The 230,900-nt window shown below is 41.1% G+C and overlaps 1 protein-coding gene across 8 annotated transcripts; it reads right to left on the reverse strand.

Annotated features, from left to right (window-relative positions):
* Window positions 1-21,895: 21,895 nt before the first annotated feature.
* Window positions 21,896-230,654, reverse strand: grb10b (growth factor receptor-bound protein 10b). Of its 8 annotated transcripts, none has more exons than XM_087987201.1 (17): window positions 230,502-230,654; window positions 230,159-230,261; window positions 160,043-160,133; window positions 152,417-152,633; window positions 136,217-136,355; window positions 96,597-96,753; window positions 91,684-91,805; window positions 70,372-70,446; window positions 67,929-68,066; window positions 66,489-66,599; window positions 55,862-55,960; window positions 46,939-47,016; window positions 46,659-46,775; window positions 43,555-43,621; window positions 43,356-43,443; window positions 40,397-40,490; window positions 21,896-25,005 (listed from the first exon to the last, which is right to left on the reverse strand). In XM_087987201.1, the coding sequence occupies exons 1-17, from the start codon at window positions 230,525-230,527 to the stop codon at window positions 24,859-24,861; spliced, it is 1,869 nt and encodes a 622-aa protein (XP_087843327.1). In that variant the 5' UTR covers window positions 230,528-230,654; the 3' UTR covers window positions 21,896-24,858. The 8 variants fall into 8 exon arrangements, with proteins under 8 accessions (XP_087843327.1, XP_087843330.1, XP_043546057.1 ...); XM_087987204.1 differs by lacking the exon at window positions 230,502-230,654 and adding an exon at window positions 170,114-170,251 and having other exon boundaries at window positions 230,159-230,267; XM_043690122.2 differs by lacking the exons at window positions 230,159-230,261; window positions 230,502-230,654 and adding exons at window positions 170,114-170,251; window positions 229,545-229,694.
* Between the last annotated feature and the right edge of the window lie 246 nt (window positions 230,655-230,900).

Here is a 230,900-nt window from a genome sequence, read left to right on the forward strand (position 1 = left end):
CAGATATCACAACCCAAATCTAGTCCCACCTGCCAGCACATGGCCCATATCCCTCCAAACCCCTCTGATTCACATACCCATCTTAAATGTTGCAATTGTACCAGCCTCCACCACATTCTCTGGCAGCTCATTCCATACACGTACCACCCTCTGCATGAAAAGATTGCCCCTTAGGTCTCTTTTATATCTTTCCCCTCTCACCCTAAACCTATGCCCTCTAGTTCTGGACTCCCCGACCCCAGAGAAAAGACTTTGACTATTTATCCTATCCATGCCCCTCATAATTTTGTAAACCTCTATAAAGGTCACCCCTCAGCCTCCGACACTCCAGGGAAAACAGCCCCAGCCTGTTCAGCCTCTCCCTGTAGCTCAGATCCTCCAACCCTGGCAACATCCTTGTAAATCTTTTCTGAACCTTTTCAAGTTTAACAACATCTTTCCAATAGGAAGGAGACCAGAATTGCACGCAATATTCCAACAGTGGCCTAACCAATGTCCTGTACAGCCGCAACATGACCTCCCAACTCCTGTACTCAATACTCTGACCAATAAAGGAAAGCATACCAAATGCCTTCTTCATTATCCTATCTACCTGCGACTTTCAAGGAGCTATGAACCTGCACTCCAAGGTCTCTTGTTCAGCAACACTCCCTAGGACCTTACCATTAAGTATATAAGTCCTGCTAAGATTTGGTTTCCCAAAATGCTGCACCTCACATTTATCTGAATTAAACTCCATCTGCCACTTCTCAGCCCATTGGCCCATCTGGTCCAGATCCTGTTGTAATCTGAGGTAACCCTCTTCGCTGTCCACTACACCTCCAATTTTGGTATAATCTGCAAACTTACTAACTGTACCTCTTATGCTCACATCCAAATTATTTATGTGAATGTCAAAAAGTAGAGGGCCCAGCACCGATCCTTGTGGCACTCCACTGGTCACAGGCCTCCAGTCTGAAAAACAACCCTCCACCACCATCCTCTGTCTTCTACCTTTGAGCCAGTTCTGTATCCAAATGGCTAGTTCTCCCTGTATTCCATGAGATCTAACCTTGCTAAACAGTCTCCCATGGGGAACCTTGTCAAACACCTTACTGAAGTCCATATGGAGCACATCTACTGCTCTGCCCTCATCAATCTTCTTTGTTACTTCTTCAAAAAAGTTTGTGAGACATGATTTCCCACGCACAAAGCCATGTTGGCTATCCCGAATCAGTCCTTGCCTTTCTAAATACATGTACATTCTGTCCCTCAGGATTCCCTCCAACAACTTGCCCACCACCGAGGTCAGACTCACCGGTCTATAGTTCCCTGGCTTGTCTTTACCGCCCTTCTTAAACAGTGGCACCACGTTTGCCAACCTCCAGTCTTCCGGCACCTCACCTGTGACTATCGATAATACAAATATCTCAGCAAGAGGCCCAGCAATCACTTCTCGAGCTTCCCACAGAGTTCTCGGGTACACCTGATCAGGTCCTGGGGATTTATCCACCTTTATCCGTTTCAAGACATTCAGCACTTCTTCCTCTGTAATCTGGACATTTTGCAAGATGTCACCATCTATTTCCCTACAGTCTATATCTTCCATCTCCTTTTCCACAGTAAATACTGATGCAAAATATTCATTTAGTATCTCCCCCATTTTCTGTGACTTCACACAAAGGCCGCCTTGCTGGTCTTTGAGGGGCCCTATTCTCTCCCAGTTACCCTTTTGTCGTTAATATATTTGTAAAAACCCTGTGGATTCTCCTTAATTCTATTTGCCAAAGTTATCTCATGTCCCCGTTTTGCCCTCCTGATTTCCCTCTTAAGTATACTCCTACTTCCTTTATACTCTTCTAAGGATTCACTCAATCTATCCTGTCTATACCTGACATATGCTTCCTTCTTTTTCTTAACCAAACCCTCAAATTTCTTTAGTCATCCAGCATTCCCTATACCTACCAGCCTTCCCTTTCACCCTGACAGGAATATACTTTCTCTGGATTCTTGTTATCTCATTTCTGAAGGATTCCTATTTTCCAGCTGTCCCTTTAGCTGCGAACATCTGCCTCCAATCAGCTTTCGAAAGTTCTTGCCTAATACCGTCAAAATTGGCCTTTCTCCAATTTAGAACTTCAACTTTTAGATCTGCTCTCTCCTTTTCCATCACTATTTTAAAACGAATTGAATTATGGTCTCTGGCCCCAAAGTGCTCCCCCACTGACACCTCAGTCACCTGCTCTGCCTTATTTCCCAAGAGTAGGTCAAGTTTTGCACCTTCTGTAGTAGGTACATCCACATACTGAATCAGAAAATTGTCTTGTACGCATTTAAGAAATTCCTCTCCATCCAAACCTTTAATACTATGGCAGTCCCAGTCGATGATTGGAATGTTAAAATCCCCTAACATAACCACCCTATTATTCTTAGATTTCACTTCACCTGGTTCTATTGCAGCAATAAGAACAGTCGATGTTAGAATATTGCAATGAACATATATTTACAAAAAAGCTGCATTTACACACTGATTGAATACCCGCGCCAGGTGAAACCCTCAGAATGCTCCCTTCTCTTCCTCCCATTTATTTCTAAGTGATAGACTACAGACTTGCCTTAAATGGCAAAGGGATGTTGGATTAGATAAGGAAGTGAGGAAGAGCTGAAAGATCCTGTAACAGATGAGCAGGGGAGTTATCCTCGATGGAAGATCACAAACCTCAGACATTAACTTCGTTTCTCTCTCTCTCTCTCTCAATCTACACAAATGAGGACTAACTTGATACTTTTCTTTCCTGGCATTTTGTTCTTTTTCCCATTTGCCAGTACCCACAGTGCTGTTGTGCTTTTCCAGTTGTGTGCTCTGGACAGTATCAATATCACATTGCTGCCTGTAGGGCTTCGCTGTGCACCAAATGGCTGCTGTGTTTCATATGTTCCTGGAGGTACAGCATTCCTTGAAATATTTAACTGTTATAAAAAAGATGCAAGGAGTGCTGTGGTTGTGGAGGTGCTACATAAATGCAGGTCATTTCTTTTTTAAAGAAAGAAGATTTGGAACTTCTAACGGTCCTTCACGAGGAGAAAATGGTTTGTAAGTTAACAGTAAAGCTCACAAACTTCCCAGAGGCCTCCCTGGAAGAACTGAATTGTATTCATTTTGCAACCTTTCCTTACCAGAGACTGCTGAATGATGTCACTCCAATTTGACTGCCAACAAACATGACTGAGTGAGGGCGATTTGTGCTTTCTTAGCTCACTGACGCTTCAAGCCTCCACCTGGGCCTTTGCATGTAGTGGAGACATGGGGCTCTCAGGAAGGGGAAAATGAGGGTGTCAGGTAGCATGAGGATGCTACTGAAGTGCCTGTCTGCCATCCTCCTCCCGATCCGTATCTGCTGGCACACCCTGTCTCCTTGTGAAGAAGGGGCGCCTACAGTAAGATTGAGATCCCTTGTCCATCCTCACCATGTGATTGATGCTGTGCTTCTATGACTAAAGCAATGCAGTGCAGGTGTGAGTACATATCCAGTAGAGACAGCTTTCTGTTGGACCTGAGTCTCAAAGGCAGCCAGGGGTGCAGCCATGTGCTTACATGCCAAGGCCAGGACAGCAGTGAGAAAGTGGAAGGACTGCAGCCCACTGAGAGCCTCCAGCACCCCCACCTGATGTTCCCCTGCCTCTCTCACTCTCTCTGCAGCTTGAACATGCTATAATATCCACTCCAACTATGCTTTTGGCTTCTCTGTCTTCCACTCATATTTTCTCTTCATTCCCTCTCACACACCCTTTCTATTGATTATCGTTGACTATTAGTTGTTCTAAACAGTTCTGAGGTGTCATCATATAAGTGTACTATGTACAAGCATGATTAATATCAGCTAAATGTACAAAGACTCCCATTTTCTGTATGTCTCATTAATTTCTTATGAATAGGTCAAGATGTATGCTGCTTCTTGAAGCTTCTACAGTGTAATGAAATAGGCAATCAATGACATGTTTACAAATCTAGACTCTATACCATTTGAGGATTCTCAATTTAAACTCAGAACAACAGAGCTTCATTTTGTTTGAATTTGGTGGTCATTGATAAAACTAATGTTAGCTTTGTCATTTTCAAAATTAATTTTATACTCATGGTCTTCTAAACACATTCTTACATGTTACACTGCAGATATCCAAACATCATTTTATTCCATAGGTTGTCCCAAAGTGCATCGTAGTCAAATAATTACCTAGAAGTATAATCACTGTAGTTTTGTGGGCTGTAGATTCATTCACTGTAGATTCATTTCTGGAATCCTTACAGTGCAGAAAGAGGCCATTCAGTCCTTCGAGTTTGTACACACCCTCCAAAAGGCTTCCCACCCACACCCTATGTTATCCCATAACCCTACATTTCCATTGGCTAATTCATCTAGCCTACAAATCCCTAGACACTACAGGCAATTTAGCACGGGCAATCCATGTAAGCTGCATCTTTAGACTGAATGAGAAAACTACAGCATCCAAAGGAAATCCACACAGACACAGTGAAGAATGTGCAAGCTCTACACAAACTATTACCCCAGGCTAGAATCAAACCCAGGTCCCTGGCGCTGTGAGGCAGCAGTGCTAACCACTGAGCCACCATGATTTACAGATCATTCAAGACAGATTGGCTGAGGAGAGGATTATGCTGTTTGATTGCCTTTCTTGTGAACAAATCAAGTCCATATCTACTTTCCAAAAAGTAACGCACCCAGACCCATTCCTCGATATTAGTCAGGGGTCAATGCACCTTACCTACATATTCCTGAACACTATGAACAATTTAGCTTGGCCAATTCACCTAACCTGCACATCTTGGGACTGTGGGAGGAAACCAGAGCACCTAGAGGAAACCTACACAGACATGGGGAGAATGTGCAAACTCCACATAGCCAGTCACCCAAGACTGGAATTGAACCCAGGTCGCTGGCATTGAGAGGCAGCAGTGCTAACCACTGAGCCACCATGCCACCCTAAACTCAGATTTATCTCCATAGATGCTTCCAGACCTGCTGAGCTTTTTCAGCAAGTTTTGTTTTTGTTTCTGATTTCCAGCATCTGCAATCCTTTCAGTTTTTTAACATCTTGATGATGTTGGTTGAGAGAGAAAGGTCGTTTTTGCCTGTATGAAACCCTACTCTTCTTTGATATGTACCACACCATCTTTTACAAACTGCATGATAGCTTCCTCGTGATACAATGGCTTCAAATGCAAAGGTTTAATTCTATGTGCTTTTAACAGCCAAAACCATAGTCATAGAATCATATAGCACAAAACCAGATCCTTTGGTCCAATCAGTCCATGCTGAACATAATCCCAAACTAAACTAGTCTCACCTGTCTATTCCTGGCTCATAACCCTCCAAACCTTTCCTACTTGTGTACTTATCGAAGTGTCTTTTAAACATTGTGCCTGCAACCACCGTTTTCTCAGCAGGTTTATTCCAACCTCTGTGTAAAACATTTCCCCCTCGTGTCTTTTTTATATATCTCTAATCTTACAAATGTGGTCCATACTCTTGAAATCCCCATCCTGGGGATAAGACAGCGACCATTAACTCTATCTATTCCCCTCATTATTTTATAAACCTCTGTAAGGTCGCCTCTGAACCACTTCCTCTTGTGGTCTGAAGGGCCTGTTCCTGTTCCTTGTTGTTTTAGATTGGAAACACAGAATCACAGAATTGTTACAGCACAAAGGAGGCCATTTGGCCCATTTTGTTCTTCAATTGTGCTTCATTACCTAGTGTTAAATTCTTTCCAAATCCTTGCACACTATTTCAATCTAAATAATCATCCAATACCCTCTTGAATGCTTCAGTTGAACCTGCCTCCATCAGATTTCCATGTAGCGCATTCCATATCCTGACTACTCGCTGCATGAGAAAGGTTTTCCCACATCATCTATGGTAACTCCTCTGATTTTGAAGCAGTCTATGTTCAAATGCAACAAGATCTGACTTGGGTTGACAAGTGACAAGGAACATTCACACCACACAAATGCCAGGCAATGACCATCTCCAATAAGAGATAATCTAACCACCACCCATTGACATTCAATGATGTCACCATCACTGAATCCCCTACTAACAACATCCTGGGAGTTACCATTGACCAGAAATTCAATTGGATTCACCACATAGATACAGGAGCTACAAGAACAGGTCAGAAGCTGGGAAAACTGCAGCAAGTAACTCACCTCTTGACTCCCCAAAGCCTGTTCACCATCTACTATAACCTGGTGTTGTGTGATTTTTAACTTTAACCATCGACAAGGTACAAGTCAGGAGTGTGCTGGAATACTCCCCATTTGCCTGGATGAGCACAGCCCCAACAACACTGAAGAAGCTTGACACCATCCAGGACAAAGCAGCCTTCTTGACTGGCACCACATCCACAAGCATTCACTCCATGCGCCACCAATGCTCAGTAACAGCAGTGTGTATTATCTATAGGATGCACTGCGGAATTTCCCCAAAGATTCTCAGACAGCACCTTCTAAACTCATGACGACTTCTATCCAGAAGGGTAAGGGCAGCAGATGCATGGGAGCACCAACATCTGTAAGTTCCTCTCTAACCCACTCACCACCTTGACTTTGGAATATATCAGTGTTTCTCCATTGTTACTGGGTCAAAATCCTGGAATTTCCTCCCTAATGGCATTCCAGGTCACCCACAGCAGGTTGACTGCACCTTCTCCGGACCAGCTAAGGACAGGCAATAAATACTGGCCAGCCAGTGATGCCTACATCCCACAAATGAATAAGAATAAAGACCAGCCATGATTTTATTGAATAGTGGAGCAGGTTCAAGGACAGCATTACCTACTTCTGCTTCGAATTCATATGTGCACAACAGTATAGGCGAGTTAAGTACTAAAGGTAGTTTTTCACCATCAACAGAAACCCAACATAAGATATCCTCCCTGCAACTATCACCCACTACCTCCTGCCACTAAGCCAATTTTAGATTCAATGAGCTCTTATCTTCTTAACCAATCACACGCAGCACCTTGTAAAAAGCATGGCAAAGTTCATGTACAGAGCATCCAACAACACTACCTATATCTACACATCTAGTCACTTGCAAAATTAAATTAAAATCTGTCAGACATCATTGACCCTGTCACAGCCAGTTAACTAACATTGATCAATTCTTCCCCTTGGATTTTATTTTGTTAAAGGTTCCCCAGCAGATGATGTTAGACTCACTACCTGCAGTTCCCTCTCCCTGATTGTTTGAAGGTCTTCGGTACAATGGTATTGATGTGATTCTCCACTTTTTGTTTTCAAGTTCTACCCAATGGCTTCAATTGAGGAACCTTCTAAGATTTTATTATTCTTCCTTACTGCAGCAATAGACTTGTTGATCAACATTGTGACACCACCACCTCTTTTAAATCCCTTCCTGTCTCACCAGAAGGTTCTATATCCTGGAATATTGAGTTGCCAGTCCTGCCCCTTCCCCAATCATGTCTCCATAGTAGTAATGATATTGTATCTCCATGTATTAATTAGCATCCTCAACTCATTTGTCTGTATCATAAGATCTTTGTATTAATGCCATCCAACCTTGCTGTGCTCCATCCTAACTAAGGAAGTTATGAAAAAATGAGACTGATGGAAATATATATGGCAAAAGTTAGAGGCAATTCAGAGGACGGCAAGCTTTAAAACCAAACAAATGAAATGACGAGAAGATATATTTTGTGGGTGAACTTGTAAGCAATATCCAGATGGACTACAAAAGCTACTTTAAATTGGTAAAAAGGAAGAGAAAGACCAACGTTAGCAAACATTCCTTAGAGAACGAAGCTGGAAATAATGGGAAGCCAGGAAATGATAGATGAGTGGCTGAAGGACCTGAACTTAAGGGAATTTATATTTGCCAGGATTTGGTGTTGGAGAAGCTGTTAGGTCTGAAGGTTGATAAGTCTCCGGGCCCTGATGGTCTGCATCCCAGGGTACTGAAGGAGGTGGCTCGGGAAATCGTGGATGCGTTGGTGATTATTTTCCAGAGTTCAATAGATTCGGGGTCGGTTCCTGAGGATTGGAGGGTGGCTAATGTTATACCACTTTTTAAGAAAGGTGAGCGAGAGAAAGCAGGTAATTATAGACCAGTTAGTCTGACCTCAGTGGTGGGAAAGATGCTGGAGTCTATTATAAAGGATGAAATTACTGCACATCTGGATAGTAGTAACAGGATAGGACAGAGTCAGCATGGATTTATGAAGGGGAAATCATGCTTGACTAATCTTCTTGAATTTTTTGAGGATGTAACTATGAAGTTGGACGAGGGAAATCCAGTAGATGTAGTGTACCTGGACTTTCAGAAAGCTTTTGATAAAGTCCCACACCGGAGGTTAGTGAGTAAAATTAGGGTGCATGGTACTGGGGGCAAAGTACTAGATTGGATTGAAAATTGGTTGGCTAATAGGAAACAAAGGATAGTGATAAACGGCTCCATTTCGGAATGGCAGGCAGTGACCAGTGGGGTACCGCAGGGATCCGTGCTGGGACCACAGCTTTTTACAATATATGTTAATGATATAGAAGATGGTATCAGCAATAACATTAGCAAATTTGCTGATGATACAAAGCTGGGTGGCAGGGTGAAAAGTGATGAGGATGTTAGGAGATTACAGGGTGACCTGAACAAGTTAGGTGAGTGGGCAGATGCATGACAGATGCAGTTTAATGTGGATAAATGTATGGTTATCCACTTTGGTAGCAAGAACAGGAAGGCAGACTACTACCTCAATGGAATCAATTTATGTACAGAGAGATTTATGTACAGGGGCAGTACAGAGAGATCTGGGTGTTCTTGTACACCAGTCATTGAAGGCAAGCATGCAGTTACAGCAGGTAGTGAAGAAGGCTAATAGCATGCTGGCCTTCATAACAAGAGGAATTGAGTATAGAAGCAAAGAGGTGCTTCTGCAGCTGTACAGGGCCCTGGTGAGACCACACCTGTGTGCAGTTCTGGTCTCCAAATTTGAGAAAAGACATTCTGGCTATTGAGGGAGTGCAGCGTAGGTTCACGAGGTCAATTCCTGGAATGGCAGGATTACCTTACACTGTAAGACTGAAGCGACTGGGCTTGTATACCCTTGAGTTTCGAAGATTGAGAGGGGATCTGATTGAGACGTATAAGATTATGAAAGGATTGGATACTCTGGCAGTAGGAAACATATTTCCACTGATGGGTGAGTGCCGAACCAGAGGACACAGCTTAAAAATACGGGGTAGACCATTTAGGACAGAGCTCAGGAGAAACTTCTTCACCCAGAGAGTGGTGGCTGTGTGGAATGCTCTGCCCCAGAGGGCAGTGGAGGCCCAGTCTCTGGATTCATTTAAGAAGGAGTTGGATACAGCTCTCAAAGATAGTGGAATCAAGGGTTATGGAGATAAGGCAGGAACAGGATACTGATTAGGAATGATCAGCCATGATCATATTGAATGGCGGTGCAGGCTCGAAGGGCTGAATGGCCTACTCCTGCATCTATTGTCTATTGTCTATTGAGTTGAATAAATACCTTGCATCAGCACACTGCCCATCTTGACTTCTTCAGTCTTATTGTGGATTGATTTCCTCATGGAATGAGAGGCAGGTATTGAGAGAGAGAAAGTGAGTGACACAGTTTTCACTGTGTTCCCCAAAAAATCTGATGCAATCCTTCAAATATCAGCTCTACTGCCACATATTTAATCGAACAATCCTCCTGCTCTTGTGCTCACTAGTATATGGCACTAGGAATACTCCTGAGATTACTGTTCTTGAAATCCATATTTTTGATTTCAAATCTCTCTGCAATCAGTAGTTAGGACCTCATCCCTCTTCCTACCAATGTCATTGGTACCAACGTGGACCAAGACTTCTGACTCACTGTCTCCCCATAAGTTATTCTGCAGCTGCTCCGTGACATCCGTGACCCTGGGGCCAGGGAGGCAGCATGGCAATCTAGAGTCAGGTTTGTTGCCACAGAAATGCTTTTCTTATCCCTTGACCTTGGAATCCTCCTTAACTATTGCTATTCCATTCTTCTTCCTTTTCCTCTATTCAACTGACCTGCCTGCACTGTCTTGGGCATGCTTCTGTATGCATTCCTCTGAAGAACCATCACTGTGACTAGCTTCCAAAATGGAATGCTGAACTGCAAGCATGATAGACTCAGGGACTCAAGAGACACTGATCATAATTATCCTATCTTCCTTAGATTGGGTTTTTGCAAATGCTACACTGGTTGATAAAAGGATGTCAAACTACAGGTCAACTTGATGGTAGCAAATCTCACAATCACAATAATTCAGAATAAAATTAATGGTCATTCAGGTAAATGCAAATTACTTAAAGAAAACCATCTTGGATTTGTTACTTGCAAATCATGCTTTTTGGCTTTTCTGATGAAGTAACAGAGAGGATTAATGAGAGTAACGCTGTTGACATGGTGTATGTTGACCTGGACAAGGCATTTGATGAAGTGCTGCACAAAGCTAGAGCTCATGGAATAAAAGATGCAGCATCAATATGGATACAAAAACTGGTTGAGTGACAAGAAACACAGTAGTGATTAATGGTTATTTTCAGGCTGGAGAAGGGTTGTTGTGGAGTTCCCACAAGATCACTGACAGATGTCTGCTCTTGCTGATATTTTTAGAAACCAAAATGCCTGAATTAAAATGCAAATTTCCAGGAGTTTTGGAGGTCTGGAGGAGGTAACTAAGATCGAGAGGGGTAGGCCATCAAAGGATTTTAAAATAAGGATGAGAATTCTATAGTCATTGCTTAATCAGGAGGCTATGCAGGACCAGCTGATGTAGCAGTGGATGGACTTGCAGTGAGTTAGACTGCAAGTAGCAGAGTTTTGGATGATCTCAAGGATACAGAGAACAAAATGTGTGAAGATAACCAGGAGTGAATTAGATCAGTCAGCTCTCAAGAATGTATAAATGCAAGTTTCAGCAGTAGCCTAGCTAAGGAAAGAATCAAATTAACGTTGTGGAGTTGGGATAGGTGTCTTACTGATAGCATGGGCATGTTTACCGGTCTCATCTCAGGGTCAAATATGACACCAAGATTGCACACAGTCTAGTTCAGCCTTGAACAGTTTCCAGGAAGAGGATTGGAGTGGGCAGACTATAGACCAGGGCTCTAATGCAATCAATATCTATCTCCAAGAAATTAGCACTCATTTAGTACTGGATGTTAAAAAAGTAGATTGATAATTTCAAGTCAGTAGACAGATGAGAGAAGTGGTGGTGTGTTAGAGGCTTGATGTCATTAGGAATTACATGGAAACTATTTCCATATTTCCAGAAGTTGGGGAGTGGCAGCAAGCAGATGATAAATGAGAGAGGACCATGGATAGATTATTGAGGGGTGAAGAGAAACATTTCACAATATTTTGATAGGTAGTTGCAAATGAAGATTATAAAATAAGAGACAAAGATTTGAAACAAAGTGAAATGTTCATAGGAGAAGGAATTGCCAGAGGATCATTTCACACGATTAGTGATGATTCAAATGTAATGATCTAGGTGGGTCAAAATGTGGCAGGTTTGGCACTTCGCAGGAATGTGACATTACCTCTCTGCTAGATTTCAGTCAAGACCACATCATTATGAAATCAGCCAGAATAAATCAAGAGATTAAAGGGTCTTGTTTACATTTGAATAAATATACCCATGGAAAATGAAAAAGGTTAAAAAAAATCACAACATCAGGTTATAGTCCAACAGCTTTCGGAGCGACATTCCTTCATCAGGTGACACTGAAAATGAGGGGAGGATTGCTATTAGCTGATGCATTGGGAAGGAGAGAGTTGGATGGGAAATAGAATAGCAAGATTAGCCCTGATGGGCACAATGGGCTGGAAGGTCAGCAAGATAGTGGAATGGGGAAATTGGTTTGCTGATCAAAAGAAGATATCAATGTGCACCTTACTGGACCCTTCAGAGGATTCAGAAATAGGGAGCAAATGATGTAGGTGCCATTGTAATTCTTGTGCATCCCAGTAGCCCTTAGAAAAATTGTTGTGTAGGCTGTTAAGTACAGCCAAATGTCAATCACAAGCTGTGAATTTGGAATCACATATAGCCCAGGTAAAGATGTAATTTCTTCCCTAAAGGTCATTTTCTTTTACAGTAGCTAAATTACTACATTAACTTTTCTATTTGAATGTAAATTCTCCATTTGCAGTGGTCGAAATTTTGAACTTGCATTGAACCAAATTAGTCTTGTCTGCTTGATTGCTAATCCTATACAAGAAGCACAATGCTTTTGGGTGGCACAGTGGCTAGCACTGCTGCCTAACAGCAGCAAGGTTCCAGGTTCGATTCCAGCCTCGGGCAACTGTCTGCGTGGGTTTCCTCCGGGTGCTCTGGTTTCCTCCCACAGTCCTGAAGAAGCCATTCCTGAAGAAGGGGCTATGCCCGAAACATCGATTCTCCTGTTCCTTGGATGCTGCCTGACCTGCTGTGCTTTTCCAGCAACACATTTTCAGCTCTGATCTCCATCTCCACTTTTTCCTCCCACAGTCCAAAGATGTACAGGCCAGGTGAATTGACCATGCTAAATTGCCCATAGTGTTAGGTACATCAGTCAGAGGGAAATGGGTCTGGGTGAGTTACTCTTTGGAGGGTCGGTTGGGCCAAAGGGCCTGTTTCCATTTGTAGGGAATCTAATCTAATCACCAAACCGCAACACTACTAGTCTCTCCAAAAAGGAGGAGAAGAGAGGTGACCTGATCGAGGTTATAGATAATGAGAGGCATGGATAGAGTCAATTGCCAGAAACTTTTCCCCAGGGCAGGATTGACTGGCATGAGGGGTCATATTTTTAAGATATTAGGAGAAAGGTACAGAGGGGACGTCAGAGGAAGGTTCTTTACACAGAAAGTTGTGAATGCATGGAATGTGTTGCCAGTGATGGTGGTGGAAGCAGAATGAAACAAAGATCAGAATATAGAATACCCACAGAACTCAGTCTATTGAAACTAGACTTAATTATGATGTTCCGAATATAAACAACAGTTCCAATAAGCAAAACCCTTAAACATAGAGTAAAACTGAAACAGAGGCTTACAGATCAAAGTTAGAAGGGCAGAAGGAGAGAGTTTAGCAGCCTGTTTCCACACAGCCCACTGCTGAACTGAACAAACATGAATTCAGCTTTCAGGACTGACCACTCCCCTTTCATTATACAGGTTACTTCTAAAACATGAAAGCTGTGGCCTAAAGTCTCATCTGTTGGCGTATAAACAAAAAGGCCTCCCAATACCCTTTTCATCTCTGGACCAACCCAGCCGATTTGGAGCCCAGTCTGTTTTACAACCCCTCTGAAAAAAGGAACAGCTCTTAGATAAAAGGAACAGCTCTTAGATAAAAAGGAACTTTGTGATAATATTCACTCATGGGGCATGGCTGGCATGGACCAGCATTTATCACTCATTCCTAGTTGTGCTTGACAAAGAACTAGTGAGTTGCCTCCTTGAACCACTGCAGTTCATGTGTTATGGGTAGCCCTATAAGACCCTGAAGGAGGTTATTCCAGGATTTTCTATCAAAAGCTGGATATGTATTTGAAAGTCATGAAGTTTAGGGACAGTGGGACTAATTGGGCGGCTCTTTCAGGAGCTGATACAGACACAACAGGTCAAATGGCCTCCTTTTATACTACAGAATTCTACAATTTTGACCAAGTAACACTAAAGGAATGGTGAATTTCTGCAGTGTATCATGCAGATAGTAGATCCTGCTGCTATTGCGAGTCAGTGGTGAAGAGAATGTAGATTCTTGTGGACCTGGTACCAATGAAGTGGGCTGCTTTGTCTTGGATGGAATTAAGCCTGTTGACTGTTAGAGCTGTACCCATCCAGGCAAGTGAGAAATATTCCATCAAACTCCTGATTTGTACCTTGTAGATGGTGGATAGACTTTAGGGAGTCAAGTGAGGAGTTACTCTCAACAGCATTCCTTGCCTCTGACCTGCTTTCGTTGTCCATGTATTTACATGGCGAGTCTAGTTGAGATTCTAGTAGATGGTAACCCTCCAGGATGTTGATAGGAGTTAGATTGATTGTCACGTATAGAAATATAGTGAAAATTGTTTTTCACATGTTAAACGGCTTAACATCGGCCAGGGTCTGTGTACTGGGCTCCAGGGTCTCGGTTATGGGTCTACCACTGCTGTCACTGCAACTAGAATGTCTGAGCTGGAGCCATGGACCCAGTCTCATACTTCCTGTTCTGCATCCAACACTCCTCCAGATGCTGCCGCTGGTCACTGGGTGCAGGGGTCCTGACTCCGGATCCTCTACCACCAATGATGCAGCTTATGTGACTGGGGAGCTGTAGCCAGCCACGGGCCTGATCTCATGTCGGAGCTGGAGCCTGGGCCTAAGAGTTGCTGAACATGCGGAAAACTGAGGAAAAACAATGAACCTTTACGGTGCTGAGAGATGTGTGACAGGATATGGATGCAGCCAGCTCCGCTGCACAGTGCCACCTCCATCATGCCCTGGAGTGGCCAAACCGGGGCTTAGGAGCCGAATGCTGCTGACCCGACTGCCGCCATCTTGAAATGGAGGAGGACTCAGTGATGACAACAACATTGAATGTCCAGGGCAGAGGTTAGATTGTCTCCAAATGGAGATGGTGACTGCCTGGCATTTATGTGGCACCATGTTTGATTCTAAGCCAGGTAAGGAGAAGTTGATAATGGTAAAAATGGGTAAGCTATGCTGCAAGCAGCCAATGCCATGAGCACCTAAGGTGGAGATAGGGAAGGATATGGAATGTTGTGGTCAGGCTGCAAAAGTATTGAACTCATTTTGAACAGAGCGGCAAGGAGAGAGGGTGGAGAGAAACGAGGGCTGCCGGTTAAGTCAGTTTTTTCCACTTAAAAGAGGACTTACCTCGAGAGTCGGGACTCCATTCTGAACAGGGCGGCGAGGAGAGAGGGCAGAGGGAAACGAGGGCTGCCAGGAAGTTTTTAAGTGGGTGAAATCTAAACCTGGGAGCCGACACCATAGGGCCTCCCTCCCAGCCACCTCCTCTAACCTTACTAAGAGTCTGTAAACTCGGTAAGCTTTCAGGTTTTCTCATTTTTTTCTTTTTTATTTAGTCCTGTGTGGGCTTTCAGATTAGAGGGGTATGGCTGATTGTACAGGAAGAACATGCAACTGCCCTATGTGGCAGGTGAGAAACACGACAAGTCTCTGCTGACCATATCTGCGGGAAGTGCACCCAACTCCAGCTCCTCGAAAATAGACTTAGGGAACTGGAGCTGGAGCTGGATGAACTGCGGATCATCCGGGAGGCGAGAGAGAAATTGAGAGGATATACAGGAAGGTGGTCTCTCCCCCAGCCACAGGATAAGGATAGCTGGGTTACAGCCAGGGAGGAAAGAGAACAGACAGTCAAAGCAGGGATCCCCTGTGGCCGTTCCCCTCAGCAATAAGTGGGGACAGCCTACCAGGGGTAAACCATAGTTGTCAGGTCTCTGGCACTGAGGCTCAGAAGGGAAGGGGGGAAGAATAGAAACGCGCTAGTGGTAGGGACTCAATAGTTAGACGGATTGACAGATTTTGTGGTCAGGAACGGGACTCCTGGAAGGTATGTTGCCTCATAGGGGCAGGACTGTTTGCTAGATGTTCCAAGGTTTAGAACATTTAAAAAGAACGGGGAGGGTGGAAAAAGAAGAGGGGGTGCAGCACTGCTAATCAGAGAGTGCATCACAGCTACAGAAACGAAGGTTGTCAAGGAAGATTACAGTGTGGAAACAGGCCCTTCGGCCCAACAAGTCCACACCGACCCGCCGAAGCGTATACCACCCAGACCCATACTCCTACGTTTACCCCTTCACCTAACACTACGGGCAATTTAGCATGGCAAATTCACCTAACCTGCACATTTTTGGATTGTGGGAGGAAACCGGAGCACCCGGAGGAAACCCACGCAGACACGGGGAGAATGTGCAAACTCCACACAGAGAGTCGCCTGAGGCGGGAGTTGAACCCGGGTCTCTGGCGCTATGAGGCAGCAGTGCTAACCACTGTTCCACCATGCCGCCTACTGAGTCAGTATGGGAGCAGCCACCTCATTGGGGGCTTTCTACTGACTCCCTAATAGCAGTAGGGAGATTGAAGAACTCATAGGCGGGCAGATTTTGGAAAAATGCAAATGTAGCAGTGTTGTTGTTATGGGTGACTTCAACATTTCCAGTATTGACTGGAACCTCCTCAGTGCAGATGGTTTGGATGGAGCCACGTTTGTCAGGTGTGTTCAGGAGGGTTTCCTTACTCAGTATGTCGACAGGCTGATGAGGGGAGAGGCCATTTTGGATTTGGTGCTCAGCAATGAGCCAGGACAGATTTCACAGTGGGAGAACAGTTTGGTGACAGTGACCACAACTGCCTCACATTTACCATAGCCTTGGAAAGGGAAAGCAGTTATCAAGAGAAAAAGAAATTATGACGCTATCAGACAGGAATTGAGAAGTACAGATAGGGAGCAATTGTTCCACAAAAAGGGCACAACAGACATGTGGAGACTGTTTAAGGAGCAGTTGTTGCGAGTGATGCACAAATTTGTTCCTCTGAGACAGGCAGGAAGGGTTAAGATTAAGGAACCTTGGATGACGAGAACAGAAGAGCTTCTCGTCAAAAGGAAGAAGTCATCTTACATAAGGTGGAGGAAGCAAGGATCTAGCATAGCTTTAAAGGATTACCGGTTTACGAGAAAGGAGTTCGGAAATGGACTGAGGAGAGCCAGGAGGGGACACGAAAAAGACTTGGCAAGAAGGATTAGGGAGAACCCAAAGGCACTTTACACATACATGATGAATAAGAAAATGATCAGGGAGAAGGTAGGGCTGGGTCAGGGATAGCGTAGGGAACTTGTGAGTGGAGTCTGAGCAGTTAGAGGAAGCCCTGAATGAGTTTTTTGCTTTGGCTTTTACTCAGGAAAGGGACTTTGTTGTGAATGAGAACTTTGAGAAGCAAAGAAACAGGCTTGAACAGATCAAGGTTGATGAAATTGATGTGCTGGAAATTTTGACGAACATTAATAAGTCTCCAGGGCCAGACCAGATTTATCCTAGGTTGCTCTGGGAAGTGAGAAAGGAGGTTTCTAAGCTGCTGACGAAGATCTTTGCTTCCTCACTCTCCACGTGAGTCGTACCGGAGGATTGGAGGGAGGCGAATGTTGTTCCTCTTTTCAAGAAGAGGAATAGGGAAATCCCTGGCAATTACACACCAGTCAGTCTTACGTCTGTGGTCAGCAAGGTTTTGGAAAGAATTCCGAGGGATAGGATTTATCACTATTTGGAAAAGCATAATGTGATTAAAGGCAGGTCATGCCTCACAAATCTTATTGAGTTCTTTGAGGAGATGACAAGACAGGTTGACGAAGGTCGAGCCGTGAATGTGGTGTATGTGGACTTCAGCAAGGCACTTGATAAGGCTCCTCATGGTAGGCTCATGCATAAAGTCAGGAGGTATGGGATACAAGGAGATTTGGCTGTCTGGACTCAGAATTGGTTGACTGACAGAAGGCAGAGTGGTTGTCGGTGGAAAGTATTCTGCCTGGAGGTCAGTGGTGAGTGGTGTCCCACAGGGCTCTGCTCTTTGTAGTTTTTATAAATGACATGGATGAAGAGGTTGAGGGGTGGGTTGGTAAATTTGCCGATGACACAAAAGTTGGAGGTGCCATTGATAATATCGAGGGCTATTGCAGGCTGCAGCGTGACATAGACAGGATGCAGAGCTGGGTTGAGAAATGGCAGATGGAGTTCAACCTGGATAAATGTGAAGTGATGCATTTTGGAAGGTCGAACTTGAATGCTGAATATAGTGTTAAAGACAGGATTCTTGGCAGTGTGGAAGAACAGAGGGATCTTGGTGCTCAAGTGAATAGATCCCTCAAAGTTGCCACCCAAGTGGATAGGGTTGTTAAGAAAGCATATGGTGCTTTGGCTTTCATTAACAGTGGGATCGAGTTTAAGAGCCACGAGGTTTTGCTGCAGCTCTACAAAACCATGGTGAGACCACACTCAGAATATTGTGTCCAATTCTGGTTGCCCTATTATTGGAAAAATACAGAGGCATTGGAGAGGGTGCAAAGAGGATGCTACCTGGACTGGAGGTATTATCGTACAAAGAGATGTTGACTAAGCTTGGATTTTTCTCTGTGGAGAGAAGGAGGAAGAGAGGTGACCTGCTCGAGGTATACAAGGTAATGAGAGGTATGGATAGAGTCAATAGCCGGAGACTTTTCCCCTACAGTAGGATTGACTGGCACGAGCGGTCATTGTTTTAAGATAATAGGAGGAAGGTTTAGAGATGTCAGAGGTAGGTTTTTTACGCAGAAAGTTGTGAATGCATGGAATGCGTTACCAGCGGTGGAAGCAGTGTCATTCGGGACTTTTAAGCGACTGCTGGACGTGCACATGGACAGCAGTAAATTGAGGAGTGCATGGGTTAGGTTAGGAATACTCCTCGGCACAACATCATGGGCCGAAGGGCCTGTTCTGTGCTGCACGTTTCTATGTTCTGTGCTCAATATTGAGGCTGCAAGCTCCTCACGCAGAAGATGCTGTTCTTCCAGCTTATGCTGAGCTTTGCTGGAGCACTGCAGCAGGCAACTGGAAGTATAATTATAAAATGATAAAAGAACATTGCTGCTTTAAAATCTGTATCTTAAGCATTTGTTTTTCAAGTTTTGAAAGTCTTTTCAAGATGGAAGTCATAACCGACAACTGTCTACTACATGGGCTGGTTATCTCAGCATCACTCACAAAGACAAATAATTTGTTAACCCATGTCAAAGCTTCTCGAACAAGAGATAGAAAAGGACTCCATCATGATTAACTTCCTTCGATAACTGTTATCAGTAGGTGGTGGAATGTCCCTTGTAAATAAAATCACAGCTTTTTTGGGACACTTCAGAAAATTCACTATCAAATTGGATCAGGCCAGAAAGATCTAAAAGCCATTTACATTGACTGACTATATAGAACAGGTTAGATTAGATTAGATTACATTACAGTCTGGAAACAGGCCCTTCGGCCCAAGTCCACACCGACCCACCGAAGCGCAACCCACCCATACCCCTACATTTACCCCTTACCTAACACTATGGGCAATTTAGCATGGCCAATTCACCTGACCTGCACATCTTTGGACTGTGGGAGGAAACCGGAGCACCCGGAGGAAACCCACGCAGACACGGGGAGAATGTGCAAACTCCACACAGTCAGTCGCCTGAGGCAGGAATTGAACCCGGATCTCCGGCGCTGTGAGGCCACCGTGGTGTTGATGAGCCACTGCTCCAAGGTTTCAAATGAAACAATACATCACTGAATCAGTAAAACTGTTTTTGAGACAGATGGCTCCTAGGTTTGGCTCAATCAATCAGGAAATTTGTGACAATGCTGTGACTTTAAGAGGTCATTTCATCCTGTTTTTTTTTAAGAGAAGTTTTAAGACAGAGGTGGCGAGCAGTCTACCACAAGAGGTAGCTTTTGAGGCCGTTTTTCAAAAAAATAGTTGGAACAATAGAAGCAGCCTGAAGAGATGTGGTCAAACTCCCACAGAACCAGGATCTTTCGTTTAGTTTTCAGCAGAAATTGCTAGGGTATGAAAAGCTGCCATATCTCTCTTTACTACAGCGGAAAGCTGGAGTTCTCTTTCTTAGAATCGTCTTTTGATGTTCTTTTCTCCTGGATTGGAGAACTGCATGTGAGACAATCTGTTTTCTGAATTTGCCTTTTGCCAAGGATGTGGTTATGAGACGTTGCTATATTGGAACAGTTGATTAGTAATTGTCACTGTATCTATTGCTCTGTTAAGTTTTCCAGTAAAATTAAGTTATTCCAATTCCTTCTTTCTTTTATTTTAACTATAGTGGAAAATAAAGTGTGTTTTGCATTAATTCCGGGAATTGGGACCTTACATTTACCTTTAAAATAAGAAAAACTTTGGATTCAGACTATCTTCTCAATAGTTTGAGGGGGTTTGGTCTGGTCCATAACAAATTACAATACCTAACACTGCCCTTTGCAACACTTTTTCCTGGGGCAGAAACTCATTCACATGGAGTAACTGAATCATGTTAATCACATTGCTGTATTAAACTGCTATGTCGACATCAGAGGAACCTGCATGTTGGCTACAATGCGAACATAGTAAGTGATAGTGAGCCACTGTACTTGGGGATAACTTGAAGAACTGTCTTTCAAATGGGCCACTCAAATCAGAGGGGCTGGCACTCCAGAGACAATGTCAGCACAAGCAGCAGGAACCTTGTGAGCAAGAAGAACAGCTTCAATCTCAGTTCAGCCAGCTGTAATTGGAGTAGTACAAACATCTTACCATCTTGCGCAGATTTTAAACCAATGTGAAAATATAGAGTCATAGAGATGTACAGCATGGAAACAGACCCTTCGGTCCAATCTGTCCATGCCAACCAGATATCCCAACCCAATCTAGTCCCACCTGCCAGCACCCGGCCCATATCCTTCCAAACCCTTCCTATTCATATACCCATCCAAATACCTCTTAAATGTTGCAATTGTACCAGCCTCCACCACATTCTCTGGCAGCTCATTCCATACACATACCACCCTCTGCGTGAAAAAGTTGCCCCTTAGGTCTCTTTTATATCTTTCCCCTCTCACCCTAAACCTATGCCCTCTAGTTCTGGACTCACCAACCCCAGGGAAAAGACTTTGCCTATTTATCCTATCCATGCCCCTCATAATTTTGTAAAGGTCTATAAGGTCACCCCTCCGTTTCCAACATCCAGGGAAAACAGCCCCAGCTTGTTCAGCCTTTCCCTATAGCTCAAGTCCTCCAACCCTGGCAACATCCTTGTAAATCTTTTCTGAACCCTTTCAAGTTTCACAACATCTTTCCAATAGGAAGACCAGAATTGCACGCAATATTCCAACAGTGGCCTAACCAATGTCCTGTACAGCCGCAACATGACCTCCCAACTCCTGTACTCAATACTCTGACAAATAAATGAAAGCATACCAAACACCTTCTTCACTATCGTATCGACCTGTGACTCCACTTTCAAGGAGCTATGAACCTGCACTCCAAGGTCTCTTTGTTCAGCAACACTCCCTAGGACCTTACCGTTAAGTGTATAAGTCCTGCTAAGATTTGCTTTCCCAAAATGCAGCACCTCGCATTTATCTGAATTAAACTCCATCTGCCACTTCTCAGCCCATTGGCCCATCTGGTCTTGATCCTGTTGTACTCTGAGGTAACCTGCTTCGCTGTCCACGACACCTCCAATTGTGATGTCATCTCCAAACTTACTAACTGTACCTCTTATGCTCGCATCCAAATCATTTATGTAAATGACAAAAAGTAGCGGTCCCAGTAATTTAAAAACTGGAAGGTTACTTGGGAAATTAGGGGGAAAGACTGGTTTCATAGACTAGCATGTGTATATCTTATGCTTCAATTATAATAAACCACGTCAAATGGTAAACCATATCTCATTATTAGTTCAAAACGAGTCCCAGTAAGTAAATAATCATAAAACACAAAATAATTTACATTGTTTACTTTGGTTGAGATAAAGACAGAATGGGAAAACCATTTTGTCCTGTGATCATGAGGGAGACAGTTCTAATTTATTAGCGTTGTTCAATTGGCTTTCAAAGAGGAAATAAAAGATCAAATGTTTAAGGTTGAAAGTTATTTGATTTCTTTTCTCCCCAGGGCTGGGGTATTACATTGAGTTTCACAAACTCAGACGAATCAGAAAGTCTCAACTCCTCAGTAAGTGCTCAGTAAGTTAATCTCAACCAGGTTAAATCAGAGAGAATATTAAAATGTCTTTTTTCAGTTTTATCAAGTGAGAAAACAAAACCATCTTTTCAGTTCTTTATTCAGAAACTGCTGTATGGAAGTGGGCATCAGATCAGGATAAAACTGAGCTCAAACCCAACAGCACTTTGAACATTCTGGCCTGTCAATACTCTCTGCCTTGGCTCACAGCTGAGCAAGAGTGTATATACAGCCCACAGAGAGAGAGAAAAAAACAATCAAACAAGGAAACAACAGATACTGAAGAGATAAAGAAAAAAAAGGTACAGCATGAGAGAAAAATTACCACCGGAAATTAGGAGGCCTGTGGCACTGCTGATACCACTATAGTTAAATGATTTGCCAACAAATAGGTCATTTAGACAAAAATGAGATAAATTGAACTCACTGGAATTCAGAGTCTGAAGATCTGAACTAAATAGTTGTAAATAAGTTTGCATTAATGTTTATTTCTAATTACAATAAACAGAATATATCAGTCCCTTATTTATACAAAAATACCTGAAGTTACAGTTAAGTTCACAAGCCTTACTGCTATTTACATGAAGCAAAGCATGTTATGACTGCAGATTTTCATTTAAAATGTTAATACCTTCAAGCATTCCCTGAAAAAAAGGTTTGCTGTATTCATTTCAAAGTCATCAGTTTTTGAAAATTTAATTTGTGATAAGCAAATCCTATCACAGAAAAAAGGTGCATTGATTGGTCAAATGGTTGGTTAAATCTTCATGCAGTAAAACAGAGGAGCAGATCCATAAAAACTGAAGTGCATTATCTATTTTTAGTTTGATGAGTGAATTAGCTTGTTGTTAAATATAAATGCACAAATCAACATAGATGTTAAAGAACCACATACATTTGGTATCTTCTGCTTAAGCCAAAGATGATACACTATATTGTAATTATTTTTCACAAGGTCAAGAAAAAAAATTAACAGGCTTCATCAACCCTGAGAGTCCCCTTTGCTGTACATTCATATCACAAATATAAAAATAAAATATCATTGGCTTCTGTATTGACAGCCAGCTGAACCTGTTGGGCCCAGGCAAATCGAAAGGTCTGCCAGAATTTCAGTAGAGGAACTCAGTCACGCTGATAATAAGAATATAATGAATAGTATATGCATATTATCTGCTGAACTAATGGTTAAAGCTAACTGATGAGTAACTATATTGAGTATTCAAAACCATCAGACAACACACTTTATCATAAGGCATCCTAAACACCTTTCCACCCTCTAAATTTAAATATAATTTACATTCATAAATATGCAAAACGATGCAATACTGATTGAAAATTCTGGCTCGTGTTTACAGATAAAGTATCTGCAGCCCAGTTTCAAAATGCTCAATATTTTTTCAAGGTCATCATTTTTGGAACCAGTGATATTTTATTAAATTTAAATGCCTTTCAGGCCAGCATTGGTTGTGTGAAGCAGTTTATGCAAGTTACCACAAAAACATGCATGTATATTATTGTGTGGCATTACATTAGGCAACCTTTTCTTTGAAAGGGGCACTTGAGACAAATAAACCAAGTAGATAAAAATTAAATTAACTTACTTGTAATAAGGGCAAATGTACATTGCCCTTAAACTCAATCAAGCCTTGCTTTCAATAAATTGATCGGTTTTGAAAATGAATATGACAAATACTAACTGAAACTGCAATATGTAAACTATAGTGTCTACTTCTACGCATTAAGATGCAGTTGCCTCAATATTGCATTTGAACACCAAGTTTGGTAGTTTTACAACACTACCATCTGAAATGCCTGAATTCTCAAAAATATAAGATACCTATTTTAAGAACAGACTTAGTACATTTTGAAAACATTTGTTTTCTAGTGCTCCTGTGCAATCTAAATACAGTAATATTTATTGCTGTGGGCTAATGAAAGGTCACTGATCTGTACGAATAGATCTTGATTACCAGGGCTAGACAACTCTCTAGCACATAAAACACTTGTTCCACAATAACACAATAATTCCATGCGTGGTTAAACAGTAAATCCTCAAGAGCAGAAAGAGTATTTAGTACTGAAGAGCAAGTTCTCCAGAATCAAGATTAAATCTGAAAATTTATCAAAGATCTGGGTCAAAACAAGAGTGTTGCCTTTAATTTTCATTTTGAATAAACTGCATGTTGCCAGTCACCCATTTTACACCCCACCTAATTTCCAACTCCACTGAAGTCAATGAAGGGTACATAACAGACAACCAAACAGCAACCGTCATTTCCCAATTCCACTCTTCTGGTGTGCAAATCCATCACTGTGAGATTTGGATATGTTTCAGCTTTTCAGTTATCTCCAGAAAGTACTTAAAATGGATTTAACTTCAATGCATTATTATTTCAAAACTTGATTGAAATGCACTATTGCACAGCAGTAAAATTGGTTGGATCTGTATTCTTGATTGACCTGTTATTTGATGAGAGCTATTTTAACTTCCAAAAGCAGTAGTCATTATGATTTCTCATATTCTTTGATGATGTCTACATTTGAACATTTCTTAGAAAGCTGCATTCAGAAAACAGTAAGTGCTGCAGGAAATGAAACATCTCTTCAGCAATATGATGTCTATTATGTTTTTCCTTTTTTTTTGAATGAGCACGAGTTGCCCATTTTAAAAAAAATACGTCAATTCTCTTCAATTAAAATACATTATCAAGATTACTCCAGAGCAGGTGCTTATAGTCAAGTTTTACTGTAACAAAAATGAATCCGTCATGTTTTTGCAGTTCATCTTGAAGATCATTTTCAGTTTCTACAAAGTGACAATTGAAACTTCCAAATACTTAATTGCTCAGCCCATCTTTTCTTCTGTATTACCACATATTGTGTGAACAAGTAGTATTATCTCAATTTATGTTTTTATTGAATTTCACAGTTCTTTCAAATGAACGCAGTTCAGTTTCTCCAAAAGACTCCAGAGTTGATGCAGAGAATCAGGTAGCAATTCAAGTCTGTTAGAGTTAATTCAAATCAGTAAACAACAATCAACAGTTATAAGGAAATCTGGGAACAGTAATGCTTTAGTTTGCAAGGAAGGATTCCTCGGTTCAATTGATAAAATTCAACAAGCTGGATAAGATCAGTAAATTTGGTATTCCCATCATCAAGACTGAAGACAAGCTGTCCATTATCTTCACACTAGGGGGAAAAAAGATCAAAAGATACAACATTAATTGCAGAAAACTATAAATGTTTAAAACTGAAACCATACACATGTAGCCACTCTGGTTAAAAGATAGACATGCATTTTATTTGTTACAAGAGATTACTTTAATCCTGACAGAAGGTATTTATTAGTAGACTCTTATTAAATGTTTCAGTGTTCCACTACATGTGAAAACTCTGCACACTGTTTCATAACATGTCAAATTAGTTTAACTTTCTCAATAAGATTTTACAATAAATTAGCATAATCTTTGCTCAAGCATGACTATACATCATAATTTGCAGCTGAATTCCTGAAGGTAGCGAATAAATACATTACAATATTAACAGTACAAGTCCTCACCTCATCATCCCTAGCTTCTTGGGAGAATGAAAGGACATTTATACACCTCAGGCTTCAGGGCCTCCCCAGGCAAAAGCAGAATGAATCAAATTTCAAACTCCTGTCTATCCACTAATCACTCAACACTACCCACAACAGAAATCAGCAATGTGAACTTTTGAGGCTCAAAATATGATTACTGGGTAATGGCCAAAAGTCACACCTCTTGTAATTTTAAAGCTGACAAAATTAATTCATATCCCAAGCTCCATTCATGATAGAAATTGCTTTCTGCATGAGGTCAAGACTTAATTGAAGATGAAGAACTCATCCTTTATGGTCCTACTTACCTAAGACTGTACATGGACATCCATCTACCCTTTCTTGCAAATAAACAGCCACCCATTACAATCATTTTTCATCTCCAAATACATCATCATTCATTCACCTCATTGGGGGGGGGGGGGGGGGGGGGGGGGTGCGGGGAATGGGAGAAAGAAATTTGAACAATCAAATACGACTGCTGGAAAGAATTCAACATCCTCATGTCAACAGGGATACTGAGGACTTACGAAAAAAAGTTAGCAAATCAACTATAAATGCTTGCTGGAAAAATGTTTGGCTTGAGGCTGTGAATGATTTCACAGGGTTTCCCAATGTGGATGCTGACGTAGATATGATTATTGAGTTGGCAAAACAAGTTGGAGAGGACGGATTTGAAGACTCTGTCACAGACAAAGTAAAGGTATAGTCCCAGATGTCAAGAAAAATTCACAAGAATGGTGGAAATATTAAATCAAGGAAATGCAAAGATGAGGGGGAAAAAAGGACAAGGCTAAGGCAGCTCAATTCACAGCTAATATAATGCCAGACCTAATAAAAGGGAAAGTTGCCACAGCCTTACCAGATCATCGTGCTTCTCTGACATTAAAGAGAGCTGACTTGTGATGGCTTTACCTGAGGGTCACTGTGACAATGTGACTCCTTGAACATGGTTATGTTGTCCTTGGTTTTTTCCAGAGAGATGTACATACAGAGTTTCCGGGGTGTCTGGTTTGGATGGATTTTTGGGCCAATTAGATTATAGCTAACAGATACTGCCTCAGGAAAAAGGCTTTCAAGTTAAAAATAACTTGCAAAATGAAATGGGAGTGGCGAGTTCTCCCAGCTCAGCTTTTCTCTGGTTTGGTTAGGCTTAGGTTTTAGCAGTCTGGCTGTTCAGAGCTACTGATCAGTTGTTAGCTAGAAATCCAAAAGAAACAGCTACATGGAAGAAGGTGTTCCATGCTGAATCTCTCGGTCATCGCTTGCTCTCTCTCTCTCTCTCTCCTGTGAAACCGTGTTTGATTTTACCTTTTTGGGCACGGGGTATTTATGGGGATTGTTGCAGGAATTTGGAACATCATAATTAAGTTGGGGTAGTCTGTTGGGTTTTTGGATATGTTGTTATTCTATATTCTCTTCTGTTTATGTTTCATTTAGTACTCTGTAAATAAATTCTGTTTTGTTTAAAACAGAGGGGCTTTGACCAACAGCATCACTCCTGGAATATCCACTGTTCACCGCTCAAAACAACAAGAAAAGTTAGTGTCTGGGCTACCTCCTTGAAATGTTTTGAGGAGGTCTGACCTGGTCCATAACAAATTGGGGATTTCTTTCATAGTTCCAATTTGGGATTAGGATTACTGGACCTGAAGGCAGCGGGTGGTAGGTGTCAGTGTCTTTTGTTCTGGTGTTGATCTTGGTTGGTTTGAACAGTGCTTGGAATAGCAATGGCTATTTCAGTCACAGAGTTTTTTTGGGCATGGAAGAAGTGACTCTGGAGATTGACAATTTGGAATTGGAGCTGCCTCTTTCTGTGAGGAGAGATAATTACAGCAAAAGTTCAGCATTTAAATTTGCTGAAAATGCCATCAGAATCTTTGGAGATGGCTAAAATTCAATTGAAAATGAAGTAGCTGGAGTCAGAGGCAAACAAAAAAGGAAAGGGCAAAAGAAATGAGACTGTTTTAATTACGATTAAAAGCAGAGGAAAGAGAAAAAGAATGAATCACTTTATCAGAACAAAAAGAAAAAGAGAGAGAGAGAGGAAAGACAGAAAAGGAGAGGGGGGGGGAGGGAGAGTTTAAACTTCAGAAATTGGCACTTAGACAGGAAAGTCAGCTTAAAAAGATGGAGTTGAAGGCTGAAGTCAAACTTAGTGAGCAAGAGCAGAGAGTTAAAATGACAAAATTAGCAGCTGAAATGGCTGACAATTATGAGTTGGTTCATAAATTAAAATGAGGAAAAAAGAAATCCTCATGTGGAAAGGAAAGGGTATATCTTGGTGAAAATCATAAGAATAACTTAGCACAGGGTAAAATCACAGTTGGCGAGTTAGAAAAAGCACTCTGAAGCCAGATGTGGGAAAACAGTATAAGCCAGTGAATTTTGTTGGAGTGGTAATGGAAACACAGTGGAGGCCAGAAAGCTGCACCAGAATGTCCAACCTGGTCGGAGGTTGGTTAAGGAGGAAGTGCCAGATCTTCTTAAACCTGCACAGGTACAGTTTACTCACAACAGCTAAAGAGGTTACAATATTAGGAGAGTTGAAAAATGTGGTGCTGGAAAAACACAGCAGGCCAGGCAGTATCCGAGGAGCAGGAGAATCGACGTTTTGGACATAAGCCCTTCTTCAGGAATGGGGATTGTTGCAGGAATTTGGAACATCACCATTAAGGTGGGGTGGTCTGTTGGGTTTTTGGATAGGTTAAGTTACGCCCAAAACGTCAATTCTCCTGCTCCTCAGATGCTGCCCGGCCTGCTGTGTTTTTCCAACACCACATTTTTCAACTCTGCAGATGTCTCCAGCATCTGCAGTCCTCACTTTTTCCACAATATTAGGAGACACAGAATCCTCTTAATCTGTGATGTTGATTGATGAGGAGAGATGCACCTCCAAAGGACAATTGCCAGAAAAAGTGCTAGTAATTGGAATTAATGGTCAGGCAAGAAGTGCTCAATTATGTAAAACACTCAGCTCCAGGAATATAATTTGCCATTGCTAATGATACAGCTAGTTCATAGGTAAGAGTGCTGCCTACTGTGACTGAAAAGCCAATGGAAACCCAGGCAACTAAAATATAAAAAGACAAATATCTTGGGACTTTTCCTGACTGCGTGGTAACGAGGTCACAAAGTCCCCTGTTGAAACAGGAGAGATCAGAGAGTTCAGACAAGAAAGGTGAAGTGGAATTAGCAAATACTCTATTTGATCAAATGGTTGACAGAAAACTAACAAATTGATGACAAATTGAACATCGTTAGTTCAGGGAAATTAACTGTGTTTCAGCAGAAAGAGGAGACGCTAAAGCAATTGTATTGACAGGCACACACGGAAAAAGAATCCAAATGTATCCTTGTGTGCAATCTTAAAAATGATGTGTTAATGAGGAAATAGAGATCATCATATTCAGGCAGATGAGAAATGGGTAGACGTTCAGCAAGCCCTGTTGCCAATGGTTTATAGAAAGGTGGTGTTGCGGGTAGCACATTAACAACAAGTAGGGGTTCATTTACGGGTAAGTAAACCTCAAGCTAAAATACAAAAACATTTTTATTGGCTTGGACTGCAGAAGGATGAATTGAATTTTGCCAGACATGTCTTACATGTTAGATAATTGGAAAAGCACAAGCAGTAATAAAACCTGCACATTTAATATTCCTACTTTGAGGAACCTTTTACAAGTCTTAATAGATTGAGGAGGACTCCTACCTAAAACAAAAAGACAGAATCAGTATTTGTTAACAATAATGGATGTGTCCACGAGATTTCGAGAGGCCATTCCATTATGCAATATCACCACTGAAAGGATTGTATGGCAGTTACTCAAACTTTTCTCTCGATATGGACGACTCTCAGATATACAATCTGATCAAGGGTCAAACTTTATCTCAAAATTATTCAAGGAAGTTATGGACAGCTTAGGAATAAAACAATTCAAATCTACTGCACACCAACCAGAATCACAGTGAGCAATAGAAAGACGGCATCAGACATTAAATACCATGTTGAGGGCTTATAGTCAAGACTATCCAGATGATTGGGATAAGGGATGCACCAAATGAATCAGCCAAATTCAGTCCATTTGAATTAGTTTTTGGGTTTGGGCATGAAGTGAGAGGACTGCTAAAATTGATTAAGGAGAAAGTATTACATCATAACCTAAATACGTGGTCTCTGAATTATGTGTCAGATTTTAGGGAATGATTAAATAGTGCAGTGAGCGCTGGGGGATCCAAGATGGCGGCAACCCAGCAAGACTGAGTCTATAGTGCTCCTCCCAAGGCTTGGGTACAGTGGGTCACCCACCCCCTACCACGCTCACCAAATCATTTATAATAGTTGTGTAATTTAATTAGTTGTGTAATATTACATTTAAACAATTTAATCCTAAATTAAAATGACTAAAGGGAAGGGAGCCCGCAGCTCTCAGCAAGCAGGAACCCCTCCCCCACCCTCTCCAGCTGCAGCAGAGGCGTCCACAGCCGCCCCGGGGGACTTACCAACAGTAACAAGTCTTGCAGAAATGATTTCCAAGCTTGACTCGAAGATCGATGCCTTTATTGCAGAATCCAGAAATCGTTGGGACTCGCTCTTGGCCGCGCTGCAGAAGCACGACCGAGAAATTCAAGAAATTGAACGCCGAGTCGGAGGGGCAGAGTTAAAGGCTGCGACCTCCAAAAATACCGCTCAATCGGCCGTGGATCAGGTCCGGACTCTCATATTGGAAAATCATATTGACGACCTCGATAATCAAGGTCGTCGAAAAAATATTCGTTTACTGGACCTTCCCGAACGGGAAGAGGAAGGCCAGCTTACAGCATTCCTGGAGCAGTGGCTGCCACAGCTTTTAAACCTGCAAGCTGGATCAGGCCAGGTAAGGGTGGAATGGGCCTACCGGGTCGCAATACGCGGGCCCGGCTCGAACCAGCGCCCACGCCCGGTCCTGTTCCGGCTGCAGAGCTACAAGGAGAGGCAGATACTCCTAGAAGACTCTAGAAATCTCGGAAAAGACCCCCAAGCTGTGATCTACAAAGGATCCAAGATCATGCTATTTCAAGACTTTTCCCCGGCTCTGGTTCGAAAGAGGAAGGCATTCGACGAGGCGAAGAAGCATTTAAGGGACTTAAATATTCAGTACTCCTTACGCTACCCAGCGACGTTACGCTTTAACCATGAAGGATCCGTATATAACTTTGTATCACCAGAAAAGGCTAAGGAATTCTTGGACTCTCTTAGATAAACTGTAAGACATAATGGATGTTGGTCTGCCTTTCCCCCCCGCTTTGGTTTATATCCCCCCCCTTTTTCTTTCTCTTACCTTACTGTTTAATATTATCATGGGGGGTGGGGAGAGGGATTTGATTTTCTCCCCCCCCTTGGGGTTGTTTTCTGTTATTATTTTATGTATATGAGGGATGTATGTATATGTGTGTGTATATGTATATATATATATATAATATATATATATATATATAATATATATATATATAAAACGCTGGGGGGTTTGGTTAATGTTGGTGGGGGGAGGTGGTTACCTTATTTAATTTTACCTCTGTCTCTCGGAGCGGGGTTGTTTTCCCCTTGTTATTTTGTATTATTATATTTAATTATTATTCATTGAGGTGGTAATTTTATAGTTATATGTTTATATATGGTATTAACATTACCAAATATACCCAAGTGTTGGTATGGGTGGGGGTAGGGTGCTCACTGTTAACTCTAGCTTTGTATTATATTTGAATTCTCCTCATTTTATTGAGGAGTGCCTGGGTCAAGGGTAGGGCATTGGTTGGGAGACGATATGATGGACTTTTGGAGAGGAAGTGACACCCCCTGGGAACAAGGGGGAACGTCTCCACTTAGATACGTTTTATATTTTTTTTATTTAGAAATAGTTTTTTACTGTATTGTTGTGGGTGTATTAAAGAGGTTTTATTTTTGTAAATTTTACATGTTCTACCCTCGGGATGTTCTGGATAGGGTTCCCCCTCCCGAGGGGTCTCGGATTGGCCCAGAGGATTATGGTTGATCAGTCGGTTAAGTGGTGCACCTGGAATGTCAAGGGGAGTAATTCGCCAGTCAAAAGGAAGAAAATATTATCAAATCTTACGAAAGAAAGAGTTGATATAGCTCTCCTACAGGAGACACACATGTCAGATAAAGAACACATGAAATTACGACAGGGCGGATTTGATCAAGTCTTTTTTTCTTCTTTTAGCTCAAAAAGCAGGGGAGTTGTTATTCTTGTTCGGAAGAATTTCCCTTTCAAAATCCTAAAGCAGATAAAAGACGAATCTGGACGATATATCTTGATTAAAGCCCTCATAAACGGAGAGGAATATGGGATTTTAAATTTGTACTGCCCCCTGGCACACCCCTTTAAATTTATAACGGAAGCCTTTTCAAAATTGATGGCTTTTGATGCCCGTCATATAATTATAGGGGGAGACTTTAATTGTATTATGGATCCGGAAATAGATAGGATTCCCAAGAGTACTGCAGGAGTATCTCCCAGATCTAGACAATTGATGGATCTGAACAAAGAATTAGGATTAGGAGATGTATGGAAATGTCTTCATCCACAGGGTAGAGATTTTTCTTTCTACTCTAATCCACATAAATGTCATACCAGAATTGATATGTTTTTTGCCCCCTCGATTTTTTAAAATTCCATATCATCCTGTAAAATAGGTAGTATAGCAATTTCCGACCACGCTGCTGTATATATGGAAACTAAGGCGAGGAACATTGGGACATCCCCTCGGCATTGGCGTATGGACCCCTTCCTAATGAAAGATAGTAAATTTGTAAAGTACTTCTCTCAAGAATTTAAAACTTTTTTAGAAATTAATTCAGGTACAGCTAGCAACCCGTCAATGATGTGGGAGACCATCAAAGCTTACACGCGAGGCTTGATCATCTCCTACTCAGCGACCCAGAAGAAATTAAAGGGAGAACAACAGCGTCTGCTTGAAACCCGCTTAAAAGTGGCTGAAACAGCATACACTGATAGACCTTCTATTATTAAATTGCAAAGGATTACAGCTCTTAGGACAGCTCTAAACACTACGCTTACTCAAACGGCTAAGAGGGAAATATTATTTGCAAAGCAAAAGTTACATGAATATGGCGACAAACCGGGTAGATACTTAGCATTTCTTGCAAAGAAAAAAAAGGCCCCTCAGACTATTACGTCTATCAAGGAAAGTACGGGTATATTGACTCATGATCACAAAAAGATTAATGCGATCTTTAGAGAATTTTATTCTGAGTTATATAAATCACAGGATTGTGAAGATAGGACGAAGAGGATGCAGTCATTTTTAAAAAAATTGACTTTTCCAGGCCTAACTCCGGAACAAGTATCGGTCCTAAATGCTCCTCTTACACTCCAAGAAATACTTGATGCAATTAGGCAACTTCAAAATGGTAAGGCGCCGGGCCCAGATGGTTTTCAAGCTGAATTCTATAAAGAATTTACAGAAATACTGGCTGGTCCACTTATGGACATGTATAACTATGCATATAGTCAGGGCTGTCTCCCGCCTTCGCTGAAAGAGGCAAATATCTCTCTTATCCTTATAAAAGGAAAGGACCCAGAAGATTGTACATCATACAGACCAATATCCTTGCTAAATGTAGATTTTAAAATCCTCTCTAAAACGTTAGCACTGAGACTAGAAAGGATACTGCCACATATTATAAAGGAGGATCATCCAATAATGTTAGAAGGGCTCTGAATATGATTCAAGCTTGTCATCAGGGAAAGATACCAGGAGTAGTGGTTTCATTAGACACGGAAAAGGCATTTGATTTGGCGTTGGACAGGTGTTTACCAAATGGGTCTCAACATTGTATAGTGATCCCAAAGCAGTTGTGGTTACCAATGGATTAGGTTCGGATAGCTTCAGTGTGGGTAGGGGCTGCCATCAGGGATGTCCCCTCTCGCCATTGTTATTCACGCTAATAATTGAACCACTAACAGAAACTATACGAGCTGATCCTAATATAGTGGCCCCAAGGATTGGTACAGGTAAACATAAAATTACCCTTTATGCAGATGATGTTCTTCTCTTCCTCAGTAACCCTTTGATGTCCACACCTCGCTTAATCCAAGTTATTAATACATTTAGTGCATTCTCAGGCTATAAAATTAATTTTTCAAAATCGGAGGCTATGCCAATGGGTGGCCTTGCTATGATACCCCGCTTAGCGGACGGATCCCTCTTTCCCTTTCGCTGGTTCCTGGAGGGCTTCTTATATTTAGGCATTTTTATTACTCCAGTATTTGGTCAGTTGTATAAGGCTAATTTTGTGTATTTATTGGAAAGGATAAGGCAGGACCTCCAGCGATGGGGAGACCTACCAATTTCCTGGTTGGGTAGAATAGCACTAATCAAAATGAATGTCCTGCCCCGTCTCCTATATCCTATGAGAATGCTTCCAGTAATGCTGCCGAGGACGGCTTTATGTAAATTATATGGCTGGCTGGGTTCCTTTATCTGGAATCATAGGCGGCCCCTCATTAAGCTGAAGAAGCTACAGCTTCCACAGGCAAGGGGTGGATTGGACTTCCCAGACTTTAGGAAATATCAGTTAAGTTCCCTCTTAAGTTACATAGCTGATTGGGTCTCGTCTGATCCACAATCAATCTGGTTGGACATCGAGGCTTCTCAAGTAAAATACCCACTTATTAACCTTTTATTCTCAGACAAGAGGAAAGTCATTACAGATCACTGTAAAAACCCTATAATACTAAACACAATCAAGGCTTGGAATATAATGCGGCAAAATGAGGGCAATTCACATAAAACATCCCCCTATGCACCGATAGTGGGAGCATGGGGATTCCAACCAGGGTTAACAGATGCCACTTTTAAACTCTGGAGATCCAGGGGCATCTCATGTCTAGGGGATCTATTTAAAGATGGGGTCCTGATGTCTTTTGAACAGCTGCGTCAGAAATTCAGATTACCCAATGGAGACCTCTTTCGATACTTCCAAATTCGAGATTATATACAGAAGAAGACTACTTTATTAGATAGTCTTTATAAATCCGATAGAGAATGTAGTGTCCTACGATCAGTGGGGGTATCTTCCGTCAGTACTATTTATCATTTACTACATGATGAAGTATCGGGAGATATGAATAATCTGCTTAAAACATGGGATCAGGATCTGGGACTAGAAATCTCCACAGAAATGTGGAATGATATTTGGGAAAATGCTAGAAGAAGTACTATTTGTAACAGAACCCAGGCTATCCAGCTGAAGATACTTCATCGGGCCCATATAGCACCGGTTCGATTGGCAAAATTTAAGGCAGGAGCATCTCCAATGTGTCCTAAATGTAAAATAGAGGTGGGCACTCTTGTACATTGCTTATGGACCTGTCATAAGATCCGTAGATATTGGACTAAAGTAGCAAGTACCCTGACAGAAATTTTAGGACCGGAAATTAAAGTGGACCCTGTATCTCTCCTCTTGGGCTTTTCGAACTTTCCCTCCCCGGACACGTACAGGAAGAGACTATTTTCTATTCTTTCTTTCTGTGCAAGGAAAAATATTTTGGTGAACTGGGCGGCTGAGGGCCCCCCTGGACTTTCAAATTGGCACAGACTAATTATGGAATGTATTCCCCTTGACCTCCTTACAAATATGGTGCACCGAAAGACCGAATTATTTTATAAAATATGGCAGCCCTTTTTGAATTACATAAATACAGATATTTCGGCTATCCTAACAAGGGCTTTTATTTAATTGAGATTACAAACCTGGCTGGTCCGGGGCCCCTCGGGGGAGGAATCTCACACGAATACGGGTTTTATTATATCTGATGCTAACACATCCCGAGCATGTAAGAGACTTAAATGTACACTCTGGTTAGTTGTAGGTTAGATTAGTAGATAGTTGAGTTTTGTTTGTTTTTTTTTCTTTTTTTTGTTTTTTTTTTGTTTTTTTGTTAAATTTTGGCTATTGTATATTTGAGCTAATTGTATATCAATGTTTATATCTGAGAGTTTTGTTTATTTTTGTAAACTTGTAAAAATGTTAAATTTCTAATAAAAATATATATAAAAAATTAGTGCTGCGGAGTTGGCTAGATAGCTTTTAAAAGTATCAATACACAATGAAACTGAATGCAGATAAGAAATCGAAAACTTGCAATTTTGCTGTCGGGGATAAGGTGTTTGTGTTACTTCCAGTGATTGGCGAACCTTTAAAAGCAAAGTTTAGTGGACTTTATCAAGTCAAAAGGAAATTGAGTGAGGTGAACTATTCGATAAGGACTCCAGACAGAAAGCCATCTCACAGAGAGTGTCATGTGAATATTCTCAAAAGATATTTTGACAGGGAAGGAAAGCCAAAGGAGACTGTGTTATTGGTTACAATACAGACTGAATAACCAAGTTTAGAGGATTCTGAATTAGGCATTCATCAAATTAAATTGGATAATGAGGAAGTGGTCAAAAATTGGGATAAAAAATGATTTACCTTCCAGAGGAAAATCGAAATGACCTGCAAGAGTTATTGCTTTTGCATGGGAAGATAGGTCCAAATACGCTGGGAAGTACTCACCTCATTATGCATGGCATAGATGTAGGAAATGCTGTTCAGATTAAGCAACATCATTATCGGCATTGCCCTCTAAAGTTGGCACAGGTTCAAAAGGAGATTGAACTTATCCTCCAAGATGGCATAATCGAAGTGAGTTATAGTGACTGGAGCTCACCCACAGTAATAGTGTCAAAACTAGATGGTTATGTATGGACTATTGCAAAGTCAATGCAGTTACAAAGACTGGTGAATATGCGATTCCATGTTTGGAAGACTGTTGAAAAGGTGGGACAAGCAACTTATATTCCCAAGTTGGAGTCGCTCAGAGGATACTGGCAGGTACCTTTGTCCAAAAGAGTGAAGACAATTTCGGCTCTCATTTCATCGAATGGACTGTATCAATTTAAAGCCATGGCGTTTGGTGTGAAAAACGCAAACACTTCAGAGACGAACCAATATGGTCATTGCCAGAGTACCCAATTGTGTCGTATACATAGATGACCTGGTGATTTTTAGTCACACATGGAAGGAACATTTGCAACATTTATCAAAATTGTTGAATTGACTGCAGAAGGCAGGCTTGGCGATAAACCAGGCTAAAAGCGAATATGTCAAAGCCTAAGTCACTTTCCTGGGCCATGTTACTAGATATGGACAAATGACCCCATGGAATGGAAAAACAAAGGTAACTGGGGAGTTTCCCATACTAATCGACAAAACAAGCAGTACTACAATTCCGGGGATTGATTGGATTTTATCAAAAATTTGTACCAAATTTCAACAGTATGGCTGCTCCACTCACTGAATTACTAAAGGATGGCAAGAAATTTCAGTGGACAGCGGACTATCAGAAGGCATTTGACAGCCTGAAAGCCGTATTAACCACCGCCCCAGTGTTAGCCACACCTAATTATGCAAAGCCATTCAAGGTGGTTATTGCTGAGAGTGATGCGGATATCAGCGCTCACAAGATGACAATAAGAAGACAGAAAGACCTATCCGCTATTTCTCCAGGAAACTGAACATCCATCAGCAAAAATATTTGACAGCCATGAAGGAGATTTTTGAGTTTGGTGTTGGTGTGACAATGTTTATGTTACCAGTAATGTATCTGAGACAATCGTATACACTGACCATTGACGTTTGTGGAGAAATCTCAGGACACAAATTCCAAACATTTTAGATACAGCTTGTTGTTATAGCTATTCATTTAATAATTGTGTATGTGGCTGCATGAGAAAACGTGATTGCTGACACATTGTTGAGACTTGGATGAGAAACGGAGGCGTTCGATGACGGGAGTAAAACAGACTGTAATAGAATTTAGTGCACATGTCTGCATGTTTATAGTCAATGGAATGTACATGGGTGTTGCAGGGTACTAACAGTGCAAGATTCAGGAGTTTTTACAAGGAAGCCATCTTTGGATACGGATGGTTTATTTGTTTTTAAGGGAGGAGGTGCGACAATGCTGCTCCTTTAACAAGGTTATGATGTCCATGGTTATTTTTCAAAGGAGTTGTAAATGCAGTGGTTCTGAGGTGTCTAGTTTGTATGGGTTTTACAGCCAATTTGGTTATAGCTAACAGATAGCGCCTCAGGAAAAAGGCTTTCAAGGGGCTTTGAATGAAAAGGGAATGGCCAGTTTTCCCAGCTCAGCTTTTTGCTGGTTTGGTTTGGCTTAGGTTTTAGCAGTCTGGCTGTTCAGAGCTGCTAGTCAGTTGCTAGCTAGGAATCCAAAAGAAACAGCGACATGGAAGAAGGTGTTCCATGCTGAATTTCTCCGCAATCTCTCTCTTGCCTATAAGACCCTGTGTTTGATTTTACGTTTTTTGGTAAGGGGTGTTTATGGGGATTGTTGCCGGAGTTTAGGACAACATCATTATGTTGGGATAGTTTGTTGGGTTTTTGGACAGGGTAAGTTATTCTGTATTCTGTTTAATTCAGTACTCTGTAAATAAATTCTGTTTTGTTTAAAACCGATTAAGTTTTTTGAAGAAGTAACAAAGAGGATCGATGAGGGCAGAGCGGTAGATGTGATCTATACGGACTTCAGCAAGGCGTTCGACAAGGTTCCTCATGGGAGACTGATTAGCAAGGTTAGATCTCACGAATACAGGGAGAACTGGCCATTTGGATACAGAACTGGTTCAAAGATAGAAGACAGAGGGTAGTGGTGGAGGGTTGTTTTTCAGACTGGAGGCCTTTGACCAGTGGAGTGCCACAAGGATTGGTGCTGGGTCCTCTATTTTTTGTCATTTACATAAATGATTTGGATGTGAGCATAAGAGATACAATTAGTAAGTTTGCAGATCACACCAAAATTGGAGATGTAGTGGGCAGCGAAGAAGGTTACCTCAGATTACAACAGGATCTGGACCAGATGGGGAAATGGGCTGAGAAGTGGCTGATGGAGTTTAATTCAGATAAATGTGAGGTGCTGCATTTTGGGAAAGCACATCTTAGCAGGACTTTTCACTTAATTGTAAGGTCCTAGGGTGTGTTGCTGAACAAAGAGACCTTGGAGTACAGGTTCATAGCTCCTTGAAAGTGGAGTCACAGGTAGACAGGATAGTGAAGGCGGCATTTGATAAGCTTTCTTTTATTGGTCAGAGTATTGAGTACAGGAGTTGAGAGGTCATGTTGCGGCTGTACAGGATGTTGGCTAGGCCCGGTTGGAATATCGCATGCAATTCTGGTCTCCTTCCCATCGGAAAGATGTTGTAAAACTTGAAAGGGTTCAGAAAAGATTTACAAGGACGTTGCCAGGGTTGGAGGATTTGAGCTACAGGGAAAGGCTGAACAGGCTGGGGCTGTTTTCCCTGGAGCGTCGAAGGCGGAGGGGTGACCTTATAGAGGTTTACAAAATTATGAGGGGCATGGATAGGATAAATAAACAAAGTCTTTTCCCTGGGATGGGGGAGTCCAGAACTACAGGGCATAGGTTTTGGGTGAGAGGGGAAAGATATAAAATAGACCTAAGGGGCAACTTTTTCACGCAGAGGGTGGCACGTGTATGGAATGAGCTGCCAGAGAAAGTGGTGGAGGCCAGTACAATTGCAACATTTAAAAGTCATTTGGATGGGTATATGAATAGGAAGGGTTTGGAGGGATATGGGCTGGGTGCTGGTAGGTGGGACTAGATTGGGTTGGGATATCTGGTCAGCAAGGACGGTTTGGACCGAAAGGTCTGTTTCCATGCTATACATCTCTATGACTCTCGGTTTTGACCAGCTGCATCACTCCTGGAATATCTTCTATACACCTGCTCAAAGCAACTAGAAAAGCTAGGGTATGGGCTACCTTCTTGAAATGGTTTGAGGGGGTCTGGCCTGGTCCATAAGAGTCACCACATCTCAGGCAAGATGAAAAGTTGAGAAGTAAAGTCCTTCATGATAAGCACAGCTGATACAGGATTTGAACCCATACTGTTTGCAACACACTGCACTGCCAATCAGTCATCATGCCAACTGAGCTAACGAACCTAAGAAGATCAGCTAAAAAACGAAAAGCAGAAGCAACAGACTGTATTACAATCATGGAACTAAGCACAATCTTTGCTGAGTGGCACTGCTGTTGCTGCTTGCTCAGAACCTTCCAAAATTCAAAAGACAAAGCAGTCAAAAGTAACATTGTCTTTATCCTACTGCAACATCAACTTTAGCCACCTTGACTATTCTGTCCAGGTTCAAAAAGATTTCAACTTCACCAGAAGTAGGTATGACATTAACTACATTATTTCTTTTAACTACATTTGGAAATTTTCATAATTATTAAAAATGCTGTTTTACACTTTACATCCTACCATGCACTCTTCACATTAATTTTTTTTACATACTTGAAAGCTGTCCTATTGACTCCTAATATGAAATTTGTTCGTAAATTCACTGCTTATGAGGTTTCTTAAGAACATAAGCCACATCCCTGGTTCCATCCCCCTCTCCGCTGGCATCTTTAACTTTCTTCCCAATTCACCTTTCCCTCTTCTCCAATCTTCTGACCTCCAATATTCTATATCTGTACATTCCTTTGCTCTCCTCATTCTTTTCCTCCCTACCTTGACTTCCCTTTACCTTTTCTCTTCTTCTTCTGCCTCCTATTCTCTCCATCCATTGGCTCTCTTTCTTTCCCCTTACCTTGGTTCAATTATCTCATTGTCCTCTGACCTAGAATTACCCATTGGTCTTGATTCTATTGTTTGTAATATCAGAGGAAATCAAGTATTAAATGTAAATAAGCAAAATCTGAATATATTGAAAAATAGGGACTTGTGGAATTCTCTTTTGTCAGTGAGGCTCAGTTGTATTATATAATTATTCAATGCACCGACAGTATTTATCAGTTATAAATAACTGGATGACTATCAGAAAGCACCTGACACCAGAAGGAGACAATGACATAAATCTATGAGATTTTGGAAAAAAAATTCAAAAACTTACTGGCAGTATCTGGAAATGCCTGATCTTCTGTTGGCAGTATAATGTTAGCACAAATGTCTTTGGGTTACTCTGACTATCTCTCAAAAGAAATAACCTGCAGAAACAAAATCAAAATCATACCTCCTTGTTAAAATTCAAGGTACAAATACTGCATTGAAGAAAAAGAGGTTATGTGGCAGAGAGTTTGGATCTAAATAATACATTCAGCAGATTACAAAGGTTTCTAGCAAATATAAAAATGCCCACATATCAGCAATAACAAATGAACAAAAAATGCTGGAAATACTTAGCAGGTCAGACAGCATCTATGGAGTGAGGTTCCACTTTTTGCAGATGCTGTTTATGTCACTATTTCTAGCTTTTTCTATTCACTTCCCAACACCATAATATTTTACCAATGTGTAGAGACAGTGGCATTATTACCATTTCAGAAAATGGTAGATCGATATGAAATGCAAAGTAAACCCATCTGTATGGAAGCTTGCATGTCAGAAGTGCAGTTCATCTTCTATTTTTTCTTGTATTAGCAACTACTCAAAGTCATATTTTACAAGAGTCTTGCAAGGAAAGACTTAACCGACTGGAAACTAAACTGAATGAAATTTGAATCCTTCCACAGCAGATCTGGAGATACGCAGAGAGGGGCATACTGTTTAGGCATGGCATAAATTGATAAAAGTTATAAATGCAACCTCTCAAATGTGGTCCAGCAATGGCCTTTCAGCAGATCCCCAGAAATAAAACAAGTATACAGATACACCATTGAAACAGGCAACTGTCAAATAATTAAGAGGGTATCAGTACCAACAGACCGTCCCATGACACGGAATGAAGATATAGAGAGTAAATAGTGAAAATATTTGATGGCCTGAGGTCTGATTAGTTGACCTGGCTAGATGTATAGCATGCAGTTCAAAATAATGCTAACAACATAGGTTCAGTTCTCAATCCAAGTGAGTTAGGCTTCGGACCTACCTCTATGAATGCAATTATAAACCAGCACAGATAAAAACTGTCAAGGTGAAGAATCAACAGAGAGCCAAGAACGTGGTTTCAAGCAGAGCACACACAGCATACCACACCACAGGATGAGGTGAAAAGTGAGGTGCTAGAAAAGCACAGCAGGTCAGGCAGCATCCGAGGAGAAGAATTGACGTTTCAGGCATAAGCCCTTCATCAGGAATGTGGGCTTCTGTGGAAGAGGCTTCAGAGTAAGGTTCCAGCAACTATGTCTGCAGTCCTTACATTCTCCATACCACAGGATGACTTAGATCCATAACTTGTCTCTGGGCCTGATAGGATAATCTAAAAATGTAACTTTGTTTTTTAAAAGCAATGGTCAATGTAGTATTTATTGGGTTTTCCATTGTTGCAGGTTGAAAGAACTTGAAGTGAATTGCAAGCATATGTACTTAGTCCTCCTTACTACTTCATCAGTTCTTCAAGACAGGGGAATGCTTTCTTCCACTCTGCATTTAAAGGTCCAAAACGATCCAATGTTAGATTTGCCAAAAGTTGGACACATGTGCCTTGATGAGGTAAATGAGTGTGATGCCTAAATATTTGCAGACTCCTTCCCCTGTATGAACTTGGCTTCTACCTGGGCATGTTGGAAATACTTGAGTTGGACTTCACCTTGGGAATACTCTTCTCCAGTTTAAACAGTCTTGACCAAGAGTTACTCATAAGAAGGTACTGATGCATATGGTCAAGGAGATGTTGAGAACATGTTGAAACATTTCCCCTGCCCTCCCAGTAATCACATGTCATGACGAAGCTCAGAACATAATTAATTTTGGAAGACACATCAGGCATGAGGTCAATGCAACTACCCAACACAGCAGACTGAATGACATCAGTGCTATTTTGCTGGGGATGTTGGTCTGAAAGAGTATATTGACATTCGAGCACCTACACTGCTATTAGATTTGCAAGACTTCACAGAGGCACTTGTAGTTCTTGAGGGATCTGAGTCGTCTACTCTACATTGTCCACATCTTCAACATATATATGAGGACAGGTAATGCTGCTGCCCTGTAGACCATGAGCTTGGTGCCAGGTTTGAGGACTTTGAGGAACTGTGTGTTTAAAGACAGATGACCAAACGTTGTACTTGGTCAACCAAACAGAAGTTACTCACACTTGACTTCCTGTAAAACTCAGTTTCATTTTCTGATTTTCAAGCCTAATGGTCTTCTTCTGATGACAGCTGCTTGGCCTTCTTGTCACCTGTCCAAAATAACTGCTATTTACCATACAACATATGTGCAAGATGCAACAGGCAAAGACTTTGGAAATTTAGCTTGGCTAAACTGTGGGACACATCTGCTGAATTTGTTTCAACATGCCAAATGTATGATTCACAACTTGGAGACCAAAGTTGCAGCTGGACATGATATTAAGGTGAGAGAAAAAATGTCAGGGGAGGAAGAGTGGAATAAGTAAACAAAAAAAGTTAAATTCAAACAAGCAGTGCAACAGGAAATAATTTGCAAAACCAAAAGTGAACAAATTGGGTCCAACAGAAAATGCAACATTCAGAATTCAGTACTTTATGGGGAGACATGCTGTCAATTGAGCAGACAAAACAGATACAGTGCAAAGCAGCCAGCATATTCCCAGAGTAAACTACTCTGAAGTTTTGTATTTGCTGCTATGAAATGATGCAAAAAGATTAATCTGGGGAGAAATAAACTCACGGCATTGTATAAGTCTTAATAACAGAGCCTCCCAATTATCCAATCAGTGCTTAATTATTTATACATCAGATTGGACAATTTATCTTTGGAAATCATTAAAGACAGAAAAATTAAAACAATATGAAAGAGCGAAGTTTTTTGAATAGTTTACAACAGCCTGTGCAAAGCTTCAACTAAATTACTGAACTCCAATAATTTCCTGAATGTTTGCTCTCAGTACGTGGACACGAGTTGTAGAATGGAGATAGTTTTGTTCTTACCCATCCACAGGTCCCTGTTTTTCAATCATACTATGAGCCTCTTTTCGAGAGATGCGGCCGTGGAACCATGGCTGAGTTCTGTGAATAGCTAGATGATGAAAGAAATTAGTGACATTGGTTTCAAGCTTTGAACTTTAACTGTGCATATCACTAACAATAAGACAAATAAAGAGAAATTTTCAATTTACATGCAACTTACTGTGACCGAGTGTTGGGGGATGTAAAGGACTTGAACTACCCAAAGTGTTCATTCGCTGACTACGTTTCTGCAAGCAAAAACATTTAAAACAACATTTGTCTCATATGACAACTCGCTTTATTCCAAAAGTTAAAAATTAACAGTACATTCCCATATATTTATAGGATATAAGCCCTTGCAGCTGGCTAAAGAAAGTGAAATTAATCACAAAGGAAGTGAAGGGTTTTTTTAAACTTGAAAGAAAGGTAATTGTTCCAAAAAAATAGATTGGATTTCACATTCACACATTCTTTTGGCTACCCCTGCAAATGTAAAGTATGATTTGGCGATGCCGATGTTGGACTCTGTGGACAAAGTTTAAAAAAAAGTCACACACCAGGTTATAGTCCAACAGGTTTATTTGGAAGTACGAGCTTTCGGATCACTGCTCCTTCATCAGATAGCAATGGAGCAGAATCATAAGACACAGAATTTATAGCAAAAGATCACAGCTTCACGCATGCAACTGATACGATATATTGAACAAACCTAGACTGCTGTTAAATCTTTCTTATTTTAGAATGGGTTGCAGTTTCGGTTCATCAATATGTAAATGCCAGAACTTCTTTCAAGTCACATTCCCGATATGACTTAAGATTTTTTTAAAAAAAAAGGTGACAGCTAAGCTCAGACAATGCATTCAAGGTGTGAGGTTAGAGTCTGCCTGTATCCCAATCTTGAGTCAGACTGGTGCTATTTCCAAAGTAGGAATTTATAAATGTTACATGGATTGTTGCCTGCAGATGGTGTGTGTTTTGAACAAAATAGAGCGTATCTGCAATTACAATGCATTTGTAGAATTGTAACTCCTACACTCACTGCTCTGTCAAATAGAGGAAAGCATACCAAGAACCTTCTTCACGACCGTATCTACCTGCGACTCCACTCTCAAGGAGCTATGAACCTGCACTCCAAGGTCCCTTCAGTCAGCAACACTCCCCAGTACCTTACCATTAAGTGTATAAGTCCTGTCCTGATTTGCATTTCCAAAATGCAGCACCTCATATTTATCTAAATTCAACTCCATCTGCCACTCTTCGGCCTGTGGACCATCTGATCAAGGTCCCGTTGTACTCTGAAGTAACCTTCTTTGCTGTCCACCACACCTCCAATTTTGGTATCATCTGAAAACTTACTAATTATATCTCCTCTGTTCACATCCAAATCATTTATATAATGACGCAGTGGACCCAGCACCGATCCTTGTGGCACACCACTGGTCACAGGTCTCCAGTCTGGAAAACAACCCTCCACCACCACCATCCTCTGTCTTCTACCTTCGAGCCAGTTCTGTATCCAAATGGCTAGTTCTCCCTGTATTCCATGAGATCTAACCTTGCCAACCGTCCCCCATGAGGAACCTTGAACGCCTTACTGAAGTCCATATCGACCATGTCCACCGCTCTGCCCTAAGAAATCCTCCCAAGCAGCTCGAGCAAATCTCCCTGCTTGTATATTAGTCCCCTTCCAATTCAGGTATATCCGTCTTTCTTGTACAGGTCACTTCTACCCCAGAAGAGGTTTCACTGATCCAAAAATGTGAACCTTTCTCCCTTGCACCAGCTCCTCAGCCACACATTCATCTGCTCTATCTTCCTATTCCTACTCTCACGAGCTCGTAGCACCAGAATTTAGCACTGTCTTATTGTTCTAAAAAGCCACTGTTCTGACTAACTTAGTACTTAAGGTATATATTTTTAAAATGTAATCAAGAGACAGATTTCAATAAAACATATAATCAAGGATCAACTCACTATACTCACTATTGTAGATTTACAGCAAGGTCACACTTAAAAGCTATGCACTTATCTGCTCCTGTGCTATGAGCTCTCCCACAGAGGTTCGTCCAAGGTCAGCTGTGAATTTTACTGTTGGTTAATTTTTCCTGGATGCACTCTAATGTCCACAGATACATGAACTCAAACAGCAAAAGTACTAACTGTGCAGATTCACTGCTGTGTCAGTTAGCAGTGTAGGTTTCTTTCTCTCTTTCGCCCTCACTGACTGTGTTCTCACTGCCTTTTGGCTGTCTTCCGCCTTTCAAAGTTGCCGTTGTTTGATCTTTATCCGTCAAGGTTCCAAAACAATGCAACAACATATAAAACAGTAATTGCAGCTCCTGGCATTCTAGGAAATTACCTCCAAAATCTAAAATATCTCACAAAAGCAGCAGCTCTTACACCCATCCTCCATTTTGGATCTTCCGAAAGCTTTCATACAATGAGAAACTCTGCACTCATGCCTCTGACTTTGTATCCTTCCCAATCATTATTTCAGGCTGAATTACATTTGTCTGAACTGTTTCATTGTATTCAAAACCACCAGTTTCAGCTGTATTATCTCCATCATGCGAACACATCAACAGCACTCCCTGACATCAGTCGTTTTTCCATTCAACTTTTGTTCAAGCCCTTGTCACCTCCTTTATTATTCCATTGTGGGCGGCACGGTGGCACAGTGGTTAGCACTGCTGCCTCACAGTGCCAGAGACCTGGGTTCAATTCCCGCCTCAGGTGACTGACTGTGTGGAGTTTGCACGTTCTCCCAGTGTCTGCGTGGGTTTCCTCCGGGTGCTCCGGTTTCCTCCCACAGTCCAAAGATGTGCAGGTCAGGTGAACTGGCCATGCTAAATTGTCCGTAGTGTTAGGTAAGAGGTAAATGTAGGGGTATGGGTGGGTTGCGCTTCGGTGGGTCGGTGTGGACTTGTTGGGCCGAAGGGTCTGTTTCCACACTGTAATGTAATGTAATCTAATCTAATCTGCTTTAATTGGTTTCCCATTGCTTGGTTTCCACAAACCTCAACATATCAAAAACTTTACTTTCTGCATCTTATCCCAATATTCAATGACTGACAGCGAACTCAGCACAAAGTTTGAAATTTAAGTAATTACTCTGTAAGATCTAAATTCTTCTTTAACCTATTCAGCCCTACAAACTTCCTACCCCAACCAAACAAGTGCTATCTTATTTCAACCTCCTGTCAGTCCACTCTCCTTTTTCTCCAGTATTCATTACAATGTTTTCTGCCGTAAAGGACTAGAAAAAGGGTTAAGAAATGTCTTTACCCTCCATGTATGACCTTCTTCCATGGCTGCATTTTGGGCCTCTGCAGGATTTTCAATGACCCGACCCGTGTGTCCAGAGAAGTCCATAGCTACCAAAGAATTTTCAGATATGCTTCTCTAAAAAGGATGATAGAAACAAAATAACATTTGTGATGTACATGATTCACTGACAAAAGCAAGTACATTGAAACTTTCAAAAATGCACTTCAGTGAAAAAGATTAAAAATTCAGGAGAGGACAGAAGAGAATCAAAATGTTTTAATGAAAGAAGACGACCTACCACGGGTGTAGAGAAATGGGATAGTAATGTTTTTCTTTGTTGAGGAATCCGATAGTTCTGGTACAACAGGATGCCATACTACAGAAAAAAAACAAACTGTAACTTTAAACAGCAATGATAAATTTTACAAAGAGAAAGTCGGGATTACATGGTGACTCCATATCTATTTTCTAATGAAGAGATTTAATTAAATTTAGGTGTGCAATTCTTAGAGATTCAAATGCATGTTTATACCTGTATTGTGAATCCCACCAGATTGTATATTGCTACTTGCATTCGTGCACATGCCAAATGGAGGCACGCAGATCATGATGTCAATCAGCATGCAATGCTGTTTTGATGTCAGTATTAACATTTTGAAGCTCAAGCTAATGATTCCCTTCATCATGCATAAGTGATTAAATAGCAAGGAAGATCCCCACCACTGCTGTCTAAATGGATCATTAACTATATATAGAACAGTTACTTCTCAATCTCAGCAGACTGTTGGTGAGATCATGAAAGTATGTGACACTTGCAAAAGTTCTTTAAAGTAATGTTAACAGTGTGATGTCACAATGCTGAAGGACTTGATCCTAAATTCTGGCTAACTTAGCTGCTGTCAGACATGGGTGCAGTGGAAGGCAGAACTTCTTGAATACCGAAGGACTGGGAGAATGACCAGAGTACAGGGAGAGCAACACCAACTGCTACTGACGGGGAAGAGGATGGTGACTTGGATTCTCAAAAGCAGGCTGTATCCATCCAAAAAAAAATTGAAGAATTTTCTGAATTTCAGTAAGTAAGTGTGCTTGAAACATCTGTATTTCAGATGGGATGTCTTCACTGAAATATGCAACTTTCTGTAGCAAAGAAATGGCAACAACTCACGGTTTGTCACACGGCTTGCAAAAGAAAAGTTAGCAATGCTCTGTATTCAAAGACGGTAGATTGCATTTCATGCTTATTTTGTCAGGGAACAACAGCTGATGAAGGGTCACCAGACTCAATACTTTAATTCTGATTTTCTCTCCGGACGCTGCCAGACCTGTTGAGTTTCTCCAGCACTCTATTTATGTAATAGAGTACGTAAATGGTTTCACTTGACTTTTAGAGTTCCCCAGATGATTTTATGCATCAACTGTCGGCACATCCTTTTGTGAACGCCTTGCATCAATCAAAATACACCACCACCAGTAAGGAATTCATTGCCTCAACATCCATTCAGTGTACAACCATGCACACCAAAGTATCCAGGTCAACTTTGGTAACCTGGCAGACATCCCAATGCTTTGATTGTGCACAATCCATTGTGCTATTTGCAAATGAGTTACCATGCCAAATTCGGGGCATGGCAACTAGGTTTATCCACTTACTACTCCATGTACCTGATTATTGTGAAAGCCATGCACTATGCAAAAGAATGGGACCAAATGGTCTACTATACAATACACAACTTCATCATAAGGATGCAGCCCTTGCCACCAGCTAACTGGCCAGCAGCTGATGAGAATGAAGACGAAAGGAGGAATCAACCTAGAAAGCCAAATTTTATCTGGGTTATCCTTGAACATCTCATCCAATTTGATACGAGTGTATACAACATAAGAACTGTGTTCATCAATAGTCCCAAGCCTTATCTTATGTAAATAACTCATCCAACTCTGATTCCAGTGAACACAATCCCAATCCCTCATTATCCCAGGTCATACCTTTCCTCTAACTGCCCATTTGACTATCGGCTTAGCCACAATTCAAAAATAAAAAACCCAACATAAATATACCAAAACAAATAATGCCACAATGTCCACAAATGCTAATTTATCACCTTTGTACATATCCTTTGCGGCAGTTCTCCTTGTACCTAATTTGGTACTCCTGTGCGGTATTAGCCTGGTGACTTAAACATGGCTAATGAAAGACTTTTAGTTGAGGAAACTGAATATGGTCTTTGTAGATATTTCAAGTAACTCTGTACCTAGATGGTCCAAGACCAGACTTGGCAATAGACACAACAGCTAGTCGACAGATAACAGCAAAGCTCTGGGCAGAGTGACAGTGGTAAGGATATGAATGCTAGAAAGGGCAACAGATCTGTCCTCCGTTGTGCTAATGTTATCCCTCTGGAATAGAGTTCTTGTTGGTGAGACTACTGGGATAGTGTGACATCTCTGATGCTCCTCTGAACATTGGTACTTGTGACGGTAGTCTGTGCTTATATGGCACAATGGAGTTTTAGCACGCAATATAGAAAGCTGACTTTGCATGACTGAAATCTTAACTTTAGCTATCACTGAAACACTGATATATCAAGTGGTTTCAGTTACAATATAGTTTTTGAGATACTAAAGTGGGAAAGTACAATGGTTAAAAAATGGAACGGTCAGGAGGGGACTGCTGTGGGTGGAAGCAAGAGGTGCATGAAAACTTCTCTGGTTTCAGCCCTGTGCCCAGCCACTGCCTTAACCAGAGTCACTCAAATGAAACTAAGAACATACAGCTCTGCCTGTTGATTGCAGGTTGAGCAATTCTATTTCTCATTGCAAGACAGGAAAGTGGTTTATTAACTGTGTTGAAACTTGACAGCTAATGCAGCTGGTTTGGTTGAACAGTTGTCAGTGTGCCCAGGTTGTAAATTACACGTGATAGAATGGGTGTGGTTTTTTTTTCTTATTTATTTTGGGATGTGGGCATCGCTAGCTGGCCAGCTTCTCTTGCCCGTTCCTTGTTGCCCGAGAGAAGGTGGTGGTGACGTGCCTTCTTGAACTGCTGCAGTCCACCTGCTGTGGGTTGACCCACAATGCAATTAGACAGGGCAGTCCATGATGTTAACTCAGTGACAGTGAAAGAATGCCAAGATATTTCCAAGTTACATGGTGAGTAGCTTGGAGGGGAACTTGAAGGTGGTAGCGTTCTCATGTATCTGCGGCCCTTGTCCTTCTAGATGAAAGGTGGTCACAGGTTTGGCAGGTACTGTCTGAGGATCAAAGGTGATGTTCTGCTATGCATTTTGCAGATAGTAAACACTGTTGCTGAGCACTGGTGATGGAGGGAATAGATGCTTGTAGATGCACTGCCAATCAAGCAAGCTGCTTTGTCCTGGATGGTATCAAGCTTCTTGAGTGTTTTTGGAGCTGTACTCATCCAAGCAAGTGAGGAGTATTCCAGCACACTCCTGACCTGTGCCTTGCAGATGATGGACAGGCATTGGGGAGTCAGAACGGGAATTACATGCTGCAGTGTTCCAAGCCTCTGACCTGCTCTTGTAGTGAATCCAGTTGAGTTGGGTAAGCCCAAAGGTGTTGATAGTGGGGGAGTTCAGTAACTGTAATACCATTGAATCAAGGGCTGAAGGTTAGAGGATCTTTTATTGGTGATAGTCATAGCCTGGCATTTGTGGCGCAAATGTTAATTGTCACTTGATATTATCCAGATCTTGTGGCATTTGAACATGGCTGCTTAAGTATCTGAAGAGTTATGAATGGTACTGAACATTGTGCAATCATCTGGGAATATCCCTACTTCTGACCATATGATGGAGGGAATGTCATTGATGAAGCAGTTGTAGATAGTTGGGCCAAGGACACTTCTCTGAGGAACTCCTGCACAGGCGCCCTGGAGCGGAGATAACTGACCTCCAAGAACTACAAGCATCTTATGTGTCAGGTATGACTCCAACCAGCAGAGATTTTGTCCCCAATACCTACTGAGTCCAGTTTTGCTCGGAGTCCCTGATGCCCACACTTGATCAAATGCAGCTTGGTGTCACTCTCACCTCACCTCTAGAATTCAGCAATTTTGTCCATGTTTGAACCAAGGCTATAATTAGGTCAGGAGCTGAGTGGTACTGGTGGAACCCAAATTGGGCACAATTGAACAGGTTATTGGTGAGCAGGTGTTAATTGATAACACTATTGATGACATGTTCCATAGCTTTACTCATGATCGGGTGTAGAATGCTGGGGTGGTATAAAGCATCCCTGGGAAACCTTCCACATTATTAGGTTGATGCCAGTGTTGTAACTATACTAGAAGGGCTTGGCTAGGAGAGAATAAGTTCCCCTTCAGCCTTATCTTTTGCATTGATGTGCTGGACCCTTTCAAAATTGAGGATGGGGAGCACAAATCTTCAGTACTTTTGCTGGAATGTTGTCAGGGCCCATAACCCTTGCAGTATCTGTCGTCGCCAATGGTTTCTTGAAATCATATGGACTGAATTGAATTGGCTGAAGACAGGCATCTGTAACTTTTGGGAACACTGGTGAAGGCTGAGATGAATCATCTGCTCAACACTTGTGGCTGAAGATTGCGGTGAGTGCTTCAGTCTTATCTTTTACACTGATGTACTGGGCCCTTTCATCATTCAGGATGTGGATATTTGTGGAACCTCTGCCTTCAGTAAGTTGTTTAATTGTCCATATCACCATTCACAACTGGATGTGGCAGGATTGTAGAGCTTAAATCTGATCCATTGGTTGTGGGATTGCTTAGCTCTGTCCATTACTTGCTGCTTATGCTGTTTGGCGTCCAAGTATGCTCATTGGGTAGCTTCACCAGGTTGACACCATATTTCCAGGTGAGCCGTTCTGCTCCTGTCATGCCCTTCTGCACTCTTTATTGAACTGGCTTAAATGGGGTTTATGCCAGGCAATGAAGTTGCAGATTGCGCTGGAGTACAATTCTGCTGCTGCTGAAGGCTCACAGCACTTCTTTGATGCCCAGTATTGAGTTGCAAGATCTGCTTGAAGTCTATCCTATTTCACATGGTGATCATGCCAAACAACATGATAGAACTTATTCTCAACGTGAAGTCAGGACTTCGTCGTCACGAGGACTGTGGGGTGGTCACTCTTACTGATACAGTCAGGCATCTGCAGCCAGCATTTGATTTCATTTATTGCAGTCACATGTACGTAAGTACAGTAAAAAGTTGTATTTTGTGAGCAGTATAGGCGGATCATAGCATACAAGGACATGCAGATCATATGGTGCTTAAATAGAATCAGGCATACAAGGAGACTGGTAAGGATGAGGTCAAGTATATTGTTCCCTCACCATCTGCTGCAGACCCAGTCAAGCAGCTTTGTCATAGTCATAGAGATGTACAGCATGGAAACAGACCCTTCGGTCCAACCCGTCCATGCCGAACAGACATCCCAACCCAAATCTAATTCCACCTGCCAACACCCGGCCCAGATCCCTCCTAACCCTTCTTATTCATATACCCATCCAAATGCCTCGTAAATGTTGCAATTGTACCAGCCTCCACCACATCCTCTGGCAGCTCATCCCATACACGTACCACCCCCTGCGTGAAAAAGTTGCCCCTTAAGTCTCTTTTATATCTTTCCCCTCTCACCCTAAACCTATGCCCACTAGTTCTTGTCTCACTAACCCCAGGGAAAAGACTTTGTCTATTTATCCTATCCATGCCCCTCATAATTTTGTAAACCTCGATAAGGTCACCCCTCAGCCTCCGATGCTCCAGGGAAAACAGCCCCAGCCTGCTCAGCCTCTCTCTGTAGCTCAGTTCCTCCAACCCTGGCAACATCCTTGTAAATCTTTTCTGAACCCTTTCAAGTTTCACAACATCTTTCCGAAAGGAAGGAGACCAGAATTGCGCGCAATATTCCAACACTGGCCTAACCAATGTCCTGTACAGCCGCAACATGACCTCCCAACTCCTGTAATGGAAATGTGTTACTGGAAAAGCACAGCAGGTCAGGCAGCATCCAAGGAGCAGGAGAATCGACGTTTCGGGTCTGAGCCCTTCTTCAGCAATTCCGGAAGAAGGGCTCAGGCCCAAAACGTCGATTCTCCTGCTCCTTGGATGCTGCCTGACCTGCTGCGCTTTTCCAGCTGCACATTTGCAGCTCTGATCTCCAGCATCGTCCTCACTTTCTCCCAACTCCTGTATTCAATACTCTGACCAATAAAGGAAAGCATACCAAACACCTTCATTATCCTATCTACCTGTGACTCCACTTTCAAGGAGCAATGAACCTGCACTCTAAGGTCTCTTTGTTCAGCAACACTCCCTAGGACCTGAGCAGGACTTATACACTTAATGGTAAGATTTGCTTTCCCAAAATGCAGCACTTCACATTTATCTGAATTAAACTCCATCTGCCGCTCCTCAGCTCATTGGCCCATCCGGTCAAGATCCTGTTGTAATCTGAGGTAACCTTCTTCGCTGTCCACTACACCTCCAATTTTGGTGTCATCTGCAAAATTACTAACTGTACCTCTTATGCTTGCATCCAAATCATTTATGCAAATGACAAAAAGTAGAGGGCCCAGCACCGATCCTTGTAGCACTCCACTGGTCACAGGCCTCCAGTCTGAAAAACAATCCTCCACCACCATCCTCTGTCTTCTACCTTTGAGCCAGTTCTGTATCCAAATGGCTAGTTCTCCCTGTATTCCATGAGATCTAACCTTGCTAATCAGTCTCCCATGGCGAACCTTGTTGAACACCTTACCGAAGTCCATATAGATCACATCTACTGCTCTGCCCTCATCAATCTTCTTTGTTACTTCTTCAAAAAACTCAATCAAGTTTGTGAGACATGATTTCTCACGCACAAAGCCATGTTGACTATCCCTAATCAGTCCTTGCCTTTCCCAATACATGTACATTCTGTCCCTCAGGATTCCCTCCAACAACTTGCCCACCACCAAGGTCAGGCTCACCAGTCTATAGTTCCCTGGCTTGTCTTTACCGCCCTTCTTAAACAGTGGCACCACATTTGCCAACCTCCAGTCTTCCAGCTCCTCACCTGTGACTATTGATGATACAAATATCTCAGCAAGAGGCCCAGCAATCACTTCTCTAGCTTCCTACAGAGTTCTTAGGTACACCTGATCAGGTCCTGGGGATTTATCCACTTTTAACTGTTTCAAGACATCCAGCACTTCCTCCTCTGTAATCTGGACATTTTGCAGGATGTCACCATCTATTTCCCTACAGTCTATATCTTCCATATCCTTTTCCACAGTAAATACTGATGCAAAATAATCATTTAGTATCTCCCCCATTTTCTGTGGCTCCACACAAAGGCCGCCTTGCTGATCTTTGAGGGGCCCTATTCTCTCCCTAGTTACCCTTTTGTCCTTAATATATTTGTAAAAACCCTTTGGATTCTCCTTAATTCTATTTGCCAAAGCTATCTCATGTCCCCGTTTTGCCCTCCTGATTTCCCTCTTAAGTATACTCCTACTTTCTTTATACTCTTCTAAGGATTCACTCGATCTATCCTCTCTATACCTGACATATGCTTCCTTCTTTTTCTTAACCAAACCGTCAATTTCTTTAGTCATCCAGCATTCCCTATACCTACCAGCCTTCCCTTTCACCCTGACAGGAATATACTTTCTCTGGATTCTGGTTATCTCATTTCTGAAGGCTTCCCATTTTCCAGCCGTCCCTTTACCTGCGAACATCTGCCTCCAATCAGCTTTCGAAAGTTCTTGCCTAATACCGTCAAAATTGACCTTTCTCCAATTTAGGACTTCAACTTTTAGATCTGGTCTATCCTTTTCCATCACTATTTTAAAACAAATAGAATTATGGTCGCTGGCCCCAAAGTGCTCCCCCACTGACACCTCCGTTACCCGCCCTGCCTTACTTCCCAAGAGTAGGTCAAGTTTTGCACTTTCTCTAGTAGGTACATCCACATACTGAATCAGAAAATTGTCTTGTACACACTTAAGAAATTCCTCTCCATCGTTTAGGCTCTGACCAGCTCAATCAGCAGTACTGCTGCCAAGCCACTCTTGGTGGTGGACATTGCATTCTAGCACCCAGAGTACATTTTTGTCCCCTTGCCATCCTTTGTTGTTTCTTCGAGACTTTGTCGCAGTTGATATAACTGAGTGGCTGTCTATGCCAATTCAGAGGACAATTGAGAGTCACTCACATTGCTTGGCGTGTGCAGTTATTTGTAGGCCAGACCAGATGAGGATGGCAAATTTTGTTCCCTGAAGGACATTAGTGAACCAGATTTTTCCAACAATTGACAATGGTTTCACGGTCATCAGTAGATTCTTAATTCCAGATGATTTTTATTGAATTCAAATTCCACCACTGCCATGGCAGGATTTGAACCCAGGTTCCCAGAACAAGAGCTGAGTTTCTGTATTACTAGACTAATGATAATATCACTGGACCATTGTCTTCTCTGTGAAACTTTTAATGCAAGGCATGAGCCCTGAGGCTAGTAACACCCATGTTGGAATCTGGCATTTGAAGATAGATTGACTGATCTTGTCCACTGATGTAAGGGCACGGAACTTTGTATGACATTGCATCTGGGACATTAGAATGCAAATTCTCGCATTGGTCATCATGCCTGGATGATACAGAGTTTGTCCAGAGGCTCTCTTACTGCCCATAGACTAGGTACAGTTGCTGCTTTTCTCAGCCCCTTCTTGACCAAGGCTACCAAGTGCAGTGATGGAAAATCTTGGAGCCTGCTTCCTTTCAACTACTGTCATTCTTCTGCCCTTACCAGTTCAGAATCGCTGTTAGAATAACTTCCTAGACTTGCTTGAGCCACTGTGCACTTGGTGGTACAGGTTGGTTTTAACTGATACTAGCCTCTCATGACTTGGGGTCCCCTGTTTAGAGCAATTAGCCGCTCAAAATTGTAATTAGCACAAGTTACATTCTGCTACTATAATCATATTAATTAGCAGGCAGTGAAAATAGTTGTGCAGCCTGCACCAGAAGCAATGGCTGCAGGTTAATTCTACATCATTTTTTTTGGGAGATATCAATTTTAAGCCACAAAGAAAAATGTCAAAAATTGCAAGATACAATCAAATTTTGTGATGTCATTAGCACAACAGAAGACTAGTAAAGTAGAAATCATTTAGAAGAAACAAAACATTTTGATAAGGATACGGAAATAAATTATTTATATTTACAGCTACAAAAGAATACCTTGAGGAGCCGAAAGGCTGTCATCCAACATGTTCTGCTCTGCTCATCTTCTGCACAGAATAGTCGAAGGTCCTTTGTTTCATTCCTCATTTTTATGGGCTGAATTGGATAAGGAAACAGCAGTCATATATACTATTACTTCTGACAGAATATGATGTTTTCCCCCCGTGAACTAAGATGCAGATTTCGTTGCTCAAAACAAATTTACAGACTAATTGCATCTCTTCTAAAAAACTGGGTTAAATATGATACTTATACACAGAATTTAAAGCATTTGATAAGTAAAGCAACTCACTGGACAAAATGGCAAGAGGTATCTGGTGAGAAGAACAATTTAACGCAGTGTGAAAGAAGGATGTAATGGCTGTTGAACAAAGGGTAACAGTAAATTACAGATAAATAATGGTAAAAAAGTAGATCTAAAGGACTTCTCTTTTAAGGAAATTGCGACTTGTAATCTCGAACTTTTGTGACATATGGTAATTTCAAGAAGCTTGAGGTGTATTGGCTAGCCATGTGGGCTAGAGGTGCCACCAGTTGAGTGAATTTTATTTGATTTGGTTTCTGACTGCAAGAGCAGTTGGAGTCAGTGTGTGCCATATGTAAGACTCAGAATTTCCTGAAATGAATACTCCAAGATTTGTTTACTGCACGGCTACCGAACAGTAGTGAGAGATAGAGTAGCAAGAGGTAGGCAACTGGGGAATCCCCAGGGATTGTGTCACTCAAAAAATATTTTTTTAATGCTAAATACCAGCAAGGCTGATGAACACCTTGGCAGGGTGTAGTCCAACATAAATCCATGGCACAGATTGACAAAGGAGCAGAAATGGAATGGTCAGAGATTTCCATAATCAGGAGGAATCAACAGGCATTTCTGCAATGTTGTCTCCTTGGGCCATTTTAAGGTTCTGGAACATAAATATGAATGATGAAGGCAGTTGATGTTTTGCAGTTGTACAGTGTGGGAGCCCATGGATGCTCATGTGATTCATGACAACTACATCTGCAGTAAATATCTGTGGTGTGATAAACTCTAGTTCAGCTTATTGAGCTGGAGGCCAAGCTTTAGACTGCAATATCAAGGAGGGGGAAAATTACCTGCCTACTTTATTCTAAAAGGCTGTCTTAGGTGAGCATTGTACGATCTAGTCTACGTCAATGACATGAGTATGAAACTGTCAATGAGGCAGAAGATGGCGATCAAAAATGCAAAAGTAGAGGAGCCTCAATGCTTGCATCTATCAATGTTTAAAGTTCTTAGAACTTAATAAATGAGACACCCAGGCTGCAAGGTGAAAAATCAATTTGACTACAGCATCATGATGTGGGGAACCATTTAAATGGTGAGAATAAATGAAACTGTAGTGGTAGTGACCGACAGTATAGCCAGGATGAATAGTCATAGCTCTCTGCAGCTGGTGAGAGTACAAGTACATGAGTGTATTTCCTGCACAGCCAGGATTTGAAAATTCATGCTCTCGCTGGAGAGGATCCAGTTGGAGTGGTCCACTTGGGATTCCTACAGTGTAGGTAAGACTCAAAAAGATGTTCTGCTTGGGGATCATGAGCAGCTATTGACTAAATTGAGAGTCAGAACCACAAGTATCTGGATTACCAGCTAAAAATCACAAGAAATTAGTGTGGGGTCAAAATGATTAGACAGATGAATGCATGATCCAAAGAATGGTATGGAACTATTAGAAGATGGTACTGGGGAAAATATTAGAAGTAAAGGCAGATAGTCTCTCTGAATTTGATCACGTGCATTTTATTTTATTCACTCATAGGACATAGGCATTGTTGCATTCTAGTGACTTAGAAGTAGCAACTATAGACAGAGTAAATGCATAATTCTCAATCCCTAGATTTTGGAATGATTTCTGCACATCAGAAAATAGCTATTGTAAAACCTATTCAAATCAGGAAGGAGACTGAAGGCAGACTAGTTGAAGAAATAAAGGACCCTTTTACAGAAGTTTTGGGGATTTGGCAGGATGGATGGGTGAAGCACCTAAACTTGATGATGTTACAACAATAGGTAGGTAAGTAAGTTGTCAAGAGGAAACACGGGGGTCTAAAAACTATACAGACTGTTGTGATTCAGCAAAACATTTTGCAGGTAGAGCATAATGTGGCAAACCTGCCCATTTTGGCAAGAAGAATAGAAAAAATGAAAAAAAGAGATTGACAAACATAGAGGTAGAGGAATATATGTACTCTGGTAGAAGAATCAAAAAAACTTTGGTATGCAGGTGCTGCAACTTATTAGGAAGATGAATTGAATCTTGGTGCTTATTGTAAAGTTGTAAGGGAAGTGGAATTTTAAACTTTTTCGCTGCATCTATGCAGAGCCTTAGTTGTACTGCATCGGAAGTAATGTGCACAGTTTTGATCTCCATACCTAAGAAAATATATACAGAGGAATCTCGATTATCCGAATATCAATTATCCAAATTTCGGATAATCCGAAGATCTCAAGGTTCCGCAAAAATGTTACATCAAAGAGGTAAGTGTATTTGGATTACCTGTACTGAAGAACATGTGAAAACACTGGCAAAAACAAAGAAACACAAGCAACTGAAGAATCAGCGACTGGATATTTTTTACATAAGGGTTAGTTACATCGCCCTTTGCAAAAGTAAGAGCTTTATTCCTGTCACTTTATCGAACTGTTCATGAAAACAAATGCAGAGAAAGTAAACGCATGTGCGAGGCGGTGCTTTTGTCCTTCTATTGCAATACTGAGTTCATAAAAATTGACAAATGCTCTTATGATTGTAGAAGCTGTTTGGGACCTTGTTTAATGTTGGGATTTCATATATTTATGTGATGGTAAGGGTTTAGTCCTTCTCAGTTTAACCAGCGATTCGCAGAATGTAAAGATTAGTTTGTTTAACAGCAAACTCATCAAAATTACAGATTTAAACAAACTCTCCGGTAGAGCGCAGCCTTAGATCAGTATTACTTCCCTTGTTTAAGGTCAAATCGATTATCCAAATAATCAATTATCTGAACAAAATAGCACCTGCCCATGTTGTTCGGATAATCGAGGCTCCTCTATAATTATATTAGAAGCAGTTTGGATTTATTCATGCCTGGGCTGAAGGGAATACCTTATGCTGAAATGTTCAGCAGGTTGAGCCTAAATGCATTAGGAGTTAGAAGAATGAGAAATAATATTACTGAAACATTTAAGATAGAGTCATACACCATGGAATCAGACCCTTTGGTCAAACTCATCCACCTGCCACCAAACATCCCAATCTGACCTAGATCCACTTGTCAGCGTTTGGCCCATATCCCTGTAAAACCCTCTTATTCATATGCCCATCCAGATACATTTTAAATGCTGTAATTGTACCCACCTCCACTACTTCCTCTGGCATACACTACGTTCCATACAGTCACCACCCTCTGTGTGGAAAAGTTACTGCTAAGTTCCTTTTTAAATTGTTCCCCTCTTGCCTTAAACCTCTGCCATCTAGTTTTGAACTACCCTACTCCAAGAAAAAGACCTTGACTATTCACCTTATTCAAATCTCTCATGATTGTAGTAACATCTATAAAGTCATCCCTCAGCCTCCAACTGTTTCCAAGTTCCCTAGCTCCAAGGGAAAAAAAAATCCCCAGCTTATTCAGCCTCTCCCTATAACTTAAATCTTCCAGTCCTGGCAACATCCTTGTAAATCTTTTCTGTATGCTTTCAGGTTTAACAACATCATGTAACTGTTGTTAAGGCCTAACCAACACCCTGTAAAACCTCAACATAACATCCCAACTCCTATATTCAAAAGGCCTGTGAAATGAAGGCAAGCATGTTAAATACCTTCTTAACCACATTGTGATGAAAATTTCAAAGAATTATGTATCTCTCTGTTCTTCAACATTATGCAGGACCCTACCATTAACTATATAAATCAAGCCCTTGTTTGTTTTACCAAAGTGCAATACCCTTGCATTTATCCAAATTAAACTCTACCTGTCATTCCTCAGCCCATTGACCCAACTGACCATAATTTGTTTGTAATCTTGGATAACCTTCTTCATTGTCTACTATACCACCAACTTGGATGTCATCTGCAAATTTACTAACCATGTCTCCTAAATTCTCATCCAAATTGTTGTACAGGTAGCAGATGAAACTAATAGAGAGTGAGGGATGATCCATTGTGGCATAAAAGATAGGGGAAAAATAACATGAACTAACTGGTAGAGTTATAAACAGTGTGTGGGGGCAGAGGGGTCTGGCTGTTCATGTTAAATGATCTTTGAAGGCAGTAGGGTATTATGCAAAAGTAATCAGCAAAGTATGCTTCTTAGATCATTCTTAAAATATCACAGAATCATAGAATCCCTACAGTGTGGAAACGGGCATTTTAGCTCAACATGTCCACACTGACCCTCCAAAGAACAAACCTCCAAGACCCATTACCCTACCCTATTACTCTACATTTCCGCTGACTAATGCACCTAACCTATACATCCCTGAATATTATGTGTAATTTAGTATGACCAATTCAACAAACCTGCACATCTATGGAGTGTGGGAGGAAACCGGAGCATCTAGAGGAAACCCATGCAGACATGGGCAGAACATGCAAACTCCACACAGAGGATGGAATTGAACCTGGGTCCCTGGCGCTGTCAGGCAGCAATGCTAGCCACTAAGCCGCCCTCAATATGGACACCAAAACAATACTCCAGTTGAAGCTAAACAGTATTTGAGAAGGTTCTTTTTTTTCCTTTTGTAATCGAGTTTCTATTCATAAAGCAGAGATTCTGTATACTTTACCCCTTTCTCAGCACTCCTTGCCAGCTTCAATGATTTGCACATATTTTGTTTCAGACTCACTCTCATCATTCTTCCTATTAAGTGAACCATTTCCCACTTTTCTGCATTAATCTTCACCTGTTGTGTATCAGTCAATTCTATCAGCCTACATCCTTATGAAGTTTATCACAATGCTCCTCAGTTTGTAATACTTCTACGTTTTATTTGATATACATGATGTTTTATATCACAGCAAAATTTTAACACCTAGAATCATAGAATCCCTACAGTGTGGAAGCAAGCCATTTGACCTATCGAGTCCTCACTGACACTCTGAAGACCATCCCACCCAGACCCACATTCTCTACCAGCTCTCTGTAACATTGCATGTCCTATGACTAATCCACATATGCTACACATCTCTGGACTGTTGGAGGAAGCTGGAGTACGTACAGGAAACCTATGCAGACATGGGGAAAAAGTGCAAACTCCACACACTTGCTGAGGGTGGAATTCAACCCAAGTCCATGGTGCTGTGTGGCTGCAGTACTAACCACTGAGTCACCGTGTCACCCTCTTGGTCATTAATCTAGATTAAGCAAAGGCAGTGGTTCCAACACCAGCTTGATTCCCCAATATTCAATTTCTTCTAGTCTGAAGAAAATTATTCACCACTATTCTGTTCCTATCAGTTAAGGAAAATTGTATCCATAGTGCAAATACCCCTTTTTAGTCTGTAGTCCTTAACAGTGCTGAGAAGACTTCTGCTGCACTTTATCAAATGCTTTTTGAAATCAATGTATGCTCCAACACCTGCATTTATTAATTTTCTCTACCATCACATCAAAAAACCTAATCCAGTTAAACATAATTTGTCCATTACAAATTTGTACTAGCTTTCTTAATTATTCTACTTAGACAAAAGTTACACTGTTAACTTTGTCCCAAATTATCACATACAAACCCTTTCCTACCAGTAATGTGGAAGGGCAGTCAGCAATGTATTGGATTAATCAAATCCAGAGGTATCAAGCATATAGATAATAGCAAATGTTTTGAGGTTGCGACAGAGGCAGGCAATAGTACCTGGTGGAAATTGACAGTATTAGTGATGGGTGGCTATATGGTCTGAAGTCTATCTTAGATCAAAAATAATGAGAAGCTTGCAAACAGTCCTGTTGTTTAGTTTCAGACAGTTGTTAGGAAGAGGAATGGAGTCAGTGGCTATGGGAATGAGTTGCATGTGGATAAGCTTTTCACTTCCAAATAATTTGAATTCTAGGATTTTATGTTCATGTACTACTGGATACCAGATACAAGCAATGTGATAACTTAATATAACAGAGAACTGGCGAGCTAAATTAGAGTTGCATCGATGTAAAACTAGAAACTAATGATCTCGATCAAGGCCAGCATATAGCTTCTTGGAGGCACAAGAGGTCATTGTACTGGATGAAAGTGGAAAGATGCTGCAGAAAGATGTCGTGATCAAATGTGAAATGCCACACAGACAGGTCATAAGGAATAGCATACCATCATCAGAAATATAGAATATCATTTGTGATTTGATAAAGAACATTTTTATCTTGTGGCAGGGAGTGACATCTGATTGGGGAAGTTCAAGCAGAAGGTTCTGGAAAAAATTGATATGGATTTGGAAAGGGAAAGCATGTTCATGACCTTTGGAAAGCACTGGAGATTGGATATGGGAAGGCAGTTTGCTCAGAGGTAGAGGAGAAAGTGAGGTCTGCAGATGCTGGAGATCAGGGCTGGAAATGTGTTGCTGGAAAAGCGCAGCAGGTCAGGCAGCATCCAGGGAACAGGAGAATCGACGTTTCGGGCATAAGTTTCCTGAAGAAGGGCTTATGCCCGAAACGTCGATTCTCCTGTTCCCTGGATGCTGCCTGACCTGCTGCGCTTTTCCAGCAACACATTTCCAGCCCTGCTCAGAAGTAGAGCCAATAATTGTCTTTTGAGCACGGGGGAATGATGGCAGATTTAAAGGACAGAAAGTAATTAATACAAATATCAATTAATTTGGGAACGAAGGAGGGCAGCTGGTTGATTGGCAGCTCAGCCGAAATAAGATTGAAAGGATGGAGGCACGTCTCATGGAAAAGGTGAAATCGAGTGTGAGAGGATATTTGAGAGAAACTTGAGAAGGTTGCAGGTCCATAAGTAGGAAATGGGGTGAGCATAAAAATTAGTATGGACTCTTGGGCTTGTGGAAAGAACAGAAGCAGTACAGGTAGCCAATTGGATTGTTGCAATCTTAACAATGAAGTTCATGAGTTTCTCAGAATGTGAAGAGTCGAGAAAGAGATTTAAGATGACCATTTGAATAAAGTCAGGTAACTTGGTGTTAGATTTGCATTCTAAGCCAGTACTAGTTTTGCAATAACAGCAGCAACTAATAGGCCAGCCATATTTGGCAATGAACAGCTAAACCAAATTAATTATATTTCTATTTTGTCAGAAAGTTACATCATAGGAGATATTAATCTAAATATAGATTGGAAAAGTCAGCTGGGCAAGGTAGACGAGCTTAGGAGTTCATAAAGTACTTTTACAACATGGATATGGATTTTTTTTTTAAATTATTTTTACTTAGAACCGATCATAGAGCAGGCTATTTAAACTTGGTACTATGCAACAAATTATAAATAATTCAAGACCTCAGTGTGAGCATTCCCCTTGGAGCAGTCACCATAATATGACTGAATTTTTCAATTGTTTGAGGGGAAGAGGAGTGTGTCTGAGAGTTCTTTAAAAAAAACTGCAATTATAAGGGCACAAAAGAAGAATTGGCTAATGTGAATTGGAAAATTATGTTAAAGGATAGGTCAATACAGATGCGGTGTTAGACATCTAAGATTTATTTCAGAATACACAGAAAAAAATACATTTCCATGAGCAAGAAAAACTCCAAAGGACAGATTTATCATCCATGAATAACTAGAAACATGAAAGATAGCATCAAACTAAAGGAAGAGGCATAAATTTGAGCACAGACAGGAGGCTGGTCAGAAGATTGACTTGAATATAAAAATAGCAAAGAATAACTAGAAAATTAAGAAGGAACCATTATAATACAAGACAAAAAAAAACTATACAGAAATATAAACACAAAGTAAGAGCTTCAATAAATATTCAAAGACAATGAGTTAAAGAGAGCATTGAGCCTATACTAAGTTAGACTAGGGCATTAGCCGAATCGAATAAAATAGAAATGGAAAATAAGAAATGGCACATGAATTGAACAGGTATTTTGTCAGTCTTCACTGCAGCTGATATAAGCAAAATGCCAGAGACAGCAACAAATCAGGAAGTGGGAGGAATCAGGAAAATCACGATCACCAGAGAAGGTGTACTGAGTAATCTGTTGAGTAATCTGAGGGCTGACAAGTGCCCAGGTCCCGATGGACTTTATTGAAGTATCTGAAAAGAAATGGCTGTTGAGATAGTTGAAGAATTGATTTTAAATTCTCAAAACTCCCTTAATTCAGGGATACTCATGGAGACGTACAAAAACAGACCCTTTGGTCCAAATCTTCCATGCCATCCAGATATCCTAACCTAACCTAGACTCTTTTGCCAGCACTTGGCCCATATCCCTTTACACCCTTCCAAACACCCATCCAGATGCCTTTTAAAAGTTGCAACTGTTCCAGCCTCCACCACTTCCTCTGGCAGCTCATTTCATACATGCACCACCTTCTGTGTGAAAAGGTTGCCCCTTAGATTCCTTTTAAATTTTTTTCCCCTCTCACCCTAAACCTATGCCCTCTAGTTCTGGACTCCCTCACCCCAGGGAAAAGACTTTGTCTATTCATCCTATCCATGCCCCTCATAATTTTATAAATCTCTAACCCTCTATAAACCTCAGCCTCCGACACTCCAAGGACAACAGCCCCAGCCTATTCAGCCTCTCCCTATAACTCAAATCCTCAGACCCTGGCAACATTCTTGTAAGTCTTTTCTGAACCCTTTCAAGTTTCACAACATCCTTCAGAGAGGAGGGAGACCAGAATTGCACACAATATTCCAAAAGTGGTCTAACCAATGTCCTGTACAGCCGCAGCATGACCTCCCAACTCCTATACTCAATGCTCTGATAAAGGAAAGCATACCAAACGCCTTCTTCACTATCCTATTCACCGGCAACTCCACTTTTAAGGAACTACGAACCTGCATTCCAAAGTCTCTTTGCTCAGCAACATGCCCCAGGACCTTTCCATTAAGTGTGTAAGTCCCACAAGATTGGAAGATAGCAAGTGGAACATTTAATTTAAAAGGACAGGGCAACAGAGAGCAAGAAACTACACTCTAGTTCACATAGCTGTCATAGAGAAAAATGTTAGAAACCTTTATTTAAAGATTTATAATATAGCATGAAAGAGAAAACATATTTGATCAAACTAATGACATGCTGTGAACAAAGGGGAACTGGTGGATGCAATCTGCTTAGATTTCCAATGGCATCTGACAAAGTGCTGCATCAAAGATTCTTGTGGAAAATTAAAGCTTATGGTATAGAGGATAAGATGTTAGCTGAGTAATAGGATGCAGAGAGTAGTCACGAATCTTTTTTAAGGTGGCAACATACAATGAGTGGTGTGCCACATGGATTGGTGCTAGGATCTTGACAGTTTACAATTTACATAAATGACTTAGGTGAAGGGTTGGTTTGCCAAAGGTATGGTTACCAAATTTGCTGAAGACTATGAAAAGACATAGGTAGTTTAAGTTGTTGGGCAAAGATGTGCCAAATGGAGTACAATGTGGGAAAACATGAAATAGCCTATTTTGAAAGCATATTATCTAAATGACAAGAATCTGGAGCTCTAAGATGCAGAGGGGTCTGGTTATCCTTCGACATGAATTGCATAAAGTCAGCATGTAAGTCCAATAAGTAATAAAGGAAGCTAATAAAATGCAAGAATTTATCACAAGGGGAACTGAATATGGAGATCATGCGCCAGTTATATACAGCACTTGAGGGTCCACATCTGATGTACTTTGCACAATATTAGCCACCTTAGTTAAGGACAGATGTAAGCATGTTGGAAGTCATTCAATAAAGGTTTACTCAACAAATACTCAAACTTGGGATGAGTCATCTTATGAGGGAATGTTGGTCAGACTAGATGTGCATCAGCTACTGTTTAGAAGTGCAAGGGGCAACTTAATTGAAACATATAAGTTTCTGAGGAGTCTTCATAGGGTAGATATGTACAGAATATTTAGAATGAGGGGTCTCTGTTTAAAAATCAGGGGTTATCAATTTAAAACAGCAATCAAGAGACATTTTTCTCTTAGAGAGTCCTGAGTCTTTGGATCTTTCTGCCTAAAAAGGTAGAAGCTGACTCGTTGAATATTTTGAATTTATTGAGGAAGATAGATGCGTGTTAAGGGGATGAAAGGTTATCAGGACTGTGGGGAATGTGACAGAGTTTACAATCTAATCATAATCATACTGAATGGCACAGCAGGATCAAGGGCTTAACAGTCGAATCTTGTTTATGATTCATATGTTTGTATGTGAACAAAATTATTCATTCTATATCTGTACTCATTGAAGCAAGGTATGTGACATCGACAATGAAGTGAATATTTAATTGAAGTTATTTGTGGAATATTTTGTTCAGTGTTCAACATGGAATTCTGAAGTCATGGGAAATAATGTACAGCAGAGCAAGTAAATAATTAAAAATCATTTTTTTAAAACTTGAAAACCTCAATGCTGCATGCAGGAAAAAATGTGATATTTATAAATAACCCACATTCATTATTCCAAATATTGAAAAAGGACAAATTAATATTTGTATAAATAATCCAATTAGAAAAAAGTACCTTTATACAAAAGCCATAGTCAGTTGGCGCACTGTATATTTTTTTGCCAGATACCAAAGAAAATACATTATTGTCTTCAATGTCAGCAAGGAGTTGAAGATGTCTTGGTTCCTGTGCAAATGATAAGATAAAAAGATTAGAATTTGTAAATTACTGCCCATAATCACATTAAACCTTTTGAAAAATTAATTCATGGGATGTGAGCATCACTGGCAAGGCTAGCATTTATTGTCCATAGACCTGGAGAATGTGATGATGTGCCATCTCTTGAACTGTTGCAGTCTTAGTGGTGTAGGAACACCCATAGTTCTATTAGGGACAGAGTTCCACAATTTTCACCATAACAGATATATCCAAATCAGGATGTCACTTCGAGAAGATTTTGTAAGTAGCTGTTTTCTAATGCATTTGTGGCTCTTGTCCATCTAAAAGGCAGAGACACAATTTTGGAACATACTGTCAAAGAAGCCTTGGCAAATTACTGCAGTGCATTTTATAGATGGTAGAGATGACTGCTGTGACAAGTGGTGGATGAAATTTTGATCAAACAGGTTGTTTTGTCTTTAATGGTGCTGAACTCAAGTGTTTCTGAAGCTAATCAAGACATAGCATTTCATCACCTTCCTGACCTGAATCCTGTCGGTCGAAACCAGGCTTTGGGAAGTCAAGACATGACTAGTTTAAAACAGAATTTTCAACCTCTGACCTTCTCTTATAGCCACAGCATTTATATGGCTGGTCCAAAGATGTTTTGGATTAATGATATCTCTGCACAATGTTAATATTGGCATATCGGCGATATAGATAGCATTAGCCCACAACCAGTCTTATACTGCAGCAGTCCACAGCCACATGCAAAACTGGAAATCGACATTTTCACAGATCTCATGGGAGTCTTCAATAGCAGGGACTGTTCGCCAGTATTTCCTTTCAACTCGGAATGTGTTGTTTACAGATTGTATATGGTCTTTTTTTCTATACGGTAGCAATGATAGTGTCAAAAGTGACTAATAGTTGATACTCATGTTGTGACATTTTGAATAAGTTATAAAGCATGCTAAAACCAAGTACTTTCTTGCTTTGTGACCAAGGATATTACTGGTAGCTTCGAAACATGTGGCAAATCAACACATATATAGTACACCAAGTGAGAAAACAAGTAGGAAATCTACTGTAGACACTAATCTTACCAGTCATGCCTGAAGATGGCATGACTCCAAAGATTTTAACTGATATGATATAGTTCAGTACTAGAGGAAAACTGCAGATATGTTAATAGAAGCATAAGATTACAACTGTACTTTACTGGCCAGTATAATCCAAAACACCATACAGTGATGATTTCCGAAGTGTGCCTTATTCTATGCTATGATATAAAATATAACCTCCAACTTGAAAAATGTCCTTTTACAGATTTAAATGCTCTAAACTGTAACTTACCTTTGAAGCTCCTTTTGAAGAAAAGTAAAGTCCTGATCGTCGCAGAAACACAGACAGTTTCTTCCAGGACTTTCTTCCCACTTCCCTTACATGCAAAGATCCTTGAATTTCTGGACAACTGTTTGAGTTCAGGAAGTTCTGTAACAAGATTTATACCAGTATTATAATTCAAAAATGAAAAAGAGAAAAAAATCCATTCAAATCTGGTTTCATAAATATTTGTGGAAAGTAAATGCATGCTGCAAAATTTAACAGACCACCAGACCTCAGATTACACTGGTCACATTGAATCAGAAATTGAAAAGCAAGATTCTTAAATTAGGGAGAAAAGACATATATACATTGGGAAAGTAGATATGAGCATCTGGGAGCACTGGATAGAGGTCTTAAGATATTTAAGAGTCAAAGACAACAGCTTTGTTTTTCCATCTATTGATGCTGTTAGACAAACTAATGGTGCCTAGCATTTCTGTCTTTGATTCAGATTTTCAGCACCTACAGTATTTTGCTTTTGCAAAAGGGGTCTACAGCAGAGGGAACAGAGGGCAACAGTTTAAGAGCTGCTAGGGACAGCAAGACTAAGGATCAGGATTTAACAACTGAGAGGTTGCAGAGCATTGTGTTTGATAGATCTAGACTGTTCATGATCTCAGCATTAAATAAGACTCCCGTGTGAGCACCTGAACCATATTTTCCTTGTCATAATGAAACTGATGAATCCGATGCTTTCTGGATTCTGTTCTACTTTTCATAAATGTCAACTCATGTAAAATCCTGCTTGCAACAATCCCACATGGATGTCTGCTCGCCTATAACTATGGCTCTTGCTGACTTATAGTGGCTCCTGATCCAGGTTTGAAATGATCATTCTATCGTTTGAAGCGGAAATTTAATTGGCCTCTCGCCCACCTCAACTTTTCTCTGTATTACCTTGCAACCTCACAAACTCAGTATTTCTATTATTCTCAACACTTGTGCAATTGCTCATATCCTTCAGACAATATTGGTAGCAGTACCTTCAACTAAGGTCTATGTTTTGGAATTCCTTTCAGATAATTCTGCAGTTTAAGGTCTGGGAGGAGTAGGTTACACTGTTCCTGTGGTCTGTTCCACCAGTCCACAGCTAATTGTGGGAAATGTGAGGTTATGTGCATTGGAAGTGAACATTATTTAAATGGAGAAAGACTGCAAAAAGCTATAGAACAGAGGGATTTAGGATTCCTCATCCATGAATCACCAAAAGGTAGCATCCAAACAAGTTCAGGGGATAAGAGGGAATTCAAATAGAATGTTGGCCTTTGTTGCAAAGAGAATGGAATATAGAAGAAGGGAGCAAAAACAGAAATGACTAGACAAACTCTAAGTCTGCAGCATTTGTATAGAGAAAGAAGAGTCAACATTTCCAGTGACCCTTCATCAGAACTCTGCTTTCTCTCCACAGATACTGCCAGACCTGCTGTGTTTCTCTGGCAATTTCTGTTTTTATTTCAGATTGGCAGCATACACAGTTCTTGGTTTTATAAAACTAGCAAGTTTTTGCTAAAACTATACACAGTATTTGTCAGACCAAAGTGGGAATTCTGTGAACAGTTTTGGGCGCCTAATAAAGTATCTACTGGCATTGGAAGCAATCCAAACTAATTCACTTGGCTGATATTAGATATGGAGAGACTGTCATATGAAGACAGATTGAGTAGATTGGGCCTGTATCTTTTGGAATATATAGAAGAATGAGAGGCCATCTTATTAAAACATCCAAGATTCTTAGAGGACTTGACAGTGTAGATGCAGAGAGGTTGCTTCCCCTAGTCAGACAGTCTAGAGAACATAATCTCAGATTAATAAGGGGTTGCTCATACAAGGCAGAGATGAGGAAAAACGTTTTTGCTCAAAGGGTTGTGAACTTATACCAACTCTATGCCACAGAGAGCTGGTGATGCTGGGTCATTAAATATATTCAAGGCTGAGATAAACAGATTTTTTTCATCAGTAAGGGAATCAAGAATATTGGAGACAAGAAAGTAGAGCTGAGGATTATCAAATCAGCTGTGATCTCACTGAAAGAAGAGCAGTCTCAATGGGCTGAATAGCTTGCTTCTGCTCCTATTTCTTATGGATACTTGTTGGAAATTTCTGTTGAGTTCTTTGTGATTCTTGAAAATGAATCGACACAATTTCCCCCTTAAATTGTTTTGGAAATCAAGTCTTTGCACAGAAATTCCTGCTGTATCTCACTATTTCATACAGCCTTATAACGGTGTAATCAGTTTAACCTCCTTCTAGACTCTTCAGATTCTTAAAACGAAAGATGCTGTCATTTTTTCTCATCCTACTTATTTACCACAATTTCTTTTGATCTACTTCTACGTTTTTAAATGATAATCAAATCAAAACATGTGTAGTTCCATACTCTCAATAGCTTTCTAAAGTATAATCTACTTACCTGCAAGATCTGTGAATGTGGGCTACTTCCATTTAACCCTTGGCAACAAATTACCATTTGCTCTGGAAAGAAGTTCTGCCCAAACAAATAACACTTTTCAAACATTGGTTGAGAGTCATGTTTCATTTAACAATGTACATATTACATCACATAATCATTGTCTAGATTTAACAGAAACCAAACAAATTTAACTCATAAAAGGTAGCTACCTCTAAATTAACAGGCTCCAAGGATGCTCATGACTAGTATTCATTTCAGTGGGACATTTTCAAACAATGCCAAACATGAGACAAGTTGTTAATTAATCCAAGTGACCATTTTGCAGAGTTGGAAAACAGTATCCAATCCTTCATTCTTAAATTACACATCTAAATACAATACCTAACAGCATTGATAATTCATGGGCAAACGATACACTGCAAAAATTGTCTGCCGGAGCAAAAATTAAAAGCATATCAAAACAAGTCAGCTATTTTCCTATTTATAGGACTATGGTGACAAGAAAAGGTTCGATCTTTAGTTACAAAATTCCATTCTGGCACTTCTATATTACTGTGTTCAATCTTCCCATGACCTGAATATATTTACCCTGATATTCCATTTTATTATCAAGGCCCTGTTTTTAAACTTCAGCCTACTCAACAAAATAACTGAAGCGTTGGTTTCCATTCTGAAGAACTTCAAAGCTGCCTGACCTACTTGCTTCCCTCTCATTGAGCATTTCTTTTCAGTTTGCATTTTTTTTTACTTTTGGAAATATACTGACATTGTTCCCACATCATTATCTTAAATGAACCGCTCCATTACTATTTCTTTCTTTACTATGATTCTACATATCTCCACATTTGTTTTAGCTGTTTATTTTCTGTGAACCTAATTCAAATGTTGAATATTGTATTTTGGTGCCCAATCATCGAATCACAGTAAAAAGTTTGGAAGAGATAAACAACGTATTAATCCTCAGTATGTAACAGTATAGAAACAGACTCCTCGGTCCAACTCGTCCATGCCAATCAGATATCCTAAATTAATCTCGTCCCACTTGCCTGCGTTTGGCCCTTATCCCTCTAAACCTTTCCTTTCATATACCCATCCAGATACCTTTAAAATGTTGTAACTGTACCAGCCTCCACCACTTCCTCTGGCAGCTCATTCCATACACGCACCATCCTCTACTTGAAAAAAAGTTTGCTCTTTAGGCCCCTTTTAAAAATTTCCCCTCACCTTCAACCTATGCCCTCTTATTCTGGATTCCTCCACCCCAGGGAAAAGACCTTGTCTATTTACCCTATCCATGCCCTTCATGATTTTATAAACCTCACTCCAGGGATAACAGCCCCAGCCTATTTGGTCTCTCCCCATCGCTCAAAAACCCCAACCCTGGGAACATCCTGCTAAAATACTTTAAAACATCTTCAGAGTGATACTCAGTATACCTACAAAAGGTATTGCTCCACTCTTATGACTCTTCTGCCACAAAGGGCCCAATGTTCCAATATGAAACGGACCCAATATGAAACGGACCCACGTGCACTATATCTCCCTCCATCTTTCAGCCCAACATATCCTATTTCAAACCATAACACATGAACTCAGTAATCCAACAATTACAAGTATTTATTGCCGAAAGCTGATTTAAGTCTGCCATATTCTGAGGACACATTGTTTATTTCTTCCAAACCTTTGTTGTGGCTAACCAAATGCTATTCCCAACTCTTAGTAAAGACAACCAATAACCTTTTTCATTCATTTGTGATTCTGACCATTTGTTGCCTATCATTAATTGCAACTTACTTGTGAACCACCTTGTTGAAAAACTACAAATATGTACTGCACACACGTTAAAGGAGAGAAATCCTGGAATTTGATTCAGTGACAATAAAGGAATGGCACTTTCTATCCACAGAATACTGTACAACTTGGATAGCACTTATAGGTGAGGGTGTTGTTCCCATTTATCTGCTGTCTCTTCAAGTGGTAAAGATGCAGGATTGAAAGGAGCTTTGGCAACTTGTTACAATGCATCTTGTAAATTGTATATATGGCTGCCATTACGTATAGTCGGTGAAGGAACATTTAAGGTTGTAAATGGATTGCTAATGAATGGGGTGCATTATCCTAAATCCTAAAACCTTCTTGACAGTCTTAAATGTTGTTGGAGGTGCACATGTCCAGACAAAGAGTATTCAATCATAGTCTTGACATGTTACCTTATAGACTATTTTCTTATGGTGGGGGCATGGGGAAGAGAGAAGAGAGAGGGAAAAATGGGTCAGGGGCAGAGTAGTGACAGACAGACATGCAAAGAGACAGAGACACAGAGTGAGATAGAGAGAGAGAGAAAAAAAAAAGAAAAGAATTGGGAAGAATGGAGAGAGAGAGAGAGATGAGATGTGTGGGTGGAGGAAGAGAGGGGGTGGAGGTAGAGAGGGGGAAGGGAAGTGGGGGAAGGGGGAAGAGAGGGAGGACAGAGGGGAAGGGGTGAAGAGTGGGGGTGGTAAGAGTGGGGAGAAAGAGTTGGGCGGAGGAGTGGGGGGGAGGGGGAGAGAGGGGTAGTAGAAGAGGAGAGGAGAGGATGAGAGATAGTGGGTGATAAGGGATGGGGGGCTGAAAGAGACAGGCAGTGAGAGTGACACAGACAGATGACTGGGGAGAGAGAGAGACAGAGGGGGCAGGCGGGGAGTGGGTAGACAGGGTGATACAGGAAGAGAGTGGTGAGAGGGAGTGAATGAGAGTGCAGAAGATGAGTGTTTTTGAGATCCAGGCACAGAGAGAAAGGTAATCATCAAATCATACAGTGCAGAAGAGGCCCTTCTATCCATTGAGCCTGCACCAACACAAGAGAAATACCTGACTTTCAACCTAATTCCATTTACCAGTACTTGGCCCATAGCCTTGAATGTTATGTAGCGTTAAGTGCACATCCAGATACTTTTTAATGAATGTGAGGCAATTTGCCTCTCCGGCACTCCCAGGCATTCCAGACTGTTACGACCCTCTGGATAAAAAGGATTTTGCTCACAACCCGTAAACCTCCTGCCTCCTCACCTTGTAACTGTGCGAGACTGACCTTCAACTAAGAGGAACAGGTGCTCTTCATCTACTCTGTGCATGCCCCTCATAATCTCACACACCTCAATCAGATCACCCCTCAGTATTCTCTGCTCTAAGAAAAACTACTTAAGCCTATCCAACCTTACCTCATAAATTAAATGTTCCATCCCAGGCAACCTCCTGGTGAATCTCCTCTACATCTCTCCAGTGTAATAATAACCTTCTTGCAATGTAACAGTCAAAGCTGCACATATAACTCTAACTGTGGTCTCATTAAAATTGTATACAACTTCAATAGGACTTCCCTGCTTTTGTAATCTATGCCTTGATTTATAAAGTCAAGTGTCCCATAAGCCTTTTTCACCACCCTATAAACAAGGCCTTTTGCCTTCAGGAGATCTATGCAGAAACACTCCAAGGTTCCTTTATTCCACGGAACTTCTGAGTGTCATGCTAGTCATTGACTAATTTCCTTAACAAATGACTCTTTCCAAAGTGCATCACCTCACACTTTTTAAGATTAAATTCCAGAAGAAACTTAGCTGCCCATTTGACCATCCCTTTTTATCTTCTTGTACCCAAAGACACTACCTCACCTTTAATCACCTAATCATTATGTCATCTGCAAACTTATCCAACATCTCCACACAGTCATCTATGTCATTTTCATAAATGATGAAGAACAGGGAACTGAGCACAGATCCCCATGGTATGCCACTGGACACTGGTTTCCAGTCACTAAAGCAGCCTTCTGTCATCATCCTCTGTCTCCGACAATTGAGCCAATTTAAATCCACTTCTTGCTAATTTGTCTATGTAGGAACTTGTCGAAAACTTTACTAAAAGAGACGGAAGGAAAAGGGGAGGGAAAGAGAAATAGAGGGGCAAGAGACGGACAAGTGGGAGATAGGGAGGGGAAGAGAGAGAGAGAGAGAGAGACAGACAGAGAGAGAAAAAAAGAGGAGTGGGAATCGGGGAGGATGCAGGGGAAGGGGGAAGAGAGGACAGGGAAAGATATATTTGCTGCAGAATTCCCATGCTTTCTCCTGCTCATACAGCCACAAATATTTACATTGTCAAGTCAATTAGACTATTGGTTGATGACAAATCCCAGATTGTTGAAGGTGGGGAAGGCATCGAATGCTGCTGAAAATCAAAAAGAGATGATTAGACCGCTAACCTCTGTTGGAAAGGATCACTGGCTGACTTGTTAGTCCAAACCTGAATTTTATCCATGTTTTGGTGTATGCAGATATGGAATGGTTAAATTCCTGAAGAGTTGCAAATGTTATTGGGGTTATGACAGAAAATAGCTTGAGAACGGTCCAGTGATAAAAGGAGGCATCAACTTGGTTTTGAAAAGTAGTAAAGGGTTTGGGTTTCGACCCTATCCAATATACATATTATAAAAGTCTATAAGATTAAATTACTTGTACATTTATATCTACCAACTAGTTTCTTGGTACAGGTCAGGATTTATTCAATCACTTTAACTTTGCTTTGATGCTGGTGGATCTGTTACTCTTATTCTCATCTCATTCTTCTCTAACATTCAGTCCGAGATGTGCCAACATTTTCTCCACACCGGGAAAGACTAAAGCCATGATATTCACTTCTTCTTACTATAGATTCCCTCTCCTCATAACCTAAATCAATTTCTCACCCAGCCATTGCCTCAGACTGCTCCCAATCTCAGAAATATTTGATCAAGTTGGACTACTACATCACAAAGATGAATTCTGTGTAACATTGGTCATTGCTGCCCTTTCCTCAGATCATTTATTGTTGAATGCTTCCAATGAAGGGAAGCATGCCATAAGCCTTTATTTTACTACATTATCTACCTGCGTTACCACTTTCAATGATCTGTGGACGTGTACACCAGATCCCTCTGCATATCAACAATCCTAAGGGTTCTGCCATTCACTGTACAATTTCCACCTCTACCTGACCTTCCAAAATGCATCATTTTACATTTGTCCAGATTAAATTCCATCTGCCATTTGTCTGCCCATGCCTCCAACTGATCTATATCCTGCTTTTTTCTCCTACGATCCTCCTCACTGTCCACAACATGACCAATCTTTGTATCATTCAAAAATTTACTAATTAAACCAGCTACATTCTCCTCCAAATCAGGGCAAAATGGTTCAGCGCAGATGGTGAACAGACAGGATGTTTGCCAGCACAAATGGGCTGCTTTGTCCTGCTTGGAGTGAAGAATCTTGAAAGTTGTTGGAGCTGTACCCATCCAGGCAAGTGGGCAGTATTCCATCACATTCCTGACTTGTGCCCTGCAGATGATGGGACAGGCTTTAGGGAGTCAGGAGTTACATGCCACAGTACTCCAAGCCTCTGACTGCTCTTGTAGCCATTGTTTGTGTGGTTGATCCAGGTTCAGTTTCTGGTCAATGGTAAGCCCAAGGATGTTGATAGTGGGGGATTTAGTAATGACAACACCATTGAATGTCAAGGGGCAATGGTTAGATTCTCTCTTATTGATGGTGGTCATAGCCTGGCATTTTTGTGGCACAAATGTTACTTGCCACTTGTCAGCCCAAGCCTGGATATTTGCCAAATCTTGTTGCATTTGGACATGGACTGCTTCAGTGTCTGAAGAGTCACAAATGTTGCTGAACATTGTGCAATCATCAGCAAACATCCCCACCTCTGACCTCACGATGGAGGGAAGGTCAATAATGAAGCAGCTGAAGATGGTTGGAGCTGGGACTCTACCCCAAGGAGCTCCTGTAGAGATGTTCTGGAACTAAGATGACTGAGCTCCAACAGCCATCACTATTGAGAGTTTGCCATCTGATATATATACTGATTCCAGTTTTGTGAGGGTTCCTTGATAGCACACTTGTTTGACTGCAGCCTTGATAGGAGAAAGTGAGGTCTGCAGATGCTGGAGATCAGAGCTGGAAATGTGTCGCTGGAAAAGCGCAGCAGGTCAGGCAGCATCCAGGGAACAGGAGAATCGACGTTTCGGGCATAAGCCCTTCTTCAGGAGCTTCCTGAAGAAGGGCTTATGCCCGAAACGTCGATTCTCCTGTTCCCTGGATGCTGCCTGACCTGCTGCGCTTTTCCAGCAACACATTTCCAGCTGCAGCCTTGATATCAAAGGCTGTCACTTTTATCTCACCTACAGAATTTAGAATGAATTCCTCCTCCAATCACTTCACATAATTTTTCCACCAAGACTTGATTCCTTTTGTGCACCCTAGTTATTTGATGAGTTAGCGAATATCATAACTTTTAGTTTGAAATCATTTTTTTTGGGGGGGGGGGGAAGATTCCATTTCTGGTCATCAGTAGTGATGCGCAATTTGCTTCATGTAGGCAAGTCTGAACTCCTGCGCTTCATCTTGGCAATATGTCTTGTATTAAGAGCCAGGCACAATGCTAAACATGCATTTATTTGCTGAAAACAGTGGGGCATAGAACATAGAAGAATACAGCGCAGTACAGGCCCTTTGGCCCTCGATGTTGCGCCGATCCAAGCCCACCTAACCTATACGAACCCACTATCCTCCATATACCTATCCAATGCCCGCTTAAATGCCCATAAAGAGGGAGAGTCCACCACTGCTACTGGCAGGGCATTCCATGAACTCACGACTCGCTGAGTGAAGAACCTACCCCTAACTTCAGTCCTATATCTACCCCCCCTTAATTTAAAGCTATGCCCCCTTGTAATACCCGACTCCATACGCGGGAAAAGGTTCACGCTGTCAACCCTATCTAACACCCTAATCATCTTGTACACCTCAATCAAGTCACCCCTAAACCTTCTTTTCTCTAATGAAAACAGCCCCAAGTGCCTCAGTCTTTCCTCATACGATCTTCCTTCCATACCAGGCAACATCCTGGTAAACCTCCTCTGCACCCGTTCCAGTGCCTCCACATCCTTCCTATAGTATGGCGACCAAAACTGCACACAATATTCCAGATGCGGCCGCACCAGAGTCTTATACAACTGCATCATGACCTCAGGACTCCGGAACTCAATTCCTCTACCAATAAAAGCCAGTACGCCATATGCCTTCCTCACCGCACTATTTACCTGGGTGGCAACTTTCAGAGATCTGTGTACATGGACACCAAGATCCCTCTGCTCATCCACACTACCAAGTATCCGACCATTAGCCCAGTACCCCATCTTTTTGTTATTCTTCCCAAAGTGAATCACCTCACACTTAGCTACATTGAATTCCATTTGCCACCTTTCTGCCCAGCTCTGCAGCTTCTCTATATCCTGCTGTAACCTGCCACATCCTTCCTCACTGTCAACAACTCCTCCGACTTTCGTATCATCCGCAAACTTGCTCACCCAACCTTCTAACCCCTCTTCCAGGTCATTTATAAAAATGACAAACAGCAATGGTCCCAAAACAGATCCTTGCGGAACACCGCTAGTGACGGCACTCCATGAAGAAACTTTGCCATCAACTACTACCCTCTGTCTTCTTCCATCCAGCCAATTCCTAATCCAAACCTCCAACTCACCCTCAATGCCATATCTCCGTATTTTCTGCAGTAGCCTACCATGGGGAACCTTATCAAACGCCTTACTAAAATCCATATATACCACGTCTACCGCTTTCCCCTCATCAACCTCCTTCGTCACCTTTTCAAAGAATTCAATAAGGTTTGTGAGGCACGACCTGCCCTTCACAAAACCATGCTGACTATCCTTGATCACATTATTCCTATCCAGATGTGCATAAATCCTATCCCTTACAATTCTCTCTAAGACTTTGCCCACAACAGAAGTGAGACTCACCGGCCTATAGTTACTAGGGTTATCCCTACTCCCCTTTTTGAACAAGGGAACCACATTTGCTATCCTCCAGTCTTCTGGCACTACTCCTGTAGACAAAAACTTAGATATGTGATATAGGCCTGAACGCACATTTTGTCAACAAAAAATATACTAATGTCTTATATATCTTGAAGGATAGCAAGGGCTGAGAGAAAATTTCAGAAAGATAAGGGTTGCCACAATAGTGAGCATGAACTTCAATCAAAGAGTTAAAAAGCAATCAATCAATCATTTAAATGAGTAATTAATAAAAATTAACCCCGTTAACAAAATGCCAAACAGCAAAGCTACAGCTAATTTTGCAATTTTGGTTAACAAGGAAAGTTACAGAGATAAAGAATCAACCCGAATTCAAGATCATCAAGAGAGGGGGTGATAAATGGGGGTAAGATGAATTGGGTTGAAACTTTATTGCTGGAACAGCACAGCAGGTCAGGCAGCATCCAGGGAACAGGAGATTCGACGTTTCGGGCACAGGCCCTTCTTCAGGAATGAGCAGAGAGTGTTCAGCAGGAGAAGATAAAAGGTAGGGAGGAGGGACTTGGAGGAGGGGAGTTGGAAATGTGATAGGTGGAAAGAGGTCAAGGTGAGGGTGATAGGTCGGAGTAGGGTGGAGGCGGAGAGGTCAAGAAGAAGACTGCAGGTCAGGAAGGCGGTGCCGGGCTGGAAGGATCCGGCTGAGACAAGGTGGGGGGAGGGGGGATGAAGAAACTGGTGAAGTCCAAGTTCATCCCCTGCGGTTGGAGGGTTCCCAGTCGGAAGATAAGACGCTCCTCCTCCGACCGTCGGGTTGTTGTGGTTTGGCGGTGGATGAGTCCAATGACCTGCATATCCTCGGTGGAGTGGGAGGGGGAGTTGAAATGCTGTGCCACAGGTTGGTTGGGTTGGTTCGTCCGGGTGGCCCAGAGGTGCTCCCTGAATCGCTCCGCAAGTAGGCGGCCTGTCTCCCCAATATAGAGGAGGCCACACCGGCTGCAGCGGATGCAGTAGATGATGTGGGTGGAGGTGCAGGTGAATCTGTGGCGGATATGGAAGTTTCCCTTGGGGCCTTGGAGAGAAGTGAGGGGGGAGGTGTGGGCGCAAGTGTTGCACCTCCTGCGGTTGCAAGGGAAGGTGCCGGGAGTGGTGGTTGGGTCGGTGGGGGGTGTGGATCTGACAAGGGAGTCGCGGAGGGAGTGGTCTCTACGGAAAGCTGATAGGGGAGGGGAGGGAAATATATCCTTGGTGCTGGGGTCTGTTTGGAGGTGGCGGAAGTGACGGCGGATGATGCGCTGTACATGGAGATTGGTGGGGTGGTAGGTGAGGACCAGTGGGGTTCTGTCCTGGTGGCGGTTGGAGGGGCGGGGCTCAAGGGCGGAGGAGCGGGAAGTGGAGGAGATGCGGTGGAGGGCACCGTCGACCACGTCGGGGGGGAAATTGCGGTCCTTGAAGAAGGAGGCCATCTGTGTTGTACGTATTTTGAACTGGTCCTCCTGGGAGCAGATGCGGCGGAGACGAAGGAATTGGGAGAATGGGATGGCGTTTTTACAGGGGGCAGGATGGGAGGAGGTGTAGTCCAGGTAGCTGTGGGAGTCGGTAGGTTTGTAGTAGATGTCCGTGTTGATTCGGTCGCCTGAGATAGAAACAGAAAGGTCTAGGAAGGGGAGGGAGGAGTCCGAGACTGTCCAGGTGAATTTGAGGTCGGGGTGGAAGGTGTTGGTGTAGTGGATGAACTGTTCAACCTCCTCGTGGGAGCACGAGGTAGCGCCGATACAGTCATCAATGTAGCGAAGAAAAAGATGGGGGGTGGGGCCAGTGTAGTTGCGGAAGATGGATTGTTCCACATACCCTACGAAGAGGCAGGCATAGCTGGGGCCCATGCGGGTGCCCATGGCTACTCCTTTTGTTTGGAGAAAGTGGGAGGATTGGAAAGAAAAGTTGTTCAGGGTGAGGACCAGTTCGGTCAGTCGAAGGAGGGTGTCGGTGGAAGGGTACTGGGTGGTACGGCGGGAAAGGAAGAAGCGGAGTGCTTTGAGTCCTTCGTGATGGGGGATGGAGGTGTATAGGGACTGGATGTCCATCGTGAAGATAAGGCGTTGGGGACCGGGGAAGCGGAAATCCTGGAGGAGGTGGAGGGCGTGGGTGGTGTCACGAACGTAGGTGGGGAGTTCTTGGACTAATGGGGACAGGACCGTGTCGAGGTATGCCGAGATGAGTTCGGTTGGGCAGGAGCAGGCTGAGACGATGGGTCGTCCGGGGCAGTCAGGTTTGTGGATTTTGGGCAATCCATCTTCCGCAACTACACTGGCCCCACCCCCCATCTTTTTCTTCGCTACATTGATGACTGTATCGGCGCTACCTCGTGCTCCCACGAGGAGGTTGAACAGTTCATCCACTACACCAACACCTTCCACCCCGACCTCAAATTCACCTGGACAGTCTCGGACTCCTCCCTCCCCTTCCTAGACCTTTCTGTTTCTATCTCAGGCGACCGAATCAACACGGACATCTACTACAAACCTACCGACTCCCACAGCTACCTGGACTACACCTCCTCCCATCCTGCCCCCTGTAAAAACGCCATCCCATTCTCCCAATTCCTTCGTCTCCGCCGCATCTGCTCCCAGGAGGACCAGTTCAAAATACGTACAACACAGATGGCCTCCTTCTTCAAGGACCGCAATTTCCCCCCCGACGTGGTCGACGGTGCCCTCCACCGCATCTCCTCCACTTCCCGCTCCTCCGCCCTTGAGCCCCGCCCCTCCAACCGCCACCAGGACAGAACCCCACTGGTCCTCACCTACCACCCCACCAATCTCCATGTACAGCGCATCATCCGCCGTCACTTCCGCCACCTCCAAACAGACCCCAGCACCAAGGATATATTTCCCTCCCCTCCCCTATCAGCTTTCCGTAGAGACCACTCCCTCCGCGACTCCCTTGTCAGATCCACACCCCCCACCGACCCAACCACCACTCCCGGCACCTTCCCTTGCAACCGCAGGAGGTGCAACACTTGCGCCCACACCTCCCCCCTCACTTCTCTCCAAGCCCCCAAGGGAAACTTCCATATCCGCCACAGATTCACCTGCACCTCCACCCACATCATCTACTGCATCCGCTGCAGCCGGTGTGGCCTCCTCTATATTGGGGAGACAGGCCGCCTACTTGCGGAGCGATTCAGGGAGCACCTCTGGGCCACCCGGACGAACCAACCCAACCAACCTGTGGCACAGCATTTCAACTCCCCCTCCCACTCCACCGAGGATATGCAGGTCATTGGACTCATCCACCGCCAAACCACAACAACCCGACGGTCGGAGGAGGAGCGTCTTATCTTCCGACTGGGAACCCTCCAACCGCAGGGGATGAACTTGGACTTCACCAGTTTCTTCATCCCCCCTCCCCCCACCTTGTCTCAGCCGGATCCTTCCAGCCCGGCACCGCCTTCCTGACCTGCAGTCTTCTTCTTGACCTCTCCGCCTCCACCCTACTCCGACCTATCACCCTCACCTTGACCTCTTTCCACCTATCACATTTCCAACTCCCCTCCTCCAAGTCCCTCCTCCCTACCTTTTATCTTCTCCTGCTGAACACTCTCTGCTCATTCCTGAAGAAGGGCCTGTGCCCGAAACGTCGAATCTCCTGTTCCCTGGATGCTGCCTGACCTGCTGTGCTGTTCCAGCAATAAAGTTTCAACTTTGATCTCCAGCATCTGCAGACCTCACTTTCTCCTCTAAGATGAATTGGGTTTAACTAATGCTGACATTGGCAGGATATGGTGGGGCATAATTGAGCTAGCCTTGCTGGAATTCACATGAAAATGGGGTTGGAAGTGAGTTGACTTCAGCCAAAGGTTTTCTCCTCTCATTGCCTGGTTTACCTCTCTCCATTTCCCTTTTCTCTTTCCCAGAATTTCATTTCTTTCCCTCTCTCTACACCCCTCTCATTGTCTTTCTTACTTCATCCTCTAACCTCAACAAAATAATCTGTCAGGCTTTGCATGCCAAAGAAATTCTTCCAGCACTATTACCTCACAAGCAAGCTTCTCGTGGTGAAATTAAAGTGGTCAAGCTTTTTTATTTCCCAGACACACTTAATTGTAATTTGGTAAAGGCAAGTTCTTCTTCAAAACTGAAGTGAAAGAAAAATTAACAGGAGCAACCCAGCCACCTGACCAGAATTCCCACCTCACTGTCAAGACATGGCTCACACTTCCCTTCTGCCGCACTCCCATGTACTAGGCGCAACTCAGATCTCCATCCCCTCCGCTCCAAGCTAGAGTCTCATAGAAAGCCACTCATTCTCAGTACCGGCCGGAAACTCCACAACCTCTGTTTATTTCAATGAGAAGCTCGCTGATAGTTCGAGCAGAATTCCTTTCATGTGTAATACAGATTATTTTCTTGAATTTAAAGGGGATGGAGTAAAAAGGACAGTGAAATGGGTGTGGGGAGACCTTGACCTCCTGACAGGTTCACCAGTAAGGCTACAGCAGTGCACAGGGAAGAAAAAGAGTCTATGATGAAATACATAAAATGCTCAGGCAGGCCACCTGTGGTCATTTGGGCCATAGGTTGGGCATCCCTAAAGTACATCAGGGCACCTCATTTAAGAGCCCTCAACTGCTGGAAACAATCTGTTTTTCCCTTCTTAATTTTAATTATTTCTTTCGATTAAATCCCCAAACGTCTAAGTCCTGATCAAACATCTCCCAATTTGTTTCAAGCTTTTCTTGGTGTTATTTCCTTGTACAACAGAGAATATGAGTTGAAATGAAAACAACTGCAGACGCTGGAAAACTGAAATGAAGACAGAAGTTACTGAAGAAACTCAGCAGATGTGGTAGCATCTGTGGACAGAATGCAGAGTTAATGTTTTGGGTCTAGCGACCCTTCTCTATGAGTAAATATGCTGTATCAAAATCCCTATTGTCTCAGTGTCATAGTGTGCAGCCTAAAACCAAACACAATACTCCAACTGCTGGTTTTGCAGTTTCATCATGTTCTATTTTTAATATTCAACACCTCTTGCCATAAACCCCATTTTTCTTTAGCTATTTTATAGCCTCTAAAAACTTGCAGTGTTTTAATACTTAACTTAAAGTCAATTTTTCTGCTATTGCATATCAAGAAGTACTGTCCTATTCAGAGGACATTTTAAAGCCAAAATTCTTCTGTAATTGAACTCAAGTTTTTTTTTGCCTATATCACCACTTTATCTGTATTACCTTGTAACTTCATTGGGTTCTCAGAATTATTTACAATCCTCTTATTCTAACACTATTTGCAAGTATAGTTAAGATACCAATTCTTGTATTGAAATCACTGATGTGTGAATAGAAATAGCTACAGAACACAATCTTGCATAGTGCAACTGACACATTTTCAACTATTTTGAGAAACTAGTCCTTCTCTAACACCCTTTTGCATATCACCGTGCCAGGGATTTTCTAAAAGCATTTATATCTCCTGCATTTGCCTGGATCAGTGACCAGCTACAAGAACTCTATCAGTTTGTTAAACACAAAGCTCTTTTCTGAAATGTGTGCTGGTTGCTTGCAATTATTTTCTCCTCAAACTGGTGAGTAATTTACTTTAAGTTGATCATGCCAAAACCTTCTCCATTATAATTATTAAACTACAGAATCAGTAACAACCTAGATTAACTATGTTTCTTTTTTAGGAAATGAGTATTAAATTGACAAACTTTGATTCTCTGTCATACACTCAACTCTCAACAGGACCCATAAAAATTACTTCTTTAATCCTGACAATTTGTTCCATCATTTCCCTTGGGTTTCTTGCCAGGTCTTAGAACAATGCCTGCCCTTTTGCCTAATTAACCTTTATAATTATTTCCTTTTATTTTAATATCTGTCATTTTACTTTTAAGGAATTTAGGATATAGCTGCTCCCTTTTTTCCTACTCTTATGTAAGCTTCAAAGCAAATTACTTATTGAATAACCCCACCAGTTTTTGCCCTCCCTTTCCTAACTAATCCACTTCCTTCATGCTCCCACCTCCTACCAAAGAATGCCAATTCTCTTTCTGAACTATTTGTCAAATATTTTAATATACATGATTTATTTTATGTTTTTTCTTTCATTGCCCCTCCTTGCTCTCATTTTTGTTTGTTACACAAGCTCCAAGCATTAGCTTCTTCAGTTTTAATATGCTCCAATTCCTGTTTGGGAGAATGAAGCCTTTCATTCGAAAGATAACTTGACTATAACATGTATTAACTCATCTCAGTCAACACTGGGAAAGGAAAAAAGAAATCAATGACCAGTCTCTAGTATAGGCAACCAAAGGTCAGGAAGAACATATACTCCAAAGAAGGGTCCTTCTCAGGATGCAAGTCAGTGGGTAGTGGCGTTCCACAAGGCTGTGTTGGGACCACAACTTTTCACTTTATACGTTAATGATCTTGATGAAGGAGCTGAGGACATTCTGTCTACTTTTGCAGATAATACAAAGAAAGGTGAAGGAGCAGGCAGTATTGAGGAGGCTACAGAAAGATTTAGACATGTTAGGAGAGTGGACAAAGAAGTAGCAGATGAAATGCAATGTGAGAAAGTGAGAGGTCATGCGTTTTGGTAGGAAGAATAGAAGCATCGACTATTTTCTAAATGGGGAGAAAATTCAGAAATATGAACTGCAAATGGACTTAGAAGTCCTAGTCCAAGTTTCTGTTAAGGTAAACCTGCAGGTTGAGTTGGTAATTAGGAAGACAAATATAATGTCATTCATCTTGAGAGGACTAGAACATAAAAGCAGGGATGTACTTCTGCCGCTTTAAATGTGGCTTGACCAGAGCTTTATCAAGTATTGTGAGCAATTTTGGGCCCCATACCTCAAGAAATATGTACTGGCCCTGGAGCAGGTCCAGAGGACGTTTATGACAATGATCCCAGGAATGAAAGGCTTAACATAGGAGGAAACTTTGAGGACTCTGGGACTATACTCCATGAAGTTTAGAAGGATGAGGGGGGATCTGATTCAAACTTACAGAATAGTGAGCAGCCTGAATATAGTGGAGGTTGGGAAGTGGATATTGGCAGGAGAGCAGAGGACCCCAAGGCATAGCTTCGAGTAAGGGGAAGACCCTTTAGAATGGAGATAAGGAGAAACTTCTTTAACCAGATAGTGGGGAGTCTGTGGAATTCACCGTCGTAGAAGGTTATGGAAGCCAGGTCATTGAATATATTTAAAAGAGAGAGAGAGATAAGCTCTCAATTGCAAAGTGGATCACTTATGGCGATAAAGCTGGAAAATGGGGTTGAAAAACCTAACATTAGGATCGAATGGCAGAGCAGACTCGGTGGGCCAAATGGCCTAATTTCTACTTCTTTTTCTGATGGTCTACTTAGGAGCATGAATAAGCAATGGAAAAAGGGAAGACAACAGCCTAGTGGTATTATCAACAGTCTATAAAATTCAGAGATCCAAGTAATATTCTGGGGACCTTGGTTCAAATCCCACTATGGCTGGTAGTAGAATTTGAATTAAATTAAAAATCTGGAAGTAAGATCTAGATTAATGTGGTGGACTTGTAACCGCCTCTGGGCAATTAGGAATGGGCAATAAATACTGACCAACAATACCCATATCACGTGAATGAAAGATAAAAGGATACTTTTAGCCTAATCAGCCATTATGGTTGATCTGATTGCGACCTCAAATCACTTTCCTATTTACCCGAAATAAACTTTGACTCCATTGTTAGTCTAGAATTCATCGACCCCTACCTTAAAAAAATTGAACAGTCTGGCCTACACTGCTTTCAGGGAAGAAGTTGATCAAGTCTAATAATATTTTATATTGTTTTATAGGTGATTGTAACTGGAATAGATTTAGAAAATGAGTAAGCGGTACAAAAGGAGTGAAAATATTATTCTGGACACAATATAGATATTGAACGTTGACCAATGAAACCACTAGAATGGGTGAGATTGGGTTAAATATTATCTATCAGGCAAAAGCAGCAGCGTCAGAAAATAACAGTATGACCACAACAGGGTGCAGTTGAAGTTCAGAGTTAAAATGGAAAAGAGGAGTCCAATAGAAACATTCAGCATTAGAAAGACAGATTTTCATCCAGTTAAAGATTGATTACAGCACAGAAAGTAGCCATTCAGCCCAGCATATCTCCACTGGCTCTCTGCAACAGCAACTCAACTCGTCCTCCTCCCTGCATTTCTCCTGTAACCCTGCAATTTCTTTCTCTTCAGAGAATTATTCAAAGTTTGTGAGGGCAAGCTAAAGAAACTGAATAGTGCAGGACTGTCAGATGGGAAAACAGACGATAGTGGATTATATTTCAAAATATTATTGCATATAAGATGGATACAGAACATGAGGGAAAAGTGATGAAATCACCAATGAAATCATGCAGGAGTAAAAGCAAAAGGGATTGTTTTCAATGCATAAAGCTTTGGGTAACACAGTGGACTGAATGAACAAGAAACAAGGTGAAAAGGGTTGGCAACTGCCTTACTACATGTTAAACAGTAATAAACAGTAACAAGTCATACATTTCTATAAATATATGAACTCAAAGTTGAAAAGGACACTAAGTTCCAAAACAGCATGATTCAAATGACCAAGAGATAAAAAATAAAGCATAAAACATATACAGAGGAAACCCTGAGCAGTCTACACCTCAAAGTGGAATTAGTGTTGACTGAGGAAGTACTAAACATTTGAAATCAGGTAACAAAGATATCGAGTTCAGGTGAAATTCATTAAAATGTAATCAAAGATTTGGCTAGTAAAACTGGTCACCACTGATCACAGTTTTCAGGCAATCATTAAAAATACAAGTAGTGCTCAGATTGGGATCAGAACAACAGTTCTAAAATAGAGCACAAAAACAATCTGAGGAACTAAATACCATCAAATTCAACATCTTTTGACCCCTCAATAAGATCATGTGTTAATTGTATTCATCTGCCATGGTACTATAGATAGAGTTTTGCTAAATGATACCAGAAAGTTACAATTCTAAGATTTTTAAAAAGTGAGGTGGCATTTGGTGCTCATTGTGTAAGAGAATGCCTTAATTCAACCATCCCTTGTGTGAAAGGGTGTTTCCTGATTTAACTCATGAATGCCTGGATCTGATTTTAAATATTTTCTTCTTGCCCTGGACTTACAGCAGAAAGAATTAATCTGTACCTCATCTTTCCGTATATTGTGTAGTCTCTCATAATTATCTAACTCTTGAAACCTTGGAAACATTTTAATTAATTTGTGGTACTTTTCTTCCAAAACAAAAATTCCTCTCAAGGTATGCTGTATGGACTGTACACAGTGCTCCAGATGTGGTCTAACCACAACTCAAACAGCAAAACATCCTTTTATATTTAAGTCCTTAAACTGTAAAACCCAACATCCCTTTAACCTTGCTGGCTTTTGCTTTCTCAGACTCTTGATGAGAGACAGTCTGGATGGAGGCACCAGAGGCTGCAATGGTGCCAGAAACTGAACATAAAGAGGACAAATCGTCCAATATTTGCTCCTGCAGCCAGAGAAGATTGAACAACTAGTGAAGAGAAAGCAATGTTGATTAACTGGAAACACCAATACGTGCAAAGTTATTTTGCATTTTGACAACACGTGCACCAAAGGAACTATACCATATTAGGGAGCTGTCTTGAACAAATTAATTTGGGGTTGGAGCTTGTACTTTTTAAATTCTATTTTACCAAGTCTAATTACTTGTTAATTGCTTAATGCAACTGTTATTTTAACACATTATTTGGCAATGAGTTACTCATTCCTATTGTATCCAAAGTAGGGCTCGAAACCTCAGTGAGACTCCACAAGGGACTTTCACCATACAAACTGACAACCACATTTCAGCTTGAAAATAGAAAATTCCTAAATACTCAACAGATCAGATAGTATCCATGAGAGAAACAGTTAATATTTCAGGTTGATGAGCTTTCAGAGCTCTGATAGGAAGTCACCGACCTGAAACTTTAATGGTGATTCTCTCCACAGAAGCTGCCTGACTAGCTTAGCATTTTTGCTTGTATTCCAACATCATGTTGATTTCGAAATAGTTATCAATGAACATGGGCGGCACAGTGGTTCAGTGGTTAGCACTACTGCCTCACAACATCAGGGACCCGGGTGCAATTCAAACCTCGGGTGACAGTCTGTGTGGAATTTGCACATTCTCTCAGTGTCTGTGTGGATTTCCTCTGGGTGCTCCGGTCTCTTCCCACAATCCAAAGGTGTGCAGGTTAGATGAACTGGCCATTCTAAATTGCCCATAGTGTTCAGGGATGTGCAGGTTAGGTGCATTAGCAAGGGTAAATATAGGGTAGGGGAATGGGTCTTTGGGGGGGTCGATGTGGACTGGTTGGGCTGAAGGGCCACATTGTTGGGATTCTATGAACTCTCAAGTGTATCGACTGCCTAAGACCCACCTGTCATGGAGACAGTGAGGTCTGCAGATGCTGGAGATCAGAGTTGAGTGTGTGTTGCTGGAAAAGCACAGCAGGTCAGGCAGCATCAGAGGAGCAGGAAAATGGACGTTTTGGACTGGAGCCCTCTAGTGTATTCCATTAGACATCTCCCTTCCTTTGTAAAATATCTCAACTTGTTTCATCACTTTTCCTTGCTTATCCTTATTCTGTATGATCCACCTAACCCTGACACCATGGTTATCTCAGATAATGTAATAGCTGTCTTCCTCTTTGCTATATAAACAAAGATCCTTCAGCCTTGGATATCATCCTCCATCTTACAGCACCTTTTCGTTTCTCCTGCATTCACTGCACTGTCTTCCAAATCACCTTTCAACCATGCCACCTTACATAGCCTCTCCATTCCTGTCCTGGCTACAGCAACCAAAAGTGTCTGTGATCATTGCTTTGCATACTTTGGTTGACCCTCCAAACACATTTTCTTTGGGCATATGTTCTGGTAGCAACTTTTTCCCAGGTTTTGCAGGAGAGAAACTAAGGATGGAACTAGGAAGGCTAGAGGAAACATGAGGAAAGGGTAGCAGGCTGCGCTAAGACAAATAGTAAAATGTTCTTCAAATATATTAACAGTAAAAGACTTGCAAAGGACAAGTGGGCCCCATGAGGAACCTGCAGGGTAAGTTCTCACTGAAGCAAAGGGCATAACAGAGATACTAAATAAATACTTTGCTTCTGTCTTTACCAAATTAGAAAATGATGACAATGGCCCAGTTGAAAATATGGGTGTTGAGCAACTAGCAGTATAATGATACATTAAAAAAAAGGTGAGAAAAGGCTGGCAGCACTCCAGATAGAGAAGTCACCAGGCCCCAGGTATTGACAATAGTCAATACAAGAATCGCATAATGTAAATAACATTTAAATGTTGGGATGCAATTGTGCGAAAGCCAAAACACTTCTTAAAATTTTACACTTTAGGAGCAGCGTCCCCTATTAATCAATTGAAATACAGCAAATTTGCACTGACGAATTGGGCATTAGAGCAGAACGACCTGTATCTTAGATGGCTGAGAGAGGGAAGGGAACAAATTGTGCAGCCATTGACAGAAATTTTCCAGAACCCTCTGAAAGATTAGTCCTGGGGGACTGTAAGATTGCAAATGTGATACTGTAGTTAAGGAAAGGGGCAAAGAATAACTCAAGAAACTACAGACTTGTCAGCCTGACATTCATAGTGGGAAAATGGATGGAGGCCATAATACAGGATAAGATAAATATACATAGAGTAAAATAAGTTAATACTAAATAGTAAACATGGCTTTGTCAAATTTAATGGCATTCTTTGACAAGGTGACACAGGCAGTGGATAAGGGCAGTGCTGTGGAGGTTGGTTATTTGGACTTTCAGAAAGCGTTTGATAAGGTGCCACATAATAGATTGTTTTGCAAATTAGAAATTTTTAGTATTTATAGGTCCTTGGCAGCATGGATTAGAAGTTGACTAAAAGATAGGAAGCAGATGGGCTTTGAATAGGCATTTCTCAGATTGGAGCGGAGTTGAAAGTGATATTTTCTCGGGATTGATGTCGAGACCCTTTTTTTTCTGATTTATATAAATGATTTGGAGATTGGTGTTGAAATCAAAATCTCCAATTTAGCAGATGGCACTAAGTCAGGGACAATAGTGAATTGTGAGGATGAAACTGGGTGACTTCAGAGGGACTTCAAGTTGCCCAAATGTGCAGACACCTGACATATGCATTTCCTTCTATATTGTAAAATTATATAATGCTATGATACTAAGTTACTTGCAAGACACTTTCAACCTTTTAAACTGTCTAGTTTTCACCCTCTGCCTATCATCAAACCTCGAAGTTGATTACTGATTTATTCGATCACCCCTTCAATTTAATCATTGGTAAACTTATTCAGAGTAAAATACATTTTCCTCCACACTCAATACCTTTGTCATCTTTGCTCCCTCTTTGCATGTTTATTTAATCACTGATCATATGGTCTAAACACTTCAAGTACTCTGGTTTTGCTCTCCAATGTCAATCCTCTGAACACTGCAAAATCATGCTTGAATTTGCAGATAACGGTCCCCATTTTTACACTCACTTCTGTGATCTTCTACCATGTCAGTCTATCCTCACCTACATGTGCAAGAAGCTTTTGCATTTTGGTCAATGAGTTTGAGATCATCTGTCATACTGCTGCATATCCATGACCACCAAATTAAGGTTCCTCTAACGAATGCTATTCCCATACTTAATGTTGCATCTTTTACTCAATTTTTCCTTCTTTCCTTCCCTCCTGCCCTCTTGCAAACTCATTGTTCACAAAATTGAAACTTCACCAAGTAAACACCAAGAAGCCTGAAGCCATTACCTACAACCCTTCTACGAAAAATTTTGCTCTCCATTGATTCCATTTTCCTCTCTGGTTAGTGTCCCAGGCTGATCAAGACTGTTTGCAACCTCAGTGACTTATTTCATCTTGAACTAAACTCCTGACTCAAAATTCCATCTGCAACAAAAAAACCTATTTTCATATCTGTGACATTCCATCTCTTCCCTGCCTCTGTTGCTGAAAATCACATCTATGATACATAACAGGTATCTGATAAATTTCATGTTTGTAAACCGTAAGACTCAGGATGTTGCAAATTCTTGGAAAACTACAGCATACTACTAATGAGCACATACTTGGAACACTTTCAACGTGCTTTAAAACTTAAACTCAGATAACTGCAAAGAAAATAAAATGACTTTTCAAACTAAAAGCCTGAGTTTGTTAAAACTTTGAAATGAACAACAAAAGACCTCTTCAGCTTAAATCACTGGAATAAATCTACACTATTGCACTTAAAAGATATTTCCTTCATTTTATAAATATATTATTTATAGTGCAAATTTATGCAAGATATACTTTCAAAATCAGGTGACCAGTTAAGGTATCAATGTGTCATAAATATGTCAAAGTCATTTCAAGTATCAGACAAAAAGGTACTTGCCACTGGATGTTTGAAGAATTCATATTTGGCATAGTTTTTTCTGAATAAAAATTTACTTTCATTTCCTATTATCCATGTGGATTGTACTTGTACGACTAGTTCATGGTCTTCCAAACATCTTTCTGTAAAAAAGCATTGAGAATTTGTGTGATAAATGTCCCTGCTGAGTATGACAAGAGATATCACGGAATTTTAATGGTGTTGTAAATAATAGATATATTAATATTCAACCATGCAGAATGGCAGACTTCAGAGTAGTTTAAACAATTTCTGTTAAATGTTATCCTCCATGACATTTGAATCATATAAATACTTTGCTATTCATGTTGGAAAAAAGAATATATTTTGTATGTTTGAACTTAGTAGCTTCTTCAAATGATATTATGAAATAATGAGGGAATGAACCAAAAGTTAGATATATTCAGCAACTCATTTAGCATTCCTAATGTGTACCTAATAATGAACAGTTAAACAAAAATAATTTTCCCTCAAGAAAACAAATAATAAAGATGAGCTTTGTTCATGACCTGCATTTTTTCCATTAAAACTATTGGCTGCCTTGAACCTAATTGGTACAAGGACTCTACTCCCAACTCGAATGAAACTAAAATACTACAAGCCCAATGAGCTTGTGTTCCAAAGACAAGTAATTGAACTCTAAACATGAACTGTTTCTTTCTCTCCACAGATGCTGCCAGATCTACTAGGTTTCCCCAGCACGGTTTTATTCCTGCTCCCAACACTGACTCACCAATTCCCTCCCTGACCCTCACACTTGCCACATTCCTGTCAGAATGTACTATAAACAGGAGATATCTTTGTAGTTAAGTTTTAAAACATTTTAAAGGATTGAGTTAAGAGCATCAACAATTTTGAACAACAGGATTTCAGCTGGTGGCAAACAAATATCTTTAAAGACACATTAATGAGAATGCAAGATAAATACATTCCTCAATGAACTTCAATCAGGTTATCATCACTACAAAGAGAAGTTAGTCAATTCACGAAAAATATTTTAAAAAGTGAAAGTTTTGTGCAAGAATGTATATTGCCATGCATGCTACAGTGAGCAAACGAAAGAGAAAAGGTGAACTTTTGAAAAAGCCAAACTACTTCTAATGTTGCCTTGATATTGCACCTCTCATCTCTAAAAACACCCTAAAAATGATTCAGTTACAGAATTTCTTTAGACTATTTTGAAGACAAATACAGTGGCCTACAGCTGGCTGTACATACATCAATTACAGCAAATAAATTAAATAACTAGATGGTAATGGATAAGGGATGAAAGCTATCCAGAAAACCAAGGTGATTCTTAGTTCTTCTCTTACATACCCACATAAGATCCCAATAACATTCCATGCAAAGGATAATATTTCCAGTAATCCAGTACTTTCTCAAAAAGATAGAATGCTCACAGCCTGAAGTGGGATAGTAATACTGCATTCCCAACGAGACTTACAAATGCATGATATCATGCCATTCAGCATTTAATGTAGCTTGTGTGCAATTCAACAATTTCTCTCAGCACAACTAGTTTAACCTGTTGAGCAAACCTGTACCATAAGGTATTTGTTCTGTATGTTCAATATTACACCTTCACAGATCATGTCAGCTGCTAAACAATGAAGGCAGATGTGCCCTCAACCAAGGTGACACTTGTGTACAGTAAAGTTCTGACCAAATTTTTACAATTTGCTAGTTTCTCAGCTAGCTGCCATTATAACTCAGCTTGCTTCCCTTATTCCCTTTGACTGTAAATTTATTTGTTCAATTTGAATTTTTAAGTTTTCAATATTCATCATTTTTCTCACTGCTGTTCTGCTTCACTTTTCTTTCCCTTGTTTTCCAAGAATTTATCTTAAGTGCAAAGGATTCCTGACAATTTGAAGAAAACATGCAACATTTTGAACAAGAAATGATATTCTTCACAAACCTCCAAAAATTTGACGTATCTATAAATTTTGTCAAGATCATAGACGTGACTATTCTGTATTCTATACTAACGAGGGCTCCTCATCTAGATAAGGACAAAGTAGTAATTTTACTTCAATCTTCAGAATATGACTCACATCTTCAAAACATTTATTCAAAAAATGTCACTTCAAACATAATTTGTATTAATTTCACATTGGTTATTCACCAGAGCCTTGTTACTACCAAAGTAAAGCACTGAACAGGACTGGTCAAACTCAACAATTTGTGCAACTCTTGAGTTTTGAAGTACACAGGTTTCACGGCAGTCAAATTAATCAGGTATTTTTTTCCCCACATGTCACCAATAGGCTAAAATTTATTTAAAATTATTTATTTGGTAATTCCTGAAGTATGGTCAGAACATTTTAAGAAAGAAATGCTGCAAATTTCTAAATTAGGTGGAATATAGTATTAAAACTGTGACTTAAGGAAGTATATTTGGAGTCACTGATGATACCTTGAGAAAGTATTCAAGAGCCACAGAGATATCTATGAGGTACTTCAAAGATGTTTTATGCTGCATACCTCCATATTCTCTTTTTACCTTAAACTGTAATAATAGTAAATAATAATTATGATAAAACTTGAAAGAGTCAACTGGTAGTGCATCAGTTGAGGTCCACTGACGAAAATATTTTGAAGTTTTTCATCTGATACTTATTAGATTCACAATTCACAAGAAATACCAATGTAAAGGGAAAGCAGCAGTTCATACTGTTTGAGTAGAGAGTGATAATTGTTTACAAGTGGACACTGATTGATAGAGGAATTGCCATAGAGAATGCGCTAGTGAGATGTCGACAGGCGGCTGCCAAGCTTTGCTTAAATTTTAACTGGGCACATTGACTGGTCCATTTATCAGGGTAATACCTTGACCATTGGATAGCTTTCACTTGTTTTGTTGACAACCATTTACTGTATATTATGCAAAGTCATGCTTGTTCCTAGAAAGTACTCAGTCTATCTCCAGTTACCCTGGAAAGGCAAGGTATCTCAAAATCAAGCAACAGTTGAAGCTAACCATTTCACATTGCTATTATGCAGTAGCAACATGATGGTGTTTGCCACTCCCAGAATGCTGCGGTCAAGCCAACAGGTCATTTTGCTGGGTGCATAAATGGATAATGTGGAATACAAATTTCAGTGCCTGAGAGATAACAGGAATGTAGTGTGTGTATCCCAAAGCCTTGAGGACCATATTAAGCAGCATGTCCCTTCAGCTGTTGACAACAAGCAAGGTACTTGCTATATTCAACCAGTCTGTGCTGGCTCAACTCAAAACAGTATCCAACAGTAAATGTAATTCCACAATTAAACAGTATTTGCTAGACAATCTTTATCATGCCCAGAAATATGCTGATAATCAATTTTTCAGTTGAACTTGCAGTATGACACACTTGTCCACACTGAAAATGCTACATTAATGTCATTTAATATGAATGTACTTAGGAAACAGAATGAATATGTTCACACATTGCGCTTGTTTCAACTCAATAAAATAGGTGATAACCGCTCTCTGCTTCAAGCCTTGACCAGGGTCAGTCAACATGGGTTAACTTTAGCAAAGCTTGTCAGTCATCATCCAACTGGTGCATTTTTCAAGGCAACACTTCTATCAATCAGAATCCATTTGCTAACCAACCAGGATTCTGTTCTCATGTAGTGTAAAACTTGTTTTCCCTTGATACTTGTATTTCTTGTGAAAGGCTCTGGCCAGTATAAAATTGATGTGGTAAGTGTAAATGAAAGAAATCTACAAAATATGCTTTTTCAGCAATAGTCCAACTTAAAATAGTAAACCAAAGCTTGTCCTTCCCCATAAGTGATCTAACTCTGAACTCAGGTTGATGTACTAATCTTGTAAATCGGGTAAAGGTAGCATGTAATGTTAACTCATGCATCAATAATGCATTCAAATCCTGCTAACTCAGTTAAATAGTTGAAAACTAATTTCAAAATACAGTGGAACCTCGATTATCCGAATACCAATTATCCAAAGGAGATCGCGAGGTCCCAATAGAAACATTACATCAAAGAATGTGTTTCTAACAGTGATCGCATCTTTTGTTTACAGTGATTAAACAGACACCGTCTTCAAATGACTGACCTCTCGCCCTCTCTCTCCCCACACTTTCCCTGGTGTTCTACAGAGAAGTATACCCTAAACCCACACGCCCCCTTCCCCAGATAATCTGACCAACATTGCCCTGTACAGAACAGAGGTTGAACCTGTCAAAAAGGTGTAGTAAAAAGTGTGTGCGCGCACTGTTTGGAGACTTACCCCATAAAGGCAGCAATCCCGCTGCCCTGGAACGGGGGCAGTGCTGAACGAGGATGGGGGCGCAGGGGCAGTGTTGAACGAGGATGGGTGGTGGGGCAGTGTTGGAGGGGGATGGGGGAGCAGGGGAAGTGCTGGATGTGGATGGGGCGAGGGCAGTGCTGGACAGGGATGGGTGGGTGGGAGCGGTGTTAGGGCGGGAGCTCGCGCGCTGTGCTGCTGCAGTTTCCTGAATGGGGAACAGACTTTAAAAACTCTGACTCCCAGAGGTAAGGCATTTAATCAATTAAGCAAATAATTGATTATCCGAACGAAATAGTGCCCGCTTATTCACATTCGGATAATCGAGGTTCCCCTGTATATGAAAAAAAAGTGCAAAATGCAATCAAAAATGTAAGTTGCAATGCATTTCATGAAAATAATCACTTCAACCCTCACTTTTACATACAATATATTGAACCTGAAGCAACATATTTTTCAAGTTTCATTCCTGCTGTTCTTCTTACCAGCATCTATAAATATTTAACTACAAAGATATTTTTAAAAAATGTATGTAGCCATGACTGATGAGTAGTTTATGTAAGCTTACTTTTCCAAGCTAAATGATAAAAATGAGTGATGGTCATTCAATTAATTTTGCATCTTATGCCGTTCTTACCGAGACCTAGATGTGGGTGATGTTCAATCAATGACCAATTATTGTCGTCAACACAATGACATTTGTATATCAACAGTTGGCAGACATCTCTGGCAGTCATGTCAGATGGAAGTTCAATTGCCTTACTTGTTCCATCTTCGCTAAAAACTTTAATGATCTACCGAAAAAAGAGAAACAACTGATTTTTATCCAATAAAGAGTTTAAGGAAGATACATTGCATTATTTAAAATACTGAACACTGTTAGTACAATAATTAAGTTATTTAATGAAAGAACTATAAAATTACCAAATCTCCATCAATCAAACCTTTAAAACTAATTTCTTATTATTATTTAAGTTATTCAAAGCCACATGATTTACAACTGCAGGTAATACTTCCCCCGTACAAATATTTCAAACATTAATCATTCTGTTGTAAATTTTAATGCTTTTAAAACAGTCAATTGTGGAAAATTAATCAGTTCTACAGTAATAATTTCATTTCTGTCACTCCTTCCCCTGACATTTCAACTGAAAGAAGCCATTGAGTGTTCATATGAACTGTAGTTAAGACAGGCCTGTTAATATCATCAGCTCACACCAACAAAGACACATGACCAACATCAGAATATGAAGGAAACCTTCAGGGTAATTTGCTGTGAATATCTTACCTCAGTTTGGAAAAAATAGCAGTTAGGAGAACAGGATGGCATTTTAAAATTAAGCCTGCTGCTTTATCTAGAGTTCTTTGTCTCTTGCAAGCCCTTTCAGTAATGTAGCACACTCAGGATGTTATAATGTTATAATGTATCAAAGGATTACTGAACCTGTCATACATACTCCCAAGAACTGACTAGTGTTGCAAGAGATTACATTACTCTAGGGTGTGTACATGACTCGGTGAGCTCTACAAAGGGTTAGTACACACAGTCAGTTAGCTAGTGAATCAAACGATGTGTGCTGACCAATCAGAGTAACCTTTTCTGGCTGATGTAATCAGTTCCCACACAGATCATTACAGTGCTCCAATTTACTTTGCCATTCTAATCAATTTGAGAATGTGTTTCAAGAGGAATCATATATGATGTCATGAAAATTTTCAGACATATTAACAAACACAAAACAGCTTAGAAATCTGGATAAAAGTAAACACGAAATTTATAATCTATCTTATTTGCCAACTTTACCCACGCAATGGGAAGCTTTGTAGTAACTGATGTAACTTAAAACAATTTAAGCATTGCATTTGTGCAGTACCATCGGGTTTAGTCACCTGTAGCAATGACTGATTCTGGATTGCTAGCAGTTGCAAATAATTGATTTACATCCTCTACAGAACCAATATAAAATTACACTTTCTTCTACTTTTAAGCAGTGACTGCACATAAGACGCAGCCTCATTTTAACATTTTCCAATGTAGCGCTTCCTGATCTAGTATTAGAATACTGGAAATGAAGAATCTATTGTTGAATCTGGCTTATTAAAACTGTGAGATGGATTTGCTATCAATGAATAAATACAACAGTAGAGATTTAAAATGACCCAAAGGAGCTGAAAATAACCATATATGAGCAAATTTGCAACTCTGTTTCCGAGTTTTCCCCAATTTCAAGGAAAGGTCTATAAAGTCAAATTCAAAATCATTGCTGGACTAAACGAGTAGGCAGAGATTCAAATGACATGAACCAAGAGCCAGAGAGGCAACAGTAAACGATTGGACATTTCATATTTTCTGTCACTAACAAATAGCAATTGGATGATGCAATAAATATATCTTCTGAAGGGAAAGCCTGATCTGTTCACATTGGTCCTTCCTAGAAATTTCCAAAGACAAGCTGTCCAAGCTTTTGCACAAAGATCACTGTGAAGTTGTCAGTGAAAGATCAATGCAGAATATTTTCTTTTGAAATATTAAGCAATTTAAGTGCACAACCCCTACAAATTTCCCATCCACAATGATGGCAGATCCTAGACAAAGGGAAATGGCTTGAGCATTTACAACAATTTTCAACCAGAAGTGGAAGTTCCTCTTCCCAAGGTCACAAACATCAAAGATGCCAATCTTCAGCCAATGCGTTTTACTTCACACAATTTCAATATATGACAGGGTACATGATAAACAACAAAAGATAATTCCCTTTCAGTTGAGTGCAAGAGTCTGAAGGTGCTGAAGGCTTATGCTCAATAATTAACTGTACGTTGCAGTTGTAATGGAACAGCATTAGCAAAAGTTGCTAAGCATGAGCATCTTTTTGACCAAGTCCAAAATTGTTTTGGGATGTCCTGTTTACAAAACACAGGACAACAAATCTGTAGCAATGAGTTATTGCCCTATCAGCCTTCTCTTAATCATCAGTAAAGAGATGGAAGGTGTTGTTGACAGTTCTATTGAGTATGATTTATTCAAATAACCTGAACACTGATGATTGTTTTGGTTTCTGGCAGGATAAAAACATAAGAAATAGAAGCAAGAGTTGGCCATTCCTCCCTTCAAGCTTCTCCTTCCATTCTATAAAGTTGATAAGCCCCAGGCTTCAAATTCTCTTCCATACCAGCTTCTTGTAGCCCTAAACTCCATGATATTTCAATAATCTCCCACCTCCTTTAATGGTTTTAGTGATCTAGCCTCTACGACTGAGGTACGGAATTTCAAACTTTCGTTACTCGCAGAAGAAATTTCAGTGCATCTCTGATTTAAACGAGTGTCCTCTTATTATTTAATATGTCCCCTAATTTGAGATCCCCTCCACTAGTGGGAGTAGCTTCTCAAATGTACTCTGTTAAGCCCCTCAGAATCTTTTACGTTTCAAGAAGATCATTTCTTATTTGTCTAAACTCCACTAATAAAGATCTAACCTGTTTAACTGTGCTTAATAAGTAAAGCCTTTCATCTTGAAAGTAAGCTTTCTCTACCCCAACTGTCTCCAATGCCTGGAGATCCTTACTTAGATATGGCGTCCAAACCTGTACACAGAACTCCAACATCACTATTGTGGTATAAACTTGTAACAACTGTAATAATTTAACAGGTTTTTAAACTCCAAATTTCATTTGCCTTAATTACTTGCTGCACCTGCAACTAACTTGTGTTTCACACACAAGAAAATCCTCTCTCCTGCACTTTTTTGGGAGTTTCTCTCCATTTAAATAATAGCTTACCTTTTGATTTTTCCTGCCAAAGTGATTTTTCCTCACACTTGCCTACACCAAATTCCATCCACCAACTTTTTGCCCACTCACTTAACTATCAATATTCCCTTCTACATTCTCATTACAGCATACTCTCCCAAACATTTTGTACCATCAGCAAAATAGATTGGATAGATTGCACTCTGTACCTTCCCCCAAATCATTAATACATAAAATAAACAATTGAAGCCCAAGGACTGAGCCTTGTGGTTCTCCACTAGTTATGCCTTTCCAACTTGAAAAAGACCCATTAATCTCAATTCTGTGTCTTTTGTCTTTATGAAATGTTTTATGGAAATCCAAATACATCTAGTTGCCCTTTATCAACTCCCTTTGGTTTATTTTCAAAGAATTCAAGGAAAATCGTCAAACAAGATTGCTGTTGTGTCACGGGTCCTTGTTGAAACCGGTGATTCTGGAAAAGTTCCATGGAATACTATGCTTTTAGTTCTTTAGGTTTAGATCTAGTTTTAGATCAGTTGGATCCACATTTCAATCTAATTTTTATTCAAACACAGGTAAACGAACTGAACTGCAGAGTTGAGGAGAGAAAGATAACATGAGATGACATTAAACAGACCTTTCAGATTAAATCCAGTGTGGTTGTGACATACTGATCACCTCAAATCGCAGGATGTCTTTGGAGGAATTCTTCAAGGCAGGTCAAGGTTTCCTTCAATGTTTCAATGGCATTCCTCATCATAAAGTCAAAATTGACCCTGTCTATTGGAGATTACAATGTTCTGCATCATTTGTAGCTCAAAAACTTACACACCCCACATACAACCATGGATAATATTCAGGCTTGGGCTGATAGTAGTAAAGTAACATTTATATAATACAAGTGTTTGGCAACAATTTTCTCTAACAGGAGATTCCTCCCCTTCCATTTGACATTCAACAGCATTAATATCACAAAATTCCTCAACATCAACATTTGGGAGATTATGATGGACTAGGAACTTTTCTATGAGCACAAATTTAGCAGAGGTGGACTCACTTCCTCCCCAAAGTCTTTTACCACCAGTTTTTTTTAAAATGAGAAAGGAATGATAAAAATCAGTCAAAACCTTGGATATTCCCATCTAACAGTGCTGTAGTACAACATATACCACATGATTGCATTAGTTCACAGACAGCACATGATCACTTGCATTAAAGTAATTATGGATGGGTAATAACTGTTGGTCTTACTAATGACATGCACATTCCATGAATGGTTAAAAGAAGATAGAAAGCTGAAAAATTTCTTTCTGTGATAAATGATAATAGCATCAAATATACACATAGACAACTTCAGTGAAATGATCACTAAATTTAGATTTATGCTACTATTACATAAATATAAAGTGAAGAGGAAAGGTATCAAAACAGTCAATTATTAATTGCCTTACCAAATGTTGAAAAATGTTGAATGCAAAGGCCATATCTTTTTTTTTAAACTGAAAGATCTGTGAATGCTGGAAATCAGAAACAAAAAAAAGCTGAGTAGGCCTGGCAGCATCTGTGTTGAGAAATCAGAGTTAATGTTCAGGTCCAGTGAGCCTTCTCAGAAGAGTTTTTTTTAAATTTTTCTGTATTTTTGACTGAGCACTGAAATGGCAAAACCTTTGTTTTAATAATGCAGGATTACCGAAAGGATTACTGCACATTTTAAAAGCATGTTACCAGACATTGATTAGAAGGTACTCCAGGATGGAGGACGGGAAAAATTTCTGGCCGTAACAGCTGCTCCTTTTTTGAGGTATTTTAGGTGTTGGAGTGGATTTCCTCGAATTCCAGGAGTTGTATATGCTGTTGCATTGTTTTCTCCAAAGTTCCAAAACAAAAGTCAAAACAACAGCACTTTTAAAGGAACGGACAAAGGAAGCACATGGTGAGGCCAGTGAGGGAGGGAGGGAGGGTGGGAGAGAGAGAGAGAGAGTGAGAGTGTGAGAGAGAAAGAGAGAGAGTGTGAGAGAGAGAGAGAGAGAGAGTGAGAGAGAGAGTGTGAGAGTGTATGTGTGAGAGAGAGTGGGAGAGTGAGAGAGTGAGTGAGAGAGTGAGAGAGTGAGAGAGTGAGAGAGAGAAACCCACATTGCTAACTGACAGAGCAGTGAACCTGCACAGTAAATGCCCTTGCTGTTTGAATTCATGTATCGCTGGACATCGGAACGTGCCTAGGAAAATTAACAAATGGTGAAATTCACAACTGATCTTGAAGGAACCTGTTTGGGAGAGGTCACAACGCAGAATCAGGTAAGTGGACATTTTAAGCGTGGCCTGACAGTAAGTCTGCAGTAGTGAGTAGAGTGGGTCCTTCCTTGATTATATGTTTTATTGAGATATGTCTCTTGATTGAACTTAAAATATAAGCCTTAAGTATTAATTTAACCTGGAGCAGTGTTTTGTAGAGGAATAAGATAGTGCTATTTTCTGGGTCTGTAGATTGAAAGAAGCAAAAATGGCCTTTAGTAGAGTGATATGCTCTTCTTGTCGGATGTGGGAGATTAGGGAGAGTTTAAGGGTTACTGAGGATTATATCTGCAATAAATGCTGTTGGTTGCAAATCCTATCAGATCGAATGGATCGATTAGAGAGACAGTTAGAAACAATGAGGAATTTATAAGAGCAAGGGGATGCGATGGATGGCAGTTATAGGAAGGGGGAAAAGTCACAGATACAGTCACATAGATAGGTTAACTTCAGGAAAGGGAAGAGAGGTAAGCAGTTAGTGCAAAAGTCGTCTGTGGCTATCCCCATTTCAAAAAAGTATGCGGTTTTGGAAAATGTAGGGTGTGATGGACTCTCAGGGAAACGTAGCATGAACAGCCAAGTTTCGGCTATTGAGACTGGCTCTAATGCAATGAGGGACACTTCAGGTTCCAAGAGATCGATTGTGTTAGGGTACTCTCCAGTCCAAGGTACAGACAGACGTTTCCTTGGCCAGCAGCAAAAAATCAGAATATTGCTTCCCTGGTGCCAGGATCAAGGATGTCTCAGAGAGGGTGCAGAATGTTCTCAAGGGGGAGAGGGGCCAGCAGGAGGTCACAGCACATGTTGGTACCAATGACATAGGAAGGGAAAAGGTTGAGATTCTGAAGGGACATTACAGAGTTAGGCAGGAATTTAAAAGGAGGTCCTAGAGAGTAGGAATATCTAGATTATTCCCAGTGCTACGAGCTAGTGAGGGCAGGAATATGAGGATATAGCAGATGAATGCATAAAAGCAGGTTCGAGAGAGTAGGAATATCTAGATTATTCCCAGTGTTACAAGCTAGTGAGGGCAGGAATATGAGGATAGAGCAGATGAATGCATGGCTGAGGAGCTGGTGTATGGGAGAAGGATTCACATTTTTGGATCATTGGAAGCTGGTTTGGGGTAGAAGTGACCTGTATAAGAAGGACAGATTGCACCTAAATTGGAAGGGGACTAATATACTGGCAGGGAGATTTGCTAGAGCTGCTCGGGAGGATTTAAACTCGTAAGGTGGAGGGACTCAGGGAGATCACGAGGAAAGAGATCAATCTGAGACTGGTACAGCTGAAAACAAAGGCAAGTCAAACAGTCAGGGCAAGCAGGGACAAAGCAGAGAACAAGATAGGACTGATTAAATTAAGCTGCATTTATTTCAATGCAAGAGGCCTAACAGGGAAGGCAGATGAGCTCAGGTCATGTTAGGAACATGGGATGGGATATCACAGCAATTACAGAAACATGGCTCAGGGATGGACAGGACTGGCAGCTTAATGTTCCAGGATACAAATGCTGCAGGGAGGGAGGCGAGAGAGGATGGGGAGTGGCGTTGTTGATAAGGGATAGCATTACAGTTGTACTAAGAGAGGATATTACCGTAAATACATCGAGTGAAGTTATCTGGGTGGAACTGAGAAATACGAAAGGGATGATCACCTCATTAGGATTGTATTACAGACCCCCTAATAATCAGAGGTAAATTGAGAAACAAATTTGAAAGGAGATCTCAGTTATTGCTAAGAATAATAGGGTGGTTATGGTAGGGGATTTTAACTTTCCAAACATAGACTAGGACTGCCACTGTGTTAAGTGTGTACAAGAAAATTTTCTGATTCAGTATGTGGATGCACCTACGAGAAAAGGTGCAAAACTTGACCTACTCTTGGGGAAATAAAACAGAGCAGGTGATTGAGGTGTCAGTGGGGGAGCATTAAGGGGCCAGCGACCATAACTCTATTAGTTTTAAAATAATGATGGAAAAGGATAGACCAGATCTAAAAGTTGAAGTACTAAATTGATGGTAATTTTGACGGTATTAGGCAAGAACTTTCAAAAGCTGACTGGCAGCAGATGTTTGCAAGTAAAGGGACGCCTGGAAAATGTGAAGCCTTCAGAAATGAGATAATGAGAATCCAGAGAACAATATATTCCTGTTAGGGTAAAAGGAAAGGCTGGTAGGTGTAGGGAATGCTGGATGACTAAAGAAATTGAGGGTTTGGTTAAGAAAAAGAAAGCATATGTCAGGTATCGACAGAATAGATCAAGTGAATCCTTAGAAGAGTATAAAGGCAGTAGGAGTATCCCTGAGAGAGAAATCAGGAGGGCAAAAAGGAGACAAGATAGCTTTGCCAAGTAGAGTTAAGAAGAATCCAAAGGGTTTTTACAAATACATTAAGGACAAAAGAGTAACTAGGTAGAGAATAGGGCCCCTCAAAGATAAGCAAGGCAGCCTTTCTGTGGAGCCGCAGGAAATGGGGGAGATGCTAAACGAGTATTTTGCATCAGTATTTGCTGTGGTAAAGGAGATGGGAAGATATAGAGTGTGGGAAATAGATGATGACATCTTGAAAAATGTCCATATTACACAGGAGGAAGTGCTGGATGTCTTGAAATGCATAAAAGTGGATAAATTGCCACAACCTGATCAGGTGCACCCTAGAGCTCTTAGGAAGCTAGGGAAGTGATTGCTGGGCCTCTTGCTGAGATATTTGCATCATCGACAGTCACAAGTGAGATGCCAGAAGACCGGAGATTTGGTTAACGTTATGCCACTGTTTAAGAAAGGTGGTAAGGACAAGCCAGGGTACTGTCGACCAGTGAGCCTGCGCCGGTGGTGGGCAAGTTGTTGGAGGGAATCCTGAGGGACAGGATGTACATGTACTTGGAAAGGCAAGGATTGATTAAGGATAGTCACATGGCTTTGTGCGTCGGAAATCATGTCTCACAAACTTGAATAAGTTTTTTGAAGAAGTAACAAAGAGGACTGATGAGGGCATAGTGGTAGATGTGATGTATTTGGACTTTAGTAAGGCGTTCAATAGACAATAGGTGCAGGAGTAGGCCATTCTGCCCTTCGAGCCTGCACCACCATTCAATATGACCATGGCTGATCATCCTTAATCAGTATCCTGTTCCTGCCTTATCTCCATAACCCTCAATTCCACAATCCTTGAGAGCTCTATCCAACTCTTTCTTAAATGAATCCAGAGACTGGGCCTCCACTGCCCTCTGGGGCAGAGCATTTCACACAGCCACCACTCTCTGGGTGAAGAAGTTTCTCCTCATCTCTGTCCTAAATGGTTCGACAATATTACTCATGGGAGACTGGTTAGCAAGGTTAGATCTCATGGCATACAGGGAGAACTAGCCATTTGGATACAGAACTGACTCAAAGGTAGAAGACAGAGGGTGGTGGTGGAGGGTTGTTTTTCAGACTGGAAGCCTGTGACCCGTACAGCACCACAAGGATCGGTGCTAGGTACGCTACCTAGCATCATTTATATAAATGATTTGGATGTGAGCATAAGAGGTATAGTTAGTAAGTTTGCAGATGACACCAAAATTGGAGGTGCAGTGGACAGCGAAGGTTACCTCAGATTACAACAGGATCTTGATCAGATGGGCCAATGGCTGAGAAGTGGCAGATGGAGTTTAATTTAGCTAAATGTGAGATGCTGCATTTTGGGAAACCAAATCTTAGCAGGACTTATATACTTAATGGTAAGGTCCTAGGGAGTGTTGCTGAACAAGGAGACCTTGGAGTGCAGGTTCATAGCTCCTTGAAAGTGGAGTCGCAGGTAGATAAGATAGTGAAGGCGGCTTTTGGTATGCTTTCCTTTATTGGTTAGAGAATTGAGTACAGGCCTTGGGAGGTCATGTTGCAGCTGTATAGGACATTGGTTAGACCACTTTTGGAATATCGTGTGCAATTTTGGTCTCCTTATCAGAAGGATGTTGTGAAACTTGAAAGGGTTCAGAAAAGATTTGCAAGGATGTTGCCAGGGTTGGAGGATTTGAGCTATAGGGAGAGGTTGAATAGACTAGGGTTGTTTTCTCTGGAGTGTCGCAGGCTGAGGGATGACCTTATAGAGGTTTATAAAATTTTGAGGGGCATGGATAGGATAAATAGACAAAGTCTTTTCGCTGGAGTGGGGGAGTCCAGAACTAGAGGGCATAGGTTTAAGGTGAGAGGGGAAAGATATAAAAGAGACCTAAAGGGCAACTTTTTCACGCAGAGGGCGGTACATGTATGGAATGAGCTGCCAGAGCAAGTGGTGGCGGCTGGTACAATTGCAACATTTAAGAGGTATTTGGATGGGTATATGAATAGGAAGGGTTTTGGAGGAAATAGGCTACATACTGGCAGGTGGGACTAGATTGAGTTGGGATATCTGGTTGGCATGGATGAGTTGAGACCAAAGGGTATGTTTCCATGCTGTGCATCTCTATGACTCTATGTGCTTGTTTAAGTGATGGGGAGAGAATGGCAACAAATGATGCCCACTAATGCCCATCAAGTGCAGGAGATTGTGCTTTGTGATAGTCTGGTGGAGTCCTGCATGCTTTTAGCTGGATTGTCTTGGATGCTTTCCTGTTGGGAGCAGTTTCTGTTTCAAGATTTCTCTCATGGAGTTCAGATTAGTTCTGTCCAACCAGTCCATGCACTTGACCCTTATCCATCCAAACATTTCTTATTCCCACATTTACCTAAATATCTTTTAAATGTTTCAACCTGTTGGAATTCTTCGTAATATTCTTCTTCCTGTTCCCCATTCAACCACAACAGAAGCTTGGAGTCTTTACAGAGCAGTGCTGGAATTCTTGAAGTATTTAATGACTTTTTAAAGTTAATTCATATAACAATCTACTTGTCTGCTCTGACAGTTGAAATCATAACAGAAGTCAATGCCTTTTGGCAGTCAATGTTCAAGACTCAAGACAATTGAATGATATTAAAAAATTATATCATGTTCATGGCACTCTGTCGACATAAGTCTGAGAGTCATCATTATAGGGTTGTGCACTGCAGGACTGAATTTAAAAGTTAACGTTATCACAGTCAGATCCCAGTTAAGTGAACAGTTTGCTTTTTTTATTTATTCTTGGAATAAGGGCATCACTGGATAGGGAAGCATTTAAGAGGGCAGTTAAGAGTCAACCACATTTGTTGTGGATCTGGAGTCACATGTCGGCCAGACCAGTTAAGAATGGCAATTTCCTTCTTTTAAGGACATTAGTGAACCAGATTTTCAGCTCTATATGGTTGTAGGAATGTTTTATTTTCATAATAAAAGGTATTGAGTACTAAAATGAAGTTTCCTTCCATAAGAGATTAAATGATGGAATTTCAATGCATTTTTTTAAAGATAACAATACACAGTATGTTATGGCAGCATAGTCCCTGAGGTCTGTCCATGGTGAATGCCGGTGTAAGGACAAAGGATGGGGATATGAGTTGGTATCAATTGGTATATACAGGCCTAAGGGTGGGGATCATGGATAAGTCTTGGTTATACAGAGGATCATAGGGTGAGTAGGTTAGTATGTCATTCGAAGACCATAAGACAAAGGAGGAGATATAGTCCGTTCAACCCCTTGAGACTGCTCTTCTATTCAATGACATCATGGTTGATCTAATAACCCTTAATTCCACTTTCCTACCTTATAACCGTAACCAATTAAAAATTGGTCAAGCTCAGGATTGAATATGCTTAACAGGTCTTTGCTGTAAATAATTCTACAGATTCACAACATTCAGATGAAATTCTTCTTCATTTCTGTCTTTATGTGTAACCCCTTAATCTGATATTATGCCCTCTGGTTGCACACTCTCCCACAAGCGGAAACAAACTCTCTGCATCTACTTGCCAGCTGTCCTAAGAATTTTGTATGCTTCAAAAAAAAAAATTGCCTCATTCTTCTAAATTCGCATCAGTACTGGCCTACTCTACTCAAGCTTTCCTCATAAAACAATCCCTCCATACCAGGTAACAGCTGAGTGAAGCTTGTCTGAACAGCCACCAAGGCCAGTACATCTTTACTTCGGGATCAAAACTGTTCACAGTATTTCAGTTGTAGCCTGACTAGTGTCGTAAGAATTTTAGTGAAACCTCCCTCCTTTAATTCTTCATCTCCTCTCAGATAAAGGTCATCTTTCCATTTGCCTTCATCATTCTCTGAAGAGGGGCGTGGAGTTTTTGTTATTCATGAATGAGGACTCCCAAACCTTTCCAGTTTTCTGCAGTCTTTCTCCTTCTAAATAATATTGAGCTCCTCCCTTTTTTCTGCCAAAGCAAATAACCTTACATTTTTCCACATTGCATTCCATCTGCCAAGATTTTGCTGACTTTCCTAACCTGTCTATCCTCTTATAGACTCTGTCATCCTTGCCTTCCCAGCTCTGTCTATGCTTTCTTTTGAACAGCATGGCACTCAAAACATTAGCTTTCTTTCTCTCTCCACAGATGCTGCTAGATCTGCTGAATTTTTCCAGCACATTCCCATTTTATTCAAACATGTTTTGGCTTTGAATTCACCCTTTTCAAATGCTTCCACGATTTCTGGTCTTTTATAGAGTACTGCACTGAGAGTCTAGGGTTTACCCGGATACTGCTTAAGGTCTCCCAATAGAGACAACTGAAGTGAAGGCAGGAGGGATCTACAAAATGAGAACAAATAAATTAGGTGATCAAAACAATGGTAGATTAACTATCATGGACTGAAGAGTTAAGTACTACACATTGGAAGGCAGATGAGTTGTGTGACACGGTATTAATGAGTTGAAATAGCTGGGGATGATGCATCACAGCTGCTGCCAGAGAAATGTACATTAGCATAGATTCTTTTAATAGCACCAATAAAGATAAAGGTGATCAAATGTTCGGTTTCAGAAAATCCTAAAAGCATTTTATCAAGGAAGCAATGAAGATAATGAAGATGAGGGAGGATGTCAGCAAGCAACAATTATCACAAGCTTGAGTGAGCCAATAGATAGGGCCAAAGTTTACAGATCAAGAGAAACTGAATCGTGGACTCTGTCCAAATACCTGCAACATATTCAACACAACATAAGAACTGATAGCATGAATAGAAATTCACATGTGTAACCTGATAATCATTACAAAGACATGGTTACAAGGAAACCAAACCTAGGACTTGATTATCCAAGGAAACATAGCATTCAGGAAGAAATGAAATCTGGGAAAGATGGTGGGCTAGCTCTCTTTATTAAAAAGGGCATTAGCACTGTTACAAGAGAAAACTATGATTCTAAACTTCAAGACACAGAATCAGTTTGTGTGGAATCAGAAAACATTGGCAGGGTTTTTTTTTTAATTGGCTGAATGACTGTAGTAATGTAAATCAGTGTTATTCAGGAAATTAGAGGTGCAATAACAAAAATAGTGATCATGGAGTTTTTCATCTAAATATGATCTAGATAAACCTAAGGAGAATTAATGTTGGGGAGGACAAATGTTTGGAATGTGAGAAAGATTGTTTTCTAGAGCAGTACACTGAGGAACCAAGTAAACAACAAGCTATTTTAGATCCAGCACTTTGCACTGAAAAAGAATCAATTAATAATGTTGTAAAGGAGGCTTTATAAATAAATGGCCACAACCTTACAGTATTTTATACTGGGATACATCGCTTTCAAATTTAAGCAAAAGCTCAGGTCTTGAATCTCAACTAATGAAACTGTAAAGATACAAATGGCAAACAGTTATGAAGAATGAGAAACAGTGTGAGAGGGGGCAAGCGAGAGAGTGAGGGCAAGGGCAAGCGAGGGAGAGGGGTCGAGGGCGAGAGATCGAGGGAGAGGTGAGATGACGTGAGATCGAGGGCATGGGGGCGAGAGAACGAGGGCAAGAGATCGAGGGCGAGGGCAAGAGATCGAGGGCGAGGGCAAGAGATCAAGGGCGAGGGCAAGAGATCAAGGGCGAGGGCAAGAGATCAAGGGCGAGGGCAAGAGAAACAAAGAAGGAACAATCTGCGACCACACATTGTTTCTGGAGAAAATGCTGGAATGTTTACATGAGAGTTGGAAAATAATGGTAGGAGTGTCTGTGAGTATGTGAGCGTGTGTGTAAAGATGTATAAAAGTCTGAGAGGGTACGTGTGTGAAAGTGAGAGTGTACATGTGAGCGTATGAGAGACGCTATGCGTGAGTGTATGGGTCTATAAGAGTGTGTGTGTGTGTGTGTAGGAGTGTCTGGGTGTACGCATCGGTCTGTGTGTGTCTCTAGCGCAATGAGGTCACCTATAGTGTGACATGAACCCAAGGTCCAGATTGAGCCGATCCCCATGGGTACCGAACTTTGCTATCAGCCTCTGTTCGGCCACTTTGCGTTGTTGCTTGGAGGAGGGTAACCCAAAGGTCCAGGGGCGAATGTCCCAGACCGCTGAAGTGTTCTCCAATTGGGAGGGATCATTCCTGTCTATTGATTGTTGTGCGGTGTCCATTTATCCATTGCCATAGCCTCTGCTTGGTCTCGCCAATGTTCCATGCTTCAGGGCATCCTTGCCTGCAGCATATGAGATAGACAATGTTGGCTGAGTTGCATGAGTACCTGCCACGTACATGCTGAGAGGTGTCCCCACGTGTAATGGTGATATCCGTGTCGACATTCTGACACGTCTTGCTGCGTCTACTGTGACAACGTCTTGCTGAGGTGCTCATCCTCATTGATAATGTGTTGTGGCTGCAAATAACGTGGCGTAGACTTTCGGCTTCTGGGAAGTACTGGACAACGAAGGGTACCCTGTCGGTTGCAACTCATGTCTGTCTCCTCAAGAGATCATTACGGTTCTCGCTGTGGCATGTCGGAACTGGTGTCGACGAGTTGAGTATCGTACCCCGTTCTTATGAGGGCATCCTTGAGTACTTCCAGGTGGCCATCACATTCCTCCTCATCTGAACAGATCCTGTGTATGCATAGGGCTTGTCTTTGGGGATGGCTGTTTTAATATGTTTCAGTTGGAAGCTGGAGAAGTGTAGTATCGTGAGGTTATCCATAGGTTTTGTGGTAGAGTGAGTTGCTGAGGTGCCCATCCTTGATGGAAATACACGAATCCAAGAATGAGACAGATACGAGAGACTAGTCCATGGCGAGTTTGATGGTGGGATGAAACTCATTGATATCACTGTAGTTGTTTCAGTGACTCCTTGCCCTGGGTCCAGAGGAGGAAAATGTCATCAACGTACCTGGTGTATAGTGTTGGTTGGAGGTCCTGCGTAGAGAAGAAGTCTTGTTTAAACCTGTGCAAGAAAATATTGGCATATTGGGGTGCAAATTTGGTCCCCATGGCTGTTTTGTGTATCTGGATGAAGTACTGGTTGTCAAAGGTGAAAATGTTGTGGTCAAGGATAAAGCAGATGAGTTGTAGGACGGTGCTCAGAGATTGGCAGTTGTTGGTACTGAGTATTGAGGCTGTTGCCGCAATGCTGTCATTGTGGGGAATGCTGGTGTAGAGTGCTGAAACATCCATTGTGATGAGGAATGTTCCCGGTTCGACTGGTCCGGGGGTGCTGAGTTTCTGTAAGAAATCTGTAGTGCCGTGACAGAAGCTGGGGGTCCCCTGTACAATTGGTTTCAAGATGCTTCGACATAGCCAGAGACGTTCTCTCACAGGGTCTCATTGCCTGATATGATGGGGCATCCTGGTGTGTTGGCTTTGTGTATCTTCAGAAGGCAGTAGAAGTTGCCTATGCGAGAAGTATGTGGGTTAAGGGCGCATAGGGAACTCTGAAGGACTGGGCCCAAAGTCCTGATCAATGTGATTAAATGTAGTATTGCTAAGGTTGCATATGTGTCAAAACGAGGCAGAAGCAGGAACTGTGGTAAGATGCAAAGTCGCTTCAAGGGAATTTCAGGAGACTAAGTTCATGCAAATGGAATATAAGACACAAATGAGAGATCATTCACTTTGGTAGGAAAGAATGAAAATATTTAAATGATGGGTCACTCTAAAATGTTGAACTTCAAACAGAATCCCTATGCATAAGTCATTGAAAATCAACACATGGATATGGCAAGCAATAAAGAATGGCATGTTGGCCTTTATCAAAATTTTTAAAAAAGGATTTGAGTTTAGAATTCAAATGTGTTACTTCAACTATATAGAGTCCTGGTGAGACTTCACCTGGAATAATGGATGGAGCTTTTGTCCCCTTGCAGTTGGAAAAACATTTGTCTTCCTAACTACTGACTCAACCTGTAGGTTTACCTTGAGAGAATCCTGGACTAGAACTCTCAAGTCTCTTTGCACTTCAGAATTTCCTCCCCATTTAAAAAAAGAATTAATTCCTCTATTCTTCCTATGAACATGCATGACCTCACTCTCCCACATTGTACTCCATCTGCCACTTCTTTGCCCACTCTCCTCTGTCCAAATCCTTCTACAACCTCCCCACCTCCTCAATGCCACGTGTTCCTCCACCTATCTTTGTATCATCTGCAAACTTAGACAGAATGCCCTCAGTTCCCTCATGCAGATTGTTAATGCATAAAGTGAAAAGTTGTGGTCCCAACACAGAGCCTTGCAGAACACCACTTGTCACCGATTGCCATCCTGAAAAGGATGCTTTTATCCCCACTCTCTGTTATATGCCATTCAGCCAAGCTTCTATACATGCTAGCATCTTAGCCTCTCATACCATGCGCCCTTATCTTACTCTGTAGCCTCCAGTGCGGCACCTTATCAAACACCTTCTTAAACTCCAGATAGATAACATCCATTGGCTCTCCTTGGTCTAATCTGCTTGTTACTTCCTCAAATAATCCCAGCAGATTTGTCAGACATGACCTCTCCTTGATGAAACTATGCTGACTTTGCCATATTTTACCATACACTACCAGGTATTCAGAAATCTCATCCTTCTCATTGTGGGTGGCACAATGGTTTGCATTGCTGCCTCACAGCGCCAGGGACCTCAGTTCAATTCCAGCCTCGGGCAACTGACTGTGTGGAGTTCGAACATTCTCCCAGCGTCTGTGTGGGTTTCCTCTTGGTGCTCCCATTTCCTCCCACATCCCAAAAATGTGCACATTAAGTGAATTGGCCATGGGAAATTGCCTATAATGTTCAAGGATGTGTAGGTTAGATGATAAGTCAGAGATAAAAGTAGAATAATGGGGAATGGGTGGGATACTCTTCGAAGGGTCGGTGTGGACTTGTTAGGCCGAAGGGCCTGTTTCCACACTGTAGGGACTCTATTCTTAATGGATTCCAGGATCTTAACTCACTACCGAGATTAGGTTAATTGGTCTGTAATTTTCCATCTCTGCCTTGCTCCCTTTTTAAACAGGACTGTCACGTTAGCAATTTTCCAGTCCTCTGGGTTCTTCCCCGATTCTAGCGATTCCTGAAAGATCACCACTATTTCTTCCACTGTATCTTCAGCTATCTACCTTAGAATTCTGGAGTGTAGCCCATCTGGTCCTGGTGATTTATCCACCTTCATATCTTTCAGTTTTTTTTAAGCACCTTCTCCTTGGTGATGGCCATCATATTGAGCTCTGGCCCTTCACTCTCTTGAATTTTCGTGTCTTCCACTGTGAAGACTGACACAAAGTAACTACTCAGTTCTTCAGCCATTTCCTTGTTCCTCACAACTATCTCTCCAACATCATTTTCCAGTGGCCCAATGTTCCACCTTTGTCTCTCTTCTGCCCTTTATATATCTAAAGGGACTGTTAGTCTTCTTTTGTATTACTGGCTAGCTTATCCTCAAATTTAATCTTCTCCCTCCTTATTTTTTTTTGTTGCCTTCTGTTGGTCTTTGTAAGCTTTCCAATCCTCTGGTTTCCCAATGCCCTTTGTCACATTATATGCCTTCTCTTTTGCTTTTCTGCTATCCCTGACTTCCCTATTCAACCAAGTTACCTCATACCCCCTGCACCATGCTTCTTTTCCCTCGGGATGAATAGCTGTTGTGTCTCCTCAATTACTCCCAGAAACTCCTGCCATTCCTGTTCCACGGTCTTTCCTGCTAGGCTCCTCTCTCAGTTAATTCTACCTAGCTCGACCCTCATGCCTCTGTAGTTGCATTTTTTTCCAGCTGTAATACGCTTACCTCTGATTCTATCTTCTGCTTCTCAAATTCAATCATATTATGATCACTGCCTCCTAAGGGTCCCTGCACCTTAAACTCCCTTATCAAGTCTGCCTCATTGCACAACACAAACCCAGTGTTGCCTGTTCCCTAGTGGGCTCCACTATAAGCTGCTCCAAAATTTCATCTCGTAGACATTCCCCAAATTCCTTTTCTGACAATCCACTAACAACCTGATTTACCCAGTCCATCTGCATATTGAAATCCCCTATGATCACTGCAACGTTGCCTTTCCTACACCAGATGTATCTTGCCCTCCCTGCTCCTGACTACTATTTGTTTTTTTTTAACCTTTGCGGTTCCTCAAATCCTTTCCTGGGATGGACAGGTTGTCTTCTATAGAAAAATTAAATCGACTAGCCTTTAGGAAGAGAGAGAGAAAATCTAATATATTTGCACAAAATTCTTATAGGTCCTAACAGGATAGTAAGAATAATTGCCTTGGTTGATCAGTCTAGAACTGGGGCAGAGTCTCAGAATAACAGACATTTTGGGCAGTAATGAGTCAGAATTTATTAAGTTTAGAGGATGGTGAATCTCAGAAATTGTTCTGCAAGAAAGGACAATTAGGGCTCAATCGTTGAATACAGCAATTGATAGATTTCTATATATTAAATACACCAAGTCCTACGGGATTAGAGCATTAAAATGTTCTTTAAGGTCAACTATAAATGATCGCACTTGAGCTAAAGCATGCTCAAAAGGAGTAAATGGTCTAGTCCTGTTCCTATTTCTTCTATTCTTATGTTGTCAAATGGAATCCCTTGTTCGCAAGTCTGAGATAGATACGTGTACAATTTGCAAAGAACATGTACAACTAATAGGTATTCATGATTGTGGGGATTTTTTGTTTTTTAGTTTGAAAAGCAAACTAGAGTTGAAACTTTATTGCTGGAACAGCACAGCAGAACAGGCAGCATCCAGGGAACAGGAGATTCGACGTTTCGGGCACAGGCCCATCTTCAGGAATGAGCAGAGAGAGTGTTCAGCAGGAGAAGATAAAAGGTAGGGAGGGGGGACTTGGAGGAGGGGCGTTGGAAATGTGATAGGTGGAAAGAGGTCAAGGTGAGGGTGATAGGTCGGAGTAGGATGGAGGCGGAGAGGTCAAGAAGACGACTGCAGGTCAGGAAGGCGGTGCCGGGCTGGAGGGATTCGGCTGAGACAAGGTGGGGGGAGGGGGGATGAAGAAACTGGTGAAGTCCAAGTTCATCCCCTGTGGTTGGAGGGTTCCCAGTCGGAAGATAAGACGCTCCTCCTCCGACCGTCGCGTTGTTGTGGTTTGGCGGTGGATGAGTCCAATGACCTGCATATCCTCGGTGGAGTGGGAGGGGGAGTTGAAATGCTGTGCTACAGGGTGGTTGGGTTGGTTCGTCTGGGTGGCCCAGAGGTGCTCTCTGAATCGCTCCGCAAGTAGGCGGCCTGTCTCCCCAATATAGAGGAGGCCACACCGGCTGCAGCGGATGCAGTAGATGATGTGGGTGGAGGTGCAGGTGAATCTGTGGCGGATATGGAAGTTTCCTTTGGGTTTGGAGAGAAGTGAGGGGGGAGGTGTGGGCGCAAGTGTTGCACCTCCTGCGGTTGCAAGGGAAGATGCCGGGAGTGGAGGTTGGGTCGGTGGGGGGGTGTGGATCTGACAAGGGAGTCGCGGAGGGAGTGGTCTCTACGGAAAGCTGATAGGGGAGGGGAGGGAAATATATCCTTGGTGCTGGGGTCTGTTTGGAGGTGGCGGAAGTGACGGCGGATGATGCGCTGTACATGGAGATTGGTGGGGTGGTAGGTGAGGACCAGTGGGGTTCTGTCCTGGTGGCGGTTGGAGGGGCGGGGCTCAAGGGCGGAGGAGCGGGAAGTGGAGGAGATGCGGTGGAGGGCACCGTCGACCACGTCGGGGGGGAAATTGCGGTCCTTGAAGAAGGAGGCCATCTGTGTTGTACGTATTTTGAACTGGTCCTCCTGGGAGCAGATGCGGCGGAGACGAAGGAATTGGGAGAATGGGATGGCGTTTTTACAGGGGGCAGGATGGGAGGAGGTGTAGTCCAGGTAGCTGTGGGAGTCGGTTGGTTTGTAGTAGATGTCCGTGTTGATTCGGTCGCCTGAGATAGAAACAGAAAGGTCTAGGAAGGGGAGGGAGGAGTCCGAGACTGTCCAGGTGAATTTGAGGTCGGGGTGGAAGGTGTTAGTGTAGTGGATGAACTGTTCAACCTCCTCGTGGGAGCACGAGGTAGCGCCGATACAGTCATCAATGTAGCGAAGGAAAAGATGGGGGGTGGGGCCAGTGTAGTTGCGGAAGATAACTACAAACCGACCGACTCCCACAGCTACCTGGACTACACCTCCTCCCATCCTGCGCCCTGTAAAAACGCCATCCCATTCTCCCAATTCCTTTGTCTCCGCTGCATCTGCTCCCAGGAGGACCAGTTCAAAATACGTACAACACAGATGGCCTCCTTCTTCAAGGACCGCAATTTCCCCCCCGACGTGGTCGACGGTGCCCTCCACCGCATCTCTTCCACTTCCCGCTCCTCCGCCCTTGAGCCCCGCCCCTCCAACCGCCACCAGGACAGAACCCCACTGGTCCTCACCTACCACCCCACCAATCTCCATGTACAGCGCATCATCCGCCGTCACTTCCGCCACCTCCAAACAGACCCCAGCACCAAGGATATATTTCCCTCCCCTCCCCTATCAGCTTTCCGTAGAGACCACTCCCCCCGCGACTCCCTTGTCAGATCCACACCCCCCACCGACCCAACCTCCACTCCCGGCACCTTCCCTTGCAACCGCTGGAGGTGCAACACTTGCGCCCACACCTCCCCCCTCACTTCTCTCCAAGGCCCCAAAGGAAACTTCCATATCCGCCACAGATTCACCTGCACCTCCACCCACATCATCTACTGCATCCGCTGCAGCCGGTGTGGCCTCCTCTATATTGGGGAGACAGGCCGCCTACTTGCGGAGCGATTCAGAGAGCACCTCTGGGCCACCCGGACGAACCAACCCAACCACCCTGTAGCACAGCATTTCAACTCCCCCTCCCACTCCACCGTGGATATGCAGGTCATTGGACTCATCCACCGCCAAACCACAACAACGCGACGGTCGGAGGAGGAGCGTCTTATCTTCCGACTGGGAACCCTCCAACCACAGGGGATGAACTTGGACTTCACCAGTTTCTTCATCCCCCCTCCCCCCACCTTGTCTCAGCCAAATCCCTCCAGCCCGGCACCGCCTTCCTGACCTGCAGTCTTCTTCTTGACCTCTCCGCCTCCATCCTACTCCGACCTATCACCCTCACCTTGACTTCTTTCCACCTATCACATTTCCAACGCCCCTCCTCCAAGTCCCTCCTCCCTACCTTTTATCTTCTCCTGCTGAACACTCTCTGCTCATTCCTGAAGAAGGGCCTGTGCCCGAAACGTCGAATCTCCTGTTCCCTGGATGCTGCCTGACCTGCTGTGCTGTTCCAGCAATAAAGTTTCAACTTTGATCTCCAGCATCTGCAGACCTCACTTTCTCCCTGAAAAGCAAACTATCATTATTTTCTCCAGGCTTATAAAACAACTGATCAGTCACCTGTTTATACAAATTGGATTGCAAATTAATTGATGCTATTTGATGTCTCAAATGGGCCCAAAAAACAGCCTAAGGTTAAAAAGAAATTTTCCAGGCAGATGTCAGTTTACCTACTAGCATCTGGTCTTCTTTGCTTTTCCAGAGTCCAGCAAATGTTGGCAAATCACCACAAGCACATTTGCTATTTCCCCCATCATCCCTTTTAGTATCCTGGGATACATTCCATCATGGCCAGGAGACTTGTCAACCTATAGCCCCATCAGCTTGCCTAACACTACCTCTTCAGTGATATCGATAGTTTCTAGATCCTCACCTGCTGGAGCATTCTTGTCATCAATTATTGGCATGTTATTTGGGTCTTCTACTGTGAACATCTTCACAAAATACATGTGCAAAACCTTTACCATTTCTTCATTTCCCATTATCAAATATACTACGAAGTGCTGTAATTATTTGAATTTTTTTGTGGTTGTCATAAAGCATGCAAGACAAAAAAATTTGGTTATATTTATGTTCTGTATTATCGAACAATTATTTAAGGATATTGGATGCGTAAACATTTGAGGGGAATTTGATGAGCCGGAAAACAGCACAAGATTGACTGGGTGGTGATGAGGCTGTTGTAGAGTTTGAATAAAAGTGAGCAGTGCCTCCCAAATTCCACACAATATTGATAATGCAAAGTATGGCATTTTTGTGATGATGGTATCGTGGTAATGATCCTTGGACTAGTAATGCAGAAGCCCAGGCTAAAACTCTGAGGACACTGGGGCAGCATGGTAGTTCAGTGGTTAGCACTGCTGCCTCACAGCACCAGGGACCTGGGTTCAATTCTAGCCTCAGGTGCCTGTCTTTGTGGAGTTTGCACATTCTCCCCGTGCCTGCGTGGGTTTCCTCTGGGTGCTCCAGTTTCCTCCCACAATCCAAAGATGTGCGGGTTAGGCGAATTGGCAATGCTAAATTGCCCATATTTTCAGGGATATATAGATTCGGTGCATTAGTCAGGGGTAAATGTAGAGTAATGGGTTGGGATGGGATACTCTTCATAGGGCCTGTGTGGACTTGTTGGCCCGAAGGGCCTATTTCCACATTGTAGGGATTCTATAATTTCTATGACATGGTTTCAAATGCTACCATGTGGCTGGGGGAATTTAAGTTCAATTGATAAACCTAGAGTTGAAAGTTGATCTGAGTAATGGCTACTAACGAGAGATCAGTTGTTAGCAACTTATAGATGCTTCACTAATATTCTTTTGGGAAGGAAATCTGCAATCTTTGCCTATTGGTCTGATCTACATAACTCCAGAACCACAGTCATGTGGGTCAGTCTTAAATGCTCTTTGAAATATCCCAGCCTGCCACTCACTTGAAGGGCAATTAGGGAAGCACAAAAATTGATCTTCCTCACAGTATCCATATCCCATGAAGGAATAAAGAAAAACAAAATTCCTTGTACTAACAAAACTATCAAATCTTGCATTGATGCACACCTTATTGTGTACTTACTTTTCATGAGCCACACTTTTGTCATGCCAATCAGGAACAGAAAATCCACTGGGATGGGGTGACTTAAAAAAAAAAGTGGCATTACCACAGTCGCTTACATTCAACTCTGATAGGTACATTTTAATTTAATCAAGATGTGGGGACCATTGGCTAGGTTAGCATTTATTGCAATACTGAATTGTCCCCACAAGGTGGCAGTAATTTGCTTTCCTGAACCACTGAAATCCTCAAGGTAGAGGTACACCTAATCAGTCTATTTTGAAGATTGCTCCAAAAATTTGACCCAGCAAATGAAGAATCAGTGTTGTTGACCTTCTAGGTCACAGGGGTAGTGGGTTTGGAAGGTGCTATTGAAGATAGCCTGGTAAATTGCTATTATGCATCTGGTAGGTGGTATGGACTACTGCATTTGTAGTGGAGGTAAGATGCTGGAGGTAATGTGTGGGGTGGCAATTGAGCAAAGTGCTCTGCAATAGGTGTTCAGCTCCAGTATTTGTTGCCGATGCATTTATCTAGGCAGGTGGAGTGTATTCCATTACACTCCTGACATGCACTTTGTTGATGATGGGCAGGCACTTGAGTCAAGTTTGTAAGTAGTTCCTTGTCTATGACAGAAGGAATCCTGAGACAAACGGGTGAGGTGAATGGAATAATTTTTTTAATTATCCCTCTCCTGTTTGTATATTTTTAAACTTTAAATTCTTATTCCTTGTTAAAAATAGGTGGTACTATGTTTTTCCAAATTCTGTTTGTGAAGGTTAATTTTTTTTACAAACATTTTTATTAAAAACTTTTTCAAATCTTTTACAAAACTATACATAAAAAACAATACCAAAATACAAAAAGAGTACAATGTCACATCACAATACCATTAATCATAAACTACCTACTATTCTACCAGAACAAACTTGAACTAAGCTTCAACCAAATTAAATAAAATAATAAATTAAGCGGAATTCAAATTATCTTAAATTAAATTATATCACATTACTTTATTCTATTTCACTTACCACAGCTCTACTCAAGCTCCCAGCCATGGGAGCACCAGTCATAGAACATAGAACATTACAGCTCAGTACAGGCCCTTTGGCCCTTGATGTTGCGCCGACTTGTCATACCAATCTGAAGCCCACCTAACCTGCACTATTCCATGTACGTCCATATGCTTGTCCAATGACGACATAAAATGTACTTAAAGTTGGCGAATCCACTACCGTTGCAGGCAAAACATTCCATACCCTCACTACTCTGAGTAAAGAAACTACCTCTGACATCTGTCCTATGTCTATCACCCCTCAATTTAAAGCTATGCCCCCTCATGCTCACCATCACCATACAACGGAAAAAGGCTCTCCCTGTCCACCCTATCTGATTATCTTATATGTCTCTATTAAGTCACCTCTCAACCTTCTTCTCTCGAATGAAAACAGCCTCAAGTCCCTCAGCCTTTCCTCGTAAGACCTTCCCTCCATACCAGGCAACATCCTAGTAAATCTCCTCTGCACCCTTTCCAAAGCTTCCACATCCTTCTTATAATGCGGTGACCAGAACTGTTCACAATACACCAACTGCAGCCACACCAGAGTTTTGTACAGCTGTAACATAACCTCAAGGTTCCGGTACTCGATCCCTCTATTAATAAAAGCTAAAGCACTGTATGCCTTCTTAACAACCCTGTCAACCTGGGTCGCAACTTTCAAGGATCTGTGTACCTGGACACTGAGATCTCTCTGCTCATCTACACTACCAAGAATCTTACCATTAGCCCAGTACTTTGCATTCCGGTTACTTCGATCAATGTGAATCACCTCACACTTGTCCGCATTAAACTCCATTCGCCACCTCTCAGCCCAGCTCTGCAGCTTATCTAGGTCTCTCTGTAACCTACATCCTTCGTCACTATCCACAACTCCACCTACTTTAGTGTCGTTTGCAAATTTACTAACCCACCCTTCTACGCCCTCATCCAGGTCGTTTATAAAAATGACAAACAGCAATGGACCCAACACCGACCCTTGCGGTACACCACTGGTAACTGGACTCCAGGATGAACATTTCCCATCAACCACCACCCTCCATCTTCTTTCAGCAAGCCAATTACTGATCCAAACTGCTGTATCTCCCACAATTCCATTCTTCAGCATTTTGTACAATAGCCTACTGTCGGGGAACCTTATCGAACGCCTTTCTGAAATCCATATACACCACATCAACCGGTTTACTCTCATCTACCTGTTTGGTCACCTTCTCAATAAGGTTTGTGAGGCACGATGTACCCTTCACAAAACCACGCTGACTATCCCTAATCAAATTATTCTTTTCTACATGATTATATATCCTATCTCTTATAACCTTTTCCAACACTTTACCAACAACTGAAGTAAGGCTCACTGGTCTATAATTACCTGGGTTGTGTCTACTCAACTTCTTGAACAGCGGAACCACATTTGCTATCCTCCAGTCTTCTGGCACTATTCCTGTCGACAATGACGATTTATAGATCAATGCCAAAGGCTCGGCAATCTCCTCCCTGGCTTCCCAGGGAGGAGATTGTACCCATATTTTTTTATCCTAACTTTCCCCTCCCAGGGCCCCACAAGTGCCCAATCCGATTCCCACAGCTATATCACAGCCCGTGCACCAAAGCGTTCTTTTCTCCCTGTGAGACTTGAGAGGCTGAGGCAGGAGCATGGTCCTCCTCTGTATATAATCCCTTATCTGAAAGTACCGGAAAAGGTTCCTATTAGACAATCCATATTTCTGACTTAGTTGGCTAAACGACATCAAGACCTCACCCTCGAATAAATCTTCCAAACAAGAGATTCCCTTATTCTCCCATGCCTTAAAGCATTGCCCCAGGTTTAAATCCTGGGGCTCCCGCCAACAGGGTAAACAGCAAAGTTTTAAGCCAATTGCCCTCCTCTTGCCTCATTATCCTCCAAGCTTTCACCGTATTCAAAATGATTGGTCTCTTACACCGCTTGGCCACAGATTTCATCTTATTCACGAATAATAAATTAACTAGAGGACATCTCGACTACGAGGCTTCAACGTCAAGTCAAATACACCCAGTCATCCACATGTGTTAACAGGGCACTTATTTGATATTTCTTCAAGTCGGGAAGGTCCACCCTCCCCCCACTCCCCTCACCCTGCGGGAGCTGCAATTTAGTAAATTAGAAGACGCCTGGGCGACACCAAATAAAAAGGACCCTAGCCAACCATTGAGCCTCCGTAACACTCGTCTGGATAGCAACAACAGGAGTATTTTCATGGGGTACAACAGGAGAAGAACATTCATTTTAATCAGGGTGACTTGACCTAACCATGGTAATAGTAATCCCTCCCACTGCTGCAAATCCAGTTTTATCCTCTCTTGTAATTGTGCACAGCTGGCTTTATACAACTGGTGGAAGGCAGAGGTAATAAAAATTCCCAAATATAAAAAACCTTTTAACGACCATCTGAACGTGAATTGCATTCCATCCTTCAGATCAGGCACCTCCACTAATTCCCTCACCAGCACGGCTTCCGATTTTGTGAAGTTGATCCTGTATCCCAAATAACTGCCAAATAAATTCAGTTTTTGAATCAATCGAGGAACAGCCTCCTCCAGATTTGCCAAGAAGAAAAGGACATCATCAGATTATAGAGTGATCGTATGCTCCACCATTCCCACCCTTGGCACCATTATTTCAGGGTCCCTCCCGATGGCATTTGAGCCATTAGCCGAGGCTAAGGTAAATAACAGCTGTGAGAGAGGACAATCCTGTCAACTACTTCTCCCAATATTAAAGTTATCTGACTTAGTGCCATTTCTGATGACTGCCACCTTAGGATCATTATACAACACAGAGATCCACCTAGTATAGGCTCCCCCAAGACCGAAGTGCTCAAGGACCCCAAACAGGTACAGCCATTCTATCTGGTCAAACACTTTTTCAGTGTCTAGGGAGACCACCAAATCTGGGATCAATCTTTGCTGGCATACCTGCACTATGTTCTGTACCCTCCTGATATTGTTGGAGGAGCTACAGCCCTTGATAAAACCCGTCTGATCATCCTTTATAATATTGGGCAATACCTTTTCCAACCTCAGGGCCAGCACCTTTGACAGAATTTTAATGTCTACATTCAACAAAAAAATTGGTCTGTATGAGGCACATTATTCGGGGTCTTTCCCCTTCTTTAAAATGAGGGAAATATTAGCTTCCCCAAGACAATCCTGTGTATATGAATAATTATACATCCCCAAAAGTGGCTCCACCAACACATTTATGAATTCCTTATAAAATTCACTCGGGAATCCATCTGGTCCTGGTGCTTTGCCATGCTGGGGATGCTTTATTGCTTCCTGCACCTCTTGTATTATCAGGAGGCATTTAACAGGAAGACCTGTGTTTATACTGGGGAGGTCCAGGTTCTCCAAAAAGGACTGCATTCTCACGCCACTGCATTCGCCACCCCCCGACAGGTATAACTTTGCAAGGTATTCCCCAAATCTAACATTGATCTTCTTCAACTCACGGGTAACTGTGCCAGCCTTCTCTCTAACAGATATAATGGATTGGGAAGTGTTTTTCCTTTTAGCCAGCTTATCTCCAAACTCAAACAATCTTTGTTTAGCAAAGGAGACCTCTTTTATTTGCCACCTGTGTGTGCAATGAGTCAAGAGCTGCCCAGAGAGCCATGATCCGCTGCAGCTTGAACAATGAAGGCCTATTATAAAATGCTTACTCTGCAACTTTCAGGCAGGTCTCCTGCATCTGTTGCTGCTCCTCCCTCTGCCTCCTTCTTGTCATTAAATATAAAGTGATCAGGCCTCAAATTTACCTTAGCAGCCTCCCAAAGTATTGGCGGATTACTGGCCATACCAGAGTTGATATCCCAGAAGGCCCTGAACTCTCTTGTAATGTACTAAACAAATTTGCCATCCCTTAACAGAAATGGGTCCATGCGCCAGTGCCATACATCTATTCTGCCACCCTTGATTTTAACATCTAAACATCCTGGCGCATGGTCCGAGATAGTTATATTTCCAATTTTGCAAGCCAATGTTCTGTCCAAACAAGCCAACGGCATAAGGAACATGTCAATTCGCATGTGGCACTTGTGTGGATTAGAAAAAAAAGTAAAATCTCTTCCATTAGGGTGGAGATGCCTCCACACATTCACTAATCCCAACTCCTCTCACAAGTCCACCAACTGTCCAGATTGTGTGGGTGTACCTGCCGGTGAAGTTTAATTTTTAAATGGCCAACAGCAAATTCTTTCAGATTAAAAGATTATTGCTCATGAGAACCCAGGGAAACTGTATGAAACATATGGGGAAAAAAAAGAGAAAGGAAAGGACTGAAATACTATATATCAAAAGAAACAGAAGTATTTCTTGTGAATTAGAGCACCCTGTAAATCAATTGTGCATGGAAGGTGTCGTACTTGTGAGGTGGTGATTGGTTCACTTCACAAGTGAAATGCAGGTTTCCTTCCATGGATTGGATTTTTGTGAGATACCGAGATCAAGGTAGGTATATAGCCAAGTACGGAGTTCCTGCTTCTTCAAAGTGTTACAAACAGACTGATTAACTATACAGCTTTGTCTGTTGTTTAAGGTAATTCAAACTGTTTCAATCATTTGACTGAGATTTGGGATGAGACACTGCTGACATGGTAGATTTGTGTACTCATCAGAAACACGTTTTTCTTTTGACAGTAGAAATTTAGGAGTATTTTGCACAAAGTCAAGCAATAATGGCATTTACAGGTCTCCTTTCTTCAGAAATAGCCAAGCTGACATCTCAACGACTAATCTTTTGCTTTGACTTGGCTAGAATATTCATACAGTACAAAAGCATTACATTCCAAGAGGTGGTGAGGTTGCTTTTGCCCTAGTAATTGCTAGACATTGTTAAAAGCAGTCAATTTGTTAATTCTGTGCTGAGAGAAGCCATTTTAAAAGCTAGCTAGGATCCATTTTAAAAAAAACTAAGCATGGAAACAAACTATCCCTGCAGTAGAAGGGTTTGATGTTTTCAAGGTCTTAAATTTGCCACTTTGTGTTAAGATTCTTACAAAACATTTGTTAGATAAAAAAAAATGAGATCAAAGCTATAGTAGTAAGGATTTTGTCACCAGAGTAAGTGCATAGTCTAAAGTATATTTAAAAGTGTACCTTCCTATTTATTCTTTGTAATATAGAGAATGCCTGTCAGTTCCTCCATGCTTGATGAGATCAGTACAGATCTAGTAATTCAAAATGGGGCATCTAAGAGCAGTACTGTATTCCTCAACAATTTGTAAGCACAGCATTTCTCTCATGCTATTATTAGTACCAAGCCAAAACATTAATCCTGCTTCAAAGAAGAGTGCAGTGTGCACACACGGAGTCAAACAGAGGAAAGCGACGGACCCAGATTGTGTCCCAGGGCAAGTACTCAGATCCTGGGTGAACCAACTGGCAGAGGTATTCACCGATATCTTCAACCTCTCCCTCCTATAAGAAAAGTCCCCACCTGCTTCAAGAAAGCCACTATCATCCCCACATCAAAGAAAGCACATGTAATGTGCCTTAATGACTACTGCGCAGTGTCTTTAATCTCATGAAGTGCTTCGAAAGGTTGGTCATAACCCACCCTCCAGTCTCCCAGCCTGCCTCTGTCCCCTGCAATTTGCCCGCTGATGTAACAGGTCCACAGCGGATACCATATCCCGAACCCTGCACTCACCCCGGAACATCTGGACAACAAAGACACGTACTTCTGACTCCTGTTTGTTGACTACAGTTCTGCCTTCAACACCATTATTCCCTCAGTAGCCTTGATCTTGACTCTCTGCAACTGGATCCTCAGCTTTGTGACCCACAGAACGCAATCAGTGTAGTTAGGTAACTGCATCTCCTCCACAATAACATTTAACAATGGAACCCCCTAAGAATCTGTCCTCAGCCCCTCTACTGTACTCCAAGTACACCTAAGGCTGTGTTGCCAAATTCTAAATGAATACCATCCACAAGTTCTATGATGACAACACCGTAGCAGGCCAGATATCTAACAATGATGAGTCAAAATACATAAGGGAGATAGAGGGCTCAGTGATGTGGTGCAATGAGAACAACCCCTTTCTCAATGCTGGAAACACTAAAGAACTGATCATTAACTTCAGAAAGAGGAGGAGGAGAATGCGCCCCCATCTACATCAACGGAACGGAGGTTGAGAGGATGGAGAGAATCAAGCTCTTCAGAGTGAGGATAATTGATAATCTGTCCTGGACTTCCCATACTGTGCTGCCTTGACCGTCACATCTACAATGCCTCCTCTTCCTCAGACAGATCACAAAATTTGGCATGTCCATAAGGACCCTCACCAACTGAAACCAATGCAGCACTGAAAGCGTACTGTCTGGGTGTATAATGGCAAGGTATGGCAACTGATCTGCCCAGGACCATAAGAAACTACAGAAGATGGTGTGCACAGCCCAGACCATCAAGGAGGTCAACCTTCCATACATGGTTTCCATTTACATGGTTCACTGCCACAGAAAGACTGCCACCAAAGACCCATCGTACCCTGGTAATGATCTCCAACTTCTTCCGTTAGGCAGGAGATATAGAAGCCTGAACAAGCAAGATCAGGAACAGCTTCTATTCAGCCATTATTCGATTGAGGAATGGACTCTTTAGCCTCAAATAATGCTGATAATGCTGAAGTTGCTCTCACCCAGCGCATGCCCTCTGCAATGTAACCTGTACACCTCTGCTTAAGTCTTTTTGATCTGTACATCCTTGCTTCCTACGAACTGTCTGTACTGCTCTTACTCAAAGCTATTCACTGCACTTTGGTACTTGTGACAATAAATCAATCAATCAAGCAGGGCATTCTAGGCGCAGCACGAGGTATCTTGAAAATGAGTTGACAACTTGGTGAAGCTACATTGAGGAAAAACACCACAAATACAGATAAAGTACAGCACAGTACAAACCATTTGGCTCTCGATGTTGTGCCAGACTTTTATCCTACTCTAAGATTAGACAAACCTTCATTGAACTAACTTCTTCTATGTGCCTATCCAAGAGTCGCTTACATGTCCGTAATGTATCTGACTCTACTACCACTACTCGCAGTGCATTCTATGCACCCATCACTGTGTGAAGAACCTATCTCTGACAGCTGTCCTAAACCTTCCTCCAATTACCTTAAAATTATGCCCCCTCATGATAGCCATTTCCACCATGGTTAAAAAAAAGTCTCTGGCATCCACTCTATTTGTGCCTCACAACATCTTGTACACCTCTATCAAGTCATCTTGCATCCTTCTTTGCCCAAATGAGAAAAGCCCTAGATCCCTCAACCATTCTTCATAAAATAGGCCCCACAGTCCAGGCAATATCCTGGTAAATCTCCTCTGCATCCCCTCTAAAGCTTCCACATCTTTCCTGTACTGAGGTGACCAGAACTGAACACAATATTCCAAGTGTGGTCTAACCAGGGTTTTATAAAGCTGCAGCATAACCTCGCGGCTCTCAAGTTCAATCCCCCTGCTAATGAAAACCAACGCACCACATGCCTTCTTAATAACCCCATCAACCTGAGTGGCAACTTCGAGGGATCTATGGACATGGACTCCAAGATCCATCTGTTCCACCATGCTGCCAAGAATCTTGCCTTTAACCCTGTATTCAAATTCCTCCTTCCAAAATGAATCACTTCACACTCCTCCAGGTTGAATGCCACCTGCCACTTCTCAGCCTAGTTCTGCATCCTGTCAATGTCTCGTTGCAACCCCCACACACACTATCCACAACTCCACAAACCCTCATGTCATTGGCAAACTTGCTAAACACACCCTTCCACTTTCTCATCCAAGTCATTTCTAAAAATCACAAAGAACATAGATCCCAGAACCAATCCCTGTGGAACACTATTGGTCACTGAACTCCAGGCTGAATACTTTCCATCTACCACCAATCTCTGTCTTCGATGGACCAGCCAATTCTGTATCCAGACAGACAGGTTTCCCTGTATCCCATGCCTCCTTACTTTCTGAATGAGGCTACAATGGGGTACCTTATCAAACACCTTGTTAAAATCCATGAACACTATAGTCACTGCTCCATCTCCCATCAAAATATTTAGTCACATCCTCAAAGATTTGTGAGGCATTATCTGCCCATCACAAATCCATGCTGACTCTAATAAAATTATGGTTTTCCAAGTATTATAAATCCTGTCTCTCAGAATCCTCTCCAATACTTTGTCCACCATTAACCTAAGACTGACTGGTCTGTAATTCCCAGGATCATCCCTATTCCCTTTCGTGAACAAGGTATTAACATTTGCCAACCTCCAATCATCAGGCACTACTCCAACAGATAGTGAGGACATAAAGATCATCAAAAGCGCAGCAATCTCTTGCCTCATTTCCAGTAGAAACCTAGTGTATATTCTGTCTGGTCCAGGGGACTTATCTCGCCTTATGTTTTTCAAAATTTCAGCAAATCCTCCTTGCTAACATCAATGTGTTCTAGCATATCAGTTTGTTTCACGCTGTCCACAGAAACATCAAGGTCCCTTATCTCTAAGGATCACCAGTATATCACTGTAGAATATAAAACTGAAGCATTTGCAACTATTTTCAATCAAAATTTCCATTTCTGCCTCATGGGGTCCCCAGAATCAGAGATACTGCAATGGTTATGGCATTGACAATATTCACTCAACTCTACTGAATTAAAATGTTCCAAAACAAGTTGCACCCCTAGCCAAGTTGGTCTAGTACAGCTACAAAATTGGCATCTACCTAACAATTTGGAAAATTGTCTGAGCACAATAAAGACCCTACTATCTGGTATCCTGTTGCCAAAATTCTCATTCAACCGACAGGACTAGGTTTCTTCATTTTGGAAACATCATTTGGCTGCCTTGCACACACTCCCTCTTGCGCAAACCTCTGAGGTACTTATGAGTGGCCCTGGACATAACTAGCACAATCATGTAACCAGCACTCCCATTCCCATGCACGTTGGATCCAGGTGATTTGATTAGATTAGATTAGATTACTTACAGTGTGGAAACAGGCCCTTCGGCCCAACAAGTCCACACCGACCCGCCGAAGCGCAACCCACCCAAACCCATTCCCCTACATTTACCCCTGCACCTAACACTACGGGCAATTTAGCATGGCCTGTGGGAGGAAACCGGAGCACCCGGAGGAAACCCACGCAGACACGGGGAGAAGGTGCAAACTCCACACAGTCAGTCGCCTGAGGCGGGAATTGAACCCGGGTCTCTGGCGCTGTGAGGCAGCAGTGCTAACCACTGTGCCACCGTGCCGCCCACAAAAACTGTACTTTATATTTGACTGTACTTTATATTCAGAAGAGGGCCAAATCCAATAATTACCATTCCATTAGTCTCCTCTTGGTAATCAACAATGACAGAACACATCATCTATGGTGCCATCAAATGGCATTTAATACAGAGTAATCAGCTCAATTTGTGTTTCACCAGGTCTGGACCTCATGATTGCCCTGACCAAAAAAACTGAAACTGGACTCACAATATAAAAACAGTGGCTATGAGAGGTTAGAGGCTCTGATCCGTCCAGATGCTTTTTAAATATTTCAATTGTACCTGTTTCCACTACTTCCTCTGGCAGCTCTAAAACGAGAGGACATTAGTTTCAAGTGAGAGGGGAAAAATTTAAAAGTGACCTTAGGGGTAACTTTTTCATGCCGACCTTAGTACAGTGAAATGCTTTGTTTTGAGTGAGTTTTAATTTGAATTGGAAAAGAGCAGTGCATGTATGCATTTTTTCTGAAAACGATCTTGAATCTGCAACAGCCATGAAAGCACAGTGAATGTTTGTTTACGTCTTCCAGTAATCACAATCAGTGAAATGACAACGGGTCAAAATTGGATAACAAACTTCAGTTGCATTGAAGTTGTCAGCCCCTCTCACTTGCAGAATAGGAAATCCAAAAGAAGGATGTCTGTAGCAAATTCCACTTGGTAACTCTGGATTATGTGACAGTGCAAATTTGCCATGGGAGGGGAATTAGACCATGATGCAGCACAAAATGACAGACAAGCCATCATTTGACATAATGTTCTCAAAATATCCTGCAAATATGACTGAACTTGTTCTTCAACAGAAGAGGCCAAAGATGCTAACATAGCCAATGAATGCCTGCCCACTCACCAGGCTCTTTCCATAACTGAATCGGTAAAGGCCAAAGAGACATTCCAAGATTTTGCAATGCAGCATTAAAAACACAAATAAAAATAAGTTTTACTGCACTGATGACAAAATAGAGCGTAGTGAATGCATGTGAAGGCAGGACACTGAACAGAACAAGATGAATTTATTCCAAACCTCCAAATACATTTTACAATTTAAGTTCAGATTACTGGAAGACGTAAACAAACATTCACTGTGCTTTCATTTTGTTTGAAGGTGTACTTAGATGCTAAACCAGGTTGCGTACGGGCTTCCTTATCGATCACAGAGCTCTGTTTAACACAAGTTTGAGATTAGGCCCCCTCCAATTAGACTTATAATTTTACTGCGTACTTTATAATCTGGAAGTGGTTCAAGTTGTCCTGAATTAAACCTGACCCGAAGTAGGGTGTTGCACAAATTATCTAATTAAAGTGAGAGTCTGGTTTTGATTGAAAGGCCACCAATTGCTGTGTGAAGCAGCGAACAAGAATGTAGAGAAATAGAATCCTTCCAAGTAGTTTTGGCCAGGGCAATCATTCCTCCAATGGGACCACAAAGATTCTTCTGCAATAAGTGTGGCGAGTCCCAGTTTGGCCCTTTGTTTTAGAACCCAAAACTTTACCTCCCTATAGTTTGACTAACTTATTTGATATCTATATTTTGCTTATTCCTGCTGATTGCGAAATCCAAGGCTAAAGTAACAGCCCTTGCCAGTGACCTTGAAAAAATCTGCCACCAAGATCTTGTAATCTCTGCGAGGCAAGGATTGCACCTTTCCTATAGTTAATTTAAACCTGGTCAAGAGGAAGTCCAGACATCAAGCAACAATTATGCCATCAAGCAGGGCAGATAGTCAGATTATACAATTTTACAATAAACTTGTAAGCAAAATATTATTTATTTCTACATTTTAGTGAAAATTACATTTTCGAAGCTGAAATATCAAAAGCTGAAAGCCACAATAAATCATAATAGAACAAGTGGACGAAACAAATAAAAAATTCGAGTCAAGAGTGTGGTGCTGGAAAAGCACAGCCAGTCAGGCAGCATCAGAGGAGCAGGACAGTCGACGTTTCGGGCATAAACCCTTCATCAGGAATGGACTGATAAAGGGCTTATATCTGAAACGTCGACCTCTGCTCCTCGGATGCTGCCTGACCGGCTGTTCTTTTCCAGCACCACTCTCTACTCTGATCTCCAGCATTAGTCCTCACTTTCTCCAAATAAAAGATTGGGTTTGCAGAACCAGGAAGCTGTCCAGAGTTATGACTCCACATGCAATCAAAAGTGATTACCCTTCATTAACGAAGAGTTTTTAGTATAAAAGGGTAGTTAGCAGTTAAGTGATTTCTAAAGATTGCTGACCACAAAGACCAAAAGCACATGCTGCAGCTAAGCAAAGAACCACCACCACATTCAGGATTTCCACATTTAACTGAACGTGTGTGGATGCCAGATATTTTATTTCAAGAATATAATAAAGTTGAAAGTTGACAATGTTGCCATCATTGCAACAGAATTATATCTCTGCCTGAAACCAATTGAGGTCAGACCCTGTCCTTAATATTATATTTTCTTTATTCATTCACAGAATGAAGGCATTGCTAGCTAGGCAGCATTTATTGCCCATCCTTAATTGTCTAAAGGCAGTTAAGAGTCAACCAAATTGCTGTGGGTCTGGAATCACATTGGAGGCCACACCAGGTAAGGATGGCAGTTTCCTTCCCTAAAGGACATTAGCGAACCAGACAGGTTTTTCTGAAAAACAGCAATGGATTTGCAGTCATGATCAGATTCTTAATTTCAGATTTTGTTTTACTGAATTCGAATTACACTATCTGCTCTGGTGGGATTTGAGCCCTGCTCCCCAGAACACTATCGGAGTCTCTGGATTAATTGAATTGAAGTGAATTTATTGTCACGTGAACAGAAGCACTGTGAAAAGATTTGTCTTGTGAGCAATACAGGCAGATCACAGAGTTAAGTAGCATAGATAAGTAAATAATAGGTAAACAGCAGCAAAAACAAAACCACAGGTACAGGCGAATGTTAAAGAGTTTGAGAGTCCATTCAGTATTCTAACAGTAGGGTACAAACAGTTTCGAAACCGGCTGGTGCGTGTTCAGGCTTCTGTACCTTCTCCCTGATGGTAGAGGTTGAAGAAAAACATTGCCAGGGTGGGATGGATCTTTGAGAATGCTGGCAGCCTGTCCTCGACAGCAGGCCTGGTAGATGGATTCTATCGATGGGAGGTAGGCCTTTGACATTGTCCGGGCCAAGTTCACCACTCTCTGTAACAGTCTCCAATCTTGAATGGTACAGTTGCTATGCCAGGTAATGATACGTCCAGACAGAATGCGCTTGGTAGCGCACCAATAAAAGTTGGCAAGGGTATTCGCTGTCATGCCAAACTTACTCAGTTGCCTGAAGAGGAGGAGACGTTGTTGGGCCTTTGTAACCAGTGCATCCACATGAAAAGTCCAAGAAAGCTTGTTGTGGATGGCCACACCCAGGAGCTTGACCCTCCACTCATTCCACTGCTGTGCTGTTAATGTGTCGGGGGGGCATGAATAACATAACCCAATAATGAGTTCCTTGGTTTTCCTGGCATTGAGAGCAAGGTTGTTCTCAGTGCACCATTTTTCCAGGTTTTCTACCTCCCATCTGTAGTCGATTTCATCACCATTTGAGATTTGACCAACTACGGTGGTGTCATCAGCAAACTTGTAAATGGCAGTGGTCTGGTATTTGGCGACGCAGTCATGGGTGCACAGTGAGAACAGTAGCGGGCTGAGTATGCACCCCTGGGGGGCTCCAGTGTTAAGTGTTAGTGAAAATGAAATATTGTCCCCAATCTTCACTGATTGTGGCCTGTGGGTCAGGAAACTGAGGATCCAGTTGCAGAGAGTGGGGCTTAGTCCGAGATCACTAAGTTTAGTAATCAGTCTCGAGGGGATAATAGTGTTGAAGGCTGAAACGTAGTCAATGAGTAGGATTCTTACATAGTTATTCTTGTCGTCAAGATGTTCGAGGAAGTAGTGAAGGGCAAGCAATATGGCATCTGACGTGGATCTGTTGGTCTGATAGACAAATTGGAGTGGGTCAAGAGTAATGGGGAAGCAGAAGTTGGTTAATGTCATGACCAGCCTTTCAAAGCACTTCATGACATCGAAGTTAGGGCCACTGGACAGTAGTCATCGAGACATGCTGCATGAGCCTTCTTAGGCACAGGGATAATGTTGGCCCTCTTGAAAAAGGCAGGGACAGTGGTCTGCTGCAGGGAGAAGTTGAAGATGCCCAAGAATACCTCTGCCAGTTGATCTGCGCATGCCAAGTGCACAGCTTGATACTCTATCTAGTCCAATTACTTTCCTTCGATTCACACAAAGGAAAGCTGATATGACCTCTGATCGGTTCGTCAGGACTTGTCAGAACAGGTGTTACCTCTCCGCTGAAATTCTGCTCAAAACAAGCATAGAAGGCGTTGAGATGATCTGGTCGGGATGCGTCATCGTCTGCTGCTATCTTGCACTGTCTCTTTTTAGAACCTTAATAATCCAGCAACAACAATTAGGCCATAACCTCCCACTGATGTTATGTAAATATTTAAGTGAAATAATTGTTAGGCATTGCCTGTGTTTTTTTTATTGACATACACCATTATACTCTCAATTCAGCCAAGTTGACACTATTAGTAAAAACAAATTTTCCAAAGCCTTCAACAATTTACTTACAGAAGTAAATCAAGAACAACCACAATAGGTTACTTAAGGAAGTCACTTCAATTTCAAATCAAGCACTCCAAAGTCACACGCAACCTTGCAGAGTCATTAAGAATACAACAAAATAGGAGCTGAAGTAAACCATGTAGTTCTCCTGTCTGTGCTACGATTCAAACTAACTGCCAACTTTCAGTCTCAATTCCACTTGCTCGCACTGTCTGCAAAATGCCTCAATTTCAGGAAGGATCAAAAAGCTATCTGATGTAGTCTCAAAGTATGGAGAATCCATAAACTTCTGGAATAGGAAATTTACAAGATTGACAAAACTTGGAGTGAAGAAATTTCTCAAGTCTTGAACGATCTGCCTCTTATCCTGATTGTATCCACTTGCTTCAGATTCCCCGACCAGCAGAAACAACGGATCAATTCCTTTAGAAACGTGCATATTTTAATAAGATCAGGTCACATTCTTCAATCTTCAGAAGACAGAGCCTCAAGTTGTTCAGCCTCATCACCAGGATAGCTCCCTTCTTCTCGGGACCAACTTAGTGAACCATCACTACACTGCCTCCAAGACAAATGCATCCTTTCTTAAACAGAGATCAAAGCTGCACATAGGATTTCCAGTGTGGTCTCAACAAAGCCTTGTACAGTTGTAGCAAAATTTCCTTATCCTTGAAACTCTAATTCTCTTTGAATAAAAGGCAGCCTGCAATTTTGCTTCCTATTTAGTGTATCTCCACCTTAACGATGAGGTCTTATATCAGTATAGCCTCTTAACATCATTATGTCCAAATATTGCACATTTCAGGAACAATTCTGCTTTTGATTCAAAGTTACATAAATAGATGGTCCCAGACAGTTGAGAGATCGACCAAAAGGGCAATAAAATGGGTAGGATACATAACAATAAGAAAAAGAGAAAGGAAATAACTTTGACAAAGTAAAGTCAAGTACCACAATTGCAAATGTAGTTTCCAGATTTTTGTTTGTGCTCTGCCTTGGTCACAGATCCTGGTAGCCTGAAAAGTGCAGGACCATTTTGCAAAGAGCATTAAGTATTTGGTGACAATACTAAACATGCTAGTTCTTTGGAGTGCATTATTTTGGATAGCCATCTTGCAATAATGAGATCCACCAGCAAGTACATAAAACTTTCATTGAAATCTGTGCTGCAAAGTCAATCACATACTCCAGAGAGAATTCAGACAGGTTATTTCTTCCAGTTTTGACAGTTTTAAGTGCACAGCCCACTTGAGGTCAATGTTTTCTCTTGCATTATGCAGTCTGCTGAACTGCAACCAGATGATGTTACGAATTAGTGACCTCTCATGGGGAGATTATACTACTGTCTCAGAATGACAATATGTCCAACCTCTTTACCAGAACTGCCTGAAGTATGCAGGGATGCCAAAATTGTCACTGCTAAAGTTGCTTAAAGAAAGTCCATTTCAGAACACCAGCTTGAGGCGCAAGTTGCAAGGCAAGACCATCTTAGCTGTGTTATATTGTAGGTTTCCATTAAAGGTACTTGAAACAAAGCTTTATACAAATCATGTAGATGCCAGCACATTATATTTGCGTTGAGCTGGTGCAGTGGGCATAGTGCAGATAACTATCTTTAAAATAAGTTGATTATGCAAGAACCACCCTGAGGCTTCAAAAGAGCATTTTTCAAAAGATTGAGAATACCCAATTGCAATCAAGACGGTTCTTAAAACTAAATACTGTTACATCATAGTAAAAGAACAGTTCCATAAACAATAAATCAACACAGGTGAACTACAGAAAGACTCACAGTAGATGGGAATACTACTGAAAGGAGAGTTTTTATGTGCACAAACATTTGCCATCAAGTTTTATGAGAAGTCTCCATTGTATTTTTCTCCCTGATGATTTTGGATTGCATTCATTTCACATTCTATTAAAGACCAACAATTTGTATTATTTCAGTAAAAATTGAAAATATAAACTTAAACATTCTTACAGGCATAGTTATCACTTACAACACTGGAAATACACAATTCATACACCTGTAAAGTCAGTCACATTTTGAAACAGTGTTATATGCATTAATACTCACATTTTTATGGAGAGGTGGATTCTGAGGCATTGAACCAGGAGTCAACACTGGTGAGCTGGCAGGGCTGCATAGTTCTGGAAAAGGGTTTGGAATGGCGGGCAACGATGATGTACGGAATTGATCATCTTCCTGAAGTCTTCTGTACATTAAGATTAAAAGATTGTACACAAACATTGAGCAGAACAAGTCACAAAAAAATTAGCAATAAACCCCATCTTCAGGATTTATATCACCCTACTACCTGTAGTATGACTTATTTTAGCTAACTGATGAGTGCCATCATCTATTGAAACACTGTTTTAATACGGCGCTTTATACCAATACAGGCAGATGCCAGCACATTACATCTGTGCTCAGCTGGTGAGCTCAGTTTTTAAAAATATTTCGATGAGCAATATTAAAAACAGATTTTAGTGTTAAAAGTCAAATCAAATAGTTGCAATCACAAACTTTGCAACTAGAAGCAAACTAGTTATCACCTGGAAGATGACTTGTATTAATTCAGTGGACCATTACAGCATGAAACAAAATACTTGGTTAATCACAGCTCTTCAAAAATTTCAAGATGTGGTGAAATTTTAGAAACAAGAATTTGGGATAGAATTCATAGGCTGACAGACAAATGAATTAATTAAGGAGAAGCAGCACAAATTTTTCCAAGGAAAAATCATGCTGAACAAACTTGAAGTCTTTTGAAGAGATAACAGAGAAGGTTGATGAGGACAGCACGGGGTGCACATGAATTTCCAGAAGGTAGTTGACAGTGTCACATACACTATTTGTGAGCGAAGTCAGAGCTCATGGAATAAAAGGGATAGAGGCAAAGTGGACACAAAATTGGCTCAGCGATAAGAAATAGATTTGATGAGTATTTTTAAAACCAAAAAAAGATTTGTAGCAGAGCTCTCCAAGGGGCAGTACTCATACACTTCCTTTCTGAATTGATATCAATGATCAAGATCTTACTGTATCAAAGTAATTACTCTCGATTGCTAAAGCAGCCGCTGATACACATACAAATAAACCTGCCGAAATCAGTGAACGGAATTTGTTGACATCATATATGTCATGTCCATAAACAAATGTAGACCTTTTCTTATATATATTTCTTCTAATGATGTTCATAGATGTGTGCAATTCTGATTTAAACAGAGCTAATTTGATGTGTATTGGAACCTTTTCGGGAAAGGCACACAATCTACAAACTATCGTAGAATTTTTTTATCATAGAATCCCTACAGTGTGGAAACAGGCCAACTGGCTGAACAAGTCCACACCAACCCTCTGAAGAGTACCCCATCGAGATCCATCCCCTACCTTATTACTTTACATTTTCCCTGACTAATGCACCTAACCTAAACATCCCTTAACAGAATGGGCAATTTAGCATGGCCAATTTTCCTAACCTGCACATCTTTGGACTGTGGGAGGAAACCGAAGCACGTGGAGGAAAACCATGCAGACACTGGGAGAACGTGCAAACTCCACACAGACAGTTGCCAGAGGTTGAAATCAAATCCATGCCCCTGGCACTGTGAGGCAGCAGTGCAAACCACTGAGCCATCATTCAACCCTTACAGACTTAAATATGCTCAGCCACAAGACACTGTCAACCCAATGATGGGAGACAGCAAAGCAGCTTTGAAACAGTCAAAAAAAAAACGAGTTATACTTCTTTTTAAAACACACTCATAGGCTGAATGATTGTGCTCCTGGGATTGCAGCTGCATTATTCTAACTGTTGTTCCTGTCTGACTGACTAACTGCAGCTTGGGGCCAACTCTAAGCATGGATGGCTGCTCAGGTGTCGGTTCCAAATACCACGAACAAGCAGCGAGATTATGTGGATAGTGCCATATTGTTTTCAGATGCCATTCTCTGTCATTGACATAGCACTGCAAATCTATATTTCTACACACCTAGCAGTGGCAGTGATAATACATGCAGCCTTGTAGAACAGGGGACAATTTCAAAATCTGTGAATGACACAGAAGTTGGAAATATTGAGGAGAACAGCATAAAACTTCTAAAAGGACACTGACAAGTTGGAGGACTGGGCAACAAACAGAGAATGCTGGAGAAATTCAGCAGATCTTGCAGCATGAGAGGGAGAGGGAGAGGGAGAGGGAGAGGGAGAGGGAAACTTGATTCCAACACAATTCTTCTGAAGAAGTCACATCAGACTCAAAATGATAACGTTCTCTCTACAAATGCTGCCAGACAAGCGGAGTTTCCCCAATATTTTCTGAGTTACTGAGTTCAAGTGTCCATCAGTATTTTGTTTATTTGGTGGTATGGACAGATAGGGAGCAAATTAAATTCAAAGAAGCATGAGGTAATAGATTTCAGTAAGAAAATCATGGAGATATGGCATTCAATACAGTCCCAGAAGGGGAACATCTGATCAACATCCACCTCATGAATCTACACTTTCAGCACTTCAGGCACAAAGATACTCAGATCCCTCTGCACAGATGCACTCCAAATCTGATTCCCATTTAAATAGTAATCTGCCCTTTTATTTTTTCAGCCAAAATGGACAACCTTGCATTAATCAACATTAAACTCCATCTGTTAGATGCTGGCCCATTTTTCTCACCTATCAATATCCATCTGTAAACCCTATCTCCTCGTTTCTCCACCTATTTTGGTATCATCTGCGAACTTTGCTATACTACACTCTGTCCCTGCTTGTAGGTCATTTTTGTAGATTGTAAATAGTTAGGTCCGGAACATGGATTTGAATCCCACCATGACAGATGCTGAAACACTGCGGATTGTCGTAAAAACCTCTGATTCACACACGCCCTTCAGGTGAGGCCTATACGTGACTCCAGAGCCACAGCAATGTGGCTGACTTTCAAATACCTTCCAAAATGGTCTAGTAAGTCGCTCAGTTTATAACAATCACTATGAAATCTCAAAAAAGAAATGAAAGCGGACAGTCCACTAGTGGTGGGGAATATTCAACTGCCTCGGCACTAAGGTCTGGAATTCCCTCCATAAATCTCCACCAGGCATCAACAACAATGGCAAAAAACAGCCTAGTCAATCCTGCAAACTTCTAACATCTTAGGGTGACGGACATAATTGGGAGCACTGTCTCATAGATCAGTCAAAAACAGCCTGGTAGTCATACACATGGTCAGTGTCCAGAATTATAACCATCCCTGCTTCAGCAGAGGTGGAAGCACAGTGGTACATAGTTTTGTGGGAGCTGCCCTGGGTGCACTCAACACTGACTCTGGATACCATGAAGTGTCATGGTATCAGGTCAAACACAGACAGGAAACCTCCTATTGACTACCACATGCGATCTCCCTTTGGTTGATGACTCTGTGCACCTCCATGTTGAACAATACTTAGAGGAAGCCCTGAGGATGGTGAGGGTGCAGAATGCACTCTGTGGTGGACATTGAAATCCCACACCTAAAGAGTGGCTTGGAAGCAGCACTACTGATCAAATTTATTGGGTCCTCAAAGGACATTGATACTGGATTGGGTTTGTGACAGATAAAGGAACCAACAAGAGAGCATACTCGACCTCACCATGTTGCTTGCCACAAATGCATCTGTCCATAACAAAACTGATAGGAGCGATTACCGCACTGTCCTCGTGGAGGTGAAGTCCCATGTTCACACTGATAATACCTTCTATCACGTTATGCGATATTGTCACCATGCTGAATGAACAGACTTCCTAGCAATTCAAGACTGGACTCATATGATGCGCTTGGACCATCAGCAGCAGGAGGATCGTACTTGAACACGATCTGTTCCTCATGGCCAGACAAATTCCCCAGTCGAGCATTACCATCCAGCCAAGAGATCAACTCTGGTTCAATGAAGATTGCAAGATAGCATGACAGGAGCAGCATCAGACATATCTAAAAACAAGGTATCAAACTGGTGATACGAGAAAACGAATAAGTATTTTAAAAAGCTGGAATACCATGAATAGTTTTCAGCACCCGACTCAGTAAGGATGTGAATGCATTAGATAACATGTGGAAGAGGATTACAAGAACGGTTCTGGGGTAATAACATTCAGTGATAAACAGAAATGGAAGAAGTTAGGCCTGAGTGAAGACAGCAAAGAAAAGATCTGATGCAAGATTTCAAAATCATGAGGGGTCTTGTCAGAACAGATAGGGAATAACCTGTTGCAACTTGCAACAGGTTCAAGAACCAGAGGGCACAAAAAGCAGCAAGGGCAACGTGAGAAGAACATTTTTCACACTCTGAATAGTCAGGGCTTGCAACAGAAGGCTGGAATTGTGATGGAGGCTGGTTCAGTCAAATCATCTAAGAAAATATTAGATGATTCTCTGAACAGAAACAATGAACAGATTTACCACGAAAAGGAAGCAGAATATCACTAAGTCATAATGTTAATTCAGACAGCCTTTACAAATACAACGAGCTAAATGACCTCCTCTTGAACCATAACAAATTTCCAAATCTGTGACTTTCAAATAGTGAAGGAACAGTACTTTATGACTTGCAGAGGTGGTGGTGTTCTCAATAACGTATGACCAAGGTGACGCAGGGGTCTGGGTTGCAAGGTTCTGTCAAAGGAGACTTGATTTGCTGCAGTTTTAGTGAACACTAAACTGTACTCCATCAGCAGTTTCAAATAGCTGCTTTGCCTTGGATCACGTCAAGTTTCTCAAATAATGTTGGAGCCGTACTTTTCCAGGCAAGTACAGAACACTCCTTCACACTCAGGATTTACACTCTTTAGATGGTGGATAGACTCTGGGATGTCAAGGTTGAGTTATGTTGACTTGCTTCTGCAGATATAGTATTTGTGTCTTGTCCTGATTCTGTTTGATGATATCTTCCCCCAGAATATTGACGATGGGGAATTCAGTAATGGTAATGCTACCGCTTATTAAGAAGCTGCACATATCTCTTTTATTATTGATGTCATTGATCGTCACTTCAGTTCATGCATGGATGTTGCCGAAATTTGGTGGATGCAGGCAGTGCTTCTTCACCCCTGCAGTGCTGAGGCCTTCTTACAGTTCCATCAAGCAAATAACCCTAATTTTGGAGAGAAAATCATTGATGAAACAGCCAAAGATGCCTATACCCTAAACATTTCTGCAGGTGTACCTTAGGGTTTGAATATAAGATCATATGGCATAGGAGCAAAAGAAGATTCCTCAGCCCATTGAGTCGGTCTTTCAATGAGATAATGTCAATTAATCCTCAACTCCACTTTCCTAACTTCAAACGTTTTATTTCGTTATTGATTAAGAATCTGTTTCTTCATCCTGAAATTACTTAACAAACCGACTCAGCCCGCTACTGTACTTGCTGTATATCCATGGCTCTGTCGCCAAATACCAGACCACTACCATTTACAAGTTCACTGATTACACCAGCATAGTCAGTCGAATCTCAGATGGTGACGTAACCGACTACAAACGGGAGGTAGAAGACCTAGAAAAATGGTGCACTGAGAACAACCTGGCTCTCAATGCCAGCAAAACCAAGGAACTCATTACTGACTTTTGGTGGGATGTTCCCCGACACATGAACAGCACAGAAGTGGAACGTGTATGAGTGTCAAGCTCCTGGGAGAGGTCATTCACAACAAGCTTTTGTGGACTCTTCATGTGGATGCACTGGTTACAAAGGCCCAACAATGTCTCTTCTTCCTCAGGCAGCTGATGAAATTTGGCATGACGGCAAATACCCTTGCCAACTTTTATTGGTCCATCCTTACCTGATCCGGCTTACATGCAACTTCCGAGCCACAGCAAAGTGGTTGGCTCTTAACTGCCCTCTGTGTAATTAGGGATGAGCAATAAATGCTGGTCTAGCCAGTGATGTCGTGAATGAATTTTAAAAGTCTATGCATGTATTTATGCCATTCCCTTTCAAAAAGGCCAACAGGCCATTTGCCTGATCTATTATCCGCTAAATTTCAATGCAGGATGCATGTACAAGGACCCCCAAATTCCTTGGTGCTGCAGCCTTCCCCCAGTTAAATAATATTCAGCCTTCCTACACATATTTTTCACATTTTATATATTTCACATGCGAGGTTTTTTGCCCACTCATTTAATCTGTTTATATCTATCTGTAGACTGTTTTCTTCACTACTTACTTTCCCATCTATTTTTTAGGCATCCACAGATTTGGCAACCGAATATTCACTTTGGTCATCCAAGTCATTAATATATAATTGCAAATAATTGTGGCATCAACACAGATCCCTGTAGTAGGCCAAATAGTTAAAAGGTTTTTATTCTGAAAATGCCTCTCTTCTCCCTACTCTCTCTTCTAACTGTTTGCCAGTCCTCTGTCTGCACTAATATACTACCCTTTTATGCAGTATTTTATAAAATTCCGTTTACAAATACCAATAAATTAAAATTACTTTACCTAACATGTTTGTCACCTATAAAAGTTCTAATAAATTTGTCAGACATATTGGGGTGTAGATTTGCTCGCTGAGCTGTAGGTTTGATATCCAGACGTTTCATTACCTGGCTAGGTATCATCATCAGTGGCGACCTCCACGTGAAGAGAAGCTGTTGTCTCCTGCTTTCTATTTATATCTTTCTCCTGGATGGGGTTCCTGGGGTTTGTGGTGATGTCATTTCCTGTTCGTTTTCTGAGGGGTTATAGATGGCATCTAGATCTATATGCTTGTTCATGGCGTTGTGGTTGGAGTGCCAGGCCTCTAGGAATTCTCTGACATGTCTTTGCTTAGCCTGTCCCAGGATAGATGTGTTGTCCCAGTCGAAACAGTGGTTTTTTCATCCGTGTGTCGGGCTACAAGGGAGAGAGGGTCATGTTTTTTTGTGGCTAGCTGGTGTTCGTGTATCCTGGTGCCTAACTTTCTTCCTGCATGTCCTACGTAGTGTTTGTGGCAGTCCTTGCAAGAAATGTTATAGATGACGTTGGTTTTGTCCATGGGTTGTACTGGGTCTTTTAAGTTTGTTAGTTTTTGTTTGAGAGTGTTGTTGGGTTTGTGTGCTACTAGGATTCAGAGGGGTCTTAGTAGTCTGGCTGTCATTTCTGAAACTTCTTTGATGTATGGTAAGGTGGTTAGGGCTCCTGGCTGTGTTTGGTCTGCTTGTCGTGTTTTGTTCTTGAGGAATCTGTGCACTGTATTTTTTGAGTATCCGTTCTTCTTGAATACGTTGTATAGGTGGTTCTCCTCTGTTTTCCGAAGTTTGTCTGTGCTGCAGTGTGTGGTGGCTAGTTGGAATACTGTTCTGATACAGCTTTGTTTGTGTGTTGGGATGGCTGCTGGTGTAGTTAAGTATTTGGTCAGTGTTTGTCGGTTTTCTGCATACGCAGGTTTGTAGTTCTCCGTTGTCCTTTCTTTCAACTGTGACGTCCAGGAGTGCAAGTTTGTCGTCAGTTTCTTACTCCTTGGTGAACTTTATACGTGTGAGTGTCTTGTTGATGATGTTAAATGTCTCTTCTATCTTGTTTTGTTTTGTGATGACAAAGGTGTCATCTACGTAGCGGACGCAGATATTTGGTTTGATGGTTGGTAGGGCTGTTTGTTCTAGTCTTTGCATTTCTGCTTCTGCTATGAATCCTGATAGCGGAGATCCCATGGGTGTGCCATTGGTTTGTTTGTAGACTATGTTGTTGAAAGTGAAGTGGGTGGTGAGGCACAGGTCCACTAGCTTCATGATGTTTTCGTTGTAATGTGATTGATGGTGGTTGGTGTGTGTGTGATGGTTTCTTCTAAAAGTGTGGTAAGTGTTTCCTTTGCCAGGTCGATGTTGATGGAGGTGAACAGTGCTGTTACGTCGAATGAGATCATTGCTTCGTCTTCCTCTATTTTGATGATTTTTAGGAATTCCTGGTGGAGTGGATGGAGTGCTGTGACTCTTCTACTAGGTATTTCAGTCTTGTGTGTAGTTCTTTGGCCAGTCTGTAAGTTGGTGTTCCAGGTAGTGAGACTATAGGTCTGAGGGGGGGGGCTCCTGGTTTATGGATTTTTGGTAGTTCGTAGAATCGTGGGGTGTTGGTCCCGTCGGGTTTCATTTTCTGGAATTCCGTCTTGTTTAATTGTCCGGAATTTTCTGAGGAGATATGTAATTTTGTTTCCTAGTTGTGGGATCGGGTCTAGCACCACCTGTTAGTAGGTGTTGGTGTCTGCGAGTAGTGCATTGGCTTTCTCTATGTAGTCCCTTCTGTTCAGGATGACTGTGAGCCGACCTTTGTCTGCAGGTAATATAACGATGTTTTTGTCTTTTTTGAGGTTTTCTAGGGCTTTCTTTTCTTGTGTGGTCAGTTTGTTTCCTTCCCTCTTTCTGCTCAGAGTACATGCAACCGTCTGTCTGATCGTTTGTTGTGTTTCTTCCGTGAGATTGTTGTCCTTCAATGTGATTTCTAATGCCGCTAGGACATGATTTCTCTTTCAAAAAGCCATGGTGACTCAGTTTGACTATATTACATATTTCCAAATGCTCTATTATTACAGCTTTTATTATACTGTTTAACATTTCCCAAATGAGACTTAAAATTAACTGATTACTTTTGTCTCCTTTCCTTTTTGAATAAGAGTACTACATTGGGAATTTCCAAATTCTCTGGAAGTAAATCTAAGGATTCTTGGAAGATTACTACCAGTGCTACTTCCATTAAAGCTTAAGGTGGATCTTCACGTGAGCTTTGAGCTATTTTCTTCAAAATCCACCAATGTTTCTTGTTTGTCTTTTCTGCTAAACTCCACATCTCTGTCCGTCTCCACAACATATTGTTCCAGGAATCTGATCTTGATTCAAAAAACAAACACCAATCTTCCTATGTGCAAGATATAACTCCAACAAATGGTGAAATCTGCCTGGAGTTTTAATTTGACTGGTCAAACATTGCTTTGATACCAAGAATGATCACTCCAGCTTTTTTGCTCAAGGCTCTATTAAGGATCTTTTGCTCAACGTTCTAGTGGAATTCAAACTAAGCAGTGACTATGCTGGTGAATAGCAAACAATACTTTCTATTGCTTTGCTGATGAGTGAAAGTAGACTAAAAAGGAGCAGTAATTGTATTGCATTTGGACTTTCTTTTGTGAATAAGGCATACAAGAGCAATTTTCCTTTCGTCAAGAAAATATCATCATTGTAATTAGACTAGGACACCTTGACTAAGGCTTCAGTTAGTTCTGGATCATAAATCTTCAGCAAAAAGCTGTCAAGTGCTTAGCCATTTCTTGCTATCATATAGATGAGACATGATGTAGTTCAAATGAGTCCAAGTCTGGCACTACTGATGCTCAGGATTTCAGCAAGAGGCAGAGCTGAAACACTGATGTATTGTGTTCTGCTATCATTCAGGATGTAATGTTCTTAAAGCTGACCCCACTTCTAAGTTGTTCAATAGTCCACCACCATTTACTTCTGATTGTGGTGGCTGGATAATTGATTAACTGGTTGTTGAATTGCATAGCTACCTTAAGCAGCATTCTGCTTTCGCTGTTCAACATGTTTTCATCCTTCTTGCCATCCCTCATTTCCTTTATAGAGGGCACAGAGATAACTGCCAGTGTTTAATGATGTGTGAGAAGCAAGTTGGAAGTAGACGGGGGCAAAGACAAGACAATTATGAAAAATGTTTTCTAAATTAAATAAAACGTAATCTATTTGCTAACCCAAGTTAACTCATTTTTAAAAAGGCAAATCATCCATGTTTTCAGTTCTTTTCAAATCCTTACATCCAATAAATTATATTTGAAGCAATCAATATTTTTGCAGAATAGGGTAGTCAACTCATGCACAGCTAGTTTTCGAATAATAAATTTATTTGTATTAATCTGGTTTCGTGATGATCATTGATTAACAAAATCCCATCCAAATGCACTCACATTTTTATTCTTCATTGTTACCGTCCTTTAGATGTAATACGTTCAGCTTTAATTTTATGAACTTTACATTATCTCCATAGCCTATTATCATTGCACCTTACCCAATGATATACGAGCTTCGAAGACTTATGAAGGAAAATTATTAAAAGTTATCTCCCCTGAGACTTGATCTTTCTGCAAAAGGAGGAAGGATCACATTTCAATTAACATATTCAGTGTTTGACGAGGAAACGAACAAAACCACAAGAGTATAAATTTTGCTGTCAACAATGAAAACAACTTTTATTCAAGGTCTTGGCACCTGATGGAACAGCCACGAATATGGATCAATTAAAACTGGGATGCCGTGAAAAGCAAGAATTAGAAATTCAGTGGGAGTTGAGAGCTAAAGGAAATTAAACAGAGATAGGAAATAGCAAGACTCTTTCGAGAACTGAAAACAAGGACAATGTGTCTTCAAAAGACTTGTTTCTTGACAAAAAATTAACTTAGGGAAACAAACAGAAAATTAAATTTTATTTAATTTACAAAACAATTTCCATAATTGTCACGTCTTTGCCCCGCCCACTTCCAACTTGCTTCTCATACATCATTAAATACCTGTCGAAAACTGATTAATCTGTGACATCTTGTCCTATATGCAGCAGAATCTTCAGGGCACAAATCAGTTTTTAACAATCATCTATACACCCACAAACTTGATCAACCTCCCGAAATGATTTACATGGTCATCTTACTTCATTTGAAAATGTCAAAATATTTTTACCTGAAAATCAACAGATGTACTCCTAATTTCAATTACAATTCCTTCATAAAACAGAATGGTACAAACTTTTAAATTATTATCATGGTACAATAGTGAAGGTACACTGTCTTTACAACCTGGCACTGTTAAACATGGAACTTCAGAAGTTATCATCAATATTACCTGCTGCTTCACAGGATGCCAAAACAAAATTAAAACCACTTAACTTGACAAGAGCTTTTAATTCTTACTCATAGCCTAATCAAAAAAAAACTAAGTCGTACAGCATAGAAACGTACAGCACAAAAACAGACCCTTCGGTCCAACTTGTCCATGCCGACCAGATATCTCAACCCAATCTAGTCCCACCTGTCAGTTCACAGCCTATACCCCTCCAAACCTTTCCTATTCATATACCCATCCAAATGCCTCTTAAATGTTGCAATTGTACTAGCCTCCACCACTTCCTCTGGCAGCTTATTCCATACACATACCACCCTCTGCGTGAAAAAGTTGCCCCTTAGGACTCTTTTATATCTTTCCCCTCTCATCCTAAACCTTTATCCTCTAGTTCTGGACTCCCCCACCCCAGGGAAGAGGCTTGGGTCTATTTATCCTATGCATGCCCCTCAAGATTTTATAAACCTCTATAATGTCAGCCCTCAGCCTCCAACACTCCAGAGAAAACAGCTCCAGTCTATTCAACCTTTCCCAATAGCTCAAATCCTCCAACCCAGGCAGCAACCTTGTAAGTCTTTTCTGAACCCTTTCAAGTTTCACAACATCTTGCCAATAGGAAGGAGACCAGAATTGCATGCAATATTCCAACAGTGGCCAAACCAATACCCTGTACAGCCGCAACCTGACAATCCAACTCCTGTACTCAATACGCTGACCAATAAAGGAATGCATACCAAACACCTTCTTCACTAATCTATGTACCTGCGACTTCGCTTTCAAGGAGCTATGAACCTGTACTCCAAGGTCTCTTTTTTCAGAAACACTCCCTAGAACCTTACCATTAAGTGTGTAAGTCCTGCTAAGATTTGCTTTCCCAAAAGGCAGCACCTCGCATTTATCTAAATTAATCTCCAACTACCACTTCTCAGCCCATTAGCCCATCTGATCAAGATCCCACTGTAATTTGAAGTAACCTTCTTTGCTGTCCACTAAACCTCCAATTTTGGTGTCATCTGCAAACTTACTAACTAAACCTCTTATGCTCACATCCAAATCATTTAGATAAATGATGAAAAGTAATGGACCCAGCACCAATCCTTGTGGATAATAACTCCTGAACAATCTCTCTGATCCTGAAAACTTTAAATTTGTGGAAAGTCAAATTTCTCCATTTTAAATTTGAGAACAATAAAACACACGTTTTAAAGTTTAATATTATAATTTCTATTTCATTCCCATGTGCAAGGCCCAACTTTTGTTTTGCTTTTTGAAGAAAGATTTTGTAGTGAAGAATAATAATACTTTATACGTTCTGGTTTACTGACACTTATCCACTATGATTCGTTACTTAGCCTGTTTGATGACCTTGCTGTTGCCAGATGCCAGAGATCTCCATAACTGATTTTAGAAAGTACGTAACATTAGGTAAGGTGACATGCATTCTGGAGATCATTAGATTTTTGCAGACAAATTTCTTGGAGGTCAGGGATAAGTGATGTCACTGACAAAATTTGCACCATTTCTTTGACTTTTGAGCTACAAGATTCTACCTTCCTACACAAACGTCAATTTTTGAAAAATTTCAGCTCAAAAAAAATCTATTACGAGAAAATGTGAATGAACCTGAACCTTTCTTGAAGTAGAATTTTTTTTTTTTAAAACTTCTATTGAAGCCTGAATGTGAAGTCAAATGCCAGTTCCTTCATATTGTCTACAAAAATCATATCTTAGTAACCACACAACCTCTGCAAACCAGATTTTCTGGACAGAACGAAGTTTAGATGAACGTACTAGCACCTACTTACTCTATGCATTTTGAAGAATTGCTGTACACTCTGATACAGGTGTCAAGCAAGTTATTATGAAGGGTGTTTCAGGATTTTGATCTAGCAATGACAATGGAACTGTGATATCGTGATCAATTAAGATGGAGAGATTTGGAGGACAACTGGTGGATGAAGTTGGCCCCATTAATGTGTTATCCTGGTCAAAGAATTCAGAGAAAAAGTTCCTAAGTTGCACCTTGTAAGTCACTTTCTACTGATAACATAACAAGAAAATATTTGTGGCAAACTGGGTGCTAATTAAGGGAATGTTTTGTCTCAAAATTGTCAAGCTGATTGAGGTAAATGGCAAATATTCCAATAACTCATGATTTAAGCTCTGCAGATGGTGGAAACATCAAGTCACATGATGCGTCACTTGCTGCAGTACACCAAACCTCGGGCTTTGGAAGCCAGAGTAATTTTATGCATCTAGTCCATAAAACCTTTCTGGTCAGTACCAGGCCTGTCCAACAGACACCATCTGAACTATAGGACAACTGCTGGCAGGGTTCGGCAGTTAGAATCACAGAATCGTACACTGCAAAATGGAGGAATGGGTGTTAAGCAGGCCACACAACATGAGCATTAGATTGGATGGAGGAAGTACCTTCACAGCCATCCTGCACTGCTCTTCAGTGATATCAATCACAAAACTTCCAAGTGAGAGTGCAGGAGTGAGGAATAGTAACAGACTGGGAGACCGACTCGGTTGATGGATGCTTGGATGAATGTTTGGCTGAGGGTCTGTGTGGATGGTCACATGCCTTACTGATGGGAGTCCATGTGTGGGTGAGTCAGCGAGTAACTGGAGGTAGTTGATGAATGTGAGAAACTGGAGGTTGGACGAGAATAGGACTGAGACAGTCACAAACATAACCTTCACTCTTTTCCCATTCTCCAATACACGACACATGCAAACAACATACTGGAGTGAACTTCTGTAACCCGGTCACATCAAATTGATGACAACTAGAGACAGGAAACACAATGCCTAAATCCTGTTAATAAATTCAATAAAGTCAGCAAATTTCACCTTAACAATTTGAATCTCCAAAAATTTCCATTGTATAAAGAAAATGGGGAGCAGGTACTGTCATAGAATTATCAGTGAATTAGCAATTCAGAAGCTCAGTCTCAAATTCTGAGAACATAAGTTTCAATCTGACCGTAGCACATGGCAAAATTTGAATTCAACAAAATCTAAGATTAAAGTTAGCCTGATAGAAAACATGTAACTATCTTTGCTTGTCACAAAACCCCATCTGGTTCACTATTGTCTTTTAGGGAAGGCAATCTGCAAACCTCACTGATCAGGTCTACATCTGACTCCAGACTCTGTAGTTGACGCTGTAATGGGTAAACTAGCCATTCAGTTTCAGGGTAATTTGCGATGGGAAATAAGCGCTGGCCTAGTCAGCAATACTTAAATCCCAATAACAATCATTAAAAATATTAAAACGATAGATTAAAAGATTTAACAAGGACGGGAATACTAATTTATCATGGAAATGGCAGACAGTAGGATCAGACTAAAAGCATAGCTGGTAGTCAGGAGGACAGAAGACAAAACTAGTGGTTGATCATAAAGGTTAAAGTCAAAGGAAGCATATTCCATGAGATTTACTATTCTATCCAAAATGACATTCTCATATATTGTAAGGTACAGAATTGAATTGAATTGAATTGAATTGAATTGGAGTACATCTCAACTGGAAAATAATTCATTAATAAGCACGTACATCTAAATGGCAAAACATTCAACAGCTTTGCCAGAACCAGGGAATCAGAAGGTTGATCAGAAACACCTCAATTGATAAATACATCACTGTAGTCAAGAAAGAACTGTTTTCCATTAGTATATTCCGTGTGCACGATCCAAGCAATTCTTCTTCAAATCTGGAACAAGAGGGATACTTCTATATTGTGCTTGGCATTCAACATTCTAGTCTTTGTACTTCGCATAAGGTTTCCTCTGATTTGTTGAGTCCAGAGAAGGCAACATATTTCAAAAATTTGTGTGATGATAAAGAACGATTCAGTTGTTAGGCATGTTGCAGCACTTAATGCAAACTTTTAAGTCAGAATTGGACAGTGCCAGCACCTATGTTGGAACCTACACGGCACAAATCCACAAAGCAAACGGAATTTGCAGGGTGGCACAGTGGCCCAGTGGTTAGCACTGCGGCCTCACAGTGCCAACGACCCAGGTTCAATTTCCACCTCAGGCAACTGTCTGTACGGAGTTTGCACATTCTCCCTGTGTCCGCGTGCTTCGGTTTCCTTCCACAATCCAAAGCGGTTCAGGTCAGGTGAATTGGTCATGCTAAATTGCCCATAGTATTAGATGCATTAGTGAGGGGTAAATATAGGGTAGGGGAATGGTCTGGGTAGGTTACTCTTCAGAGGGTCAGTGCAGACCTGTTTGGCCAAATAGCCTGTTCCCATACTGGAAGGAATCTAATTGCTAGCAGCTTAAGAATAACTTGATACGTAGGTTCATGAATCTGTCATGACCAATTTGTTTTTGTTGAGGATAACCATATTACTGCAGTTCTGTTGAAGTCGCGTGGTATCCACTGAAGTGGTAGTTGAGAACACGGAATTTGAAACAAACAGATCAGCTATGATCTTACTGATTGGTAGGGCACGTTTGAGAGACAAAATGATCTATTTCCACTCCTATTTCTTATGTCCTTATGTTCACATGAACCATTCAATTCAGTCAAACAATTTAAGCTCATTAGTCAGTTAAGTAATACATACTGAGGACAAAGGCACATCTATATAATAGAGAGAAATAAATGGAAAGCAGCAGCACCTTGTTATTTCATCTTTTATGTGGAGGTGCCGATGTTGGACTGGGGTGAACAAAGCTAAAAATCACACAACACCAGGTTATAGTCCAACAAGTTTATTTGGAAGTACAAGCTTTTGCAGCATTGCTCTTTCGTTAGGTAGCTAGTGGGGCAGGATCACTGAACACAGAATGTTTAGTAAAAGGTCAAAGTGTCATACAACTGGCACGATGTAATGAACAAACCTAGATTACTGTTAAGTCTTTAATGACTTAGAATAGGGATGCAGGTTTCGAGTGATTAATACATTGCTCAATACATTTATCGGTTGTATGAACTTTGATCGTTTACTATAAATTATGCGTCCTATGATCCTGCCCCACTAGCTACCTGACAAAGGAGCCGCACTCTGAAAGCTTGTACTTCCAAATAAATCTGTTGAACTATAACCAATTGTTGTGTGATTTTTAACTTACTCTTTTGTAATACCTGGGTATTCTGCAAGTTTACAGTAATTTTTCACATATAAATGCTTATGTGCAAGAATTGTAATTACTGTTGATACATCATGAAGTTTCAAAATGAGGTATATCGAACAATAGCTGTACCTGAAAATTATGACACTTCAGTTGCTGAATAAGGTAAAATATTTAAGTACAAAAATCAGATGGGGATAAGAACAAATTTGAGTGAGGGGATAATTATGACCCTATTTTGAGGTGATTAAAAATCTGTACAACTGTTTGAACAGAAGACAGCATCAAACTAAACACAATAAAAGTATAAGGAAAAATTGTGTCTTCACCTTACCTGACTGTCAGAATGTGCATTGGCTGAGAACGCCGCAGCTTCTGTCTTGGTGATATTGGTTGTGGCGACTTTGTTTCTGAACTTGCCAACTGACCACAGGCAAGTTGACCATTTTGGATAAGCGCAACAGTTTCTGACTGAGTACAGCACATAGAATATAAACTGTCAAATGAAGAGTTCATATCATTCACCAAAGCCTCCAGGTCGACATCATCATCTGCAAGAAAAATAGCACAACATTTTTGAATCTTCTTTAGATTTATTTTCATTAAGTATTTTCAACTTCTGCACATATGTGGCTCCAGAGAGTGTTTTCATTGGAGCCGTTTCACAGCTCCATGCAGTAAACTATATTTGGAAGCATGCACAAGGTTTTGTGGTAACCAAATGTTATTTGGATTTGTACAAGGCAAATCACTTTAAAAATCTCCAGTTCCATAAGCAAAAATACACTTCCACTTTTATGAAAGCAATGTCTCTATTTCCTGAGATAAATATGAAGTCGGAAAGGTAGACAGATGAGATCAATCTAGAACCTCTGAATAGAGGTTTATCCCAAATGGATGCATATTAACAAGGATCTGACAAGCGTATTTAGCATGACAAATCTCAAAATCCCACTTAGCTCGGTGACCATATTTACTTGGTTAGAAGCCCCGTTTGAAATGTGAATGAGGATATTTCCCTTTGGTAATTGAAATGCTGCACGATGACGGATGCCAACCTTTGGGAGAGATGCAAAACTAAAGTTCCATCCGCTTGCTTATGTGGACATGAAAGATCCTACAGCTATTTGTGAGAGAGCCAAGACGTTCAGTGTTAGTACTAAGCTATCTTTCAGTAACATCTCTTCAAGTGTGTTGCCAGGATGCAAATTTGTTTGAACAGGAAGTCAGTGCCATTGACAACATCATTATACACAGTAACACAATGGAATCTGATGCGCACTCCCTCACCCCTTCATTCTCCACTCACTTTGCTAGCTGCTCTGTTCCCCATTTCCTTTGCCACCCTGTTCTGCACACCATTCACCCTGTGAAGAATCTGTGCCTTTTGGTTATTGTATCAGTGAATTAATAATTTTATATATTATCCTTATGGATCCTATTAAAATCTGTTCACAAATGGCTTTAAGAGGTGTCTTTTGTCCTGCTTTTTTTTTGAAGAGAGGTTTTGAGCCATAGGTAAAGAGCTGTCTCCTCTGAGCCAATTAGGTAAACAGCTTGTGAGGCCTTGGGCTTCCTTTTAAGTTGGAACAATAGAAGCAGCATGAGTGCAGTCAGATTCCCAAAGAACCAGAGTTTCAGTTTAGCTTGCAGCAGTTGTTGGAGATTTTAAGTTGGCTGTGGAAGATGTCTTCAAGGAGAAAGTGAGGACTGCAGATGCTGGAGATCAGAGCTGAAAATGTGTTGCTGGAAAAGCGCAGCAGGTCAGGCAGCATCCAAGGAACAGGAGAATCGACGTTTTGGGCATAAGCCCTTCTTCAGGAATGAGGAAAGTGTGTCCAGCAGGCTAAGATAAAAGGTAGGGAGGAGGGACTTGGGGGAGGGGCGTTGGAAATGAGATCGGTGGAGGGAGGTTGGAGGAAGAGCGCCTCATCTTCTGCCTGGGAACCCTCCAACCACAAGGGATGAACTCAGATTTCTCCAGTTTCCTCATTTCCCCTCCCCCCACCTTGTCTCAGTCAAATCCCTCAAACTCAGCACCGCCTTCCTACCCTGCAATCTTCTTCCAGATCTCTCCGCCCCCACCCCTCTCCAGCCTATCACCCTCACCTTGACCTCCCTCCACCTATCGCATTTCCAACACCCCTCCCCCAAGTCCCTCCTCTCTATCTTTTATCTTAGCCTGCTGGACACACTTTCCTCATTCCTGAAGAAGGGCTTATGCCCGAAACGTCGATTCTCCTGTTCCTTGGATGCTGCCTGACCTGCTGCGCTTTTCCAGCAACACATTTTCAGCTGTGGAAGATGTGTCTCTGTCAGAATTTTCTATTATAGCTAAAAGTTGAAGTTTGCTCTGCCAGAATTGCATGGAATTTATCTTTGCCATAGGTGTGCTTATGGGATGCTACTATATTGAAACAGTTGCTGTTTCGGAGCGAAAGAATCTACAATTCTGTTAAGATTTCCAAATGAGTTAAAGTTATACCAATTCTTCTTTATTTTGTTTATATTTTAATGGGGGTAAGAGTAAAGTATGTTTTGCTTAAAGCTGAGTAGTGTGACCAATCAAATTACAGCCGGCACACAGCACCTAATAGCAGCCTTTAAATAAGATAAGAGTTCAGGTCTAGGTTATTTCCTTGATATATGTGAAGGGTGTTTGGTCTGGTCCATAACAGCAAGCATATTTTCAGTTCAATACTATATCCTTTTCATGGTGGTATTGACATGGCTGAGAGTGCTTCCCTTGTAGGTGTGTTACTTGCAAATACCGTCTCAAAACAAAACTCCACAACAGATTATCTGGAATTTCTTTCAGTCCTGTCAATACACAAGTTTACCCCGATAATTGTAATTATACTTAAACAAAAAGACCTCATCAGTTATCAAGTGCTTTGGGAGATCTCAGTTGACAAAGATATATTTACATGCAAGCTTTTTTATTTTTACCCAAGAGTGACTGAATCAGTTCATGAAAATGAAATGGGTAGACATTCGCAAGTTAAATCTACTTTGAAAACCAACAAAAAAAACAGAGACTCAGCCAAGTCACAGGAAAGATAAGAGACTTAATATCTTGCAGCAAGTGTGCCCAAGCCATAAGAAAGTTAGGAAAGAATACATAAACCAAATAATTAAGACATATAGTATAGATATACTGAAATGAAGTTAGCCAAATACATATGGAGAAAGAACAGGAGATGTTGATAGAATTTAAGTGGATATAAAGCATAAGTATGCTCATGTGGAGAATGAACATTGGCATAAGATCACTGCAATTTTGTTTTACTTTGTGTGGTACAAAGAGTACATAACATTATACAATAGCTTGATTTTTCTTGCTTGGGAAAACATGCCTTATATTAGAGTGACTGAATTACCAACTGACCCAACAGCATGTGGAATGGCAGACTTCTCTCAAAATAGAGCTTTACCACTCAGTTCAAAATCTTTAATATAAATTTTTATCGGTTCATTTTAACAGACAATGAAAAACTGTTGAGTGATGAAACTTGCATGGAAGAATTCCTTGCCCAGAAAAAGGAAAGCAATATAGCCTTACACAGCAGATACTGATTTATGGGATTTATCTTTACAGTTAAACATTTTTTTTGAAAAAATAGAGATTATTGTGGCAGAACAGTGCTCAAATAAAGACTCATTTATTTTTGTCCCATGACTGAGGAGGAAATGCAAAACAAGCCTGGGTGGTTTAACAACACTGTGAACATTCTTATTTTGTGCTATCAAAGCTAAATTGTATTTAATTTAAATTAATTTCAATTCACTCAGCTTCAGTAATTGCTCAAGCTCGTAAAGACCAACTTCTACTGGACCTTGGACTGTTTTCTCATGAGAGAATGAGGGTCACCACCTCAAGCGAGGAAGAGGTTGAGAAGGAGTTTCCTTCATGGTGATCTCAGCTGGTGTGGCAATTAAACCCACACTGTTGGCATCACTCTGCATCATAAACCAGTCATCCAGCCAACTAAGCTAACTGACCCCTGCTCCAACTGAAACACCAAAAAACAATTATTTAAACAGAGACATGAATAAAAGGTGGTCACCCAAAAAGTGAATAAAATGATTTGGACAGACTAGGAGAGTGGGCAAAGTAGTTGCAGATGGAATACAATGTAGTGAAGTGTGAAGTTAAACATTTTTGACAGGAATAAGTGGGGAAGACCATTTTCTATGTCAAAAACGACTTTGGAAATCTGAAGCACAAAGGGACTTGGGAGTCCTGGCTCAGGATTCTCTTAATAACAACATGCGGGTTCATTCGGTAGTTAGCATTCATTTCTAGAGGGCTGGAACAGAAGAGCAGAGATGTACTGCTGAAGCTGTAAAACGTTCTGGTCAGACTGCATTTGGAATATTGTGAGCAGTTTTCAACCCCCATCTAAGGGAGGATCTACTGGCCTCGAACAAAGTCCAAAGGAGTTTGCAAGAATGATCCCAGGGATCATCTTATGAGAAGCAGTCGAGCACTCTGGGTCTGTACTCAATGGAGTTTAGAAGGATGAGAGAGGATCGGACTGAAACTTATAGAATACGGAGAGGATTCAAAACAGCGGATGTGGAGAAGATATTTCCACTGCTGAGAGAGATTAGGACCTGAGGACACAAACTCAGAGTGAAGGCAAGACCTTTTAGATGTGGTGAGGAGGACTTTCTTCACCAAGAGACTGGTCAATCTGTAGAATTCTTTGCCACACAAAACTGTGGAGGTAAAGTCACAGTGTATTTAAGACATAGATAGGTAAGTTCTTGGTTAGTAATGGTTAAAGGGAGAAGGCTGGGAATGAGGTTGGAGAAACACATCAACCATGATTGAATGGCAGAATAGACTTGATGGGCCGAATGACTGAATTCTGCTCCAATATCTCATGAACTAAAAGGATACTACTATTATACATTATTGAAGAATGCAAAATTTCTAGTTCAAAATAGGAATCATTTCCACTAATGTATTGCATTTAGTCATATAGCAAATACTATAATGCACCTCACTTACATTACTTGGCCTGATACAACACAAGCATACTGAATATAAATGATTTTAACCTCTATTTCTCTACCTACAGTCCCTCACATACTCAAAAATACACAAGTCCCACACTGCATATCTTAGTTAAATGTATTTTTTTCCATAACTATTAAATTCTTTTAATTTGAAAAATAATCTTTGATTTGAAAACAATTACAACCATCTGAGTAAATGAGCAAACAGGAGCGGAACATGTCCAGAGATGAAATAGGCAATCCCATGCCCAATGAAATCCTGGTAGGATTGAATCACTCTCTAGTAAGTCAATTAAGTAGGTTAAATAGATTAAACCAAATTTACCTTGTTAAGATTTCAATAGCTCCATACTTTTGCATAATTTCCCCAGTTTGTGTTGCTATCTTCTCAATCTCATACAAAAGATGTACAGTTGGGCATCCAACACAACTGTAACATTTTTCTCCACTATTATTCAAAACATTTTTTTTAACCTCGACAATACTGCCCCCCTTGAAAACCAAGACTCCACTCCATGTCTTTATTAGCTGCAGAGTGTTATCGCTAACACTCCAAGCTGCAACACCAACTCAACTCTCCACAATCCATAATCTATCGAAAATACCACAGCTTGTGCTCACATTCTCTGTGCAGACAATAATAATAGTGATGTTATACCAATGTTCATCATTTATGATGATGTGAAAGTGCCTCTTTTGGTGTCTGCACATGCACTGTTGATGAACACAAGTTAGGAAATTGCTGTCCACTTTGTCCTTCTCAATCACAAACCTCGCTACACTAGCACACTGTTCATAGCATTTAAAATACACTCATCAACAAAACTAGAACAAGTCAAATTTTCATAAGTCAATTACCACCACCAAATAACTACCAGAGACTAAAAAATTACCTTTATACATAGCGTCATATTCAGATTTTGATTATTGTCAATCTTTTAAAAATTACTTTCGTTTTCATCCTAACTCCTGCATTTGACACCATGTCCTATCAAAGACTGGCCTTGATCACACAGGTCCCAAATTACCTAAGAATTCATCCCGCTCTCAGATTGCTAAATACTGCAAGCTGCTATACAGATGTCCATGAAATGGCTATAGTCAGCTGCAGGCAGTTATTTAAACACTGATGTTAAAATTTCATCACGTCCTACAATTCCATCACTGTCCTACCACTGGTGGTATTGCTCTGGTCAAATGTCTATGGCTACACTTCTTAATTTTCTCTTGCGCTTAAACATCTCTCCAACTCGCAATAGAATCCTCTTCTTCAGCTATTTTTTTTTCCCCAAGAAATTCTCTTATTCAGGCCGCCCATCAGAATCTGAAAGACCTCTTCAATTCCCAAGAGCTAACTCACAGTTTCCCTTGGTCCAGGTAATGCCTTCTCATATTTCCCCATACAGAACTATGCAAATGTAAATCTTACTTGTTGGAAGGGAAAGAGAAAATAGATCAGAAAAGGAAATATTTTAAAGATACATGGAATAAAATAACCTCCTGGAGATAAATGGAGTATATTTCAACATGTGAAGGAGAATAGATTATCAAATTTGAACTTTTTTTTAATTAAATATTTTAAGCCCTGAATAAATACCTGAACAGAACAACATAGGAAAACTCCAAAAATATGATAGCGATTAGAGGAGTCTTTAGTATATTTCTTACACCAGTCCTTGAACAAAAACGTAACATCTAGATAGACCTCTGTCATCACCTGTGTATTGAAGGAAGATTGGAAGATTATGGCCAGTGTTTCTGCAATTTATAAATCAACCTCCTTCGATGTATCCCATCTGGTCCTTGTCAATTATTTAACTTACAAGTCTAGCTGGCTGTGAAATACCTCATTTTTCTTGGGTAGTGTCACCCTCCTTGGTAAAGATACATGCAGTGGATTCATTTAATCATGGCCCCAACTGACTGTATAAAAACCCTATGTGCTCCCTTGTCAGTTTCACTCTTCCTTTTCCCACCTTTTTGTATTTTGGACTCCTTTTATTTTGTTAGCTTTGTGTATTCTGTTTTTTCTTGTTTCTTAGGAACATATCCCCTTTGAATTTTGGGTATTCAGCCTGGTTCTCAATTTATATCATCCATATCCATTCATATTCTTGACTAATACAAGACTCACTGGCTTGAGTTTTGAAACTTTCAACTAATCAAGCATCACAGCCTTTTAGGAGATAACTCTAAATTTACACTGCCCTTAAGGGGAAACGAAGTGCCTCCCACTTTCATCCTAAATTGGTCAGGTTGTAATTACAAAATTATGTTCCCTGGTTTTGAGGTAGACTTTGAACTTATGACTTTTTTACTAAAGGTAAGGGTACTACATCAACACTGACACCCAACTATACTATTTTTTCACTTAATTGCTAGCTCCGTTATACATATGACTCTTGAAGTAATACAAAAACAGAAAGTACTGCAGAAACTCAGCAAGTTTAGTCATACAGAGAAACAAAGTTCAAGTTTTGAGTCCAGTGATCTGTCAGAAAGGTCACTGGACTCAAAACATTTGAGGGCTGTTCTGTCTCTGCAGATACTTCCACATCTGTCGAGTTTCTCCCACTCTTTGGTTTTGCTTCCAGCAACTGCAATTCTTGATATTATTTTACTCTTTACATGATGTTCCGTTTGTATTGAATTATTATACAAGGATACTGATGTACAATAGTACAAATTTATTGAATGCAACTAAAAACTGTTGCCATCCTGTCAGCTCCATCAGTTTCAGACTGACCATAAAATCAAAGTACTGCATTCTAACCAACCTATGATTAGTTTCCTTAACTGCTTCTGTTTGAGAACGTGAGCATTTCTGACGAATGCTTACTTCTATCATGGATGCCCCAAAAATTATTATACAGCAGCACTAACTGCTTGGCAATGCAATGTGTCTTAAAGCAATAACCAAGAAACAAATACTAACCCTGGTGGTTAGGTGAATTACGGTTACAAGAAGCTTGGAAACCAGGTCCAATCCCTTCTCTTGGTCTATGAGATGTCCGGTCAACATTATCCTGAAAGAGAATGCAAAAATCAAATACATATTCACAGTTAAAATGATTTCTTAACCAAATTTCCCATGGTGCCGTTTTTCAGTGATGACATCAACATTATTAAATCAATCATATCATTAATGCCATAATTTCGAAAAAAATGTATTAACATGATGATCAGCAAAAAACAAAACCATCTGTACAAAAGCCCCCATTTCAGCAGTGGAAAACTAAAAAGAGTAGTAATCATTTAAAAATAGTGTTTGAGCAAACAGAACTTTTTCGCCCATATGCAATAATGGAGACACTAGCGTAGTGTCATTGTCACTAGACCACTAATCCAGAGATCAGGAGAATCGACGTTTCGGGCATAAGCCCTTCTTCAGGCTTATGCCCGAAACGTCGATTCTCCTGTTCATTGGAAGCTGCCTGACCTGCTGCGCTTTTCCAGCAACACATTTTGAGCTCTGATCTCCAGCATCTGAAGTCGTCACTTTCTCCACTAATCCAGAGACCCAATTAATGCTCTGAGGGCCCAGGTTCAAATTCAACAAAACACGAAATTCGAAGTCAAATGATGATCGTGAAACCATCGTCAATTATTGTTAAAATCCAAGTCACTAGTGTCCACTAGGGAAATACAAAGAGGAAAAGTAAGTCATTCAATCTTTTTATGCCTGCTCCACCATTCAATATGATCATGACTGATTATCCAATGCAGTACTTTGCTCCCACATTCTTCCCACATCCTGAGGACTGTATCTAATTCCTGCTTGATCACATTCAATGTTTTAGCCTTGAATGCTTTCTGAAGCAAAGCATTTCACATGCTCGCCAGGGAAAACCAATTGTCCTAATCTAAGTTTTAAATGGCCTACCCGTGTCATTAAACTGTGGCCCCCAGTTCTGGACTTCCCAGTCATTGGAACAACCTTCCTGCTTTTACCTTATCCGGGCCCATTAGAATTGTATAGGCTTCTATGAGATTCCCTCCTAGTTCTAAAGACCGGTGAACCTAACATTAACCAATCCAGTCCCTCTTCACCCATCAGTCATGCAATCCCAGAAATCAACTTGGTAACCCTTCATTGTACTCCCTTCATAGCCAGAACTTCATTCCCCAGATAAGGAAAACTAAAACTGCACAAATAATTCAGACACAGTTTCACCAAAGTCCTATACAATTGCAGCAAGATTCCCTGCTCCTGCACATGAATCATCATGCTATGAAAGGTAACATATCAGCTGCCTTCACCATCTGCTGCACTTGAATGCTTAATTTCTGTGACTGGAGCACAAGAAAACTAGGTCTTTTTCCCAAAATATTGCCATTCAGACAATAAACTATTCCAAAGTATTTCCACTTGTATCTAAATAATATTTCATCTGCTATGCATTTGCCCACTCGCTCAACTCGTCCTAATCTGAAACATCTCTGCATCCTCCTCACAGTTCACTCTCTTTCCCAGTATTGTGTCATCTGCAAACTTAGAGATGTTACATTTAGCTCCTGCATCTAAATCACATATTGGAAACAACTGGGATTCAAAGAAAAATGCTATCCCTTCCTGATATGGTTTACATGTGACTCCAGGGCCAAAGCAATATAAATAACTCTTCGGTGCTCTCTGAAGTGGCCAAGTAAGCCATTCAGTTGTATCAACCACTAAAATCTCTAAGCAGCAAATGGCACTGGATGGTCACCTGGCATCCATGAAAGCACCAGAAATGAAAAGCCTGTCAAATCCTGTCAGACGTGCAACATCCTCCTTAGGGGCTAGTGCAAAAACAGAAAACTGTCTCTCAAACCATTCAAACAACAATCTGATCTAGGTATAGTTTCAGAATCACATCTTACGCACAATGTCCAAGAAAATACTATCATCACATGGACAAATTAGTGGAATAAGATCGGAGAACTGAACGCCAGACTTTAAAAATCAGTATGGGAGAAATAGTTTGTTGTGATCCTTACTTAAATAAGGAGAACAAAACTGCAAACAATATTCACGATGTGGTCTCATTAATATCATTACTTTTATAATAAATTCCACTCATAATAAGGAATAGCATTCCATTAACCTTCTTAAATCACTTGCTGTAGCATGCTAACATTCTGTGACTCAACACCTAGATCATCCTGTATCTCAGAATTCTGTGATCACTTAAATAATACTTTGATTTTCTATTCTTTCAAACATTCTACTATCTATCAGGTTATTCCCCATTCACGTAATCTGCCCACCTTGGTCTGCATCTTATTAGATCATTCTGACATCACACTTTCCTTCCTAAATTTGCACATAGCCACCATATCTTCAATCCCTTCAGCATTCATGCCCACATTGTTTCCCTTTGTTAAGTTTAAAATACTAGTCTAAACATGCCCACTACTGAACTAAACTTTCTCCCTTTTCAAATCAATGTAAACTTAAATCGCATTATGATTACTGCTACCTCACAATGACTTTGAGGTCAAGAATTAATCCTGCCACATTACACCATGCCAAGTTGAGTATAGCCTGCTCTTTGGTCAGTTTCAGAACATGCCATTCTAAGAAGCTCTCTCCAAAAGGTTCTATGAATTTCTCCTGTTCCCTGGATGCTGTCTGACCTGCTGCGCTGTTCCAGCAACACATTTTCAGCTCTGATCTCCAGCATCTGCAGACCTCACTTTCTCCTCTATGAATTTCTCATCAAGGTTACTGTTACAAACCTAATTCTTCACGTTTATATGTAGATTAAAGTCACCTATAATTACAGCTGTACATTTATCAAAAATGCCCAATATTTCTCCATATATACTTCTACATTATGGCTGTTGTTCAACATCTGTAGATCACCCACAAGTGACCAATTGTAACTGCTATGCTTCATTACCCAAATGGATTCTACATCCCGAACTCTTGAACAAAAGGGTTACAGTACCAGTGATATCTTTGATTAAGAATGCTGCCCAACTGTTTCTATCAAGCTTCCTACTCTTATCATCTACTCGTACTCAGAACTCAAACCTTGAGATCCTACAGCCCTGTCTACATAAGGCGACCAGATCAAATTTATTCACTTCAATACATGCAATGAATTAATTTATTTTGTTATGGATGTTACATGCTTTCAGATACAGAGCATTTTTTTTGTTATCTTTGTAGCATCTAGTCTTGGTTGCTAATATATTAGCTTTTTTCATTCTGTCCCTTTATGACATTCTCTGATATTCATTTTCCACATAATTATTTTGCTCTCCCACCTCGATTCTGTCCCTTGATTACATTCACCCAGACTTTATCTTTTACATGCTTTGATTAGTTTACAGCCAGTGAGAACATCATTAATATAGTAGTGATAGATGATATTGGTTCAGACAACTAAGATTTAGAATCAGTTTGGGTGGAGATAAATAAAACAGTAAATGGAAAAGAAATAGGTGGGATTAATTTATAGGTTCATGACAATACCAGCCAAGAAACAGTAAGGGCTTTGAGAAAGGTACTGTTTTGATCATGGGGTTTTTAATTTTCATAGATAAGAGACAAATCAAATCAGCAAAGATTGCCTAAAGGAGATGTTCACAGGGTGGATTCAGAATAGTTTCTTAAAACAATATGTTCCAGAACATGGTTCCCAAAATTGGGAGCATAAGACAAGGTTGTCAAGAATTTAAAAATGGACAGCAAGTGCTTCTAAATATATAGCAAAATGTGAGCATTGGTATCGTAGAGAATGAGAGTGGGAGATTTAATGGGAAACATTCAGGAAATGACAGAAATATTAAACAGGCATTTTGTATCTGCCTTCTTAATAGAGGTAAAAAAGCTAAGAAAAATAGAAAAGCTGGGGAGCAAAACCAGAGGAAGTTAAAACAATCTCAACCACTACTGAAAAAGTAACAGGTTTTCTAAAGACTGACACATTGCTTGGAACAGATGGCTTGAACTTGACAGTCTTTAAAAAAATTGGTTGCAGAGTTGTTAGATTAATTGGTTTTATCATTCCATTTATCATTGCCTATATTCTGGAGAGGTCCCCAGCAGATTGGAAAAGCTCAAAATGTACAGGGCGTTTTTGATAAGGGACAGCATTACAGCTGTATTGAGGGAGGATATTCTTGGAAATACATCCAGAGACATTATTTGGGTGGAACCAAGAAATAAGAAAGGGATGATCACCTTACTGTGATTGTATTATGGACCCCCTCGTATCAGAGGGAAATTGAGAAACAAATTTATAAAGGAGATCTCAGTTATCTCTAAGAATAACAGGGAGGTTATGGTAAGGGATTTTAACTTTCCACACGTGAATTGGGACTGTCATAGTGTTAAGGGTTTAGATGGACAGGTATTTGTTAAGTGCGTACAAGGAGATTTTCTGATTCAGTATGTGGATGTACCGAAGAAAGAAGGTGCAAAACTCTACCTATTCTTGGGAAATAAGGCAGGGCAGGTGACTGAGGTGTCAGTGGGGGAGCACTTTGGGGCCAGTGACCTTAATTCTATTAGGTTTACAATAGTGATGGAAAAGAATAGACCAGATCTAAAAGTTGAAGTCCTAAATTGGAGGAAGGCTAGTTTTGACGGTATCAGGCAAGAAATTTCAAAAGTTGATTTTGAGGCAGATGTTTGCACGTAAAGGAACAGTTGGAAAATGGGAAGCATACAAAATGAGATAACGAGAGTCCAGGAACAGTATCTTTCTGTTAGGGTGAAAGGTAAGGGTGGTAGGTACAGGGAATGCTGGATGATGAGAGAAATTGAAGATTTGGTTAAGAATAAGGAGGAAGCATATTGTTAGGTATAAACAGGATAGATCGAGTGAATCCTTAGAAGAGTTTAAAGGCAGTAGGAGTATACTTAAGAGGGAAATCAGGAGGGCAAAACGGGGACATGAGATAGCTTTGACAAATAGGGTTAAGGAAAATCCAAAAGGTTTTTACAAATACATTAAAGGACAAAAGGGTAACTAGGGAGAGAATAGGGTCCCTCAAAGATCTGCAAGTCAGCCTTTGTGTGGAGCCGCAGGAGATGGGGGAGATACTAAACGAGTATTTTGCATTCAGTATTTACGGTGAAGAAGCATATTGAAGATATAGAATGCAGGGAAGTAGATGGTGACATCTTGAAAAATGTCCATATTGCAGAGGAGGAAGTGCTGGATTTCTTGAAATGCATAAAAGTGGATAAATCCCCAGGACCTGATCAGGTGAACCGTAGAACTCTGTGGGAAGCTCGGCAAGTGATTGCTGGGCGCCTTGCTGAGATATTTGTATCATTGACAGTCACAGGCGAGGTGCCGGAAGACTGGAGATTGGCTGATGTGGTGCCAATATTTAAGAAAGGTGGTAAAGACAAGCCAGAAAACTATAGATAAGTGAGCCTGAAATCAGTGGTGGGTAAGTTGTTGGAGGGAATCCAGAGGGACAGGATTAGCATGTATTTGGAAAGGCAAGGACTGATTAGGGATTGTTAACATAGCTTTGTGTGTGGGAAATCATGTTACACAAACTTGATTGAGTTCTTTGAAATAATGAGGGCAGAACAGTAGACATGATCTACATGGACTTCAGTAAGGTGTTTAACAAGGTCTCTCATGGGAGACCGGTTAGCAAGGTTAGATCTCATGGAATACAGGGAGAACTGGCCATTTAGATACAGAACTGGCTCAAAGGTAGTAGACAGAGGGTAGTGGTGGAGGGGTGTTTTTAAAATTGGAGGCCTGTGACCAGTGGAATGCCACAAGGATCAGTGCTGGGTCCACACATTTCGTCATTGATATAAATGTTTTGGATGTGAGCATCAGAGGTATAGTTAGTAAGTTTGCAGATGACACCAAAATTGGAGATGTAGTGGACAGTGAAGAACATTATCTCAGATTACAACAGCATCTTGATCAGATGGGCCAATGGGCTGAGGAGTGGCAGATGGAGTTTAATTTAGATAAATAAGAGGTGCTGCATTTTGGGAAAGCACATCTTAGCAGGACTTATACACTTAATGGTAAGGTCCTAGGGAGTGTTGCTGATCAAAGAGACCGTGGAGTGCAGGTTCATAGCTCCTTGAAAGTAGAGTCCCATGTAGGTAGGATAGTGAAGAAGGCTTTTGATATGCTTTCCTTTATTGGTCAGAGTATTGAGTACAGGAGTTGACACGTCATCTTGCGGCTATACAGGACATTGGTTAGGCCATTTTTGGGATATTGCGTGCAATTCTGGTCTCTTTCCTATCTGAAGGATGTTGTAAAACTTGCAAGAGTTCAGAAAAGATTTCCGAAGATATTGCCAGGGTTGGAGGATTTGAGCTAAGGGAGAGGTTGAATAAGCTGGGGCTGTTTTCCCTGGAGCGTCAGAGGCTGAAGGGTGACCTTATAGAGGCTTATAAAATCATGATGGACATGGATAGGATAAATAATCAAAGTCTTTTCCCTGAAGTGGGGGAGTCCAGAACTAGATGGCATAGGCTTAAGGTGAGAGGGGAAAGATATACAAGAGACCTAAGGGGTAACATAATCACGCAAAGGATGAAGAGTGTATGGAATGAGCTGCCAGAGGAAGTGGTACAATTGCAGCATTTAAAAGGCATCTGGATGGGTACAAGATTAGGAAGGGTTTGGAGGGATATGGGCCAAGTGCTGGCAATGGGACTAGATTAGGTTGGGATATCTGGTCAGCATGGACGAGTTGGACCGAAGGGCCTGTTTCCATGCTGTAAATCTCTATCACTCTAATAGAAGGGGGCAGAAATCCTCCAAAGACCAGTTAGCCTAAAATCTGTCATTTTGAAAATGCTAAAATCCAAACAATAAAAGCCATTCAGAGAAAGTGGTACAAACAATATAGTTAGAAAATCATTATATCATCAGATACAATCAACATGGCTCTGACAAAGAGCAATCATTGGCAAAGTTGTTGAAGTCAAGCACAAATGGGAACTAGCAATGGAAATCATTACCCCAGACAATGGAGGAGACTGGCTCATCAAATATATTTTAAGCCTTACTTCAACAGATATTTTCTTAACAAGGAAGTAACATGTCATGGGGATTTAAAGAAAGTGGAGTTGAGGCCACATCAGATCAACCACAAATAATGGAACAGATTTGAAGGATCAAATAACTTACTGCTACTCCTATTTTTGATAATCTAATGATAATCTTTATCAAATAGCAATGATTATCCATAACTCCACAATAGCTCTCATGCAAGTGCAGATGCAGTCAGGCATGCATCTGCTCTGCCATATCCATTTGAATGCTCGGTATCCTCTTCACAGGACATGCAAGTTCTGAATCAGCTGAAGTTTTGAGGTAGAGCCTATTGAAATAGTCAGGGTGATTAATATATTTTGGTTAGCTCACCATTTAACTTCCTCCATCCATCACTATTTTTTTTAACTCAGTCAACTGCAGATGTATGCTGCTGCTGCTATCCAAATTTACTAAACAGGCTTCAAATTAGTAGGCAAATCTATTAATTGCCTGTTACAGCCCCATACATATATCAACCATATTTTCTTCATCTACCCTTTCCATTGCTTAATCAAAGAACTCAAATTAACTAAACATTATTTGTCTTTTAATTAATTTGTGTTGACTTTCCTAATTTAATTCATACTTGTCCAAGTGAGATAATGCTGTCTCAAATTATGGTCTTCCCAACGAAGGTTAAGCTTTAATTACTTGTTGCTTGGTATATCTTTACACAGCTTTTGAACAAACCAACATACATGTAAATCTACAATCTTCTGGTACAACTCCTGTATTTGAAGTGAATCAGAAAATTACAACCACTTTCTCTGAATGGCTTTTATTCCTCCAAGATCCTCAGATCCACCCCATCAGAACCAGGTGACTTATCGAATTTATACACCAACTATCTAAACATCATCTTCTTTGATTATGGCATTGGTAGCATTTCCTTTGATAAAGACAAATTCAAAGTGACCATTTAGTCCTTCAGACATGGCCTCTGCCTCCATGAGTAAATTCCCATTTTGGTTTATGATCTGCTCAACTCTTTACCTTATGCCTTCAGAAGGGCTTTGGATTCCTTTTTCCCCATCTCTCTGTTACTCTTATTTTATATATCACTGATCTTCTGAATTTGTCATCAGCATACATTGTCAATTGGAAACGTTATGCATGCTTTTACTGTTATATCTTTTGTCATCCAGGGAACATAGGTAAACTGAAAAAGCCACTCTTTTGTGGATATATACCTCCCCTGTACCTGAACCTTAGTAAGAGCTTAAACAGTTTCTATGAGAGCAAGCTATGTTTTATAGTTTTTTTTTTGCAGCCTTGGAAATGATCGCAGTAATCGTACTGTCTTTTCTATAAGTGAGCCAAGATACAATTATCATACTCTGTTGCTTTGTGCACATGCTTGTTCAATAATTGCATATTGTTTAAACAGAATATTTAACTTAATTCTCAAGAAAAGGCTTTTAAAAAAAAAAGGCCAAGATGATTAGCACACGTTAAGAATTTGACAAAATCGAATTTCAAACAAATCATAGTGATGGAAAACTGTTCCCCAGAATTTTAATTTTACAAGAACAAACTGACCAGTACACCAGAGGGCACTCTGGTTTCAAAGATTTCTATCAGTATTGTAGAACTAAATTATCAGCATGTATTGCAGAAATTCGAAAGTTTTTTTTCTTGATATTTTGCCAGAGTAAAGAGGAATAAACTAATATGTATTGTGTTTCTTCAGTTTAAATTTTTGTACATATGCTACTGGAATATTCCAAATGCATAAAGTGCAGAGATTAGCATTTCTGAATACAACTGAATCACTGAACAGTACACTGTTTCCTGGAAACCAAATCAATCAATGTGATTATTGAACTTAGAGAAAGAAATGCATTTTGGGGAGCATTCCCACAATATATTCAATGTGTATTCAATCTCTTGAAAATGAAAATATGTACCTCTAGGATCAATTTACAGCTACTGCATATAGGAACTGGAGTAGATAGACAATGCGGCTCAAGGTTTTTTTTGCAATTAAGAAAAATGCCATGCCAGAAGCCTGTATCTTAACTTCAATTACCTGCCTAGGTTTCACAGCCATTTAATTCCCTGGCTAGAAAATGGTACTGGTAATAGATTTCATACTATGAGTTTTTGCTTGTTTTAAACTTTCCAATACAGTCAGGTCATTGCAAAGTCATTTGCCTGTGTCCTGAACTTTCTTTTCCCTTATGGAATCTGTGCTACGATATTCAGTTTTTAAAATATTCTTCTACTGCATTAGCATTTCATTGTCTTTTCTACCACCATGAAGTTGATTAGTCTACAGATTCCTGAATTTGTCTCACCTTTGCTTTATCAATATGAACCACATTTTAGAAGGACATAAATATGTCCACCCAAGCTTTTTCTGACATGAAAGGATACAATCCATCAATACCAGAAGCATTATACTCCACAGATTAGATTTATTAATTATCATCCTGCTTTCTATCTCAAATGATATCTAACTTCTTGGATCTCATCTAGTTCCACATCTACTATGTTCTCCTTCCGACCAAAAAAATTAGATTACCTTAGTTAATAATTCAGCCATTTCTCCATACCCTCAAAGTTATCAATCATGCGCATGCCTTAATGATCCTAAGTAGCTCTGATTTTCATCATTGTGTTCATAGAATACATTGTTATATTCATTGATAATTTAATTGTTTGTTTTTCTTAACTTCCTGAATTTGCCTTCCTTCCAAAGTCTTGCATTCACATAATTCTTATTATCCATGTACTTCCCGTACATAATAATCAGGAAAAATTTGGAATTCAAGTACTTTAAATTCTGGGGAAATTTGAAATTACAGCTTCAATGATATTTTGATCACAGGGACTCTGCTCTTCTCCAAATTGGTCATGCTGATGACTGGGAATTAACAGAACTAAGATTAGAACACCACTATGGATACTTCTAAATTAATTTGGTAAAAAAGGTACAGAATAAAATATTTCACTGATATGTAAATAAGAAATGTCCCAACCTGATAGTAGGGATGGTGAAGGAAAGAGTCTGGACAGCCAGCCAACGCCATGTTAATTTTTCTCTTCAACTAAAGAATTTTCCACATAAATGGCATCCACATCTACCGGCAATGTTTCATATAATCTGGGAATTTCAGCTGTAAAAACAGAATGTTCAGTGAATTCAGTTTTTTTACTGTAATGATTGGCAAAAGTTAGTTATCCTTGTAGCCATATAACTGATTCAAAGAACATCTTCCCATCTGTGATGAACACTGTTTGGTCAGGATGAAATCTTTGTTGAAGAAACAACTATTCTTACATATCTGGAAAATGGTTTCATGCTGACATTTAGCAGGCATGTTAATTAGGTCACATCTGAATCCTGGATTTTCTTTGCAATTCTTCAATTTAACGTCATTCACCAGGGTCTTGATAATGCCTAAGAGCAGGGCAGGAAGTTGGCTATCAGAAACTACAGACTAATTCTCAGACTCCCTTAACACACAAATATTTTTTAAAATAATGTAACGGAATGCTCACCTGAGTGGATGCAGCTGAATCAATTCAAAAAACTAAACACTTCCACTGGCATTCTTTTCTTTGGACTTGACTGTAAACACAATTTGTTGGAAATGGGCACTGGAAGTATTGTGTGCTTATAACGTACAGTATTTACCTTTTCAATGAAATCTCCCAATAGCATGCTCAAAAGCAGCAGTACACATACTTTCTATCTGAAGGATGCTGTGAAACTTGAAAGGATTCAGAAAAGATTTACAAGGATGTTACCAGGGTTGGAGGATTTGAGCTATAGGAAGAAGCTGAATAGGCTGGGGCTGATTTCCCTGGAGCGTCAGAGACTGAGGAGTGACCTTGTAGAGGTTTATAAAATTATAAGGGGCATGTATAGTAAATACACAAGGTCTTGTCTCTGGGGTGGGGGAGTCCAGGACTAGAGGGCATAAGTTTAGGGTGAGGGGAGAAAGGTATGAAGGGACCTAAGGGGCAAGCTTTTCAGAGAGGGTGGTACATATATGGAATGAGCTGCCAGAGGAAGTGGTGGAGGCTGGTACAATTACAACATTTAAAAAGCGTCTGGATGGGTATATGAATAAGAAGGGTTTAAAGGGATATGGGCCAAGTGTTGGCAAAAGGGAGTAGATTAGGTTAGGATATCTGATCGGCATGGACAAGTTGGACTGAAGGATCTGTTTCCATGCTGTACATCTCTAAGACTCCATGGCCTCCACTCCCAAGTGACACATTAACTCAGAACTCCATTTCTCATTACTTGATCCAAAATATTGTCTCTTTCTAGATTTCTTACATTCTAAGTAACAAGAGTGTTCTGCAAAACTATTAAAAGTCATCTGTGTCACCTTTACCTGATCTCTTAACAGCTGTTTTGGACACAGTTAAAACGATCTATTATTGTTCTGTCAACATAAAGAAAAACAGTAGACATAAGGAGCAAAGACATTTATTTAGAAGTAACAAGTAATAATGGTTATCAAATTTATTTTGGGATGAGTTATGAAATTAATGGATAATATTTATGTACATTGAAATTTTGAAGCCACTTGATAAAGTTGCATATGAATACTTTGACCGAGATCAATACTCAAACTGTAGATCTTGATTTGATTCCTTAGCTTTGAGCTGGGTTCTACAGGTTTCATACAGTTTAAAAAATGTATTAAATATTATGTCATCACCAAGCCCTATGATGAGGTGAGAAACAAAAAGATCAGGGCTAAGACAAATGGACCCGACCAAACCCCCTCAAAATATAAGATAATCCAGACCTTAACTTACTAGTTTAAAGGTAAAGGTATTCTAGTTGCAACTGAATTGGTCAAACTAGCAAGCCTGAAACAAAACACACTTTATTCACACTATAATTAAAGCGCAGACAAAATAAAAATAAGAGAATTGGCTTAACTGTAAATATCAAAATGTTTAAAACACAATATGTCAAACTAGTAACATCACATAAACATCCCCTTGGCAAAGGCAAATTCAGTAAAAATAGAATATCCTGCATGCAATTCTAGCAGCACCAGTACCAAGCTCAAGTTCTCCTTCTCAATCATGGAATACTTCTGTTGACAATTCTTCAATTTTCTAGAAATTATCCAGTAAGTCTTTCCATCTTATTATCATCATCTTGCAAGAGTACTGCACAGCACCTACATCACACGCATCAACAGCCACTTTGAATGGCTTTGCATAATTAGGTATGGTTAAAACTAGGACAAGTGGTTAACACAGCTTTCAGGCTGTCAAAATGTCTTCTGACACGCCTCTGTCCACTGAAATGTTTTGCACTTTAACAAGTCAGTCAGCGGAACAAACTTCTGAGAAAAACCACTCAGACTCAGGAATTGGAGAACTATCCTCTTCGTCAATGGAATATTAATAACCTTTGCTTTCATATCCAGTGGAACCATCTTTCCATAACCAATGACATGCCTTAGGAACATGACTTCGACTTTTGCAAACTCACTCTCAGTCAGCTTTATCACCAAGCTTGCCTCTTAAAGTCAATCAAACAATTCAGATAGATGCTCCAAATGTTCCTTCCATGTGTGACTAAAAATAATCACCAGTTTCTATGTTCACCACACAATTAGGTAATCTCAAAATGATGCATTTTTCATATCAAATGGCATGACTTTAAACTGGTACATTCCATTCTATGTCAAGAAAGCTTGAAATTTTCTTCGCTCTTTCAGATAAAAGGTACCTGCCAATACCTCTGAGTTAGTCCAACTTTCAAATATAAGTTGCGTTCCCACCTTCTCAATTTAGCTACCAAACATGGAATATGACATGACTCAGAATTTTTAACTCCATTTATTTTGCAGTAGTCCACACATAATCATTGGGTAGCATCTACTTTTGGCACCATTACAGTGGGTGAGCTCTATTTGGCTGCAACCCACTTCAATTATACGGTCTTTGAGCATACTTTCAATCTCTTTTTGAACCTCTGCCAACTTTAGAGAGTTAAGTCTATAAGAATATTGCTTAATTGGAACAGCATTTTCTATATCTAAGCCATGTATAATCAGATTAGTACTTCCCAATTTAGTCCCATATATCGCCTTATGTGGTTGTAATAACTGTTTCAAGTCATTTCGATTTTCCTCTAAAAAGGTAACTCAATATTTTATCCCAACTTGAGAACTTCATTGTCTAACTTAATTTGAAGAGTGTCCAATTCAGAATCATCTGAACTTGATTTTTCACTTTGCGTTGCAACCAGTAACACCTCATTTTCCTGTCCTATCAAAATTTTGTTTGAGCATATTCACATGACACAGATTTCTTCCTATCTGACATTTTTAAAAATAATTCACCTCACTCAATTTCCTTCAGATTTGATAAGGCCCACTAAACCTTGCTTTTAGGCCACTGGTAGTAACACTAACACTTGATCTCCACTTGCAAAATTGCAAATTTTTGATTTCTTATCTGCTTCCTATTTCATCATAGGCTGTACCACTTTCAAATACTGTCTAGCTAACTCACTCACACTTTAATCTCTCCCTAAATGTGACAAATAGTTCAGAGACCACACATTTGGACTCTGACTTCTTAAGTTCACCTTAATTAATCCATATGATCTCTCATCTCACGCCCAAAAACCAAATTTAATGGACTGAAATTAGTTGATTCATTAGGTGCATGCCTAATTACAAAAAATATGAATGGAATTCCTTTACCCCTAATTGTATAGTGTCTTGATTTAAAGTTTGATGCCACCATTCTAATGCTCCATGGATTTCAATGGTTTTATTCCAAGATATCCACAACATCCTTGAATAACTTCGTAAAATTTGACCCTTGATCCAACTGTATTTCTTTGGGTAGCCAGTATCGCGCTAAAACAAATTCAGTAACTCTTCTACAATCCTTACAGCCATGATACTGCATAATAAATGGCCTCTGAAAGTCTAGTAGACACAGTAATTATGGTCAGCAAACACGGATTCTGAATTTTTGGTTTAGGTAGGGGTTCTACACAATCAATTAAAATTCTTGTAAAAGGTGCCTCAAATGTTGAAATAGATATTAAGGGTGTTGATTTTGTCACCACCTGAGGTGTTCCAATTTCCTGACACTTAATAACCACTTCCTTATGCAGTCTGGCTAATAAAAATGTTTTGGCTGGAGTTTTCCTAACTCCCAAATGGCCTCCTATTGGCAATACATGTGCTACAAGCAATATCTCCTTTCCATAACCCAGTAGTATAATTTGATAACTTCTGTCCACTTTTCATCCACCTGACCATGTGATGGCCTCCATTTCCTCATCAAGACTTCATTTTTAAGACGACATTCTGTGGTGCACTATTGAGAATGTGTATAGGGTATAAGTAGGCAGGAAAAGAGTTAAGTTGAGAGTTTTGTGAAACAAGAGGATCAGCTGAGCATGACTCCGATCAGATAAGAACTTACAGTTAACAATGGAGGAAAGGGCAATGGGTTAACAAGGTGGAAAAGCATTCATTCTGTATAGCCATATAATAAGATGAGGTTGCATTCAGTATGTAACATCAGTTAACAAGGTGAAAAGTATCCATGGTATGAATCCAGTTAGCAAGGTTAAGACCATTCATTGTATAACAGTAAAGGGTTTGGTTTCTGCTATTGATACGCGTTGATTATAACGATCACCCAATTAATATGAACGTTGCCTTATCAGGATGCTCGTCCCTGTAAAATGACTACATAGTTCATTGAGAAATCGCGCACATGGGCGGTCGTTCTCTCTCCCTCCAGGGCCCGGAATAAAAATGGGAGGTAAAGCCATACTGTGCCGCTGAGCATTTTGCTCCAACTGAGGGGACTTGAGGGCGGGGGAGGGAAAACGGAACAACACTGTTATTCTACACTTTTTGATACAACTGCTTTAGTTTTTCATCTTTCTGTTGTAATTTAGCTGATTTCTCTGAACTAAAAATGTCTGCTTAGTCCTCCAAATGGTGGAGAAAAAGTAAGAACAAGTGATCAAACATAGTCCCTGATAATTGGACTTCAACTTCCTTATCTTTACTCTGACATCTCCTGTGTCAACCTGTGGTTTTGTAACCTTGTTACCACACCGTTGGGAAAAATCCCAGGACATACTTCCTATAACATCCTCGTTGCCTGATTTTTCCACTGGCTTTTCAACCACAGTAGGCAATATTCTCATCTGTGAACCAGCTCTCTCCTTACTAAGGATAAACTGCATTTCTGGAACTAAGAATTTCTCTAATACTCCTACCATTAGTTCACTTTTCACCAGGCTCTAACCACACTCCATAAAGTGGAACACTGCTCTTCTTACCAAGAATTCCACATATTGCCACTGTTTCTGGCAATTCTCCTTCTGAATTACATATCTCCTCATCTCTCACCACAAATTGACTTCTTCCAATAACTCAAAATTTTAATTTCTTTACCTACTCTGCCTGGTTAAAAAAAAACAAACCTTAAGCAGCTAAATTCTTTAAAGACATCTGGCACTTTGTTCTCAACCAACCCCTGACCAGGCTGTACATTCTGTTGCAGCTTTTTAACTTCAACCATGCTTACCTTATCACTTCAACACAACTCTCGGCTTATCCTGTTTTCCCACATCCGTTTCCCACTGCTTTTTTCTAATCCAGCAACACTGCAGTATTACAGTGAAACCACCTGAGCTTTTTTACTTCTCTTTCCCCTTGATTTTTTACCCTATGGTAAATTATCTTTACTATGATCAATGAGATCTACTTTTCCCTGACCACGTGAGAATTTCTCTTTTCCCCAATTTCTATCCACACAGATTGAAATTCATGTCAGAAGCCAAACTTTGATTTATGAACCAACATGTGATCATCTGTTGTTTTTGCTGCTAATCTTGCAGTCTTAACTCTTTGCTCTTCCACGAGATCTCACCACTTCAGGGAGTGAATTTTTTGATCTCCTCCAAAATAATCATGTAAGAGCAAATTACCTTTGACCTATTTTCAGTGCCCCTATCCACCTATCAAAATTACTTTGTTTGATCCATTCAAATTATGTGTTTGACCATGTTCCCTCCTTAGATTTCTAAAACATTGTCTGTGGCCTTCTGGCACTAGCTCATATGCACTTAAAATGGCTTTATTCATCTATACTCTAGATACTTCCTCAAGTAGTGATGCAAATACCTCTCTAGCACTCCATACCAATGATACCCACATGGTCACTGGCCATTTCATTTGTTTAGCCAATTTCTCAAATGAAATGAAAAAGGCTTCTCCATTCTTCTTGTCAAAGTTTGGCAAGGCTTGAACATTTTAAAACAAATCCCCACTAAATCTTTGGCTACAATGGGATTGTTCTCCATCACTATGCCGATGTTCCATTGTTACCTCCACCATTTTAAGTCTACTTTAAGTTGCCAATTCCATCCTCTAAAATTCAAGAACTCTCCCTTTTTCCTGCTGGGGCCATCTTTTCCTTTTTTTACCCTCTGCTTTTAATTCTAAATCAAACGGTTTCATTTCCTTTTCGTATTTTAGCTATTTCCAATTATTCCGATGGCATTTCTGGCAATTGTAAATTTTGAGCTATTGCTGCAATTACCACTCCCCCCCACACCCCACCCCCACCACCACCCACTTTTTTGTATAGATAAAAGCAACCTCAAACCCAACTTCTCTGCCAATTCCAAAAACCTCTGCCTTGCTCACTTTCTATAAAATTCCTGAAATGACTTCCTCAACCTCAAGGTAACTTTTAGTGACTGAAAGAGCCATTACTACACAAGGCACACTCTACTTAGACTAACCAAATTCAACGCCCAAAAAGAGAACACCAACACTCATGACTAACTGCCTTTAAATCCAATAATCCCAAATCCAACCCAGAAATAGGAAGTTAGATTCTGGAAAGAGCTTCCAATTAATTATGGACCATACAAACTACCTCAAAAGTATATTACGATAATCCAGATGCTATTTATTTCTTATTTTAAAGGTAAGTGTAAGGCATTGTATTCCCGATGCAACTTGATTGGTCAACTAGCAGCCTTGAAACAAAAAATAATTTATTCATTCACTAGAATCAAAATACAGACAAAATAAAAACAAAAGATTTGGTTTAACTGTAACCATTGAAATGTTTAACAAAATTATATATAAAAAATAAAGAAATACATATATTTTAACCCAGAAGAACCCCAGCTTTTAGCTGAGAGAGAGAGAGGAAGGGCTTGCACATAAGACCTCAACAACAGTTGCTGACAGCTAAAACTAAATAAAAATCCTCGTTCTGTGATAGTTTCACCCAACTCATTCAGGCTGCTTCTATTGTTTCAACTTTAAAAAAAAAGATGCCGGAAGCGGTTTGCTTTATTGACTTTGGAGCAGATGCTCGGCATCTCCGTCTCAACCTTTCTTCGTAGAAAGGACCAGGACAAAATACACCTCCTAAAGCTATAGGATTTTCATGTAGTCTTACCGTGAACCCAGGACAACTCCCCAAACCAAGAATGATATTAGCACATATCACAAGCATTCAAAAACTCTTTCTCTAGTTGAGATTCTAAAAATGCCCTTCCCATACATCAACTAATAAGGAAAATATTCAACATTGGCAATAGAAGGTCCAAAAAGGAAATAAGAAGTGTAGGTTTACTGGCAAATCACAAAAGATGTACTGCAGCTAAGAGATGCAAACATGTGATGATATGATTGGATAACAGTCATATGTATGAGCTTGATTAACGATTGCATAATATAGTCCTGTGTACTAGCTGATCTGAACTATGATAACACAATTGGGCAAAGATAAGAGTGAGTTTTTAAAATTGGAAATTAATTTTTGGGAGGATAGTCATTTGAAGCTAGTTATCTGTAAAATTGATATAAAACCTTTGTTCATCTGACGGACAGTTGAGCTAGATGCCATTTCTGAATATGCACCTTCCCTGTGTATGCAAAAGTAAACAAATAAATCTGGTCTTAAAGGAAATAAAGGATTATTACTCACCCTGACAGTGGTGCCATGACTGAGATTAGCCTTGACTTGTGTGAAAATGGGTAATGATTTGGTGTTCATTTTGATGTAGACTCACTAATCTTTCCCCGCCAATAGGGCAAGTCAGAATCTCTGATCTGGGACTCAAGTTGCTTGAAACGATCTAGGTATATATGTAGTACCCAGGCTGACAGTCAGAGGGAAGTTGTATGCAGGGCCGAATCACAAGCCGTATCACTGATACGGGGTCAGGAACCCAAGGGAGTAACAAAGTTATATATGACAGTAATTTGCAAGCTAATTGTTAGCTATATTAAAACAATTCAACTAAAACATCAATAAAGTAATTTACTAAATTCAAAAAAAATTGGTGAACTTTTGACGTGTCCCAGATCAGGAGAAACAGATTGCTCTCAGTTGGAACCTAGGATGTTGAAATTAAAAGGGAAATTCTCCAAACAGTAGGCATTTATCACACCAAGACGAATAGAGGCAAACTCTAGAATTGTGACGGTATATTTAGAAGCTGGTGCTTCTAAAATGTAAAGTCACCATATATAGGAGTGTGCTCTCATTAAAAAGAGAGAGAAAAAGAGAGAGAGAAAATAAAGAATTGAGTGGTGGTCATTTAACCTGAGGGTCACCAGCTCTCAGGTGAGGGGAGAGGGTTGAGAAAGAGACTCCTACATGGCAAATTCAGCTAGTGTGAAAATGGAACCCATGCATCACAAACCAGACATCAAGCCAACTGAGCTAAATTGACACTGATTGTAAAACAATTTGTACATCTTACTGTTAAAGTATAACCATAAAGTTAAAAACTAAGATTGGAAGAAAGTGTTCAGAAGGTCAAAGAGAGAAAAGCTTATTTTTCTATTTCATTAAGGTAATGAATCATCATCTGCTTGAATGCTACATTGCTCATTGAGCTAAATGTTAACCTTTTGTGGTCTGATATTGCATGTATTTGTGTTCCTATGTTGTTAAAAGTTGTTTTATGTATCTTTGTAGTCTGGATGATATTTTTGAATTATTTTGGGTATTGAAATTTTATTTTAATACTGTGATGCTTTCAGATAAGGAAGAGAGTTGCAGTGGATGCAAATTGTTTACAGGACTGTGAGGTTGCAGTGTTACATCTCTTTAAGGAGCTAATCAGTTGTCGTTAAAACAAAAGTTATGAGATTTTTGTTTGAAATCAGATTGTCAAAACATTTTCTTGTGAGAATTTGCCTCCAAATTTGAATTAGTCATATAAAGCCAAATGAAGAAAGAACCACCAAGATAAATAACAATTCATTTATTTATTCTTAAACTAAATACAAAATAAGGCATTTTAAGGCAAGAGTTTTAAACAACTGGTGAACTTCAGAATTTTTACAACTGAATGGTCATATTTGGGATTTCATTTGCTGATCACAGTGAACTTTCAAATATTATTCCAACATCAGGTGAATCTTTAACTCTGAATAATAAAACCTACTCAAATTAACTGCATACTGGTGTGAACCAGTTCTTTTGGTGTCATGTTTTCTTTGAAGAGTAATTTTCTTTGAACAAAATTATCTAAAGACATTACTGGTCACATTAACCATTTTATGCCATGCTGTTCCTCAAGTAGGTGTACATGATTGAAACCCATTCTTCAATGCAATACTTCCTATCTTTTACCAGTCTTTACTGAATTGATTTCAGTATATTCTTCATACACTTGTGGTATCCCAATATCATGCCATCTAATCAAAAGATTGGTGAGGTTTATTTGCCTTCACTTATGCTCCCAATGCCTCGGGTGTTGGCTCGATTATCAAGTCCAGTTTTCCTAAAATGCAAGGAAAAGACAAGGACACAAACATCTCCAATTTAGTGCCCATCATCCAAGCTTCCCTTTCACTAAAATGCATGTTAACATCAAATTACATTCCAGTGAATCGTACCAGCACACATCATTTCAATTCTTGTTTTCTGTCATCATCCTCTATAGCCTCAATCACTTCACTTTTGCACATTCAACTAATTACCATCCTCTCTTTCATGAGCCCTGAAAAATTGAGTCTCGTAATATCTTTAAAACAGAAATCAAACAACTTTGTTTGATTCCAGGCAATAACATGCTTACTTCATGCTTTTTCCAAGGTGATGTCTTTTCTTCAGCACTTAATAATTCACAGTCGCACACCTAGCAAGAAATTTGATTGCCGCCTTGAAAAGCATCTGTAAGCCATCAATACTTTGTTTCCAGAGGAAACTTTGTTTGCCAAGACTCCAGAGGCTGTATATCTAATTAACTGTGTATGTGCACCAGAATGTCAACTTGACCGCCATCTGAACATTCCACATCACCTTCTTTTTCCTTCCAGAGAGTTTAGCATTATTATCCAAAAGTGCTTTCCCTCCCCCGCCACCCCCAAACCCCAAAAGTAAATCCCTGCAGAGAAAATCAATGTTCCTCCTATACCTGCTACATGGGTCCATGTTTTGGGGTGGTGACCTTATAGAGGTTTACAAAATTATGAGGGGCATGGATGGGGTAAATAGACAAAGTCTTTTCCCTGGGGTCGGGGAGTCCAGAACTAGAGGGCATAGGTTTAGGGTGAGAGGGGAAAGATATAAAAGGGACCTAAGGGGCAACGTTTTCACACAGACGGTGGTATGAGTATGGAATGAGCTGCCAGATTAAGTGGTGGAGGTTGGTACAATTGCGACATTTAAAAGGCATTTGGATGGGTATATGAATAGGAAGGGTTTGGAGGGATATGGGCCAGTGCTGGCAGGTGGGACTCAAAGGGTTTATTTCCATGCTGTATATTTCTATGACTCTACTTAGAGGGATAAATGCTTGTATTTGCATTTTACACAGCATAATTTAAACTAGTTTTACATCTACATTAAATTTTTTTGATTGTAAATCAATTATTGCATTTATTAAATACTCAATTTGATCTTTTTTAAAGTCTCACACAGGAAAGCATACATTTGGCAATATAAAGACCTGGTCAAACAAATTCACATTGTGACCTGTGAAAAAGGGGGACCAGAGAGATTCATCGTACTCTTTTCATCTCAGCTGTAACAAAGTTGAGACACTCAGCAAGATACCCAACACTGACAACATGCAATTTGAAGTGAGGCAATAATAACAACTGGAAAAAGGTAGGAGTGTACTTAAGAGCGAGATCAGAGAGCAAAAAGGGGACACGAGATAGTTTTGGCTAATAGGGCTAAGAAGAATCCAAAGGGATTCTACAAATACATTGAAGGACAAAAGAGTATCGAGGGAGAGAACAGGACCCATTAAAGTTCAGCAAGGTCACCTCTGAGTGCAACCGCAGATCAGGGAGATACAAAATGAACATTATGCATCAGTGTTTACTGTGGAGGAAGATATGGAAGCTAGAGAACTTGGGAATTAAATAGTGATATCTTGAAAAATGTTCATATTACACAGGTAGTGGCGAATTACGTCTTAAAATGCACAAAGGTGGATAAATCACCAGATCAGGTGTATCCTAGAACTCTGAGAAGCTAGGGAAGTGATTGCTGAGCCTCTTGCTGAGATATTGGTATCATCGATAGTCACAGGTGAGGTGCCAGAGAACTGGAGATTGGCTAATGTGCCAATATTTAAGAAAGGTGGTAAGGAAAAGCCAGGGAACTATAGACCAGTGAGCCAGACATCAGTGTTGGGAAAGTTGTTGGTGGGGAATCTGAGGGACAAGATTTATGTATATTTGGAAAGGCAAGGACTGATTGGGATAGCCAACATGGCTTTGTGCAAGGGCACAATTTCCCTTGAGAAGATGGCGGTAGTAGACTTCCTTCTTAAACCCCTGCAATCTATTTGGTTTAGGTAGACCAACAGTGAAATTAGGAGAGAATTCCAGAGTTTTGATCTAGCAATACTAATGGAAGTGGCCATATATTTAAGTAAGGATGGTGAGTGGTTTTGAGGAGAACATGCAGGTGGTGGCATTCCAATGTATATGCTGCCCTAGTACTTGGGTTTGGAGTGTGCTATCTAAGGAGTCTTGGTGAGTTTCTGCAATGCATCTTGTAGATGGTACACACTACTGTTGCCAAGTACCTATAGTGAAAGGAGTGAATGTGTGATAATGTGATGCCAATCAAGTGGCCTACTTTGTTCCACATAGTGTCAAGTCTTCTGAATGCTGTTGGAGCAGCACTTATTCTGGCAAGTCGAGAATATTCCATCACACTGTTGACTTGTTCCTTATAGAGGATTGTAGCAACCTCCTTGGATTGCTAACTTGGCCAAACAGCAAGGGATGCTGGGAACATCTGCCAAGAAATCTCAAGAGCCACATACCAGACAGTGCAAACACTGCAGTCAGGTGCTAACAGTATTAGCATAACATAAAAAGAAACAGCTCTCCTGGACAGACATATCCCCAAGGACCTTTCCACCAAACACAATGCTGAGACAGAAAGGCACCGGGTCCTGCTACACAAAGAAACAAACAGTGGCAAGCCATCCAAATGACTGAATGTTTCAAATGATGTTTCAAATGATTAAGTGCCTCCCCTGATTGGCATGGGCTATAGGAAGTTCTAGAAAACCATCCAAAAGGGCATTAAAAACAGGGCCCACCTGTAGACCAAATCTCCTGAATTTTCTGGAGACCAGTTGACAATCTGGAAAAACAGAAGACAACAGAAAGCAACTTCAAAGATGCAGAGACTGAGCCACAGAGAGAGTGACTGCATAAATTGCATTAAACTCAGGAAGTACTGTAAGCTTAAAGGGACAAATGGGATTAGAGATGCTTAGTATTAAAAGTCATTGTAACTTGTTTCCTAATAAGCTGGGACTGTTTTGCATTGACACTGGCTTGTGTTTGCATTGATTTAACCACTTCGGTGTTGTGGGATATCTGGGCAAATTCATTCATAATTTGGAGTTTGGAGTTTGTCTAACTTGATTTAAGGAAGAATTAGTCAACATGGTGAACAGACTTTAAGGAGTTCAGTGGCAAGTAATTCATTATGGGATCACTATGGGATTCCTTGCATTTGACTGGTTCTTGTAGCTACTGTGTATATATGGTAAGTCCAGTTTAATTTCTGGGTAAAAACAATGACTGCAGATGCTGGAAACCAGAGTCTAGGTTAGAGTAGTACTGGAAAAGCACAGCAGTTCAGGCAGCATCTGAGGAGCAGTTGATGGTATCCCCAGGATCAATTAGCAATATCCTGGTGGATCATCAATCAGAAATTAAAATTCAGTGATGGTAACTCCAGTGAATGGCAAAGGTGATAGTTAGATTGTCTCACATTGAAGATGGTCATTGCCTGACATTTGCATTGCACAAATACTTACAACTTTTCAGACCAAGCGTGGATACATTGTGAGATCATTGATGAACATCCTAATTTCTGACCTTATAATGGAGGAAGGTAATCAATAATGCAGCTGAAAAGTTACAACTTAAGTCATTACCCTGAAAAATTTGACACAGATGTTCTGGGGCTGAAATAACTGAACTCCAACCAAAGCCATCTTCTGTTGTCCCAGGTAAAATGCCAGAGATCATCATAACTATCACTACCATCAACATCTCCTTCATCCCTCCCAAACTTCAGTTTTGGTAGGGGCTCCTTGAAACCACATTTGGTAGCATAGGGCCATGATGGCAAAGACAGTCACTCATCTCCTCTTTGGGAGTCAGTTCTTTTGGTCACAAGACAAGTGGTCCTCATGGAACTGCAAAGTGCTAAACATGAGCTACTTTATGGCACAGTTGATGATTCCTTTCCATCTCTTTATTGATGATCAAGAGTAGAGAAATTGGGGTGCTCAGTGGCTGGGTTGAATTTATTCTGCGTCTTTTGTGCAGGACATGCCTGGAAAATTTTCCACATTGTCAGGTTAATGCCAGTGTTGTAGGTATAGTGCAACAAATTGGCACGGGGCACAGCAGCTGCTGGAGACTAAGTCTTCAGTGATATTGCTGCAATGTTGTCAGAGGCCACAAACTATACACAAATCTTAATTTAGTTTGAGAGATGTTCCCTCTGGCTAACTAACTAAAAGTTTATAACAAGACTACTTAGAAGATCCTCCCACCTCAAGATATCTAACCGCCAATTTTGCCGAGAGATGGCAATCAGGTCAACCACAGTTTGTCGCAGTTCATTGGCATTTCATTTATCAACTACATTTTGTACTAGGTCCTCCTGGCGTGGGTAGGGGGTTAATGTGGTGGTGAGGGGAAAACAGAACAACAGAGAAACCTCGATTCTCTGAATATCAGATTATCTGGCAAGATCACAAGGCCCTGATGCTCAACTAAACTATGTTATCAAGCATTCAATTAATGAAACAAAATACTCTCCGCCCCAGTCCTTCGGATAATCAAGGTTCCTCTGTCTAGTGAATAACTGTGGCCCCAGCACTCATCCCTATGGTACTCTAAAAGTTAACTGAAGTTAAAAGGTTGCCATCCTGAATATGAGGACTTTTTCCCAATTCTAGTCTTCCATTAGTTAGCTAATCCCTTATCCATACTAATATACCACTCTCAACACCATGAGCTCTTAAGTAGCCCTATAAGTACCTTATTGAATGCCTTGTGAAAATCTAAATATATTGCTACTTTCCTTTTATTTACCCTGTTAATAGCTCAAATAATTCTAGTAAACTTGTCAGGAATTATATCCCCTTCATGAAACTGTGCTGAGTCTGTGTTTCTAAATTTTTTTTTCCATTCTGTATAACAGACACTCACGTTCCCAATGAAATATGTTCAGCTAAATTGCCACTTTTCCAATGCTCTGCGACTATTTTTAGAATCTAAGGATTTTTAGAAGAATATATCAGTGCATCCACTAGGAGGAAATGAATAATTCAGTCACTTTATACGTTAAAATGGTGGGGAGGACTTTTTTTTTAGAAAAAATAGTTCCAAGTAGAATATGCCTAATGAAATAGTATTCAGTCAAAGTTGTTTATAATGTGTTGCAGTAAAAGTCTTAAAACCTGAAATGTTGTGTGACCCTTTCAGCCATTCACTGGAAGTTTGACTTTCTTTTAAAATTAAAATCAATCTCTACTGGTAATGCGACAAACCAACATCCAAACATCCCAATAAGAAGCAAAAATCAGCTATTTAAGCTCCATGTCTGCTCCACCGCTTAATTAAATGATGGTTGACTCAGAACATGGCAGCCTACCTATTCTATATACCCTTTGATTCACATGTTAGTCAGGAATTTATCTATCTCGGTCTTAAAAATATTCAAATATCCAACAAATATAAAAGATTGATGAAGAATTTATTCTCTGCAAGGATGAAACGGGTCATTATGATATGGTGAAAGTAATGGCGAGAAATAACCAGCTGAAACAGTAGTGGGAGCTTAATCTAGAAAGTTTAAAAGAAACCGATGAAGAAAATCTCAAACATTTGGTCAACAGACAAAGTGAATAGCTATCGTAACAAAGTTGGCACAGGCACAATTGACCAAATGACAATTTTGTGGCTTAAGATCTTTGATTCCACATTGTAAACACATTTAAATACAAAGATGACCAAGAAATTAGTTTATAAAGTAAATTAGGTTTCGATAAAACTTCTTGCCTTCAGAGGTTCTGTAAGAACCCTGATATTGAGTACATTCAAAAAATTGCACACAGTTCCAGGGAAACAGAATATAAATAACTTCCATGCTAAATGTCAAGCTTGAACAGAAAAGCGGATGTTGGTGATGCCAGGACTTCTGTCAAAGGTTAATCCAAATCACGTATTCTAACCGAGTCTGCTTTTGCTCTTGTGCTTTACTCATGAAAATTTTTATTTATTCTCAGTGTGTTAAGCTGGCAAAGTCATTCTGAAAAAATACTGGTACCGTTTTTAGTAATTAAAATGCTAAGTAAGGAATTAAAGTATTAACTCAGCAGTGAAGGGAGACTGTTGTATCAAGTCAAAATCAGTTCTCGTTGGATAGGATGGCATTACAACAACACTAATAATGGATTGAATGACAAACCAATTATGTTTATGAATAGTTTTCCAAGGTGGCAACAAAAATGATGCCAAGTCACTGCAGTAGGTGGTGGTGGAGGTAGAGGAAGAGAGCAAGAGATGTCGAGAAGATTAGAGACATACATGAAGGGCACCAATAAACCTGGCTGATGTGGAATTGTAAGCATTATTGAAGCTGCGCCTGTCAGAATGGGGAGCAGACATTTAGAAATTTCAAATGCTGATTGCTGTTGAAGCAACAGATGAAATTAAATTCTGCATCAAAACTGACTCCATAGGACATTAGCATTATCAAAAGACAGATGAGCTTTCGTAAAGATATGATTATTGCCTGGTTCTGAGTTGCAAGTTTTTCGAGATACTTGTCAAAGATCCTGAGATGATAAAGGGTTAATTTGTTCTGCTGACATGCAAGAAATTGGATGTCCTGAGGGGGTGTGCTTTTCTGTCTTGCAGGCAGATGTGACAGTCTAATCGTAAATGCTACAGTTTAAGGAGTAACCTAAATCACACATTAGATTGTTTCCAGAACAATCACTTTACATTATTTTTGGGTAGCATGTGACTATGGGGGAGTGGCAGAGGATTGTGTCTTGCACGTGATGAAAATGTGTTGCGGGAAAAGCGCAGCAGGTCAGGCAGCATCCAGGAAACAGGAGAATCGATGTTTTGGCCATAAACCCTTCTTCAGGAATGAGGAAAGTTTGTCTAGCAGGCTAAGATAAAAGGTAGGGAGGAGGGACTTGGGGGAGGGGCATCGGAAATGAGATAGGTGGAAAGAGGTCAAGGTGAGGGTGATAGGTCAGACTGGGGTGGGGGCGGAGAGGTCAGGAAGAAGATTGCAGGTTAGGAAGGCGGTGTTGAGTTCGATGGATTTGACTGAGACAAGGTGGGGGGAGGGGAAATGAGGAAACTGGTGAAATCCGAGTTCATCCCTTGCGGTTGGAGGGTTCCTAGACGGAAGATGAGGCGCTCTTCCTCCAACCGTCGTGTTGTTGTAGTCTGGCGATGGAGGAGTCCAAAGACCTGCATATCCTTGGTGGAGTGGGAGGGGGAGTTGAAGTGTTGAGCCACAGGTTGGGTTGGTTGGTCCGGGTGTCCCAGAGGTGTTCTCTGAAACGCTCCGCAAGTAGGCGGCCTGTCTCCCCAATATAGAGGAGGCCACATCGGGTGCAGAGGATGCAATAGATGATGTGTGTGGAGGTGCAGGTGAATCTGTGGCGGATATGGAAGTTTCCTTTGGGGCCTTGGAGGGAGGTGAGGGAGGAGGTGTGGGCGCAAGTCTTGCACCTCCTGCGGTTGCAGGGGAAGGTGTCGGGAGTGGAGGTTGGGTTGGTGGGGGGTGTGGATCTGACGAGGGAGTCACGGAGGGAGTGGTCTATACGGAATGCTGATAGGGGAGGGGAGGGAAATATATCCTTAGTGGTGGGGTCCGTTTGGAGGTGGCGGAAATGACGGCAGATGATGCGCTGTACATGGAGATTGGTGGGGTGGTAGGCGAGGACCAGTGGGGTTCTGTCCTGGTGGCGGTTGAAGGGGTGGGGCTCAAGGGCGGAGGAGCGGGAAGTGGAAGAGATGCGGTGGAGGGCATCGTCGACCACGTCGGGGGGGAAATTGCGGTCCTTGAAGAAGGAGGCCATCTGGGTTGTGCGTTTTTGGAACTGATCCTCCTGGGAGCAGATGCAGCGGAGACGAAGGAATTGGGAGAATGGGATGGCGTTTTTACAGGGGGCAGGATGGGAGGAGGTGTAGTCCAGGTAGCTGTGGGAGTCGGTCGGTTTGTAGTAGATGTCCGTGTTGATTCGGTCGCCTGAGATGGAAATAGAAAGGTCGAGGAAGGGGAGGGAGGAATCTGAGACTGTCCAGGTGAATTTGAGGTCGGGGTGGAAGTTGTTGGTGAAGTGGATGAACTGTTCAACCTCCTCGTGGGAGCACGAGGCGGTGCCGATACAGTCATCGATGTAGCGGAGGAAAAGGTGGGGGGTGGGGCCAGTGTAGTTGCGGAAGATGGACTGTTCCACATATCTGACGAAGAGGCAGGCATAGCTGGGGCCCATGCAGGTGCCCATGGCTACTCCTTTCGTTTGGAGGAAGTGGGAGGATTGGAAAGAGAAGTTGTTCAGGGTGAGGACCAGTTCAGTCAGTCGAAGGAGGGTGTCAGTGGAAGGGTACTGGTTGGTACGGCGGGAAAGGAAGAAGCGGAGGGCTTTGAGTTCTTCGTGATGGGGGATGGAGGTGTGCAGGGACTGGATGTCCATGGTGAAGATAAGGCGTTGGGGACCGGGGAAGCGAAAATCATGGAGGAGGTGGAGGGTGGTGCCCCGAACGTAGGTGGGGAGTTCTTGGAATAAGGGGGACAGGACCGTGTCGAGGTATGCGGAGATGAGTTCGGTGGGGCAGGAGCAGGCGGAGACAATGGGTCGGCCGGGGCAGTCAGGTTTGTGGATTTTGGGCAGGAGGTAGAAGCGGGCGGTGCGGGGTTGTGGGACTATGAGGTTGGAGGCAGTGGATGGGAGATCCCCCGAGGTGATGAGATTATGGATAGTCTGGGAGATGATGGTGGTGGGGGGTGGGATCATGGTCAAGGGGGCAGTAGGAGGAGGTATCTGCGAGCCGGCGTTTGGCCTCAGCGGTGTAAAGGTCGGTGCGCCAAACCGACCTTAGCCTGCTGGAACCAAGTCCCTCCTCCCTATACCTTTTATCTTAGCCTGCTGGACAAACTTTCCTCATTCCTGAAGAAGGGCTTATGCCCGAAACGTCGATTCTCCTGTTCCCTGGATGCTGCCTGACCTGCTGCGCTTTTCCAGCGACACATTTTCAGCTCTGATCTCCAGCATCTGCAGACCTCACTTTCTCCTCTTGCACGTGATGTAAAACCATGTATAAAGGGAGGACAGTTCACTTGTTCAGGGAGCATCTCTTGACACGCTCCGCAAGCATCGCAAAGAGTGCTAAGTGATCCTCCAAAAGCTTGTACTGGCTGAAATAAATCGTGGCTGTTCACAGAAGGTGGTGTATTGCAGTTGCACCAAGCGTAAGAGTCTCATGAAGGGAACCAAACAATCCCAGATATCATCTTGGTCCTGTTCCAAGCAGCATGGTCTTCTTCAGCATTAGTACAGTGAATGAAACTAAACACCAAAATTTTTGACCGATTCTCACTCCTGTGAAGGGCATTGATGAGAGAACTTCAAAATGAAATAGCCAAGATTATTTTAAAAAAATGTCTGCAGTATCCTGGAGGCTCAGATGATTGCCTGATAATGATGACTATTTTTCCATTTGGCAGACTAACTCAAATCACAAAAGTAGATTCTTTTTTGCTGACCATAGCCTTAAAAGGTACTACTTAGTACAATTCCTGCCCCACACACACAGTGCCACATTTTGAATCATTAGGTGCTTTTTTCAGATTTCAGTGATCCACTAAGTCCTTTACTTGATGATGCAGTAACCTTACCTTTTGATAAGAAAGATTTCCTTGAGATAAACATGGAGCAGAAATACAAAAGATACATACTTTTAACTCCTTTAACATGGAAATTAAAAACACAATTGAAAATAAATCTTCCATACCCCATTGCCAAAATGGAAGTTCTTGCTTTTCAACAAAGATAATGGAAATAAGTCTCACATCTGCAGCCTCTTAAAAATTGAAGGGTAATGACTTAAAAAGGCCCAAACGGAGGATACAAATTCTGCAGCACCACATTAATCATCAGATAATTAATGATTTAATCTGCATACATTTAATATATTTCAGCAATACTTTCCCCAAGTTATTGTAAGTCATTAGATCATCATCCCTGTTATAATGAGACCCATTAGGACTCCTTAGTACAGAGCACCCCAGATATGTTATGAAGACATGCCACTTGAGGAGCATTTAATTCATTCACCATTAACCTTTAGTCCCATACATTTTATTGTGGACACATGTTCTGGTAACCAATACAGAAAGAGAGGTATGCTGGCTGGTGAAATGTGTAGTTGAAACTTTATTGCTGGAACAGCACAGCAGGTCAGGCAGCATCCAGGGTACAGGAGATTCGACGTTTCGGGCACAGGCCCTTCTTCAGGAATGAGCAGAGAGTGTGGTGAAATGTGTACTAAGTTTCCTCTACCTGATGCACCAGATGAAGCCTTTTTCCAATTATGAGACTAAATTTCCAATTTTTTTTTTACCCACCATGAACTTTATTGTCCAAAAGCTCGGTTATAGGTTATAAACAAGCCCCACCTTAAGTCTATATAGTAGTAATTAATATCCCAAACTCCCTATGTAACAACAGATATTTGGATTACAAATGGCATACTTGGATTCAAAGTTTAATTTGAAGGATTTAATATGCTCAGTAGTAATCACCCTTCATTTAAAAGGTAAACGTAAAACACAAAATTGCAAGAACTCAGAAAAGATTTACAAGGATGTTGCCAGAGTTGAGCTAGACGGAGAGGCTGCAAGGGCTGGGGCTATTTTCGCTGGAGCCTCAGAGGCTGAGGGGTAACCTTATAAAATCATGAGGGCACTTTTTCACAGAGGGTGGTGCATGTATGAAATGAACTACCAGAAAGTGGTGGAGGCGGGTACAATTACAACATTTAAAAGGCCTCTGGATGCATATGTGAAGAGGAATATGGGCCAAATGCTCGCAAATTGGATGAGATTAATTTCAGATATAAGATCATAAGACATAAGAGTGGAAGTAAGACCATTTGGCCCATCAAGTTCACTCTGCCATTCAATCATGACTGATGGGCATTTCAACGCCATTTACCCGCACTCTCCCTGTATCCCTTAATTCCTTGCGAGATTAAGAATTTAGCATTGAAGACATTTAGCATCCCAGCCTCCACTGCACTCTGTGGCAATGAATTCCACAGGCCCACAACTCTCTGGCTGAAGAAATGTCTCATTTCCGTTTTAAATTGACCCCCTCGAACTCCAAGGCTGTGCCCACGGGTCCTAGCATTCTCGCCTGATGGAAACAAATTCCCAGCATCCATCCTTTCAAAGCCATGCATTATCTTGTAAGTTTCTATCAGATCTCCCCTCAACCTTCGAAACTGTAACGAATACAATCCCAGGATCCTCACCCTTTGTTAGGCCTACCATTCTCGGCATCATACTTGTGAATCTCCACTGGGGACACTCCAGTGTCAGTATGTCCTTCCTGAGGTGTGAGGCCCAAAACTGGACATAGTAACACTCCCAGATCCCTATGTACTTTGGCTTTTGAATTTTCTCACAGTTTAGAAAATAGCCCATGCCTGTATTCTTTTTTCCAAAGTGCAAGACCTCACATTTGCTCACGTTGAATTTCAGCAGCCATTTTTTGGACCACTCTCCTAAACTGTCTAAATCTTTCTGCAGCCTCCCCACCTCCTCAGAACTACCTGCCTGTCAACCTAACTTCGTACCATTGGCGTACTTCACCAAATGTGCCCAGTCCCTTCATCCAGATCATTTATATATAGAGTGAACAGCTGCAGCCCCAACATTGAACCCTGCAGGACACTACTTGTCACTAGTTACCATTCCGAAAGAGAACCTTTTATCCTAACTCTCTGCCTTCTACCAGACAGCCAATCCTCAATCCATGCCAGTGGTTCACCACGAACACCATGGGCCCTCACCTTACTCAGCAGCCTCCCGTCGAGGCACTTTATCAAAGGCCTTTTGAAAGTCTAGGTAGATAACATCCAATGGGTTTCCCTGGTCTAACTTACTGGTTACCTCTTCAAAGAATTAACAGGTTTGTCAGGCACAACCTCCCCTTACTAAATCCATGCTGACTTGTTCTAATCCGACACTGCACTTCCAAGAATTTAGAAATCTCATCCTTAACGATGGATGAGACTTTTACCTCCAATCGAAGTTAGGTTAGTCGGGATATAACTTTTCATTTTTTGTCTTGATCCTTTCTTGAACAAGGGGGTTACAACAGTGATTTTCCAATAATCTGGGACTTTCCCTGACTCCAGTGATTTTTGAAAGATTACACTTTTCAAATAGCCTCCACTATTTCTTCAGCCACCTCCCTCAGAACACTAAGACATAGCCCATCGGGGCCAGGAGATTTATCAATTTTTAGACCTTTTAGCTTTTCTAGCACTTTCTCTTTTGTAATGGCTACCATACTCAACTCTGCCCCTTGACTCTCCTTAATTGTTGGCATATTACTAATGTCTTCCACTGTGAAGACTGACACAAAGTATTTAAGTTCTTCAGCTATTTCCTTATCTCCCATCACTCGCCTTCCTGCAACAATTTGGAGTGGCCCAATTTCTACTTTTGCCTCTCATTTGTTTCTTATGTATTGAAACAAACTTTTGCTATCATTTCTAATATTACTGGCTAGCTTACCTTCATATTTGATCCTCTCCTTCCTTTTTACTCTTTGTTATCCTTTGTTTGTTTTTGTATTGTTCCCAATCTTCTGATTTCCCAATTCTCTTGGCCACCTTATAGGCTCTCTCTTTTTCTATGATACATTTCCTGACTCCCTTTGTCAGTCATGGCTATCTAATCCCACCCAGCCCCCCGATAACCTTTGGGATGAACCGCTGTACGGTGTCCTCAATTACACCCAGAAATTCCTGCCATTGTTGCTCCACTGTCTTCCCCACTAGGCTCTGCTTCCAGTCTATTTTCATCAGTTCCTCTTTCATGTCCTTGTAATTACCTTTATTTAACTCTAACACCATTACATCAGATTCTGACTCCTCTCTTTCAAACTGCAGACTGAACTCTACCATATTATGATCGCTGCTGCCCAAGTGTTCCCCGACTTTAAGATGTTTGATAAAATCTGGTTTATTGCATAGCACTAAGTCCAGAATAGCCTGCTCCCTTGTGGGCTCCATCACAAGGTATTCCAAAAAGCCATCCTGTAAGCATTCCATGAATTTCCTTTCTTTGGATCCACCTGCAACATTATTCACCCAGTGGACATGCATATTGAAGTCCTCCATGATCACAGTGACCTTGCCTTTCTGACATGTCATATTTCCTGGTACATCTTGAGCCCCTGGTCCTGGCCACTGCTGGGACATAACTGTACATAACTCCCAGTGTGGTTTTTTTTTGCCTTTGTGGTTCCTCAACTCCACCCACACAGAGTCCACATCCTCTGACCCCATGTCATTCAGTGCCATAGATTTAATTTCATTCTTAACTAACAAGGCAACAACACCCCTTCTGCCCACCTCCCTGTCTTTTCAATAAGTTGTAAATCCTTGGATGTTTAACTGCCAGCCCTAAATCCCCTGCAGCCACATCTCTATGATGCCTACCACATCATAATCATTCACGACGATCTGAGCTGTTAATTCATCTACTTTGCTACGAATACTATGAGCATTCAGGTAAAGCACCTTAATGCTAACTGCCTTAGCCTCATGATTTCTATCACCTCCATAGTAATATTTCCTAAGTTATCCTTCCTTTTCACTTCATTCCTAGTCTGCCTCGAACTTAAACCCTGCACACATACTAACCTGCTGCTTATCTTTCTACTTGACTCCATACTCCCTGTTGCTTTCCCCTTCCCTTCCCCCGACTCAAGTTTAAAGTCCGAGTGACCACCCTATTTAACCTTTTAGCCAGAACACTGGTTCCAGACCACTTCAAGTGGAGACCGTCCCATTGCTACAGATCGCCCCGGTTCCAAAACCGATGCCAATGTCCCATGAAATGCAATCCTTCTTTCCCACATCAATCTCTGAGGCACGTGTTTACTTCCCTAATTTTCTTATCCTTCTGCCAATTAGTATGTGGCTCAGACAGTAATCCAGAGATTATGACCAGAGGACCTGTTCTTCAATTTCCTTCCTAGTGCTTGATACTCCCCAAACAGGTTCTCCTTCCTAGCCTTGTCTATGTTGTTTTTGCCAACGTGGACCACAACAACCGGATCCTCTCCGTCCCATTCCAATATTCTTTCAAGCCAGTCGGAGATGTCCTGTACCCTGGCCACCATGCAGGACTCCCCATCAGACTCACAAAGGATACTATTTGTCCCCCTAATTATAGAATCCCCTATAACAACTACTCGTCTTTTTGCTCCCCCCTCATGAGTGGCCTTCTGCACCATGGTGCTGTGGTCAGCTGGTTCATCCTGTCCACAGCCCTTTCCCTCATCCATACAGGGAGCAAAAATCTCATACCTTTTGGACACGGTCAAAGGGTGAGGCTCCTCCACTCCTGAACTCAGAATCCCTCAAGTACAGGCATACCCTGTTGTTCCTGTTCACTAACTGAATTTGATTGGATGTGTGGTTGGTATGGAGGAGTTTGACTGAAGGTTTCTTTTCCATGCTTCAACTCTATTCACAGTAACTAAATGAGCATGAGAAAACAACAGGCAGAAGTTATACAAATAGGAAAAGCCATTCTTAGCTCCCAGAATCAAAGGAAATTTCATCAATGCAGCTATCACTACTCTCATTATATAAGCTTCTCATTCGTGGTGGACAGCTGTCAGCACTATACTGTTGATAAGGGACACACGAGAAAGAGAACGTTTTGGCCTATGAGCCTAATGCTGTATTCAATAAAATCATGGCTGATCTGATTGTGGTCTCAACTTCACTTTTATATCTGCAGCCCCATAACACAACTCCACACTCTATCGAAATGCTATTTAACTCCGCCTTGAATAAATTCAATAACCCAATCCCCAGTATTTTTGGGGGAAGAGAATTCCACAAATTAACAACCTGCAGAAAAGTATTCTCATCTGCTTTTAAAGCAAGACCTTCTATTTTTAAATTGATGTCTCAGTTCTATCCTCTCAGAATCAAACTTTTAAGTATTCTCAAAATCTTGTTTCAATAAGATTCCGTCACATTTTTCAAAACTCCAATGCGTACAGGCCCAACCTGTTCAACCTTTCTTCACAAGATAAACCTGTCATCCCAGAAATGGGTTGAAGGAACCTTCTTTGAACTGCTTCTACTGCAATTATATTCTTTGAGTGGAAACAAAATAAAAATCAAAAATACTCCAGACATTATCTCACCATAATCTTGTATAACTACCTGCAGTGAAAGCTCCACTCATATTCCATTCCTCAACAATATTCTTTGTGCTTTCTTAAGCACTTGACCATGCAGCAGTACCTCCTGTTTGCATTCTCGTCTTTTAAAAATATCAAGCATGTGCAATCGGTCATTTTTGCCATAAATGAAAATGACAAACTATGACATTCTTCGGAACTGCATGCCCCACCAACAGCAAAATCTCACCTGTATCTGCAAACCAGTTTCTTCTGAGTGCACAGCTTTGCTTTCTCTCTACATTTAAACATGCTGCTTTTTTATTCTTCCTAAAATAGACGTGCACATTTTCAAACATTATTCTCAATCATAGAATCATGCAGTATAGAAGCTGTCCTTTGGCCCATTAAGTCTGAACCACCAAAAATAAACTACTATCTGCACTTGTCCCATGGCCTTGAACATTAGGACTTATTTTCATTTCAAAAATATACTTATTCATTAAAAAGATCTTTTTGCATATACACTGTCACAAATGCAGTTCATTTCTGTACAGTAGCATATCAAATGTACAAACATTTGAATTTGACTCTATCCCAAAAAACCAAATGCATCTCTTTCATAAACAAGGCTACATTTACATGTACTGAGGCACCAGAAGGGTCCAGTAACTTCAGCAGGAAGACCTTTAACTGGGTTAGTCATACTGCGAAGGATTTAGAAGGAGCAGAATTCTTAGAAATTGCATAGAAGACTTTTTTTTTTAAAAAAGCTGGCATGTAGAAGGTCCGACATGAAAAGGCGGCGATCCTGGACTTAAGTTTAGGTAATGAAGCGAGGCAATTGATTGAAGCATCATCAAGGAGCATTTTACAGATAGCATCTTAACTCAGTCAGATTCAAGACAGTTATGGAAAGATGGAACTGAAACTGGGAGAAGGCTGATTTTAATCAGATCAGGTATAATTTCACTTGGGTGGCCTGGCAGAAGCTTTTAGGTTAAATCAGTGTCAGAGCAGTGGAATGAATTAAAGATGGAAATACGGCTAGTAGAAGGCCAACATGTTCCACTAAAGACAAGAAGGGTGCACAAACTCATGATAAAGAGAAAAAGAGGCGCTTATGGAGTCAGATAAGCAGAAGCCAGAGAAGAGTACATAATGTGCAAGGGAAAACGTAAAAGGAAATTAGGAGAGCAAAACTTGTTCCATGCCCTATGTTTGCAGGTAAAACAAAAGGAAAACCCAAAATTATTTTACAAGTACATGATAGACAAAAAGAAAACAAGGGAAAGAGTAGAGCCCATTAGGACCACAGTGGTAATTTGAGTGTGAAGCCAAGAGTAAGTTTTATGTCACTATTCACTAGTGAGGGACAGCATGTGGGTGTAGAAATCTGGGGGAAGTACTGTGGCAAACTTAAAGAAATTAGCAAAAATACAGAAGAGGTTCTGAGTGTTCTGGTAGACAAGTCTCCAGGGTTGGATGAAATGAATCCCACACTGTTGAGTTTGGCAAGGAAAGAAGTAGCAGCATCACTGACAATTTTCAATTCCACTCTGGCCTCAGGAGAGAAGCCAGAAATCTGGAGGGCAGGCAACGTGATACAGTTATTTAAGAAGGGAGCAAAGGCTAAACCAGGAAACAAAGCCGATCAGTCTACCTTCAGTGATGGGGAAACTGCTGGAAGCAATTCTGAGGGACAAATTAATCTGCACTTGGAGAAGCAGGGATTTAATAAAACCATGCTGACTGTTCTTGATAAGAGATAACCATTGATAACCAACTTGATTAAATTATTTGAAGAGGTAACTACCTGTAGGTAACAGCAATGCATTTGACGTAGTCTATTTGGACTTCAGCAAGACTTTTGAGAAGGTCGTGCTAGGAAGGGTGATAGTGAAAGTAATAGCCTATAGGAGCCAAGAAAATTTAGCTAATTGGATCTAGAATTGGCTGCATGACAGAAAGTAGAATGTGATGGTCAAGGGGTATGTTTATATCTGAAAGCCTGTCCAGTGGTGTTCCACAGGGATCAGTCTTAGGAGTCCTTGTTGTTTCTGGTATATAAAAGTGATTTAGATTTCAATGTGGGAAGGTTGATTTGTAAGTTTGCCAATGATATGAAAATGGGTGGGGTGATAAACAGTGAGGAAGATGCTTCCGATTACAGAAGGACATAGGTGGGCTGGTCAGACGGGCTGATTAGTGGCCAATGAAATTCAAAGCAGATAAGCGTGACGTGATGCACTTGGGCAGGATAACAAGGCAAGGGAATACATAAATAGCAGAACCCTGTGAAATACTGAGAATTGGATAGACCTTGGTGTGTATGTCACCGGTCCCTTAAGATAGTAGGACAAACAGATAACGTAGTAAAGGCAGCATTTGAGGCTGAACCAAACAGTTCAAGAGCAGGGTGTGATGCTGGAACTGTGTAAAATACTGGTGAGGCCACAACTAGAATATTGTGCGCAGATCTGGAATCTAGATTATAACAGCGGTGTGATTGCACTGTGGAGGAGGGTGCAGAAAACATGTTGCCAGGCTGGCAAGTGTTACTTATGAAGAGAGATTGGATAGGCCGAGATTGTATTTCTTGGAGCCGAGAATACTGAGAGGGACATGATTGAGGCGTTGAAATTATCAGGGACACTGGCAGTGTAGACAGGAAGAAACTTTTCTTTTGAAGAACAGATCAATGACCAAGGGTACAGATTTAAGAAGGTGCAGTAGGAACTTTAGAGGGGAGAGGTAAATTTTCTCCCCTCCTACTCAGAGGATAGTGGAATCTATAACTACTGTCTAAAGGGTGGTACAGGCACAAACCTCATAACATTAGAGTATTTTGTTGTACACTTACAAAGCCAAGACATACAAGGCTATAGGCCAAGTACTGAGAAGTGTGATTAGAATAGTTGGGTGCTTGTTTTGACTGGCGCAAACACAATGGGCCAAAGGGCCTTTTTCTATGCTGTAACCCTCTGACTCTAGGACTAAATAAAACAACCTTTAAAGTACACGTTTTGTATTTGATGTAGCTATAAATAAAAACAAACTCCTTACTATACCCTTATTCATTTTTGCATCTTCACAAGACACTTATTCACCAGGTTCATCCTGTATAAAAGTATTTTTAACTACACAGCTCTCCCTTGATGCCAATATGGTCATAGATGGCTGGGAATTGGTGCAGTTCATGTTTCTTGTCTTTCAGTGGTCTATGTCTATTCTGCATTATGTTTCCAACCAGAGAACTCAGACAAATTGACCTTGTCCAGCTTAAAACTATTTCCATACTAGTCTTGCAAACTTATCAGTAACTATTCTTACTACTGCTTTAGAACAGAGTTTAGAGCAAACTACTTAAAATTAATTTACATTTAGCAATTTTAATAATGCTAGTGGGAATAGGCTCATCTTTTCAAGAATAGCTCAAAAGTTCATAAAGACATCAAATGTATCTAAATTATTGCAACTTACTAAAACCTCACAAAAAGCATTGAATGCCGAAGTCAAGTTCTGTTGGTGTCACCCAGACCTGTAATCCATCCAAAACAGCCATTTAAGATTGCAAAATAATGTAAATAAGCGATACTTCCATGGAAAGCATGCAAACTCATCTCAAGTTTACACATAGATATTTTATAGGAGTCACTGTATAATGGAGAAATTCTGGTTGGCTTTCCCCACCTCTATCAGAGGCATATTGGTAAATTATAGCATCCTGTTTCCGAGTGGTGATCAACAAATTTGACCAACTCAAGAATCAGACTCGCAACCATCGAATTTAAATGAAATTTTATTTCAATTTGCAAAACTGTGGCCTCAAATGAAAAAGCCATCACACTGTGGTTTGGTTGAATAAACCTTGCAAAATATATTGTGATTTAATTGTGGAGTGGAGTACAGAAGTTCAAATGCTCAGTCACTATTTGCCACAGAAAGTTTATGACTTGTCTGTTGAATTGAAGTTTTAAATCGGAAAACACTAAAGATTGTAGTAAACCAAGACTTCAGAAAGCTACACATCCCCCTTCCCTAATTGGCTAGCTGCCTAAAATAGCTCATCTATTTTTAGCATGGCACTAAAGTACTGTATTTCAGAGTTGACCTCAGTAGTGAAATCTAGTACACACCGTACACACATTGCCAAAAATCAACAATTGCACCCTTGCAAAATCATATCCTCGTTTGTCTGATTTTTAACTAACACTTGACAAATTTACTTAAGAATAAAAACAGGCACAAAGTTCTGAATATCAGCAGTACTCTATGACAGCAATGATGCCCAAAATTCTGATTTAGAACACATGTGCATTAATCTGAAATAGAGATGTACAACACAGAAACAGACCCTTCGGTCCAACTCATCAATGCCCACCAGATATCCCAACCCAATCTAGTCCCACCTGCCAGCACCCGGCCCATATCCCTCCAAACCCTTCCTATTCATATACTCATCCAGATGCCTTTTAAATGTTGCAATTGTACCAGCCTCCACCACCTCCTCTGGCAGCTCATTCCATACACGTACCATGCTCTGCATGAAAACTTTGCTCTTTAGGTCTCTTTTATATCTTTCCCCTCTCACCCATTCCCCGGGGTGGGGGAGGGCAAAGATCTTGTCTATTTATTCTATCCATGTCCCTCATGATTGTCCCTCTATAAAGGTCACCCCTCAGCCTCCGACGCTCCAGGGAAAATAGCCCCAGCCTATTCAGCCTCTCCCTGTCGCTCAAATCCTCCAACCCTAACAACATCCTTGTAAATCTTTTCTGAACCCTTTCAAGTTTTACCACATCCTTCCGATAAGTAAGAAATCAGAACTGCACACAACATTCCAAAAGTGGCCTAACCAACGTCCTGTACAGCAGCAACATGACCCCCCGACTCCTGTACTCAATGCTCTGACCAATAAAGGAAAGCATACCCCAATGCCTTCTTCACTATCCTACCAACCTGTGATTCTCCTTTCAAGGAGCTATGAAACTGCACTCCAAGATCTCTTTGTTCGGCGACACTCCCCAAGACCTTACTGTTATATGGATAATGTTGCATATGAAAACAGAATAGCATCACAAGGAAATAAATGTTATGCATAACCTACATCAATATTATTGGATCAGGGAGGCTCAGTGGTTGGTACTGCTGCCTCACAGCTCCAGGGGCCCAGGTTCGATTCCAGTCTCTGGCAACTGTCTGTATGGAGTTTGCATGTTCTCCCAGTGTCGACATGGATTTCCTTCAGGTGCTCCAGTTTTCTCTCGTAGTCCAAAGTTGTGGGGGCTAGGTGGATTAGTCATGGGAAATGCAGAGTAACAGAAAAAGGGGATGGGTCTGGGTGGGATGCTGTTTAGAGGGCCGACGTGGACACGATGGGCCGAATGACCTTTTTCCACACTGTTGGGATTTTGTGATATTCTCTCTCATAATAATCATCCATTTACCAATTATCAAGCCCATCACAGTATTTGATATTGGGACTTGGCCCTTTGAGCCAAGTCCCAATATCAAATACTGCCACTTCCCAATATTTAAAATGCAAGTTAAACGGATGTAAAGTTAAACCAATTTAATCACAAAAAGAGACTATGAAGTAGAGCGTTTTTATGAGAATACGAGGTATGACAAGTCTAAACACTGAAACTGAGCTGACAAAGAAAAAAATTGACTGCTATCAGAAAGCAAGGGATAGGCTCATCCACGTATGAAGACAAGGTAATATAAAAGGATACAAGGAGCCAAGGCTATGTTCATGCATACCTTCAGGCAGCACAAGTTGAAATGCCTTCACGTGCATTGCACAGCCCTTTTTCATTTAAATCTCCTCCTGTCCATCATAAGTGATAATAATCCTCTCTTTCCTTTTGGCCTTTATATTCACTGAGAAGTTAGCAATACAACAGGTTATCAATTCTGACAACATTTTAGACTGGATGCCAGTTGTATTTTCTTAACGTCTGTCATAGTTACTACCTTGTGGAAGGCACTGACCACTCAAAATGGGATTAGTAACATCACATGGATTGTTCATTCAAGGATGATTCTCCATTTTTACACAAGCCCTGACAGTACCTTCTCCAGATTGCCATACACAAGTCACAGATGCATTATAATCAGAACCCTTAGGCCATATAACCATTTTTTAAAAAAAAGAGATGTACCACGCCAGTTTTCATTTTCTTTTCCCTCTCCACAGAAGCTGCTTGACTTCTTGCATACTCCCACTGGAATATTTTGTTTTTATTTAAAACCTAAAATCTGTAACAGCTCACCAAGATGACCAATTTTTATGCAGAAAAAAGTACATGCTCTCTAATTAAGAAAGAAATAAAGAAAATAAGCAACCGTACATTCTAACCTACAATTCTGAATTAGCAAGAGTATAAATACAGGCATATGAAAGGATCAATGCTTGCTTCAGCTTTTGGACCAGGTCTCAGAGAGGAGACATTTGTTCAAAAAGGAAGTCTGCACATCAAGACTAACATTAATGCCTTCATTGATGGTGGTGGTTTGGGTGGGGGTTTAATTTAAATTGGCAAAAGGGGAGGTATCAGCTCACAGAAGTGCAAAAGCTGATTCAGGAACATAAAGGAATGGGATTGTTGAACAAAACTACAGAAGGAAGCAGTACTATATCAGATAAGAACAGACTAAGGAAGTCTGTGAGGAATGCAGAGGGGTTTAGAATGAATGCTTGTTACATAAAAAAGTGTGGTGAAACAAGCTGATGAGCTCTACATACAAATAGCTATGGAAAGTTAGATAATAGCAATCGGGGACAGGACTGTACCTCAGGGCCTGGGCACTAAAGGTGCGCTCTGTACTCAGTTTGGACAGTAGGGTCAGTGCCAGGAACAGCTCCAGTGTCTGTGCTTTCTGTCTCTAACCCTTGTGGCAATAATGGAAACATGGTTTAAGAACGAGGCGGATTGGGTGCTCAACATGCATGGATATGAAGTTGTCAAAAAGGCTATGAAAGGAAATGAAAGAGATGAGAGCTGTCAGTACTAATTAGAAAATACAAGATGTGGCGGAGACGGTGTTGGACTGGGGTCGATCAAGTTAAAAATCACACAACACGAGGTTAGAGTCCAACAGATTTATTAGGAAGCACTAGCTTTCGGAGCACTGTTCCTTCATGAGGTAGCTGTGGAGCTACTTAGAGAAAACAATGCAATGTTGGAAGTAGGGGCTGTCCTTGAGTGGGCACGGACAGAATCTATTTGGTTAGCAATAAGCAGCAATAACTATTATTATTGAAGAGAGAGATGAAGGGCAAAATACACAGCAAAATTACAAAATATGCAACAACTAAAGTGTGATAATATTGGAGGGCTTTCATTACCCAAATATCAATTGCAGGAATGTTAATCTAAAGTAAAAGAGACAACAATTTCCTTTGACACTCAGTTCATCAAGGAAGGAGACAATGCTGGATCATGTGCTGATGAATTGGTATGGTCAAAGATCAGTGGACCTTGTATCAGTGGGGGAACAATTCGCTAAGAGTGAATGGAGATAAGCAAGGAACAAGAACTTCTAAAGTGCAGCAGAACTAACTCCAGTCAAATGATAGAAGATGAAGTCATATTAAAATGAAACTAAACAAAGATGGAAAATCTATCAGAACAACAGGTGGTCTTCAAAATGATTTTCGGGTAAATTACAACAAGGTAAGAAAACCAAGGTTCCTTTGATGATAAGGAAGATACAGAATGTGAAGAAATAAACACATGCATACTTATGAGGGAAACAGTACAATAGGTTCAGGAGGGAAAGTGAAAAGAAAATAAAGATGGTTAATTAGAGAGATGGCAGTTACCACAGAAAAAGTATTCAAATACATCTCTAATTGCAAGCAAAAAGGCTGCAAGTAAGGTTCTTAGCAAAGTCTTTTAAAGAATGCATATAGTAATTCTGTACACGGCTTACCAAAGAAGAGGAAGCTAAAAGAAAATTGGAAGAGACGAGGTAGTAGATGAGGTGAAAATGGAGTACAGGCAATACTGCAGAGACTGACGATGCTTCGAGTGAATAAGTCTCCTGGCCTGTTGGCTTGGAGAGCAGGGATCGAGGGAAAAAAGGTTATCATGATTTAAGGTCACCTAGGTGATTGAGAAATGCAAGTGGCAAATGGTGTAAACTGAAAGGGTCAAGAACATGCTTAGTATCAAAAGTTTAACATGAGTGGTAAACAAGATTTTAATCATTTGGGGGAGAGATAACAGGCATTTGAGAGCTTTGAGAGTTCATTAAGGAGAGCTAGCACAGATTTGGAAAAGAGATGGTGCTCGAGAATTCTCAATTTTGATGAAGTAACAGAGGTTGATAAAGAGAATGGAGTAGGTATTGTCTATAAATTTTAAATGAAATGTTCAACAAAACATCAAGTAGAAGACTGGTTAATAATTGAGCTCACTGACTCGAGGGTCAGCATCAATTTAGATTAAAAACACAGCAGGGCAAGTCAGGGAAAATGGTTGTTTTTTTTAGACTGAAGGATCAGAGGCAAATGCTCCCCATGAATCAGTGCTAGATCACAATAAAGATTTGTATTACAAAATGTGAAGTCAATTTTCAAAATCTGCTGAAGGAGATTAACTTTAGAGACGTGCTCACAAAATTGGTCACAGTCACAGAGTCAAAGATACACGAAACTGAAACAGACCCTTCCGTCCAACTCCAACATATTGACCAGATATTCTACATAAGTCTAGACCCATTTGCCAGCAGGTGTGCCATATCCCTCCAAACCCTTATTCATGTACCCACCCGTATACCTTTTAAATTTTGCAATTGTATCAGCCTCCAGCACTTCCTCTGGCAGCTCATTCCATACACACACCACTCTCTGCATGAAAAAGTTGCCCCTTAGGTCCCTTTTATATCTTTCCCCTCTCATCCTAAACCTATGCCCTCTAGTTCCGCCACCCCAGGGAAATGTCCTTGTCTATTCACCCTATGCCCCTCACCCCTCAGCTTCCAATGCTCCAGGGAAAATAGCCCCAACCTATTCAGCTTCTCCCTTTCGCACAAACCTTCCAACCCTAGCAACATTCTCATAAATCTTTTCTGAACCCTTTCAAGTTTCACAACATCCTTCCCATAGGAGAAAGGCCAGAATTGCAAGCAACACTCCAAAAATGGCCTAACCAATGTCCTGTAAGTCACATGACCTCCCAACTCTCGTACTCAATGCACTGACCAATAAAGACAAGCATACCAAACGCCTTCTTCACTATCAAGGAACGATGAACCTGTACTCCAAGGTCTCTTTGTTTAGCAACATTCCAAGGACCTTATCATCAAGTGTACAAGTCTTCCCCGATTTGCCTTTCCAAAATGTAGCACCTCACATTTATCCAAGTTAAACTCCAGTTGCCAATCTTTGGCCCATTGGCGCATCTGATTTAATATATGCTATAAGATGATGCAATTTTGGCACAAGATAAACAAAAATGAGTCAGCTATTCAGAAACTCAAGCCTGCTCCATCACTCAATGAGACCATGATTAACCTGTACAAAGTTAAAAATCACAACACCAGGTTATAGTCCAACAGGTTTATTTGGAAACACTAACTTTGGAACACTACTCCTTCATCAGATCGTTGACTGTACACAACAGTCTAACACTGGCACCTCCAAATCATGATTAATGTGCTGAGACCTTACTCCGCTTTCCTGTCTGTCCCCAAAACTCTCGGCTTCCTCATCAATCCAGAAAATATCATATTCATAGGAATAGGCTTTTCAGCTAAGTCTGTTTCAACATTCAATGAGATCATGGATGATCCACACCCTAACTTCACATACCTTCCTTTGGCCCATATCCCTTAATACCTTTGCTTAAAGCTTATCTCAGATTTAAAATTAACTGATCCTGCATCTACTGTCATTTGCGAAGTGTTCCTAACATTTACCACCCTTCAAGTGGTGAAGTGCTTCCTAATATTTCTCCTAACAATTTGGCCCTAATTCTCAGACTATGCCTCTTAGTTTGATTTTCACTGGTGAATATACTTTATCCATGCTGCCTTATCCTGTTAACATTTTGAAGACTTTAATAAGATCAACCCTTAATCTTCTAAATTCGAGAGAAAGCAGGCCTAATTGGTATAATTTCTCCTCATAACTGAGGTCCAGGTATCATTCTTATAAACATGCATTGACTTGGAGGGAATCTAATGTATGCTTGTTGCACAGATCTGCTCACAGTATTCCAAGTCAGGTATAACCATGGTTTTGTATAACTGCAGCATAACCTTTGCATCTTGTATTTCAGTCCTCTAAATATAAAGACCAGCATTCAATTAGCTTTCTCAATTATTTTCTGCATCATTTTAAAGGTCAGTGCACCTGAACTCCCAAAATTACTAGAGTTATCATCCGGAAAGTATTCTGCTCTATCCTTTTCAGATAATCCCACACTTGCTTGCAGTGAACTCCATCTGCTACAGTTTTGCCCATTCACCTAGTCTATCAACATTTCTTTGCAATCTTTTGCTATGCAGTTCCTTGTATAACATTACTGATCACATCTTGTCATTTTGGATTATCCAGCAATTATCTCTAATTTGCTTGCCACTCAACCAACTGCCCAGCCAAGTTAGTAATTTTCCTTCAATTGTGGGCTTCTACCTTAGTTAACAGTGTCTTATGTACGCCTTCATAAAAATGTCTTCTTGAAGTCCATATAAACATTCCTTATCCATTATCTTAGTCAGCTCTTCAAAAAGATTCAGTAAGATTCATCAGTCTTGACCTATCTGTCATGAATCCATGCTGGCTGAAAATTTTCAATGTGCTCAGTTATCCTATCCGTTATTATAGATTCCTATAACTTCCCTACCAAAGATGTGAGGGTAATTGGACTGTAATTACCTGGTTTTCCTTTACCACTCTTGAAAAAGTAGAGAGTGCCATGTGTAATTTTACAATCCGAAAGGAATGACTCCTGTATTTAGGGAACTCTGAAAGGTTATAGTAATGGTATCTGCAATGTGCTCCCCTACTTCCTTTAACACCCTTGAATGGAAACCATTCCAGGGATTTGTCAATTCAATGAACCAATGTCCATTGCTCTCTGGGGAAAAAGAATTCCACAGACTAACACACTTCAAAAAAAACTTCTCATCAGAGATGGGAACAATTCTTCATTCAGAGGATGGTTAACCTGTGGAATTCCTTAGCACAGAGCTGTGGCTGCTGGGTCATTGAGTATATTCGAGAAAGATCATTGATGCATTTAATGTCTAAAAAGTTAAAGGGTATTGAGTCAAAGCAGGAATATAGCACAAAAGGATCAACTGTGATCATATGGACTGGCAGAGCAGGCTTATAAAACCAAATGGCCAACTCCTGTTCCTCGTTTGTATGTTAAATTCCACAACAGGAAGCATCTTCTCAGCATCCACCCTACCAAATCTCAAGATTTCCCATTTGAATAAGATTGGGTGTCACGGTGGCATAGTTTTTAAGCACGGATACTTCATCATTAGGGACCCAGATTCGACTTCAACCTCAGGCAACTGTGTGGAATTTACATGTTCTCCGATGCATCTGTGTGGGCAGTATCCTTTGAGTACATCCAGCTTTGACATATAAGTGGCTTGTCCCACCTTCTCAATGCAGTCTTCTAGCTTGGAATAGGATATGAATCAGATTTTGTAGGTTATGTTTGATGGGAGTTCCACTGGTTCTGGAACAGTCGGGAAGGCAGTCAAGAAGCCAGGCATGCTTTGCACCTGCAGCATTTGAGAGTTCATAGCTTTCATGTAGTCCATATGCTTGTTCAGGACTGTCATACCTACCCGAACTTTATACATCACTCAACCTGACCTCGCATCGACCATGCCCCTTACCTATGCAGGGCCAATCCCATGATTGCAATATCAAAAACTTTGTCTCCTGAAGTAAACTTTCTCCTCACTTAGCGGATTCTTTCATCTGGTGCTGGCATTACTAATACTGTTTCTCCACCCCACCCTTGCCGGTCCAGAAAGATCAGACTTCATCTAGTTTGGAGTCTTCTCCCTATCAGCAACTCTGCTGGAGCTTTCCTTCTCGTCACATGAGAGCTGATCCAATAATCAAATAAGAACCAGGACAATTAGGCAACTAGTGAAACTATAGGCTGTTTCTTTAAGCCTGCCTTCAAAGATTTACACTGGCAGACTATTCGAGTTGTCGTTTTAGGCTTTTGACTTTCGGAATTATTCAACGCTAGTCTGTTATCTGTGATGAACACTTCTGGGAGCCCAAGTATTGCAAAAGATGCATGCAGTTTTTCTCTTGTCATCTCGTGTTTTGACAAATGAGCTCTACGCATGTCCAGTCAAAATGACTAAGAACTTTGAACCCATAAGTGTCTGCATCGTGAACATATAATTGAGACCAGGGTTTATCTGGCCATTTCCTCAAATGAGCGCACACTGCTGGCAATAATTTTTGTCCCTGTTGGCACTCTGGTCACCACCCCTCCACTGCAGCTATATCCACATCCAATTTTGCCTACCAGATATATACTCATTTTGGAACCCCAGGATGCCCTGGAGTTCAGCCAGTATCTGGCAGCAATCTTTGCTTGAGACAATTACTCTTGCACTCCATGATCTTATGCCATCCTCCACTGGGATCTGGTCTCACCGGGTGCAAAAAGGTTTCAGTTCAAGTTGTGACAGCCTTTTAGTTTATCCCATCACCACCAGCTGTTTCAGTTTTGCCAGAATTGGATCTTTCTGCATCTAAAATCTGATATTATCAGCTGCGACTGGTAGTGTTTCCAGAAAATTGAAAACCATTATGGACTCCTGCAGTGACTGCACCACTGGTGGTGTATCTGCCAGTGAGAGGCAGCTCAATGCATCTACATTTGCTACTGGGCCTCCCAGAAAGTGTTCTAACTTGTAATTACATGCGCTTAGTATTACAGACGACAGTTGAATTCAGACTGAAGCTATGGGCAGCACTGCCTTACCTTCTCTATGTAGATCGAGCAGGGGTCTTTGGTCTGTTATTATTACAAACGTCCATCCATAAAAGGCAAGAGTGGAATTCATGACTCCAAATATGATCACTGAACCTTCCTTCTCTGTCCAGGTGTAGTTACGCTCTGCATAAGCCAAACTTCTGGATACATAAGCTGTTGGGTATTCCTCTTCATTGGGCCAGCTATGTGCTAATACTAACTCAATGCTGTATGAGGAGGCATCACATCATTACTGGATCTCACTTCATCATAGTGTGCCAACACCTCAGAGGATGATAACTGTTTCTTCACTTAGTAAGTTTTCAGAAAATTTCTAGCTCAGGTTGAGGTTCTAGATATAGGTTTGCTCATTGAGCTGGAAGGTTCATTGTCAGACGTTTCATCACCATGCTAGGTATCATCATCAGTGAGCCTCCGGATGAAGCACTGTTGATGATTCCTGCTTTCTACGTTTGGTTTCTTTCGGTTGGTGATGTAACAAACACTACATTGGACAAACAGGCAGAAAACTAGCCACCAGAATACATGAACATCAACTAGCCAGAAAATGACTTGACCCTCTCTCACTAGTATCCTTACATACAGATAAGAAAGGACACCACTTTGACTGGGACAACATATCCATCCTAGGACAAGCCAAACACAGACACGCAAGAGAATTCATATAAGCATGGCATTCCAACCAGAACTCTATCAACAAAAAAAAACATAGATTTGGACCCCATTTACCACCCAGAGGGGAAAAAAACAGGAAATGACATCACCAACCCAAAGAAATCCAAACATATAAATAGGAAGCAGGGATCATTAGCAGTGCTTCGTCCGGAGGCGCACTAAAGATGTTACCTAGTATGGTGACGATACATCTGCAAATGCTTCTTCACTTCCCTGTGGCGTGGCTAAGCACCAATTTCCAAGACTGACCCTTTTTCTTTAAAAAAAGAGTTGATGCAACAAGATACCAAGTTATGTATCAACTTCCGTTAATTCACCAGCTGAAGGAAAGACATAGGCTCCAGTATAGACATGGGAGCCAGATCACATTTGATCACTCTCACTTTATCCTCCAACAGATGTAACCCAGTTTTGTCGACTATGTCCAAGTTCTCTAAGTACTTATTAGTCTTCCCTGTAAGAGCACATCATCCAGATAAATGGTGACCTGGGATAGATCTTGGAAAGTGTAGATGGATTTCAGTAAGGTGTTTAATAAGGTTCCCAGTGGTAGGCTATTGCACAAAATACAGAGGTATGGGGCTGAGGGTGATTTTGCAGTTTGGATCAGAAATTGGCTAGCTGAAAGATGAAAAGGTGGTGGTTGATGGGAAACATTCATCCTGGAATTCAGTTACTAGTGGTGTGCTGCAAGGAGCTGTTTTGGAACACTGCTGTTTATTATTTTTATAAAAGGACCTGAATGAGTGCATAGAAGGATGAGTTAGTAGAAGGATGTTGTAGGTTACAGAGGGACATCGATAAGCTGAGAGGTGGCAAGTGGAGTTTAATGCGGAAAAGAGAGAGGTGATTCACTTTGTAAGAAGCAACAGGAACAAAGAGTACTGGGCTAATGGTAAGGTTCTTGGTGGTGTAGATGAACAGAGAGATCTCTGTGTCCATGCACATAGATACCTGAAAGTTGACACCCAGGTTATTAAGAAGGATGACGGTGTGTTAGCTTTTATTGAAAGAGGGATTGCATTTCAGAGCCACAATGATATGCTGCAGCTGTACAAAAATGCTGGTACGGCCACACTTGGAGTATTGCGTACAGTTCTGGTCACCGCTTTATAGGAAGGATGTGGAAGCTTTGGAAATGGTTCAGAGGAGATTTACTAGCATGTCACCTGGTTTGGAGGGAAAGTCTTATAGAGGAAAGGCTGAGGGACTTGATGCCATTTTTGTTAGAGAGAAGGTAGTTCAGAGGTAACTAAAGTGAGAAATACAAGATAATCAGAGGGTTAGATTGGGTGGACAGTGAGAACCTTTCTCCTCGGATGTGATGGCTAGCACGGAAGGACATTGCTTTAAATTGAGGGGTGATATGTATAGGACAGATGTCAGAGGTAGTTTCTTTTCCCAGGGTGAAGGATTCAATAACAAGAGGTCACGTGTTCAAGGTGAGAGGTGAAAGTTTAAGGGGGATAGATGTGGTGAGTACTTTTTTTTTTACACAGAGAGTGATAGGTGCCTGGAACGCATTTCCAGCAGAGGTTGAAGAGGCAGGCATTGTAAATTCATTTAAGGTGCATCTGGACAGATGCATGAGTAGGTGGGGAGCAGAGGGATACAGATGCTTAGGAATTAGGATCAGCTCAGGCTTAGAGGGCCAAAGGGCCTGTTCCTGGGGTGTAAATTTTCTTTGTTCTTTACTCAGAGTAGGAGGGGCATGGAATGCACTGCATGCGACAGTAGTGGACATATGGACGAAAACAGAATAGCGTAGGATAGATGGGCTTCAAATGGGTGCAACATGTCGGCGCAACATCGAGGGCTGAAGGGCCTGCACTGCAGTGTAATGTTCTACATTCTCCATCATCCACTGAAAAATTGCACAACCTGACAATACCCCAAATGGCACTCTTATTTGGTACAAATCTTAATGGATATTAATTGTTACATACTTCTAGGAACCCTAATCTAACCACAACTGCATGGCTCACAATCAGTTTCGTTAAGGACAGCTTCTCTTTCAGCTTTATGTATAAGTCCTCTGTGTGAGGGATTGAGTATTTATCCAGCTGCAAAAAAATGGTTTACTATTTGTTTAAAATAATCATGAAAGCAAACCAACCCACCAGGCTTCACAATCTGTATGACCAGCGCTGCCCATTGCACAAGTGGGATTGGTGTGATGACTCCTTTGTTTACCAGCCTTCCAATTTCTGTCTCTAATTTTACCCGTAAGACTAATTACGGGCCAGACAGGCCTTGCAAAAATCACAAATTGCTTCTTGGTCAACATACAAGTTGGCCTTGGCTTATTTGATAGTCCCTCGACATTCCCGAATATTGGCCCAAGTTTACTTACTCCATTTAGGTCTGCTGTCTTGAGTCTGCGTAACAGCAACTATAATACCTTGCCAGCTTGAATCTTGAAGAAAATTTTAACCATTCAGTTAAGGCTTTGTTTTGGGGGTTTTGCTGTGATCTGAGCTGGAGTCTCTGTACTGGATATGTCCCAAGGGAGACTCTGAAATTTCCTTTACTCAAATGGCGTACCCCCAAGTTCAGTTGGACTGGCGAGAATATTCACTTCCGTCAGCATACCCTGCAACTCGTATGCTCCATTTGCTGCAACTTCCAATGATTAGGCCAGTTGGGCTTCAGCTAGTAGGCACTTTTGCATAGTTACATCATTAATCCCACATACCAAACGGTCTCAGTATCTCATCAAGGGTTAACCAATAATCACATGCCTCTACCATGCGTCTTAAACCAGTCAAAAGTCTTGATTTAGATGCCCCTGACTCTTGAATGGCTAAGTAAAACTGATAGCGTCTCAGAATTAGAGAAGGCTTGGAGTCGTAATATTCCTTAACTAAACCCATCAACTCCTGAAAGGTTTTAGTACCTGGTGCCTCATGAAAAGTTAGGTTCCTAATAACTGAAAAGGCTGGACGTGCATAAGCTGTGAGGAAAATTCCCGCTTTTCATCCACCCCAATGTCATTTGCCTGGAAAAAATAACTCTTTCTACATACTGGGCCCAGTCTTTGTGAGCAGGATCAAAAGAATCAAACTTCCTAAATAACGACATAATGTAAGAAATATTTACCCTAACGCCAAGACCTTGAATTTCCTCAAACAGCATGCTTTATTCTTGTCGCCACTGAAATAACGAGAGGCGCCGGTACCCCATCAGCCTTTATTAACATGACAGTGGTCTGGCTTAGTCAGAGCCAGCTCAGAGTAAACAAAATCTCTATCATTCTTGTAGGAGCAAATTAGTGCAGATGCTGGAATCTACTGAAACCAAATGCTGGAGATCACAGCAAGTCAAACAGCATCCATTAGAGAAAGCAAGCTAATATTGAGTCCAGATGACTCTTCATCAGAGTTCAAGTGCAGTGCAGAGGAGGGGCAGCATTTATGCTATCACTGGGATGTTGAGTGCTGGTGGAGAAGACATGTTGATAGCTGAGATTAAGTGATCAGAATGAGAGAATGGCAGATCAATGGTGCATCTAATTGCCAGACTAGAAAGAGAAGACAGTGAAGTGAAGGTAGGGGGGTGGGGGGGAAAAATGAGGACATGGTAATAGAGAATGCAACAAGTAATGCTAAAAAGGGAAGAAATGGGAGTTGGTTCACAATTTGAAGATGTCAAACTCAATATTAAGTCCGGAAGGCTGAAAAGTGCCCAGTCTGAAAATTCGATGTGATGTGGAGGTGCTGGTGTTGGACTGGGGTGGACAAAGTTAAAGATCAAACATCAGGTCATAGCCCAACAGGTTTATTTGGAAGTACAAGCTTTCAGAGCGTTGCTCCTTTGTCAGGTAGCATAGTGCTCCAAAAGCTTATACTTCCAAATAAACCTGTTAGGACTCTAACCTGGTATTGTGTGATTTTTAAACTTTGAAAATTAGATATTAGAACACTGCAGCATGCTGAGGACACATGTGGGTATGCGATCAGGATGCTGTGTTGAAATGACCAGCTAAGTGTTCTACAAAGTGGTCACCCAGTCTGCGTTTGGTTTCTACAATGTAGAGTAGGCCACATTGTTGCGGTTGAATACAATACACAAGATTGGAAAGACTGTTTAGACCTTAGATAGTGAGCAGGGAGGTGGTGAAGGGGCAATTGTTGCACCTTTCACGGTTACATGGAATGTACTGTGGGAAGGGGGTTGATTTTGGTGATTGAGGAATGGACTAGATTCTCCCAGAGGAACAATCCCTGGTAAATGTAGATGAAGGAGTGAGGGGAAGATATGTTTGGGGGAGGCCTTCTGCTAAAGTTGTCTGAAATGGCGGAGAATGATCCTTTGAATGCAGAGGCTGGTGGGATGAAAAGTGAGGACAGGAGGGACTCAATCACGCTGCTTAGAGTGATAAGAGAAGGCAAGGATGGAAGCACGGGTAATAGGTTAGATGTGGTTAAGGGTCCTGTCAACCATGGTAGGCAAGAAACCACTATTACGGAAAAAGCAAGCCATGTCCTTGAACTCTTGGTCCACAATCTATGGCACACCGTCACTCAACTTGTTCAAGGTTACCGAACCTAACAAATATTTCATCCAGTCGGTTAAGCGTCAATTCCACTGAAACATGCTTCATGACAGCCACCATGAGTCACGTGGAATGGGCATCCACAACCACTAGTAACATCTATCCCTCTACTGATCCCACAAAAATCAACATGAATTTTGATGCAAAGGGCTAGCACTACTGCCAGGGACTTAGGTTCGATTTCAGCCTTAGATGACTGTATGGAGTTTGTCTGATGGGTTTCTTCCCACAGTTCAAAGATGTATCGGTTAAGTGGATTGGTGATGTTAGTTGTTCCATAGTGACTAGGGATATGTAGGTTAGGTGGAACAACCATGGTAAATGCATAAATGGATTGGGTGGGAGAGTTGGTCTGGGTGGGATGCTCTTCAGAGGACTGGTGCGAACTCAATGGGCCAAATGGTCTTTTTCTACATGTAGGGATTCTATGAATTTACTGCCATGTGGTTGAAAGGGTGAAAGTGGCACCTTTATTACTAATGCGCAGGATTTGCATGTTCCTGCATTCTCCAAAATCTGAAAGTTCATATTTAGCACCAAAAATAGCTCCTGCCCACTACCAGTACTTCTGTCAATGGGGGAGGAATAACTCTCATTTCCCATACTAAACACCCATCCGATAAGGACAACTCTCACTTCCTGGATAGATAACGGTTTAATCCTCCGGGCGGAAACAGACCCTTTTGATCCAACTAGTACATGCCAACCATGTTTCACAAAGTAAAGTTGTCCCACTTGCCTGCATTTGACCCGTTTCCCTCTAAAACTTTCCTATCCACATACCTACCCAAATGCCTTTTAAATATTTTAACTCTACCTGCATCGTTCAGGAGTAGTGTTCTGCAACTGATTTGCTAAAACCTGCACCTTGTCATCCCAGGAGAAGTACACTTTTCTGGTTTCATTGTCACCCAGTAGCGGCAGCCGTGACAGGGCATCTGCATTATGTGCTTCCTGCCTGTCAATATTTGATCTCATGCCACCATTGACAGTATCCCCACGTACAGACCAAAAATGGAAATTAGAGATCTATCAGTGGTCAGTAGTACGAAGTTCCTGCTATCAACGAAATAATAAACTTAATGTCGAACATAATCCTCAATCCTTTTTTGTCTTGGGCAAAATTCTTCATATTAATTGGTGATCTCGATGCAAAAGTGATGGTTCCTTCCTCTCCATTCAGTAATATGTGTAACAGTACAGCACCAATCCCATGAAGCAAGGCATCATAAACTAACTGTAGTGGCAACTTCAGGTCAAAATGCGTTAGCACTTCTGGCCTTTTTAAGGCTTACTTCACCTCCGAATAAGCCACTCACATTTTGGGTCCATTTCCAATACTGCCCTTATCCCAGCAACAAATGCAGGAATTTTAGCATGATCAGATATGAAGTTGCCGTAATAATTTAAAAGCCCCAAGAACAATCTCAGTTAAGTCCCCTGGACTAGAGAATGTGCCTTCGTAGTAGTCCCCATCTTCTTGGGCACCTTGAGTAGTCCGTCACCATCGATTACATGGCTCAAGTACTCCTGTCTTTAAAGAACACGCATTTTGCTCTTTTTACCTGTAAGCGGTGCTCGACCAATCTTTTTAGGGTTTCTAAATTTTTCCAAGTAATCTTCACAGGATCCAGTAATCAAAATATCATCCAGATAAGAATGGACTCATGGCAACCACATTTAAATATTTGATCCATGGCCTTGGAGGAATCTGTGTGGGAGACCTCACAACACAGGAACACACAAGTGCATAATTTTTAAACGTGTAACCTTGCTGTAAGTCTGCAGTAGTTAGTAGGTTAATTCTTGATTATACTAGCTTTAAAACAAGTGATGGAAAAGGATAGACCAGATCTAAAAGTTGAAGTTCAAAATTGGAGGAAAGCTAATTCTGACGGTATTAGGCAAGAACTTTCAAAAGCAGATTAGGGGGCAAATGTTCACAGTCAAAGGGACAGCTGGAAACTGGGAAGTCTTCAAAAGTGAGATAACGGGAGTCCAAAGACAGTATATTTCTGTTAGGGATAAAGACAAGGCTGGTAGGTGCAGGGAATGCTGGATGACTAGAGGAATGGAGGGTTTGGTTAAGAAAAAGGAAACATGTCAGATACAGACAGGAGAGATCAAGTGAATCCTTAGAAGAGTAATATAAAGGTGGTATGAACATACGGAGGAACCTCCATTATCCGAAGGGCACAGATAAGGAGTATTTCGTTCGGTTCATCGAATACTGGGCAACCAAATGCCAGAGAACAACTAGCCAAGCAACAGGACGTTGCAATCTTGTTCGGATAATTTAGAATCATAGAGATGTACAGCACGGAAACAAACCCTTCGATCCAACTTGTCCATGTCGACCAGATATCCCAACCCAATCTAGTTCACCTGCCAGCACTTGGCCCATATCCCTCCAAACTCTTTCTATTCATATACCATCCAGATGCCTTTAAATGTTGCAATTCTACTCACCTCCACCACTTCCTCCAGCCGCTCATTCCATGCACATACTACCCTCTGCGTGAACAAAGTTGCCCCTTAAGTTGCTTTTATATTTTTCCCTTCTCACCCTCAACCTATGCCCTCTAGTTCTGGATTCCCCCACCCCAGAGAAAAGACTTTGTAAGGTGACCCCTCAGCCTCCAACGCTTCAGGGAAAATAGCCCCAGCCTATTCAACTTCACCCTCTCGCTCACATTATCCAATCGTGGCAATATGCTTGTAAATAGTTTCTGAACTCTTTCAAGTTTCACAATATCATTCCGATAGGAAAGAGATCTGAATTGCACGCAATATTCCAACAGTGGCCTAACCAATGTCCTGAACAGCCGCAACATGACCTCCCAACTCCTGTACTCAATACTCTGACCAATAAAGGAAAGCATAATAAACACCGCCTTCACTATCCAATCTGCCTGCGACTCTACTTTCAAGGAGCTATGAACCTGCACTCCAAGGTCTCTTTGTTCAGCAACACTCCCTAGGACCTTACCATTAAGTGTATAAGTCCTACTAAGATTTGCTTTCCCAAAATGCAGCACCTCACATTTATCTAAACTTCATCTGCCATTTTTCAGCCCATTGGCCCGTCTGATCAAGATCTCGTTGTAATCGGAGATAACTTTCTTCGCTGTCCACTACAGCTCCAATTTGGTGTCATCTGCAAATTTACTATCCCTCTTATGCTTACATCCAAATCATTTACATAAAATAATGAATAAGTAGTGGACTCAGCACCGATGCTTGTGGCACTCCACTGGTCACAGGCCTCCAGTCTGGAAAGCAACCCTCCATCACCACCCTCTGTCTTCTACGTTTGAGCCAGTTCTGTATCCGAATGGCTAGTTCTCCCTGTATTCCATGAGATCTAACCTTGCTAACCAGTTTCCCTTGGGGAAACTTGTCGAATGCCTTACAGAAGCTCATACAGATCACATCTACCACTCTGCCCTCATCAATATTCTTTGTTACTTCTTCAAAAAACTCAATCAAGTTTGAGAGACAGGATTATCCACACAAAGCCACGTTGACTATCCCTAATCAGTCCTTGCCTTTCCAAATACTTGCAACTCCTGTCCCTCAGGATTCCCTCCAACAACTTGCCACCACTGACATCAAGCTCACTGGTCTATAGTTCCCTGACTTGTCCTTACCACCTTTCTTAAGCAGTGGCACCACGTTAGCCAACCTCCAGTCTTCCGGCACCTTATCGGTGACTATCGATGGTATCAATATCTCAGCAATGGGCCCAGCAATCACTTCCCTAGCTTCCCACAGAGTTCTTGGGTACACCTGATCAGGTCCTGGGGATTTATCCACTTATGCATTTCAAGACATTCAGCACTTCCTCCTGTGTAATATGGACATTTTTCAAGATGTCACCATCTATTTCCCTATATTCTGTATCTTCCATGTCCCTTTCCACTGTAAATGCTGAATGTAAACTACTCATTTAGTATCTCCCCCATTTCTTGTGGCTCCACACAAAGGCCGACCTGCTGATCTTTGAGGGGCCCTATTCTCTCCCCAGTTACTCTTTTGTCCTTGCGTATTTGTAAAAACCCTTTGGATTCTCCTTAACTCTATTTGCCAAAGCTAACTCATGTACCCTTTCTGCCCTCCTGATTTCCCTCTTATGTCTACTCCTCCTTCCTTAATACTCTCAAGGATTCACTCGATCCATTCTGTTTATACCTGACATATGTTGCCTGCTTTTTCTTAACCAAATCCTCAAATTCTTTAGTCATCCAGCATTCCCTATACCTACCAGCCTTTCCTTTCACCCTAACAGGAATATAATTTCTCTGGACTCTCATTATCTCATTTCTGAAGGCTTCCCATTTTCCAGCCGTCCTTTTACCTGCGAACATCTGCCTCCAATCAGCTTTCGAAAATTCTTGCCTAATACTGTCAAAAATTGGTCTTCCTCCAATTTAGAACTTCAACGTTTAGATCTAGTCTATCCTTTTCCATCACTATTTTAAAACGAATAGAATTATGATCGCTGGCCCCAAAGTGCTCCCCCACTGACACCTCAGTCACCTGCTCTGCCTTATTTCCCAAGAGTAGGTCAAGTTTTGCACCTTCTCTCATAGGTACATCCACATACTGAATCAGAAAATGTTCTTGTACACACTTAAATTCCTCTCCATATAAACCCTTCACACTATAACAGTCCCAGTCGATGTTTGGAAAGTTAAAATCCCCTACCATAACCACCCTATTATTCTTACAGATAACTGAGACCCCCTTTCAGATTTGTTTCTTAATTTCCCTGATTAATACAATCCCAATAAGGTAACCATCCCTTTCTTACTTCTCAGTTCCACCCAAATAACTTCCCTAGATGTATTTCCAGGAATATTCTCCCTCAGTACAACTGTAATGTTATCCCTTATCAAAAACGCCACTTCTCCTTCTCTCTTGCTTCTCTTTCTACCCTTGCCTGGAACATTAAGCTGCCAGTCCTGTCCATCCCCGAGCCATGTTTCTGTAATTACTATGATATCCCAGATTCATGTTCCTAACCATGCCCTGAATTCATCTGCATTCCCTGTTAGGCCTCTTGCATTGAAATAAATGCAGCTTAATTTAATCAGTCCACTTTGTTTTCTGCTTGGTCCCTGCCTGCCCTGACTGTTTGACTTGCCTTTGTTCTCAACTGTACCATTCTCAGATTGAAGTTTTTTTTCCACTATCTCCCCTGGTCCCACCCTCACACCCCACCTTCACCTTAAATCCTCCCGAGCAAATCTCCTTGCCAGTATGTTAGTCCCCTGCCAATTTAGGTGCAATCCATCCTTCTTATACATGTCACTTCTACCCCAAACCAGGTTGCAATGATCCTAAAATGCAAATCCCTCTCCCATATGCCAGCTCCACAGCCATGCATTCATCTGCTCTGAAGAAGGGCTAATGCCCGAAACGTCGATTCTCCTGTTCCCTAGATGCTGCCTGACCTGCTGCGCTTCTCCAGCAACACATTTCCATCTCTGATCTCCAGCATCTGCAGACCTCATTTTCTCCTCCTATTCCTACCCCCACTAGCTCGTAGCACTGGCAGTAACCCAGATACTACTACTCGAGAACCTCCTTTTTAAATTTCTGCATAACTCCCTGTAATCTCCCTTCAGAATCTCAACCTTTTCCCTTCCTATGTGGTTGGTATCAATGTGTACTGTGACCTGCTGCTGGCCCCCCTCCCCCCTCGAGAACATTCTGCACCCTCGGAGACATCTTTGATTCTGGCACCAGAGAAGCAACACACCATTCTGATTTTTTGCTCCTGGCCACAGAAATGTCAGTCTGTATCTCAGACTAGAGAATCCCCAAACACAATCGATCGCTTGGAACCCGACGTAAATCTCATTACATTAGAGCCAGTCTCAATATCAGAAACCCGGCTGTTAATGCTACGTTCCCCTGAGAATCCACCACTCCCTACATTTTCCAAAACAGCATACTTGTTTGAAATGGGAATAGCCACAGACGACTCCTGCACTACCTGCCCACCTCTCTTACCTTTCCTGGAGTTAACCCATCTACGTGACTGAGATTTTCGCCCCTTTCTATAACTACCATCCATCACATCCCCTTGCATTTGTAAATTCCTCAATTGAATGCCAGATAATCGAGGATCCTCTGTACTTAAGAGGGAAATCAAAAGGGCAAAAAAGGGGACATGAGATAACCCTATTTGCAAAAGCTAAGGAGAATCCAAAGGGTTTTTACAAATACATTACGGACACAAGGGTAATGAGGGAGAGAATAGGGCCCCTCAAAGATCAACTAGGAAGCCTATGCGTGGAGCAGCAGGAGATTGTGTGTGTGTGTGTGTGTGTGTGTGTGGGGGGGGGGGGGGGGAAGAGAAGAAATACTAAATGAGTATTTTGCTTCAGTGTTTGTGGAGAAGGACGCGAAAGATACAGAACTTGGGGAAATAGATGGTGACATCTTAAAATGTCTATATTACAGAGGTGATGGTGTGGGTGTCTTGAAATGCATAAAAGTGGATAAATCCCCAAGACCTGTTCAGGTGTACCCAAAACCTCTATGGGAATCTAGGGAAGTGATTTCTGGGCCCCTTGCTGAGATATTGGTATCATTGATAGCCACAGGTGAGGTGCTGGAAGACTAGAGGTTGCCTAACGTGGTGCCACTGTTTAAGAACGGTGGTAAGGACAAGCCAGGAAACTATAAACCAGAGAGCCTGACATCGGTGGTGGGCAAGTTGTTGGAGGAAATCCTGAGGGACAGGATTTCCATGCATTTGGAAAGGCAAGGACTGGTTAGAGAGAGTCAGCATAGCTTTGTGCATGGGAAATCATGTCCCATGAACTGGATTGAGGTTTTTTAAGAAATAAAGCAGATTGATGAGGCAGAACAATGGGCATGATCTATATGGACTTCAGTAAGATGTTCAACAAGATTCCCCATGGGAGACTGATTAGCAAGGTTAGATCTCACGGAAGACAAGGAGAACTTGCCATATGGATAGATAACTGGCTCAAAGGTAGAAGACAGAGGATAGTGGCGGAGGTTTTCAGACTGGAGGTCTGTGACCAGTGGAGTGCCACAGGGATTGGTGCTAGGTCCACTACCTTTCATCAGTTATATAAATGATTTGGATGCGAGCATAAGAGGTATTAAGTTTGCAGAGGACACCAAAATTGGAGGTGTAGTGGACAGTGAAGAAGAGGTTACCACAGTGTACAATGGGATCTTGATCAGGTGGCCCAATGGGCTGAGTAGAGGCAGATAGAGTTTAAGTTAAATGTGAGGTAATTCATTTTGGAAAAGCAAATTAGAGCAGGATTTATACTCTTAATGGTAAGGTCCTGGGGAGTGTTGCTGAAAAAAAAAGATACTTTGGAATGCAAGTTCATAGCTCCTTGAAAGTAGAGTCGCAGGCACATTGGATAGTGAAGGCAGCATTTGATATGCTTTCCTCTGTTGGTCAGAGCATCGAGTACAGGAATTGGAAAGTCATGTTGCGGCTGTATAGAACGTCAGTTTGGTCACTTTGGGAATATTACATGGAATTCTGGTCTCCTTCCTATTGAAAGGATGTTGCGAAACTTGGAAGTCTTTTCTGAACCCTTTCAAGGGTCCTGCCAGGGTTGGAGGATTTGATCTTTTGGAAGAGGCTGAATAGACAGGGACTTCCCTGGGCAGAGGAGGCGGAGGAGTGACCTTACGGATGTTTATAAAATCATGAGTGGCATAGATAGGATAAATAGACCAAGATCTTTTCCCTGGCATTGGGGAAGTACAGAACTAGAGGGAACAGGTTTAAGGTGAGAAGGACACAAACATAAAAAGGACCAAAGAGGCAATGTTTTCACACAGAAGGTGTTGTGTGCACAGAATGAGCTGCCAGAGGAAGTGGAGGTACAATTACAGCATTTAAAAGGCATCTGGATAGGTATGCAAATAGGGTTTAGAGGGATATCGGCCAAGTGCTGACAAATGAAACTTGATTCAGTTAGGACAGCTGGTTAGCATGGACGAGTTGGACCGAAGGGTCTGTTTCCGTGCAGTACATCTCTACGACTATGACTCTGGAACAAAGCCGCTCTGATAAGATGCCAAAAATGCAGTTCGCTTGTAATGGAAATGTCCCATTTGTCACTAACATCAGCAGCAGCTGAAACTCCTTTGCTACGCCTAGCTGAAGGTAGGCCTGTGACAAATCCATTTTTCAAAAGGTTTTTCCCCCTGCCAGTCCCCTGAATAAGTCTTCAATGAGTGGAAGGGGGTATTGATCCACACTCAGTATCAATTGATTGTGACCTTAAAGTCACCACAATTACAGGTTGAGGGTGTCACTGATCAGGCCAGCATTTATTGTCCATCCCCAATTGTTTAAGAGTCAACCACATTGCTGTGGGTCTAGGGTCACACATAGGCATTGCCTCAAATGTTCTGGTCGCTACACTTCAGGCAATGTTAGTATTCTTGATAGGGTGCTGAGGAAATTTACAAGAATGGTTCCAGGGAAGAAGGATTACAAAATTATGTTGGAGAAGCTGTGGTTGTTCTCCTTGGAGGTCTTGACATTGAGGGGATATGTGACAGAAGTATCAAAAATGTGACCAAGATGTGAAAAAACTATGACAGCTTTAGATTCGATAGACAAAAAACTGAAGACATTTATTGATGATACATTAATTGATTACACAAATATCAGGTGATACAGATTTAAGGTTTTGATCCAGAGATGTTAGGGTGGTGATTAGAGAAACCACTTATACCCAAGGGGTAATGATGCAGACACGTGCGATGAGGCAGTGAAAGCAGCGACATACAATGACTTCAAATAAAGAGGAAAACAAATTTGCACTTTAGGTAGATAAAGTTCAAGGGCTCCATGGTTCGATCGTGGGAATTGGACTGATTTGAGTTGCTTCACAGAATGGCTGCAACAAATTTGGTTAGCTGAATATCCTTCATTTTGTGAATAGCTATTTCGCTTCTGTGAATGTGCTGTTCTCTGAACTTTACTACCAAGGAAATTTGGACATTGTAATTTAACCATTCTGAAATACCTAACAATGAGTTATAGAGAATAGCAATCTGGAGATTAATCTGCATTTTAACATCATTGCAAATCAATTTAACTACAAAATGATACAAAATTCAAAAGCTCCAAAACAGCAATAGAAATTCTGGAAAGTATGAAAACAGGCAAGTCCCCAGGGTCGGATGGGATTTATCCTAGGATTCCGTGGGAAGCCAGGGAGGAGATTGCAGAACCTTTAGCTTTGATCTTTATCAGCATGGTCTACAGGAATAGTGCTAGATGATTGGAGGATAGCAAATGCTGTCCCCTTGTTCAAGGACGTGAGTAGACACAACAGTGGTAATTATCGACCAGTGAGTCTTATTCGGTTGTGGGTAAACTGTTGGAAAAGGTTGTAAGGAGGTAGGAATTATAATAATCTGGAAAAGAATAATTCGATTAGGGATAGTCAACATGATTTTGTGAAGGGTAGGTTGTGTCTCAAAACCTTATTGAGTTCTTTGAGATGGTGACCAAACAGGGAGATGAGGGTAAAGCAGTTGATGTGGTGTATATGGATTTCAGTAAAGCATTTGATAAGGTTCCCCAAGGTAGGCTATTACAAAAAAACATAGGCATGGGATTGAGGGTGATTTCGCGGTTTGGATCAGAAATTGGCTTGGTGGAAGACAACGAAGCTAAAAATCACAACACGAGGTTATACTCCCAACAGGTTTCCTTAGAAGCGCTAGCTTTCGGAGCGCTGCTGCTTCATCAGAAACCTGTTGGACTATAACCTGGTGTTGTACGATTTTTAATTTTGTATACTCCAGTCCAACACCGGCATCTCCAAATCATGAAAGACAGAGGGTGGGGGTCAATGGAAAGTGTTCATCCTGGAATTCAGTTACTATTGGTGTACCGCAAGGATGTTTCAGGTCCACTGCTGTTTGTCATTTTTATAAATGACCTGGATGAAGTGCAAAAGGATGGGTTAGTAAATTTGGCAATGACACTAAGGTCGGTAGAGTTGGAGATAGTGCTGATGGATGTTCCAGGTTACAGAGGGACACAGATAAGCTGCAGAGCTGGGCTGAGGGGTGGCAAATGGAGTTTAATGCAGAAAAGTGTGAGGGGATTCACTTTGAAAAGAGTAACAGGAATAAAGAGTATTGGGCTAATGGCAAAATTCTTAGTAGTGTGGATGAGCAGAGGGGTCTCGGCGTCCACGTACATCGGTCCCTAAAAGTTGCCACCCAGGTTGATAGGGTTGTTAAGGCAGCATACGTTGTGTTAGCTTTTATTGGGATTACATTTTGGAACCAGGATGTCATGCTGCAGATGTACAAAACTCTGATGCAGCTGCACTTTTGCGTACAGTTCAGGTCACATTATAGGATGGATGTGGAAGCTTTGGAAATTGTTTTCTATTCCTGTCTGTACAATTTAAGTTACCAGATGTATTTCAACTATCAAGTTTCTTCACTGCTCCTTGTTGTACCATTTAGAAATTACCTTGCTCTTTGTTGCGTCCAAAGCTGGTGATCTCATTTGCTTCCAATGGAATTCAATTGCCACAGGTTTGCCCACTTAAATTATATAATTTTCATGTTGTGTACCTAAATCTACTACTCAGTGCCACTGATGACAAATCTGGCTCTGTGGCCACTAAAACAGACACAGCTCCCAACACAGTTCCTTACAATCACAGCTTACTGTTTTGATGATATATTGATTATCTATCTTCTGTTACTCATCCAATTTCCTAGATTGGCAAATTATTGACCTTCAACCCCACAGCATCCAACTTTAACAGTTTCTACAAACTTATGAACTTCACCATGCACAATAACTTTCGAAGGTATTCCCATCCCTTACTTTAGTCATCTTTTCTCAAGATAAAATTATTAGGTCAGACAACCTACCCTTGACAAATCCTTTCTGGGTCTCAGTGATCAACTGCAAGACAGGAAAGCATACTTTCTTTCTCCGAATAGCAGAAGACTGCAAATTTATTTATTAATTCATTTACGTGACGTGGACTTTTATCTAGACAAGCATTTATTGCTCATCCCTAATGGACCTGGAGAAGGTGGCAGCAAGCTTTTTGAAAAACTGCAGTCCATGGGGTGGAGGTATACCTACAATACAGTTAAGGAGGGAGTTCTAGAATTTTGACCAAACTACACTGAAGGAAGGGGTAACATATTTTCCAAGTAAGGATGGTGAAATGGCTTGAAGAACTTGGAGGTGGTGTTCCCACACACCTGCTGCCCTTGCCCTTCTTGCTGATAATCATGGGTTTGAAACATGTTATCCAATGAGCCTTGGCAAATTTCTGCAGTACATCATGTAAACGGTTCACACCGTCATGAGAGCAGTGGTAGGAGTGAATGTTTGTGGATGTGATGCCAGTCAAGTAAGTTGCTTTGCCCTGGATAGGCAAGTTTGAGTGCTGTTGGAACCGCACCCAAACAGGAAACTGGGGAGTATGCTATCACATTCCTGATTTGTGCCTTGTCAATGGTGGACAGGCTCTGGGGCATCGGTTGGGGAGTTACTTGTTGTAGGATTCCTAGCCTATGATCACCTCTTGTAAACTTGGCATTTATATAGATGATCTAGTTCAGCTTCTAATCAATACTGATCCCAAGCATATTGCTACTGGGGGATTCAGGGAACATCGCTCCTTAACATTCAATGGCTAGATTTTGTCTTGCTGGGCAATGGTCATTGCCTGGCATTTGTGTGGCATAAATATTACTAGCCATTTCTCAGTTCAGACCTGGATATCTGCCAGGTATTAACGAAATGCAATTATCAGCAAACATTCTCTACATCAGGTCAGAAGTGGGAAAGTCATTGCTGAAGCAGCTGAAGATGTTTGGGCATAAGACACTGTACAGAGGAATTCCTGCAATGATATCTAGAAACTGAGCTGACCGACCTCTAACACAATTGCGCACATACAACTTCGATCAATTGCAAGCTTCTCTTTCTTCCCTTCTTGACCTTCAAATTGATACCTCGGGTTTTAGGTACACCTGGTACTGCTCCTGGAATGCTTTTACACTCTTCACTGAAGCAAAGTTTGATTCCCTAGCTTGATGGTAATGATAGAGTGGGCAATACACCAAACCAAGAGGCTGAAGATAATGTTGAAGTACAATTCTGTTCTTGCTGACTGCCCACTGCACCTCATGGTGATACAGTCAAGTTACTGGTCTGTTCAAATCCATCCCACTTAACAGTGGTAATGCGACACAATGTGATGGAGGGTATCCTCGATGTGAAGGCAGAACTTTGACTCCATAAGGAATGTGATGTCGTCAGCTTTATCGATTTGTCATGGACAGCTGCAGATTGGAGGACGAGATGAAATGCTTATTCTCATTGGTTCCCTCTAGCAGCTGTCTCATTTAGAATTTGACCAGCACAGCCTGACTACGTTGTGATCTTGCCACCTACACTTCTTTCTCCAAATTGTGAGTACAACTTCATTACCTAAGTGCAGGAATATACTTGTTAGTCAACATGTTTCCATGCTCACATTTGACCAGGACACACTTCATGAGGTCTGGTGTTACTGTTGATGAACAAATCAAGAAATGTTGCTATTTGGAAGGAGTGAGTGCCTCTGAAAGTCAACCACAAAGTTATCATGCACATACAATAAATAATTAGGAAAGCAAGTGGTACATTCAGCTCTATTATAGAATTTGGATAGCAAAAATAGTTACTGAATGAGAGAATTCCACTAAGTGAGTAGACTGTACCTACAATCCACAGAATGTAGAAAAATGTGTGATGTTCCCACCAAAATACCATTCTTAAGGGGCTTGAAAGTGTAGATCCTAGAACAATGTCTCCCTTGCATTATGATTTGGAGATGCCACCTGAAGGAGTCACGCTCCAAAAGCTAGTGTGCTTCCAATTAAACCTGTTGGACTATAACCTGGTGTTGTGATTTTTTTCCCTTGTATTAGGTGTTAAAATTCCCAGAAGGCAGCACTAGCCATTCAGAACTGAAGAGGAGATACTACTTCACGTAAAAAGGCAGTGTATCTGTGAAATTCTGTTTCAGATCATTGAATAGATACAGAAAAAGAATTAGGTGACATTTTGGATATTTAGGAATGGGGAATAATGCAGCAAGATGGACTTAGGGTAGATCATTCATTATTATTTTAAATGGAAAAGCATGCTCAAATGGCTAAAGAGTTTCCCTGCTCCTGCTTATATTCTTATGTTCGAAGGCTTAGACTTTGCAGATAAGCTAAGAGTATTCAAATGAATGGTTCTCCCTTTCCCTTTTTTTCAGTATTCAGAGACGTTACACCTATTACTACTTTCCAACCACTGAGCTTCACTAGTAAACTGGCACTTTAATGCTGTTTTATTTCCTAAGTTTGCATCAATTCTATGAATAAATCTTGGTGCCATAGAGATTCATTGAAGACAAGTAAAATCATGGTAACAGTAGAACAACAGCTACTGTTGGGCCAAAGTTCAAACTCCATTCTAAATTATACCTCCTTTCGAAGGTGAGTTTTGACAATGAGTAATTAGGCCAATATAGTCTATAAAACTGAATGATTGTACTTTTATGAAAACATTTTAAGAAAAAAAAGAGAAAAATTTGGACATAGCTGCCAACTGTTTGGTGATTGTGGAACTATGCCCATGCTCAGGACTCTAATTGTCCACTATTTTGTAGTGAGGTGAAATAAACCGAAATGGGGAAGATGGATAGAACGAAAGGAAACAAAACACTCCAAAGAAATATTGTTAGATTATAACTTTTAAGTTATCAAACATTAACCAGCAATCTCCACACACATGGTTGAGGATTAGCAATGTTGATAATGCTACATTTTTAAAACCAGTCAAGAAAACTTTTAAAGAGTTACAACACTCTGCTAAACTTTTCCAGCACAGTATCATGTACAACATTTAACCAGTTAAACCATTTCATTAGCTAATTAATAAACACTTAACAGATGTATATTTAAAATGTTACAATCCTACCAGTATGGCAGCAACATAATGAAACAAACAAATTTCCCAATTGCCAGCAGGAACCTCAAGTGTTTCATTCATCTTGTTTCTATATAGTTCCTCAGGTAATTGCTTGATTGAAAATAAGTGACAATTAAACTAAAACTATTCCCCATAAAACTGCTGATTCGGCCATTCTTTCAAATCAACATTCAATGCTGGAACAGACTGAGAAATACTTCTTAGGCCTTGAAAAAAATTCCCCAAATCTTCAAGTCCTTCCCATTTCATCTCTGTATTCTCGTGTTGCTTGTTTTGAAAAGGAAAATAATTCTTGGTAAGATTAGTAAATAAGCATTTTTTTTAAAAAAAAGGTAATCATGTGAAACGGTTTGGCTTCACTACTTTGAATCAATAGTTCCCCAATCTTATCTAACGCTGCCAATCTTCACTCTACTTACTCCCACCCCCAAAACAAACCATGAACAATCAAGAGAAAGTAGACCTGACCACTTGAAATATCGCTCCATACAGGTCAGACGTTTTTTTTCCACAATGTAATTATGAAAACACATCCTTTTCTCTACTAGCCAATCTGAAAAACTGAATTTCAACCATACTAAATGGCGAAATTTGGTATTTAAATTGACATTATACGTCTATCTATTCCAACCTTTTGAAACTATAACTACAGTTTGACTTCGTTTGGAGGATCTCAGTATCAAAAGCTGTTTTCCACCCAAGTGGAAGTGACGTTAACATTTTTAGGAAATAAGTTGCTTCTTCATTTGTGTAAAATGCTGTTACAGTTTCCGCAGTAATACACAATCCTTGAACAACACACGCGAGTAAGGAAGCCAGACTTTCCCAGCATTATCTTTGATGTCACCCAAGAAAATGCAAATATTCAGCGGCTTATTTAACCCCATCATCGTCTCTCTATTCCTTTTCTTGAAGTACCCAACAGTGCTCACCCTCGCTACTACTGAGTCCATAGCTTCTAAACTATGATTAAAGGGATACCTGTGGTATTTCAGATTCAAGAGGCCTTACTCTAGTCCCGGTTAATGAAGTATCCCAAAGCCATCAGAATGCGTTATCGCAAAAGTTCTGACAGATTTTTCAGCAATTAAACTTTTTCAACGTAACTCGTTTCGTAGGAGTATACGATGGAATGTAACTGCGAAATTGAAGTCAAAAGTTTCTCTGAAAAAAAGGCTTGCGTGCGCGCGCGCGCATTATACTTGTTTAAACGATGATCTCAGGTTTCCAGCTCCTGTTCACCCCAAACGTCTATTCTACAAGCTTTAAAACGCCCTTCACCACTACTTTACGTGGTGCACCGGACATTCCACAATGCACCAAAGAAAAACACTTTCCAACTGCTCCTGTCGGGAACAAACACATACACGAGCAAATCATTCACAAGGTAAGGTGGGGAAGCAAAAGGAAAGCAAAGACTAGGGAAAGAAACACTTACTTCAATCCTGATTGCTAGTCCTGCAAAAATGATTTTAGTTTGCCCCTGCCCACCGACGAACTAATTGACTCTCCAATGAGCCCCCACCCCCTCCACTTCCACAACTCTCTCCCTCGGTCACTCCTCCTCGACGCGCGTGCTACAGACACTTTAAAAAAAATGGCGACGCCTCGCCTGCGGGTGCGCGCACAATCCCAACTTTTTGTTCCCGTCCCAAAAAAATGGAAAAAGTAACTGCCGCTGCGCGCGAACACAAGCGGCTAAAACACCCGGCCCCTCCCTCTCGCTTGCTTGCGCGCGCCAACACAAACTGCCCAGCCCTTCCCCCAACAGCGGGTCACAGATGAACTGCCGTCGAGTGCACGAGTGGCCCGTGGCCGTTAGGAACGCACGAATGGAGAGGGAGGGGCGTTACTCGGAGCAACAAACGGAATGAAAGTGTGTCCGAAATACCATTAGCCCGTCAAAAATCTCCTTGTGCAAAACTCCTGGGTACGAATGTTTGAAGAAACCTGGCGATCGGATGAATCCTCCACCTCCCCCCCCCCCCGTCTTCGACTCTGTACACACATAACACCTCGTGAGAAATGATAGTCAACCTGAGTCGTTCACACGCCAAGAGACCGAGGCAGACAGGGTTAAAACTCGAAAGCTTTCCTTACTGCCTTGTAAATTACGAGAGGTGATGGTGCAGTTTCGAAAGAATACGTAAAATGTGGTGTCCAACACGTCAGCATCGCCTACCTCCTTGAATGCCTGTGGTCGGCCGTAGGTGTAATGTAAAATTTCCTGCGTGCCCAGATCAAGATCGTGTACGTGTATGTTACTGTCGCTGAGTTCCACGTCTTAGCGTTTCCCCGCACTAGTTCACTTTAATGGGGATCCCGGCCTTTCAAAGGTTGTGGATTATTATTTTTTTTCCGCGCTCTCCCCCCCCCCCCCCCCGCAAATTTCCGGTCGAGTTGTGCACGCACATGGCAACAACTGCAGGCATCCTCTTTGAGGAAGACTCCTGGAACAGCCCAGCATGTTGACTATGGGACAGCAATCGGCAGCCAAAAAGCGACGGCAGCTCTCAGGCTTACCCTGCCTTTAGCGGTCTTCCCATTCAGCTCTGCCATAAAGTTTCCACTCACATCCAAAAGTTTAAACCAATTCATCATATCTGGAGCAGCGTGTTTATACTCCACTTGACTGCCTTCCCTTCCCTGAACCCCACTTTCTGAACACCCCAGAATTCATCTTCAAGGAGGTTATCTATCTTTGATGCGATAGCGTTTTTTCTTTACACAATTGCCTTGCAGACTCGCCCAGTATAGCAGATTGAGCAGTTCTCCAGCAGTTGAGGAATTACTTACTACCAGCTGTGGTCTGCTCCGCTGACGTCCATAGTTGATCCAGAAAGAACGCTTATTAGCTGTTCTAATCTCAAAAGCAGATGTCTCTCCACCTCGTGAACACCTAACAAAAAAGATAAACCAAATGAAATCATTCGCAAAAAGAAAAATACATTACGTAAACTAATTATATTAAAGAGAGATCATTGCATTTTCGTAAAAAGGCACGATAGAAGGCAGTGTTAAAGGTACGTCGATTTCATTTCACAGGAAACTCTAATATTATACCGATCAATCCGTGAACGAGACAGGGATAGATAGCTCTGAGCAACTCAAGAGTTAAATTAAGGATCACTGTTTTTACCTTACACAGTTTTGATAAGAATACATTGTGCGGAGATGTTGCCAAATAGTTAACCATCACGGAAATATACTTGGTAAATTTGAATTCGTGTACTCAGCTATTAATATGATAATTGTCAGAGCTCCGCATAAAAACTGTTGTTTTTTACTGTGCTCTCAATTTATCTCCGGCACTAGTTGTCCTCAGCACTGCTAGATTTAAAAGCAGGAAAATGGCTATTCATTAACATCAGTGAGAATACCAGTCGAGAATAGAACCAGGTTCAAGTGTGATGCCGTTCGCGCAGGAACTATCTCCACAGACCCGCTGCGTGGGTTCATTAGATTTAAAAAATACTACTTGGTGGTTTCCTTTACGAGAGGGGAGAAGATTTCTTAACTTCGTAATCAGTTGTATTTT

This window comes from Chiloscyllium plagiosum, unplaced genomic scaffold, assembly GCF_037043375.1.
Source record: "Chiloscyllium plagiosum isolate Xiang-an unplaced genomic scaffold, Cpla_swu_hap1 HiC_scaffold_5, whole genome shotgun sequence".
NCBI classification, from domain to species: domain Eukaryota; kingdom Metazoa; phylum Chordata; class Chondrichthyes; order Orectolobiformes; family Hemiscylliidae; genus Chiloscyllium; species Chiloscyllium plagiosum.

Coding starts and splice junctions, on each gene's coding strand:
- grb10b (XM_087987201.1), bottom strand. CDS start 230,527: ATGTATTCTTATCAAAACTGTGTAAG. Junction 91,806..96,596: donor TCACCCACATCTAGGTCTCG/GTAAGAACGGCA, acceptor GCTTTTTTACAG/AAAGATGTTTGGAAGACCAT. Junction 40,491..43,355: donor AAACAGGGACCTGTGGATGG/GTAAGAACAAAA, acceptor TTGTTTCTGCAG/GTTATTTCTTTTGAGAGATA.